Here is a 288,358-nt window from a genome sequence, read left to right as displayed (position 1 = left end):
TTAGAGGAAAACATAGGCAGAACACTCTATGACATAAATCACAGCAAGATCCTTTATGACCCACCTCCTAGAGAAATGGAAATAAAAACACAATTAAACAAATGGGACCTAATGAAACTTCAAAGCTTTTGCACAGCAAAGGAAACCATAAACAAGACCAAAAGACAACCCTCAGAATGGGAGAAAATATTTGTAAATGAAGCAACTGACAAAGGATTAATCTCCAAAATTTACAAGCTGCTCATGCAGCTCAATAGCAAAAAAGCAACAACCCACTCCAAAAATGGGCAGAAGACCTAAATAGACATTTCTCCAAAGAAGATATACAGATTGCCAGCAGACACATGAAAGAATGCTCAACATCATTAATCATTAGAGAAATGCAAATCAAAACTACACTGAGGGCTTCCCTGGTGGTGCAGTGGTTGAGAATCCGCCTGCCGATGCAGGAGACACGGGTTCGTGCTCCGGTATGGGAGGATCCCACATGCCGCGGAGCGGCTGGGCCCGTGAGCCATGGCTGCTGAGCCTGCGCATCCGGAGCCTGTGCTCCGCAACGGGAGAGGCCACAACAGTGAGAGGCCCACGTACCGCAAAAAAAAAAAAAAAAGTTAAAAAAAAAAAAAAAAAAACTACACTGAGATATCATCTCACAACGGTCAGAATGGCCATCATCAAAAAATCTAGAAATAATAAAAGCTGGAGTGGGTGTGGAGAAAAGGGAACACTCTTGCACTGCTGGTGGGAATGTAAATTGATACAGCCACTATGAAGAACAGTATGGAGGTTCCTTAAAAATCTACAAATAGAACTACCATATGACCCATCAATCCCACTACTGCGCATATACCCTGAGGAAACCATAATTCAAAAAGAGTCATGTGCCAAAGTGTTCATTGCAGCTCTATTTACAATAGCCAGAAGATGGAAGCAACCTAAGTGTCCATCATTGGATGAATAGATAAAGAAGATGTGGCATATATATATATAATGGAATATTACTCAGCCATAAAGAGAAACGAAATTGAGTTTTTGGTAGTGAGGTGGATGGACCTAGCATCTGTCATACAGAGTGAAGTAAGTGAGAAAGAAAAACAAATACCATATGCTAACACATATATATGGAATCTAAAAAGAAAATGTTATGAAGAACCTTGAGGTAAGATGGGAATAAAGACAGACCTACTAGAGAATGGACTTGAGGATATGGGGAGGGGGAAGGGTAAGCTGTGACAAAGTGAGAGAGTGGCATGGACATATATACACTACCAAACGTAAGGTAGATAGCTAGTGGGAAGCAGCCGCATAGCACAGGGATATCAGCTCGGTGCTTTGTGACCGCCTCGAGGGGTGGGATAGGGAGGATGGGAGGGAGGGAGACGCAAGAGGGAAGAGATATGGGAACATATGTATATGTATAACTGATTCACTTTGTTATAAAGCAGAAACTAACACACCATTGTAAAGCAATTATACTCCAATAAAGAAGGGGGAAAAAAAGATATTATGTTGATATGTGAATACTTTTTTTAATAGTCCTATTTAACAATCATTTTAATCTTTACTCAGGAGAAAATATCTCAACTGCTCCAGGCCTCTGGACCCTTAGAAACACCACGTGATGTCAGGCCCCTGTGTTTTTGTAGGATTTATCTACCTTTCTGGGATGCAAGTGTCTTGCTAAGGCATCTAGATCATCAGCCATTTCTTGCTCACCAGGTCCAATCACTTGTGAATCTAAGAGTGATTCAAGACAGGCCTCAGTTAACCAAACCTGGGGATTTGGGTGTTTTGTTTTGTTTGTTATTATTGTACAGATCACGTGAGACCTGCATGGGCTGCCCTATAATTTGGCCATGGGGAGCTCGTACCATCAGCTTCTGCCAGGCCTGTAGGTCAGACTATTCTGAAAATGATTCTGACCCTTGCTGCCTAGTTTTGTCATGATACTTACTTTGCATCCATCCATTAGTGGCCTCTACTGAGCCTCTGCCATATGCCATGTGTCATATTTTTTCTCCCCACAGAAATCAGTGTGCTCGTTTCAATTGGGTTATTTCCTGACAGCCACTATAGCAGTATTCAAAGATGCTGGTGCTCTCCTTTCCAGTACTTCTTAAGGTCTTGGTGGTTTCCCATAGCTGTTGGTGAACAGTGTCTTCCAGCCCTTCAAAGGACGTAGCTAGGGGATGAGCGAGCAGCTCACCATTAAAAATTTACCCCAACATTCCTATCTCCTTAAGTCTTTGAATTATTTCCTTCACATTACACTAAGGAATTTCCAGCTTCTCAACTTCAATTGGCATGGGTAAGCCAGGGCAGTCCACAAAAAGCGGGTCCATGTTTGCACATTGGTGAGAATGACAACTCAGACGTGGCTAAGACTTCCCTCACTTAGTTGCAGAATTGCTGCAAAATATACACAAATGAGTAAGGATACATGTTGGTGTGAGCTGTCAGATACCTAAGGATCCCCACTGTTAATCACAGAGGTGTATCCTAAGTTTGGTGGTCTCAACACCTCTCACAGAATAATGAATTCATCAGGTCAATAGAGTTTAGAAACACAGCTGTCTATCATCTTTCATATCAATTTAGGCCGAAAGAAGGAAAGCCCATGCCATGATTCAGGGGTCCACTTATTTCCGTGAAAGGAATTTCTTAGTCAATTGCAGATACAACAACCTGGTTCCTGCTGCCTTTACGGCTTTCTGCATCATCAGGCCAACTTGAAGATTTGTTGCAGCAGGTCTGGGCAATAGTTTGCCTCAGTTAGCTTCAGTGGGCCAGCTTTTAATATAAAAATGGAGCATACAATTAAATTGCCCCTAGCCCAGTAATTTCAGAATCTCTGGTAATTTCACCCACATTGATAATTTCAGTCTAACCTAAAATTTTAATATTTCCTATTTGACCCAGCAGCATCAGAATACCACTTAGGTATTCCATGTTTTTTTTTTTTTTTTTTTTCCTCCTAATATAAATTAGCAAAACAATCTCCCCTTAGTTTGACTTTTTAAACTGGCCACTCAGGGCATGCTGGGCTCTGATTCTAGTTATGTTTTGGCAAACAATGGAGGGCAGAGGGCAAGTGAAGAACTGACTTACTCTTGCAAGCCGGCTAATTTGTTGTTGGGTCTTCAAGTAAGTAAGATAGATTCGTGAGAAGGGAAGCAGGGCAACTTTCTTTAGCAAGGGAGGCTCAGAATATGCTGCAGATTCCATACACAATCTATTTCAATTTGGGGGCAGCATTCTTTTCCAGACAGAGTTCTAACTTTCCCTTTTTAGAAGTGGAGAATCTGTGAATTCAACTAATGTAGTTTGGCAATCAATAAGATCCAACTTTTAGTTTGGTTTCATCTACCTTAGCCCAGTGGCTGCAAAAGACATGTGTTTTTAAGTACCATCACAGAAAGTTTTTTGTTTTCAGCTGATCCTTGGCCAACAATTTAGGACTCTGAGCTGAACATTCTCTTTCTTTAAGCTGTCCAGCAGTACCTGCCCACTCTTCAGTTCCTTGTGGCTTTCAGACTGTTCTGTGTCAGTTGCCACTTGTTTCTGCAAAGTCTTGTCTTTAATGAGCAGTTCAGATGATCTTCTGGTTAACAATTTTGCCACTGTGTGGCATGGGCTCCCAGAGTTCCGTCCTTTAATACTAGATGGATTTTTATTGCTGTCACCACAGAGAGTCCAAGTGATGAATCCCAGGTTCTGATTGCTTCCTGAGAGGCTTTTGCCAGCAATTGCTCCTGCCATTGGTTTCTATATGAATCAAGGTTCTTTTTATAGGCAACAGAAACAAATTCAAACTATTTTAAGCAGAAAACAGATTTATTTTTTAAAAAATGCGTGGAGTTGATCATAGGCTTTGCAGAGCCAGAGGATCAGATTTAGAGGTTGCAGATGAGCTGGGAACTATGCCCAAACTCATGCTATGGAGGGAGTCTGCTGGGTACACACACTGCCACTTGTACCACTAATGTCAAATCTTGGACAAGGACAAAAAATGTCTGTGTTTGCTGCCTCGGGGAAGTGGTTGCAGGAACGACCACTGTGGCCACCTGTGTCAGAACAGAGGCAGTATGGTCTCTACTTTTTTGTATCACTAGTTTCCAACTCAAAGTCCTGGAGAGGGGCATCTAATGGGGAGGACCTTGAGTACATGCCTCCACTCTACACGGAAGACTGGTAGCCTGGAAAAGCAAAATATCCAGCATTCCAGCTTCTGTACTGGAGCTGGGGGTTTGCAAATATAGGAAGCAGTGCTTGGATGCTGGGAAGCCAAAAGGAATGACAAATGACCAGTTAGGCTTATAAGATCAATTGACATTTACAAGAAGAAGAGATTTCTCTTTCAAACTCCTCAACAGTAAAAAGGGCATTCAAGGTCTCCATTTTATTTACTGGCCTAGAGTGTATTTTTGCTCATCTTTCCTTACTTGCTCTGAGTAGGACAGAAGGAGTAAGAGGACTCTTTTAAATCAAATGACTATATTTTGTTTGGTCTCTGTACTTTATTGATATACTGAACCTATGCCATTTTCAAGTATTAGATTTTATACAGATTAATTCCAATATTTTAATTTCCTCTATGTTAAAATGCTAGAAAAATAGCAAAGTCATGAAATAAAATAATAGAAACACACTCTTTAAAGAAAGTTTTATTTTTGCTATTTGCTTGTACAATATCCTAAGCCTTCTTGCGTTTGCTTTGCTTTGTTTCGTTTTAAGTAGAACTGATGATGGTCCAGTCTTTATGCAGGAAATTGGATTTAGTGAGTGGCAGTCACAGCCACACAGCGAGTCCTTAAGTGGCAGTCCATTTCCAACACTAAGCCTCTAGACATCACACTAATCCCGGCAATATGAGAGAGAAAGCCAGATCAAAGCCCATTTGGAGAAAGAAAGAAAATAATCCCAAACTGCTCCTTTGATGTCACATTAGGCCATTAATACACATCACATCTGTTTAATTTAAAACTTCTGCCTAGTGCTGGTACGACTTAATTGTCCACCTTTTGAGACCCAGCATTAAGTTACTGTGTATTTGGATGGGAAACATGATTTGTGCCATAGTCAATGATGAGGTTTAGAGTCAAGTCCGTAGTCATGCATTCTCTATACTCTCCACTGACCTGACTGTATGTCCCTCACAATGTCTTCAGAGGATGAGGGGACCATAAATCTGTGCAAAGATGGGTCTCTCCACCCTGTGCTGCTCTCTTCCTGGACACTGCCTTTTGATTCCCTAGAGTATAATGAGAAGTCTGTTAACTAAGTGTCTCTTGTCTCTCTCAGTGGCTGGTCATTTCCTTCCTGCCCTTACTCTGTCTCATGTTGGGGAGAGAAGGGTCGGTTGTTAGGTTTTTAACGGTATTTTTTTTTTTTTTTTTTTGCGATATGCGGGCCTCTCACTGCTGTGGCCTCTCCCGTTGCGGAGCACAGGCTCCGGACGCGCAGGCTCAGCGGCCATGGCTCACGGGCCCAGCCGCTCCACGGCATGTGGGATCTTCCCAGACCGGAGCACGAACCCGTGTCCCCTGCATCGGCAGGTGGACTCTCAACCACTGCGCCACCAGGGAAGCACTAACGGTATCTTTAAAATATATCCATCCTTCAGACTCTGATCTCTATTCATATTCCAAGTACTTTTACAGCATGGTCCTTTTTTGTTTTTTGTTTTTTTTTGATTATAGAAAGTTTCTCTTACAGATTTTATCAGGCTTTGTGCAAAAACTGGAGAAGGAGTTGAAATAATTGAAAAAAATTAAAGAAAATACAGGGCTTAAAAATTATATGAAATGGCGTCATGAACTATGTTTACCTCTAGCCATCTTGGGAAATGCAGAAATGGCATATCAGATTTAGTAGAAACCAGCTCATGCTTTCACCTCTTGTCTCTATAGACTAGCAGGAGAAGCAGCTAGACATTCATAAAAAGAAGCTGGAAGGAGAAACCAAAGGTGCTATAGAGGGAGTAGAGTTATGCGAACTCTACTCTTGCGAAAGGGACATCCGATGTGAGACAACCAGCATGGTCTGAAACTGTGAGCCTCATGCACGATACTTAGATGTTTACAGACAACTGGAAAGAAGAAAGAAAGAAACAAAAGAGAGTTCATAACCATTTGGCACTCTTCTCTCAGTCCTCAAATGTAGTATAAGCTTTAGATGAGCTCCTTTTGTTGTTAGCATACATAGGAGATGGAAAAAGAGAGAATGATAATGACCAAAACATAGGCCAATGTCAAGGCTAGCTAGCTTTTCTCGAGGTCATTTAGTGAGCTCCGACTGAGATCAACCTATTAGCTTAGAGCATCTTAAACTTCTCCCAAACAATATCAAGGAAAAGGAAAGTGAACACATATCTTTGGCAATTGGAGAGATGATGCCAGCACTGCAAGCAAAATTTTCTTTAAAATGCCCTGTTTTATCCTAAAAATTTGTATAAATGTTGCATTCTATTCATACTGTGGTCTTTTTATATAAAATATTTTAAGTTAAAGACCATTTAGCAAAATCAGTCCTTCCAGAAATTCTGTTCCATTAGTCTATGATTTTGCAAAGTCCATAGCCCACTGCCAAGGCAATCTCTGAGAGGGCCACACTATCCATCTGAGAAGCAGATGAAGGACAATTACTTCAATTCCAAATGTTGCATCTGAAAATACTGTGACTTTCAGTTAAGTGTATTCAACCATTTAGCCAAATATTTTAATAACCTGTAGAAACCCAGGGAATATAATTTTAAACTTTGGCCTGCTTTGCTCTCGGTTGAGCAAACCGAGCTTTGCATGACTCCTTTCCGCCAGGAGATGCTTAGTTCTATCAGAGGCATTGCTCACTCTCAAAATTTGATCCAAATCTGGAGTTAGTGTTAAATGACACCATGTGCTTCCTCTGGTTAAATAAGGTCAATAAATCATGTTCCTTTTGTTTCAGAAAACTAAGATATTCAGTCTTCTCATGTTGAAAGAACACTAATTGTGAATTTAAGAAATTTGGAGGGGGAGAGGCAACTCTTAACACCGCATTTACCGTGCCCACTCATCTTGCCTTCAGAATTCTGGGGTATTTGAGGTGTTCTGGGGTATTTGAGAAGCAAATCTGCTTTTCTTATGGCCTAAATTATGTCCAAAAATGTTGTGAGAAGTGACAGCATTGTTAAATAGGCATGCAACCTCCCAAGAAAAGGCAATATTATTTGAATATTTTAAAATATTTAAATATTTAAAAATCATCTATAACTGAATGAATGTCAGAGATGAGGTTAAACATGAATTCCTTCCTTTGAAAAATGAAAACTCATACTTAGGCCTCTATGGTCATCAAAACTCCACCGTCCAATATTAATATCCCTGTAGTACCTAATACTGATTCTGCATGGGAATATGTGGAGAAGGAGGGGGCTGTTAAAGGTGAAAATCTCTTAATTGAATATAAATAATTTAATGGTTCCAGAATTCCCAGAGTAATTTATATCTACATAAGTGTGGGTTAAAGGTGGGGAGGAAAGAATGGTAGATGTAAAATGCAGTAATTTGCAGCTTTTTTGGCTCAAAATCTAGCCTGAGTGACTTCAGTGTATAAAAGATCAAATTAAGAAAGTGTTGTCCTCTTGTTTCCAATGCCTCATCCTTTATCTGGATTCATCTTCCGGTCTGACCTGTTCTCCACAGTCCTCCATAGGCCAAGGAGATAATCCACGTGATTGGGAAGCTTTCCTTCCTGACTACTAAAGGAACTTATTCATTCCACAACCAGGCTTCTAAGTGCCAGGGACTGTGCCAACACAGGAACAGTAGAATGTCTCTGGCCTAAGGTTTCCTAGCCTAGTGAGAGCGACAGATCAATAAATAAGTAAATTTAAAATGTGAGTTCTCTGCCTGAGGTAGAAATGTACAGGGTGCTCTGGGGACACAGAGGGGGGCACCAGACCTAATAGTAGGTGCCCAAGAAGGCAAATGCAGAGTAAATACAGAACCAAGACCTCAGGTTCCGAAATGCCCGGCGAATGTCCTGGTGAGACATTGATTTGGGATCAGAAGGGGCAGTGTGTGTGGCTTTGGCTATTGCCCCACTGTGGGCTTGTTCCACGCAGGGTGGGCTCTGCGTCATCCAGACAAGGTCACTTTCAACTGATGGGAAAAGTTTCAACTGATGGGCAAAGAGGGGTAGAGCGTGGAGAGGAGCTTCCAGTTCAGGGAGAGGAAAACATTCTCCAAGGAAGCACCAGATTCCTGAAAAGTGTCCAGCCCTTGTGGAAAAGATACAGTTTGGGCTGCGATTCAAGCAGACTTCTGAGGAGCTTCAAACGCTCAGACTTGGCAGTTCAACTCAAACAGCTCTCGCAAGCTCTTCCTATTCAACTGCCGCTTCTAAGGCAAAGTCATTGTTTACAGCCTGGCGGAGCTGGAATATTGTCGAAAAAACAAACTTGTCGTGACAGTTGGGGTTTATAACCACCCTCGGACTTAAGCTAGAGGCGAATTGGAGGGGCTTCCAGCACGGCGGCCTGACGGCTTTCTGCGGGCCCCACGTGTCTCCCCCTGGGTGAGGCTGAGGGGAACCGGGGTCTCAGATTTGTGAGCGACTCCTTTTCGGTGAACACCATTCTCACCTGCCACGTCCCTAAGGGCACCTGGAACTGCATTGCCGCCGTTTTCCACCGCATTTCCGCAGACCCCAGCCCTGCAGGTCCTGCACACCACACCGCTCCTTCCACCGCCAGGCACAGGGTGGGCGGGGCATCCGGGCGGGGGCGGGACCCTAGGAAGCGGTGGGCGGGCCCGCGCACTAATACCTGCCTGCACCTGGGGCGGGGTCTGGGCTCAGCCTCGCGGGCCTGGGCGGTGCCACCAGCGCTGCAGGCAGTCAGGCGACCGCACATTCCGCTTGGGAATAGAGTGTCGTAGCGCCAGACAACGGACTCTGTGCTCCTACCGGACGGATACCTCGCTCAAGTGACAAGTCTCGAGACAAATTTCCTCATCCACAAAATGGGGTTAATGATCCTTACATTTTAGAGCTGTTTGAGGATTAAAAGAGAGATGTGTCTAAATTACCTACGTGCCTAGCACTGGTAGGTACTCTTCAGAGTTAGTTTCTTTCCACATTCAGTAGTTCCCGAGGGTCTGTTAGTTTTCAGGCACTGGAGATGTAATGTAAAATAACCCTCAAGAAACGTGTTGGTCCGTGGAGAAGACAGACAAGTGAATGGGTAGTGGGGAGTGCAGTAATGGCAGGATTGCTGGGCGCTCCGGGAGCACCCGGGAGAGGCCCCAAAGCAAGTTTCAAGGTGTCAGGGGAGCCTTGCGACAGGGGAAAAAATATAAGAAGGCGCTGGCAGGGCAGAAAGGGCTGAGGAGGGAGAAGAGGCTGCAGTTAGAGAGATCAGAGATGGGATGAAAGCAAGGACAGAAGGAAGCCGACTGGAAAGGTGAAATTACAGGGCCGGACCATGGAAGAACTCGCAAATTATAAAACTTTAGTGACTGTAGATTTTTATCTTCAAGCAAAGGGAAACCATTGAAGGACTTGGATTTTAGAAAAATTCCTCTGAGTAGAGATCACATAGATGCAAGGTACACTTTTACTTCCAAGTTCCTCACCATTAGCAACATCATTTGAGGGTCAAATGAAGAATTCTTCTGGAGTCTAAAAAATACTATTTGGAATTTTTCAGGTTAGGTAATCCTGAGTTCTCAGAAACAACTAGAAGGATTTGTTCTTCCTCTACAAGTGGGATAGAGTTGGGTTTTAATATCCCCTCTACTAATCAGGCTTGGTTCCAAGGCAAATTTTATTGCTCCGTTGGAAAAAAAAAAAAAATTAAACTTTTGTATCTTCATTACTCAACTCCCTCTTGGTAAACTTGCTTTCTCCCTCACCTCCAGGTGCCTGGTTGCTGGGATCAAGGAGCTATGAGGCTTCTACGAGAGAAAAGTGTTATCAGGCTTGCATAAGACCAACCCCTCCCTAAAGATGTTCTGGAGACCAAGCCAAATAAGGTGGAGTTGGGCAGGGTGGAGGCTTCAGGCTCAGGCTTGCAGGCTGGCTTGGGGGATTAGAAGCCCTGAACAATTTAGAGGGGTTATTCCGCTCCCTTTGTTTCCTGTTAGGTGATATGTGAGTTGGTTATGTTTTTATTTCCATGATTTGCCCCTGAACATTGCTTTTGAAACGGCAGTTTGCAGGATTAGCTAATAACCGTGCTGCTGTCCTTGTTTAAACCCACTGAACAGTGATTTAATGTCAGATTGCTCTGTGCAAGCTTCAGGTGCTCTCCACCTAGCCCTAGCCTTGCACGGGGAGGGTCACTGAGTGGGTCTGGGGAGAAGTTATTTGGCTTCTCCTGAGAGATCCTCCAAGTGGGGGAGTTGTGAGAGAGTGAGTCTTGTCAACATCAACTTTTTTTTTTTTTTCCCAGTTGATTATATGGGACACAATGCAGATCTGGAATTTAGCTTTGAGCTGCTCCTAATTTGTTCTGCGATCTGGGATTATTTTATTTCTTCCATTCTCTGAGGCTTAGTTACGAGAGTTTGAGTAAGTGGTGGAAGTTTCCTTCTGGCCCTAGGAGGGTCTGAGTCTTCAGAGCAGTCAATGTCAAATCCCCGCGTTTAAAGGCATAACATGGAAGTATAATCTAATGAACTCTTCTCAAACACTCCTCTGGGTCTACGTCTTTGTCTGCCAACCAGTCTTTGCCACTGAAAATTGATTTCTAAGTGAAACTGCAAATCTTGCCAAATATACAGGATTACATAAAGTTGATGAAAGTAATGTTAGCGATGGCAAAGCCTGTGACCAACAAAATTTAGCCAGGTCAGAGTACCTAAAAGTTGAAGGAAAAAATCAACAAGGTAAGTGCTTCAAAAGAGAATTAATTAGACAAAGATTTAATAGAGTTCTTTGGGGAAAATTGGTAAAGCCCACTCACATTCTTATAAAAATGATCATTCTTTAAAAGTCAAACATGATTATGAAGGATATCAGAAAGTGATGCCAATAAAGTAGTAAATTCTTGATTTTTGGAATTATAAACTAAGATAAAATATATTTACTTTTATAATTTCATTATGTTTTTCAAAATAAAATGCAATCAAACTTTTTTTTTCTATGACATGAGTCCATTTTAGATGGCCATTTTTGGATGCTAATATCTCCTGTATTTATTAATTTTCCACTTCGTTTCCAAAGGATTTGAGATGTCTTGCATTCTGTGTTGAACATCAGTATATTTTAAATTCTTTGCCACCAAAGGGATCCATTTCCTAATGCCTCTCTTATGGTCTTCATTTTTTAAATATATTTTGCCTACTAACTGGCACTTTTAAAGTAGTGGTTTTTCCTATGTTAAATGAAATTTCGTGTACTTGCTTCTGATTAGCACCTCAGATAGTGACTATAATCATAGCTAAAAGTCGAGGTGTCCCTCTGGCTCCCAGTCATACTCAGTGTTGGACACCATGGGCTTAGGGAAGGAGGGCTTCCAGGGCTTGGTCAAGACATAGGATCCAAGCCATGGAGAAGGGGGAGGGTAAGACAAGAAACTCAGATGATAATATGGTCACTCAGCTGAGACTGGCCTATCGAGCAATAGGCCTGACTAAGTCTTTCCAAGTCTGGGGCGTAGAAGAGAGTGAGTGAAGGACATTCTTAATTTATGCCCAGCCTGCATCAGTACTGGTTTGGGAACCAGTTCAGGTCTGAGTGCCAGTGAGGTGAATAGAGAGCACGAGTAGATGGGGAATTTAAGATGAGGACTAAACTACAAGTGTTTATGTTTTGTCTTCCGTAGCATACTCGGGAAGCTCAATTTATTCCAGGCAAAGTTCTTCTTTCATCTTTCTTTTCTGTCTAGATCTGCTTTCTCCTGTCCTATATCAGTGACTTGGGGAGGTATCCTGCATGGTAGTGATGAAACCAGCTTTGTTAGTACAGTTAGCAGAAGTGTAAAGTCCTTTCCAACCCTACTGTTCTGTGTTTAAGTGCCACAGGTAAGGAGAAAATCGTGACTATAGCTTTAAAATGTCTGAAAATAATTATAAATAGTAATATTGACACAAGAACACTTAGGGAATAGAAAAAAGAAAAAAAATCACCTAATAACTTCACATCCTTAAACCACAATCGATATTATCATTCTGGTGTGTTATCTTATTTTTTTTTATTTGTATGGTTTTTGCTTTATTATGTATTTTTGTATCATTTTTTCACTTACTCATATCAAAAATATGTTTCCATGTTGTGATTTGGTCTGATAACCATCCGTTTCAGAGGGCACACAAGAGTCTAGTGAGTGAATGAAGCATAGTTTTCTTACTTTATTATTGGACATTCATGTGGCTTTAAACTTTTTGTTTTTGTCTTTTTAAAGTATTGGTTTTATGAACTTTTAGAGCATATTGTTTCTTGTAGACTTAAAATGAGTGGGAAAAAAATAGTTTCATTAATTCACTCAACAAATACTAACTGAATAAGACACCATATTAGGTACTGAGAATAAAGACTTCAAGGAAAGACCCAGTTATTCTTCAGTCGTAGTACAAGTTGTTGGCAGATCAGTTTTAAACTTACCCTGATTAACCAAAGACAGTGGCAAATCCACACTTCTGAAAGCCAGCAGTCAGGTCTAGGCTCCCTCCAGTAATCAAACTTTCACAGCTAAAGGTCAGCCAATCCCTATGCTCCACATCTGAAAGTCTGCCAGTCCCTGAAGTTCACGCTTCCCAAAACTTTATATAAGATTAACTCTAAAAAATTTTGAAATGGTAACTATGTGAGATGAAGGTTATATTACTTACTTGATTGTGGTGATGCTTTCACAATGTATCTGTATATCAAAACATCAAGCTGTACATCTTTTTATAAAAAATAAATTTCTTTATTTATTTACTTGTTTGTTTGTTTATTTTTGGCTGTGCTGGGTCTTCGTTGCTGCGGGCGGGCTTTCTCTAGTCGCGGCAAGCGGGGGCCACTCTTCATTGCGGTGCACAGGCTTCTCATTGTGGTGGCTTCTCTTGTTGTGGAGCACGGGCTCTAGGTGTGTGAGCTTCAGTAGCTGTGGCACACAGGCTCAGTAGTTGTGGCTCACAGGCTCTAGAGTGCAGGCTCAGTAGTTGTGGCACACGGGTTTAGTTGCTCCGTGACATGTGGGATCTTCACACACCAGGGATCGAACCCGTGTCCCCTGCATTGGCAGGTGGATTCTAAACCACTGCGCCACCAGGGAAGTCCCTGTACACCTTAAATATATGTAATTTTTACTTGTCAATCAGACCTCAATAAAGCAAAAAAAAAAAGAAAAAATGATTAACTCTAGTTTTCTGCTTTGTTTAGAGAGACACTGCACAGCTCTCTCTTGCTTAGCAAGCCATAAATTAAGCTTTTTGTTTTGATGGCTACTTCCTTTCAATAGCAATATCAAGCATAAAACTAAAACTATTCCTTTCCTTTAAAGACATTATGACTTAGGGATAACTCACCTACACACAAAAAACTATTATAACTTGGTATGCCACAAGAGAAATACTAACAAAGAACAACATGCACTCAGAGGAGAGTCCTTCCTACTAGGAAGTTCAGAGAAAGCGTCACAGAATAGCCCTAGAAGGAGGTATATCTAGAGTTGCTCGTACCTAGGAATGAAAATATCACAGTAACAATCACAAACTAGGTTTTTCTGTTTTCATATTGTATTAGTCTGCTCAGGCTGCCATAACAAAATGCCATGAAGTAGGTGGCTTAAACAACAGAAATTTATTTTCTCACAGTTCTGGAGGCTGGAAGTCTGAGATCAGGATGCCAGCATGGTCGGTTTCTGGTGAGAGCTCTGTTCCCGGCTCCCAGATAGCTCTTTTTGCTGTGTCCTCACATGGTGGAAAGAGCATACTCTCTGGTGTCTCTTATAAAGTTACTAATCGTATTGGATGAGGCCCCTACCCTTAAAACCTCACTTAACCTGAATTACTTCCTTGTGGTTCCTATCTCCAAATACAGTCACATTGCAGTGGTTAGTGTTTGAACATATGAATTTGGGGAAGGACACAATTCAGCCCATAGCACATATGAATTTCAGAATGTCACTCAAATTACAAGATGCTTATAAATTATAGACTTGACAAAACTTAGCAAGAGATTTGAAATAGATTTAGGAGAGAAGAGAGAGAAGTTTGAGGGTAGGGTGTTTTACAGATTCCTAGATTTGATGACTGGAAGTAGATTAGTGAGTGCAGAAGAAGAAACAAGTTTGAAAAAAAGATAAATAGTGGAACATGTGGCTGCTCTATCTTTGGAAATTCAGATAGGCACTGACCTTGGAACAACATCTGCTGCAGTGGCCAGCCTCCTAGATGGCCCCCAACAATTTTCACCTCCAGTATTCATGCCCTATGTAGTTCCTTCCCACACTGACCTATGTAACCAACAGGATATAGCAGAAATGGTGGTGTGTGTCTTCCAAAGCCAGGTGTTAAAAGCTACTGTGGCTTTTGCTTTGCTACTTCTTGGATCACTCAATTTGCGGCGAGCCAGCTGCCATGCTGTGAGGACACACAGGCAGTTTTTTGAAGAGCTCTACATGGCAACGGAATGAGGCCACCTGCCAGCAATCAGCACCAACCTGGCGGCATGTGAGGGAGACACCTAAGCAGCCAGTCCTCCAGCCCCATCAAGCCAAAGATGACTGTAGCCCCTGATACCATCTCGACTGCAACTTCATGAGAGAACCTGAGGCAGGGGTCACCCAGCCAAGCCACTCTCAGATCCCTGATCCATAGAAACTGTATGAGAACACAATTATTTATTATTGTGCGTGACCTTTTTGGGGTAATTTGGTAACAAAAATAATACATCTGCTTTAGAGATAGAGTTTTGGGAGTCATTCAGCAGCAATCTAAAGAGGTAATAATACAGCATTGAGATGAAAAGCATGGGTTCTAGAACCAGACTGTCTGGGCTTAAATCATGTCTCTGCCATTCCACCTCTGGGCCACTATTTTTCTCATTTGCAAAGTAAGAAAATAAAAATTATACCTGTCTCACTTTTAAAAAATGATTAAATGAGTTAATGCATGTAAACTAATTAGAATAGTGCCTAGGACATAGTTCACATTCTTCTTAGCCATTATCATTAGATGATGCTACTTAGTATTATCATCTAAGTATCAATAGTACTGTAGTTACAGGCAAGCAACAGAACTGAAAGTTATCTGGAAGAGCATGTAGTAGTAAAAAGAGAAGCTGGCCGTATACGTCGAAGCTGCAGAGCCTCGGTTGCTCCAAGTTTAGTTACTTCTAATTTCAAGGTCTAACGGACTTCCAGAATTTGTCAAAGTGTTTCCACATCACCATTTTCCCTGCGACCCAAACCAGAACTCTGAACTTATCCTAAACACTTTCCTGTACCTTGTCCCTCACGTCCAATCCCTCATTCCACTTATATTGATTAAGGCTTCAGTTAGTGCCAGTCACTGTTTCTAGTGGCCAGAACAGAGGCCAGAACAGTGAATAAGACAAAGTCTCTGCCCTAACACAACTCACATTCTATCTCTTTCTGGTGAGGGACACAGCCAATCTACAAACAAGAATAGGTTATACTGTCAGATAACAGTAAGTGCTATACAGAAAAGTAAGGAAAGGTAAGGAGATGGAGAGGGGGAGAGACTTTAGGAAACCTAACCATGTCTGTTAACTTTATCTCCTAAGTCTCTACACCACATCCTTTCTTTTCCATTGCCAGAATCAAGACACTTCATCATCCCTTGCCTGGATTGTTCCACCTGTCTCACCACCTTTACTTGTCATGAATCACTAGATCTATGCCTGATCACATTATATCCCGGCTCAAAGTACTTCAGTGGGTCCCTATCCTGACAGAGAATAAAACCTAGGCGCTTACAAACTCTCAACTGATAACCTTTGTTCCTATTTCACTGAACGAATTGAAGCGATCAGAAGAGAATTTTCATTCTCCCATTGCAACTACACACATGCCTGAGTTTGTGTCCATATGCTCTACCTGTCCCTGCATTTTTATGTGTGAACTACCCTCACTCCAGTCTAAGGCCATTATTTCCACTTATACACTAGATCCCATCTTCTCAACCACTCAAGGGCATTGCTCTATCGATCTTCCCCTTTCTCTTCTACATCATCAACTTTCCCCTCTTTACTGGACCATTCTCATCATAAACATATTATTTCTGGCACTATAAAAAAACTCTGTTGAATCACTTCTCCCCTGGTTACAGACCCATTTCTCTTTAAAGGAAAACTACTTGAAGAGTTGTCTGTGTTCATTGTCACTAAATCTGCTCTTTCCATTCTTTCTTGAATCCATTCCAATCATGCTTTTGACCTCAAAACTGCTTTAGTGAAGGTAACCAATGACCTCAGCAGTGCTAACTCTAGAGGACCCTCCCCAGTCCCCATATTCATTGATTCAGAAGCATAGTTTGATGCAATTAATCAGACTCAACTCCTTGAAGGATTTTCTCTACTTGTTTCCAGACATTGCAAGGTTTCTGATTTTCCTCCTACCTCACTGGCTTCTCTTTCTCAATTTCCTTGTTTTTATCCCAAAGAAGACTGAGGGTCCGATGTACACTCAATCTTTTGTTGATAACATTCAGTCTCATAGCTTAAAAACCCATCCACCAGGATATACTTACATCTGCTTACTTCCTATCCCCAGCCCAGGACTCCCTCTTGAACTACAGACGTGTACATCTAGCTGCTTTCCCAAATCCCATCCTCTCTCTTTTATATCTTAGTAAATGACAATGCCATTCTTCCAGATGCTCAAACCAAGAACCTTGGAGTCAGGTTCTTTCTTTCACACCAAGCCTTCACAGTCTCCAAGTCTTTGCTCAAATGTCTTTTCTTTGAGTTCTTTCCAGACTACCATATTTTAATTTGCAAGCTCCTTCCTTGATTTATTCTCCATAGCACTCATCGCAATCTGACATGGAGTGTTCACTAATTTGTGCCATTTTCCTAGGAATGAGATACTGTTTTTGACTTAGAATCTTGGCTGGGAGTGAAGGCAGGGCAGTTTTAGGCGCTTCTACTAGGCTTTCCCCACTAAGATAGCTCTTATCTCCCAGGACGAGGACCCAATATGGGTCTTTGCCAAGTGTACCTATTCCGGTGATACATTTGGGGATTAGGGAAATGGACATGGGGGCGGGTCTGCAGAGCCAGTGGACCCATAAGTAAGTTGAACTTACTTCTTACTTCATCCCCATATGCCTCCCTCTGCAAGGGGATCCATTCTATTGCTTCAGGTCTCTGAGTATCAGTTTCAAATCAGACTCAATGTCCAATGGTTCTTGAAATATCTGGTTATTCCCTTTCCCTGGTGCGCAGCCTCTGGTTTCTTGGGCTGGGGGAATCTCTTCATGTTCCATGGTATTTCAGGACCCTTCCTCCTGTGGATGTGCCCTCTTTTTTTTTAGGTTCTAAGTTGGAAAGCTGGTTCAGGTTCAGAAACTTGGCAAAGAATTGTGACTTTTTATTGAGCTAACTATCTTCAGCCTCCTGTTTATCCATCTTTTATTTCTTTCTTTCCTTTTTAAATAGCTTTATTGAGATATAATCCACGTAGCATACAATTTACCTGTTTAAAATGTACAACTCAGTGGTTTTTAGTGTATTCACAAATATGTGCAACCATCTCTGCAATTTTAGAGCATTTCCCTCAACTCAGAAAGAAATGTTGTGCCCTTTAGGGACCACCACCTTACCTCCACCCCACACCCCCCTGGTCCTGAGCAATCACTAATCTACTTTCTATATCTATGTATTTGCCTATTCTGGACATTTCATGTAAACTAAATCATATAATATGTGGCCTTTTGTGACCAGCTTCTCTCACTGAACCACATGTTTTCAAGGTTCATTCATCTGTGTTGTAGCATGTATCAATGCCTCATTCTTTTTTATGGCCAAATAATATTCCATGGTATGGATATACCACATTTTGTTTATCCATTCACCAGTTGATGAACATTTGAATAGTACTGCTATAGACATTTGTGTGCAAGTTTTTACGTGGACATATATTTACATTCCATCCTTGATTTCTTTTGATTATACAGACTGAATAGTACCCATGTTGGCCACCCATCTATTTTTCCACTAGGGAGGCTGTGTTCTATTAACTATATCCATGATTCTTTGTGGATCAGGCTTCCCTGGCTGCCCCTTCAATCTTACCACTCATGACAATAATTGCATCCACCTGCCTTTTAATAGCTAAGCACTTCCACCTAGCCTCTGTTGTTTTTCAGGGTTCTAACATTCCCATGGCTGTTAGTGATCCCTATTATTCAATGACATCTCCCACCATCAGCCCTGGCCTAGAGAGAAGAGCCACAACTGACCTTTTTAGTGATGCTAGAGCCCCTCTCTCCAGTGCATCCCTCAGTGCTTTGGCAAATTATGCATCCTTTGGCTTTTCTATGGAACGTAGTGCTCCAATGGGTTTTCCAGCCTTACATGGTATATCCTTACATCATACCCACCTCTCTGAGCCTTTTAATCTCTTCTTCCACTTTTTAGCATGTTAATCTCACTCAGTGTGGGCTACTTTTTTTCCATGCATCTAGAAGCCATCCTAGTAGCATATCTGCAACAACTCCTCAGGTCTTTCTTTTGATTCAAGCTGATAAACTCTAAACTCTTTTTTTTTTAATCCATCTTTATGTTTCAGACTCCTTAATTCATTCTCAAACCTAGCCTCCTGGCTCCTACAAGTACATGCTGGCCAAGACCTGCAGCTTTCTGGTAGTAGTTCCTTTTCTTCCTCATCAGCATGGCCCCATCTTAACCTGTGACTTAACCTAGTTATTATCCTTGAAGTCAGAGGTTAGGTGGGTACAGATCTTGGGGAGGGGGTAAGGGAGAAAGAGAAGAGCACAAGTTGTCTTCAGTGGGGAGACCTCTGCATTATCCTCAAGGAAGTAGGGAGTATAGCTCCTAATTGGATAGGTGGGTATTTTCTGCAGGCTCAGATTTGAGGAATCTGGGGATTTTGGAGCCATCAACTCCGAAGAATCCTATCCCATATGAGAGTTCTATCCTTTCCCAACCAGAGCCCTGATCTCGGCATAGCAGACCTGCCTCTTTTGGAGCTCAGTTCTTTTCATGATGAAATCCTGGGTCTGGTCTTGGCTTTCTCTTCATTCCTACTGCAGACAATGAGAGCCTCTTTATGTACTACCAAGGAGGCCATATGGCTTTCACAATAAGCTTTCAGCCACTCTTCGTCTCTTGTTTTCTTTTTCCAAAGCATCACTCCAGCCTAACAAGAGCTGCCCATAAGTTACTATTTCCCTCCATATTTCTCAAACACCTGATACATTACACCTAGTACTAGCGCATATCCATCTACAAAATACCATTCCACTTTATTATTGGTGCCAGTTTTAATAATAGCACTGTGATCTGTTCTGGGGCTACCTGTGCTCCATCGCCACCAGTGATGGGGGTCCTCATTTCCAAGTGGGTGGTGGGTGATCCAGCTCTGAAATCCCATCCCAGGTTTGTGGGTACTTCTGGTACCAACTGTTTTGAGTTGGGTTCCCCAGGATGCAGACTCTGAGATGGAGATTGGTATACAGTATGTTCACTGGTAAACTGGGCATCAATTCCTATAGAAGACAAGAGAAGGACAGAACAGGAAGAAGGTTTGGGCAGAGGGAGAGGTTGAAGAGCAATGCAGTTTCAGTGGAGTCCTCAGTCAAACCTATGGGCAGCCCTGAAGTTGGAATGACTCTTCTGAATTGTCCTGAGTTGGGGTGAGGGTGCTGGGCCCCACTTTGATCAGCCATGCAGTGTGGGCTCCTCTAGGAATGAGGTGCGGCCTTCTCTGTTCAGGCAGTCCCTTTACGGGCCTGAAAGCTGAGGGCTTTCTGCTAAGAGCACTTCCAGAGCTGGGGAATAAGTCCTTCATTCATGAATAGAGAACAAGGTGACACACTTGTGCCACTATGGATTCCTATTTGCATTTCCAAGGTTTTGTCCAGTGACTAGAGCACAATAAATACTCAAAAAATAGTTTCTAAATTAATAAATGTTGCCATTTGAGCTGAGCTCTGCTATGCTTTGTGTTTGGCTCTCTTTAAATATGGTTACTCTAACTTAATGCCCAGAGACTGCCAACTCTATGTCTTCAGGGTGACGAAGCCTCACTCACTCCAGCAGTCAGTTACTATCTGCAAACCCCTTTCCCCACCCAGTTCCCATCATAAGGCAACTTCTCTCTCCTGGACTTTCTTCAGTTGCTGCCTCCTCCAAGGCCCTGGTCTACCATGGGGCCATTATGGCATCCGTCTGAACGTGCCCAGCACCCTGACTGAAAGCCCAGAATGGGCCTGACTTGACTTCCAATGTTCTGGGATCTGCTCCTGCCACTTGTGCTTGGCTTTCTCTCCAAGTCTCGATTTTAGCCTTTTGGTTAAAACTTCATTTGGACTGCTTAGTTCTAAACCTCAGTTTCTGGATGTTGCCTTTCTGGTATTTCCTGGCTCTAAGCTCTGTAGCTGATGAGCAAAACCAACCAGCCCCATACTCAGTCTAGCTCCTGCTTGCCTTAAAAGATAAGCTTTGACAATAAAGGGCTGAAAGAGTCAGGAGAAGCACTGGATTCTGGCAATCATCTTGTGGAACCCAGTCGTCTTTATTTCCATCCAGAGCACGTGCCCGTTTCCAGCATTCCCAGAGGGTGGATAAATGTAGAGGAACCTGTTCCTTTTGCAGTAAAGCCCCCTAAGTATAAATTACCATACAATTAAGCCAAGATCTATTTTCCGGAGAACACTGAAGGGTTTAACTATAAACATTGTATATAATTATCGTTCCTTCTTCTGAAACTGTTTTGTGCAGTGATGACACATATCCTTTTTTTTTTAACCTAAAGGGGATGGAAGGCATTTCCTTCGGATTGTTACTTCTATTTTTACCTGTTTACACCTGATTTTCATTTTCCATATCATCATTTATTTGTTTTCACAGTACAAATGCTGTGATTTCCTGTCTTCCTATACTTTTCATCATTTACTGGAAATGGATAGCTTCTGGACTTATTGGCAGGCAAAGAAAGCACTGTGAAAGTTGATCTCTGTTCCTATTAACTAGCAAATTGGTAGCAATCACTTAATAGAAGTGGAAAAGTACAAATTTTATCTGATGCAGCAAAGTGGCAATTTCTCCAGATACACAGCAGTGCTTGTTTATCCTTATTGTGAAGTTAACTCAGACTGGCGCTCGAGTGGCTTCAAGCCCTGGCCCCCCACCACATCCCTCAGAACAGCCAGTCCCGAGCTACACACGGGCTGTGTTCCAAAGCTGTGTTTGAAAGTCAGTTTAGGACTCAGATCACTTTTCCCATGCAAGCAGTGTAATAAGTGAAAGTTGACTCAAGGGGCAGTCCCCCCAAGTCTTCTGAACCTGCAATGTAGCTGAGATTGGGCGGGCAGTAGTTCTATTCTATTCCCCCTCCCCCCACCCCCTACACCCCTAATCCCATCTGCTGTGCACACAGCCATGGCCAGTGATCTTCCTCATTTTATGACTCAGTGCTTAAAACCCTTCCTCTACCCCAGGACCCCATATCAAATCAAGGTTCAATTCTATCCCCTAAATCTTTCTGTAATCTTAATGTTTTTTTTTCCATCCTCATTGCTATGATCTCAGTCTAGGCTGTGGTCTGTCGCTGCCCAGACTATGAGAACGGTGTCCCAGCGGTTCTCCGTCTCCCATTCCACGTGCCCGCCACTGCGGCCAAACCCTGGAGTGTGGCACGTCGGGTCTTTCAGTCTTGGCTCAAGCCCCGTTGAAAAGCCTCATCTGCTTCCGCACCAAGTCACGTGCTTCTGCACGTGCTCTTTCCTTTACTTGGAATTCCTGAGACACTTCTGGTCAAAGCCCAACGTCAGCTCCTCCGGGGAGTGTTCCCCAACATCCAGAAAGAGAAAACCACTCATTCCTCCTGCTTCCGACCCACTTTTATTATTGCGCACCACGCATCGCTCACGACGGATAATCAATGGGAAAGTGAAGATGACAAATTCCCACTCCTCATTCTTCAGAAGCGCGCTCTAGACAGAGACAGAAATCAGTAAACACAAAACATTCACTTTACCGAAGTGTGCTGAGGGTGCTGTGGCTTCAAGGACAAAGGAGTAACCAAATTTTCCTTCCCCGGGGGCCTGGAAGTAATTAGAGAGGAGGTGATATTTGAGTTGATACTTGAAGGATGACTAGAACTTCATGAAGTGCTTCAAGGGGGAAAGGGCATTACAAGTAGAGAGATGAGTGTTTGCAGAGGCATAAAAGCATGGGAAAGGTTAGAGTGTTTGGAGAATTGTAAAGAGTTTCATATGGTTCCAGGGCAAGGCATGTAAGAGAGCAACAGAAACCAGGCAAAGTCAGATCAGGAAAGGCCTTAGCAGCCAAAGTACAAGTTTCCATTTTATTAGCTATGACTGTCTATTATAGAGTTAAGGCTATGTGGTTATTCATCTCCATATCACTTCTAGAAGCCGGAACCAGGTGGGCACATTGTAGACCTTCGAGATATATATATATATGTATTTCTATATTGATTTTTAACATAGTTTTTTGTTATCTCTTAGTGATAAAGTCTGTAAAAAATATAGGCAAAACTAAAAGTTAAATCGAATCCAATTTGCAAACAAACTTCTTATTTCTATACATTTGCTTCTATTATTTTAATACTAAAAGAAATCAAGATACAAAAGCAAGCGGGTATTACTTTTTCCCTTTAACTGTATATGTTTCTGTATAATTTAAACATTTAGAAAATCTGGTTCATATGCTTTTCTAATTCAAAAAAGAGTTTACATTTTGTTAATTAAAAAAAGCAAATAGAGGCCTAAATATTGAAGGTCGAAAAATGATTCCCTCATTAACTTACTTTCCCTTTGAGATTTTTTGCATAGTAAATTAGTTAATTGCAAACCTTCCAGCAATGTTTTACTCCATTATAGATTACTTTGGAAAAACAAATTTGAGTTTTCCCTCTTGAACAATGAGTGGTTTATTTTAAACTAGGTGAAAGGTAATGTGAAAGGAAAAAAAACACCCAGCTTCACAGATGTATGGTTTAAAGTTTGCCAAGTACTTAGAGAAGGGTTACACTAACTTCAAACGGTTTGAAAGTATAATGTAATGTGAGAATGCGAAGGACTTGTTTCTTTTTCAGCTCTTACTCTCACTCAGTTCCCTGCAAACCATCAACATAAAGAGCAGAGAGTTATCAAAATCACATCCCCTAGTGGAGAGCAAATGAACGTAATGGGAAAGAGAAATGCAATGCAATGCATGTCCTCCATTACATTTGCAATTGGGTTACGCTGTCCTTTGATAAGAATTTTATGTTCTCCGGTGAGTCTGAGAGTGTCTGTGTTCTAAATTATAATGTTGTTCAATTCAAGCAATGATCCAAAGCCAATGACAGTGTGCAGAGCTGCCACTTCAAGGTAGGTTGAATACTCGTTTGTATATTTTATGTACTTTATAAAAGGCAAAGTAAATATTGGTACTATAAAAATTGATATTCCACATGAATATTTGCTAGCCAAGCATCTCAAGCCTTTCCCTTTAGGTGATGGGACTTAAAATCTCAGCCGGAAGTCCTTGGGTTTGAAGTCTCTCCCATAAGCATTCCAGTAACACACTTTTTTTTTTTCTTTTTGCGGTATGCAGGCCGCTCATTGTTGTGGCCTCTCCCGTTGTGGAGCACAGGCTCCGGACGCACAGGCTCAGCAGCCATGGCTCACAGGCCCAGCCACTCCTCGCCATGTGGGATCCTCCCAGACCGGGGCACGAACCCGTGTCCCCTGCATCGGCAGGCGGACTCTCAACCACTGCGCCACCCGGGAAGCCCCCAGTAGCACACTTTTTTTCTAAGATAGACCTCAGTGTATTGGTGTGAAGTGGAGCAGAATATGCCACTCCAAGATATGCTTCTTTGGCATAGGGATTATATTGAGCTGATTATTTGAGAAACAGCAGATACAGGAGAAGCTCTTAAAACAGTAGAAGTTACCCTTTGGTAAGGGACATTTACATTTATAAAGGAAATTTCCATTTGTAAGTGGTCTCCCTCTTTGCACCAGGAAGAAAATTGTGACTAAATCAAAAGAGAATCTCATCAGTGGAGAAGGCAGCAACTTAAATCTATATAACAAACCCTTTTCCTGGTAACCTCCCCATAACTCCCCCTCCCACACACCTTTCTTTTTTTCCCCCAATATCATGTTGTCTTTTAAAAGTATTGTTATTATTTTAATTGAAGTATAATTGATGTACAATATTATATAAGTTACAGGTGTACAACATAGTGATTCACAGTTTTTAAAGGTTATACTCCATTTATAGTCATTATAAAATATTGGCTACACCTTTCTTTCTTTTGTCTTTAGCTGAAGATGGTATTTAAGCTGGTGGCTTAGGCCACGTTGGGAAGTTACTCGCTTTCCCTGGCTATCTCCCATGTATACATGAGGTATACATGTTGATAAACTTCTGTATTGTTTTCCTCTTGTTAATTTGTCTTTTGTTACAGAAGGTCTCAGCTAAGAGCTTTGAAAAGTAGGGGAAAATTCTTCTTCCTCCCCTACAGGTGTTTCCAAATTGCAATCCAAAGGACAATCACTGTCCGTATTTGTGACTCTTCTTGGAGGATACTATTTGCCCCAATCCACCCCAGATCTGGGTAGAGGCTATATTATTTGCCCCAGTCTGCCTTAGATCTGGGTAGAGGCTAGCCTTGACTGGAGCCTCTGCCTGGAACCATGCATGATTCCACTACAGGCAAGCTGTTTCCACCTGGTGACAAGATTTTCCTTATGGGTGAAGGAGGTGACTTCCTACAGGATGTGATTTCAGGAGTGGAAGTTTACCTGAGGTTCCTGGAAGAAATGCTTTTACCACCTGCTGGTTCCCTAATATAAAGCTTCATTCCTTCTGTTAAAATGCAAATACGCCTTACAGAATAGTTAAAGCTGTTTGCTGTTATAAGTCATTTACATAATAGTGAGAGTGAGACTCATTTATGCTAAGCATAGGCTTTAATTAAAAGTGGAAGAGAGGGTTTCCCTGGTGGCGCAGTGGTTTAGAGTCCGCCTGCCGATGTAGGGGACGCGGGTTTGTGCCCCAGTCCGGGAAGATTCCACATGCCGCGGAGCGGCTAGGCCCGTGAGCCATGGCCACTGGGCCTGCGCGTCCGGAACCTGTGCTCCGCAACAGAAGAGGCTACAACAGTGAGGGGCCCGCGAAAAAAAAAACGTGGAAGAGAAAGGAACATAAAGGTACTGAGATCTTGGCAACAGAAGGAAAGGGAAAGGTTGGTTTGAAAACAGTAATAATGGTGAATAGACATACCATACAGAGACGTTCAAGATAACTTTCATTACAATTTTGCCTAAGGCAAGGCTGAATGCAATGTTTCCCTTTAACAGAAGGGACAGTGCATTCATTCAACAAGCATTTAATTGAGTGCCTTCTAGAGAAGGACTGATAATTCAATTTTTAGAAATTTTATAGAGGAAAATAAAAACCAATACTAAAAAAAAGAAATGCCATTTTTTCCCCAATGGTTCTGTTATCAAAGTATAACTAGAATTATAAGTGCAGAGTTAAACTCCATTTTTCTGTTAAGGGTAATTATAAGGGGCTATGTCTAAAATTGTGTTATTTCTTCTGAACAGTCTTTCTTCTGCTTCAAAGACATTTTCTGAATATGATTTGCAACCACTTTTTTTTTTCTTTTGGTCAAGATACCAGCACTGTGACTTTAAGTAGTACATTGTTAGCATGCATTTAAAAAAATGTACCAGTTAAGGAAAAATTACGAAAATAGTACATCTCACTAAAGCAAGGGTTGGCAAAGTACAGTCAAATCCAGTCCCCTGCCTGTTTTTTGTATGGCCAGTAAGTTAAGAATGCTTTTCACATTCTAAAATAGTTTTTTAAAGTCAAAAGAAGAATAACATTTCATGACATGTAAAAATTGCATTAAATCCAAATTGCAGTCTCCATAAACAAAGTTTTATTAGAACACAGCCACACCCATCCATTTCCATGTTGTCTATGGCTGCTTTCTAGCCAAAATGGCACAATCAAATAGTTGCAACAGACTATTTGGCCCACAGAACCTAAAATATTTACTATTTGGTCCTTTAGAGAAAAAGTTTGCAAGCCGCTAGTTCCCAAAGTGTGTTCTAAGGAATAGTCTCCCCAGATGCTCTGCATAAAAAAGGCTTCTGTGGTCAAATAAATTGGGTAGATACTACAACTCACTTTGAGATAATCGAGAGATAATCGTGTCGATGTTGGCATATTAAAGGATCTGAGAAGTCCTGAGGTAACTAAATTCTGTTTATTTTAAACCAGTTTCCAAAGCTTCTTTGACCTCAGAACAATCTCTTGCCACTCCCTTCTCTTTTACATTACACCTATAAACTTCCCATGGGACTGAGAGAAATTCTAGCCTAGAAGATTTGCTTGGGGACCTCCTTACAGATGGGAAGTATTTTCAAGCAAGGTTCCTGCTGGTCCTTTCATTTCATATGCTCCCACATACTCAGCACATTTCTAAGGAAGGTTTAAGATCGTTTTGTCCAGTCGCCTCATTTTACAGATTGGATGGGGGAGGTGGGTCATGACCCTGTGGCTTGCTGTTTCTTTTACCTGGAGAGCTCTTCCCCTGGTCATCCATGTATCTCCATCTTTTGCCTCTTCCAGGTGTTGGCTCAGATGTCACTCACCTTCCCAGTGGGGGCTTCCCTAACCACCCTAATGGAAAGTGAAACTCTCTTCCCGTCCCACCTTGACTGTGTTATTTTGTTTCACAGCGTTTATCACTATCATACCCGACATTGGCGTATTTTTTTAAAAGTTATGTGTAACCCCTCCTTTCCCAGGGGTTTTTGTCTGTTTTGCTGTATCCCAGGGCCTAGAATAGCATACGACTCATATGTATCGTATTCAATACGTATTGTCGTATGCAGTAGGCACAAAACCAGGGCTTGTTCCCAGACCTCCTGCAGGAAAGCAAGTGGGCTAATAGTATGTTCAGCTTCAAATCTTAATTTTGGCATTAGGTAGTGGTGGCAATTTGGACTAGTTTTTACCCAGATAGCAGTGAGATTAAAAGGCGTCGTTTTATTTTCAGTATATTCCTGTGATAAAAGAAGTCAGGGCTGATACGGCAGCTCCCCAGCCATCAGGGACCCAAGCTCCCTCCACCTATTTGCTTTGCCCTCCTTAGAGTATGGTTTCCCTCCTCAGCATGCCCCCAACCCCCTCCCCTCCAGGAGCTCCAGTCAGGACACCCGCATTGCTGGCAGGAGGAAGAATTCCGTTTCCTCTAAAGAATTATTCCTGTGACTTCCGCTTTTCTCTCACAGACCGTCCCTGGGCTGGGAAATGGGCATGTTGTCGACCTCAAGAAAGTTTTCCTCTGTTGGCAAAGAAAAAGGAGAGAATGTACACTGGTATAGGTAACTATTAGTCACTGACATAGTAGGTGTGTAACTTTGGGCAAATTACTTAGTGATATCTATCTTGTAGAGGGTGTTTGTTTCCTAGGGCTGTCTGAACAAAATACCACAAACTGAGTGGCTTAAAACAACATAATTCATTTTCTCGCAGTTCAGGAGAAAAGAAGTCTGAAATCAAGGCGTCAGGAGGAGTATCAAGTAGGGTTGATTCCTTGCTGGAGGCTCGGAGAGAGAATCCACCCCACGGCTCTCTCCCAGCTTCTGGGGTTCTGGTGAGGGGAGGAAAAGCTTTCTTCAACTCTCGTAGTGTTTCTGGATGGGTCTGAAAGTTAAACTGATAAAGATACACAGGAGGAAAGCATACACATGTATTTAATACAAGTTTTATGTGACACAGGAGCATTCATAGGGAAGTGAAGGCCTGAAGAAAATGTTAAGCTTGTGTACTTTTATGCGAGCTTTGATGAAAAGTGGAAAGATATAATAGGGCAAGGAGTATGAGGTATGTACAATTAACTGGGGGAAGCTTGCCAAAGCCTGCTTATTTGTATTCTTGGTGTCCCTTGTCTTTGGAGATAAGGATGTTCCTTCCCTTTGAGTATAGGAAAGGCATCTCTTACATAAGGGTTTTATGATTTGCTTCAGAAGAGAAGGGGAGGGTGGTCAGGGGAGGTCAGCGTGACCTTCCTGTTTCTGCTGTTTGCTCAGACTCCTTCAGTTTATGCCCACGTGCCATATTTTGGAGTAGTGTGTCCTGGACCCCCTCACAGGTAATCTCTGGCCTTCCTTGTCTTGCAGACCCATTCCTCCAATCTCTGCCTCATCTTTCTTCTTCTGTATCTTCAGTGTGTTTTTCTCTGTGCCTTGTAAGGACACTCTCATTGGATTTAGGGCCCACACTACTCCAGTATAATCTCATCTTGATCCTTATATCTGCAAAGATCCTACTTCCAAATAAAGTCATACTCTGAAGTTCCAGGAGGACATGACTTTTGGGGGGGAACACTATTCAATACAATATATAGAGTTGTTGTGATAATTAAAAATTATGAATATAAAGTGCTGGCACAGCTTATCATATCAGGAAAAGAAATCTTTTCTACTGAGATGTGAGTATGAAACTACATATACATCGCAAAACACTTTTTGGAAGTTACAGCATGAAAAGGAATCTTTTTCCTGCATTTCTTATGCTTATTTATAGGTAGTTTCATGTACATATCATAGGCCTTTAGTTCTATAATGTAATGTTTAGTTCTGTAATCCTGAGGATTAAACCTGGGGAAAATTAAGCTGTTGGACATGAGAAATACCATTCATCCGTATCATGTGAAGGAATTTAAGGAAATTAGCGGAAGTGCTCACGGCAGGCAAGTGCCTCTTGGGTAGATGCCCTGCTCAGAATCATTCCTCCCTTTCTAGGAACTGCCAGCAACTGGGCCAGTACTACAGGACTGCCTCAAGGCCAGAGCTGACTGGTCTAAGGATGAGCCCTGATCCTGGCCTACAAGATTCTTTTTTTAAAATATCTGGAACTTCAAACTACAGATGTAAATGTGGAGTGAGTGGAGCTGAGCCCTGTTGCTGCAGCTTTCTGGTCCTGCTTCCTGCTTGCTCCAGGGGCAACCCCAGATCTTCCCAGTTCATCTGTGCTTTGGGGTTGTTTGAAGCTGGTGCAGGTCATTTTTTGCAACCCAAAGGACCTTAACTGATAAAATACTGACGTCTCAGGATACTAGACTCAATATACAAAGGACAGTATACAAATTACAGATTGTATCTACTTTCATAAGTTTTGTTTAAATAACCATATCTATTTAATTTTTCTGATCTTGAAATCATTTTTTTTTAAGATTTTTTTTGATGTGAACCATTTTTTTTAAAGTCTTTATTGGATTTGTTACAATATTGCTTCTGTTTTACGTTTTGGGGGTTTTTTTGGCCATGAGACATGTGGGATCTTAGCTCCCTGACCAGGGATCAAACCTGCACCCCCTGCATTGGAAGGTGAAGTCTTAACCACTGGACTGAGAGGGAAGTCCCCCTGATCTTGAAATTATTGGTAAAGAATATGAACTTGATTTTAAAGCAATCTTCATTTAATGGATAAACATCTGCACATTAAAACCCTTAAGAGTGTCACTGGACCTTTAAGTGCTAAGCCGTCCATTTTTCTGAACTCTGGGAGGTGCAGCTAGATGAGCCAGGCAGATGCAAAAGGAACTGGTGCAGATGCTGGGATTTCTACTCATATCTGCACGTTCCTCTAACTTTCTATTATTCAGCTTGAAAATCTGTGGCCCAGAACATAAAGACAAAATAGAAGGGGAGCTAAAATGGCCAAGTTTTATAGTAAAAATCTATACCAAAGTGATGGTTTAACATTTCCTCTATTTGGAACCAAGATATTAAAGAAGAAAAGGTCACACAAGGTATTTGCTTCCTTAACATATGTATGTATTTTTAAATATTTGCCACTGCATTTTGACTTGTTCAAATCATTTAACATAATGATATTTGTTGGTAGTATTTTTAGTAAAATAGAAATAAAGGTAATTTTTGCTTTGGCAGCATATTTCCTTCTGGTATCTCTGACAGTTAGGGGAAGGAAAGATGTAAAGGATCTAAGAAAATTCTGGCGTGGGGAGAGATGAAGAAATGGGGGTTCTCTTTGACCTTGCGGTGTCCTTGACAAGACACCTGCTGTTAGGAACACTTTTCAGGTTTACGTGTAGTAGTCGGGGTTACGTGTGGTCTCTCTAACTTTATTTCCTTTCCAGTCAAATATTTGTATTTTTAAAATGTTCTTTAGGTAGTGAGGATAAAGGTCCAAGTCATTCTGCCAGAAGCACGTTAAAACCTTTTTAAACCTCGTACCTCAGACTTCCCTTGTGACACAGTGGTTAAGAATCCTCCTGCCAGTGCATGGGTCACGGGTTTGAGCCCTGGTCCAGGAATATCCCACATACTGTGGAACAACTAAGCCCGTGCACCACAACTGCTGAGCCTGCGCTCTAGAGCCCGCGAGCCACAACTACTGAGCCCGTGCACCGCAACTAGAGCAGCCACCACAATGAGAAGCCTGCGCACCACAATGAAGGCCCAACGCAACCAAAACAAATAAATTTTAAAAAACCCCGAAACCTAGTTACCTTAATACTTTTAATGGATGCTTTTTTTTAGATTATAAAATATACTCTATAGATTATGCTCAGATTAGTAGTTAATTACAATCATATATAACATGCTTTCATATTTCAAAAAATAGGATTGTTGTGACCACTACATAGAGGTGGGATGGACCCTTCCCTCCCCCCAAATTTAATTTGGGTGTGGAGACTGTTTATTTCATACCTCCACCGAGAGGGTATGAAAAGGTTTTTTTTATTTGTTTTTTATCACTAGGTAGCTTTTTATTTGTTATTATTATTTTCATTGAGGTATAATTGACATTATATCTCAGGTGTACAACATAATGACTCCATATTTGTATACATTGTGAAATAATCACCACAACTAGTCTAGTTAACCTCCGTCACCATACATAGTTACAAATATTTTTTTTCTTATGATGAGAACTTTCAAGATCTACTCTCTTAGCAACTTTCAGACACGCAGTACAATATTATTAACTATAGTCACCATGCTGTACATTACATCCCCATGACATATTTTATTTTATAACTGGAAGTTTGTACACTTTGACCTCCTTTACCTACTTCCCCCATGGCCCACCCTCTTCCTCTAGCAATCACCAATCTGTTCTCTGTATCTAAGTGTTCAGTTTATTTTAAAGATTATACATATAAATGAGATCATATGATATTTGTCTTTGTCTTTGACTTATTTCACTGCATGATGCTCCCACAGTCCATCCATGTTGTCACAAATGGCAAGAGTTCCTTCTTTTATATGGCTGAATAATACTCCATTATACACGACGTCTTCTTTATCTGTTCATCTGTTGATGGATACTTAGGCTGTTTCCATCCATATCTTGGCTATTGAAAGTAATGTTGCAACAAACATGAGGGGTGCATATATAGCCTTATTGAGTTAGTGTACTCTTTTTCTTCAGATAAATAACCAGAAGTGGTGCTGCTGGATCATATGGTGGTTTTTTGTTTGTTTGTTTTTGCGGTACGCGGGCCTCTCACTGTTGTGGCCTCTCCCGTTGCGGAGCACAGGCTCTGGACGCGCAAGCTCAGCGGCCATGGCTCATGGGCCCAGCCGCTCCGCGGCATGTGAGATCTTCCCAGACCGGGGCACGAACCCGTGGTCCCCTGCATCGGCAGGCGGGACTCTCAACCACTGTGCCACCAGGGAAGCCCCCATATGGTAGTTTTATTTTAATTTTTAAAGGAAACTCCAGACTGTTTACCATGGTGACTGCACCAAATTACATTTCCACCAACAGTGTAGTAGGGCTCCCTTTTCTCCACATCCTTGCCAACACTTATTTCTTGTCTTTTGATTATAGCCATTCTGACAGGAGCAAGGTGATATCTCATTGTCGTTTTGATTTGCATTTCCCTGATCATTAGTGATGTTGACACTTTTTCATGTGCCCAATGCCACCTGTATGTTTTCTTTGGAAAAAATGTGTATTCAGATCTTCTGCCCATTTTTAAATCAGATTGTTTGTTTGTTTGTTATTTTACTATTGAGTGTATGAGTCTTTATATATTTGCATACTGACCCCTTATCAGATATATGATTTACAAATATTTTTCCCCATTCAGTAGGTTGCCTTTCATTTTGTTGATGGTTCTTTTGCTGTGCAGAAGGTTTTTAGTTCGACATAGTCTCACTTGTTTATTTTTGCTTTTGTTGTTTTAGCTTTTGGTTGTCAGATTCAAAATATCATAGCCAAGACGGCTCTCAAGGAGCTTACTGCTTACCTTTTCTTCCAGGAGTTTTTATGATTTAGGTCTTATGTTTGAGTCCTTTCATTCATTTTGAGTTAATTTTTTTTGTGTGGTATAAGATATGGTCCAGCTTTATTCTTTGCATGTGGTGGTCCAGTTTTCCCAAAACCGTTTGTTGAAAAGAATGCCAACCCCATTGTATATTCTTGGCTCCTTTGTCATAGATTAATTGTCCAGATAAGCGTGTGTTATTTCTGGGCTCTCTATTCTGTTCCATTGATCCATGTGTCTGTTTTTATGCCGGTATCATACTGTTTCAATAACTATAGCTTTGTAATATAGTTTAAATCAAGGAGTGTGATACCTCCAGCTTTGTCTTCTTTCTCGAGATTGCTTGTAAAGGTTTATTAAGCACATAATGAGGCTTTTCTGGGCAGAACAGTGTGGTTTCTGAGCAGGTCCAAGAATGGCTATCTTGAGAGAGCAGGGATAGGAGACTGACTCTGTTTCACCGTGACCAAGAGGTGGGGTCCTCATGTGGGCCAGGGCTTGCATGCTTTGAACTTCCCTCAGTGCCAAAGGAGGAAGCACCCGGGACTTCTATAACTTGCCCAGATGTGGGGGAAAAGGAGGAGGAAGTAACGAGGCTTGAAAACTGTCAGCAAACATCAAAAATGGAGTCAGATTCTTATTATAAGAACAAAAGACTTAAAGTCTCATGTTCATTAATAATAAAATATTTAATTTGTAGTTTATTATACTTTCCCACAATGTCCATAATATAAGAAAACCATTTAAGCACATTTAAAAATTAGTATATGGTCTTAGAAATTTTAAGAATTGAGCAAAAAGTACTTTGAGGTGGTATAAAATAGTTTTTTAAAATATCATGCAAAGGAACTTTCAAGCTGGCTCATCAGAAATCATTTTACCTGACTTGTAATGTGTCCACTTTTTCTCTATTAACAGAAAAGTTTCACTTAAACAAAAAAGTGAGCAAGTAGCGTATTATCTTTATTTGGGCTTCCAAGTTTGTGACATCTGAACTAAATCAATTGCTGAGGGCTACACTACCACTGTGAGCCTTGGGACTAGTCCTGTCCCCTGTTAGAATGTAAGTCTCACTAGGGCTGAGACTTCAGAGTCTCTTCTGTTCACCATTTACCATTACACCAGGGGTCCCCAACCCCGCAGCCGTGGACCGGTACCAGTCCGTGGCCTGTTAGGAACCGGGTCGCACAGCAGGAGGTGAGCAGCGGGCGAGTGATGCGAAGCTTCATCTGCCGCTCCCCATCGCTTGCGTTACTGCCCAACCCATCATATCCCAAACCCCCGCACCCCGGTCCATGGAAAAACTGTCTTCCACAAAACTGGTCCATGGTGCCAAAAAGGTTGGGGACCGCTGCGTTGCACAGTACCTGACACGTAGTAGATACGTGAAAAATATTGGATGGATGGTTGGTAAGTTCAAATGAGTTGCCACTAGGTGGCAATGTTTTCTCGGGCCTGTGCTGCAAATCTTCACAGCATTAAAGCAATCGATTCCTGGCGGCTATGCCCAGGATCACATCAGTCACACATGTCCAAACCTCTGTGATCTAGCCCCCTCATGGCTGAAACGTCATCCCCCACCAGCGTTCTAAAATGTTAGGGGTTGGAGAATCACACAAGAATTTTCTCATTGTAAGTCATCTTAGATATTATCTGTTCTATTTCAACTCCCTTAGCTTTCAAGCTAACAAAATGGGGACAGTCAAGCCCCTAAGCCTCAGAGTGGCAGTGTAGCCTTCAGCAACTGATTTAGTTCAGGTACATCAAGTCCAGAGCCCAAATAAAGATAATACACTGAACTACTATAGATACATGATCTATGATATATATATGATTTAGTACAGTTACTGGCCCACAGTAGGTGCTCAATAAATACTACTTCCTTTCCCCTTCTCTGTCATAGAGGTGTAAACAAAATGTTGTGGGGACACAGAGTGAGGAGCAGTAACTGTAAGAGTTTCCTGAAAACTTTTTTAAGAACGTGACACTGGAGATTGGAAGGATGAATGGGAATTTGGAGGTGCAGAAGGAAGAGAAAGTTCCAGGCAGAGGACAAAGCAAATAGAGAGGAGCAACAGTGGGTCCTCTGGGAATCAGATGCTGAGGCAGAGTTAGGAGTGCACTGCCCCAGGTCTCTCTGACTGCTGTCCCTTGGCACAGCCCCTTTCCCTCCCAACATGTCTCACTCTGTTATTTCAGGTCTCAGCTCAAATGTCAGACATCCTCAGAGGGGCTTCCCTGACTATTTCTCTAGAATAATCACTACAGTCTACCTCCCCTTCTGTCCTCTTTTCTTTCTGAGCACATCCACTACCTGTTTATTTGTGCATGTCTGTCTCCCCAGCTACAGTGTAAGCTCACTGAGGGCAGGACTTTGTCTGTCTTTTCATGGTGGCATCACCAGTCCTTAAAATAGAGCCCTTTGTAAACACTGTTGAATGAATAGATGAATATATGAGTTCCAGGACACAGAGAAAGGTACACAATACCAGTTATAAAAGTGAGCAACCTCTGCACAGCAACGACTGTCCTCTCTATCAAAAGCTCCTTCTAGAAAGGCAGGGGAAGATTGTACAGTCTCCTCCCGTACATGTAGCTGCCATGTTCTCTGCTGTGAAGGGCAGGTTTTGAGCCAACCATAGATGAACTTCTTATGTGTCCCACGGTAACTCTCACTGCCTCCCTGTGGTGTCAAGAAGAATGAGAGAGGTTGCTTGAGCTTCTGGTGGGGAGGAATGTGCTGGAAACAGAAAGGACACAGCTAGAGGCAGTTACAATTTATCTCATACTCAAATCACTCATGGTCATTGTCCTACTATAGTCTCAGATCCAGTTCTTAGAACAATAAAACCCTCTTATGACATTTTTAATATCTTAAGCAACTGAGAAAAACTTAGGAAAATTTCCCATATGAGGGAAACGTTGGATTAATTATGTCCAGAGTTCTGAACCACGTCAAAAAGAAAATCTTCATAAATGACATATAAACTGTCTCACCATAATACAAGGACAGACCTGCAGTGCTGTCCAGTGCAGGAAATACTGTTGGGAGAAGCAGGAGAATTCTTCTTCAGTGCTTTTCAGTGTTAATAAGGGCAGATTTTCTTTCTTTTGTTACTAAATGTGCAGCGCCACATCTTCTATTCTTGTTGCCAGATGGATGTGGTTTAGCACAATACTATCCCATCAGCATTTCTTTTCAAACATAAGTCAGTATAATGCTGAGCTGGAGGCTATATAAAAGTAATTAACCACAAAGACAAATACAGTTTAAGTAGCTGTTCAGAAATCTGAGACATTGTGAAAAGTTATTATTTAAAAAACAAAAACACCTAAAATTTCCTGAAACATCTTGACCTTTTATACCTAACCTACAATACATGACTTCACACTTATGATGAAATTATGCCCTGAATTGACTTCACACTATTTTAGTTTCTTTTTTTGGAGATTCACAGTCTTCGCAGTTATATGAAGAAAAGGAAAGAAAAGTAAAAATACCACGAAGCTATAGATTATGTTTGTGGCTTTTTTTTACATTAAAAAAAAACCCCAAACCATCTTGCCCAGGTTTTGCTTTTTTACCACTAGAAGGTGCTAACATTACCATTAAAAAAGTTCACTGTTTAATGTTCCAAGTGTGACAAACGTGTATAGAAGCCTGGTGAGCCCACAGAGAAATGTATTCTTGTGTTTATTTTTGAAGAATTAACTAACAATAGTTTGATTTGAAAAGACAACATATAAAGGTTTTTTGTTTTCTTTTTTTTTTTTTTGCTCAAATGGGAAAACAATCATAAAATGTTGTTATTAGTGTTCAATCTAAAAAATAATATAAGGAAGGGATACATACAATAAATAAATAAAATCATCTCTTAGTCTTTCAAATAAAGTAAACTGAAATGTATTCTTGGTATGTTGAGATAACTCAGTGACAATGCTTCTTGAATTTTGTATCAAGGTAAAATATCAGACCAAGTCAACAGAAAATGAATGAATAAGATGTTCATCTCAGAGCAGAAGCAAGAAGAACTACAATCCTGCAACCTGCAGCATGAAAATCACAATCACAGAACGATAGACAAAATGAAAAGGCAGAGGACTATTTCCCAGATGAAGGAACAAGATAAAACCCCAGAAAAACAACTAAGTGAAGTAGAGATAGGCAACCTTCCAGAAAAAGAATTCAGAATAATGATAGTGAAGATGACCCAGTACCTTGGGAAAAGAATGGAGGCAGGGATCAAGAAGATGCAAGAAAAGTTTAACAAAGACCTAGAAGAACTGAAGAACAAACAAACAGAGATGAACAATACAATAACTGAAATGAAAAATACACTGGAAGGAATCAATAGCAGAATAACTGAGGCAGAGGAACGGTAAGTGACCTAGAGGAGAGAACAGTGGAAATCACTGCTGTGGAACAGAATAAAGAAAAAAAGAATGAAAAGAAATGAAGACAGCTTGAGAGACCTCTGGGACAATATTAAATGCACCAACATTCGAGTAATAAGGGTACCAGAAGGAGAAGAGAGAAAGAAAGGACCTGAGGAAATATTTGAAGAGATTATGATTGAAAACTTCCCTAACGTGGGAAAGGAAATGGCCACCCAAATCCAGGAAGCACAGAGAGTCCCAGGCAGGATAAACCCAAAGAGAAACAGGCCAAGACACATAGTAATCAAACTGAAAAAATTAAAGACAAAGAAAAATTATTAAAAGCAACAAGGGAAAAATGACAAATAACATGCAAGGGAACTCCCATAAGGTTAACAGCTGATTTCTCAGCAGAAACTCTGCGAGCCAGAAGGGAGTGGCACAATATGTTTAAAGTGATGAAAGGAAAGAATGTACAGCCAAGAATACTCTACCCAACAAGGATCTCATTCAGATTTGACAGAGAAATCAAAACCTTTACACACAGGCAAAAGCTAAAAGAATTCAGCACCAAACCAACTCTACAACAAATGCTAAAGGAACTTCTCTAAGTGGGAAACACAAGAGAAGCAAAGGACCTACAAAAACAAACCCCCCAAAATTAAGAAAATAGTAATAGGAACATACAAACCGATAATTACCTTAAATGTAAATGGATTAAATGCTCCAACCAAAAGACACAGGCTCACTGAATGGATACAAAAACAAGACCTGTATATATGCTGTCTACAAGAGACCCACTTCAGACCTCGAGACACATACAGATTGAAAGTGAGGGGGTGAAAAAGATATTCTGTACAAATGGAAATCAAAAGAAAACTGGAGTAGCAATACTCATATCAGATAAAATAAACTTTAAAATAAAGAATGTTACAAGATACAAGGCAGGACACTACATAACAATCAAGGAATCAATCCAAGAAGATATAACAGTTATAAATATATATGCATACAACATAGGAGCACTTCAATACATAAGGCAACTGCTAACAGCTTTAAAAGAGGAAATTGACAGTAACACAATAATAGTGGGGGACTTTAACACCTCACTTACACCAATGGACAGATCAACCACACATAAAATTAATAAGGAAACACAAGCTTTAAATGACACAATAGACCATATAGATTTAATTGATATTTATAGGACTTTGCATCTGAAAACAGCAGATTACACTTTCTTTTCAAATTCACACTGAACATTCTCCCAGATAGACCACATCTTGGGTCACAAATCAAGCCTTGGAAAACTTAAGAAAATCGAAATCATATCAAGCATCTTTTCTGACCACAATGCTATGAGATTAGAAATAAATTACAGGAAAAAAACTGTAAAAAACACAAACAAACACATGTAAGCTAAATAATACGTTACTAAATAACCAAGAGATCACTGAAGAAATCAAAGAGGAAATCAAAAAATACCTGGAGACAAATGACAGTGAAAACACGGCAATCCAAAACCTATGGGATGCAGCAAAAGCAGTTCTAGGAGGGAAGTTTATAACTATACAAACCTACTTCAAGAAACAAGAAAAATCTCAAATAAACAATCTAACCCTACACCTAAAGGAACTAGAGAAAGAGGAACAAACAAAACCCAAAGTTAGTAGAAGGAAAGAAATCATAAAAGAGCAGAAATAAATGAAATAGAAACAAAGAAAACAATGGCAAAGGTCAATAAAACTAAAAGCTGGTTCTTTGAGAAGATAAACAAAACTGATAAATCTTTAGCCAGACTCAACAAGAAAAAGAGGAAGAGGACTCAAAACAATTAGAAATGAAAAAGGAGAAGTTACAATGGACACCGTAGAAATACAGAGCATCATAAGAGACTATTACAAGCAACTCTATGCCAATAAAATGGACAACTTGAAAGAAATGGACAAATTGTTGGAAAGGTATAACCTTCTAAGACTGAACCAGGAAGAACTAGAAAATATGAACAGACCAATCACAAGTAAAGAAATTGAAACTGTGATTAAAAATCTTCCAGCAAACAAAGTCCAGGACCAGATGGCTTCACAGGTGAATTCTATCAAACATTTAAAGAAGAGCTAACACCCATCTTTCTCAAACTCTTCCAAAAAATTGCAGAAGAAGGAACACTCCCAAATTCTTTCTGTGAGGCCACAATCACCCTGATACCAAAACCAGACAAAGATCCTACAAAAAAAGAAAATTACAGACCAATATCACTGATGAAAATAGATGCAAAAATCCTCAACAAAATACTAGCAAACAGAATCCAACAACACATTAAAAGGATCATACACCATGATCAAGTGGGATTTATCCCAGGGATGCAAGGATTCTTCAATATACTCAAATCAGTCAATGTGATACACCATATTAACAAATTGAAGAATAAAAATCATATGATTGGGACTTCCCTGGTGGTGCAGTGGTTAAGAATCCACGTGCCAAGGCAGGGGACATGGTTTCAAGCCCTGGTCCTGGAAGATCCCACATGCCACGGAGCAGCGAAGCCCATGCACCACAACTACTGGGCTTGCACTCTAGAGCCTGTGAGCCACAACTACTGAGCCCCCGTGCCACGACTACTGAAGCCCGCATGCCTAGAGCCCATGCTCCACAACAAGAGAAGCCACCGCAATGAGAGGCCTGCGCACTACAACAAAGAGTAGCCCCTGCTCACCACAACTAGAGAAAACCCACATGCAGCAACAAAGACCCAACACAGCCACAAATACATAAATAAATAAATTTATTTTAAAAAATTTAAAATAACCCATTTGATCATCTCCATAGATGCAGAAAAATGTTTAACAAAATTCAACACCCATTTATGATAAAAACTCTCCAGAAAGTGGGCATGAGGGAACTTACCTCAACATAATAAAGGCCATATATGACAAATCCACAGCAAAAATCATTCTCAATGGTGAAAAACTGAAAGGATTTCCTCTAAAATCAGGAAGAAGACAAGGATGTTCACTCTCACCACTATTATTCAACATAGTTTTGGAAGTCCTAGTCACGGCAATCAGAGAAGAAAAAGAAATAAAAGGAATCCAAAATGGAAAAGAAGTAAAACTGTCACTGTTTGCAGATGACATGATACTACACATAGAAAATCCTAACAATGCCACCAGAAAACTACTAGTGATAAGCAATGAATTTGGTAACGTTGCAGGATACAAAATTAATGCATAGCAATCTCTTGCATTCCTATACACTAACAAGGAAAGATAACAAAGAGAAATTAAGGACTTGATCCCATTCACCACTGCAATGAAAAGAATAAAATACCTAGGAATAAACCTACCTAAGGAGGTAAAAGACCTATACTCAGAAAACTATAAGACACTGATGAAAGAAATCAAAGATGACACAAACAGATGAAAAGATATACCATGTTCTTGGATTGGAAGAATCAATATTGTGAAAATGACTATACTACCCAAAGCAATCTACAGATTCAATGCAATCCCCATCACATTACCAATGGTATTTTTTACAGAACTCGAACAAAAAATCTTAAAATTTGTATGGAGACACAAAAGATCCTGAATAGCCAAAGCAACCTTGAGAGAAAAAAAAAAAAAACAGAGCTGGAGAAATCAGACTCCCTGACTTCAGACTATACTACAAAGCTACAGTAATCAAGACAATATGGTACTGGCACAAAAACAGAAATATAGATCAATGGAACAGGATAGAAAGCCCAGAGATAAACCCATGCACCTATGGTCAACTAAGCTCTGACAAAGGAGGCAAGGATATACCATGGAGAAAAGACAGCCTCTTCAATAAGTGGTGCTGGGAAAACTGGACAGCTACATGTAAAAGAATGAAATTAGAACACTACTTAACACCATACACAAAAATAAGCTCAGAATGGATTAAAGAACTAAATGCAAGACCGGACACTATAAAACTCTTAGAGGAAAACATAGGCAGAACACTCTTTGACATAAATCACAGTAACATCTTTTTTGACCCACCTCCTAGAGTAATGGAAATATAAACAAAAATAAACAAAGGGGACCTAATGAAATTTAAAAGCTTTTGCACAGCAAAGGAAACTATAAACACGACGAAAAGACAACCCTCAGAATGTGAGAAAATATTTGCAAACAAATCAACGGACAAAGAATTCATCTCCAAAATATATAAACAGCTCATGCAGCTCAACATGAAATAAACCAAACAACCCAATCTAAAAATGGGCAAAAGACCTAAATAGACATTTCTCTAAAGAAGACATACAGATGGCCAAGAGGCACAGGAAAAGCTGCTCAACATCACTAATTATTAGAGAAATGAAAATCAAAACTACAATAAGGAATCACCTCACACTGGTTACAATGGGCATCATCAAAAAATCTACAAACAATAAATGCTGGAGAGGGTGAGGAGAAAAGGGAACACTCTTGCACTGTTGGTGGGAATGTAAATTGATACAGCCACTATGGGGAACAGCATGGAGGTTCCTTAGAAAACTAAAGATAGAATTACCATGTGACCCAACAATCCCACTACTGGGCATATACCCAGAGAAAACCATAATTCAAAAAGACTCATGCACCCCAGTGTTCATTGCAGCACTATTTTCAATTACCAGGTCATGGAATCAACCTAAATGTTCATCAACAGACAACTGAATAAAGAAGATATGGTACATATATACAATGGAATATTACTCAGCCATAAAAGGGAATGAAATTGGTTGGGTCATTTGTAGAGATGTGGATGGACCTGGAGACTGTCATACAGAGTGAAGTATGTCAGAAAGAGAAAAACAAATATCGTATATTAATGCATATATGTGGAATCTAGAAAAATGGTACAGATGAACTGGTTTGCAAGGCAGAAATAGAGACACAGATGCAGACAACAAACGTATGGACACCAAGGGGGAACAGCAGGATGGGGGTGGGATGAACTGGGATATTGGGATTGACATATATACACTAATATGTATAAAATAGAACCTGCTGTATAGCACAGAGAACTCTACTTCACTTCACTGTACAGTAGAAACTAACACAACATTGTAAAACAACTATACCCCAATATAAATAAATTAAAGAAAAAATATTTTAAAAAATTAAGAATTAAAATTAAAAATTATGAGTTGGACAATTGTTAGAAAAAAAAGATGTTCATCTCAACATTGTTTAAAATACTGTATAATGGCTATTTTATGGTATCTTCACATAGTAGACCTGTGTAATCATAAAAATGGTATAGATGTTTATTGTCTTGGAAAGCTACCATGCAATTTATTAAGTTAAAAATGCATGTTATCACTAATCATTAGAGAAATGCAAATCAAAACCACAATGAGGTATCAGCTCACACCAGTCAGAAAGATCATCATCAAAACATCTACAAACAATAAATGCTGGAGAGGGTGTGGAGAAAAGGAAACTCTCTTGCACTGTTGGTGGGAAGGTAAATTGATACAGCCACTATGGAGAACAGTATAGAGGTTCCTTAAAATACTAAAAATAGAACTACCATATTACCCAGCAATCCCACTACTGGGCATATACCCTGAGAAAACCAAAATTTAAGAAGAGTCATGTACCACAATGTTCATTGCAACTCTGTTTACAATAGCCAGTACATGGAAGCAACCTAAGCGTCCATCGACAGTTGAATGGATAAAGAAGATGTGGCACAGATATACAGTGGAATATTACTCAGCCATAAAAAAGCAAAATTGAGTTATTTGTAGTGAGGTCGATGGACCTATATTCTGTCATACAGAGTGAAGTAAGTCAGAAAGAGAAAAACAAATACCGTATGCTAACACATATATATGGAATCTAAAAAAAAAAAAGGTTCTGAAGAACCTAGGGGCAGGATAGGAAGATGTAGAAAATGAACTTGAAGACACAGGGAGGGGGAAGGGTAAGCTGGGATGAAGTGAGAGAGTGGCATGGTTATACACTACCAAATGTAAAATAGCTAGTGGGAAGCAGCTGCATAGCACAGGGAGATCAGCTCTGTGCTTTGTGACCACCTAGAGCAGTGGGATAGGGAGGGTGGGAGGGAGACACAAGAGGGAGGAGATATGTGGTTATATGTATATGTATAGCTGATTCACTTTATTATACAGCAGAAACTAACACACCATTGTAAAGCAATTATACTCCAATAAAGATGTTAAAAATGCATGTTAAAGTCGTTATGGGCAATCGGTGATAGGATGGACCCCGGTGATTCTTTAAAGTCTGTGTATTTTGGTTGGTGGAAAATGATGAAAAGGATAGAGTTCATGTCTATGTGGATGCTGGTTAGACAGAGATAGCGTGTGTAGATGCAGGATTTTGGGGTCATAGGGGGTCATGAGACTGCATAAATTTCCAGAAATTAATAGAAATCTTGGATAACCCTCGCCATGAAACTTGGCCTCAAGGCAACCTAGATCTCAAGGGACAAGGGAGTGAGGGCTCCAGGTAGCAGCATCCAGATTACATGAAGATGTGTGTGTGTGTGTGTGTGTGTGAGAGAGAGAGAGAGAGAGCACCTGCAAGTGATAGCAAGAGAGGGAGAGAAATTCACATATGGGAAGAGAATTGGGGAATGGAGAGAGAAATCAGTTGTGCTTATGAGAAACACAACTACAGTTATATCTGTAATCCTGTAATAGTCACATTTCATGCAAATATAGACTCTCTTCTGGTTTCCTCCCTGCTTCTGATTAGAAGTTGAATGTATTGCTCAATATCTCTGACAAGTAGATACCTCAAGTCTTTTGGGGGAAGTCCTTTCCATTTTGAAAAACGTCTGTGATTAGAAAGTTCTTCGTATAAAACTGAAAATTTCATTCATTCATTCATCTAACTAATGCTTATTAAGTGTGTACTACGTGCCAGGCATTGTTCTGTTTACTGGGGAGGCAGAGGAACTGTCGGGACAGTGCCCAGGCAGGAGTGGTGGCAACAGCAGCAACCTGCACCCACCAGCAGGGGCAGAGGCCACAAGGCAGCAATGCCAGATCAGTGCCAGCTACTGAGGAGACTTTTAGTGGCCACTGGGAGTAAGGGAAGCCACCCAGAAGCTGTCCAGGGGAAGGGATTTGCATGGGTCTAGAGTTCCAGCAACTACAATAACCAGAGATTGCTGTTATCATGTCCCACTTCTCAGAAGCTATACACACTCCTTACATCCCATCCTATGCTGGTTTGGTCAGGTTAACACAGGTTACACTACAAATCACATCTCTGCAATTCTATTCTTGAGCTATTTTATGCCATGGTGGGTCAATTATCATTACAAATCTCACCTGTCAAGATCTGAAGTTCTAAGACTATTATTTGCTGGTGTCAGTCCTAGATTTCTGCCACTTTTAAAAGTGATGAGCAGTATCTTCATCCAATCTATTTTCCATTATATTCACTAAAATATTACAAAAGAAGAATTTGAGATCAGACCCCGAGACATCATGAACATGTGCAGGGAGAAAAAAAGTCTGTTTGACAAAATTTGGATTAAACATCAGGTACAAATCAACACCACATATGCCATCATCCAGCCAGTTTCTGTTCATTTGCCACGAAGATATCGTGAGAGACGTTGCCAAGGGCTTTGATGAAATTACACATCTGCAGTATTACCACCAGTCTCCAAAGCTTATCAAAACAGGAAGTGGGCGGGTCGGGCCCAGATCTTTCCTTGTGATTGCAGACTATCTCATGGTGATCACGTCTTCATTTTCTACAAGCTTACACACTACTCTTTGACTAATTCATAATAGAATTTTGCTTAAGATGGTTATTACATTTATTTACCCTGAACTGTCTGCAGAAGTTTCTTTCTTTTATGAAAATTAGAAATGTTAGCTCATTTTCAGTTCTTCCACTATTCTGTGTGATTTTCAAAAATAATTATGTCAATAGTTAAGTAATATGTTCTGCAAGTTTTTTAAGGTCATATATCTAAGATAAGAAATAAGAATTTAGAGTTGCTACTTGCTTTTTATAGACTCCTCATTATCTTGGTCTCTGTTTTCTTCTTACTAATGTTCAGCCCATCCTATTCCCACCCTCCTCCATGGGATTCAGCCTTGACTGGGAAAAGCACTAACCAAGTAGATGCTGCCAGAGGATGGGACCAAAAAGCTGAAGCGAAGGCTTAATTGTCTGATTTAGATGAGAGCAGTGAAGGATGGTGAGATGAGGGCAAGCTAATTAGCGTCCATCAGGAAAGACAGAGCTAATGCATAGCAAATAGAAGGTCAAAGTTGGGGTTCAAAAACAAGCCAGGACTGGACTTCCCTGGCAGTCCAGTGGTTAGGATTCGGCACTTTCACTGCCCTGGGACCCAATTCAATCCCTGGTCGGGGAACTAAGATCCTGCAAGCCGCACAGCACGGTCCCCCCACAGAAGGCAAGCCAGGACCAGGAAAGAATGGTGTAAAGCTATTCTGTCAAATTCAGTGACCACTAATCACGCGGGCTCCTGAGCATTTGAAGTGTGGCTAGCACCACTGAGGAACTGAATTGTTGATTTCAGTTTAGTTTAAACTAATTTACTTTGAAATTTAAAAATTGAAGCAATGTAAAAATTTTTTCATTGAATACAACTCCATTGTTCTGAGAAGATTACATTGCACCTTAGCCATCGAATCATGTAAATGTTACTTTGTGCAGTGTGCATGGTGGGCCTGTGTCTTTTCTAGTATTACACATAAACACATTACCAATCTAGTTGGTGTCAACAAAATGATTTAAATGCTTTTCCCTACGCATCGATGTAACATTGTAACACAATTATTTGGATGTTTATACAGAAAGCACCAGTTACAGTGATACCTATGTAAATTGTAATTGGTAATCAAATGGAAATACTTATTATTTCAATTAAAACAGTTATATTATTGTTCTAATTTAAAAATTAAGTATGGACAAAATTTTAAGTTTAAAACTAGGGCATACTAGTGATTAGAAGCAAATGGAGATGCAGAAGCCAGTCCTACAACTAGAGCAATAAAGGAAAAAAAAAAGACTAGGGGAAGATGTGTCTCAAATTTCACAAGTCATGGCAATTGCAGTTTTTTGTGGCCAAGCAAAACAAAAAAGCAGTTTGCTTGATGTATAAGTGTTCGTTAAGATAATAAAGCAGACAATATTGAGACATTATCAGAAAATATATGGTTTATTTGATAAGTTTCCTCTCAACAGTCAAAAAGATTTGAAAAGAATAGACTAAATTAGTTGTCAGAAGTCAGAAATGAATATCCAACAGCAATTTAAAAAATTATGTCTAATAGGGTTTGAGCTTGTAACTTTAGCTAGATATTAAATGACTTAGATTCTTGTACAAAAGAGAAAATCATTTTTAGATGGAAACATGGTAAAAGACATTATTATTTCATTTCTGGAAATATTATAAAATTATTAGGAAAAGAGTAAAAATCATATTTTATAAAAAATAAAATATCTTCAATGAAGTCACCAAACAATTGCCCATGGAATACAAGCCCTTCTTAAGAATATCAAAGATCGATTGATTCAGAATTGGAAAGACTGCAAGTACTTTTCTTTAACACATTTCAAGTGCTTAGGATGAGTCATGCCTAATTAATACTTTGGTTATGTTTAGTCTCAGAGGACTTCCAAACTTATGAAGAAGTGTTGTCAACTCATAGACTAAAAAGCAAAATTCGTGGCATAGATATATTTGAAATTTTTATGACTGTCAAAGAATAATTTCAGCTAAATATGAAAAAAAGTTTTTTATATCATGATGGAGGTGCTTCAGCTGTTACATTAAAAATCTGGATTTATAGGAATTTAAAAATAAGAAATTGATGTTTCCCTTATTGCTTTCTTCCACAAAATGATACATATTGAAAATATTTGTGCTCAGTTTTCTGAATCAGACTCATGGAAAGTGTCATGTATACAGTTATTAAAATTGTTCCATATATACATGCCAATAGTATGAATCAGCACCAGTTTATGGCACTGTTGAAAGAAGTAGAAGACCCTGAATTTAATGATCTTGTGTTATTTACCAATGCTCATTGGTTGAGTTGTAAAAGAATTTTACCAAGATTTACTATGCTATTAACCCCAATTCAAGATTTTCTTGAAACAAAAGAATATTTGCCACATTTTCAATAATGACAGACAAAATTTGGCAGTTATGATTTACGTTTTCTCAGTCATATCACGCTGCATGTGAACAGGCAAAACTTTAGGCTCCAAGGAATAGAACAGCTTATTTGTAATCTAGATCTATAGATGTAAGAATTAATGTTGATATTGAAATTTTTCATAATACTAGTTAATAATGATTTTATACATTTTTCTAATATGAATTAATAGGCAGAATATTTTAATTATAACCAAGAGTGTTATGTAAATTGTCTGAAAAAAAATCCAAAAAAATTTGAAGAACATTTTGTTTGCCAATGATAAATTTGGAGTTTCTTTGCTTGCTCCCCCTCCAACTTTATTGAGATATAATTGACATATAACATTGTGTAAGTTTAAGGTGTACAATGTGAGGATTATGCAATGATTACCACAATAAGTTTAGTCAACACATCTATCACTTGACATAATTATCTTTTTTTTTCTTTTTGAGGAGGTGGTGTTGAGAACATTTAAGATCTAGTCTCTTAGCAACTTGCAAGTATACAATACAGTATTGTTAATGATAGTCACCACAATGTACATCAGATCCTCAGAACTTGTTCATTTTATAAGTGGAAGTTTTTACACTTTGACCAACAGAGTTGTTTTCAATTTATGCAGTACCCCCTTTGAATTTGAAATTAACACTGAATTGTCTTGTTAGTGAACTTACTAACCTTTGACATAGTTTTGAAATTGATACGCTTTTAAGGATTTCAAACCTTAGAGTTTGTTTTATTACGTGATGTTTGTGTAAGAAAAATTATTGAAAACTGTAAGACATCATCAATCAGCTAATTATTAACTGTACACTTAAACTAGGTGGACATATAATCTAAAATTTAAAAACTAGTTTCAAAAAGTAGACAAAAATTTAAGATCATGAGCTTTTCAATATGGCTTATATTTGTAGTTTCATATTGTTTAAAAGTGCTTCAAATGTATGGCTGGAAAGTTGCTCTTTATACTGTAAATATTGCTGGGGTAATATCAGATTGCAAACTGTAAAAACTAGTTATTTTTATGGAATGATAAAGTTAACATTGTGATAACCAGTTTTCAATTCTCACTCGAATTGTTGATATAATTTTAATAATCTAAATAATCTGTTTTATAACCAACATCATTCTACTGAATTCAAGTTATGAATGTTGCATGATCAGATCTCTGAGTGGGCCTGAATGGTGAGACCTGGAACCGATTCAGGTTTGGTGTTAATGACCTGTACCTGCAGAGGACGCGTTCTTGGTAACCTAGTCTTTTGAGCACACTGCACATGAGAACTTAAAGGTTGGCATTCAGCTCCTTCCTGTTGTCTGACCGTGTAAACCAAACATCTCTCATAACCTCTCTTCACTGATGGCTTCAGGTCTGTTGATCTTATTCCCAAGAATCAGTATAGACACATTAGAAATGGTTTCAACTGTCATTAGTGAATCAAGTTCTCCTTTTGATTCTAACAGCCTTTTATGATCTGCACAATCCACCAGAACTGTAATGCCATTGATAGCAGGAAGGTAGTTTTTCCACACTCTTTGATCTTGAACATGTTTACCCAGATCAAAAGTTGCAAAGGTCATGCCAGTAATGGTTAGTTCTTTTGAAAGGGGAGGTAACATCGGGACATGTGTCCAAGTCTGTCATCTTTTAGCATATATAGCAATGTTGTCTTTCCCACATTATCCAATCCAAGAAATACCAATTTGCCAGTTCTCTTATATAATCCTAAAAACTGTAGCATTCTGCTGAAACTACTGTATATCCAATCAAATATGAAGGACCTATCCATACCTTAGAGTCTGCAACTGAAGACAATGCTATTCCTTGCTTGGCATTGGCCCTACAGCCTCTGACGCTGAACGGCAAATTGTGATGATTGCTTGATGTGCTTTTGCTTCAAAGTCAAATCAATTCTTCTTGGAAAAGATGAACAAGTTTTGTCAATGTGGATGCAAATTTTAAAAGAAAAGAACTTTTCATATTCAATTTAGTTATTTGAAAATTTTTAAGTATATTTGGAACAACTTGGGTATGTGATACTACTTTCTCAACTTTGAATTTTTAAAGATCTTAAAATTAAAAAAAAAATTTAAATCAGCTCAAGTGTTTTGATATAAATTTACATCTGAATTGAGATGTGCTCTCTGTGTAAAATACATATGAAAATGTAGTACAAAATGTAATACAAAAACAGTAAAATATTTCTATATTGACTACATGTTGAAATGTTAATATTCTGGATATAATGAGTTAATAAAAATAAGTGACAATTTCACTGCTTTTCACTTTTTAAAAAGTAAAAAAATTTAAATTACATATATGGCTCACATTATATTTCCACTGGACAGCATGAGTCTAAGGCTCTTGTCATGAACAGTGTAGGAGTGTCAAGAACTCACCTTTTCATACATACATGGGGATGTGCAGCTACTTCAAAGGACCAGAAGCAGAGTAGACAATTTTACACCTTTCCATGTCTGTTGGATTGTCATCTCAAAAGTGGGGTGCAGCTGGCACATGTTTAACAATTGGTTCTCTGGGGTAAAAAAATCTCTGTTTTTTACCATTATCTAGTTTCCATGGTATAACTACTCCCACCATGGTCCATTTCAAGCTATCAAGTGGACATCGCTGGGAGTTTGGAAGAAATACTGATAATTGGCTCTTGCCAGCAGGTAGCAGCCAGCTTCAGTACACCACTAGCTGGGACTATCTATTATTCTTCATTGTTTCTGCAGTATCTCACATAGAGATCAACAAAGAGTAAGCCCATTTTAAGTATTTGTTGAATGAACAAATGCTTCTGCTAGCTACAAATCTCCTGTTGTTTCAGTTTTCCCCTGATCCTTTAACTTTTCTGAAATGTACATTCCTAAAGTTGAGGGTAGATGTATGACTAAAATAAGCGTTCTCTTATTGAATGTGTGGTACTGTCCAGATCTCCCTTAGCTCTGAGTCATTCATTATCCCGGCTGTTGGGAGTATTATGTGCTGATGTTGCTCAGCTGAAACTCTCCGAAGGAATTCTACAGATCTGAAAGAAGCTGCCTCCCCCATGGTTTCCCAGGCAGCTCTCTGCATCTAATGCCTTGTTAATGTGGGAGTCCAGGTCTGGCCCCTTCAGTTAGAGACATTTTTGAAGAACCATCCAAGTTTGAGAGTCTGTGAGACCTGCTGCGACCTCTGTTGCAACCGTATTATGACTCACTTTATACCTCTGCTCAGCAGTGCTTCTTTCATTCCTTTGTGCGGGTGGTCTCTGAAAGCACTGCCCCATACCCCACTTGCACACCATCTCCAACTCAGGGTCTGTTTGCCAGAGAATGCAATCTACAACAGTTGTAACAAAAAAGAGCAAAGACAACTTTGCTCCTTTCACTCAGGGTCAGTGTTATTTTTAACTTAGTCAACCAGTTCTGCCATGTTGGTTACAATGAGGGCCAGATCTTACCACTTCCTCTGTCTTATAGAGATGAAATTCACAAGCAAGGTAAGTTAAGAAGTTCTATTTGAGAAGATTTGTAAGAATTTTCATTGTGGATGAGTTTAAAAGCATGAGTTAGCAGTGGGGTCGGGGGGACCTTCAAGATGGCAGAGGAGTAAAACATGGAGATCACCTTCTTCCCCCCAAATACATCAAAAATACATCTACATGTGGAACAACTCCTACAGAACACCTACTGAATGCTGGCAGAAGACCTCAGACTTCCCAAAAGGCAAGAAACTCCCCACATACCTGGGTAGGGAAAAAGAAAAAGAAAAACAGAGACAAAAGAATAGGGATGGGACCTGCACCTCTGGGAGGGAGCTTTGAAGGAGGAAAGGGTTCCACACACTAGGAAGTCCCTTCGCGGGCGGAGACTGCAGGTGGAGACTGTGGGTGGCGGAGGTGGATAGCTTCGGAGCCGCAGAGGAGAGCACAGAAACAGGGGTGCGGAGAGCAAGACGCAGAGATTCCCACGCAGAGGGTCGGTGCCAACCAGCACCCACCAGCTTGAGAGGCTTATCTGCTCACCTGCCAGGGTGGGTGGGGGCTGGGAGCTGAGGCTTGGGCTTCAGAGTTCAGATCCCAGGGAGAGGACTGGGGTTGGCTGCGTGAACACAGCCTGAGGGGGCTAGTGTGCCACAGCTAGCTGGGAGGTAGTCCGGGGAAAAGTCTGGAACTGCCTAAGAGGCAAGAGACCATTGTTTTGGGGTGCACAAGGAGAGGGGATTCCCTCCCTGTGTGCCCACAGAAGGCGGAACACCACCTAAGCAAGCTCCAGAGACGGACGTGAGCCACGGCTGTCAGCTTGGAGCCGAGAGAGGGGCATGAAATGATAACGCTGCTCCTGCTGCCACCAAGAAGCCTGTGTGCGAGCACAGGTCACTATCCACACCTCCCTTCCCGGGAGCCTTGCGGCCCACCACTGCCAGGGTCCTGTGATCCAGGGACGATTTCCCTGGGAGGACACAAGGCGTGCCTCAGGCTGTTGCAATGTCATGCTGGCTTCTGCCACTGCAGGCTCAACCCGCATTCCAATTATGACTACCGTACCCCTCCCTCCCCTGGCCTGAGTGAGCAAGAGTGCCCTAACCAGCCACTGCTTTAACTCCCTCCTGTCTGGGCGCGGAACAGATGCGTGAGGGTGACCTACATGCAGAGGTGGGGCCAAAACCAAAGCTGAACAAAAGGACCTGTGTGAACAAAGAAGAGAAATGGAAATTTCTCCATGCAGCAACAGGAGCAGTGGATTAAATCCCCACAATCAACTTGATGAACCCTGCATCTGTGGAATACCTGAACAGAAAATGAATCATCCCAAAATTGAGGTGGTGGACTTTGGGAGCAAATGTAGACTTGGGGTTTCCTGTCTGTGACTGATTCGTTTCTGATTTTTCTGTTTATCTTAGTTTAGTTTTTAGCACTTGTTATAATTGGTGGATTTGTTTATTGGTTTGGTTGCTCTCTTCTTTTTATTATTATTATTTAAATAATTTTTTTTCTTTCTTTTTTCTCCCTTTTCTTCTGAGCCGTGTGGCTGGCAGGGGTTTGGCGCTCTAGCCTTCTGTCAGGCCTGACCCTCCAAGGTGGGAGAACGAGTTCAGGATATTGGACCGCCAGAGACCTCCTGGCCCCACATGATATCAATCGGCAAGAGCTCTACCAGAGATCTCTGTCTCAACACTAAGACCCAGCTCCACCTGACAGCCAGCAAGCTCCAGTGCTGGAAGCCACATGCCAAACAACTAGCAAGACAGGAACACAACCCCACCCATTAGCAGAGAGGCTACCTAAAATCGCACTAATTTCACAGACACCCCAAAACACACCATTGGACGTGGCCATGCCCCCCAGAAAGACAAGATGCAGCCCCTCACATCAGAGCACAGGCACCAGTCCCTCTACCAGGAAGCCAACACAAGCCACTGCACCAACCTCACCCACTGGGGGGAGACACCAAAAACAAAGGGAACTACGAACCTGCAGCCTGTGAAAGTAGACCCCAAACACAGTAAGTTAAATGACATGAGAAGACAGAGAAATATGCAGCAGATGAAGGAGCAAGTTTAAAACGCACTAGATCAAACACATGAAGAGGATTTAGGCAGTCTACCTGAAAAAGAATTCAGAGTAATGATAGTAAACATGATCCAAAATCTTGGAAACAGAATGGAGAAAATACAAGAAACATTTAACATGGACCTAAAAGAACTAAAGAGCAAACAAACAATGATGAACAACACAATATATGAAATTAAAAATTTTCTAGAAGGTATCAATAGCAGAATAACTGAGGCAGAAGAACAGATAAGTGACCTGGAAGATAAAATAGTGGAAATAACTACCACAGAGCAGAAAAAAAGAATGAAAAGAATTAAGGACAGTCTCAGAGACCTCTGGAACAACATTAAACTCACCAACATTTGAATTATAGGGGTCCCAGAAGAAGAAGAGAAAAAGAAAGGGACTGAGAAAATATTTGAAGAGATTATAGTTGAAAACTTCCCTAATATGGGAAAGGAAATAGTTAATGAAGTCCAGGAAGCACAGAGAGCCTCATACAGGATAAATCCAAGGAGAAACATGCCAAGACACTTATTATTCAAAGTATCAAAAATTAAATACACAGAAAAAATATTAAAAGCAGCAAGGGAAAATCAACAAATAACATACAAGGGAATCCCCATATGATTAACAGTTGATCTTTTAGCAGAAACTCTGCAAGCCAGAAAGAAGTGGCAGGACATATTCAAAGTGATGAAAGGGGAAAAACTACAACCAAGATTACTCTACCCAGCAAGGATCTCATTCAGATTTGATGGAGAAATTAAAACCTTTACAGATAAGCAAAAGTTAAGAAAATTCAGCACCACCAAACCAGCTTTACAACAAATCCCAAAGGAACTTCTCTAGGCAGGAAACACAAGAGAAGGAAAACACCTACAAAAACAAACTCAAGACTGTGTCATCGAACTTCTGACATGCTGACTAGAGGGGGAGCGAGTTCTCAGCGCGCTTTTCGTCACGTCTGGTGTCTTGAATCGGATGGGTTGGACCTTGTCTTGGGATCTGCGTTTTCTCCATCTGGGTAACAAGGCTCTCAGGCCCTCTGTGCTTTGTTCCTGCTGGGCCACCTGGTGATGATGGCGGAAGAGTAAGACGCGGAGATCGCCTTCCTCCCCACGGATACACCAGAAATACATCCACACGTGGAACAACTCCTACAGAACTCCTACTGAAGGCTGGCAGAAGACCTCAGACCTCCCAAAAGGCAAGAAACTCCCCACGTAACTGGGTAGGGCAAAAGAAAAAACAGAGACAAAAGAATAAGGACGGCACCTGCACCAGTGGGAGGGAGCTGTGAAGGAGGAAAAGTTTCCACACACTAGGAAGCCCCTCCGCGGGCGGAGACTGCGGGAGGCAGAGGGGGGAGTTTCGGGACCGCGGAGTAGTGCACAGCGACGGGTGCGGAGGGCAGAGCGGGGAGATTCCTGCACAGACGATCGGTGCCGACCGGCACTCACCAGCCCGAGTGGCTTGTCTGCTCACCCGCCGGGGCGGGCGGGGCTGCGAGCTGAGGCTCGGGTTTCGGTTTTGGACGGAGCTCAGGGAGAGGACTGGGGTTGGCGGCTTGAGCATAGCCTGAAGGGGTTGGTGCGCCACGACTAGCCGGGAGGGAGTTCGGGGAAAAGCCGGCACCGGCCGAAGAGGCAAGAGACTTTTTCTTCCCTCTTTGTTTCCTGGTGCGCGAGGAGAGGGGTTTAAGAGCGCTGCTTAAAGGAACTCCAGAGACGGGCGCGAGCCGCGGCTAAAAGCGCGAACCCCAGAGACGGGCGCGAGCCGCGGCTGAGGGCGCGAGCCCCCGAGACGGGCGCGAGCCGCGGCGGGAAGCGCGAGCCCCAGAGACGGGCGCGAGCCGCGGCTGAAACCGCGGACCCCAGAGACGGGCGGGAGACGCTAAGGCTGCTGCTGCCGCCACCAAGGGGCCTGTGTGCGAGCACAGGTCACTCTCCACACCCCTCTTCCGCAGAGCCTGTGCAGCCCGCCACTGCCAGGTTCCCGGGATCCAGGGACAACTTCCCCGGGAGTACGCACGGCGGGTCTCAGGCTGGTGCAACATCACGCCGGCCTCTGCCGCAACGTCACGCTGCCTCTGCAGCCGCAGGCCCGCCCCGCACGTAGTGCCCCTCCTACCCCCATCCCCCAACCCCCGGCCTGAGTGAGCCGGAGGCCCCGAATCAGCGGCTCCTTTAACCCCGTCCTGTCTGAGCGAAAAAACAGACGCCCTCCAGCGACCTACACGCAGAGGCAGGGCCAAATCCAAAGGTGAGCTCCTGTGAGCTGTGAGAACAAAGAAGAGAAAGGGAAATCTCTCCCAGCAGCCACAGAAGCAGCGGATTAAAGCTCCACAATCAACTTGATATACCCTGCATCTGTGGAATACCTGAATAGACAAGGAATGATCCCAAATTGAAGAGGTGGAATTCAGGAGCGAGATCTATGATTTTTTTCCCTTTTCCTCTTTTTGTGAATGTGTACGTGTATGCTTCTGTGTGAGATCCTGTCTGTATACTCTTGCTTCTACCATTTGTCCTAGGGCTCTATCCGTCCATGACTTTTTTTTTAAAAATTCTTTTTCTTAATAATTAAGTTTAATTGTAATAACTTTATTATACTTTACCTTCGTTCTTTCTTTCTTTCCTTCCTTCCCTCCCTCCTTTAGACAACGAATCACCCCAAATTGAGGAGGTGGTCTCAGGGAGCAGGATTTATGATTTTTCCCCCTTTACCTCTTTTTGTGAAGGTGTATGTGTATGCTTCTGTGTAAGATTTTCTCTGTATAGCTTTGCTTCCAACATTTGTCCTAAGGTTCTATCCGTCCCTTTTTTTTCTAAATATTTTTTAATTCAATAACTATATTATACTTTATTTTATTTTTACTGTATCATCTTTCTTTCTGTCTTTTTTTCCTTCTTTCCCTCCTTCCTTCCTTCCTCCCTCCTTCCCTCCCTCCCTCCTTTCTTTCCTTCTTTGCTTCTTTCTTCCTTCCTTCCTTTCCTCCTTTCCTTCTTTCTTTCCTCATACTTCTACTAATTCTCTCTACTTTTTCTCCCTTTTATTCTGAGCCGTGTGGATGAAAGGCTCTTGGTGCTCCAGCCAGGAGTCAGGGCTCTGCCTCTGAGGTAGGAGAGCCAACTTCAGGTCACTGGTCAACAAGAGACCTCCCAGCTCCACATAATATTAAACAGCGGAAATCTCCCAGAGACCTCCATCTTAACACCAGCACCCAGCTTCACTCAACGACCAGCAAGCCACAGTGCTGGACAACCTATGCCAAACAACTAGCAAAACAGGAACACAACCCCACCCATTAGCAGAGAGGCGGCCTAAAATCATAATAAGGCCACAGACACCCCAAAACACACCACCAGACGTGAACCTGCCCACTAGAGAGACAAGATCCAGCCTTATCCAGCACAACACAGGCACTAGTCCCCTCCACCAGGAAGCCTACACAACCCACTGAAACAACCTTAGCCACTGGAGACAGACATCAAAAACAACGGGAACTACGAACCTGCAGCCTGCAAAAAGGAGACCCCAAACACAGTAAGATAAGCAAAATGAGAAGACAGAAAAACACACAGCAGATGAAGGAGCAAGATAAAAGCCCACCAGACCTAACAAATGAAGAGGAAATAGGCAATCTACCTGAAAAAGAATTCAGAATAATGATAGTAAGGATGATCCGAAATCTTGGAAGTAGAATGGACAAAATGCAAGAAACAGTTAACAAGGACCTACAAGAACTAAAGATGAAACAAGCAACGATGAACAATGCAATAAATGAAATTAAAATCACTCTAGATAGGATCAATAGCAGAATAACTGAGGCAGAAGAACGGATAAGTGACCTGGAAGATAAAGTAGTGGAAATAACTACTGCAGAGCAGAATAAAGAAAAAAGAATGAAAAGAACTGAGGACAGTCTCAGAGACCTCTGGGACAACATGAAACGCACCAACATTCGAATTATAGGGGTTCCAGAAGAAGAAGAAAGAAAGAAAGGGACTGAGAAAATATTTGAAGAGATTATAGTTGAAAACTTCCCTAATATGGGAAAGGAAATAGTTAATCAAGTCCAGGAAGCACAGAGGGTCCCATACAGGATAAATACAAGGAGAAACACGCCAAGACACATATTAATCAAACTGTCAAAAATTAAATACAAAGAAAGCATATTAAAAGCAGCAAGGGAAAAACAACAAATAACACACAAGGGAATCCCCATAAGGTTAACAGCTGATCTCTCAGCAGAAACCCTACAAGCCAGAAGGGAGTGGCAGGACATACTGAAAGTGATGAAGGAGAATAGCCTGAAACCAAGACTACTCTACCCAGCAAGGATCTCATTCACATTTGATGGACAAATTAAAACCTTTACAGACAAGCAAAAGCTGAGAGAGTTCAGCACCACCAAACCAGCTTTACAACAAATGCTAAAGGAACTTCTTTAGACACGAAACACAAGAGAAGGAAATGACCTATAGTAGCGAACCCAAAACAATATATAAAATGGAAATAGGAACATACATATCGATAATTACCTTAAATGTAAATGGACTAAATGCTCCCACCAAAAGACACAGATTGGCTGAATGGATACAAAAACAAGACCCTTATATATGCTGTCTACAAGAGACCCACTTCAGAACTAGAGACACATACAGACTGAAAGTAAGGGGATGGAAAAAGATATTCCATGCAAATGGAAACCAAAAGAAAGCTGGAGTAGCAATTCTCATATCAGACAAAATAGACTTTAAAATAAGGACTATTAAAAGGGACAAAGAAGGACACTACATAATGATCAAGGGATCGATCCAAGAAGAAGATATAACAATTGTAAATATTTATGCACCCAACATAGGAGCACCTCAATACATAAGGCAAATACTAACAACCATAAAAGGGGAGATCAACAGTAACACATTCATAGTAGGGGACTTTAACACCCCACTCTCACCCATGGACAGATCATCCAAAATGAAAATAAATAAGGAAACACAAGCTTTAAATGATACATTAAACAAGATGGACTTAATTGATATTTATAGGACACTCCATCCAAAAACAACAGAATACACATTTTTCTCAAGTGCTCATGGAACATTCTCCAGGATAGATCATATCTTGGGTCACAAATCAAGCCTTGGTAAATTTAAGAAAACTGAAATTGTATCAAGTATCTTTTCCGACCACAACGCCATGAGACTAGATATCAATTACAGGAAAAGATCTGTAAAAAATACAAACACATGGAGGCTAAACAATACACTACTTAATAATGAAGTGATCACTGAAGAAATCAAAGAGGAAATAAAAAAATACCTAGAAACAAATGACAATGGAGACACAACGACCCAAAACCTATGGGATGCAGCAAAAGCAGTTCTAAGGGGGAAGTTTATAGCAATACAAGCCCACCTTAAGAAGCAGGAAACATCTCGAATAAACAACCTAACCTTGCACCTCAAGCAATTAGAGAAAGAAGAACAAAAAAACCCCAAAGCTAGCAGAAGGAAAGAAATCATAAAAATCAGATCAGAAATAAATGAAAAAGAAATGAAGGAAACAATAGCAAAGATCAATAAAACTAAAAGCTGGTTCTTTGAGAAGATAAACAAAATAGATAAACCACTAGCCAGACTCATCAAGAAAAAAAGGGAGAAGACTCAAATCAATAGAATTAGAAATGAAAAAGGAGAAGTAACAACTGACACTGCAGAAATAAAAAAAATCATGAGAGATTACTACAAGCAACTCTATGCCAATAAAATGGACAATCTGGAAGAAATGGACAAATTCTTAGAAATGCACAACCTGCCAAGACTGAATCAGGAAGAAATAGAAAATATGAACAGACCAATCACAAGCACTGAAATTGAAACTGTGATTAAAAACCTTCCAACAAACAAAAGCCCAGGACCAGATGGCTTCACAGGTGAATTCTATCAAACGTTTAGAGAAGAGCTAACACCTATCCTTCTCAAACTCTTCCAAAATATAGCAGAGGGAGGAACACTCCCAAATTCCTTCTACGAAGCCACCATCACCTTGATACCAAAACCAGACAAGGATGTCACAAAGAAAGAAAACTACAGGCCAATATCACTGATGAACATAGATGCAAAAATCCTCAACAAAATACTAGCAAACAGAATCCAACAGCACATTAAAAGGATCATACACCATGATCAAGTGGGGTTTATTCCAGGAATGCAAGGATTCTTCAATATACGCAAATCTATCAATGTGATAAACTATATTAACAAATTGAAGGAGAAAAACCATATGATCATCTCAATAGATGCAGAGAAAGCTTTCGACAAAATTCAACACCCATTTATGATAAAAACCCTCCAGAAAGTAGGCATAGAGGGAACTTTCCTAAACATAATAAAAGCCATATATGACAAGCCCACAGCAAACATCATCCTCAATGGTGAAAAACTGAAAGCATTTCCACTAAGATCAGGAACAAGACAAGGTTGCCCACTCTCACCACTCTTATTCAACATAGTTTTGGAAGTTTTAGCCACAGCAATCAGAGAAGAAAAGGAAATAAAAGGAATCCAAATTGGAAAAGAAGAAGTAAAGCTGTCACTGTTTGCAGATGACATGATACTATACATAGAGAATCCTAAAGATGCTACCAGAAAACTACTAGAGCTAATCAATGAATTTGGTAAAGTAGCAGGATACAAAATTAATGCACAGAAATCTCTGGCATTCCTATATACTAATGATGAAAAATCTGAAAGTGAAATCAAGAAAACACTCCCATTTACCATTGCAACAAAAAGAATAAAATATCTAGGAATAAACCTACCTAAGGATACGAAAGACCTGTATGCAGAAAATTATAAGACACTGATGAAAGAAATTAAAGATGATACAAATAGATGGAGAGATATACCATGTTCTTGGATGGGAAGAATCAACATTGTGAAAATGACTCTACTACCCAAAGCAATCTACAGATTCAATGCAATCCCTATCAAACTACCACTGGCATTTTTCACAGAACTAGAACAAAAAATTTTGCAATTTGTATGGAAACACAAAAGACCCCGAATACCGAAAGCAATCTTTAGAACGAAAAAAGGAGCTGGAGGAATAAGGCTCCCTGACTTCAGACTATATTACAAAGCAACAGTAATCAAGACAGTATGGTACTGGCACAAAAACAGAAAGATAGATCAGTGGAACAGGATAGAAAGCCCAGAGATAAACCCACGCACATATGGACACCTTATCTTTGATAAAGGAGGCAGGAATGTACAGTGGAGAAAGGACAGCCTCTTCAATAAATGGTGCTGGGAAAACTGGACAGGTACATGTAAAAGTATGAGATTAGATCACTCCCTAACACCATACACAAAAATAAGCTCAAAATGGATTAAAGACCTAAATGTAAGGCCAGAAACTATCAAACTCTTAGAAGAAAACATAGGAAGAACACTCTATGACATAAATCACAGCAAGATCCTTTCTGACCCACCTCCTAGAGTAATGGAAATAAAAACAAAAATAAACAAATGGGACCTAATGAAACTTCAAAGCTTTTGCACAGCAAAGGAAACCATAACCAAGACCAAAAGACAACCCTCAGAATGGGAGAAAACATTTGCAAATGAAGCAACTGACAAAGGATTAATCTCCAAAATTTACAAGCAGCTCATGCAGCTCAATAACAAAAAAACAAACAACCCCATCCAAAAATGGGCAGAAGACCTAAATAGACATTTCTCCAAAGAAGATATACAGAATGCCAACAAACACATGAAAGAATGCTCAACATCATTAATCATTAGAGAAATGCAAATCAAAACTACAATGAGATATCATCTCACACCAGTCAGAATGGCCATCATCAAAAAATCAAGAAACAATAAATGCTGGAGAGGGTGTGGAGAAAAGGGGACACTCTTGCACTGCTGGTGGGAATGTGAATTGGTTCAGCCACTGTGGAGAACAGTATGGAGGTTCCTTAAAAAACTACAAATAGAATTACCATATGACCCAGCAATCCCACTACTTGGCATATACCCTGAGAAAACCAAAATTCAAAGAGAGTCATGTACCAAAATGTTCATTGCAGCTCTATTTACAATAGCCAGGACATGGAAACAACCTAAGCGCCCATCATCGGATGAATGGATAAAGAAGATGTGGCACATATACACAATGGAATATTACTCAGCCTTAAAAAGAAATGAAATTGAGCTATTTGTAATGAGATGGATAGACCTAGAATCTGTCATACAGAGTGAAGTAAGTCAGAAAGAAAAAGACAAATACCGTATGCTAACACATATATATGGAATTTAAGGGAAAAAAATGTCATGAAGAACCTAGGGGTAAGATAGGAATAAAGACGCAGACCTACTGGAGAACGGACTTAAGGATATGGGGAGGGGGAAGGGTGAGTTTTGACAGGGCGAGAGAGAGTCATGGACATATACACACTAACAAACGTAGTAAGGTAGATAGCTGGGGGGAAGCAGCCGCAAGGCACAGGGATATTAGCTCGGTGCTTTGTGACAGCCTGGAAGGGTGGGATGGGGAGAGTGGGAGGGAGGGAGACGCAAGAGGGAAGACATATGGGATCATATGTATATGTATAGCTGATTCACTTTGTTGTAAAGCAGAAACTAACACACCATTGTAAAGCAATTATACCCCAATAAAGATGTTTAAAAAAAAAAAAAAAAAAAAAAAAAACAAACTCAAAACAATTAAGAAAGTGGTAATACGAACATACATATTGATAATTACCTTAAATGTAAATGGTTTAAATGCTCCAACCAAAAGACACAGATTGGCTGAATGGGTACAAAAACAAGACCCATATATATGCTGTCTACAAGAGATCCACTTCAGACCTAGGGACACATACAGACTGAAAGTGAAGGGATGGAGAAAGATATTTCATGCAAATGGAAATCAAAAGAAAGCTGGAGTAGCAATTCTCATATCAGACAAAATAGACTTTAATAAAGACTGAAAATAAAGAGATAAAGGAGGATACTACACAGTGATCAAGGGATCAATCCAAGAAGATATATCAATTGTAAATATTTATGCACCCAACATAGGAGCACCTCAATACATAAGGCAAAGGCTAACAGCCATAAAAGGGGAAACTGACAGTAACAAAATAATAGTACGGACTATTATTAATTAATAGTAGGGGACTTTAACACCACACTTTTACCAATGGTCAGATCATCCAAAATGAAAATAAATAAGGAAACACAGGTTTAAATGACACATTAGACACAACGGACTTAATTGATATTTACAGGATGTTCCATCCAAAACCAACAGAATACACTTTCTTCTCAAGGGCTCATGGAACATTCTCCAGGATAGATCATATCTGGGTCACAAATCAAGCTTTGGTAAATTTAAGAAAATTGAAATCATATCAAGTATATTTTCTGACCACAACACTATGAGACTACATATAAATTACAGCAAAAAAAACTAAAAAATACAAACACATAAAGCTAAACAATATGCTACTAAATAACTAAGAGACCACTGAAGAAATCAAAGAGGAAATCAAAAAATACTTAGAAACAAATGACACTGAAAACACGACCACCTAAAACCTATGGGATGCAGCAAAAACAGTTCTAAGAGGGAAGTTTATAGCAATACAGTCCTACCTCAGGAAACAAAAAAAATCTCAAATAAACATCATAACCTTACACCTAAAACAACTAGAGAAAGAAGAAGAACAACAACAAAAAAACCCAAAGTTAGCAGAAGGAAAGAAATCATAAAGGTCAGATCAGTAATAAGTGAAAAAGAAATGAAGGAAACATTTCTTTTTCACCTAAAACAACTAGACAAAGAACAACTAAAGAAAGAAGAAGAAGAACAACAAAAAAACCCAAAGTTAGCAGAAGGAAAGAAATCATAAAGGTCAGATCAGTAATAAGTGAAAAAGAAATGAAGGAAACGATAGCAAAGAATAAAACTAAAAACTGGTACTTTGAGAAGATAAACAAAATTGATAAACCATTAGCCAGACTCATCAAGAAAAAATGGGAGAAGACTCAAATCAACAGAATTAGAAATGAAAAAGGAGAAGTAACAACTGACACTGCAGAAATACAAAGGATCATGAGAGATTACTACAAGTAACTATATGCCAGTACAATGGACAACTTGTAGGAAATGGACAAATTCTTACAAAAGCACAACCTTCCGAGACTGAACCAGGAAGAAATAGAAAATATAAACAGACCAATCACAGGCACTGATATTGAAACTGTGATAAAAAATCTTCCAACAAACAAAAGCCCAGGACCAGATGGCTTCACAGGCAAATTCTATCAAACATTTAGAGAAGAGCTAACACCTACTCTTCTCAAACTTTCTAAAATATAAGAGAGGGAGGAACACTCCCAAACTCATTCTACAAGGCCACCATGACCCTGATACCAAAACCAGACAAAGATGTCACAAAAAAGGGAAACTACAGGCCAATATCACTGATGAATATAGATGCAAAAATCCTCAACAAATTACTAGCAAACAGAATTCAGCAGCACATTAAAAGAATGATACACCATGATCAAGTTGGGGTTACCCCAGGAATGCAAGGATTCTTCAGTATATGCAAATGAATCAATGTGATACACCATACTAACAAACTGAAGGATAAAAACCATATGATCTTCTCAATAGTGCAGAAAAAGATTTTGACAAAATTCAACACCCATTTATGATAAAAACTCTCCAAAAAGTAGGCATACAGGGAACCTACCTCAACATAATAAAGCCATATATGACAAACCCACAGTCAGCATCATTCTCAATGGTGAAAAACTGAAAGCATTTCCTCTAAGATCAGGAACAAGACAAGGTTGCCCACTCTCACCACTATTATTCAAAGTAGTTTTGGAAGTTTTAGCCACGGCAATCAGAGAAGCAAAAGAAATAAAAGGAGTACAAATCAGAAAAGAAGAAGTAAAACTGTCAATGTTTGCAGATGACATGATACTATATATAGAGAATCCTAAAGATACCACCAGAAAACTACTAGAGGTAATCAATGAATTTGGTAAAGTTGCAGGATACAAAATTAATGCACAGAAATCTCAAAAAATCTGAATGAGAAATTAAGGAAACAATTCCATTCACCATTGCACCAAAAGGAATAAAATATCTAGGAATAATCATACCTAAGGAGACAAAAGACCTGTAGGCAGAAAACTATAAGACACTGATGAAAGACATTAAAGACAATACAAACAGATGGAGAGATATACCACGTTCTTGGATTGTAAGAATCAGCACTGTGAAAATGACTATACTACCGAAAGCAATCTACAGATTCAATGCATTCCTATCAAACTACCAATGGCATTTTTCACAGAAATAGAAGAAAAAAATTTACAATTTGTATGGAAACACAAAAGACCCTGAATAGCCAAAGCAATCTTGAGAAAGAGAAACGGAGCTGGAGGAATCAGGCTCCCTGGCTTCAGGCTACACTACAAAGCTACAGTAATCAAGACAGTATGATACTGGCACAAAAACAGAAATATAGGTCAATGGAACAGGATAGAAAGCCAGAGATAAACCCACGCACCTATGGTCTCCTTATCTTTAATAAAGGAGGCAATAATATACAATGGAGAAAAGACATCCTCTTCAACAAGTGGTGCTGGGAAAACTGGACAGCTACATGTAAAACAATGAAATTAGAACACTCCTTAACACCATACACAAAAATAAACTCAAAATGTATTAAAGACCTAAATGTAAGGCCAGACACTATAAAACTCTTAGAGCAAAACATAGGCAGAACACTGTATGACATAAATCACAGCAAGATCCTTTTTGACCCACCTCCTAGAGAAATGGAAATAAAACAAAAATAAACAAATGGGACCTAATGAAACTTAAAAGCTTATGCACACCAAAGGAAACCATAAACAAGACAAAAAACCCTCAAAATGGGAGAAAATATTTGTAAACAAAGCAACTGCCAAAGGATTAATCTCCAAAATATACAAGCAGCTCATGCAGCTCAATATTAAAAAAACAAACAACCCAATTCAAAAATGGGCAGAAGACCTAAATAGACATTTCTCCAAAGAAGATACACAGATTGCCAACAAAAATATGAAAAGATGCTCAACATCATTAATCATTAGAGAAATGCAAATCAAAACCACAATAAGGGGCTTCCCTCGTGGCGCAGTGGTTGAGAGTCCGCCTGCCAATGCAGGGGACACGGGTTCATGTCCTGGTCTGGGAAGATCCCACATGCCACAGAGCGGCTGGGTCCGTGAGCCATGGCCGCAGAGCCTGCGCGTCCGGAGCCTGCACGTCCGGAGCCTGTGCTCCACAACGGGAGAGGCCACAACAGTGAGAGGCCCGCATACCGCAAAAAAACAAACAAACAAACAAACAAAAAAACACAATAAGGTATCACCTCACACTGGTGAGAATGGCCATCATCAAAAAATCTACAGACAATAAATGTTGGAGAGAGTGTGGAGAAAAGGGAACCCTGTTGCACTGTTGGTGGGAATGTAAATTGATACAGCCACTATGGAGAACAGTATGGAGGTTCCTTAAGAAACTAAAAATAGAACTACCATATGACCCAGCAATCCCACTACTGGGCATCTACCCTGAGAAAACCATAGTTCAAAAAGAGTCATGTGCCACAATGTTCATTGCAGCTCTATTTACAATAGCCAGGACATGGAAGCAACCTAAGTGTCCAACAACAGATGAATGGATAAAGAAGACGTGGCACATATATACAATGGAATATTACTCAGCCATTAAAAGAAACGAAACTGAGTTATTTGTAGTGAGGTGGATGGACCTAGAATCTGTCATACAGACTGAAGTAAGTCAAAAAGAGAAAAGCAAATACCGTATGTTTACACATATATATGGAGTCTTAAAAAAAATGGTTCTGTTGAACCTAGGGGCAGGATAGGAATAAAGATGCAGATGTAGAGAATGGACTTGAGGACACAGGGTTGGGGCAAGGGTAAGCTGGGACGAAGTGAGAGAGCGGCATTGACATATATACACCATCAAATGTAAAATAGATAGCTAGTGAGAAGCAGCTGCATAGCACAGGGAGATCAGCTTGGTGCTTTGTGACCACCTAGAGGGGTGGGATAGGGAGGGTGGGAGGGAGATGCAAGAGGGAGGGGATTTGGGGATATATGTATACGTATAGCTGATTCACTTTGTTATACTGCAGCAACTAACACACCATTGTAAAGCAGTTATACTCCAATAAAGATGTTAAAAAGAAAAATAAATAAATAAATATAAGCATGAGTTTGCTGTCTTAATAGTTAGAATCCTCATAACTAATATGTCTTAAAATTTTTGATTTACTACTTGGAATGTTGCAATTTTTACTGTGTCATTGTAGGAAATACCGACTTACTGCGATGATTGACCCCAGCCCCATTCAGCATTTTTGCACCTATCAGAACAGCATGAATAATTGCCCAACGTTGAAGCGCTCCTAATCATATCAGAGGAGGGCTATTTTCAAAACTCCTTTACTGATAAAACCTGACACCTCAAGTATTCTCAGTTTCTGAGTCAACATAGTGTACTTTAATTTAATGCTTTTCATTTTATGAGAAAATGTTTCTCAATCTACCCAAAAAGCAAATTTATCTACTTTTTCCTTTCCAAATTCATGTTTTTTCAAGTATAAAAATAGAATAACATAAAGTCAGGTAGTTCTATTCAATTATTGAATAAAATTCTACAGACCATTTTGGAGAAGCCCATTGCAGGAGTCAGATTTTTTTTCTTTAACAATGCCTTTTGCCATATATTAGATTAAATTGTATTTTCCTAATTTGATCTGCAGACTAAAACAAAAGCAAGTTATATGAAATGAATAATAAGAATTTGGTTTATCTTGTAATTTCTGATCTTAATTAATCATAAATGAATATTACCTTCTAAACACTTAAAAGTCATTTTATCAACATATTTGCCAAACATCCAGAGGAGTAGTCTTTTATTTATTATAAGGTTTTTTTCTATAGTACCTGATATGCAAATATAGTCTAGTAAAATATGTCAAAATGTTCTTCATAAACTCACTTTATCATCACAATAGCTCCCCATCTAACATTTATTCTCATTGTCATAATATACTTCTAGAGAAATCAAAGTTTTTATTGGTAGTTGTAAATGACTTTTCAAATATGTCTAAGGGATAATCTGTGATTGAATAATCACTGGTGATTCCCATTTGGTTATGGGCACCTTAAATTACTGAATCTGAGGCTAGGTGTCTTTCAACATTTCTGGAAAAGTCTCAGCCACTACCTCTCTATTGGATTTTCCTGTTTCTTTATTATCTCTTTCTGGACCTTGAATTAGACAAACACAGGACCTGTCCTCCATGTTTAACAATATTTTCATTTTTCCACTTCTTCATCTCTCTATGCTACAATCTAGTAGTTTCTACAGGCTGCTTATCCAGTTCACTAATTATTTCTTCATTAGAAGTTTGAGTATTTCATTAAGCTTTTAATTTCAATGATTACTTTTCATCTTCTAGAAGTTCTATTTTGTTCTTTTACAGATCTTCCTGTTTGTTTTTTTATAATCTCTTGCTCTTTACCCATGTTTTCAATTCCATCTTTTATTTCTTTAAACATATTAGATGTACTTCTTTTATATTTGGTGATTCTAATATGTCTTGTGACTTTTATGTGTAAGCTAATATTCGTTGGGGCTCCATCAATGGTTTTGTGAGACCTAGTATGAGGATGAATTCCTCCAGAGAGAAATTGAGTTTGCTCCTGCTTTGCAATTTATTATTTTTAAAATAGATATGTAATGTTTCATGGTTTTGACATATAATTTATTCATCACTTCTCTACTGACAGAGATCATGGGGTGGGGCATAAAAGTATTGTGTATTTCTTCTTCTTAGTATGGATTACATTTTGAGGGTTGTTTTTTTTTTCCCTCAGTTGAAATGTTAGATAACTGTGAAACACTGATACAACCTAACACATCCCTGTGACTAATGATGTAAGATACTATCTTAGCCTGAGAAGCATCATTCCCCAAACAACTGTACTAATTACCCATTCTGAAAATGTAAAGAACTGTCATATCTTTATATCAGACGGCATCAACCTCTCATAAGAGCTAAACTTACCGACTCTATGTATCAGAAACGTTTTGAAGTACCCATAAGTATCAAATCATTCAATCTTCACAACACTCTTAAAAAGTGTGTACAGCTGAGTTGTAATGGGTAATTTGCTCTAGACACTACTGTGTTAGGCTTTCTGGAAGCAGAAGCTAGCACAGGGATTCAGGAACATAATTTCCTGAGAGTGTACTTACCACTCTTCAAGAAAGCCTGTAGCAAATGCCGGCAGGGGGAATGAGCTGAGTCTAAGCCTGACCCACAGGCGAAGGGCAGGGGATGGTAATGGTGGCAGCTGTGGTAGTGGTCTCAGAGTCACGTCAACCAAGGGTAATGGTCTAAACTGGGTCGCAGGTGTAAGCTGTTAGCAGCTCTGAACCATCTGGGGTTTAGGTGCAGAGGGACATAAGGGGAATCTGGGTTGAGTACCAGCAGTGTCTGCTGCAGTCACATAGCTGGGAAGGGGAAAGTGGGGCTCAAAGCCAGATCATCTGGCGCCAGTTTTGCACTACTGCCGCTACAGGGCCTCCTGCAAACTCTGCTTCTGCTGCCTTCAAACACCTCAATACTGTCTACGAAGAAGCCTCTGACTTGCCAAGCCAAGCACTGCCTCCAATTTCCTAGACAGATAAGAGCTTTTTGACTGGAGAAAATGTTGTGCCCATTTAATTCAGAGGTTTCAAGACCAATTCAACAAGAACTGTCTTGTTTCCATTGCTCCCAATTCAGAAAGGCCTATTAAATGCACATTTTGCACTTGCCCAGGGCCAGGACTAGGGTACTCAAACCTGAGAGGAGTGCCTCCTTAAATTTTGGGTCCTATGTGCCTCTCTTGGCTTGCCCCAGTGCCACTGAGAAAGGAGCTATGATCCTACACCCTCTCTTCAGACAACAAAAAGTCTACTTGACCCTAAGTATCCTGGTACTTCATGTTCCCTTCCTATACTTTTTCCACGGGGAAAATGGTAGAATGAGGGAGGTAGGGATCTTGATCACTTCAGTTTTTAAAGCTTCTGGGACTTAGGAATGTACTCAAACTTACATATGTATGGAGTCAGCCACGGAAGGCTGGAAAGCTTTGAGAATGCGGAAACAAGGCAACACCAGAGTCCTCCTATATTATCTCTCTTTGGATATTATCTCTCTCCTGCAACCTCTTCTGGTCTTCTTAGGCTGGTTCCTTTGTGCTAACATGCTCCCCCAGGTCTGAGAGTGCTATTTCCTAGCTACCGTAGGGAACTGCCCATCCCAACATTTTCACCCTCAGAGGGATCATGCATTCAGCTGGTTTGGCTCCTGTAATAATTGGTCAGGTCCTAGGGCAGACACCTAGTGGTTTTCAGCCTTTGATCATGAATTGGCCTGCTTTATCTCTCCATGCACCAAACCCCAAATGCTGTGGGAGCTGTGAAGTGCTTTTTTACCTGTGACCTACTCCAGAGCTTGGCTGACGTGAGTCTGGGCCCACTACCACAGCTGCTATGGCTCTAAAACTCTGCTAGTAAGTAATATTTACTTCATGGGATCAAATGTAATAAGTATATATTATCATGTGTTTCTCTTCATTCACCTACACAGTGATAGTAATTAAAATAAATTGTTGACTTTTAATTAGTTCTTATCTTCTCTACCAAATTTAAATATTTTGTTGTAGTTATAGCCTACGTTCTCTTGGTACCTCAATTATCTTATTTCCATTTTTTCCCCCTTATTGCTCTTCTTTTCTAGCCTCAACTCAAAAATCCTAAACAAAATACTAGGAAATTAAATCCAGGAATATATAATAAGGATATTACACCATGATCAAGTGGAGTTTATCTCAGAAGTGTAAGGCTTATGTAATACTTATAAATTAATGTATTTCTCCATATTAATGGAATAAAGGACAAAAATATATGGTCATATCTATAGATACAGCTTCCTTTATGATTTTAAAAGACTCTTAGTAAACTAAGAATAGAAAAATACTTATCTATGAGAAATCTATTGTTAACGTCACTTTTTCCCTTAGATCAGGAATAAGGCAAGGAGGTTGACTTTAATCAAGCCTATTCTCCATTGTACTAGAGGTCTCAACTTGTACAATAAAGCAAGAAAAAAAAGGAATAAAAATAGGAAAGGAAGAAATATGATTGTTTCTATAGATGTCATTATAATTTACTGAAGAAAATATAGAAGAATCTAAGAAATGACTACAATATGTGAATTTAGCAAGGTAGATCCTGATACTAAAATCAATTTTATTTCTACATACTGACAACAAATAACTGAACATGGAATTTTAAAATACTATTAACAATTAAAAATCTAAATTTAAAAAATAGTATTTAAAATAACATCAAAAATATGAAACAGTTAGGAATAAACAACCAAAGAATAGAAGGATCTTTGTACTGAAAACAAAACAAAAAATTAAAGAAGACCAGATGGAGGGATATACCGTGCTCATGGATTAGAAGACTCAATAACATTAAAATGTCACTAATTCTCAAACTGATCTATAGATTAAATATAATGCTGATCAAATTCCCAGGAACTTTAAAAGAGATATTCACAAAATAATTCTAAAAATTATACGAAAATTTAAAGGGCTTAGAATAGCCAAGACAATTTTGAAAAACAAAGTTAGAGGACTTATTCTATCTGATATCAATGCTTACTATAAAGATACAGTAATCAATACAGTATGTTATTAGCATAAGGACAGATGGATTAATAGACCAGAATAGAGAGTCCAGAAAGAAACCTCCACATGTAAGTTCAATTGATTTTTTTTTTTTTTTTTTTTGTGGTACGCGGGCCTCTCACTGTTGTGGCCTCTCCCGTTGTGGAGCACAGGCTCTGGACACGCAGGCTCAGCGGCCATGGCTCACGGGCCCAGCCACTCCGCAGCATGTGGGATCTTCCCAGACCGGGGCACGAACCCGTGTCCCCTGCATCGGCTGGCGGACTCTCAACCACTGCGCCACCAGGAAAGCCCTCAATTGATTTTTGATAAAGACATTAAAGCAATTCAATGAGGAAGGGGGTCTTTTCACTAAATTGTGTTGGGACAATATTTAGAGGAAAAAAAAGAAACTTGCCCTCAACTCACACCACATGCAAAAACTAACTCGAGATAAATCATACTCCCAAGTGTAAAAGCTAGTATCACAAAGCTTGTAAAAGAAAACACAGAAGAAAATCTTTATGATCTTGGGGTAGGTAAAGATTTCTTAAATGGGATATAAAATGCACTATACATAAAAGAAAAAATGTTAAATTAGATTTCATCAGACTTAAAATAGTCTACTCATTAAAAGAAAGTGGTAAAAAATGGCAAAAGGCAAGCCACCAGCTTGGAGAAAATATGCACAATGCACATATCAAAGGACTCATATTCAGAATATATAAAGAATTCCTTTAAATCAATAATAAAGTCAATTGATTCAATTGTAAAATGTACAGAAGATTTGAACAGGCATTTCACAAATGATGATGTCTAAATCATCAAAAACATATGAAAATATACTCAAAATCATTAATCACCAGGGAAATGAAAATTAAAAGTATAGTGAGATACCGCTACATACACAAAAGAAGAGGTCAAATTCCAAAGGTTGGCAATAGTAAGTCTTAGAAAGGATGTTCAGCAACTAGAATTCTTATATATTGCTGGTGGGAGTGTAAAATGGTGCAAACACTTTGTAAAAGTTTTTGGCAGTTCCTAATAAAAATAAATATATGCCTACCCAATGGCAATTACACGTCTAGATATTTATGCAACAGAAATGAATCCACAGATTCACATAACTTCACTCTTCATAAGGAATCAAACCAGGAAATAACCCAAATGTTTATCAGCAGGACAATGGATAAACAAACTATAGTATATTCAGCCAGTGGAATAGTATTTGGCAATAAAAAGAACAAATTACTGGTACATGCTACAATGTGGATGAAACTAAAAATAAGTAAGTAAGCCACCATTTAAAAAGGGGCAAACTTCATCACATTGAGAACAGGCCTGTCTATATTAAATGATATTTCTTTGTAAATTTCTTCATTAGGACTTTTTCAAGGATGATCTAATTGTATTTTATTTGCAAGAAATGAAGTTGTCAACAGTCTAAGAAATTCCCAGAATTTACAATGACTCTCATATTTACTTTGGAATTAGAATGGCATGTTCCTTTTGTTAGATTTCACTTTTACTTTCAGTTCTAGGTTCCTGGTTAGAAGCTTTATGTATTTCTTTAATTAAAAATGTAAAAATTTACAATAGCAGTAGGCTGGAACTGAAGTTGTTACAATAGTATTATGTGGAATTCCTTCCAGAGAAAGAATGTTTTTTATCATGATTACCCTCAAGGAAAAAATACTTTAAAGCTGATTATTTAACAATAGGATATTGAGAACACACCACTGTTAAGAATTATCAAAGTTCCAAACCAGGAATGGGATGGAAACTCTTTCATACACTTCTTATACCTTGCTTGCACATTGCAAATAGAAGAAAACTGGCAAACAAGAGATAGTAATAGCCATATGTCTGTCTACATTGTCACTTTCCTCAAATATTTTCTTGCTTATTTCTATCTCTAAAGAGTATTTGGAGAGAAAATATATTTAGGAAAGTTGGATGTTAGGAGGAAAAGGGGAGTTTTTACATAAAATATTTGGGAGAGTCAAAGGGTTACAGGGAAAATGTAAGATATTAAAAATTTGGGTGCAGGTTTAGGCTAGAGAAGGCCCAAGCAGCTAGACTGACTGCATTTTTGTCAGTCGGTCAACAAAGATTTATTGGGCACCTTCTGTTTGCAGGTTCCCCACTAGTGCTAGAATAATGTGGTTAATGAAATACATAGAATCCTGATCACAAGCAACTCAGAATTACTACAGGAAAACAATTACTTTTAAAATATCCAGGACTTCCTGGTGGCACAGTGGTTAGAATCCACCTGCCGATGCAGGGGACACGGGTTCAATCCCTCATCCGGAAAAATCCCACACGCTGTGGAGCAACTAAGCCAAGCGCCGCAACTACTGAAGCCTGCGTGCCTAGAGCACGTGCTCTGCAACAAGAAGTCTCCACAATGAGAAGCCCATGCACTGCAACGAAGAGTAGCCCTCACTCATGGCAACTGGAGAAAGCCAGGGAGCAGCAATGAAAACCCAACTCAGCGAAAAAAAAAAAAAAGAATCAATAATTAAAGTTGTGCAAAATTTTGCAAAGGAGACATATTGATCCATTTTAGGCCCTGACAGGTCTGATCCCAACTTTTATTACTAGTTTGAAGAATGTGGGAATCCTAGTTAGTTCAGGTTTCTTAGGCCATGGTCTTTAAATTGGGATAAACTTACCAAGTATTTACAGAAATTTAGCATTGGGTAAGTGGGAACTCAAATAGTTTTAAGGGAATTAACAACCTGATCCTCAGTTTCTACAATGTAGTTTTTCTTAAAACTGATCTGAGTGAAAACAAGAGCTGTCACAGCTTCCAGGCTTGTTCTGTCTTCTCACCAACCTTTTCACAATAGTTCTTTCTTCTTAAAAAAGACAGGCCCATCTCTCACCCATCTTGGGTTTTCAAATGGTATAGTATCGGCCATGGGTATAAAATATTCCTGGACAATTAGAAATAACTGGTGTTAATGTTAAGAAAATGAATGACTCTAATATCTGGGTATAGAGTTATCAGATAAAATATAGGTCACCCGTGGGCTTCCCTGGTGGCGCAGTGGATGAGAGACCGCCTGCCGATGCAGGGGACACAGGTTCGTGTCCCGGTCCGGGAAGATCCCACATGCCGTGGAGCAGCTAGGCCCGTGAGCCATGGCCACTGAGCCTGCGCGTCTGGAGCCTGTGCTCCGCAACGGGAGACGCCACAACAGTGAGAGGCCTGCGTACCACACACACACACAAAAAAAGTCACCTAGTTAAATTTGAATTCTAGCTAATCAATGATTAATGTATTCAATGAATAATATATTGCATGGAACATACTTATACTAAAAAATTATTTGTTGTTTATCTCAAATTTAAATTTAACTAGGTATCCTGTATTTTAATTGCTAACTCTGGCTACCCTATCTGGGTAAAATTCCTGTGGTTTCTAAGTCACTGATTTCAACAAAATTGAGTTGTCTAATGATAACTAATTACATTTTAGGATTAAAGATCACTAAAGAATTTTTGGGCTATAAAACAGATGTTTAAAAAGTTGTGAAAAAAATCGATATAATAACATTTCTTCTGGGCCTCTCTACTTATTTATGTGAAAAAGATTTTTCAACACTTACAATCTTTAGAAACTAAAAAAAAGGAAGAGAATCTATGCTGAACCCTATAATATTCTAGTAATAAGTAATATTCATGAACACACACTTGAACAAATTGTTCAAATTTAAGCTGCCCCACTGAGATTGCATTTGTAAAAGAATTTTACTTTTTATCTTGAGTAATTATTAACATTTATATTTAGATGTTTTGATCAACTGACTTTCAATATACGTACTGAAAGTAATATATGATAATGCAATCAAGGAGAAATTTTTCTTTAAGTTACAGCCATATGATCACAGGAAAAAAGTTAAATTTCTATTTATACATATGTTTGTTTCAGAAATATGTGCCAGAGGGATCATAAAGATGTCCATTATAAACATATACTAAAATTCTGTGGGAGAAGTAGAATTTTCAAGGACAAAAAGCATTGATATAATATTTCCGATGATTAAAGATGAGCTGATATATAATGATGGGGGGTATCAAATGGCTATGGTATTTGTAGTCCATTGAATACATTTAAAAGACTGCTGATCAATTTTATTCTAAAACATCTATGTCTACATTTTATAGTTCCTTAGCAACTACAGCAACTCTTTTGTTTTAATCTTAAGTTAAAAATATGCAGAGGAATATAGTTTTTCAAAATTATTTTGGTAGGCACATGATCATAAGTATATAAGGATCACAAAATTTCTTCCACCATCTCAAGGGTGAGTTGAAAATGGCTTATAAAGTTTTGAACTAAGCAGGCTCAAAAATGAATTGAAATCTCCACATAAGTAAACTTAATATTTTTGATATATTTCCAATTGGAACTCTAACTGCTATGGGCAGCCAAATCCACCTAATCCAGAAGATACCCCAGCTCATCCTGACTGTAGTGCATTCTTGTTTCCATAGGATGTTGAAGTACTGAGTAATATTATGGGTTCTGCCTTTAGTGCTTGATATCTTTGATTTACTGGAAGGCAGGAAAATCAGGTGAGCTCTCCCAAGCCATCTGTTACCCTGGCATGCACTGTCTTTAGATAATTATGCTTAAATTTACTGCTTAGGCAGGAAATGTTGAGGAAAATATGGCAGTGCAGTTAGACTCTGACTTCAGGTTTCTATGAGACTGTCATGGTAATTTAGACATCTCCCCTGTGAGACAAAAGGCTAAAAGGCGGAATTTGTTTTATAGCCAACTCCACCCTAGTTATAAAAACACCCAACGAAGCAAAAAAAAAAAAAAAAGATTTCAATATAGCAAACTAAGATGGTAATCTCAATCTTTTAAAACACTAAAAATAAACTGAAAAGGAGAATCTTGATTTTTTTTTTACAAACCCCTACATTTCCATTCATGCTTTACAATTATAACATAATTAGAACAAAAAGTAAAAATTATCATAAAGAGTTCACAAAGTTTCGCGGTTTTTTTTTTTATTATGTGGGAGATGGACCTTTTCCAGTCAGGCTGACCAATGCTCATCTTCCCCCTCACAGATTATCAAGATTTCCTCTGACCCACGAACAAAGAAGCAAAGGTATTTCAGTAAATGCCACGCCGATACGCCCCGGTTAAGAAACAGTCACGCTTTTCGGGTCATGGAAATCCCCGAGTGGGTCTGCCAGGCCACTGATTAAGGGGAAGTGTGTGTGGTTATTACCGCTGGAGTTCCCCTAAATCTTAAGAGGAAAGCACCAGCGAACAAGCAAACCGCTGGGACGAGTGCAGGACAAATGGAGCGGGGTGGGGGTGGGGAAGGGGAGGAGCGGGGGTGGGGGGAGACGTTTAAAAGGCAGCGTGAGACTCCAGCCCGCACCGAACAGCGGGCCGACGGCTGTCACCCGCCAAGCCTCGGCCGGCACAACCTGACTGCCGCGCACCTGCCGGGGTCGGCAGGCCGGCCGGTAGAGCTGAGGTGAGTGAGCGAGCGTGCGCGTGCGCGCGACCGTTTGTGTCTGTGCGCGTGTCCGTGCGCGCGACCCCCAACGTCTCTGCACTGCGTCCCGCGTGGGCGGGGGCCACGTCTGACGCTCGTCTAGGGGCGCACGGTAGTCAGACCTGCTGCAGGGCCCAGAGGTCGGCTCCAGGCCGGCTCTCGAGCCGACCAGGGACGGCAAGAGAGTGGGAGCCCGGGCGGCCCTTCCCGGCGCGGCCGTGCTGGTCCGGCCGGTCTTCGCCGCCGCCCAGACTTGCCCTCCAGCCCGTGGGGCCTCCGGGTCCGGCGCTGCCTCGCCGACACTCACTTTCCGTCAGCCTTCCTGCCGGGTGTGCAGTTCCTGTTTTCCTTTTGCAGTGAGTCAGTGGAATGGGGAAGCTTTGACAGTTTGTTTAACTCGATTGCCAAGAGATATCACCGGGCCTTAGACGGTGTCAGATGAGCTTCAGCACAGAGCCTAAAGCAGAGCTTGGGCATAGAAAGGAATCAGTAAAATCTTTTTTTAATGGACAGACGGAGTGTTCCCAAGTGGTGGCAGAAAAAGCAGATTTTTGGTGGTTTCCTGGTGATCAGCATGGAAACCCTGTAGTGCTCTTAATCTAGTTAGTAAAGTGCCGGAGGTATTTACCCGATCCTAAACTAACAGTAATATTAACTTTGTTTGCCATTATTTGTTGCTAACATTAGGTGTTTCTAATATCCACTGTATTCAACGACTCCCTTAGAAGACTTTACATGTGTTTTCAGGTTTAATTCTCACAGGCCTAAGAAGCACTTGCCCAGGATCACACCCCTGGTATGCAGAGACTGAATGATATTGGAAACTCAAGATGTCTGACTCCAAAGCCTGGTATTAAACCATCACTGAGCAGACTTTGTAGTCATTAATGTAAAATTGATATCCTTAATACCGTGCAAATGAGGGTGCTGCGGTCCTGGGGGGCTCAGTCAAGTTAGCGAAATTCACTTCTCAGCAAAAAGTCTTAAGTGTCTACATTATATGCCAGGCTGAGTGGATGGTGGGAATGGGAGGGCTGGTACAGAGCTGAAACAGTTATGCTGTGAAGGAGCTCACAGACTAGGGGGAGGCAGAGAGAAAAGGCACACTTAAACTCCAGGTGTCCTGAAACATGGATGTGCTAAGTGCCCAAGAGGATAGACACACCCAACATCGCTGGCATCAGGGAGGTTGCCCACTGGAAATGATGGAGTAGGAAGAGATGAGGTTGGGGACTTGAGCCAATCTGAGAAGGAGCCACAAGAAAGGAAAGAGGAATCCCAAGAGAGTGGTTTCAGAAGCCAAGGAACTAGAACATTTCATAGAGGAAGTGGACCCCAGTGTCAGGTGTGAAAAATTCCACTGGTTTTGGGAAAGAAAAGATTGGTGTTACTCATACTGAGAGTGGTTTTCCACAGACAGAAAACAAACGTGGTTACCAAAGGGAAAGGCGGGGGATGGATAAATTAGGAGGATGGGATTGACATATACACACTACTATATATAAAATAGATAACCAACAAGGACCTACTGTGCAGCATAGGAACTATACTCACTATTTTGAAATAACCTATAAGGGAAAAGAATCTGAAAAAGAATATATATATATATATATATATATATATATATATATATATATATAATTGAATCATTGTGCTGTACACCTGACGCTAACACAACATTGTAAATCAACTATACTTCAAATAAACAAAAGAAAAAGAGAGTGGTTTTAAGTGGTGCTGGCTAAAGCCAGTTGTATTGGGAGACCTTCACCATAGACAGTTCATTTCATTTGGCTGTGAAGCGAAGGTGAGATACAGGGTAGTTGCTAGAGTGAAAAGCAGGGTTGAAAGAGGGTTTTTTGGTTTTGTTTTCATTTGAAAGCTGAGACAGAATTAAGCATGCTTGTTATATTGAAGGAAAAGACCCAGTAGAGAGAGTAGAAGAAATGAGGAGGATGGGGTTAAGAGCAAGGTTTCTGAGGCCAGTGGGGGAGGATAGGATTCTTTTAAGTGAGGCAGTAAGTGGGTTGTGAGCAAAAAGGGCATGGATTTGAGAATGTGAAAGGATTACTACTCAATTATGTCTCTTTGAGAAATTGAAGTCAAAACAATCTACTGAAAGTGAGATGGGGAGTTGTGGAGGAGAAATTTGAGGAAGGTATTGAAGGTTTAGAAGAGTTGCATAGGCCAGTGGGCTAGGCTTAAGAAGAATTGATGAGAGATAGTGAAGGGCCAGCCAAGGTGAAGCCTGACGTCATGCTGGTTTCTGTCTACAAGGTTGTAGATCTTCCCCAGCAGCATTTAGAATTCTAGGTGTTGGAAATGGATAGGACAGAGGTTGAATGGATCCAGCGTTGGCATCTTGGCATATTTTTGTATACTTATTGTATAACTGTTGCCTAAATGTCCACAGACATGCCTTGTTTCCACGTCAAAGCTTCTTTATGGCAAGATCTGTGTAAGGGGTTTGAAAACTGCATAGGGGCCAGGCAGGTGATATAAATGAACAAAACTAGGGGTGACTTTTTTAAACAAAAGCACACTTTGCTTACATATTTAACATGTAGGAATAGTCTTCCTTTCCACAAAGAAATATGTTACTCTCATTTTTCTCAAAAAATGTCCCTCTTTGTCTACCTTTCATTTTTGTTACTTTTGATAGACACAGGTATTAGAACAATTCCACTTTCTTCATAATTCTACTGTGAGAAAAACAACAGTGCCAGCTCAGTGACAAAAAGCAACTGACAGTCTCCGTATCAGAGTGCCAAAGGGGAGAGCATGTGCCTTCCCTAAAGGGTGCAGCCGCTGCTCGGCACTAGCTGATTGTTGCCATGCAGGAATAAATGCCCGGTGTAGCCAGGTCTTCTGATTTTTCAGGATAAGGTTGGGATCTAGAATATCCTGGGAAATCTCTTACTTTTTTTTTTTTTTGGCCCCTCCATGTGTGGCATGTGGGATCTTAGTTCACTGTCCAGGGATTGAACCCGCGCCCCCTGCAGTGGAAGCGTGGAGTCTTAACCACTGGACCACCAGGGAAGTCCAGAAATCTTACTTTTATTTTATTTATTACTTCTTTTTTACAGAAATCCCTTTAAAATTTTTTTATTTATTTTTGGCCACATTGGGTCTTCGTTGCTGCGCGGGGGCTTTCTCTAGTTCCAGCGAGCGGGAGCTACTCTTTGTTGCAGTGCGCGGGCTTCTCCTTACAGTGACTTCTCTTGTTGCGGATCACGGGCTCTAGGCGCGCGGGCTTCAGTAGTTGTGGCACATGGGCTCAGTAGTTGTGGCTCGCGAGCTCTAGAGCACAGGCTCAGTAGTTGTGGCACACAGGCTTAGTTGCTCCACAGCATGTGGGACCTTCCTGGACCAGGGCTCAAACCCGTGTCCCCTGCATTGACAGGCGGATTCTTAACCACTGAGCCACCAGGGAAGCCCAGAAATCTCTTACTTTTTAAAAATGTTGGTTATTAACTATTAACTAAAACATTTAAACGTACTGTGGTATTTTTCTAAGAAAAATCTTACTTGGAAAACTGGTGAAATTCAAATAAGGCATATAGATTAACAGCATTGTATCAGTGTTACTTTCCTGGTTTCTATGGTTATACGTGGATATGTAAATGCAGGATATGTGGGAACTCTTATTTTTATGTTTTCTCTATGTATAAATTAATTGCAAAATAAAACGTTAAAAGAATTAGTGAAATGCTGGAGTCCAATTCTGTGCAAGCCAAACATAATACCTCTGTTGGCCACCAGTTTGAGCCTTCTGGTTTTCATCTGGGATTTCTTGGCCTCTGCAGTACCTAATACAGCACCTTGTATGTCACAGATATTCAGTAAATACTAGTGCTCTGCTTTGGAAAAAATGTTTAAAAAGAGATCATGGCGTTACATCTATGAATTATTTGACTTTTAAAATTGTCTTTTTTTTTTTTAACAGGTTTTACAAAAGAGACGAACTGTTCTACTTCTAGGTTTATTCCAGTTTTTTATATAAATCAAACATCTCAAAATGGAGGCCTAAAACTCTTTAAAGGGACTTAGTCTAATCTCCGGGAGGTAGTTTTGTGCATGAATAAACAAAGTAGTTAACAGGAGTTTTTGGTATCAAAAGAATGTTAATTTTAAAAATATGATTTGGTTATAAGAGGTGTAACTATAAAGTAATAATAAGTTTGATTCTGAATTTGATTTGTGGATATAAAGAAATGATTGTAGCTGGGACATATTGTTGAACTACTTTTCTCAAAGTTGGTCAGGCAGTCTCCCACTGGCTGCTGTGTAGAATAGAAAAAAGTACCTGTGTTTGGTAAAGATTTTAAAATGAGTGACAGTTATCTAGAACAAAGAGTTAATATTCAACCCTCTGCTAAATTAGAGAAACATTCATATAAAACCTTTGGCATGTTAAAAGATTTCTGCGATGACAAAGAAATGTCAAGAATAAAACTTTTTGATAGGTGCAACAAATTTAGAGCAAGTATGAAAGATAAACGTGATGATTGGTAAAGAAATTAACCATTTATAAGACTGTTGATATTTTGCAAGTCAAAACTTTAGTTTGTTCAAATGGGCTGTTATTTCTGAGAATAATTAGAATGAGAATGATGACTGGATGGTTACATTTTGGTAAATGAACAAACTTATTCCAAAAGAAAATTCACACAGAGACAGTAGTAACACCAAGAATGAAAGGAATACTGAAGTTAGACATAATAATTCACCTCTGAGGGCAATTATCACTAGTGTTTAGATATGTTTCTTCTCCCACCTGGAAATAAAGCATTGAAGTCTGCAGTAAAAAGCCCCAACATATGTGGGACCCAGGAAGCATGCTTGCAAAACACTTCTAGAAAAAAAAAACATGTTGACTTGTTTATTACTGACATTATTGACGCAGAACCTACTGACTAATAGCTACTTATAATTGAGAAATTCTGAATTTTGAGATCTCTGCTGTTCAAAAGAAGTGGATTGTGACAAAATAAATTTATTATTTTTTGTCATGATAAATTCTGGTTCAAGGTATGCTATCTGTGAAATAATTTCTGACCAAAGCCAGATTTTTTTATCCATCTTTTTTTTTTTTTTGATTATTTATCTTAGCTTGCAGACTCAGCACTCTGACTGTTGACTGTTTTTAAAAGTAAATCCATTATCAGGAGATTTGATTTTGGTTCTCAACAGCATGAAGCTGAGTCTAAAAGACCAAGTGAGCCAATATATTCACCTCTGATAATTTATTTGAAATGCATTGTTTAATTTGCTAAGATCTAGTGGCATTGCTATGACTAAGCAATCAGGTACCTATCTATGGGAAGTAATTATTATTTAATAAATCTTGAAACCAGGTCTTGAGATGTAGGAACCAATTCTATTATTACTTAAGCTCTTTATTTGGAAGAAAATTTTGAATTGTTTTGTTCTCCCTAATAAAATGGTTGTAGGAAGAAAAATTAATTTGAGCAAGATTTTGGATAGACTGTATTTCATTGAATCTAAGATGTCATCATTTGTAAAGCACACCATTATTTTATGTACCTCTAAGAAATAAAAATGCTGTTAATTAAAATGTGACATGCCATTCATTAATTGTAAGATACCTCTCCATAGCACAGATGTTAAAACATACATCTTAGAATCAGTGAAATATGATAGTCCATTCTTTTCCTCTTTCGAGGTAGTCTTATGCTTTTTTTTTTTCTGGCTACAAAATTTCACAATTTAAAAACAAACATAGTTTGAATATTTTTGTGTGTATAGAACACTTACACAGCATAGCTTTCTGCCAAAACAAACTAGCTATGTGAGACATTTTATCTTCAGGCTGACTGGATGTCACTGAAGCATACTAGTGGAGAGGGTGACCTACCTGTGGAGATATCTGACACTAAATGGCATCTTGATGACCTAAAGCACTCTACACTTTTATGAAGGGTTTTAATTTTCATCACAAGGTACTGTGTAGCATCATGTTTACATTGTATGCAAGAGTATACAAAGGTGCAGATACATAATTGGCCCTTAAACTGTATCAATATAGGATTTAGAATCTTGCCATGCTCTAACCCTAAATGCATAGAAGAAAAAAGAATGAAAGATTTCCTGTTCTAAGTGTTCAGTCTAGTACTAAAATTAATAAAAATTGAAACCCATGCACAAAACTACCTCCCCAGAGAAAGGCTAGTCCCTTTTCCTCCCCATCCATTTCATTATGAACATAGTAGAAAATAGCGTATTCTTATCAAATTTGATGAAAAGTGCCAACGTATTTGAATTGAAATATGACTTTTCATGTGAGCTGTACCGAATGTCTACCTATTCGGCCTTCCCCGCCGGTGTTCCTGTCTCAGAAAGGAGTCTTGCTCGTGCTGGTTTTTATTATACTGGTGTGAATGACAAGGTCAAATGCTTCTGTTGCGGACTGATGCTGGATAACTGGAAACAAGGAGATAATCCTATTGAAAAGCATAAAAAGTTGTATCCTAGCTGTAGCTTTGTTCAGAATTTAAATTCAGTTAACATCTCGGGAGCCACTTCTCAGCCTACTTTTCCTTCTTCAGTAACAAATTCCACGCACTCATTACTTCCAAGTTTGGAAAACAGTGGCTGTTTCAGTGGCTCTTATTCAAGCTTTCCATCAAATCTTTTAAACTCTGGACCAAATCAAGATTTTTCTGCCTTGAGGATAAGTCCCTACCGTTGTGCAATGAATACCGAAAAAGCCAGATTACTTACTTTCCAGATGTGGCCATTGACTTTTCTGTCACCAACGGATCTGGCAAAAGCAGGCTTTTACTACATAGGACCTGGAGATAGAGTGGCCTGCTTTGCCTGTGGTGGAAAATTGAGCAACTGGGAACCAAAGGATGATGCTATGTCAGAACACCTGAGACATTTCCCCAACTGCCCATTTTTAGGAAGTCAGCTTCAAGGCACTTCAAGATACACTGTTTCTAATCTGAGCATGCAGACATATGCAGCCCGCTTCAGAACATTCTGTAACTGGCCCTCTAGTGTTCCAGTTCATCCTGAGCAGCTTGCAAGTGCAGGTTTTTATTATATGGGTAAGAAACTTAATCTGATAATAAAAAACAAATATTCAACATGTGTTATCTCATACATTTTAGTGGTCAAATTATATGTATTCATAAGTTTTGGTCCAAAATTAATTTTAGGTCACAGTGATGATGTGAAATGCTTTTGCTGTGATGGTGGGCTGAGGTGTTGGGAATCTGGAGATGATCCATGGGTGGAACATGCCAAGTGGTTTCCAAGGTAATTGTGAAATTTTCTTTGCAAATGTGTGTGATTATTGTGAGAGGAGTTACATGTGTTTACCTTATAATCAACTGTTGCTTTATTCTGTCTTTGTTTCAAAAATACGTTTATGAATAAATTTAGGAGGGATTACTTAGAAAAATAATTACTTAAAAGGTTTCGATGGAAAGTTAAGATAAAGAGGAAATAATTTAGGGTTTCTTTGTGTGTGTAATTAACATATATACATGTATATTAAAATAACATATGCTCATTATAAAACCAAAGTTACACATTGTAGGAAAGTACAGAGACACAAAAAAATTTAAATGTCCAGAAACCTCACCACCTAAAGTTGACCACAGTCACCATTTTAGTTAACATTCCTCCAGAGACATCTCTTTATGCATATGTACATATATACATAAATGTATACAATTTTACATGAATTAGATATATTTACTGTTTTGAAACTTTTTTCAGTCAACATGTTTTGAACATATTTCCATTTATTCAACACCCAATAATATTAACTGATTACCTATTATCAGGCACTATTGTAGATGCTTAATATACTCAGTTGAACAAAACCAAGACTCCTGGTCTCATATGCTAGACTTACAGCAGGACCTCTCCAGACAATGAATAAAAACTTAATAAATAAGTTATATAGCATGTTGGAAGATAATAAGTGCTATGGATAAAAAGAAAAAAGGGAGCTTGGGTAAGGGAGATCAGAGGCACCAGGCTGGTTACAATATTAAGTAGGGTCATCAGAGTAAATATAGACCCATCTCATCTGTTTTGATCACTACATAGCATTTTGTTGTCATGTCTTACACTTTTGATTATTCTATACTTGTTTACACTCTCCCTTTTTTACTAAAATCAGGTAGCCTATAATTTTTCATGGTCAACACTTTTAGTATTTTTAGTGTTGATTACTAAACTTAGTATCCTAACATTTGCATTATATAATTTTTTATATGATACTGTGTCTTCATTTATAGCAACTTTGCACTCCCCAAATATTTCAAATTTCAAAAACTATGAAGATTAAAAAGAACACCTTACATAGACATTTTTAAAAAGTGCTGCTAGCTTTCTATTGTGGTAATTTTGTGAATATATAAAAAAACAGTAAATTTGCTTTGGTAGTGTCATGAATTCATTTTGTACTTAAATTTGACCATGGATATATATTATCTAGAAACTACCAAACTTGTGAATGTCTGACTTCTTAGAAAATACGTTAAGCTTCCTCATTCTTTCTATGTATATTTTCAGCTTTTAAACATACAAAGCTTATGTATGAACAGTATCATATATTAGGGAACTTTCTACCTGTCTCCTTGGCTCATGAATGTTCAGAATGTTTTTAGGAATCTTAGAATAGTTGAAGAGAGCAGCAAGGACCTTGGGGTGGAGACAGCCTTACTTATCTCAGTAGACTGAGAGCCTCACAATCCTTATCCACATCAGCCTTGGCCGAGTACTAGTTACAGCCTTCCTCTTGCTTATATCATCTTACCTTTGAGTGCAGTATCTCTTATCACTTCCTATATGCTAAATGAATAGTCAAGTGGTTATAATTATGTTTATGTTCACCTGAAATATTTAGCAGTCTACAAATGACCAGATTAAAATAACCCCCCAGATTTAATTTTCCTTACATTTTAGGTGTGAGTACTTGATACGAATTAAAGGACAAGAGTTCATCAGTCGAGTTCAAGCCAGTTACCCTCATCTACTTGAACAGGTAGGGACAGTTTTTTTGTTTTTTAAATCATTCATTAAATTGAGTTTCTGATAATTACAGAGAGTAGTATTTTAGTGAAAAGACCAGTCAATTTAAAAATACATTTTCTTTTTTCAACACCCAGCATGATCTTAGAGAGTGCTATTCTTTGGATAACAGCAGATCCAGAATTAGAAACCTTCTGAAAAATAATATTTAAGTTATGTTTCTGAGTATTTCTCCAACAAAGTTGCAATAAATTAAATTATTTGAGGAAAAAATTGACTGGATAGTAGCATTTAATAATTTTACTATATAAATTTTTCTTAAAAGGATTTGAGGAAGATAATTGTGTTGCTCTTTCTTTTTTTCTTTTTTTTTTTTTTTAAACATCTTTATTGGGGTATAATTGCTTTACAATGGTGTGTTAGTGTCTGCTTTACATGTGTTGCTCTTTCTAATCTTCCCAGAAAAGCAAGTAAGAACTTAGAGAATAGTTTGAGGGTCAAACACTTCCTAGCCACAGTCAATGGAAATAAAGGGTCCAGCTTATCCCAAAGGAACACCCAGAAAATGGAAGATCTTTGGGATGATAGGCAAACAGTGATTGTCTTACAGGTCACTGAAAAGGTGTAGCCCTTTTCCTGCCTTAATGAAAATGGATTTTATTTGTTACACATACACACGCACACACGAAGAAACTCTATTAGTTTATGGCCTACAGAACTGCTGTTGAACGTAAATGAAATTTTGCTTTTGACATAAAAAAGTATGTTGCCAGTAAACAAGTTAGTTTGCAATAAATTGAATAAATTAGGTCTCTTGATTAATTTTTATTGCAATGAATAAGATTTACATTTTAATTTATATACATTTTTTTAGCTGTTATCTACTTCAGACAATCCAGAAGATGAAAATGCAGAGTCACCAAGTATGTATACTAATAATAATTACTGCATTTAAATGTTAGAACCATTTGATACTGTTAAGATTGAAAGTTGATAATTATAATAATGTACATTTGTATTATGGTTTATAATTTACAGTGAATTTTCAAATACATTATTGGTATTTTTCAAATTTTAGTGCATATCATAATTGCCTGAGGAACTCTAAAAAATATTACAGATTTCTAGTCTCCACTTTAACCCTACTGAATTGAATCATAGTATCTGAAGGTGGGGCTTGAGCATCTATAGTTTTAACAAGCTTCAGACATCCAGCCTAACCCTTGTTCTCAGACCAGTGTGGGAACAGGTGCACTATGACATTAGATTGCATACATATTCTTTCTATGAAACGGAGAGAGTAGAAAATAATATTCTCATTTTTCAATAGGTACTCAGAGGCTCAGAGAGGTTAAGTGACTTGTCCACCACCTTAAACTTGAAAGGTGATAGAGCCAATATTTGAACAAGCTCTTCTCCCTTATCTAGTGTTAAATTCAGTTCAATAAATATTTGTTGTGCTTCTGCTATTCTGGGGAAAGAATAGACAACAGGATAAACATAACACCTGCTGTCATGAGCTAGTGGTCTAAGGAATACAGGCAAATACACAGATAGGAGAACAGTATGGAAAGTAAAGTGTGCTCTGAGAGCACATGTGGGACAATTAGCCCAGACTTGGAAGATCAGAAAAGGCTTTCCAGAGGAAGTATTTGTCTTAGCACAGAATCAAAGGGAAGAATAGTAGTTAACCAAATAACAACGGGAGGAAAAGAGTATTCTTGGCAGAGAGAACAGCACATGAAAGACTTAAGTAACAAAAGAGAACAGGAACACTTGAAGAACTGAACAAAATTCTGTATGGCTAGAAGTAGGATTTGCAAACAGGTAAATGAATGAAGCAGGCTAGCTTAAGAGTGGTCAGCACTGTAGGCAGAATTTGACCCAAGAGCCATCAGTTTGTGGCTTCTGGGATAGAAGGCGAATGAGTAAGTGGCAAGAGATAAGGCTGAAGGGGTAAACAGGGTCCAGGTTGCATAAGATATTGTAAGGCACAGTTGAATGTTATCCTAAAAGCAAAGGAATCGTTGTTGGAATTTAAGAAGGAATGTGACACATTCATATTTTTGTTTTTAAAAAGTCATTCTGGTTACAATGTTGAGAATGAATTAGACAGGAGCAATAGTTTAGGAGGCCATTGCAGTAATAGATATGAGTGATTACAATTGGCCTCTTTCAAAATTATGTTAAACATACTTAATTTAGAAAGCTCATTTGTTCGTTCAACATGGGGAAAAAGGAATCTCAGTGCTGGTGGGGATGATCCCAACATTCTGTTTCTTTCTCCCACTCATATTTCTGCCAGATAATGCGTATTTTGAATCTGAATACAATATTCCATATTCCTATTTTAGTGACTGAACATGTATATCGTTATTTTAAATTTAAGAAAGGTAATACAAAATAGTACCTACACATTTTCTGGGCCTTATGTTTTTGATATTGTAATAACTCGCAATTTAGAAAATATACAGACTATCCCAATATGTGTTAAATTCTTTATTCCGTATAGTTATTCATTTTGGACCTGAAGAAAACCATTCAGAAGATGCAGTCATGATGAATACACCTGTTGTTAAAGCTGCTTTGGAAATGGGCTTTAGTAGAAGGCTGATAAAGCAGACAGTTCAGAGTAAAATCCTAACAACTGGAGAGAATTACAAAACTGTCAGTGATCTTGTATTAGATTTACTTAATGCAGAAGATGAAATAAGGGAAGAGGAGAAAGAAAGAGCAACTGAGGAAAAAGAATCAGGTACACATATTTACTTACAGTCTCCATTTCCGTAAGGATGTCACTGCACATAAGTTATTGAAAATATAGTCAATGCAATTGGATTTTAAGTTTAATATTCTGCATTTGAATTCTGAAAACTTTCTTCACATTAAAATATATTTGAATTGCTTATTAGTAAATTGAAAATATAAGTACATATATTGAGTGAAAGCATTTCACAGGAAACCAAAAGTTTCCTGCTTTTTCTTAATTTCTATTTTTATTCTGGGTAATTGACTGTGTGTGTGTAATTATTCATGGCACATTTTTGATCCCAGACTAGTTGCTCACTCCTCTTTGCTATAAATTGGGGTGGGATCAGGAACAATTATTAATTTTAATATTAGTGTAACAGTGTGTCTCAGCCTGTGACTGTAAATTAATGTACAAATTATTATTACGTTTCCTATTTGCCCACACAAGAACTGAATTCCCCTTTGGAGTGTCCCTGTGTTATTTAGGGGAGCTCTAAGACACTGTTTCACATTCTCCCAAGACAAGTTATCCATGCCCTTCCATGCTAGCCTTGTCTGCTCCCTGTTGCCTCTACTGTGTTGAGGCTCATCCCCTCCTCTGGATGAGCATGTTCATTCTAATCTGGTTGCTCCACTGCCATCATCACTCTGGCCTAGACAAAGAGAAATGTTGGTCTCTCCTTTGCCACTCCTTCCAAAGCATGGACCAGATCCAAGAGTTCTTTCAACACAACTGAAAACAGATTACAATTTTTAACAAGCTCTTACTGGAGATTTAGGGATAACAGAAGGGCATTACATCACAGATGGCAGTTGACAGCTATAACTGTATGTGGCCTCTCTTGGTGCCCCTAAGCCCGTCCTCATGAATCTCTTGGCCTAGCTCCTGATTCATCTCTGTGTAGCTCTGGCCAGTTTTAACAAATGACTAGGAAAGTCCCAAGCGGAGCTCAGGCCCCCAAATATCCACAAAGCCCAGAATGAGAAAGGTTTGCCCCATATCCTTGTCCAAGGCCATCTGGGACCTCTTTCTTCCCAGGATGTTGACGGTGAGATTGTTCACTCCATTCCCGGAAAAATCTACCCTTGGCCAACCCAGACAAACATATCAGATCACAGTAATACAGCATCCTCTATTTACCAAAGTGTGAATTATTCAGTTCTACATGTCACCAGTACAGCAGCAACATAGTCCAAGTTCATCTTTGCCCAGCCAAGTTCTCCTTTTCATTGTGAAGTGAAGATAGGGCTGCATGTCCTTCCTGTAGTCCTCTCAGTCTTAACCACTGGTCGTCAGTGAACAACTGCTCAAAGAAGAGAACACCCATTTCCACAATTGTTTATAGACCCTATGAAGTCTAAAGCCATCCAGCTATAAAATACTTATTTTTCTTCCAAGAAAAAAAATCAACAGTTTCCAGAGTTGACTCCAAGTCAACAGTATACAGTAACTTGCATTGTCAAAAATATCTGTTAGCTTCTCAGTTCACTGTTATATCCATACTACCTAGCGCAGTATCTGTATATAGTCTGTGCTCAAGAAATATTTTTTTGAATGACAATGAAAATACTTAATGTTTACGTTACTGATTATTTTATAGTTTCCCAGAACAGTAGGTGAGTGATTTCTTGACAGATGTGTAAATAAAGAGGCAACTTAGGATTTTTTTTCCAGGATAAAAGAACATGCTTCAAAGGTTTATTCAAGTCTTTACCTCTTATAAACCGGAATACAGTCTATGACTTTGAAGTGAGACTATTTTCTGCAGCTACTAGCAATCCAATTTTAGAAATCTTAAGAATTTCAGAGAATTTCTTACATTAGTTTAAGTAAAATGTAATTAGAAAAATTAAAAAATTAATATACTTTAACATCAAGTATAAATTATATTTTAATTTTCTAAAATATCACTACTTCTTAACCATAGATTACTTAACAATATGTTAAGTTCTAATTCTTCCATTCCTCTGGCTGTTATTTCTTTGTTCCTACTGTTGTTTAAGTTGCCGAGGCCTGATGGTTCATTTGTTCAACAAGTATTTGTGGAACATTGACTTTGTGCCAGACACTGTTCTAGGTCCTGATCCTTTTCTCATTTATTCTCAGAGCTTCAATTCTCTTCAAAATGTGTATCTAGAGCCTGGACTTTCTGACTAAGCACTGTTTTTTATTCCTTATTAAACAGTTCTATTTATATGTCCTATTATTTGACAAAGTCAGAGTTTCTAAAATCTAATGATCATCTCCCCTCAAATAATTCTTCTTTAAACAGCCTAACTTCTCTTTTTATTTTATAGAAAAGCTTTATGGATCATGGTAAAACTATATGATAGTTAATTAATAAACTTGGAATCATAAGTCATATTCCAAAGAGATAATAAAATTGCAGAGTTTCAAATATAAAATATTTTACCACTAGATACAAAATCTAGATCTGGAAGAATACGGAGATCCTATAGGACAGGAAGGTATTGACAAGTAGGATTTATTTTTCAAAATGCTGCTAGTGCCTTTCCCCCCTTACTATAAAACATTGAGGTAATAGCAATATCATGTCTAATTTTGGGAAATAATAATTAATTAATAATTTCATCTTAAAATGGAATTTTAAAGAAGTTTTATGGGTGACTGATAATTTAAGAAATGTTCTATCATTTTAATTCCCTTGATTTTGCCTTTCCCCACTTTGACTAGATTGGATTAAAATTTCAATTTTATTTGGTTCTAAGTTTTATTTGGTTAAAGGATTGGCAGTATTGCAGAATGGTAGAGAGCATAGATTATGAAACCAAATTGCCTCAGTTTGACTTTTGCTAGTTGTGTGTCCTTCAGCAATTTATTTGCCTCACTGTACCTCTGTTTTCTTACCTGCTAAATAAGGGTACTAGTACCTACCTCAAAGGGCTGTTGTGAAGATGAAATGAATTAATGCATGGAAAGTGCCTACCACAGTGCTCAGTGTTAGTTCTTATTATAAGTAGAGTTACTATCAAGCACAGGGCATCAGGTACCCCCAAAGCTAGCAATCAACTTCAGTGCCAACTGATTATGAATTATGGTTGTTTTCATTCAGTTATATGTGTATATGTGGGAGGAAGTTTGTGGGCAGAGTTTGAACGTGATGGTGTTTGTGTTCTTTTCTATAAAGATGACCTATCATTAATCCGGAAGAATAGAATGGCACTTTTTCAACGTTTGACTTGTGCGCTTCCAATCCTGGATAGTCTACTAACTGCCAGAGTGATTAGCGAGCAAGAACGTGATGTTATTAAACAAAAAACACAGACATCCTTACAAGCAAGAGAACTGATTGATACGATCTTAGTAAAAGGAAATTTTGCAGCCACCATATTCAAAAACTCTCTACAAGAAATTGACCCCATGTTATACCAGCATTTATTTGGTGAGTGCTGGAAAATTACTTCTGGAACTTCCTAGGTCAATTGAAAATACACTTTTATTAATGATTTGTGATTATTGAAAATAATTCAACCTAATTTATAAACTATTAATTGTACAAAAAGATTGAAGGCTTTCATTGCCTTGACATTATGAAAATTATCTATAGTATTTGGGCAGAGTCTAAACTGTCAGTTTAAAAATATATATTCTGTGACTAAATATTGATAACCTTATTTGTCATAGTAATGCTTTTGCTTTTTCTCCCTTAGTGCAACAAGACATAAAATACATTCCCACAGAAAATGTTTCAGGTAAAATAGTATTAATAATTTAAATCAGTAGAAAACATTTTTTTTTATTTTCTTGGCTTTTCATTGGAGGATAAGCAGCAAATTGCCTTTTATTAAAATTTTTTTTCTCTTCTTAGATTTACCAATGGAAGAACAATTGAGGAGACTACAAGAAGAAAGAACATGTAAAGTGTGTATGGACAAAGAAGTGTCCATAGTGTTTATTCCTTGCGGTCATCTAGTAGTTTGCAAAGATTGTGCCCCTTCTCTAAGAAAATGCCCTATTTGTAGAGGTACAATCAAGGGTACAGTTCGTACATTTCTTTCATGAAGAAGATCTAAAACTTTGTCTAAACTTTAGAATTAGTGGATTACATATATTGTAATTTTAACTTTGATACTGATTTGGTTTCTTTAAGATTTCTTATTTATTTACAACAATTTTGTTTTATATAAATATCTAAAACATGAACATACATATTTTATGTAGCATGGGAATGATAGGCTTTTGTTTTTGTGAACAAAAAACAGGGATAGCACTATAAGCACAATGCTAAATGAAAATTTCAGCACTATTGAAATTGTAAGTGAAGTAAAATTTAAGATTTTGAACTGAACTTTCATAATTTTAAATATTTTGGAGTTGTATTCAGGATCAGGAACATGGATTCTCTTGCTTTTTCAATCAATGTCCTATACACAGAAGGTCTTGATGTTTGTTGAATGACTTTTTCGGGACATGATGTTTTTGTAAAGAGTTCTGTGAGGAACATTTTAATAAATCAATCAAAATTACGCTTGTTCTTAATACCTTCATTTCTATGATAATCGGATAGTTTACTGACTCCCAGCCTCCTTCCATACCTCCCTAAGACCTCTTGAATATTGAACTACAGTTTAGGTCCCTTTCTGTAAGATGCTTCTTCATTTATACTTGTAGAGCACAGGGGTCAACCACACCTGGCTTTAATCTATAGGATTTTATAGGATGTCTGAGTCAAAATCAAATAATCTTCCCAGTAAATTTCTTTATTCATTTGTCTGTTGATTCATTCAAGGAAGTCTCATGCCTGCCCTACCCATTGGGAAAAGCCCCTAGTTTTATTCTCACCACTTTGGTATTAATTCTGGGACTTGAAAAGTACACTGGTTAGCAGCGTTTGGAACAAACAGCTTGTTCTCATAAATCAATTTGTTCTGTACTGCCAGTACAGAAAAATTTCCTCCTTTGCATTACTTTTTGGTACTCAACATGTCCAATTCATAATTCTCTATCCTTTGCTTCCTGTAGAGTTTTTAGGGCTTTAAAACCAGAAGTGACACTATAGTTGGGAATAGACTGGAGAGACAAGCAAAGGCCAATCATCTAAACCAGTTCTAGATGTCTGCTGGAGTTCTACAGAAAGATTAGGAACCAAGCAAGAGGGGAGATTCCATCTCTTCATTCTGATGCTGGGAGACTACTTAGGATACAACTGATTTTGCCTCTTTGTTAGAAAATTCAGTTGGCTAGCCTCATGCTAACCACAGTGTCCTGCTGGAGTGCAAGGCTGAATCCATTGTATTATTGCTTAGGTGATTTGTAACTCAGCTTTAAGATAAATACTTAGTATATACCCTTCTTGCAGCAGCTATTTTTTATCTGGTTCTTAGTTCATACTACACTTAATATTTGAACTTTGCCGTCTCCACTGTGAAACTCTTGCTCATTTCTCATTTTGGTAATATATGTATAGCTAACATAACCGACTTATTTATCCAAATATTTTGTTATTTGCCTAAGTGTTAGTTAAATTGAAATTTTGTTTTGGAAAAAAAAAGTCACTGTGGATAATAATGGTAGCTTCACTTGCTGATGGCATGTCAGGCATTAGGCATGTTTTTAGGTGCTTGACGTGCATTCATTCGATTCTCTCCAACTTCACCCACCATCCAACCTGGCCTTCAGTCCCCAGAATTGGGTAGATAATTTAAACCTCAATATACAATATATAATAAGCGTTATAATTCAGAACTTTGCAGTGGGCTTAATTTCATACTTAGGTTATGCTCCTTATAACTTCCATCCATTCTTTTTATCCATTTCCTTATATTACTTGATACTATTAGCCATTAAATTCCTTTGCAGTCACAGGCAATGTCATTCAAACATCTTTACCTCCTTTTGATGTCTTGCACATCATAGTAGATAGTGTGGATGTTTACCATGTAAGTTCCAGTCAAAACTATCAGATGAAATGTTTAAGAGATTCACTATTTTAGAAGCAACACTGTAGTACGCTTGAAACAAAGAGTATTAGTAGGTCAGGATTACTCATTCTTTTAAATAAAACTGTGCTGACCCCTACCCTTCTAGCAAAGAAGAGATAGGCAAGGTCCAACCTCTGGAGTTTGTACTGTGCAAATACAATAATAGGTATTTTGCTCTTTATCAGTTTCTGACATGGCCCTGTATAGTTTTCAGCCTCATTTTCTACCACTTTCCTCTTGTTTACTATATCTCAGCTACCTTGGCTTTCTTCAGTGTCTAAATAAACATGGCAAGCTCTTTTGCTTCAGGGTCTTTGACTGGACTGTTCTTTCATTCACTCTTTCCCTGACAAATTTCTACTCATTCTTCAGGTCTTACTTAGCTTAGATATTACTTCTTCAGAGAGGCCTTCTCTGACTTCCTCCATCTAAATTATACCCCTTAGACTGTCTTTCTGATGGCCTATTTGTTCTTTTTCTTCATGACATTTACCACAATTTGTATTTATACATTTATTTGTTTAATGTCATGTTCTATTGTCAAAATTTCCATGAGAAAAGGAACTATGTGTTTTGTTCACCAGTATGTGTCTAGCACTGAGCTCAGAGCCTGACATAGAATAGGCCCTTACTGAAAAAAATGAGTGAATAAATGACTTTCTATGAGTGGAGGTGGGATGTGAGAGGGAATTTCCTCCTCCTTAATTACCACTGTTGTTAAAGTAATAAGGCATAATCATTGGTGGAGAATCATGGGCCAAATTCTGCACTTCTTTAAATATCAAAGGGAATTTTTAGCGAAGAGCAATCAACTTAGTTAAGAAAAGATTTATGGGGGCTTCCCTGGTGGAGCAGTTGTTGAGAGTCCGCCTGCTGATGCAGGGGACACGGGTTTGTGCCCCGGTCTGGGAGGATCCCACATGCCGCGGAGCGGCTGGGCCCGTGAGCCATGGCCGCTGAGCCTGCGTATCCGGAGCCTGTGCTCTTCAATGGGAGAGGCCACAGCAGTGAGAGGCCTGTGCACCGAAAAAAAAAAGATTTATGTAGGAGGTGGGACTTGGAATTATTTTCAGAATGATGAAGCAAGGCATTTCCAGTTAGGAAAGAGCATTTTAAAAAGGTACAAATATGGGCATCAGAATCTTAATAATAACAATAATAAACTGACACTGAACTTGCATGTACTAAGTGTCTGTGTGTATTATCTCATTTGAGAATCACTGTAACTTATGAAAGACAGTATATAGCACGGGGAGTAAAATTGCAGGTTTTGGGTTCAAATTACAGCTGAGTAATCTTGGACAAATTATTTAACGTCGCTGTGCCTCTGCGTGCATCTGTGTGGAATGGGGATAATATAGCAACATCTCATGGGATTGCGGTGAGGATTTAAAGAGCTGGTGCATGTAAGATGCCTAGAGTGCTCAACAAATATTAAGTAGATACTGTTCTTGTTTTTTAAAGATGAAAAAACAAAGGTTTAGAAAGGTTTAGTATGTTGCCTAAGGTCTCACAGCTGGTAAGTAAGAGAGTTGGGAGGAGAACCCATATTAAATACTACCATCAACTGGAAGAGACCTTAGGAATTCTTTAACAATCATCTTGCTACCAGGATATTTGAATCATAGCTATAAGGAACCTCTCAAAAAGTGCTCATCTGTCAGCTTTATTGATCTTACTGTAATAGGGGTGGATACAATAGAACTTAGGTGATGCCTAAAAATAGTGATCTATATGTTCTCTCAGGCCAAAATCCAATTCAAATTAGCTTAAGCATATTATGTGATATCATACTATGATATGGGATGATATATAATATCATATCTTAGGGTACCATTTTTCAAACACATGTAGACACTGTTATACAAAATCAACATACACAGAAAAGCATTGTTAAATTTGCTCAAAAGAGCTTTTTCAATATGATTTATCAATTGATGGATATTAAAAGTGTCAAACTATAATGTGGATATCCTCAAAGTATTTTGAGAGGTCTTCATACTTTAAGATATTGGGAACCATTAGATTCAAAATCGATCTGTGTTAGCTGATATATTAGTCCCATGTCAGGCCATTGAGCACTTGAAATGTGGCTTAGTTTGAATTGAGATGTGTGGTAAGTATAAAATACAAAATAAATATAGAAAACCTAGAAGAATATAAAATATCTCAATAATTTATATTGATTACATGTTGAAATGATAATATTTTAGATATTTAGATATGTTGTGTTATATAAATATATTATTAAAATAAATTTCACTTGTTTCTTTTTACTTTCTTAATATGGTTACTAGAAATTTTTAAATTAATTATGTATATCACATTACATTTCTGTCGGACAGTACTGATCTAGATAATATAATTGCTCTTAATTTTATCATTTCAAGACATTAGAGACTCATCAGAAATTATTGAAAGGTAATATGTAACTATAAAATATCTTCTCTAGAAAGCTACTCTCTCCATGCACCATCCACCCCCCTTTTCTCTGGGCTGAGTTAAAAGTTTTCTTCATGCTCCATATTTTAAAATTTTTCATTTTATTGAAGTATAGTTGATTTTCCTTCATGATCGTTTATTGCCCCTGTACTTGACTTTATGCTAGCGCTTATCACATTGTACAGGGTTCATTTATTGGTCTCTTTTGCTAGTTTGTGAGCTCTTGGGTAGGGACTGTTTTTTATTTGCACTGTCCTTAGAATTTGTGCACATGGTATGTACTCCATGATTCTTTTTTATTCCAGGTTTATTGAGATATAATTGACATACAGTACTATATAAGTTTAAGATATCCAGCATAATGATTTGCTTTACATACATCATGAAGTGACTATGACAAGTTTAATAAACATCCATCATCTCCTATAGGTACACAATTAAAGAAATAGAAAAAAATTTTTCTTCTTATGATGAGAACTCCAGGAATTTACTCTCACTTTCATATATAACATACAACAGTGTTGATTATATTTATCATGTTGTATGTTACATCCCTAGTACTTAGGTATAATACATTTAATACCCATGACTCATTTATTTTGCAACTAGAAATTTGTGTTTCTTAACTTCCCTCACCTAGTTCTTTTCTCCCCCTGCCCTCCTCCCCTCTGGCATATACCTCCTTGTTCTCTATACTATAACTCTGTTTATGTTTTGTTATGTTTGTTCATTTGTTTTGTGTTTTTAGATTACACATATAAGTGAAATCATATGGTATTTGTCTTTGTCTAAATTTTTTCACCTAGCATAATACCCTCTAGGTCCATCCATGTTGTCACAAATAACAAGATTTCCTTCTTTTTTATGGCTTAGTAATATTCCATTATATGTATATATAGCACATCTTCTTTATCCAGTCATCTCTTGATGGACGCTTAGGTTACTTCCATATCTCGACTACTGTAAGTAATGCTGCAATGAACATAGGAGTGCATATATATTCTAGTGTTTTTGTTTTCTTCGGATAAATGTCCAGAAGTGCTGTTGCTGGATCATATGGTAGTTCTATTCTTAATTTTTTGAGGAATCTCCATACTGTTTTCTATAGTAGCTGTACCAATTTACATTGCCACCAACAGTGTACAGGATTCCTTTTTCTCCAAATTCTTACCAACATTTATTTGTGGCTGTTTTGATGACAGCCATTCTGACAGGTTTGAGGTGATATTTCATTGTTGTTTTGATTTGCATTTCACTAATAATTGGCAATGTTGAACATTTTTTCATATGCTTGTTGGCCATCTGTATGTCTTCCTTGGAACAATGTTTATTCAGATCCTCTGCCCATTTTTTTTTTTTTTTTTTTTTTTTTTTGCGGCTCCGGACGCGCAGGCTCAGCGTCCATGGCTCACGGGCCCAGCCGCTCCACGGCATGTGGGATCTTCCTGGACCGGGGCACGAACCCGTGTCCCCTGCATCAGCAGGCGGACTCTCAACCACTGCGCCACCAGGGAAGCCCCTTCTGCCCATTTTTAAATGGATTGTTTGTGGGGTCTTCTTGTTTTTTTTTTTTTTTTTTTGATGTTTAGTTGTATGAGTTATTTGCATATTTTGCATAGTAACCCCTTATCAGTATATCGTTTGCAAATATTTTCTCCCATTCAGTAAGTGGCCTTTTTGTTTTCTTGATTGTTTCCTTTGCTGTGCAAAGGCTTTTTAATTTGATGTAGTGCCATTTGTTTCTTTTGCCTGAGGAGACAGATCCAAATAATATTACAAAGACCGTTGTCAAAGAGTGTACTGCCTATGTTTTCTTCTAGAAGTTTTATGATTTCAAGTCTTACATTTAAGTCTTTAATCCATTTTGAATTTATTTTTGTGCACAGAGTGAGACAGTAGTCCAGTTTGATTCTTTTGCATGTAGCAGTCCAGTTTTCACAAATGATTGAAGAGGCTGTCTTTTCCCCATTGTATATTCTTACCTCCTTTGTCATACATTAATTGCCCATATAAGTTTGGGTTCATTTCTGAGCTCTCTATTTTGTTCCATTGATCTATGTGTCTGTTTTTGTGCTAGTGCCATACTGTTTTGATGACTGTAGCTTTGTAGTGTAGTTGGAAATCAGGGCGCATGATACCTGTAGCTTTGTTCTTTCTTAAGATTCTTTTAGCTATTTGAAGTCTTCTGTGTTTTCATACAAATTTTAGATTTATTTGTTTTAGTTCTGTGAAAATGCCATTGGTATTTTGATAGTGATTGCATTGAATCTGTAGATTGCCTTGGATAGTATGGGCATTTTAACAATATTAATTCTTCCAATCCATGAACATAGTATATCTTTCCATTTGGTGTCATTTTCAATTTCTCTCATCAGTGTCTTATAGTTTTCCAAGCACAGGTCTTTATTTCCTCAGTTAGATTAGTTAGACTTATTCCTAGGTATTTTATTCTTTCTAATGTGATGGTAAATGGGATTGTTTTCTTAATTTCTCTTGTTCATTGTTAGTGTAAAGAAATGCAACAGATTTCTATTTGTTAATTTTGTATCCTACAATTTCACCAAATTGTTGATGAGCTCAAGTAGTTTTTGGGGGGTGTCTTTAGAATTTTCTATGTATAGTATCATATCATCTGCAAACAGTGACAGTTTCACTTCTTTCGACTTGGTCTCCTTTTATTTATTTTTCTTCTCTGATTGCTGTGGCTAGGACTTCTATTGATAATACTATGTTGAATAAAAGTGGTGAGAGTGGGCACCCTTGTCATGTTCCTGTTCTTAGAGGAAATGTTTTCAGCTTTTCACCATTGAGTATGATGTTAGCTGTCAGTTTGTTATATATGGCCTTTATTATGTTGAGGTATGTTCCATCTATACCCACTTTCTGGAGAGTTTTTATTGTAAATTGATGTTGAATTTTGTCAAAAGCTTTTTCTGCATCTATTGAGATGATCATATGATTTTTTATTCTTCAGTTTGTTAATGTGATCTGTCACATTGATTGATTTGTGGATATTGAATCATCCTTGCATCTGTGGTATAAATCTCACTTGATAATGATCCTTTTAATGTATTGTTAGATTTGGTTTGCTAGTATTTTGTTGAGGAGTTTTGCACCTATGTTCATCAGTGATATTGGCCTGTAATTTTCTTTTTTTGTAATATCTTTGTCTCGTTTGATATCAGGGTGATGCTGGCCTCATAAATTAGTTGGGAAGTGTCCCTGCCTCTGCAAGTTTTTGGGATAGTTTGAGAAGGATAGGTGTTAATTCTTCTTTAAACGTTTGGTAGAATTCACATATGAAGTCATCTGGTCCTGGACTTTTGTTTGTTGGAAGCTTTTTTTTTTCTTTAATTACTGATTCAATTTCATTACTAGTAATTGGTCTGTCCTTATTTTCTACTTTTTCCTGATTCAATGTTGGGAGATTGTGCATTTCTAGGAATTTGCCCATTTCTTCTAGGTTGTCCATTTTATTGGTGTATAGCTCTTCATAGTAATCTCTTAAAATCTTTTGTATTTCTGTGGTATCATTTGTAACTTCTCTCTTGTTTCTGATTTCATTGATTTGGGTCCTCTCTTTGTTTCTTGCAAGTCTGGCTAACAGTTTATCAATTTTTTTTATCTTTTCAAGGAACTAGCTCTTCGTTTTACTGATCTTTTCTATTGTTTTCTCCATCTCTACTTACTTTATTTATGCTCTGATCTTTATGATTTCTTTCCTTATATTAACTTTGGATTTTGTTTGTTCTTCTTTTTCTAGTTCTTTTAGGTGTAAGGTTAGGTAGTTTATTTGAGATTTTTCTTGTTTCCTGAGGTAGGCTTTTATCGAGGTAAGCTTCCCTCTTAGAAATGTTTTTCCTACATGCGATAGATTTTGTATCATCATGTTTTTTTTCATTTGTCTCCAGGTATTTTTAATTCTTTTCTCTTATCCTTTCATTGTTTAGTAGCATGCTGTTTAATCTCCACATATTTGTGTGTTTTTTGCAGTTTTTTGTCTTGTAGTTGATATCGAGTCTTATAGAATTGTGGTTGGAAAAGATGCTTGATATAATTTCAGTTTTTTAAAATTTATTGAGACTTGTTTTGTGGCCTGGCATGTGATCTATCCTGGAGAATGTCCCATGTGCACTTGAAAAGAATGTGTATTCTGCCATTGTTGGGTAGAATGTTCTGTATATATCTATTAAGTCAATTTGGTCTAATGTGTCATTTAAGGCCAGTGTTTCCTTATTGATTTTGTGTCTGAATGATCTGTTGATTGATGTAAATGGGGTGTTAAAGTCCCCTACTAATATTGTGTTACTGTCAGTTTGTCTCTTTATGTCTGTTAATATTTTCTTTATGTATTTAGGTGCTCCTATGTTGGATACATATGTATTTACAATTGTTATATCTTTTTCTTGTATTGGTCCCTTGAACATTATGTAATGTCCTTCTTTGTCTCTTGTTACACTCTTTATTTTAAAGTCCATTTTGTCTGACATAAATATTGCTACCCCAGCTTTCTTTTCATTTCCATTTGCATGGAATACCTTTTTCCATCCTCTCATTTTCAGACTGTGCCTTTAGATCTGAAATGTGTCTCTTGTAGACCACATAAATATAGGTTTTGTTTTTGTGTCTATTCAGCCACTCTATGTCTTTTGATTGAAGTATTTAGTCCATTTACATTTAACGTAATTATTGATAGGTATGTACTTCTTGCAATTTTGGGGGGTTGTTTTTGTAGTTTTTGTTGTTGTTGTTCTTTCTTCTTCTTTTGTTCTCTTTCTTTGTGATTTGATGACTATCTTTAGTGCTTTGTTTGGATTCCTTTCTTTTGTGTGTGTGTGTCTATTATAGATTTTTGGTTTGTGGTTACCATGAGGTTTATATGTAGCAATCTATCTATCTATACATATGTATATATATATATAATCATATATATGATCATATATATGATTATATTAAGTTGTGATCTCTTAATTTCAAATGCATTTTAACAACCCTGCATTTTTACTCCTCTTTCCCCCATTTACTCTTTTTGACATACTTTATATATTTTTATTTTATGTATCCCTTAACCACTTATTACAGATATAGATGACTTTACTACTTTTGTCTTTTAGCCTTCCTACTAGCTTTATACATGGTTGATTTCCTACATTTACTGTATATTTGCCTTTACCAATGAGATTTTTTATTTCATAATTTTCATGTTTCTAGTTGTGGCCTTTTCTTTTTCACTTAGAGAAGTCCTTTTAACATTTCTTGTAAAGCTGGTTTGGTGGTGCTGAACTCTTAGCTTTTGCTTGTCTGTAAAGATTTTGATCTCTCCATCAAATCTGAATGAGAGCCTTGAGGGGTAGAGTATTCTTGGTTGTAGGTTTCTCCCTTTCATCACTTTAAATATATCATGCCAGGGACTTCCCTGATGGTCCAGTGGTTAAGAATCCATGCTTCCAATGCAGGGGTCATGGGTTTGATCCCTGGTTGGGCAACTAAGATCCCACAAGCTGTGCAGCACAACCAAATAAATAAATGAATAAATAAATAAATAAATCATGCCACTCCATTCTGGCCTGCAGGGTTTCTGCTGAAAAGTCAGCTGATAGCCTTAGGGAAGTTCCTTTGTATTGTTGCTTTTCCCTTGCTTCTTTTAATATTCTCTCTTTAATTTTTGACATTTTAATTATGTCTTGGTGTGGTCCTCTTTGGATTAATCCTGTTTGTGACTATCTGTGCTTCTTGGATCTGTGTGCCTGTTTCCTTTCCCAGGTTGGGGAATTTTTCAGCTATTATGTCTTCAAATATGTTTTCTGCCCCTTTCTCTCTCTTTTCCTTCTGGGACCCCTGTAATGTGAATATTAGTGCACTTGATGTTGTCTTAGAGATCTCTTAAACTGTCCTCATTTCTTTTTATTGTTTTCTTTTTTCTTTTCAGCATCAGTGATTTCCATTATTCTGTCTTCCAGCTCACTGATTTGCTCCTCTATTGCATCTAATCTACTCTTGATTCCTTCTACTATATTTTTCATTTCAGTTTTTGTATTCATCTCTGGTTCTTCTTTATATTTTCTAACTAACTCTTTGTTAAAAACGTCTAACATCTCTGTCCATTCTATCTTCTCCTGAGTTCTTTGATCACCTTTATGTTCCTCTGTCACCTCATTTTGCCTAATTTGCTGTTTTTATTTCTGTGTATCTGATAGGTTGATTATGTTTCCTAACCTTGGAGAAGTGGCCTTTTGTAGGAGCCATCTTACACATCCCAGCAGCACACTCCCCTCTGGTCACGAGAGCTATACACTCTAGAGGTGCCCCCAATGTGGACTGCATTGGTCCTCTGTTGTGGCAGGCTGACTACTTTGCGTGGTCTAGTAGGTGTGGCTGGCCCCCAGTTTGGTTGGTTGCCAAGTTCTTCCCAGTGTGTAGACTGCTGGCCACTGGTTGGTGGGGCTGGGTCATGGGGCGGCTGGCTGCAGAGCCTCATGGGGTTCCCAGGGCTAGTACAGGCTCACTGGTGGGTAGAACCAGGTTACAGGGCCAGGGTTTCTAGATCTAGTGTCAGCCTGCTGGTGGGTGAGGCCAGTTCCTGACGTGGCTTGCTGCAAGCTCTGTGGGCTGCTGGCCCACCTGTGAGTGGGGCTGGATCCCAGAGTGGCTGGCCGAGGGGTTCAAAGTCTCTTGTAGCTGGTGTTGGCCTGCTGGTGGGCAGAGCCTGGGCTCAGGATGTCCTGGGGCTTGTGCTGGTCACTGGTAGTCAGAGCCATGTCCTGGGTTCTCTGGGTGCAAAACCCTGTGGTCCTGAAATTAGTGTCAGCCCCCTAGTAGGTGGGGCCAGATCCTGGGGCCACTGGCTGATAGGCCCAAGGTTCCCAGAATTGGTGTTGACCTGATGGTGGGCAGGGCCAGGGCACAGGGGGTCCTGGGGCTGGAGCAAGTCTGCTGGTGGGTTGGCTGGGTGCTGACAAGGCAGTATGTGTGTTGTTGTATTCCTGGGACTAGTGCCAGTCCACTGGTGGGCAGAGCAGTGTCCTGGGATTATTGGCTGTAGGGCCCTAGGGGTTCTGGAGCTTGTTTGGTCTGCTGGTGGGTGGGTGCTGCCTGTGGGGTCTGGGGTGCCCTGAAGGCTTGGGTCAGCCCACTGGTGGATGAGGCCAGATCCTGGGGCAGCTGGTTAATTGGCCCAATGTGTCTCAGAGCTGGTGTTGGCTTGTTGGTGGATGGGCTGGGTCCTGCTACGGCAGGCTGTGGGGCTGCAGTGGTCCTAGGGCTTGTGCCCACCTACTCGTGGGTAAGGCCAAGGCCCAGGGGTTCCTGGGGCTGGCTCTGGCCTGGTAGATGGAGCTTGGTCCTGGCATCTCTGGCTGCAGGGCGCTGGGGTTCTGAAGTTGGTATATTGACCCACTGATGGGTGGAGCTGGGTCCCAGGGGGTCCTGGGGCTGGTGTCTGCTCACTGGTGGGTGGCTGGTTCCAAGGCTAGTGCCAGCTCCCTGGTGGGCAGGCTTGGAGATCCTGGGACTGGTGCCTGCCCACTGGTGGGTGAGGCTGGTCCCAAGGCTAGTACAGGCCCACTGGTGGGTGGAGCTGTGTCCCAAGGTCTCTAGCTGCAGGGTCCTGGGGTTCTTGGGGCTAGTGCTGGCTCACTGGTGTGTGGAGCCAGGTCCTGGACCCTCTGTTGGATATGACCATATCCCAGGATGTCTGTGGGCTCAGTGGTCTTAAGGCAGCCTGCCTTATTAGTCCTGATGCTAAGAAGCTAGAGTGAGGATTCCAAAATGGCACTTGCCAGCACCAGTGTCCTAGGGGTAGAATGAGCTGCCAAATATGGTTGTCTATGTCTCAAGGGTGAGCTCCATTTGCCTCCTGCCTCTCCAGGAGGCTCTCCAAGATCATCAGGTGGCTCTGACCCAGGCTCATTTCAAATTACTGCTTCTGCCCTGGGTCCTGGAACATGTAAGATTTTGTATGTGCCCTTTAAGTGTGGAGTCTCTATTTCCCACAACCCTCTGGCTCTCCCCAAAGTAAGCCCCACTAGCCTTCAAAGCCAAATATTCTGGAGGTTCATCTTCCAGGTATAAGACCCCTGGGATGGGGAGCCCTATGTGGGGTTCAGACCCCTTGTTCCTTGGGGAGAACCTCTGTAATTGTAATCATCCTCCCCTTTGTGGATCACCCACCAGTGGGTATGGGTCATGACTATACTGTGTCTCCTCCCATGCTACCCATCTCATTGTGGTTCCTTCTTTATAACTTTAGTTGTAGACAATCTTTTCTTCTAGATTCCAGTCTTTCTTATCAATAGTTGCTCTGTAAATAGTTGTAATTTTGGTTTGCCCATGGGACGAGATGAGCTCAGGGTCTTCCTACTCTGTTATCTTGGCCACTCATCTCCATGATTCTTAAATGAATGAAAGAGTTAAATAATTTATTCAAAGGCATGTTACTCAAGGAGAAACAGCAGAGATTAAAGCAAAATCTGTTTCACTGTAATGCCCAAGTTTCTGTGACATATTGCACATATTTCAAAGACTAGAATGATTTTGCACTGTCATCTATAAAAGGGTATGTTTTCACTAACATAGTTTACCTATGTTGTGAAGAGAGCTCAAATTTCTAAGTCACCTGAAGTTTTATTTATTTGTCGCACTTTACTAAGGCTTTCAAATAATTCTACTACAGATTCAACTTCTCAGTTTCTCTTACATGATTATTTTCAGGAAAACCACAGGAAAAACTTTCTCTAGATCTGCATCAGCTTTTTGGATCCTAGAAGTCTTTTATCTTCTCCTCCCTTGACAGGAAATATGCATAGAAAGAACAAGGTCCTCTATGCCTTGCGTTTGCCAACATGACTTCTTGTGACTACTTTTCTCCAATCCTAAGGCTTTTCCTTTTGTTATGAGTTCGAGGATTTCGGGACTTATTAAAGAAAAGACCGCCAGGTGGCAGTAGCACACAACAAGCTTTATTTTGGTGTGCTTGGCAGGTTCAGACAAGGGGAAATCCCTCAGAACAGGCGACCTTCCAGGGTCAGGTGTGGGGCCACCACAAGGGGAAGAGGACAAGGGAACTCCCAGGCAAGAGGGGTACCAGAGAGGAGGCTTACATAGCTAGGTGATGTTGCAGACAGCTTAGTCATGGATCTCGGAAGGGTAGCAGTGACTTGGGTTCTTAAGCTGAGGTTTGTCTTGCGGATGCTGGGCATGCAAAACAGGCAGGCTCTAAATGGCTTAAAATATGGTTATTTAGGATACAGTTAAAGCAATTAGATGTGTAAAAATTTTAATTTGGCAGAGGCAAGCTTTTGAGCTAGTGGTCCCAATCTGCTATGAAGTAAAAAATACAGGGCCAATATGCAGGGGCCATTTTTAATCCATTTATGTAAACCTTTATCATCCTAACTTTTAACTCATTGATTTTTTTCAATTAGAGCTGCTGAGATTCTACTTTATATTAAATAAAGTTCACTAATTAAGCTTTTAAATATTTCTGATATTTAAAAATTTTGACTTTTGCTACAGACAACAAAATTTTAAAGCTGTCATGATTAAGATAGATATATAGTGTTTTTTTTTCAACAGATAGAAAGGTAATGCTTGGGATGTTTTAAGTAACTAGACGTTGGGGAAGAAAATTGTGATGTGGCCAAAATTTCCAAGTTCTTAATGTGTTGGGTTTTGTTTATTGAATTTTTTAAATACTTCAAAAATTCAGGGAAGTATACATTTCATTCATGTACTGAGGGGTAACAGAGTATGCCACCCCAAAATGTACTTTTGGCAAATGGATTATTTTGAGCTAAAGGGTATTGAGATTTATCATGAAAAGCTCTAAAGTAAATTTCCATTTGTAGAGGTGTCTCCCTCTTCAGTATCTGAAAGAGAAGTACTCTTAAAACTCTTATCAAAGGAGAAGGCAAGGACTCAAATTTGCATAACAAACCTCACTAAACAGCTCTTGTTTACCATGCTTTTCTTGGTGACCTTCCTATAACTTGCCTCTCTCACCCAGAAGCTCCAAACCTCTTTTCCTTTGTTGGTATTAAATCCCAAGTTCTAACCCTCTCTTTAAGGTTTCTCATCACTGAGGGTTCTTATTGGTACATGTGCAATGCACATGTTAATTAGCTTGTTTTTCTCTTGCTAATATATTTTTGGCTAGTCTAGTTTACAGGACCCCAGCTGGAGAACCTAAGATGGGCATAGGAAGAGATTTTTCCTTCCCTACGGTATATACTAATGTAGGGGAGAAAAAAATAATTTTCCCTCTACCTTTCTGAGTTCTTGGCTGACACCCCTGTAGTAAAAGACTGATTAACAAGAAAAACCAACAGAAGTTTCACATATATACCTCATGTATACATGGGAGATACCCAGGGAAAAATGAGTAACTAACTCCCTGAGGTGGACTAAGCCACAGGCTTAAATACCATTTTCAGCTCAAGACAAAAGAGAGAAAGAAGGGTGTGAGGAAGCCAGTTATGTGGAAATTACCAGGAAAAGCATGGTAAACCAGGGTAAAGTTTGTTATGTAGATTTAAGTCAGTGCCGTCTCCATTTGTCACCCCCCCCACCCCATCTTTGGCCTGTCTAGCCCAGTCTTAGCAAGAATCCTGCTAAGTCAGGTTAGTGAGAATGCTCCCACCCCTGATATCTGACTAAATTCTTTATCTTCCACTTTTGATGTATAAGCCCTTGGCCAATCTTCAGCAAGAATCCACCTGCCCTTGATGTCTCCACTAAGTAATTTTTCTTCCACTGACCCCTTCATTCCATTGTTTGGCTACAAATCCTCAGCTATCTTTGCTGTATTCAGAGTTGAGCCTGATCTCTCTCCCCCATTGCAATGCTCTTATTGCAGTAGTCTTGAATAAAGTCTTCCTTACTTCTAGTTCCTTACTTGTTAATGTTTTAACAAGTGTCAGAATAATTTTTCTTTAATAATACCACATAATCAATCCTAACATTCCTTTATACTTTCAAAAAAATAAACCATTACATATGCAATTGATACACTAAAAAGATTATCGATCTTATTCATAACACAGCAATGAAATTAAAACCACACTAAGATTCTATTTAACAGACTGGCAAAAATCCAAAAGTTTGACAACATACTCCCCTGATGAAACTGTGTAGAAAAAAGGAATTTACATACATTGCTGACTGGGTTGCAAAATGCCAACAGTTCCATGGAGGGGGAGGGGTATTTGATCATACTTAGCAAAATTACGTATGAATTTGCTATTTGACCTAAGAATCCAACTTCTGGAACATATCCTAAAACAAGATATCCATAACTATTCATTACAGCATTATTTGTAATAGCAAAAGATTGGAAACCACCCAGATAGATGTCCATCAATAGGGAAGTAGTTGAATACATTATGGTATATGAAATAAAATTATATTTTATGGCAAGACAAGAAAAATGTAAACATAAAAAAATTTTCTCTGCTCTTTGGTCCCCTCTTCCCACCTCTACTGTGCATTGTGTATCTGCATTATGCATCAACCAAACCTCTCCATTGGCAGGAATACCTGCTCAACAATAAAGAGCAACATTCTCCTAGCCCCAACAAGCCAACTCCTTACAAGATAACATTCCTACTTAATCTTATATGGGGCCACAATGACCCATGACCCACTACACGCTAGATTATATTAACTGTCAATAATACATCATTTAACATACAGCCCTCTGTCTCAAAAACTTATATAACTGTGCTTTGACCTGTAAAAGGCAGAACAGTTCTTGGAGCTTTCTGAGAGACTGTTCCTGGGTTATAACCCTCAATTTGGCACAAGTGGGCTTTCCTGGTGGCACAGTGGTTAAGAATCCAGCTTCGGGGGCTTCCCTGGTGGCGCAGTGGTTGAGAGTCCGCCTGCCGATGCAGGGGACACGGGTTCGTGCCCCGGTCTGGGAGGATCCCGCATGCCGCGGAGCGGCTGGGCCCGTGAGCCATGGCCGCTGAGCCTGCGCGTCCGGAGCCTGTCCTCCGCAACGGGAGGGGCCACAACAGTGAGAGGCCCGCGTAACGCATAAAAAAAAAAGAATCCAGCTTCGGGCTTCCCTGGTGGTGCAGTGGTTGGGAGTCCGCTTGCCGATGCAGGGGACACGGGTTCGTGCCCCGGTCCGGGAAGATTCCACATGCTGCGGAGCAGCTGGGCCCGTGAGCCATGGCCGCTGAGCCTGCGCATCCGGAGCCTGTGTTCCGCAGCGGGAGAGGCCACAATAGTGAGAGGCCCGCGTACCGCAAAAAAAAAAAAAAAAAAGAATCCAGCTTCCAATGCAGGGGACATGGGTTCAAGCCCTGGCCCGGGAAGATCCCACATGCCACAGAGCAACTAAGCCCGTGTGCCACAACTACTGAGCCTGCGCTCTAGTGTCCACGTGCCACAACTGCTGAAGCCCGCATGCCCAGAGCTCGTGCTCCGCAACAAGAGAAGCCACCACAAATGAGAAGCCCATGTACCGCAACGAAGAGTAGCCCCCCAACAACTCACCACAACCAGAGAAAGTCTGCACGCAACAACTAAAACCCAATGCAGCCAAAAATAAATAAAGTATATAAATTTATTTTTTAAAAATTTGGCTCAAGTAAAATTTCCATTTCTTTCTTAGATCAAATGATTTTTTCATCAACAGGGACTAGTTGAATATATTGTGCTACATCTACACAATGGAGTACTGTGCAGAAATGAGGAATCTCTCTATATATATACTAGTATTGAGTGATCTCCATAATTTATTAGTAAGTAAAAAAAGGTGGAAAAAAGTATGCTACCAGTTATGTAAGAAAAAGGGAGATATGGATAAATGTGCATAAACTCTATTTTTAGAATAAAAAAACATTAAAAAAATGTTTAAATCATTGCCTACAGGGCAGGAAGGGAGTACAGGTGAGAATAAGGATTTTTCCGTGTGCAGGAAGGAAGGGAGCTGTACAATCAATGAGGTTAAATAAAACCTTGAATTCCTGAATTTGAATTGGAAGTTAGAGTTCATGATGCTTTTTACTAAAAAAACCAAAAGGCCATATTTACCCAACTGTGTCCACAGAACAGGTTATAAAAACAATACAACTCAATAACAATTAGTACCACAAACATTCAGATTATGGTCTTTATATATCATTTCCCACTAAAGGAACCAGAGCACTTTGAATAAATGGCTAATTATAGGTATTGGGTAAGAAATGTACAAAGCCAGCCAACAAAGCAATCAAAGACTACTATGGCCATGTCAAAAGGACTCAGGAGCCAACGTGAATAAGCTCCCATTGATCTACTATGGCCTACAATAACTGCAATGGATTATAACTCAAAAAATATGTTTTGATTCACAATCATAGCTGTTCACTTTTAGGGTTTTTATCCATCAGGAATTTTTTTTAACAGTTAGGTGATTATCTAATTTTATTTTTCATTAGAATAACCATTCATTCAGTATTACTTATTGACCAGTTAATCCTTTTCTCACTGATATGTAATACCAATGTCATATATCAAATTCACATATACATACATATCTTTTCTGGGCTATTTATCTTGCTCTTTTATTTGTCCATCCTTGTGCTAATACTATCTGAATTACTAGGACTTTATATATAACTTGTTATCTAGTGGACAAGCCCCTTCAGTCTTATATTCCTCCTCAAATTGTCTTGGATCCTGTAAATATTTTTCTACATAAATGCGAAAAATATTAGTATAGCAACCTCAGCAGAAAAACACAACTTATTTTTAAAAATCACCAGCAATTCCACACTGGAAATATGAAAAAGATTAACTGAATAAGTGGGTAACTGAATAAATTTAACACTCAACTACAAGGTTATATAGGATTAAAAGTTATAAAGTAGTATTTATTATACCTGAATGTTATTATGTGGTTTCTTGGGGAAAATATATAAGGACTTTGAGTTTTTGAAATATGAATTTTCCCCTATACTTTTTGGTAAGGACAAGAACTGAAAAAGAGAAATAATCTTTAATAATCTTGAATCCAGAACGAACAATTCTTGCTAATATATATTTTCCCACACATAAAAGTCCCGTAACTTTCCCAGAAATTGCAACTTGAACTACATACTGAACTACTATCAAAACTCATGTGCATATCTGTAAGTTTTTAGTCATTGGGAGCCATGGCATTTCTTTTCTCTGTATCACAAACTGTTACAAATACTTTCTTTTTACTATTAACACTGGAACAGAAGCCCTATTCTGTGACTGACTGGCATGCAGAAATGACAGGGACAGGAAATGGGAAACGGTTCAGGGTCTTGGAATTCCCCCGGCTGCCTAATTAAGTGGCTTGTTATTTGGAAGTTTTTGAAATATTTGCCCCCTGGAGTTCCCCTGAAAGAAGAAAACATCTGATTTCATTGACAAAAGAGTGTCTTCACGGAACATAAACTAAAAAATTATCTCGCTGCAATGCAGCAAATATTTACTGTGTTCACCGCACTGCTAGAGAGGGGGGAGAAAAAACGTCCCTGACTAGGAAAACCAAGATTTTGTATTTACAATTTTTCTATCAGTTAACTAGTCATTGATATGAAATGAAACATGTCATTGATACAGGGCTCCTCTGTGGTTCACGTATGATTTATATATACACACGTATATGAATGTATACACTCCATCCTAGTCACATTCAGGAAAAAAAAAAGGGGGGAGTGAAGCCTGGCCTGAAGCACCGAACCGTTCCTAGTGATGAGCTTCTGAAATTAGGACACTTTCGTCAGTGCATTCGCCTCCAGAACAGAAAAACAAAAGTTTAAAAATAAAAGATACAGTGGTTGATATAAAATAGATATACTCCCCAAAAGACTATAAAATCAAAGCTTCAAAATTAATCCTCTGATGCTGTTCTGCTTTCCAACACTCGTCTTTTTTCCATTTTCACGGCCAGCTGTTTAAGATTGACATCACAAAGCTGCTGAGGAAAACGGTTACAACCGTTCACTTAATCGAAGCCGAAACGCCGCCGGGTTGACTCCACCCCCGGACGACGCGGTCACCCACGCCGAGGGGAGGCCCCACTAGAGGAATCCGGCTGGGGCTAGACCCCAACCGGGTGACGCGGGGGAGACGCTCACCGCCCGCGCTGGGGCGTTTCCGCAGGGCTTCCCGCGATTCACAATCTATGGCTCACGCTTCGCCACGTCCCCCTCAGGAGAATGTCAGGAACGGCGAGGGAAGGAAACGTCAAAAGTGCTCACGCGGCAAAATTAAAGGTTGGAACGCCGAGGGGGCGCCCGGCCCTGCCGCCCCCGCGGGCTAACAGACTGCGTACGGCCTAGCGCCCGCTTCGGGCCGCTCTCCGCCTGCAGACGCCCCGGCGCCCTCGGGCGGCATGACGCAATCCCGGCCGGCGTGCTGTCGTCACTGTGCGTCGGCGTGGGCCCTGCGCGGGCGGGGGGCTTTGTGAGCAGTGGAGACGAGCTGTCCGGCTTCTTATTCTGTCGGCGTAGCAGCTCTCGGGGCTGTGGAGGATCCGGACTGCCGCGCCGTTTCTGCGTTTGCTACGTCGGCCCAGCGGTGAGTGCAGCTCCTTCCGGGCCCCGGCCGCGCGAGCCGGGTAGGGGCGCGCGGGCCGCGGGGGCCCGCTTCCCTGAGGCTGCAGTTGGGTGAGGGAAGACAGGGCCGGGGGCCGAGGCCGGGGGTCGCAGTGAGCTCTCTGTTCTCTACTCTTCACTCTCGCCGAGGCTGTTTAATTCGGAAGCTCCAGATCCAAGACTTGCTGTCGAAAATAATTTTTTATCAGTTGATCTGTTTGCAAGTCTGCTCTGGCCGCCGCCCACTTCTCCGGCCCTTGGACTCTGACCAAGATGTTCGTCAAGTTTTTGCAGGGTTTTAAACTTAACCCTCGGTATTCCTTTGTTTAGTATGTTCAAACGGAGACAGTTGTGTGGCGGCAGATTCCCTATATCAGATAGTTGCAACCGCGCTCTGCCACTTTAGTGGTCTATTGTGTATTGTGAGAAATAGCTCCGGGAAATTAATAGGTAAATCCCATAGTTTCTCTTATTTTCCCTTGCAGTTTGTCTCCCGCCTTCAACCCCCAAAGCCACAGTTTGCCTAAAGAGGGCAAATCCACCGTACGGTGCTTGTAGATAAAAGTCTGTAAAGACAGGACACCAAGTTCTGGTGTAACGAAAGCATTCATGCAAGTAGTCACATTCCCAAGGCCAGTGTTTCACAAGCCATTACTGTATATTGTTTTCAAGTTGCTTTCTGTGGTTGTTGCTTTGGAATTGTGAGGGCATTGTAGAGTTGTAGGGTTTTATGGGTGGGTTCCTGATGCATTTACTCTCACTGGTCAGTTTGCCTAGTCCTGGAGAGACTTGACATTAAAAAATTAACGTTACAGTCTATTATGCCATCTAAATAGCTGCTGCACTGTTGCTGATGGGTGCAGTCTCTTTCACCACTAGTCCCCCTTTGCTTGTAGCCAACTGCCAGAGATATTATCCTTAAACTATTAAAAGTTGTCACCAGAAGAGGGGAGGAGACCAAGGCCAAAATATGTTTCTGTGTCCATCTGTCTTCGAAGTTGTGCATTAAAAAAAGTATTCTTAGTGCTACGGGGAGTATATTGCATTTATTTTGATTAAAACCTTTTCTAATTAGTTTTGTTGACAAATAGCTGGAATGAAGCTGTATTATCTAAAGTGTAAATCACTTTTAGAATTTACTGAATAAATTGAAAAGAATATAAATTGTATTCATCGTGAAAATACAGTTTTCTAAAATAGCGTTTGTTTTTTCTTTTCAGATTTACAGCCCTGAAGAGTCTACTTTTTCCCCCTCATTTTTCCCCCTGCAGTAATAAATCCTATTATGGAGACTCAGAAACTTTATAAAGGGATATAGTTTGAATTCTGTGGAGTGTAATTTTGTGTATGAATTATACTTTTAAAATATGAAGGGTTTTCAGAAAGAAGGCTAGTAGAGTTAATTACTGGTTTATTATGCATGAGCAGTAATTTTGTTGGTAATACAGTACCTTAGGCATTTGTGATAACACTAGAAAGGACAAGCTGTATCTTGATAAATTGATTTACCTTTAATTACAAAATGAATGATATTATAGATGCATGATTCTTAAATGAAAGACAAGTTATTTAATATTTTTGTAAGAAGTTTCAACTGTGGAAATTTTATGGTTAACTAGTTTATGGAGAAAATACCTTCATTTGATCAAGTATACTAAAGTGGTAGGCAAAGTTAGGAAGAAAGACAACATAATAATAATGCTGCAGGAAATGGAAACAAATACAGACAATATTTAACAAAGACAGAAGAGTTAGCAGTTTGTGAGTTTTAAGCAAAATTCATTTCATTTGACATTGTACGCAGTATAACAGGTTTAGGTTCAACAACACTTGTAGGTGTTGACATCTCCAAAAGTTGTTAGCTGAAGCTAGTTTAACCTTCTTAAGTAAATACTATGATGATAAACTTTGTGAAATTGGCCTTTAGATAATGTGACCATATGAAGACTTTAATTCTTCTTGTTTACTAGAATAAAAGAAGATTTAAAAAAAATATGTTAAAGTGCTCATAGGGAAAGAAGCCTGCATATAGTTTTTTCCTCTTGTAGCATAGTCATTAATTGGCTTGATATCCTGGCTTTGTAGCTTGTAACCGAAAGCAAATTAAAGGCATAATTTAGGTATTCTATCCTTGTTTAGAATTTTTGGAATATAAACCTCCTTGAAAAGTCAAGGAGTCTTAGCATATTTTTGGAGGTGTGTCAACTTCTTTCAGGCTATTAGGTCAGTATTACACCAAATAACGAGCAAATAACATTTGAGTTGATATAATCCCAGAGAGTATTAAATAGTATCTTTGTAATTTAGGAGAGATATTCATCCTACCTGAGCATCAACTCAGGTATAAATCCAGTAAAGAAGGTGTAGTGAATTTTCCATAAGTAGGGGCCTATCATTTGATTCTTTTTTATGGAAAAAATCTAATGTGAAGGGAAGAGAATTGTCACGTGAAGGGTTTTAGCAGTCAAAAAGTAAAATGACTCATGCACAAAACTACCTCCCAAAGACTTTTCCCAGATCCCTTGTATCAAAAAATTAAGAGTATGATGGAAGATAGCACGATCTTGTCAAATTGGACAATTGTCAACAAACAAAAAATGAAATATGACTTTTCATGTGAACTCTACCGAATGTCTACATATTCAGCCTTCCCCGCCGGTGTTCCTGTCTCAGAAAGGAGTCTTGCTCGTGCTGGTTTTTATTACACTGGTGTGAATGACAAAGTCAAATGCTTTTGTTGTGGCCTGATGCTGGATAACTGGAAACAAGGAGACAATCCTATTGAAAAGCATAAACAACTGTATCCTAGCTGTAGCTTTATTCAGAATCTAGTTTCTGTTACTAGTCTGGAATCCACCTCTAAAAATGTTTCCTCTTCAATGAGAAACGATTTTACACATTCATTATTACCTACTTTGGAACATAGTAGCTCGTTCAGTGGTTCTTATTCCAACCTTTCACCAAACCCTGTTAATTCTAGAGCAGTTGAAGACTTTTCCCCAATGAGGACTAACCCCTACAGTTATGCCATGAGTACTGAAGAAGCGAGATTTCTTACTTACCAGATGTGGCCATTAACCTTTTTGTCACCATCAGAATTGGCAAGAGCTGGCTTTTATTATATAGGACCTGGAGATAGAGTAGCCTGCTTTGCCTGTGGTGGGACTCTAAGTAACTGGGAACCAAAGGATGATGCTGTGTCAGAACACCGGAGACATTTCCCCAACTGTCCATTTTTGGAAAATTCTCTGGAAACGCTGAGGTTTAGCATTTCAAATTTGAGCATGCAGACACATGCAGCTCGACTGAGAACATTTATGTACTGGCCTTCAACTGTACCAGTTCAGCCTGAGCAGCTTGCAAGTGCTGGTTTCTATTATGTGGGTAAGAAAATGTATAGCTATACATTTTATCTAGTTCATTTTGATTTATATATTAGGGCACGTATGTATTCAGTTTTATTATTGTGTTTTCTTTAGGTCGCAATGATGATGTCAAATGCTTTTGTTGTGACGGTGGCTTAAGGTGTTGGGAATCTGGAGATGACCCATGGGTTGAACACGCCAAGTGGTTTCCAAGGTAATTGTTTTGAAAGGTATTTCTACACAAATTCTGTGCTTAAAAGGAGTAGGCATGCTTGCATGATTAAGTTTACATTTCAATATAACAAAGCTTCTTTATACCATTAGGGAATTAGCCTTTTTAAAACACCAAATTGTAACATTAATTGTTTTGGTACAAAATGTTGTATGATTTCTTCTTCTGTAAGCCATGTATTCAGGATATAATTTAACTTATTCTTGATGACTCACTTACAATTATGGCCATACGTTTCATTTATGTTTTCCATTTTGCTTTAAAGAAGACTTAAGTATTATAAAAATATGTCAAATAGAACGAAAAGGAGATGAGTAAGAAAAAGATAAGAAGGAAAAAGGAAAATAAGAAGGGACATGAAATGGATCTAGGAATAGGATAAGTAGAAAAATGCATATAATAAAAGCTGATTGTACAATCAGTATTAAGTCTGATTATAATTGTAAATTATTTTTTCTCTGTACAATTTTATCTTGTCACGATATGTCAAATATCTCCCTTTAGTCACTCTGTTTCTCCCACTATGTCCTGTTTTTTACTATAGCATAGAAAGAATTTAGAGGCAGTGCTGTTGATGGAAATAGAATTAGAAATTAATTCTGTCTTTGTTACTGAGTAGCTATGTGAACTTGGACAAGTCATGTGACACCTTTAATCCTTTCCTCATTTGTAAAATGAGGGAGTTGAAATAGATAATATGGTCTTTTAAAAAAATTGTAAAATGTACCTAACATAAAATTTGCCATTTTAACCATTTTTAAGTATACAGTTCTATGACATTAAGTACATTCACATTATTCCTCATTCATTACCACCATCTATTTCCAGACTTTTTAGAAATCTTCCCAGACTGAATCTTGTACTCATTTCATTAATTCCTCATCCCTCCATCCCTGCAGCCCCTAGCAACCACCATTCTGCTTTCTGTCTCTATGAATTCGACCATGCTAGGTACTTTATATAAAAGTGGAATCACATCATGTAGGTAATGTTTTGACTGGTGAGTGCCTTTCACAATAATGAGGAATCTCTTGAACCTCTTTAATATTCATAATGTATCAAGATAAATTGTGACTTTTTAATTCTCAAAAGTGATACATATTTTGTTTACTTTAAATTATTATTGTAGGAAAAAAGCATGTTCCATTGTCAGAATTGTATTTTCTTTTCTTTTTTTATTTTTGGCCCCACCACATGGCTTGCGGGATCTTAGTTTCCCAGCTAGGGTTGGAACCCAGGCCACAGCAGTGGAAGGGCCGAGTCCTAACCACTGGTCCACCAGAGAATTCCTGATTGTCAGAATTTTAAGTGATTTGATTGTGCTTGGCTCTATGAGAGTATGTACATATAATTTGAAATTTAATACTGTATTAAAAAGACAGAAACAGCTTTCCAATTCCAGTGTTTCAGTTGCTACATTTTGTCCTTTATAAAACAAAACCAAACAAAATCTTGGTTTACTTCTGTAATTTGTATTTTGTTTTAGATGGTTAAGTAAGGGAAAAGGCCAGTGGTGCTTTTTGTAAGCAACAAATTTCAATTGTGGATAATCTTTAATCTCAGAAAATGAAAAACTAAAATGGATAATCATTATCACTGTATTTTAACACAATTTATTCATTAATTAAATATTTATATGCCTACTGGATACTGTTTTATTTTTTCCCTCTTAAAATTTTTAGTAATAATCATTTGAAAGAAGAGGTAATAGGGTTTACATTTCTATATACAAAAGGAATTTCTGTTTTTCATCAGTATTGGTATTTATACAACAGTGTGGAATCAAATAAAAAATCAAGCCAAAGCAAAAGAAAGAAGAACCAAATTAAAGTGAAAGGCAAAAATTGTGGTACCATTGCATATGAGGTTGAAAATGAAATTAATAGGCAGACAAATGCAGATTTTGCAGCAGACCAGGAAGAATACTGGGATTCATTTCGATTGAGCATGATAATTCATGACAGTAACAGCACTGTCTGAAGGCAAGAGTCCTAGGAATAAGTAGTTGAAAGTAATGATGGGAAATCAGACATCATCATGAGGATCTTTTTTTCCCTTCTAATATCTTTTTTTTTAATTGAAATATGTGACACAATATTATATTAGTTTGAGGTGTACTACACGGTGATTTGATATTTGCATACATTATGAAATTGTTACCATGATAAGCCTAGTAACCATCTGTCCCCATACAGAGTTATTGCAATATTATGACCATATTCTTTGTGCTGTATATTACATCCCCATGGCTTATTTATTTTATAACTCAGGTTTGTACCTGTTAATCCCTTTCACCTATTTCCCTATATCCCCCTGATAACTATTTTAGATGCTGGGAATATATCAGTGAATAAGACAGACAAAAACCTCTGTCCTCATAGAATTTATTGGAGAAGGGGGAAATACGGGGCAGCCAATGTTCATTATACTTCCTGTCTTTAGTCGTTATGAATATAAGTTAGTCAGTCCCAGAATAAAAATACTTTAGAACTATATTAAGATCATGAACAATGACAAGCTGTATTCTCTGCATGATAAACTTGAGTCTTGAGCATGCTTACATGATCTCTACTAAATCTAACCATTTACCAGTTGAAGGACATTTGGGGCAATAATGAATAAAGCCACTCTAAACATTAATAAACCTTTGTGAACATATGTTTTTGTTTTGCTTAGGTAAATGTTGTACTTAGGAGTGGGATTAGTGGGTTGGATGGCAAGTTTTGTTTACTATTGTAACTTTAGAAGGAACTGCCAAATCGTTTTCTGAAGTGGCTGTACCATTTTAAATTCCCACCAGGAATGTATGATACCTCTAAGAATTCCAGATTCTTAATGACACACGGTATTGTCAGTCTTTTTGATTTTAACCATTCTAATTGATGTGTAGTGGTATTTCACTGTGATTTTAATTAGCATTTCCTTAATGATTAATGATGGTGAGCTTCTTTTTTTTTTTTTTTTTTTTTTAAATTTTTTTTTTATTTATTTATTTTTGCTGTGTTGGGTCTTTGTTGCTGTGCAAGGGCTTTCTCTAGTTGTGGCAAGCCGGGGCCACTCTCCATCGCGGTGCGCGGGCCTCTCACTATCTCGGCCTCTCTTGTTGCGGAGCACAGGCTCCAGACGCGCAGGCTCAGTATTGTGGCTCACGGGCCCAGTTGCTCCGCGGCATGTGGGATCCTCCCAGACCAGGGCTCGAACCCGTGTCCCCTGCATCGGCAGGCGGATTCTCAACCACTGCGCCACCAGGGAAGCCCGATGGTGAGCTTCTTATTTGCCATCTATATACAGTTGTCCCTCAGTATCAGTGGGGGATTGGTTCCAGAACACTCCCAGGGATTCCCCTCAAGAAACCAAAATTCATGGATGCTCAAGTCCCTCATATGACATAGTACAGTCAGCCCTCTGTATCTGTGGGTTCTTCATCCTTGGAACTGTATTTTCTTTGATGAAGTGTCTCTTTTAATTTTTTTTTTGTTTTCATTACTAAGTTCCGAGACTTTTCAATATATTCTGGATACAAGTCTTATATCAGATGTCTTTTGCAGCGTTTCAGTCTGTGGCTTGTCTTTCCTTTTCTTATTAGTGTATTCGATGAGCAGCAGTTTTTAATTTTGAAGATGTCAGTTTATCAATTTTATCTTTTACGGGTTGTGCTGTTGGTCTCTTAGCTAAAAAATCTTTACCTAAACTAAGGACAGAAAGATTTTCTCCTAGGGTTTCCCTGGTGGTGCAGTGGATAAGAATCTGCCTGCCAATGCAGGTGACACAGGTTCAATCCCTGGTCCAGGAAGATCCCACATGCATGAGCAGCTACGCCTGTGTGCCACAACTACTGAGCCTGTGCTCTAGAGCCTGTGAGCCGCAACTACTGAAGTCCCGTGCCTAGAGCCCATGCTCCGCAACAAGAGAAGCCACTGCAGTGAGAAGCTCGTGCACCGCAACGAAGAGTAGCCCCAGCTCACCGCAACTAGAGAAAGCCCGCGTGCAGCAACGAAGACCCAACACAGCCAAAAATAAATAAATAAAATAAAAATTAGAAGAAAAAGAAAAGATTTTCTCCTGTGTTTTCTTCTAGAAGTTAAATTGACAGGTTTTGTATTTAGGCATATGATTCATTTTTAGTTTGTTTTTGTGTATACTATGGACATAAATCAAGGCTTGTTTTTTGCATATTATATCAAGTTGTTTAGCACCGTTCGTTGAAAAAACAAAAGGGAAGAAACAGAAACAGAAGTTCATGTTATATGAACTTCCTGGAACACCATTGAGAAATTCTAGTAGTTTGGAAGCAAGTATTTGGGAAACCCCTTCACATGTATAGATGAAAATACTTGATTCTCTATTTTTTAGAGAGAGGGTTTGTGTTAAGTATAATGGTAGAGTGGACAATGGAGATAGATTAGAAGATATTTTGTGAAAGATCACATTTTAGGAATAGCAAATTAAAGTTTCTGCTATGTTAAGTCCCCAAAGTAAATTATCTAGAACAGTATTTTTCAAGCCTTAGCTTGTGCTCCTTTGAGATCCAGACCTTTTTATTGTTGTGATTGTATTAATGCAATCAAACAAAATATCACAATGCATCAATGCATAGTAAGAATTTGTAATATTGTATGAGAGTTTTGTTCCTGTTAGATGTGTATATGTACTAGGTTGTGATGTAAAATGTTTGTACTTTGGGGTACAATCAAATAATTTGAAAGCCACTTTTCTAGAATAATCAGATTATATTTTTGATATAAAAGAACTTAAAAATTTTTCCTCTTACGTTTTAGGTGTGAGTTCTTGATACGCATGAAAGGGCGGGAGTTTGTTGATGAGATTCAAGCTAGGTATCCTCATCTTCTTGAACAGGTAAATATGTTTTTATAATTGGCAACATTGAGTTCTCCTAGATAATAGTTACAAATATGATTAGAAGTGACAATTACATCTGTTTTCTCATTAATTATATTTACATGTTTTGTGTCCATCTTAATGGACATGTTTGTTCAGGGGCTTTTAAAAAAAGACTCTTTTTTCCTTTTTTTTGAAAAATCACTCAACCTGCCACTGTACAAATTTGTGGTGGGGTTGGAGAAGAGTCCTTAGTGTCTCCTCCATATTATCTTAATGTTGCTATGTTCAGGTTGTTTGAGATTTCTGATTTTATCTATTATTTTTTTCTCCTGTTTCATAGCTATTGTCAACTTCAGATACTCCTGGAGATGAAAATGCTGATCCACCAAGTATGTATGAAAATGTTCCAAATGTAGGATAGGACTTTTTTGTAAGAATATTAAGAATGAAAGTATGTAAACAAAGGACTTCTGAGGTCATAGAAAAAAGTGCTAGAAAGTTAATAAATATTATGTATCTACTAAGATTCATGACATTTTTAGAGGATTCTTGGAAGTATTCTAGTTTTTGTTCTTAAAGTGCTGACATTCTCACTGGAGAGACAAGACAAGTGCAAAAGAAAAACAACTTCAGGGAATACCAAATGAGAAGAGCAAATAATAAGCCCTCCAAAGAGGAAATGTTTGTATAAGCTAGCATGTTTGGAAAGACCCAGTTCACATGGTTTGAAAATTGGGCTAGATATTAGGTATTTGCCAGGTATGTAGTAGTTTAGTGCAAGGATAAGGAAATATGTCTTCTGGTTATAATCTAATTTTAGCCACATCTGGCATTTAGTGTATAGTGTTATTCAGGTCTCCTTTTTCCTTATTAACTTTCTGTCTGGATGATCTAGCCAGTCTTGAAAGTGGGATATTGAAGTCCCCTACTATTATTATATTGCTCTCTATTTCTTCCTTTAGTTATGTTAATATTTGCTTTAAATATTTAGATGCTTCAATGTTTGTTGCATATAAATTTACAATTGTTTTGTGTACTTTTAATGAGTTGACCCCTTCATCACTACATACAGTGATCTTTGTCTCTTGTCACTGATTTTGACTGAAAGTCTATTTTATTTTATGTAAGTATAACCATTCCTCATTACTTTTGATTACCATCTGCATAGAACACCTTTTATATCTTTTCATTTTCAACCTTTCTGTGTCCTTAAAACTAAAATGATTCTTTTATAGGCAGCATACTGTTGGATCTAGTGGGGTTTTTTTAATCCATTCAGCCATTCTATGTCTTTTGATTGGAGAATTTAGTCCATTTACATTTAAAATAATTATTGGTATTGTAATTATTGATATATAAGGACTTTTTTTTTTTTTTTTTTTTTTTTTTTTTTTTTTTTTTTTTTTGCGGTATGCGGGCCTCTCACTGTTGTGGCCTCTCCCATTGCGGAGCACAGGCTCCGGACGCGCAGGCCCAGCGGCCATGGCGCACGGGCCCAGCAGCTCCGCGGCACGTGGGATCCTCCCGGACCGGGACACGAACCAGCGCCCCCCGCATCGGCAGGCGGACTCCCAACCACTGCGCCACCAGGGAAGCCCAGGACTTTTTATTATGATTTTATTAATTGTTTTCTGACTTTTTTTAGTTCCTTGGTTCATTTCTTCCTCTTTTGCTCTCTTCCTTTCTGATTTATTTTCTGTAGTAGTGTGCTTTAATTTCTCTATTGTATTTTCTGTATGTACTATAGGTTTCTTTGTGTTTACCATGAAGCTTATGTAAAATATCTTAGATACAATAGTCTATTTTAAGCTGATAACAACTTACCTTCATTTACAAAAACTCTACAGTTTTTACTTCTTCTCACCCCATGTTTTACACTATTGATGTCATACTTTTTATCCTTCTGCATCCAGTAACAAGTTATTATAGTTATAGTTAATAATATTATTGTTTTGTGTTTTTTAATTTTTATGTTTTTTTTCTATAAATATTTCTTTTTTCTTTTAACTTTTATTGGAGTATAGTTGGTTTACAATGTTGTGTTAGTTTCAGGTGTACAGCATAGTGATTCAGTTATACATATACATATATTCGTTCTTTTTCAGATTCTTTTCCTATATAGGTTATTGTAGAATATTGAGTAGAGTTTCCTCTGTAAGTCCTTGTTGGTTATCTATTTTATATATAGTTATGTGTGTATGTTAATCCCAAGCTCCTAATTTATCCCTCCCCCCCACATTTCCCTTTTGGTAACCATAAGTTTGTTCTGAAATCTGTGAGTCTGTTGCGTTTTGTACATACGTTCATTAAATCAGTTTTTAAAAAATTAGATTCCGTATGAGTGATACCATATGATATTTGTCTTTCTCTGACTTCTCTTAGTATGATAATCTCTGGGTCTATCTATGTTGCTGCAAATGGCATTATTTCGCTCTTTTTTATGGCTAATATTTCATTGTATATATGTACCACATTTTCTTTATCCATTCCTCTATCAGTGGACGTTTGGGTTGCTTCCATGTCTTGGCTATTGTAAACAGTGCTGTAGTGAACATTGGGGTGCATGTTTCTTTTCAAATTATGCTTTTCTCCAGATATATGCCCAGGAGTGGGATTGCTGGATCATATGGTAGTTCTGTTTTTTAGTTTTTTAAGAAACCTCCATACTATTCTCCATAGTGGTTATACCAATGTACATTCCCACCAACAGCATAGGAGGGTTCCCTCTTCTCTACACCCTCTCCAGTGTTTATTGTTTGTAGACTTTGATAATGGCCATTCTGACTGGTGTGAGGTGATACCTCACTGTAGTTTTGATTTACATTTCTCTGATAATTAGTGATGATGAGCATCTTTTTATGTGCTTTTTGGCCATCTGTATGTTTTCTTTGGAGAAATGTCTATTTAGATCTTCTGCACATTTTTTGATTGAGTTGTGTTTTTTTTGACATAGAGCTGCATGTGCTGTTTGTATATTTTGGGCAGTAAGCTCTTGTTGGTCGCATCATTTGCAAATATTTTCTCCCATTCTGTGAGTTGTCTTTTCATTTTGTTTATGGTTTCTTTTGCTGTGCAAAATATATTGTTGTTTTTTAACTTATGCTAGAGATACAGTATAGGGTGTTATGAATTTGACTACATATTTACCTTACCAGTAAGTTTTATTTCATGTTGTTACTTAGCATCTCTTCATTTTAACTTGAAATCACTTTAGTATTTCTTCTAAGGCAGGTTTAGTGTTGATGAACTCCCTCAACTTTTGCTTGTCTGGAATGTTTTTATCTCTCCTTCATTTCTGAAGGACAGTTTTGCCAGTGTTCTTGGTTGGCATTTTTTTTTTTTCTTTGAGCACTTTGATATATTAAGTCATTCTCTCCTGGCCTTCAAGGTTTCTGCAGAGAAATGTGCTGATAGCCTTAGGGGGTTCCTTTGTATATGAGGAGTCATTTTTTTCTTGCTGCTTTCAAAATGGTTTCTCTGTCTTTTCACTTTTAATATTTTGACTATAATGTGTCTTGGAGTAATCTTTGGGCTGATCTTACTTGAGGTTCCTTGAGCTTACTGTTTGTGGATATCCATATCTCTCCCAAGATTTAGGAGCTGAAGTTTTCAGCTATTATTTCTTTAAGCTTTCTTCCCCTTTTTCTGTCTTCTGGGATTCCCATGATTTGACTGTTTATTCATTTGGTTGTGTCCTATAATTCATGTAGGCTTCCTTCACTCTTTCATTCTCTTTTCTTTTTGTTCCTATAACTGGCTAATTTCAAATGATCTCCATTTGAGTTCTCTGATTCTTTCTTCTGCATGAGCAAGTCTGTTGTTGAAGTTCTCTATTGATGTTTTTCAGTTCTGTCCTTGTATTCTTCAGCTCCAGGTTTTCTGCTTGATTCTTTTTTGTGGTTTCTGTTTCTTGATTAAACTTCTGATTTTGTTCATGCATTGTTATCTTCATTTCATTTAGTTGTTTATCTTTCTTCTCTTGAATTTTGTTGAGTTTTTTTAAGGTGACTCTATTGAGTTCATTGTCAGGCAAATCATATATCTTCATTTCTTTGGGGTCAGTTCTGGATCTTTATTGATTTCTTGTGATGGTGTCATATGTGCCTGATTTGTATGATATTTGTATGTAGCCTTGCCTTGGTGTCTGTGCATTTGAGGGAGCAAATGCTGCTTGCAGTCTTTATTGACTGGTTTTGGCAGGTAAAGACCTTCTGCTTTCAGTCTTGATGGATACTGAGCTGTTTCTGGGTTTGTAGCTGGGACCATGGTCAGGGATTCAGGTGCCTGGTACAGGCCAGTCTCCTCAAAATGGCTCTCCTTGGTCTTGGAATACACTTGGGTTTCATAATCTTATACCTAAATCCCAAAGCCTCCCACAAAAGGCATTTTTGTCCTTGGATGGATTCTAAAATGTTGTTGCATGGGGTACAAGTTGGGGGCATCTTAACCGGCAATCTTGCTATCATAGTTTCCTGCATCCTTCTTAAGGTATGTTCCTCATTTGGCTTCCTGGACACCACATTCTTTTTTTTTGTTTGTTTTTGTTTTTTTTCGGTACACGGGCCTCTCACTGTTGTGGCCTCTCCCGTTGCGGAGCACAGGTTCCGGACGCACAGGCTCACGGGCCCAGCCGCTCCGTGGCATGTGGGATCTTCCCGGACCGGGGCACGAACCCATATCTCTTGCATTGGCAGGTGGACACCAGAGAAGCCCTGGACACCACATTCTTGGTTTTCCCCTATTTCCCTGGTTGATCATGAACAATTTCCTTTGGTGGTTACTCCTTTTTCAAACCTCTAAATGATGGAGTACCTCTCAACATTCAACCCAAATGTATTTCTCCATTTCCTGAGCTGCTGACTGTTCAACTACCTGTTTAAATCTCTACTTGGTTATACTGGGTGTCTCAGAGTTAATATAACCAAAGCAAACATTTTCTCCCCGTCCTTCATCCTTCAAATTTGCTCTTTCTCTGGTCTTCCCAACTCAGTTAATGGCACTCACTTCCTAAGGTCAAAAGTTGACTTAAGTTAGACATCATCCCTGATTCCTCCTTTTACTTTGTATATTTAATCTGTTAGAAGTCCTTCCATCTCTGCCTTTATAATATGTCCCAAATCTTACCACTTCTCTCCATCTCCAGCACTATTAGCCTGATTCAAGCTGCCATGAGTGCCATAACATCATTTTATGACTTTTTGTCATAAAATCCTAACAGGGCTCCCTGATTCCATTTTACCTCATTAAAATTTATCACAGAGCTGCCAGAATCATCTTTTGAAAAAACAAATCAGGTTTTATCAGTACCCTACTTAAAACCCTCTTAGAATATTGTAGCAAACTTAGAATGAAATACAAATTCCTCAAAAGGCTCTACATCTAGGCATCACCCTCGTCTCTGACTTTGCATCACCTTTCTGTTTCTTGAATATATCAAGCTTTTCTCTTGACTTGAGGCTTTTATACTTGCTGTTCTCTTTGCCTGAAAGACTTCTTTCAGATATTCCCATAGCTCACTCCTTATCTTTCAGGTGTTTGTTCTGGCGTGTTCTCTCTTCAGACAGGGTTTCCACATACGTTTGAGCAAGGGAGCACATGCACATTGTATATTTATTTTTGTTATAAAACAGTTTTCCAGCAGATGGCGGTAAAGTGTCTTGAAGAATTATGTCATTTTGTAATTTTCACAGAAGTGCCATATTGGCTAACATTGGCCCTGTTCTCAGAAAATGCTTCTCTGATCACACTCATCTATCCACCTTTCTAGGTCTTGTCCATCCTTTAAGTTCAAACTCTACTGCCGTCTTTTCCATGAAGTTTTTGTTGATTTACCCCACTTTTCTAGCTGAATTAAGATAATTTTTCACTTCTAAATTTGTGTAGCATCTCAGTTTCCAAAATTGACTGTACATCAGAATCATTTGAGGAATATTTAGAATATTCCTATGCCCCATCCCTAAGAGTCTCTAATTAAGTAGGTCTAGGATGTGGGAAGTGGTATTTTTTAAAAGTACAGCCTATTACTACACTCTCATTTGATGCTTATCAGGTTCAAACGTTTGTTGGAGTTATAGGTAGTTGGTGTATATAGCTCATCTCCCTTACCAGGACATAATCCGTACTAGGGTAAAGACTGTATCATAGTCATTATTCTCTGTATTTTTATATTTATGGAATTTATACAAATACATGTCTTTTAAACTAGTTGTTCATTTTGGACCTGGGGAAAGTTCTTCAGAGGATGCAGTCATGATGAATACACCTGTGGTTAAAGCTGCCTTGGAAATGGGCTTTAGTAGAAGCCTGGTAAAGCAGACAATTCAGAGTAAAATCCTAACAACTGGAGAGAATTACAGAACAGTTAATGATATTGTGTCAGCACTTCTTAATGCTGAAGATGAAAAAAGAGAAGAAGAGAAGGAGAGACAAATTGAAGAAACAGCATCAGGTATTTGGGAATGTTAGTCACCTGCGTTACTTCCATTGAGGGCTCATAGGACTGTCTCACATGTTGCAGGACAGTGAGCATTCCCCTCTGTCCACTAACTGCTGGTGACAGCCACCAGTCATTTCTAGCCTCACATCCCCTTCTCCACTGTGGGCAATGTATCACCCTAGTCGAGAAGCACTGACTACAGTTGTTTTTGTTTTTTTGAATGCTTATTTTCCAAGAAGATTGCTGATTTATGCTCATCAGAGGATTTTAGCATAATTCCTTTCTTGAGCTATATTGCATTTCTTCCTCATACATTAACAAATTTAAACTATTTTGAAAAAGCAAGATTTTATAGTTGGGTGCCTGTCTTGTTTCTACTTTTTTTTTTTTTAAGTTCCTTCAAATCATATTCTTAACATGGTGTTTGACTGTCTAATCCTTGCTTAGTGATCCTTATGCAAAAAATAGAACCCATGATGAAATCCTAGGCTTTGATGAGAAGCACCTGCCCAGTCCAAAGATAGTAGGGAACTGATTTTGGTATTCATCCAGATTATGTTAAGCCTCAGACTCCCAAAACAAGTCTTTTGAGTAATCATTCCTTTAATAAATGTTAATTGAGGATGAGCACCTGTGCCAAATACTGTGCTTGCTATTCATGGTGCTTGCTTTCAAGGAGCTTATAGACTAGCTGTGGAAACTAGTATGCAGAAGATAGGGTTAAAGGGCCAGCAGAGGTGAAGGTTGCATATATAGTGTAAATTGGGGCATTTGGATTGGAAGACACTTTCTCAGTTTAAGCTCTTAAGTAATGTTAGGAATAGTTTGAGAACCTCATTGTTTGGCCATGTTACACAGTGTTTGAAGTCTGATTTCTAGTTGAGACAGGTTTGTGTTTAAACCCTGGCTCTGTCAGTTACCAGGTTGGCAGTTAACTTAACCAGACCTCAGTTTTTCTCATCTGTAAAATGGGGATGATAACAGTACCAATTGCATGGAGCAGCTATAGGAATCAAATGAGATGTTACAAATAAAACAGTTTAGCACAGTGCCTAGAACATCAAAAAAAAATTCTAAGTAGATTTATTTGGGAAATGGGAAGGGCTTCGTGAAAGAAAGGGCCTGAGGAAAGTGAAAAGATTTTAAGATTGTTAACCAGTAATAAAACACAGGTTAAATGAAATCACTCTAATAAAACTGGTCACCATAGTTTTGTGACTTTCTTATTCTTTGTAAGGTTCAACGAATAGTCTTAACTTATGGATTTTTTGTTGTTTGTTTTGTTTTGTTTGTGGCCAAGTGGCATGTGGGATCTTAGTTTCCTGACCAGGGATCGAACCACGTCCCCTGCAGTGGAAGTGCAGAATCTTAACTACTGGACTGCCAGCGAAGTCCCTTGAATTACGGATTTGAAATTGTTTCTTAATAAGCAAACAAGTCAGAAAAGGAATAGGGAGGAAGAATTTAGGATGCTAATAAGAGAAGATCATTGAGACACCTGGCTACATCTAGACTAGAATGGGAAGTAAGCAAAGCCAGGAGACAACTCTTGTGTTAGTAGTTGGGAATGACATGGAGATTGAAGAACAAATGTTAGTAGTGAGGTGAATTAGTAAGGTAGAAGGATATAAGTTGTGGTCAGAGAAGGGAATTCAATAATTTTGAGATGAATAGAGCGTTTGACTTCTAGAAAGAAGTAAAAGGTGAAGGAAATGGTCTTTTTTTTTTTCCCGGAACTTTACAATAGACTTCTTTTTTATTTCTCATTAAACTTGTAAATATAGAAATGTATTTTTTTTTTTTAAGGTTGAAAACAGGCAATTAAATATTATGGTGATTGCGGGCAACAGAAGAGGAACTTTTTGAAAAATACTGTAGGAATTTATGCCCATATTCCATAAATGTAGGAAATTTAACAATGGATTTTGTGCTTTTTAAAAAAGATTAGGCTTGATTCATACGCAGTCTTTTTTAATTGCTATAAACCTAGACCTTTATTATTTTTTATTTTATTTTATTTTTTTTGTGGTACGCGGGCCTCTCCCTGCTGTGGCCTCTCCCGCTGCAGAGCACAGGCTCTGGACGCGCAGGCTCAGCGGCCATGGCTCACGGGCCTAGCCGCTCCACGACATGTGGGATCTTCCTGGAACGGGGCACGAACCCGTGTCCCCTGCATCGGCAGGTGGACTCTCAACCACTGCGCCACCAGGGAAGCCCAAACCTAGACCTTTTATAAGACAATATTGGTAGCTAATTATGTGCCGGATATTGTGATAAATACTTCACATGTATCTCATTTAATCCTTACAACTCTTTGAGAAAGGTACTATTATTATCTGCATTTTACAGATGAGGAAACTGAGGTGTATGGAGGTTAGGGCACATAACTAGTAAGTGGCTAAGCCAGTGTGGGGCTCTAGGTCTGTCCTAACTCTACAGCTCAAACTCTTCAACACTGCTTACTGCTTCTTAAACATGGAGTTGAAGACACTAATCTAGGAGACCTGATTCTATAACTGATTCTTTCTGTGACCTTGGATAGGTCGCAGTTAATGATATTGTGAGTCTGTCTCTCCCTTTCTGAAAATGAGAAGCAGTCATACCTGCCTTGTTTAATTAATAGGATCTTTTTATCAAAGGAGACAATTCATATGAAAATGCTCACAAAAGTAAAGTGATATAATGCAAAGAGAAGTCAGTAGTAATTCCATGGGGGCAAAGTACAGAGGTTGCAAATTTATACTGCCCTCTAAAATTCTCTGCTTACTCTCAGCAGGATAAAGCAGGGTTCTAAGACAGGTGAATATATAGACTTTAATAAGTTAAAAAAACAGAGACCATGTGTGTACTTATATATAATATGCCTTAGCTAAATCTTCTGAAAGTTTTCCAAGTGACAGACATTAAACTGCAGAGGAGTAATTTTGTCCTTCTTTTTTCAGCTCCTATTTATTTAGTGTCTGAATTGTTCATAGGGTTGGTTGTTAGTATATGAGTGTAGTTGGAGCAGTTTGTAATCTAATGGATTTTTCTTTCTTTTTTTTAACATGAAGATGATTTGTCCTTGATTCGGAGGAATAGAATGGCTCTCTTTCAACAGTTGACATGTGTGCTTCCTATCCTGGATAATCTTTTAAAGGCCAATGTAATTAATAAACAGGAACATGATATTATTAAACAAAAAACACAGATACCTTTGCAAGCAAGAGAACTGATTGATACCATTTTAGTTAAAGGAAATGGTGCTGCCAACATCTTCAAGAACTGTCTTCAAGAAATTGACTCTACATTATATAAGAACTTATTTGGTGAGTTTGTGGTAAAGTTATTTTAGAAATTCTTGGGATTATGTTCATCTTGTGTTTGACAAACAAAACGAATCCAATTAGCAAACTATACATTTAACGTGTTCTGAAAAGTGAAGTCTTTTATTACCCAGTAGCATGGCTAAATAATTTCTGATGATAAATTAGCTAGAATCTGTGTTGTTCAGGATATAGTAGGTGAAAAATAATAGGTAGTAGTATGAAGCAGTCTTGTATTTGGTAAGAGTGATGCCTTAAAAAAAATTTTTTTTAATTGAGTATAGTTGATTTACATATTATATAAGTTCCAGGTGTACAGCAAAGTGATTCAAATTTTTGTAGATTATACTGTTTATAGTCATTATAAAATATTGGCTATATTCCCTGTGCTGTACCATAAATCCTTGTAGCTTGTTTATTTTATACATAGTAGTTTGAACCCCTTAGTCCCCCTATCCTTATCTTCCCCTCAACTTCCCTCTCCCCACTGGTAACCACTAGTTTGTTCTTTATTATCTTTGTCTTTATCTTATTTGTTATATTCACTAGTTTTATTTTTTAGATTCCACATACAGTGATAAAATAGAGTATATGTCTTTCTCTGTCTTATTTCACTAAGCACAATACACTCCAGGTCCATCCATGTTGTTGCACATGACAAAATTTCATTTTTTATGAAAAAAATTTTTTAATGAGTTATTAGAGTGATATTTTTGTTATGTTTTTCTTTCTTCAGTGGAAAAGAATATGAAGTATATTCCAACAGAAGATGTTTCAGGTAAAACAAAATTAAGACTTAGGACCAACATGAAATATTACCCTTTCATTTTTTTAAATGGAAGTTTCTGTTGTTACTAGGTCTGTCACTGGAAGAACAATTGAGAAGGTTGCAAGAAGAAAGAACTTGTAAAGTGTTGTATGGACAAAGAAGTTTCTATTGTATTCATTCCTTGTGGTCATCTGGTAGTATGCCAGGAATGTGCCCCTTCTCTAAGAAAATGCCCTATTTGCAGGGGTATAATTAAGGGTACTGTTCGTACATTTCTCTCATAAAAGAAAAAATAAGCTGTATGTTGCCTACATATAAAAGTCTTAAAATACTGTTTGAACATTTGAAGCTATCTGAAGAAAAAAAGGAATTATTGGTTCTTTAATTAGTAACATTTTTGTTCTACTCTGCTTCTTTGGTACTAGTAATCTTGTTTCCAAAAGAATACCATATATATATTTAATCTTAATCTCTGTTTATATGAAAGGTAAGATTTATGTTGAGCTATATTACTGTACATGTATGAACACAGAGGAGTTAAAGGAGCAGTCTTAATGCTATTATGTATCATTTTAGGAGTGACTAGGTTTGGTATTCTTTCTGAAAGCTTTGAGTACTACTTTAGAGTGTAGTTGAAAGAAATGGAAACCAGGAGCTCCTGGAGTTTATCACAGTTTATATTGCCAAATTCTCATTGGTGTTTCTTCAGTTGTGTTGTAAAATAAGGATTTTCTCTTACAGGTAAAAAAAGCTTTTCCCCTAATTTGTGAGAAACATCTTAATAAAGGTCTTTAAAAAGACTACATGATCGATTTTTTTCCTCTGATTTAAAAAGTAATTTCCGTAAGCCTTCACAGGGTTATATAAGGATGAGATAATGTACATAAGCATAGTATCTGTCACATTGTAAGCACTTCAGATGCTAGTTATTAAGTTAAAAAATTGAATTCATGAAACATTACCATGAAGTGTTTTTTTTAATAGTAATGGGATTTATGAGAATTTCCTTTAGATGGTAATATCTGTCTAGTTGCTTTGTATATTATAGATATTATTTGAATTTAAAATCCATATCAAAAATTATTAACATAGAATTATGTAAATCTTCATTGGAATTTAAAAAAATAGTTTAATCATTTTGTTGTTGAGTAAGTGTTGGTGGGATGAGGAGGTGGAATACAAGCAATGGTAAGTATCTTTTTTTGGGTCCAGTCATATTTGACCTTTCCCAGGTCTGGGTCTATGGCAGATTTCTGAGGCCAGGTGGAAAGGAGGTCTAATATTAAAAACTCTTCTTATCCTAAAACTCCTTTAGATCCCTTTAAATAGAGAATATAGTAGGAAGAAAGAAAATGTATCTTTTTTTTTTTTTTTTTTTTTGCCACAGAGCATAGGTGCTCTTTAATGACGGTTAAATAAAAATAGGCAGGAGTTCTATAGAAAACAGTATCCACAAGGCCCTGGCATGCATCGCAAGGGCCATGGGGGTGGGTCCTGTGCCACCCTGGCCGCAGCATGGCCCCTTTCTTCTGTGACTTGTGGGATGCTCACCACTTTTGGCCTGGGCCTGGGTCCCCAGAAAGCCTGAGTCCTCTGCTGGACAGAGAGCTGCCCTGCAGGCTCCACGAAATTTCCATGGGCCCAGGCCTGGCCCTATAAGAAGTCTGAGGCTCTGTGTCTGTCAAGGAGCTGCAGCAAGTTTTCCATGATGCAGGAGAGGTCCTGGCTGATGGGGGTGTGTGTGGCAAAGCCAGGAGCAGGTGTGCTTGTGAGAGTCTGTGGCCCACCAGCCGGGCTCTTGCTTTGTTTCCATCCTGATGTGTTGATGCATTTATTTAAGTCCAAATGCCTATGTCTTGGTGCAAGACCTTATGTCAGTGAGAGAAAGTTTCTCCCTGCCATCATAGAGGGAATCAAATCATTTTTGACCCTGGTCTTTAATAAAACCTATATTGAGTATTCACTGTGTACCAGGCACAGGGCTACTAGATTCTTTTAATAATTAAGATGTGTTGTCAGCTGAATTGTGTCCCCCAAATTTGTATATTAGAGTCCTAATCCTGAGTATCCCAAAATGTGACTGTATTTCACGATTGGGCATTTAAAGAGATAATTAAGGTAAAATGAGACCATGTGAGCCCTAATCCAGTACTGTATGACTGGTATCCTTATAAGAAGAGATTAGGGCACAGACACACCCAGGCAGTGGACCATGTGAAGATACCTGAGGAAGACGGTCATCAGCAAGCCAAGGTAAGGACTTCCCTGGTGGCACAGTGGTTAAGAATCCGCCTGCTAATGCAGGGGATATGGGTTCGATCCTTGGTCTGGGAGCATCCCACATGCTGCAGAGCAACTAAGCCTGTGCACCACAACTACTGAGCCTGCGCTCTAGAGCCAGCGAGCCCTGACTACTGAGCCTGCGTGCCACGACTACTGAAGCCCGCGCACCTAGAGCCATCTGTGCTCTGCAACGAGAAGCCACCACAACGAGAGCCCATGCACTGCATTGAAGAGGGGCCCCCGTTTGCGGCAACTAGAGAAAGCCTGCACGCAGCAACGAAGACCCAACATAGCCAAAAATAAAAATAATTTTAAAAAATCTTGGGGGAAAAAAAAAAGCCAAGGTAAAAAAGCTTCAAAAGAAACCACATCTTCCAACATCTTGATTTCAGACTTCCAGCCACCAGAACTCTGAAAAAATAAATTTCTGTCGTTTAAGCCACCCAGACTTAGTACTTTGTATGGCAGCCCTAGCAAACTAATACAAGGTGCTAAATAATTCAAAGCACGTTAGCTGTAATCCTTTTGTTTGGCTGTACCCTGCAGGCCTGCAAGCCCTTTACTTGCCCCACCTGTAGACAAAGACCGAAGAAAAAGCCCAGTCAGTGACAGAGACATCAGCGGTTTAATGCAGGGGTCCCCAACCCCCAGGCCACAGACTGGTACTGCTCTGTGGTCCATTAGGAACTGGGCCACACAGCAGGAGGTGAGCGGTGGGATCTGTATTTACAGCCACTCCCCATCGCTTGCATTACCGCCTGAGCTCCACCTCCTGTCAGATCAGTGGCAGCACTAGATTCTCATAGGAGCATGAACCCTACTGTGAACTGAGCATGTAAGGGATCTAGGTTGTGTGCTCCACATGATAATCTAATGCCTGATGATCTGAGGTGGTGATGCTAGTGCTGGGGAGTGGCTGCAGGTACAGATCATCATTAGCAGAGAGGTTTGCACACAGACCATAATAAATCAGTTGCTTGCAGACTCATATCAAAACTCTATCAGTGAGTGGCAAGTGAAAACAAGCTCAGGGATCCCACTGATTCTGCGTTATGGTGAGTTGTATAATTATTTCATTATATATTACAATGTAGTAGTAATAGAAATAAAGTACACAATAAATGTGCTTGAATCATCCCAAAACCGTCCCTCCCCCCACCCCCAGTCCATGGAAAAATTGTCTTCCATGAAACTGGTCCCTGGTGCCAAAAAGGTTGGGGACCACTGGTTTAATGGATAGGGGGATTTTCCATGTCTGAAGTAAGGTCCCCCTGGAGTGACATTTCACTGTCTGGTAGAAGGGGGCGGGACATGGCATCAGGTACCAGTTATAAGGCGAATTGATGTCAGGTTGGCTCTTCAGTTACCAGGGAAACCAGCAGAGGTGCCATGCCCCTCACTGCCCCATTGATAAGCTGTCTTAGTGGAGATGTTCTGATCTAAAGTCAGAACAATCATTAGTTGGGACATAGTGCAAGTAGGTAAGGTCAGTAAGGTGAGTAGGGTGTAGGTGAAGCAGGCACTGGTTGAGCAGGGGATGTACAGAGAGCAAGAGAACAGCCATCTTGAGGGCCGGACCATGCACCTTTAAACAACTGCAAAATAAAGTTTGAACATGGGTCTACTTTGACTCCTTAGCTTGTGCTTTTTAGGCAAATTGTCCAACTAAGCTATATTAATATTTTTGAAAATTTCATGTGCTACCATCCAGCATAAAAATTAACTTTCTCTTTGAGTTTGAGAGTTTATCTTGTTTGGCTTTATTCAGCTAGTCAGTTTTAATAATGTATAAAAACATTTTCGCATTCAGTAAAAATACTGCATAAAGTATAAGTAAATGGTAATGTAATTAATATGTTATCCACTAGCCAAATCCTCTTATGCACCTAGATCAAAGAGTAGGATTTAATCTCTTGCTGGGTAAGTCCCTTTTTGCCCTTCTAATGATAATAATCAGTGTCATAATGGGATTCATTATGTTGAACAAATAGGTGAAATGTCAGATCTTTGTTAGGTTTATTTATTGCCTTATTTAATCCTTAATACCTTAAGAGACTCGTTATCCCTTTTTTTGTAAATGTGGAAATTTAGGCTCAGTGAAATGATGCAGGTTGCCAGAGATACGTGTCTCAGCATGTTCCTCCTTGGGTTTATCTGTCTGGGACTCTGTGCTTCCTGGACTTGGGTGACTATTTTCTTTCACGTTAGGGAAATTTTCGACTACAGTCTCTTCAGATATTTTTCTCAGGCCCTTTCTCTTTCTTTTCTTCTTCTGGGAACTCTATAATGTGAATGTTGGTGTGTTTAATGCTGTCCCAGAGGTCTCTGAGACTGTCCTCATTTCTTTTCCTCCTTTTTTCTTTATTCTATTCTGTGGCAGTGATTTCCACCATCCTGTTTTCCAGCTCACTTATTCATTCTTGTGCCTCAGTTATTCTATTGATTCCTTCTAGTATATTTTTGTTTCAGTTATTGTGTTGTTCATCTCTGTTCTTTAAATCTTCTATCTCTTTGTTAAACATTTCTTGTATCTTCTTGGTCCATGCCTCCATTTTTTCCCCAAGATTTTGAATCATCTTTACTATCATTACTCTGAATTCTTTTTCAGGTAGATTGCCTGTCTCCTCTTCATTTAGTTGTTCTTGTAAGTTTTTATCTTGCTCCTTCTCTGTTGTCTCATTTTGTCTAACTTACTGTGTTTGTGGTCTCCTTTCTGCAGGCTGCAAGATTGTAGTTCCTCTTGCTTCTGATGTCTGCCCCCTAGTAGGTGAGGTTGGTCCTGCTGCCTGAGCAGGCTTCCCGGTGGGAGGCACTGGTGCCTGCCCTCTGGTGGGTGGAGCTGGGTCTTGTCCCTCTGGTGGGCAGGACCGTATCAAGGACTGTGTTTTGGCGTGGCTGTGAGCTTAGTACAACTTTAGGCAGCCTGTCTGCTGATGGATGGGGGTGTGTTTCTGTATTGCTGGTTGTTTGGCTTGAGGTGTTCCAGCACTGGAGCCTGTAGGCTGTTGGGTGGGGCTGGGTCTTGGTGCTGAAATGGGGACCTCTGGGAGAGCTCATGCCAATTAATATTCCCTGGGGCCTCTGTTACCAGTGTTCTTACCCCCACAGTGAGCTACAACCAACCCCCATCTCCCTAGGAGACCTTCCAAGACCTGTTGGTAGGTCTAGCCTAGGTTCCTATGGAGGGACTGCTTTGTGCTGGGTCCCAGTGCATGTGAGACCTTGTGTGTGCCCTCCAAGAGTGGAGTCTCTGTTTCTCGCAGCCCTGTGGGGTTCCTGCACTCAAGCCCCACTGGCCTTCAAGGCTAAATGCTCTGGGGGTTCTTCCTCCCAATGCCAGACCCTCAGACTGTTTTGGAGGGCTATTTTTATGTGGAAATGCCCCTGTGTAGCCTGTGTGGGTTTTTTTTTTTTTTTATTTTACTTTACTTTTTACTTCACTTCACTTCACTTTTTTACCCTCCTTCCTCAGTGTATGCTGGCCATTACCCCTTTGATAGGGGGTGTAAGTGATGTTGTGGTGACCAGAGCCTGCACTGGACGTTGAGTGGGGCCTTCCCTTTGCTCTTGGTTGTCACTGCCCTGTCTGGAGTGGGGCCTGCTCCCTAGTTGTTGGCATAGAGGCCCCCAGATCTGTTTCTTAGCCGAGCTGTGCAGGCAGCTCAGACTCTGGACTGGCCCAACCCCTGCATGTACATGCCCACAAAGCCCACAGCTGCTAAAGCCACACCCATCTCAGCTACGGGAGCACTTGTCTGGGTGTTCCGCAGGCACTGGATTTATGAAGCCGTCAGCAGAGGTGTAACTCCTCAGTTTGCTCATCTGCGAGGAGAGATTTCAGCTCTTCTTCCTTAGTCACACAGTCCCTGGGGCTCAACTGTGGTTTCAGCCCCACCTCTGCGTCTGCTCCCAAGGCTGCCAGAGCATGCAAGTCCATCAGGTGGGAGGGTGCTGGGGCAGCAATCGGGGGAAACAGGCAGCCCAGGTGAGGAGGGGGTAGAGGAGGTGATGACCAGGGTTGTGTGAGCCTACTCCAGCGGGAGCCCTCCCTAGTGTCTGTGGAGGCAGGGGCTGGTGCACGGGGAGAAAGGCTGAAATGGCGGCCTCACCCTTTGCACGTCACTCGACAATGGCACTTTGCTTCTGTGGTGCTCTGGGCTTCCTTCCATGAGCATTCCTGGTTGCGGAGCTCCTCACTCCCATTGTTACTGGGCCCAAGCTCGTTCTGCTCGCCACATGGCAGGCCAATAAATCAGGAGACAAGTTGTTGGAACAAGGAATAATGATTTTGATTGGAAAGCTAGCAGACTGAGAAGATGGCAGACTAGCATCTTCAAAAAACCATCTTACCTCAGGCTGAATTAGGGCTCCTTTTATACAGAAGAGGGGGAGGGGGAGGGCCCACTGCGGCATTGACCAATGGCTGAGCAGGACCACTAGCTGTTGCTCGTTGACAGTTGCTTGCTTGCGGGAGGGGCCCACTGTGGTGCCTCTACCACACAGTGGGACCACTACCAGTGGCTCATTGATGGTCGCTCACTTCGGGGAGAGGCCCACTGTGGCACCAACCAATGGCTGAGCAGGGCTGCTACAGCTCATGCCTGCCCCACCAGTATTACTATTACCCACTGTCAATGTCCATTCCACAATCTTGTGGGAAAGGAGGCAATGAACTTTCTGGCCAGTTCCTGCTGAACAGGGGCAATGAGGGAGTGATTGTGAAATGGAATTGATCAGCTTTGGGTCGGGAATACTCCTTAAAATTTTTAGTAACCGATACAATTCTCTTTATCTACAACTATTTGAATCTGATGAAATTACTTCTACAATGAAATTTTCACCTCAATACTTATTCTTTTCGAAGAGCAACCTTAACCCTTCTAAGGGTTCACAAACGCATTGCTCTCTAGGCCTCTCAGGAGTTATGTCGTTTTCTGATGGCAGTGGTGCTGCTTTAACCCAAGTGTGATGAATCCATGGCTTTACTCCAGCTAACTTGACAGATGAGTGTGTGGTAAGTAATATCACTTGTGGTCCTGTCCACCTTGCAGTCAGCTGGTGTTCAGGCCCTTGCTCTCTCCAGGTTTTAAGGAGAACTCAGTCTCTAGGCCAGAAAGGATATAAGGCTACCTTAGTTGGATAGCCAGACCTGCTGGAAGCAAACCCATGAACAAAGGTTAGTATAGTGCCCAGAGTTTTAACATAATTGGCAACTGCTAGATCTTTCAGAGCATTTATATCAATAGATTCTCCCACCTGGGCAGACACCCGAATGGCCTACCATACAATATTTCAAAGGGGCTAAATTTAAGTCTCTTCTGGGAGCCACTCTGATCCATAGCAGGGCAACTGGCAAAGCCTTATCCCAAGTTAAATTAGACTCGACTTATTTTAGCAATGCTCCTTTTTAATGTATAATTCATTTTCTCAGCTTTTCCCATTGATTGTGGTCTCCAGGATGAATGTAGCTTCCAATTAATTTGCAATGCTTTAGACACTTGTTAGGTTATGCTAGAGACAAAAGCAGGCCCATTATCACTTTGAAGGGAGTTAGGCAGTCCAAATCGGGGGATAATTTCCTTAAGGAGGACTCTAATTACTTCAGATGCTTTTTCTGTCCTGGTGGGATATGCCTCTACCCATCCTGAAGGTGTCCACAAATACAGGTGTCTGAAATTTTCTGTGGCTCGAGGCATTTGAGTAAAGTCTATTTGCCAGTCCTCAGTGAGTTAGGTTCCTCTGTGATGAGTCCCCATCTGGGGAAGTCTGATAGCAGTCTTTGGGTTATTTTTAGCACAAAGCATGCAATTTTGAGTGACTCACTGGATGGCCCTTTGTAAGTTAGGACCTATTATATATTTTTGAATCCATTATAAGGTGGCATCTCTCCCGTAACGGGTACTATTATGAATGTGCTACAGCGCAGTGTCCAAGAGTGCCTCAGGAATCAAAACAATGCCTTGTGCACTACATTTCCAGCCAGATGAGTTGTGATCGAGAGGGAATCCCTACTCTTTGGCCCTCTCCTTGTCCTTTCTTGAAAACACTGGCCGGTATTTTGACAAGTCAATCTGTGGGAGAAGTGACCCTATCCTGACTTGATAATCCCCTTCCTTTGCTGCTTTCTTTGCAGCTTGGTTAGCTAACCAGTTGCCTTTTATTCTATGAGTTTCGCCCTTTTGGTGGCCTGGGCAGTGCATTACGGCCACTTGGGAGGGTTTATAGACTGCTTCTAATAGTGATAGGATTTCAGAAGCATGTTTTATGTCTTTATGTTTTGAAGTGAGGAGTCCCCTTTCTTTCCAGATTGCCCTGTGAGCATGCACCATGGAGAATACATAGTGAGAGTCTGTGTATATATTTACTCACTTGCCTTCAGTGAGTAGTAAGGCTCTTGTCAGAGCAATGATTTCTGCCTTCTGGGCTGAACTCCCTGGGGGCAGAGCTTTTGCTTCAACAATCTTTCTAAAGGTTACCACCAAATACCCAGCACATCACCTACCTTGGTCCATGAAGCTGCTTCCACCAGTGAACAGTTCCATATCTGGCTCAGCCAAGGGCTGGTCCGTTAAATCCGGTCTGCTAGAGTACACTAGCTCGATGACATGTAGGCAGTTGTGCTCTGGGGATTATGCGGCATCAATTGGGAGCAATGTGGCTGGATTTAGGGTTGAAGAGACCAGGAGCCTTATATTGGGATTGTTTAAGAGAATGGCTTGGTACTTTCCCATTCTCCCAGAAGTTAGCCAATAGCCCCCTTTTTGTTCCAGTAAAGAAAGGACATGGTGAGGGACATACACTGTGGTGGGTTGCCCCAAGGTAAACTTACGAGCTTCCAGAAGTATGTCACAATTAGCTGCTACAGCTTGAAAGCAAGTTGACCATCCCTTAGCAGTCTGTTTTAGTTATTTTTGAGAAGTAGGCAAAGGGTCGAGGGATATTTCCCAGAGTTTGAATTTACACCCGAAGACTTCTGCCTTTTTCTCTCATAGACATATAATTTGAAAGGTTTTTCTAAGTCTGGTAGTCCTAAAGCCAGGGCTGAGACTAACTTTGTTTTTATTGTTTCAAAGGCTGTTGTGCATTCCGTAGTCCAAGTAAGGGGCTCAAAATCATGTCCCTTTAAAGCCTCATAGAGGGGCTTTACTATGAGCCCATAGTTTGGGATCCAGATCCGACAGAACCCTACCATTCCCAGAAACCCCCTCAGTTGTCTGCAAGTCTTGGGTGTTCCAAAGCCTGCAATTGCCTGTTTTCTATCAGGCAAAAGACCCCACTCTCCTTGGGAAATGACAAAATCCAGATACGTGACTTGTTGCTTACATACTTGGGCCTTTTTCTGGGAGACCTTATATCCACAATTACCAAATAGTTCAGGGTTCTTATTGGTATTTTGTAGACACTTATCATATGTAGGGCTTGCGATGAGCAAATCGTCCATGTATTGGAGTAAGAGTCTTTCATCCAATATTAAGTTTCTAAGGTCCCTAACCAATGTTTCCCCAAACAATGTAGAGGAATTCTTAAATCCTTGAGGTAGGACTGTCCAATAATAACTGTTGGACTACCTGTGTTTCTGGATCCTGCCATTCAAAAGCAAACAGCTGCTGTGATTCTTCTGCAATAGGAAAGCAGAAAAAGCATCCTTCAAGTCCAAAACTGAGAGCCAGCTGTATTCTACTGGAATAGTTGTTAAGTAGAGTGTATGGATTAGGTACCACAGGGTGCAAATCTTGGACTATTTCATTAATGGCCCTCAAGTCTTGGACAAAGTGATACTCTGTTGAGTTTGGCTTTTTGACCAGGAGGATAGGGGTGTTATATGGGAACCTGCAAGGTTTAATCAGTCCTGTTTTCAAAAACTTTTCAAGAATTGGCTGAATTCCTTTTGGGCCTCTTGCCTCAGAGGGTATTGTTCTAGATTAGGTGTCCCAGCGTCCCCTTTTTAACGGGATTAGTATTGGCCTTCTCTGGGGTGCCATCAGCCCAACACTTCTGCCTTACCTTTTCATAGACCTTGGAGGGGAAAGGGCTGTGTCTCCTTTTCTGGGGTGTCCATGAGTGCTATCTGTAGTCTTACAGTGTGCTCTGGTGGGACCCTGATGTCAAGCTGTCCTGGCGAAAAAGTTACTTGAGCATTTAATATACAAAGGAGATCTCAACCCCAAAGAGGGATTGGACACTCTGGAACATATAAGAAACTGTGTTTCAGGGTGAGGTCCCCTAATTGGCATTTTAGAGATTGTAAGAAAGAACGATTTTGTACTTCTCCAGAAACTCCCGTGACCGGGTTGGACTGAGATGTTTTCTGTGCCACCTTGGTGTTTACCACAGAATATGTTGCACCTGTATCTATCAGAAAGTCAATCAACTTGTTCCCCACTGTCAGAGTTACCTGGGGCTCCTGGGGAAATTGGAATTGGACGCCTCAAGTCGAAGGGAGCCCGGGCCTCTTCATCATCAGAGTGTTGCTCTCTTTGTACGATAAGAGAGGCTCCTGTCTCTTTTATTGTCTTCTTTCTTATTCTTTTTTTTTTTTTCTTTCTTTCTTATTCTTTAGCCCAGGGCAATCTTTTTTTCCAATGCCCTTCCTCTTTACAGTAGGCGCATTGTTCTCTCCCCAGTGGAGGCTTACCTCTCCAGGTTACTTGCCTTCCGGGAATCCAGTGCTGCTGCCAGAAAAGCTGTGTTGCGTCTTGCATTCCTTTCTGTCGCTCTTTTCTGTTGTCGAACGCTTTAAAAGCAACATCTACCAATTGAGAAGGGTTCATTCCAAATGAACCATCTAACTTTTGTAATTTTCTTCTTCTATCTGGGATAATTTGCCCACTGAAGGTCATGTTTACCATTCTCATATTTTTGGGGACCTTAGGGTCTGCATCAGTTTACCACCTATAAGTTTGATAAATTCTTTCTAGAAACTCTGACGGGTTTTTGGTGTATCTCCTGAATTTTGTTTAAGCTCTTTTGCCTGGGTACTCCCTTTCGAAGACCCTCTAAGATAAACTTCCTATAATGTTTCCTATCATACACTTCCTATACCGGAGCGGCATATCTCCATTATTATGATCCCAGTCAGGCTCAGCAATAGGAACTGCCCTAAAATTTCTGTGCTCCATCTATTCATCCCTCCCTCTGAGCTAACCCCTGGCAACCACTAATCTTTCTAATGTTCAGTGGTCTTTTTGTTTTCTCTTATATAAGATCTATTGGTGACTCTTGCATTTTGAATGGATCTTTTACCATCATGTACCATCTTGTATTCATCATTTGGAAAATATTTGTTTACTGAATTATGTAGCTCTCCCAAATGTTGACACATTTCATTATTCAGTATTCAAATCACGTTTGTTAGTCTCACCAGTACCACCAATATCAGGGCAAATCTAAGTATCGGGAAGCTCTCAAGCTCACAGAGGTAGATACAAATTTTCTAAAATTTTAAGTTTTGCTTAAAAGCTTGATTTTTTTATCATTTAGCTACAACACTATCAGCTGTTTTCTCAGACTCACTTCAAGAGAATGACTGTCAAATACTTAAGACTGTCAGTATTTTTTCAGTCATTCTTTTAAATAAAAATGCTATCCCATGAAAAAAGCAACTAGTTCAGCTTGCAATTCAACCACACAAATGCTTTTCCTTGAGACAATTGTTGTACTTTTGTATGTAGCATGAGGACTTTGTGTTTTTCCATTTCGTCAGTATTAAAATGATGTCTGCTCGAGTCATACTTAAAAATAATTTTACTGCTTCATCGAAAATATTCTTACATGCAAGTTGGCAATTTTTTATACTGTGAATATGTGGCAGTAATAGACCTGGCTGCTACTACCTCGATTCATGCTAAGGTCAACAGTTTTACCACCATTGTATTTGTACCATCAGTGAAAATGGTAAATAACATCTTAGTATTGTTTTTGAATTTCCAGAGCCCCAAAGAGTTTCAGGAACCCTCAGAGATCCATGAACCACCCTTTAAGAACCAGTGGTGTGTGGTAACCATAAAGTATTATTCACTACAAAAATTAATCCAGAAAAAACTGTATTAAGGGAGAGCATTTAGTCTACTTCTTTGAGGTTTCCTTTGGCATAGAAGGAGCTCTCTTTGCCCCTGCAAATTACCTTCTTGGTGCCTTTTGGAGAGAAACTTGGGTATGCCTAGTAGCTCAATCTCATCTTCCCTCTTTTTCCTTTTTGGGAGCCAGCCAGACTGTTGGCAACACAGCGGCCTGCTTTGGTTTTTCAGTATTTCCAGTAACTGAGTAGTAAAGTTTCATTTTGGGATTCAGTATTAGGAAATCTACACCTAAGTGTTGTCCTCAAAGTCTTTATCAGTAATAAAGATGCCATTTTAATCTATGTGTGATCATTTCTTTTTTTCAAATATTTATTTACTTGTTTTTGGTTGCGTTGGGTCTTCGTTGCTGCGCGCAGGCTTTTTCTAGTTGCGTCAGGCGGGGGCTACTCTTCGTTGTGGTGTGCAGGCTTCTCATTGCGGTGGCTTCTCTTGTTGTGGAGTATGGGCTCTGGGCACGTGGACTTCAGTAGATGTGGCACTAGGCTCAGTAGTTGTGGCTCGTGGGCTCTGGAGCGCAGGCTCAGTAGTTGTGGCACACGGGCTTAGTTGCTCCACGGCATGTGGGATCTTCCCAGACCAGGGATCAAACCCACGTCTCCTGCACTGGCAGTTGGATTCTTAACCACTGCGCCACCAAGGGAAGTCCCATGTGTGTGATCATTTCTTTTACTCTTTATTGGTTCTGTACTCGGGTAAAAGAGGGGTGTATTATTTATTGGGCCCCACAAGCCCACAACAGATTGTATTGCCTGGTTGATCTTTTGGGATATACGTGATTAGCTTAGTGAAAGCAGAAAAACCATGATAACAATTGATAATTATGCGAGGTCCTGTTACATTTCTGGTATAATGGTGTCCAGACAGGTTTTAACCAGTGAATCCTTGGCACTTTTAATCCTTTGCAGCTCTGGCAATAAAAGGTAGTGTATAATTATCTTGTAAGCCAAGTGACTGTGTATTGTGGTACTGTGGTACTGTGAAAAGAGCCCAGAATTTCAAATCCAAAGACTTTGTCTCTAAGCTCAGTTCTACCATTTAATAAGGATTTTAGCAAGCCCTTTATAACCCTCTTTGATCCTCGGCTTTTCTTTGCAGATCAATTTCTGCCTTACTTATTCCTCATAAGATTATAGTGGGGTCTATATAAGAATTTCTGTGTTCTCTGTTAGCGGGCAGTGCTGATGACAGTGTCATTGGTCTCATCCCCAAGTAGCAAGCATCTTCTTCGATGTCAGACCTGGATAAACTGAGCCACAGCATTGTGTTCCACTCAGTGTTTTTTTTTGTTTTGTTTTGTTGTGCTTTGTTTTTTAAAGGCCAGGTAAAACTTGAATAGATACTTGTAAAAGATTCAGAGTATTGATATATAAAGTAAATGTTTAAGTCCTCCTTAATTTCTCCCCACTGCTACTTTCAGTCTCATTCCCAGGGCTTAATCACCCAGGGGTAATCATTAAATTTGCTATGTATTTAATGTATGTGATTGTGTATACATACATGTGCATAGAAAATATGAATGTTCTTGGGACTTCCCTGGTGGTGCAGTGATTAGGACTCCACACTCCCAATGCAGGGGGCCCGGGTTCGATCCCTGGTCAGGGAACTAGATCCCACATGCATGCCACAGCTAAGAGTTCGCATGCTACAACTAAGGAGTTGGCAAGCCGCAACTAAGCAGCCCGCCTGCCACAACTAAGACCCAGTGCAACCAAATAAATAAATATTAAAAGAAAATATGAATGTTCTTTAGGTTGCTTTTTCACTCAACTGTATGCCTTGAAGAACTCTACTTTTCCATGTCAGTAGGTAAAAACCCCATGATTTTTCTATGAAAATAGAAATCATAATCTTGGTTTCAAAGTTACAAGGAAACAAAAGATTTTTCTCTGTTCTTATCTGGTATATATAATCTCTATAGCATTTCAGATGATTACATTTCAGATGATTGCATGTACAATCTCTGTTTCCACCAGAATTCACTGTCTCTTGAGGAAGCTTATCCATTTTGAAGCTATTGTGATTGCTAAAGTAATTCATAGAACAATGTAATTTGGAATAATTAGGATATGCTTTACAGATGTCAAAGGTGAAAAAGCATGGGGGCAGGTATAGAGACTGGTGATAGGTTTGGCATGTGTAAAGGCACAGAGGTGCAAAAGAATAAGATGGGGTACTGAGGCTCTGAGAGATATATTTTAATTCAAAGTAGAAAATAACTGCTGTAAGAGAGGTTCAGATAAAGTGCTATGGGGATTTTTAAGAAGAATTTTAACTAAGGTAGTAATCAATTGGGTATTGAGGATTAAATAGGATTAGAGTATACAAAGTTGGAGAACAGAGTTATTGGGAAGTATTTTCCAGGTAGAAGGAAAAATATGAAGAAAGAGAGAAATGCATGAAGTAGTTTTTGGAAAAAGTGAGTAGTTGTAGGGTCAATGAAAGTATTTAGGGAAACAAGGTTAGAAAGTTAGGATGGGAACCAGATTTAAAAGGGCTACAGATTATGGGCTTTGCTGTCTAGACATCATTCTAAAGGTAAAGAGGAACTACTGATTTTTTCAGTAGATGAGTTATATGATTGTAGCTGTTATAAAGAATAATGTAGTGGCAGAATTGAATTTCTATATAAAAGGAGTTTGGGAAGGCTAGTTGGTTGGACTTAAAGCTCAATTCATAAACACCATAAATAATACTGAAAAACATCATTTGTGCCAAAAAAGGGAGAAGGGGATGTAGATTATGCAGATGACTAAAGCCAAAAGAGAATCCAGTACCCTTTAAGCAGTCAGTCCCCACGCCCTCTTCCCCATTGCCCCTGGCAAACAATTTGCTTTTTGTCTGTGGGTTTATTTAATTTGGATATTTTATATAAATGGAGACAAACAATATGTGGCTTTTTGTGTCTGGCTTTTTTCACTTAGCACAGTGTTTCACATTGTAGCATGTATAAGTACTTCATTCCTTTTTATGGATGAGTAATATTCCGTTGAATGTATATACCATTTTATTTAGCCATTCATCCATTGGTGGACTTGTGTAGTTTCTACCTTTTGGCTACTGTGATTAGTGCTGCTATGAATGGTCTTCTACAAGTATTTGTTTGGGTACCTGTTTTCAGTTCTTTTGGTTATATACCTGGAATGAGGTTATTTAGGAACTGCCAGACTGTTTTCAACAACAGCTGCACCATTCATTTTACATTCCAAACAGCAATCCACAAGGGATCCCATTTCTCCACATTCCCTGCAACACTTTGTATTTTCTTCTTTCTTGCTCTCTCTTTTTTATACACGTCCTAGTGGATATGAAATTGTTTCTCATCATCGCTTTCATTTGCATTTCCCTAATGGCTAATGACGTTGAGCATCTTTTCATGTGCTTTTTGGCCATTTGTATATTTTTGGAGAAATGTCTATTCCAGCTCTTTGTCCACTTTTCAATTGGGTTGCTTGTCTTTTTGTTGTTGAGTTGTAGTAGTTCTTTATATATGCTGTATATTAGACCCTTCTTAAAAATATGATTGCAAATATTTTCTTGAATTCTATAGGTTATCTTTTTACTTTCTTGATAATGTTCTTGATGCAAAAGTTTGGTTTTTAATTTTGATGAAGTTTGATATATCTAGTTTTTCTTTGATTTGGTTGCTCATGATTTTGGTGTTATATTTAAGAATCCATTGCCAAATTCAGGGTCATGAAGATTTACCCATTTTAAGAGTTTTATAGTTTGGCTTTTATATTTAAATTGTTGATCCATTTTGAATTAATTTTTCTATATGGTGTGAGGTGAGGGTCCAATTCCATTCTTTTGCATTTTTGAACAGGGACAACAGGATATTCGTTGAAGAGACTATTCTTTTCCCATTGAATGGCCTTGGAACCCTTGTCAAAAATCAATTGAACATTGAAGGAAAAACTTAAAGAAAAAATAAATGAAAAGATACCTTGTATAATGAATTGGAAGAATTAATATTGTTAAAATGTCCATACCACCCAAAACAATATACAGATTCAATGCATCCCTATCAAAATTCCAGTGGCATTTTCCACAGAAATAGAAAAAAATTCTAAAATTTGTATGGAACTACACACACACACAAAACCCCCAAACCTCTGACTTGCTAGAGCCATCTTGAGAAAGAAGAATAGAGTTGGGGGCATCACACTTCCTGATTTTCAAATTATGTTGCAAAGCTATAGTAATCAAAAGAGTATGATACTGGCATTAAAACAGACACATAGACCAATGGAACAGAATAGAGGGCCTAGAAATAAACCCAAGCATATATGGTCAGCTAATTTTTGACAAGGGTGTGAAGAATACACAACAGGAAAAGGGTAGTCTCTTCAATAAAATGTATAGGGAAAATGATATCCACATGCAAAGGAATAAAACTGGACCCATATCATACACCATACACAAAAATAACTCAAAATGGATCAAAGACTTAAACATAATACCTGAAACTATAAAACTTCTGAAGGAAAAAAAATAGGGAAAAAGCTCCTTGACATTACTCTTGGCTATACTTTTTTGTATATGACACCTAAAATTCAGACAACAAAAGCAAAAATAAACAAGTGGGACTACATCAAACTAAAATGCTTCTGCACAGCAAAGGAAACAATCAACAAAATTAAAAGGGAAAAAATATTTGCAAACCATATATCTGATAATGTCCAAAGTATGTAAGCAACTTGTACAACTCAATAGCAAAAAAACAACTCAATTTAAAAAGTGGACAGAGGAACTGAATAGACATTTTTCCAAAGAAGACATACAAGTGACCAATAGGTAAATGAAAAGGTGCTAATGTGACTAATCATCAGGGAAATGCAAATCAAAGCTACAATGAGATAGCAACAAACACCTGTTAGGATGGCTACTATCAAAAAGACGAGATAGTGCTGGTGAGCAAGTGGAGAAAAAGGAACCTTGTACACACTTGGCGGGATTGTAAATTGTATACTCACTATGGAGTTTCCTCAAAAAACTACAAATAAAACTATCACGACCCTGCAATCCCTCTTCTGGGCATATAAACAAAGAAAATGAAATCAGTACCTTGAAGAGATATCTGCTCTCTCATGTTTATTGCGGCATTATTCACACTAGGTAAGATGTGGAAACAACCTAACTGTCCATTCAACAAAGAATGGATTAAAAAATTGAGAGATTTTATATATATAATATATAGATTTCAGCCTTGAAAAAGAAAGAGCTCCTGCCATTTGCAACAACATGAATGAACCTGGGTGACATTAGACTAAGTGAAATAAGCCAGACACAGAAAGAAATAAAAACAGGATCTCACTTGTATGTCAAATCTAAAAAAGTCAAATTTAGAAGTAGAGAGTAGAATTGTGGTTGCTGGGAAGAGGAAAGTGGGGAAATGGGGAGATATTTGTCAAAGAGCACAAAATTGCAGTTATATTGGATGCATACATATAGAGATCTAATGTACAGCATAATGACTATTGTTATTATAGTTAATAATGTACTGAATAATGGAAATTTGCTAAGAGAATAGAATCAGGCGTTCTCATCACAAAAATATCACATGGTAAATATATTTTTTATTTAAAATATAAAATTTTAAAAAATGGGCACTTGCTCTGAAGTGTACAGCACACACACACACATCTTAATTGACCATAGATTATGGGTTTATTCCTGATGTTCAGTTCAATTTCATTGGTCTATATGTCTATCCTCTGCTAGTATCACACTGTTTTAATTACTGTAGACTTGTAGTAACTTTTTAAATTGGGAACTGTGATCCTCCAACATAGTTCTTATTTTTCAAGATTGTTTCTGCTATTTGGGGGTCCCTTGTAATTCCATATGAATTTGAGGAAAAAGCTGATGGACTTTCAGTAGGGACTGCATTGAATCTGTGGATTGCCTTGGGTAGTAGTGCCATCTTTACAATATTAAATCTTCCCATCCATGAACATGGGGATTTTTTCCATTATTTAAGTCTTTAATATCAGCAATGTTTTGTAGTTTTCAGTGTACAAGACTTGCACTTTCTTGGTTAAATTTCTTCCTAGGTGTTTTATTCTTTTGAATGTTGTTTTCTTAATGTCCTTTTGGACTGTTCATTGCTAGTGTATAGAGACACAACTGATTTTTGTGTGTTGATCTTGTACCCTGCAACTTTGTGAATTTATTAGCTCTATATTCCTTGTTGTTTTATTGGGAATTTTTATGTCTAGAAACATGCCATCTACAAATAGAGATAGTTTTACTTTTTTTCCAGTTTTGAAGATTTTTCTCTCACCTAATTTCTTTGGCTAGAATTTTCAGCACAATGTTGAACATCAGTGATGAAAGTGGGCTTCCTTAGTGGGAAAGTTTTAGTCTTTTACCATTGAGTACGTTAGTGGTTTTTGTTTTGTTTTGTTTTTTAATAAATGCCATTTGTCAGGTTGATGAAGTCACTTCCATTTCTAGTTTTCTGAGTGTTATCATGAAAGATGTTGGCTATTGTCAAATACTTTTTCTCCATTGAAATGATCATATGATTCCCCTCCACGTTTGTTTATTAATGTGGTATATTGCATTGATTGATTTTGTTGTGTTGAAACACCCAGCATTCCTGGGATAAATCCCATTTGATCAGGGTGTATAAAAATTTTTAATATGTTGTTGGATTCAGATTGCTAATATTTTGTTGAAGATTTTTGCGTTTATATTCATAAGGGATATTGGTTTGTCGTTATCTTGTGGTGTGTTTGTCTGGCTTTGGTATCAGGGTAATGCTAGCTAACTTCACAGAATGAGTTAGGAAGTGTTCCATCTCAGCTGATTTTTTTTTTTTTTTTTTTTTAATATCCTTTGGTGCAGAGCATTTGAAGTTCCTAGAAACTTCCTTCCTGATCCCACAGCAAAAGCAGCAGGACAGGACGTTTTGAGAATCCTTTTGCTATATGCCCTCCTGTCAACACTTTGAAGCAGCAGCAATAGCAGAAAACACAGAACAGAAGAAAAAGAGCAGGCTTGGGGGCATGAGAAAAGTTATACATAAAAGAGGTGGCACTTTAACTGGTTCTTAAGAAATTATTAATGATTATGGTATTTTATTAATAAAAATAAGCAAGGCTTTTGAGTAGTCGGGAGGTGATAAAACTAGACATTTTGGGGCAGAAATCTATCTCTTCCTGAAATGGAATGGAAGAGGGTTAGGATGGATGGATGTGTGTAGGGGGAAGATAGGTGTAGTGGTGCTGCTGCAGGAAAAGGGCAGGGAGCTGAGTACTTTCTATTCACGGTAGAAATTTTCTAGGACTTCATTACAGATCTCCAACTAGTTTTCTTCTTAGTTATCAGCTATTTATATCCAGAGATATGTATTAAATTGTGTTCTCCCCTTTACTACAAACTCACTAATGAATCTGTGAATCTGCAATCACACAACAGCAGAGTAAATATAAAATGTTCATACTTATTAAATGTTTCTTTTTATTATGCATTACTTCTTAGGAAATTGTCAGTCACTGCACTCTTACACAAAATACTTGCAGGGATAATAACAAACATTTCTTTTGCCAGAAACATATTTAATGGAAATATACCATATGCTATTTAAATTACACTCTTAGTTCCTTGCATAGAACAAAAATTAATTTTCCTATATTTATTAAATGTAAGCTATGGATTTGGAGAGATATATTTGTACACATATTACTGATGAAAACTTACATCAAGGATATACAGAAAATTACAAATCAACAAAAAGACAGAAAACCTATCAGAAAAATGGGCAAGAGATTCAAACAGGAACTTCCCAAGAGTATAGCCAAATGGCCAACAAACAAATGAAAATGTGTGTAACCTTGTATAAAGAGTTATCAGAGAAATGCAAAGTACACCCACAGTGGGATACCACCACACATCTGCCAGAATGATTAAAATTCAGGACAGATAAATCAAGTGCAGATTAGGATATGAGACAATTGATTAGAACTCTCAGGCTACCATGGGGGTGCAGACTGATTGAATCACTTTGAAAAACTGTTTAGCTTTTTTTTTATGTTCTTTTTAAAAATTTTTTTAATTTTATTTTTTATCCAGCAGGTTCTTATTGTTTAGCATTTTCTAATGCAGCTATACTCACAAATTATCTGACCCAGCAATTCCTGTCCTAGGTATATACCCAAAAGAAATGCTTACAGATTTGCATCAATGGCCATGTATAATTAGTTCATATCCATGTTATTTGTGTAAACCAAATTCTGGAGACCCAAATGTGCAGGAGATAAACAAATCGATATGCTCATAATGGAATACTAAACAGCAATGACTATAAATTAGTGACTGCTTACAATAATGTGAATGAATCTCACAGACGTTGACTGAAAAGACCTAGATGCGAAAGTAGCATGATTCCATCACATGAAATTCTAAAACAGGCAATACTAATCTATGACCTTAAAAGTCAATGGGCTTCCCTGGTGGTGCAGTGGTTGAGAGTTCACCTGCCGATGCAGGGGACACGGGTTCGTGTCCCGGTCCGGGAAGATCCCATCTGCCGCAGAGCAGCTAGGCACGTGAGCTATGGCCGCTGAGCCTGCGCATCCGGGGCCTGTGCTCTGCAACGGCAGAGGCCACAACAGTGAGAGGCCCGCGTACCAGAAAAAAAAAAAAAGTCAAGCAGTTGTTAACCTCAGAGGAGAAGGAGAGAAGTGTGGTTGGGAGGGGGCAGAGAGGGACTTCTAAAGTGTTGGTAATATTCTAGTCTTTGACCTGGGTGGGGGTTAAAGAGGTTTTCTCACTTTGTGATAAACCTTTGTTCACTTTGGGATAATTCATTGTGCTGTATATTTATGATTTATGCATTTTTAATTTTATTGAGATATAATTGACATTTGACACTGTATAAGTTTAAGGTTTACAGCATAATGATTTGACTTACATACACTGTGAAATGATTACCACAGTAAGTTTAGTTAACATCCACCATCTCATATAGATACAAAAGAAAAAATTTTTTTTCCTTGTAATGAGAATTCTTAGGATTTACTCTCTTAACTTTCTTACATATCATACAGCAGTGTTAACTGTTAGTCATCATGTTGTACGTTATATCCCCAGTATATATTTATCTTATAACTGGAAGTTTGTACATTTTGACCCCCTTTATCCAATTGTCCCCTCCCCCTACACCCCACTTCTGGGAAACAAATCTGCTCTCTTTTTCTATGAGTTTAGGTTTTTGTTTGTTTTTTAGATTCTACATATAAGTGAGATATTCACTATTTGTCTTTCTCTGTCCATGTATTTCACTTAGCATAATGTCCTCAAAGTCCATCTATGCTGTTAAAAATGGCAGGATTTCCTTTTTATGGCTGAATAATATTCCATTGTATATATATGCACCACAACTTTTTTATCCATTCACCCATTAGTGGTCATTTAGGTTGTTTCCATGTTTTGGCTACTGTAAATAATGCTGCTAATGAACATGGGGGTGCAGATATCTCTTCAACATAGTGTTTTTATTTCCTTTGGTTACATTCCCAGAAGTGAAATTCCTAAGTCATATGGTAGTTCTATTCTTATTTTTTATTTTTTTATTTTATTTTATTTTTTTTTTGCGGTATGCGGGCCTCTCACTGTTGTGGCCTCTCCCGTTGTGGAGCACAGGCTCCGGACGCGCAGGCTCAGTGGCCATGGCTCACGGGCCCAGCTGCTCCGCGGCATGTGGGATCTTCCCGGACCGGGGCACAAACCCATGTCCCCTGCATCGGCAGGCGGACTCTCAACCACTGCGCCACCAGGGAAGCCCAATAGTTCTATTTTTAATGTTTTGAGGAACTTCCATACTGTTTTCCATAGTGGTTGTACCAGTCTACAATCCCACCAACAGTGCACAGGTGTTCCTTTTTCTCCACATCCTCACCAGCATCTGTTATATCTTGTTTTTGGGGGGATGATAGCCATTCTAACAGATGTGAGCTAATATTTCATTGTGGTTTTGATTTGCATTTCCTAATAATAAGTGATGTTGAGCATATTTTCATATGCTTGTTTGCCATTTGTATCTTCTTTGGAAAAATGTCTATTCAGTTCCTTTCCCCCTTAAATTTTTTTTTTTTGCTATTATTGCATGAGTTCATTATACACTTTGGATATTAACCCCTTATTAGATATATGGTTTGCAAATATTTTTACCCTTTCCATTGGTTGTCTTTTCATTTTGTTGATCATTTCTTTTGCTATGCAGAAGCTTTTTAGTTTGATGTGGTCCCACTTGTTTATTTTTGATTTTGTTGCTTTTGCTTTGTGTCATATCCAAAAACCATTGCCAAGACCCATGTCAAGGAGCTTTGTTCCTATGTTTTCTTCTAGGAGTTTTATGGTTTTTATATGTAAGTCTTTAATCCATTTGAGTTAATTTTTGTGAGGAGTGTAAGATAGGGGTCTAATTTCACTTTTACATGTGAATATCCAAATTTCCTAGCACCACTATTCAAAAAGACTTTTTCTCCATTGAGAAATTTTGGCTCCCTTGTCAAATACTTGACCATATATGCAGGGGTTATTTTTGGGACCTGGATTCTGCTCCATTGTTCTATGTGTCTGTTTTTATGTGTCAGTACCATACTGCCCTGATTACTATAGCTTTATAATATAGCTTGAAATCAGGAAGTATGATGCCTCCTGCTTTCTTCTCTCTCAGGATTGCTTTGACTCTTTGGGGTCCTTGTGGTTCCATCTAAATGTTTGGATTTTTGTTCTACTTCTGTAAAAAAATGCCATTTCAATCTTGATAGGGATTGCATTGAATCTCTAGAAGGCTTTCGGTAGTGTTCATATTTTAACAATATTAACTCTTCCAATCCAGGAACACAGGATACATTTCCATTTCTTTGTGTCTTCTTCAATTTCTTTCATCAGTGTTTTATAATTTCAGAGTAGAGATCTTTCATCTCCTTGGTTAAGTTTATTACTAAGTATTTTATTGTTTTTGATGCTATTGTAAATGGGACCATTTTCTTTATTTCTTTTTCAGATAATTCATTGTTAGTGTATAGAAATGCTACTGTTTTTGAATGTTAATTTTGTATACTGCAACTTTACTGAATTTGTTGAATAGACCTAAAGTTTTTTGGTGGCATCTTTAGGACTTTTTTATATATAAAATCATGTCGTCTGCAAATAGGGACGATTTTACTTCTTCCTTTCCAATTCTGATGCCTTTTATTTTTCTTGCCTGATTGCTCTGGCTAGGACTTCCAGTACTATGTTGACTAGGAGTGTTGAATAGGAGTGGTGAGAGTGAACTCTTGTCTTGTTCTTGATCTTGCAGGATAAACTTTCAACCCTTTCACTAATGACTATGTTAGCTGTGGGCTTGTCATATATGACTTTTATTATGTTGAGGTACATTCCTTAATACATAAAATGTTAAGTTTTTTAAATCATGAATGGATGTTGAATTTTTCAAATGCTTTTTCTGTGTCATTGAGATGATATTTTTTCATTCATTCTATTAATGTGATGTATCAGACTGACTTATTTGCATATGTTAAATCATCCTTGCATCAACGAGATAAAAATCCCAGGGATTTTGGTGAATGATCATGGTGAATGATCCTTTTTGTGTGTTGCTAAATTCAGTTTGCTAATATTCTATTGAGAAATTTTGCATCTATATTCATCAGGGATATTGGCCTCTGGTTTTCTTTTCTGGTAGTGTCCTTTTCTGACTTTGGTATTAGGGTAATGCTGGCCTCATAAAATGAGTTTGGGAGTGTTCCTTCCTCTTTGATTTTTTGGAAGCATTTGAGAAGGATTGCCATTAATTCTTCTTTCAATGTTTTGTATAATTCTCCAGTGATGCTATCAGGTCCTGGTCTTTTTGTGTTGGAAAACTTTTGATTACTGTTTCAGTCTCCTTATTAATAATTGGTCTGTGCAGATTTCCTATTTCTTCTGAATTCAGTTAGGCAGTTTGTATGTTTCTATTTTTTCCATTTCAGCAGTGGGCCAGGATATGACTCAACTTTCTGGGATGGAGGTAGACCAGGCTCCAGGGCTGCTAAGTCTCTTTGTTTGAGGACCCAAATCAGGCAGACCTGCACCCCACTGAGTTCCCTGGTTAGACTGTGCCACCAACTTGATTCTGCAGATGTGCCAAGCTGCTGGCTGGGACTACACCTGCATGCTGCAGGTTGGAACTCAGTCTGCCACATTCTGAGTGTTGGTTACTGCAAGCCCTTCCCCTCTTCTCTGTCAGATTCCTGGTGGTCAAGCCCCACAGACTTCCTTGCAATTCCCATGGGGTGAGACTGGAATGTGGGCTCCCAAGAAGTGAACCACAATACTGGGGGAGCTAGATGTCCACACTGGGCTCTTTTCCAAATGGGATAACCAGAGGTTCAAGGGAGACCTCTTGGCATGGTGTTGTGCCAGGCTGGGGGGACGGGCAGTGCAGTCACCATGTAGCCACTCCTCTTACCTTTTTTTTTTTTTTTTAATTTATTTATTTAATTTATTTATTTTTGGCTGCATTGGGTCTTTGCTGTGCTTGGGCTTTCTCTAGTTGTGGCAAGCGGGGGCTTCTCTTGGTTGTGGTGCACAGGCTTCTTATCATGGTGGCTTCTCTTGTTGCAGAGCACAGGCTCTAGGCACATGGGCTTCAGTAGTTGTGGCACTCGGGTTCAGTAGTTGTGGCTCACGGGCTCTAGAGCACAGGCACAGCAGTTGTGGCACACGGGCTTAGCTGCACCGCGGCATGTGGGATCTTCCCGGACCAGGGCTCGAACCCGTGTCCCCTGCATTGGCAGGCGGATTCTTAACCACTGTGCCACCAGTGAAGTCCCTCCTCTTACCTCTTTAATGTGGTCTCTCTTGGTTTCTGTGGTGCAAGGGGGTGTTTCACCCTCACTCCTGCATTCCAGGATTTTCTCAGTGCATGAATAGTTATTAGCTGTGCTTCTGTTGCCATCTTGGTGAAGACAATCTGCATTTTTTTTGTATGTATAACATCAATAATTAGCTGAAACTTAAAAGGGTATTTTTTTCTGGACACGTGATGTTTATTATATCTACACTCATACCACTGTTGACCCAAACAAGACACACATTCAAGCCTGAAGTTGCTGGGGGAGTAACTTTGCCCAGAGTGAAGCCGAAGTAATGATGGGGAGGAAGAATTGTGTACAAATATTGCTGAAAGAGTACTTTTTATTATATAAATTTTCTGAAGACTGCACCTTTTCGCCTTGGTTACCTTATAATAACATATAAGTTACCCTTAGATATAGTTAAATTATTTCCAGTTGTAAAGGAAAAGAAGTGTTGAAAATACCATACTATACGTTAATGCATTTGCAGCTGATTTACATAAGAAATGGTAATTTTTAAATTTCTACCACGAATATACCTGTTTTTTTAAAAAACAAAGTTATTTATTTTATTTTATTTTTGGCTGCATTGGGTCTTCATTGCTGTGTGCAGGCTTTCTCTAGTTGCGGCAAAAGGGGGCTACTCTTCATTTTGGTGCATGGGCTTCTCATTGCTGTGGCCTCTCTTGTTGCAGAGCACGGGCTCTAGGTGCACCGGCTTCAGTAGTTGTGGCATGCGGGCTCAGTAGTTGTGGCTTGCGGGCTCTAGAGTGCAGGGTCAGTAGTTGTGACACACGGGCTTAGTTGTTCCACCGGCATGTGGGATCTTCCCGGACCAGAGCATGAACCTGTGTCCCCTGCATTGGTAGGTGGATTCTTAACCACTGTGCCACCAGGGAAGTCCCGAATATACCTGTTTTAAAAGTTCTACCCAGAAGAACAAATAAGAGGCTTCAAATGAAAATCCTTTGAGCAGTGCCTCTCATACTCTGGTGTTCATCAGAATAACCTGATAGGATTGCTAAAACACTGCTGGGCTCCACCCCAGAGTTTGTGATTCAGTAGGTTTGGGATGGGACTCAAGAATTTGCACTTTTAACAAGTTTCCAGGTGATGTTCCTGCTGCTGCTGAACCAGGCAACCACACTTACAGTGTCAGATTAGCCCCCACGATCTGCCTTTTTACTTTGGACATTTTCTATTTGTTAGTTTCTCTTGAGTTTGATAAAATGAAGCAAAACCATGTACTACTCTTAACAAAATTTTATTCTAAAAATAGATCTCAGTAACAATGAAATGCCAAAAGTTGGTCATTGTAATAAAAAGAAAAAAAGTAACAGAAATTTGCTTTACATTTTTTTTCCTGAAAAATACAAAATTATCACTGTAATATACTGCCAGCTCTCATTATCTGTATTTGAATTATTCATTCTATGGATTATCCAAGGAAATTTTAAAATCATAGGTTGAATTCTACCTAATATTTAGACATACATCTGAATTGCTTTTATCTTCAAGTAAATACATTATCAAAGAATGCAAATAAAACTGAACATTTGCTGAAGTAAACATAATAAGGAAGATAAATTTATGCTTAGGAAATGTGCTCCAAAGGGAAATACTGGTTTATATAGCTGTTTCCCTCAATTCTGCAGATAACCAAAAAACAAAAACAAAACAACAAACCAAAAACCCCCAACACCTGATTGCATTGAAGTACGGATATTTGAAAGTAACAAATTATACAACTTATATACAGAAAAAAGACATAACTAAAATATTTCGAACCTAAAGCACAGGAAACTTTAAAGGCAAATAATGACATTTAGTACTTAAAAAGTGGTTTTATATTTTTCAAAGTGCTAAGAAACAAGCATTCAAGAAAAGTTCAGTCCTGTCTACAAAGTTCTGACTGACTTAAAGTACTGAAATATCAAGAATGCAGGAGACAAATCAAATTTAGAAAGCCCCCATTACTATAAAACGTATCTTTAGTATATTTTGCAAAGAAATGAAGCAGTGTTTAAAAGACCAGTTATGGTTAAGTTAGTAACAGACAACTTATCAGCCCCCATCTCTTTTTTCAAACTAATGCAAACACATGTGTTTCATAATATTTCTTCCACATTCCATGTGTCACATCCATCCATCCTGTCATATCCATATTCTGGATAATTTTTATTATTCATTTTCATCACATCAATTGGCCATAATGCACAGTGAGTAGAAATGATCCTTTTATATCAGAATTCTTGATTCTCTGCAAACCAAAAGCTGATCACAAAAGTTACATTTAATTCCTATTAAATGTAGGTACATATTTTTTAGGACTTCTTAGCTCATTTTTGGACTGTCAGACATTGGTGTGATTTACTGCGACCATCTAAGGTAGAAGAAACAATATCTTAGTACACAGTATGACTAAATACCTCTTTTGTCAAAACTTGACCCTGAGTTTTGAGTGCTGGAATATAAACTGTAAAGCTGAAAACACTCCAAAATATGCTGGCTGATAATGGTGTCCCTCAATATTGCGTGCTTCCTCTCCATTAACGTGGTATATCTGAACGTGCCTCCCCCTGTCAGCACGGGAGGAAGAGGACCCAAATAAGGAAGCAGGAACTTTTCTGTCTTAAATACTCTGCAGGAATTTATTCCAAAGTACATTGGTGTCTTAGTATAAAAATGCAGTTTCCCCAAATCTTTGAGTAACATTGACAGTGCACGAAAATGCGGCATTCTCATCCTATAGGTTTAGTAGCCCCACAATCCCTGGCCTGATAAACAGCATTCATCTATCGTTTGGACTAAAGAGAGTTCTAAATGTTGCTTTGGAAATGATATAAGAGTCTTTTTTTTTTAAGGCTAGGTGTGTTTACATTACGTTAACCATTTCTAGATATTGAAAGCAGTTCTACATCTGTTAAAAATATTCACTAAATATAAAATTAACAGCTGAACATGAAGTAAAGCAATTTCCAGTGGTGACAGTATTCTCACAGTAGCAAACAATCTAACTTATTATTTAACACTAATAACTAAGTCTTTAAAACATTATTATGTTAAACATTGCAATTTACTGAAATTACAGAGGAAAGAAAAGGCAATTACATCAACTGCCATTGAAAGCGCCAAAGAAGTTATTAAAAATACAGGCTCTCCAATGGCTCTCTAACAGGGATAAGCCCACATATTGTTTCTAGTTTTATTTGACTTTTTTTTTTTGGTGGGGGAGGGCATGCATTTTGTTTCTAAACCAAATAACTAAGCTTTAAACATATGAAATATGGATGCTTTCTGAAGAGACACTTTAACTAAAATTATGCTTAAGACTTGGCTTATTCATATAATTTCTGCTATGTGGCAGTGGTAATTAGGATATATCCAGCTCTTAACAGCACTGAGGTTCTTTGTGTGACCAACAAAGACATCAAAATCCTGAGTGCTGAGACAAGCTCCTTATTTGTATGAACACATGGCATCATACCCTTCACTGATGATGTTTTCCAATTACTGGCCCTATGTGACCAATGACACACAAAAAAGGGACAAGACTTGTCTTACTATATATTTTCTAACCATTGCATTAACTGTATGCTACATATGTTCATTAAAAAACCCAAATCAAACACTTTTTACCTTTAGCAATCATGAGGAATCTTTACATATTTATATAATACATTGTATATTATATTCATGGCCTGTTTATGCTATTTTCAAGAAGAGAATACTGTTCTAAAGTAATAATAAATCAAAATTAATTGATAGGGTTGTATCAATCTTCTTTCCATTGATCCTTGGAGTCCCTTAAATGATGGCATCATGTTCATCGCTGTAATGTATCAAAAGTTAAAGTTACTTTGTTTTGTATTTGTATCAAACTACTTATAGTTCATAATTTTAAGTAATAAATAAATTTCAGAATCAAAACTGTCATTGCTTTGTGTAAAGTTTCTTAAGAAAAAGTACCTGGTATACTGTATTGGTTAAGGATTCAAGCAGTGTATTCAGGTTGCGAAATGGACCTATGCTCAAATCTCTGCAGTGCCTGTGTGACTTTTCATCATTTAGCTATTATAACCCTCTTTAAAAAAGAAAACAACCAAAACAGCGATCATTTCTTGAGCATCTTCTATGTGCCAGGTGTTATGCTACAGACTTTACATCCATATCTCATTTAATCATCACAGTACCCCTAAGCAGAGAGAGGGCACTTAAAAAAAAAAAAAAAATGTATATATATAATGTTATTTATTTATTTAATCAATCAATTCCATTTCGCAGAAGATCAGAAGCTAAGCAAGCATGTGAACTCTCGTCTTGACCACTGTACACTGTACAACATCATTTATATAAACGTGGGTAGGCACCCTGCTAGTCAACAGTAGAACCAGAATCAAAATTAAGTCTGTCTGCCCCAAACCCCATCTCTTACCACTTCACTCCACTGTCTCTCCATGCAACTCTAAGAAACACAGGAGTTAACACTATAATCAGTGTTTTAATCAGTGTTATTATCCAATAAATGAAAACTAGAAATGCTAATAATTACTAGATATAGAAGGTCTCAGGTTCCTTAATGGGACAAATATTAAGTCCTTACTTATGGAATGTCATTATTTATAACTTCAAAGGAACTACTGGCTTTAAAATGCACTCTTTAAAAAATGTAGCACTAAGAAAAACATGGCCTATTAAACTACAACACAATGCTTTCTCATCCCATAGACTGTAAGATACATCCATTTCAGAGGTGTTAAAATGTGGAAATACACAAAAACAAAAATGTGTACTTAGACTCAACTAAATATGGTGTTTTCACCATCTACTGGTTCTGACATGAATAAGACTCCTGTTAGAGTCACACTGCCTTCCTTACATGCCACACAGCTCTGTCCTTACAGTTATGGGGATTCTGGACTCTGATGTCCTCCACAGGGCATGCAGCATTATGTGGTCATGTATACATGAGGAAAAAGTCCATAAAGCTAAAATTATATACTTTGTAGTTAAGGCACTTTAAAATGAAAACAACACATTTAAATTTAATTCCTTCAATATTTTATAGCCTCAACTATATCAATAAACATTGATATTATAAAAAAGGAGTTGCATTAAATTTACTATAATCAAAATGTGCCTTCTGTTTAACTGGTGAAATTTACCAAGAAAACAGATGATAAGTATTTCTAGAAACACAGTGGTTTTAAAAAATATTTCAAATTTTAAAGCATTTTTAGAGTCAACTCTGTTTAGTCAGTTTCCTTCATGTATTTTTTTCTTTTACGGGTTGATCTAAAAGAGAAAAGAATGAATGTTTCTGAATGTGCTTTTAATCTGACAAAACACCACCTTGATGCGCTTTTAAAGTAAGTTCGATATGTTGGATACTGTATGTGGAAGGTAACTTCTAATTTAAATATACTTTTTTTAAAGTCTGGTTTTCTTAGTTCAATGAAAAATTTGAGACATATTTTCATACTATATTCTCCTCCTAAAAATTCATAATGTACATCAACATATCAAAGGCTTACAGTATTCTTATAGTAAAGTAACGTATTCTATTTTACTTTGCTCAGTTAGTAGTTCCCAAGTGTTTCTGACATGGAAACTCTGTGTGAGACACATATGCATATGACAACTTAAACAAATCTTGGATAATGGTCATCTATTCTATGGTATTTATTTTATATATACATTAACAATCAAAAGAATGGATTTGCTCTTGTACATATAAGGCTCAAAAGAAAAAACCGAAAGGACTTTGTTGGAATAACAAAAATTGGGAGATGATACCTCCAAAAACCATCAGATCTTTAGAATGACATAGTTTGTTGTTGAGGACTTGTTGATAAAGCTCACCTGAAAAGACAGTTTTGCTACAGATGAACTGATAATGTATATTATACTAACAACTCAGTATCAGGGAAAATGAGGCTGTCAGAAGAATTTCTTTATTTTCTTTGTCACAGAAAGCAAAAATCACGTTTTTATCAAGGATGTTATTTTAGTATGTCTTGTGTTTGTCAGTAACACTAGGTCAACAGCCTCAGGAGACCTGATAATGGTATTTCTTGCAATTAGAGGTATAAGCAAGTGAAAAGGACTGGCTAAACTTGGGTCTCTGGTAAAAAAAAAAAAAAAAAGTATGACACTAATAAAATACAATCATTTTTATAGGTATATCCATTTGCATTTGCAAATAATTATAATCACAAGCTTGCACATAAACAATTTGCTTTGGGCATAGAGGATTAATGGGAATATAACTCATAAATCTATAAATTATTAATCCCTGAGATGAACACTCGCTCTACTCTGATATTTTGTCATGAGATTTAAATACAGAATTAATAATAATAAAAAAGTCCTGGCCAATCAAAACTTACATGGTTCTATACCGAATGCCTCTTCTTGAATAATACATTTTGCATCCAATGTAAAGAAAAGATAAAACTCCCAGTGTTAATACAATACCACCAACAAAGCTGCCAGTATCAAATTTTGATCCTTTATTTTCCTTAGAAATAATAGTTGCTGTGACTAGAAGAAAACAAAAGGAAACAAAAATTAAGGCTTTAGTGCTTTTTAAACATATTGTAATAAGCTAAAACATTCTGAATTTCTATGTAAGAATGCTGATCTGGGGACAAGGGGGAATCGTAAGCACATCAAGGTGCCCTCCAGATGATTTTGTGTCTAGTGACTGGTTCTAGTTTTCTTCACTTGATCCAACACATCCCTTAAATCCCCAGTGCCTACAACCCCAAGATCTTAAGGTGAGACTGGGCTTGGATGGTCTACCAAAACCTTAGAGGCAGCAAGATTTGGTTAATTCTTTTATGAATTTTCTTAAGAGTTCATGCCTTAAACAAAACAGGTCTGGGTAACAGCTGAAATCTTGAAACTGGATCCAATTTGAGTAAATGTTTCTAATTGAAATTTCTCCTTTTGAATAAATTGGGAATTTTAACTTTTAATTTTATGGAGTCAAGAGCCCCTGAGACATTAAAAGTTGATTTCAATACATAAATTGTAGTAATAAAAAAAATAAACTATTTGGAATAGAAGTATATAAAAACACACAAAAGAAACCATGAAGTCTGCTATTTGTTCTGATAAATGTAATCACTAGCTTTTAAACAGAACTTCAACTTTGGATAACTTAAAAGAGAATCTTAAGGTTTTTGAATTCATGGTTTCACAGGCATTATATTTTAAACAAATGCAAAAAAATAAAGAGTGCTGAGACTAATACTACATATGTGACTATATATAATGCCATTAAAAAATATTTTTATGGCACAAGTAAATTAAAACCAAAGTTCTCCGTGATTTAGGTTTAGAAATCATGGAGACTGAGCCTGCCTAATTCCTTTCTAGAATGAGGTTCAAAGAGTTAAAGGTATGACAAGTTTTCAAACCATGCAAAATAAAATCCCATGTTAGGATAAATTATTTATTTACGGATGGATCTCATACAGTCATGATTTGGCATGGTTAAGTTGGAAGCTAATTTTTTTAAAGGGACAAGATAGTTACTAAGTCAACTGACTCTTCCTGATCTCTACAACTAATTCATTTAGGAAATGAGAAATAATTGTCTAAATTTCTACATTTTTACAGAATGGAATGATGTAAATGTGGCATTTTAACAACAATTTTTTCAGCACAGGAAAAATAGGTCCATTTTTATACATACTTGTTACTGATGAAGAAACAGACGTCACTGAACTATTGTGAGTTGTGGTCATTGTGGATGTTGATATCTGGGATATATTTTGTGAAACACTTGTGATTTTGAGTGTAGACCTTAAGGTGGTGGAAGTCATATTTGTTGAGACCTCTGGTGTTATCATTTTAGATGTTGCTATGGGTTTTGAGGTGGTGGCTGTCCCGTTATTTGAGACTGAAGCAACTAGAATTGTTGATGGTTTTGCTATGGTTTTCAAGGTAGTGGCGGTCCCGTTATTTGAGACTGAGGCAGCTGCAGTTGATGATGGTTTTGCTATGGGTTTTGAGGTGGTAGCTGTCATCTTTGAGACTGGGGAAACTGGAGTTTCTGATGGTTTCACATTGAAGTTGGAAGATTCACCTGTATGGCTGAAAAGTACCTGTGGGGCTGCAAGAATATGAAGAAACATTAAAGCCAGAGCTATGACGTAGATAATTAACTCCCACTTCACTGACTTTCGCGGTCATACATAAAGAAAAAGGTCTAACAAACACAGCATCGTGAAAGATACTTAGCTTATTAATACTTTGCACTACACAGCAAGAAGCCATAAAACGTATAGTAAAATATTCAACAGGAACCAAGCCTGGACTTACGTAAAGTAAGAAATTTTTGTGAACGTATGGGAAAAAAAGAAACAACCCAGAAGACTGAGTTCTTTCGATACAGGGACAGTGTCTTAACCATCTGTGTCTGAATATTCCATGCTTCATGTCACAAATATTAGTTGAATGGATTATGAAACCAATGGATATAAAAAGGGTTTTTAAAGTTTTAAGGTTTCTCTGCCACATTCTTCCAAAAAGCTTTGAGGACAAACAGTAGCTGCATGCTTCTAACCCCCCAGTAGGATGTGAGCATGACCAAGATACTCTTCCTAAGAGTAAAACCAGTTCCCATGGTGCATTAGGAAGTGAAACAACATCACAGAACGTGGCTAGTTGGAAATCTCACACTGGTGATAATTTTCTGTCACTGGGAAGGTATTTCTAAAATTATTTCTGAAACCTTTAAAAATGCAAAAGCCGGGCTTCCCTGGTGGTGCAGTGGTTGAGAGTCCGCCTGCCGATGCAGGGGACACGGGTTCGTGCCCCGGTCCGGGAAGATCCCACATGCCGCGGAGCGGCTGTACCCGTGAGCCATGGCCGCTGAGCCTGCGCATCCGGAGCCTGTTGCTCGGCAACGGCAGAGGCCACAACAGTGAGAGGCCCGCGCACCGCAAAAAAAAAAAAAGCAAAAGCCAATTTTGTAAAGGAGAACCATTGGTGTTAATTTAAAATAAACAATTGGAAATAAATAAATAAGCACTATGACCAAAAATAAATACTAAATATCTATATATGTACAAAATGCCCTATGACCAAAAGCAAACCTTTCCGTCTTAACAATATTCTTTCATACTCTATCTTCATTGTAACATCACAACCTAACTGATGTTTACAACTAAAGATACTTTAGTTATTAAAATTTAGTATATACTATTTAAGGAATGAAAAATCTCTTTGCCCTATTAATAGGATGTAATTTATTTCTGTGTTTGTTTCCTAGTCTCAAAGTTTACTTGCAGGTTTAGTGGTTTGTTATGTTGCCTATATACTCCCATTTTACTCTTTATGGCCAAGAACTAAAGTGGAAAGAATTACCCACCAGGCTTGCCTTCTCCTTTTCCCCAGTGACAGCAGCACAGGGCCTTCAGGTTCTCTGTACCACTGCTGCTGTCACATACCAAAAGTGATTACTTCATGCATTATCACCCTTTCACAATTATTCTGGACTTTTTCTTTTCTTTTCTTTTCTTTTTTTTTGCGGTATGCGGGCCTCTTACTGTTGTGGCCTCTCCCGTGCAGAGCACAGGCTCCGGACGCGCAGGCTCAGCAGCCATGGCTCACGGGCCCAGCTGCTCCGCGGCATGTGGGATCTTCCCGGACCGGGGCACGAACCCGCATCCCCTGCCTCGGCAGGCAGACTCTCAACCACTGTGCCACCAGGGAAGCCCCTATTCTGGACTTTTTATTCAAAGAATTCAAATATTTATTTTCAATTTTACAGGCTGGTTTTAATAGTGCTTATCTGCCCATCTGCTTTTACTCTTTAAATTCCTATCACATTTTGTGAACTTTGGGTCTTTACTGTGTGATCTCTTCCACTGAGCATTACCTAATTTTTTAAAAAAGACCAAAGGGGGCTTCCCTGGTGGCGCAGTGGTTGAGAATCCGCCTGCCGATGTGGGGGACACGGGTTCGTGCCCTGGACCAGGAAGATCCCACGTGCCCCGGAGCAGCTGGGCCCGTGAGCCATGCCCGCTGGGCCTGAGCGTCCTAAGCCTGTGCTCCTTAACGGAAGAGGCCACAGCAGTGAGAGGCCCGTGTACCACAAAAAAAAAAAAAAAAAAAAAAAACCAAAGGAATCAGTACTTTTGTTTATATAGGTGAATAAATCATAATTATTCAAGTAGAATGCTATGAACTTGGACTAATCTGTTATTATTCAATTCTGAATGCTCTATAAACATATAATTTAGCGTTGAAATAATCACCTATTATTTTAATGTAGAGAATGAATTCTATTATAATGAAATTAAATACAGCAAAGAACCATCATTTATATCATATCTTTAGAACAGAATGATCTTTGCAGAGCAAAACAATGAACACAATTCTGCTTTTGGATTCCACACACACACACAGCCTACTCTCTTCTCCCTGCCATAATAAGATATTCTTCAGAGATACTGTATGAAGTAACATGGGCAAAAACAGGGAGCTGTAACAGGTTAGTTCTTCACTAAGAAAATCCAAATGTGTTACAGAAACCACTAAGCAGCTAAAATTTTCTATAAATTGACAAAACAGGCCAATAATTTTTATGTTAAGGTGTATTTCATGATGTTTAAATGTGATAACTGCAATGCAAGGATGCTCTCTTCAAGGTCAGAACTCACATTCCATGACTCAACCCCCTTGCCTGTAATATAAGTAAACGGTCATTTGTGCTCCTCTGCAAATGAGACCATCCCACCATGGACGTCTGGGTGTCTTCCTTCTCCCTTAACTGTTCAGCTACTGAGCAGTGCCCTGCAGAGTGTGGCTCAGTGAGTACCTGCAGAGACGTCAGAAGAACAGAGCATCCATGCAGGGCTTGGAAAGGGTTTAGCCCTATCTGACTTTGCTGTTTTAGCCAGTCTCCCCCTGCCTCTGAGAAGCAGAAGTTGTAACGGCGTGGAGGGTGGGTGACATGAGTGAAGGTGGTCAAAAGGTACAAACTTCTAGTTATAAAATAAATAAGTCATGGGGAGGTAATGTACAGCCCATGATGACTACAGTTAATAATACTATATTGTATATTTGAAAGTTTTGAAGAGAATCTTGAAAGTTCTCATCAGAAGAAATAAAATTTTATAACTAAATATGATGAAATAGGTGTTGTATGTTATATACATTATTATAGATTATGATAGATGTTACTTATTGTGATCATTTTGCAATACATAAATCATTATGTTGTACACCTAAAACTAATACAATGTTATACGTCAATTATATCTCAATCAAAAACAGTACAAAAACATCAAATCAAAACAAAACAAGTTATAAAGGCCCAAAGAGGGTACGTTACTGGAAAGTGTCAAGTGTGCTCTGTGTCCACCTCCACCTCTGCCCACGGAGGAAAAGAGGAGAACGCAGCCGCTCACCTCAAACTAAGCCGAGGGAATCACCCGAAGAGCAGGCCCAGTATCTCCTGGACCTGAAGCGACAAAGACTAAGATTTGACTCAAGCCTGAAAAGTAACTCTAAAGGCGAGAGGCTATGGCTGAGCTGTCTCTACCTGTCAGCAGAGTGTAAAAGGCTGCGCTGGGAGTAGACTCTTATTTCCACTGACAGCAAAGGTGCGTGTTTCCCAAGAACCAAACCAGGCCCCGTGAAACATAGCCAGCATGGGGCTGCCTTAAAAGATAGCCTCCCCAGAGAGTTCTGCGCAGAGGGATGAAGATAACCAGCAGAGAAGTGGAACACCAAAAGCTAGGGGCCAAGGGTGTGTAGTGAGAGGGTCAGCTGGAGGGGAGGCCCTACTGCATCAGGGGAGCTGAAGGGGGAAGCCCCAGCTGTAGGGTCTCCCCGGAATCTACCAAAGAGAACCACATCCGCCACCTAGGGGGCACCTTCGTCAGATGAAAACATCCCAGCTGGCTTTTCCCCTTAAGCCCCTTTAGGCCTGATCCTGGAAGGGTAAAAACCAGGAGAAGTGAGGGGGAGAAAGGCAGAGCAAGGAAGGAAGCCGACAGTGTCAAATTCCCCACTGTCGGTTCCAAACGCGAAGCAGGCCCAGGCTGGCAGAGGGAGAAATTCCAATCATTGTAGACTTTTATTTATTTTGGTATTATTCTGAAAAGGAGAGACACCTTACTAAATACAACTCATTCAATAAACTGGACCTACGTACTATGGATAACACCTCAGCTAACGTAAGTGGAGCTGCGGGAAGGGGTGTATGTGGCACACAGTTGTTAACACTTATTTAGTGTTATATGTCCCCCTAAAATTCATATGTTGAAGCCCTAACCCCCAGTAGTTTAGGATGTGACCTTTTTTGGAGACAGGGTCTTTACAGAGGATTATAATGAAGTTAAAATGAGGTTATGAAGATGAGCCTTAAATACCTGGTGTCCTTATAAAATGGGAAATTTGGAGGCAGACAGACATACGGGAGGAACACCATGTGAAGATGAAGGCACAGATCACGGTGATGCTTCCAACAGGCCAAGGAAAGCCAAAGATTGCCAGCAAAACACCAGAAACGAGGCGAAAGGCACAGGAAAGATCCTCTCTCAGGGGGCAGCAACCCTGTCGACAATCTGATGATACATCTCTGCTGTTTACACTACCTAGTTAGTGGTCGTTTGTGTGGCAGCCCTAGCAAACTAATGCACTCAGGACCACAGTTCTTTCACTGCTAACAAAACGTGTCTTCAGGCAGCTGAGACACAGCACTCGCCAGTGGCTGTGCTGAGCTTGTTCCTTTCACAGATCCTTGCAACTAATCACTGTGAGATGAATTAAGTCATTCGGTACTTGTCAAACTACTCTCAAAACTTCTTAAATGAAACCTAAGATCACCTATAGATTTCAGAGCTATAAGAATTTCTTGACCCTAGTTCTTGGTTTCAACTAACATAATCACAGGAAAACAAAGTGAAGGGCTGTAGGAAGAGCACCCATGCACCCTCCATCCCAGCAACTGCCATGTTCAGGCGCAAAAGGGACAAGACAGAGAAAGTACAAACGGGGATGAGTTGATGTTTTGTCACTGCTGAAAAAACATTCAAGACAGTCCAATCAGCACTCCGTTCCTGTTCTGTAATAAGAGAACTATCCCTGGAGCACAATTTTTCTATGACAGAATTCGCACTTCCATGTACTGAGCTCTTCTCTTTACCAAGTGCTAGTGATATTTTTCAGGCATGGTGGGAACGAGCTCAAGCTCTGGATCAGCTCAGCCACTTACTTGCTGGGTTACCTTAGACAAGTTACTTAACCTCTCTGAGATTCAGTCTCCTTCCTCATCTATAAAAAGGGATATCACAGGGGTTTGGGAGAAATAACTGACATAATTTGTATTGAGCACTTAGCACAGTGCCTCCTACGGAGGACCTGCTCAATGAATGGTTACTCTGTATCTCAGCATTTGTTTTACAGAATATACCTCTCCTACAGAGATGCACGACACAGTTCCCTTACAGGAGGCTGAGTAGTAGTCAGTCAGATCTACTTCCATGATTATCACCACTGCCATCTGAATAACAGCACATCGAAGAGGATGCTCTTAAAGGTATTTTCAGTTCATTGATATAAATATCCAAGAAGAAAAAAGTGATGTTCCAGGCCTTTTTCTATTAACACCAGCCGGCCACCTTCTTATTCCAGCAAGACCAAGGACACTATGAAGCAGCCTGTTTTTTCCTAGTACCAAGTAAAAGTACTCATCCTCTTCAAAGTCTGGATTTATTCCAAGTGTCTTTGTATAACTATGTTGTGTTGAAATAACTTTCTTTATTCCTATAACCTTAATTAAGCCCCAAACTATCTAAGTGCCATTTTTGTCCTTTAACCTAAATATTTCAAAGTTAAGAGTGACAATTTGTTTTCTTTGGGGTATCAGATACACACTTAAACCAGAGTTGAAAATTCACATTCATTTTTTTAAAAAATCTCAGTTATTTTAAAATGGGATAGTGGTAGTTTTTCATTTCCTATTATAGTTGTCAAAAATACAGAGCTATTTAAGACCATGGATCATAAATTTTTGGTGCCACAGAGTCATTTTGAGGGTTCTATGATTCTAAGTACAGTCTGCAGCTAGTACTAGTCTTGTGTGTGTCTCTTGGAATATTTTTAAACACTGAGAACCTTGAAAACCTCTTTCCCATAGATTTCCACGGATGGAGGTGGGGATGGTTTCGTGATGATTCAAGCACATTTCATTTATTATGCACTTTATTTTTATTACTATTACATTGTAATATATAATGAAATAATTATACAACTCACCATAATGCAGAATCTGTGGGAGCCCTGAGCTCATTTTCACTTGCCACTCACTGATAGGGCTTTTAAAATTTTTATTTATTTATTTATTTTTTGGCTGCATTGGGTCCTCATTGCTGTGCGTGGGCTTTCTCTAGTTGCGGCAAGCGGGCGCTACTTTTCGTTGTGGTGTGCGGGCTTCTCATTGTGGTAGCCTCTCTTTGTTGTGGAGCACGGGCTCTAGGTGCGCGGGCTTCAGTAGTTGTGGTGCATGGGCTCAGTTGCTCCATGGCATGTGGGAACTTCCCTGATCAGGGATCAAACTCATGTCCCCTGCATTGGCAGGCAGATTCTTAACCACTGTACCACCAGGGAAGTCTGCTGATAAGGTTTTGATATGAGTCTGCAAGCAAATGATTTATTATGATCTCTGTGCAGTCAAACTTCTCTGCTAATGATAATCTGTATCTGCAGCCACTCCCCAGCCAGATCATCAGGGATTAGAGTCTCATAAGGAGTGTGCAGCCTAGATCCCTCACGTGCACAGTTCACAGTAGGGTTCGAGCTCCTATGAGAATCGAATGCTGCCGCTGACCTGACAGGAGGCGGAGCTCAGGTGGTAATGCAAGCAATGGGGAGCGGCTGTAAATACAGATGAAGCTTCGGTCACTCGCCCGCCGCTCACCCCCTGCTGTGCGGCCCAGTTCCTAACAGGCCACAGACTGGTACTGGTCTGTGGCCTGGGGGTTGGGGACCCCTGCTATGGAGAATCTAAGTATCAGTGTAATCCCAGAAGTGCTCATTATTTAGAAAGCAAAGGGGCCTTTCCTCATTGTACATTATGAAAATTCTCCTTGAATTCAAATTACCTGAGGACCAAAAATCCACAGAACTGAAAAATATAGATTAGAAAAAAAATCTTAAAAAGTTATCTTTTAAAAAAATCAAGAAAAATCTAGATTTAAAACAATCTAAGAGAAAATTGGGCTTTAAAAAATATATCATCATAAAGAGCTGTCCATTTTCTGAAAATCAAATATATTTTCCTAAACTTCTAAATTCAAAAATTAAAATTCCAAAAAGGAAAAAAAACCTCTCTCTCTCTATATATATATATGAACACAGAAAAATAACAACTGCGATGTTTTAAATAAGTTATAGTACATCTGTAATAAATTCTGTTCCCACATTTTATTACACTATCATCACTCTACCTAAATCTTTTAATATAAACTCTGGCAGGAGCTGAAAGAGGCATTTTCAGTCAAGGCAATTATCTGCCTTACGGACAGTGAGAACTAACAATTGTGACACAGTCCAGGTTTGTTTAAGGAAATTCATTCCAAAGGGCGGTCCTGTGCATTCCCAGAGCTGTACAGAAAGCAGATGAGCAAGAGAGGGTCAGAAAAGAAACTTGGCTTTTCAAGGCAGTCAGAACCCAACTCAGCCAAGGCTGAGCTGGCCAGGGCTGTGTAGACAATATCCAGGCTTTGTTATGATATTGCCATAGGTCTTTCCCATTCTATTTCATTACCACAGACCCAGCCCACAATTTGTAACCCTAGCTAATTAAAAATAAATAAGGCAAGAATCACATTCACAAGGGCATCAGGCAAGCTGATATTATTTTTCCTCTGTTCCTGCTCCAAACCTTCCCAGCCTCTCATCCTGGCAATCTCCAAAGAATTCACTCTATCTGCTATTCTTCCCCAACACATTCCAGTCAGCCTGGCTTCCCACTCCTCCCAGCACTGAGTATTATTGGGCTGGCCAAAAATTCATTCAGGTTTTCCCCTAAGACGTCACAGAAAAACTGGAATGAACTTTTTGGCCAACCCAGTACCTACTCAGCGCCAAGAACAATGCTAGGAGGCTCTGCAGAAACAAGAAAGATGCAATCCTTCTCAGGTACTCCTTTATTTTTAACTTTATTATTTATCTCCTTATTTTACATTTTTCTGGACTCTTAATTGTATTATCTTACCTTTTAAATCGAACTAGTTGGTTATTAATTGCAAGACCTACATCTTGCATTTTCATTTTACTCTACGTAAGTGCCAGGCACAGTTTTGGAAGAACTCGATCACTTCTAGCATGTGCTCCACACTATGCAAGGAGGGAAGAGGCCAAAAGCGATCCCTTCGCCATGATGACAAGGCCACGGTCTCCTCTGCTGCCTAATCTTCTGCTACTCTTTTCCGCCCCAGCAGATTTACTCAGCTTTCCCTATGCGGTTGATTTACTTCTGTTGCTTTGTTATAGTACTTCCTCTGCCTGGGATGCTTCCCACCCATTCTTTACCCGGTGAAACCCTATTACTGCTCCTGGCCCAGTCCAGAAATTACACTGAAGTTATATTAAATGTACAAAACAGGCCACGTAAAAGACAAAGATTATCAACTGGATAGCAAAACTATGAACTGTTCATAAGCAATATATCTTAAAACTAAGATTCCAAAAAGCTGAAAAGTATCGAAAGTGAAGGTATAGGAAAGAAATATACTATACAATTACTAATCAGAGAAAAGGTGATGAGTGGTACTGGTTCACGATGATGACACGGGAAGATCCTAAACTCACCACTTCCCATAGACACACTGAATCTACAGCCAATTACACAACAATTTCCTCTGGGAAAAAAGACACCCCAAAACTGGCTGAGTGACTCCTACACATCGGGCAGATGAGAAAAAAACCAACACTGAGGCAGGAAGGAGAGGCTGACACAATCTCGCCATAAACTCTGCAACCCGCTCCTGCCCCCAACCTGCTGCAGTGACACACAATCAGAAGGGAACTCAAAACCCGTAGCTTCTCCCTGAGGAGTGAAAGGTTTGAACCCCACATCAGGTACCCGACTTTTAAGACCTGCACCTGAGAGGTGAGCCCTCTAAGCTTTGAAAACCAATGGGGCCATGTCCTTGAGACCCCCAAGGCCATAGCCAACTGAGAAATGGCTCTTAAAGGGCACTCATCTTCAGACTCACCCCACCCCAAGGACCAGCTCAGAGGCAGTCAATTGAGAGGCACCCAGACTTTATGTGAAAGAGGCTCATTTGCTAATCTTAAAGTTTGGTATGAGCAGAAGGAATCTAATCTAACACATGTCTAAGGAGCCTATGCCCATCTCTGGTGCCCCAATTTTTGTGGTTGCTGCCAGGGGAGACCTTTAGAATGACTGGCTCTGGTCAGTAGGGTATATGCTCATAAGTTCCATAGGACTGCAACCAACAGAGAAAGAGCTCTCAACCAGCTACCACTCCCCAGGGTACAGCAAGAGGCAACAGACCCAGGAGCTCAGCCTTTCTGTGAAAGAGGCCTATTATCTTATCAGCTAGGCCTGAGGGACAGGCTTCTAATTAAACACACATCTAAGGGCTGATCGCAATCCTTTCCAGAGACCTGGGGGGTGGGTGCTATCTTCATTTTCTCCCTCTGCCACACTCCAGAGCACCAGTGTATCCTGGAGTGGACTTGTATATGTGTCTGGTGCTCTGTTTTTTGTGGCTGCCCCTCCCCCCCCCCCACACACCGCCAGGGGATGCACTTGATTGCCTGGCTCTGGAGGCCAGGGGGGCTTGTGTTCCTAGGTCCCACGGGACTGTAACAAATGCAAAGGTAGTTCCTGGCTGGCTACCATCCCCAGAGAACTGTGCAGATAGCAGATCTTTCTGAGAGAGAGGCCTTCTTGCTTGTCCAGGAGCTTTGGCCTGAGGGGCAGGCTTAGGGTTTGGCACACTTTTAGAGGCCTACAAAGGCGCTCTCGGGAATGGAAGCCAGGGGACACCATCTTTGCCTCATTCCAGGTCTCTGGGATCTTCTGGAAAGGAGGCTGTCCATTTTTCTGAGGTACCAATTTTGTGATGCTGCCCAGGGGACACCTCCAGATCACCTGGCTCTAGCTGCCAGTGGGACTTATGTTTGTGGTCCCAGAGAACTGTATATATTTGCATACTTTGAAAGCTCTTACCTGAGGGTTTAGCTTCCAATCAGGTTTAGTCTAGGTGCTGACTGAGATCCTCTCCTACACTGACAGGTCTTGGCATACTCTCAGCTACTAGCATCCATTAAGAACAAAATAGACTACTTAACAATCAAAAAAGTTTGAGAGACAACCAAGAGCTAGGGCAGGATTGAACAATAAGGTTCATCTCCTGCATGGACTCACTCCTTCAAGTCTGGGCAAGGTGGCTCTTTCATCTAATGCATAGAAACCAATGCAGAGAATCAAGGAAAATGAAGAAACAGAGAAATATGTTCCACAGGAAAGAACAAGATAAAACATCAGAAAAAGACTTTAATAAAACAAAGATAAGTAATTTACCTGATAAAGAGTTCAAAATAACTGTCATAAAGATTCTCACTGAATTTGGGAGAAGAATGGATGAATAGAGTCAGAACTTCAACAAAGGGAAAATATAAGAAAGTATCAAAAGAAGTCACAGAGCTGAAGAATATAATAACTGAAAAATACACTAAAGGGGCTCAAGAGTAGACTAGATAAAGCAGGAGAAAGGATCAGTGAACTCAAGGACAGGACAGTGGAACTCTCCCTATCAAAGCAGCAAAAAGGAAACAGAGTGGAAAAAAAAGTGAAGATACTTTGAGGGACTTACAAGACAACATCAAGCAGACCAACATTTGCATTATAGGGGTCCCAGGAAAATAAGAGAGAAAGGGGCAGAAAATTTATTGAAAGAAAATAATGGCTGAAAAGTTCCCCAACCTGGGTAGGGACTGATATCCAGATCCAGGAAATCCAGAGAGTTCCAAATAAGATGAACCCAGAGAGACCCACACAAAGACACATTATAATTAATGTGTCAAAAGATAAAGACAAGGAGAAAATCTTAAAGGCAGCAAGAAAACCCCCCAACCTATTCCATATAAGGGAATCCTCATAAAACCAACAGATTTTTCAGCAGAAACTTTGCAGGCCAGAGGGAGTGGCACAATATATTCAAAGTGCTTAGAGGAAAAACTGTCAACCAAGAATACTCAATCTGGCAGTTATCATTCAGAATTGAAGGAGAGATCAAGAGTTTTTCCAGAAAAGCAAAAGCTAAAGGAGTTCACCACTAAACTGGCCTTATAAGAAATGTTAAAGGGACTTCTTTAAGCTGAAACAAGAAGGTGCTAATCAGTAATAGAGAACATATTAAAGAATAAGTATCAGCGATAAAGGTAAAATTCAGAATAATCTAATGTAAAGGTGGTAGATTGATCACTTATAGAGCTAGTATGGAGATTAAAACACAAAACTAATAAAAATAACTATAATTATAATAATTAGTTGAAGAATACACAGGATAAAAAGATGTAAATGTGACATCAAAAACATAAAACGTGGGGGTGGGGAGAGCAAAACTGTAGAGCTTTAGAACCTATTTATATTTGTTACCAGCTTAACACAGACTGTTATAAATAAGTTCTTATATGTAAGCTTCAAGGTAACCACAAAGAAAAAGACCTCTAGTAGATACACAAAACATAAAGGAATCTAAGCATACCACTAAAGTATGTCATCAAACCACAAAAGAAGACAACAAGAGAAGAAGAAAGGAATACAGGACCTGCAAAACAGCCAGAAAACAATTAACAAAATGGAAGTAAGTCCATACCTATCAACAATTACTTTAAATGTCAATGGTCTAAATTTTCCCATTGAAAGATACAGAGTGGATTAAAAAAACCCACCCATCTATATGTTGCCTACAGGAGACTCACTTCAGATACAAGGACACAGAGACTGAAAGAGAGGGGATAGAGAAATATATTCCCTGCAAACGGAAACAAAAAGAAAGCTGGGGTAGCTATACTTACATCAGACAAAATAAACTTTAAAACAAAGATATTAATAAGAGACAAAGAAGGGCATCACATAAAGGTGTTAAACAAATAAGAAAATATTTGTAAATATTTATGCACCCAACATAGGAGCACCTAAATATATAAAGCAAATATTAACAGACCTACAGGGAGAAAAAGACAGCAATACAGTAACAATGAGGGACTTTAATACCCCACTTACATCAATGGATAGATCAGACAGAAAATCAATAAGGAAACACTGGCCTTAAATGACATGTTAGAACATAGAGACAGATATATACAGAACATTTCATCCAAGAAGCAACAGAATGCACAATCTTCTCAAGTGCACATGGAGTATTCTCCAGGATAGATAATATATGAGGCCAGAAGACAAGTCTTAAGAAAGTTAAGAAGACTAAAATAATATCAAGCATCTTTTCCAACCACAATGGCAGGAAACTAGAATTCAATTACAAGAAGAAAACTGGAAAATGCACAAATATGTGGAAATTAAACAACATGCTACTGAACAAATGGGTCAAAGAAGAAATCAAAGAGGAAACAAAAAATACCTTAAGACTAATGAAAATGTAAATACAGCATACCAAAACTTATGGGATGCAGCAAAAGTAATTCTAACAGGGAAGTGCATAGCTATAAATGCTGACGTCAGGAAACAAGAAAAATCTCACATAAACAATGTAACTTTACACTAAAGAAACTAGAAAAAAAACAAATGAGACTCAAAGTTAGTAGAAGAATTAAAATAACAAAGGTCAGAGTAGAAAAATGAAATAGAGACTAAAATGACAATAGAAAACATCAATGAAATCAAGAGCTGCCATTTTGAGAAGATAAACAACAAATGGACAAACTTTCAGCTAAAGTCAGAATTGAAAGAGGTGACATCAAAACAGATACCACAGAAATACAAAGAATTTTCAGACACTACTATGAACAATTATATGCCAAAAAATTGGACAACCTAGGAGAAATAGATAAATTCTTAGAAACATAAAACCTTCCAAGACTGAATCATGAAGAAACAGAAAATCTGAACAGACCAATAGGGAGGTTGAATCAGTAATCAAAACCTCCTAAAGATAGCCTCATCCACCAGAAGGCAGACAGCAGAATCAAGAATAACTACATTCCTGCAGCCTGTGGAAAAAAAAAAAAACACATTCACAGAAAGATAGACAAGATGAAAAGGCAGAGGGTTATGTACCAGATGAAGAAACAAGATAAAACCGCAGAAAAACAACTAAATGAAGTGGAGATAGGCAAACTTCCAGAAAAAGAATTGAAAATAATGATAGTGAAACAGATAAAACCTCAGAAAAACAATGAAATGAAGTGGAGAGAGGCAACCTTCCAGAAAAAGAATTCCGAAAAATGATAGTGAAGATGATCCAGGACCTCGGAAAAAGAATGGAGGCAAAGATAGAGAAGATGCAAGAAATGTTTAACAAAGACCTAGAAGAATAAAGAACAAACAAACTGAAATGAACAATAAAATAACTGAAATGAAAACTATACTAGAAGGAATCAAGAGCAGAATAACTGAGGCAGAAGAATGGATAAGTGACCTGGAAGAAAGAATGGTGGAATTCACTGCTGCGGAACAGAATAAAGAAAAAAGAATGAAAAGAAATGAAGACAGCCTAAGAGACCTCTGGGACAACAGTAAACGCAAGAACATTCACATTATAGGGGTCCCAGAAGGAGAAGAGAGAAAGGACCCGAGAAAATATTTGAAGAGATTATAGTTGAAAACGTTCCAAACATGGGAAAGGAAATAGGCACCCAAGTCCAGGAAGCGCAGAGAGTCCCATACAGGATAAACCCAAGGAGAAACATGCCGAGACACAAAGTAATCAAATTGGCAAAAATTAAAGACAAATAAAAATTATTGAAAGCAGCAAGGGAAAAATGACAAATAACATACAAGGGAACTCCCTTAAGGTTAACAGCTGATTTCTCAGCAGAAACTCTACAAGCCAGAAGGGAGTGGAATGATATACTTAAAGTGATGAAAGTAAAGAACCTACAACCAAGATTACTCTACCTAGCAAGGATCTCATTCAGATTTGAAGGAGAAATCAAAAGCTTTACAGACAAGCAAAAGATAAGGGAATTCAGCACCAACAAACCAGCTCTACAACAAATGCTAAAGGAACTTCTCTAAGTAGGAAACACAAGAGAAGAAAAGGACCTACAAAAACAAACCCAAAACAATTAAGAAAATGGTCATAGGAAAATACATATCAATAACTACCTTAAATGTGACTGGATTAAATGCTGCAACCAAAAGACACAGGCTTGCTGAATGGATGCAAAAATAAGACCCATATATATTGTCTACAAGAGACCCACTTCAGACCTAGGGACACATACAGACTGAAAGTGAGGGGATGGAAAGAGATATTCCATGTAAATGGAAATCGAAGGAAAGCTGGAGTAGCAATACTCATATCAGATAAAATAGAATTTAAAATAAAGAATGTTACAAGAGACAAGGAAGGACACTACATAATGATCAAGGGATCAAATCCAAGAAGAAGATATAACAATTATAAATATATATGCACCCAACTTGGACCACCTCAATACATAAGGCAATTGCTAACAGCTATAAAACAGGAAATAGACAGTAACAAAATAATAGTGGGGGACTTTAACCAAGGGACAGATCACCCAATGGACAGATCATCCAAATTGAAAATAAATAAGGAAACACAAGCTTTAAATGACACAACAGACCAGATAGATTTAAATGATATTTATAGGACATTCCATCCAAAAACAGCAGGTTACACTTTCTTCTCAAGTGCACAAGGGACATTCTCCAGAATAGCTCATATCTTGGTTCACAAATCAAGCCTCAGTAAATTTAAGAAAACTGAAATCATATCAAGCATCTTTTCTGACCACAATGCAGTGAGATTAGAAATGAATTACAGGGAAAAAAATGTAAAAAACACGAACACGTGGAGGCTAAACAATACGTTACTAAATAACCAAGAGATCACTGAAGAAATCAAAGAGGAAATCAAAAAATACCTAGAGACAAATGACAATGAAAACACGACGATCCAAAACCTATGGGATGCAGCAAAAGCAGTTCTAAGAGAAAAGTTTATAGCTATACAAGCCTACCTCAAGAAACAAGAAAAATCTCAAATCAACAATCTAACCTTACACCTAAAGGAACTAGAGAAAGAAGAACAAACAAAACCCAAAGTTAGCAGAAGGAAAGAAATCATGACGATCAGAGGAGACATAAATGAAATAGAAACAAAGAAAACAATAGCAAAGATCAATAAAACTAAAAGCTGGTTCTTTGAGAAGATAAACAAATTGATAAACCATTAGTTAGACTCATCAAGAAAAAGAGGGAGAGGACTGAAATCAATAAAATTAGAAATGAAAAAGGAGAAGTTACAACAGACACCGCAGAAATACAAAGCATCCTAAGAGACTACTATAAGCACTCCAGGCCAATAAAATGGACAACCTGGAAGAAATGGACAAATTCTTAGAAAGGTATAACCTTCCAAGACTGAACCACGAAGAAATAGAAAATATACACAGACTAATCACAAGTAATGAAAATGAAACTGTGATTAAAAATCTTCCAACAAACAGAAGTCCAGGACCAGATGGCTTCACAGGTGAATGCTATCAAATATTTAGAGAAGAGCTAATACCCATCCTTCTCAAAATCTTCCAAAAAATTGCAGAGGGAGGAACACTCCCAAACTCATTGTATGAGGCCACCATCATCCTGATACCAAAACCATACAAAGGTACTACAAAACAAGAAAATTACAGAACAATATCACTGATGAATATAGATGCAAAAATCCTCTACAAAATACTAGCAAACAGAATCCAACAACACATTAAAAGGATCATACACCACGGTCAAGCGGGATTTATCCCAGGGATGCAAGGATTCCTCAATATAGGCAAATCAATCAATGGGATACACCACATTAACAAATTGAAGAATAAAAACCATTTGATCATCTCAGTAGATACAGAAAAAGCTTCTGACAAAATTCGACACCCATTTATGATAAAAACTCTCCAGAAAGTGGGCATAGAGGGAACCTACCTCAACATAATAAAGGCCATATACGACAAAGCCACAGCAAACATCATTCTCAATGGTGAAAAACTGAAAGCATTTCCTCTAAGGTCAGGAACAAGACAAGGATATCCACTCTCACCACTATTATTCAACATAGCTTTGGAAGTCCTAGCCATGGCAATCAGAGAGGAAAAAGAAATAAAAGGAATACAAATTGGAAAAGAAGAAGTAAAAGTGTCACTGTTTGCAGATGACACGATACTATACATAGAGAATCCTGAAAATGCCACTAGTAAACTACTAGAGCTAATCAACTGGTAAAGTTGCAGGATACAAAATTAATACCAAGAAATCTCTTGCATTCCTACACACTAATGATGAAAAATCTGAAAGAGAAATTAAGGAAACACTCCCATGTACCACTGCAACAAAAAGAATAAAATACCTAGGAATAAACCTACCTAGGGAGACAAAAGACCTGTATGCAGAAAACTATAAGACACTCATGAAAGAAATTAAAGATGATACCAACAATTGGAGAGATATACCATGTTCTTGGATTGGAAGAATCAATATAGTGAAAATGACTATACTACCCAAAGCAATCTACAGATTCAATGCAATCCCTATCAAATTACCAATGGCATTTTTTACATAACTAGAACAAAAAATCTTAAAATTTGTATGGAGACACAAAAGACCCCAAATAGCCAAAGCAGTCTTGAGGGAAAAAAACGGAGCTGGAGGAATCAGACTCCCTGACTTCACACTGTACCAGAAAGCTACAGTAATCAAGAAAATAGAGTACTGGCACAAAAACAGAAACACAGATCAGTGGAACAAGATAGAAAGCCCAGAGATAAACCCACACACCTATGGTCAACTAATCTATGACAAAGGAGGCAAGGATATACAATGGAGAAAAGACAGTCTCTTCAATAAGTGGTGCTGGGAAAACTGGACAGCTACATGTAAAAGAATGAAATTAGAACACTCCCTAACACCATACACAAAAATAAACTCAAAATGGATTCGAGACCTAAATGTACGACCGGACACTATAAAACTCTTAGAGGAAAACATAGGAAGAACACTCTTTGACATAAATGACAGCAAGATCTTTTTTGATCCACCGCCTAGAGTAATGGAAATAAAAGCAAAAATAAATAAATGGAACCTAATGAAACTTAAAAGCTTTTGTACAGCAAAGGAAACCATAAACAAGACGGAAAGACAACCCTCAGAATGCGAGAAAATATTTGCAAATGAATCAACGGACAAAGGATTAATCTCCAAAATATATAAACAGCTCATGCAGCTCAATATTAAAGAAACATACAGCCCAATCCAAAAATGGGCAGAAGACCTAAACAGACATTTCTCCAAAGAAGACATACAGATGGCCAAGAAGCACATGAAAAGCTGGTCAATATCACTAATTATTAGAGAAATGCAAATCAAAACTACAGTGAGGTATCACCTCACACCAGTTAGAATGGGCATCATCAGAAAATGTACAAACAACAAATGCTGGAGAGGGTGTGGAGAAAAGGGAACTCTCTTGCACTGTTGGTGGGAATGTAAATTGATACACCCACTATGGAGAACATTATGGAGGTTCCTTAAAAAACTAAAAATAGAATTACCATATGATCCAGCAATCCCACTACTGGGCATATACCAAGAGAAAACCATAATTGAAAAAGACACATGCAACCCCAATGTTCACTGCAGCACTATTTACAACAGCCAGGTCATGGAAGCAACCTAAATCCCCAACAACAGATGAATGGATAAAGAAGATGTAGTACATATATACAATGGAATATTACTCAGCCATAAAAAGGAATGAAATTGAGTCCTTTGTTGAGACATGGATGGATCTAGAGACTGTCATAAAGAGTGAAGTAAGTCAGAAAGAGAAAAACAAATATCGTATATTAAGGCATGTATATGGAACCTCGAAAAATGGTACAGATGAACTGGTTTGTAGGGCAGAAGTTGAGACACAGATGTAGAGAACAAATGTATGGACACCAAGGGGGGAAAGCCGTGGGGGGCTGGGGATGGTGGCGTGCTGAATTGGGCAATTGGGATTGACATGTATACACTGATGTGTATAAAACTGATGACTAATAAGAACCTGCTGTATAAAGAAATAAATAAAACAAAATAGAAAATAAAAAAACCCTAAAAACAAAAAACAAAACAAAAGAAAAACCTCCTAGCAAACAAAAGTCCAGGACAGGACAGCTTCACTGGTGAATTCTGCCAAATATTCAAGAATTAATACCAATCCTTCTCAAAACTCTTCCAAAAAAATAGAAGAGATAAGACTTCAAAAGTAATTTTAAGAGGTCAGCATTACCTTGATAGCAAAATCAGACAAGGATGCCACAACAAAAGAAAATTACAGGCCAATACCCCTGATGAATATGGATGCAAAAATCCTCAACAAAATATTACCAAACTGGATTCATCAATACATGAAAAGAATCATACACGATAATCCAGTGGGATTTATTCCAGTGATGCAAGGATGGTTCAACATCTGCAAATCAATGTTATATACCACATTAACAAAATGAAGGATAAAAACCATATGATTATCTCATTAGATGCAGGAAAAGCATTTAGGAAAATTCAACATTTATGATAAAAATTCTCTGCAAAGTGGGTGCAGAAGGAATGTACCTCAACATAATAGAGGCCATATATGATAAGCCAACAGCTAACATCATACTCAACAGTGAAAAGCTGAAAGCTTTTCCTGTAAAATCAGGAACAAGACAAGTATGCCCATTCTCACCACTTTTATTCAACACAGTATTGGAAGTCCTAGCCCGAACAATTAGGCAAGAAAAAGAAATAGGGGCTTCCACTGGTGGCGCAGTGGTTGAGAATCTGCCTGCTAACTCAGGGAACACGGGTTCGAGCCCTGGTCTGGGAGGATCCCACATTCCGCGGAGCAACTAGGCCCGTGAGCCACAACTACTGAGCCTGCGCGTCTGGAGCCTGTGCTCTGCAACAAGAGAGGCCACGACAGTGAGAAGCTCACGCACCACGATGAAAAGTGGCCCCCATCTGCCACAACTAGAGAAAGCTCTCGCACAGAAACAAAGACCCAACAGAGCAAAAATAAATAAATTAATAAACTCCTACCCCCAACATCTTCTAAAAAAAAAAAAGAAATAAAAGGCATCCAAATTAGAGAGAAAGTAAAATTGTCAGTATTTGCAAATAACATGGTATTATAAATAGAAAACCCTAAAGACTCCACAAAGTGTTAGAACTAATAAACAAATTCAATAAAGTTTCAGGATACAAAATCAATATACAAAAATCTACTGCATTTCTATACACTAATAACAAACTATCACAAAGAGAAATTAAGAAACCAATCCCATTTACAATTGCATGAAAGAGAATAAAATACCTAGGAAAAAATTTAACCGAGTAGGTAATGGACCTGTATACTGAAAACTATAAGACATTGATGTAAGGAATTAAAGAAGACACAAATAAATGGAAAAATATTCTGTGATCACGAATTAGAAGAACATTGTTAAAATATCCACACCATCCAAAGCAATCTACAGAGTCCATGCAATCTCTATAAAAATTCCAATGGTATTTTTCATAGAAATTGAACAAATGATCCTAAAATTTGTATGGAATCACAAAAGTCCCTGAGTAGCCAAAGCAATCTTGAGAAATAAAAACGAAGCTGGAGGCATCACACTTTCTAAATTTAAGCTATAATTACAGAGCTATAGTAATCAAAACAGTATGGTATTGGCATAAAAACAGACATATATATCAACAGAACAGAACACAGAGCCCAGAAGCCACACATGTATGGTCAATTAATTTAAGACAAAGAAGCCAAGAATATACAATGGGGGAAAGAACAATCTCTTCAATAAATGGAGATGGGAAAACCGGACAGCCATATGCAACAGAATGAAACTGAACCGCTATCTTACACCACACACAAAGCATTAATTCCAAATGGGGTAAAGACTTAATAGTACCTAATGTAAGACCTGAAACCATAAAACATCTAAAAAGAAATAGGTGGTAAAGTCCTTAAGTCTTGGCTATGACTTTTGGGATTGACACCAAAAGCAGAGACAACAAAAGCAAAAATAAACAAGTGGGACTACATCAAACTAAGATGCTTCTGCACAGCAAACGAAACCATCAACAAAATGAAAAGGCAACCTACTGAATGGGAGAAAATATTTGTAAATCATGTATCTGTTAAGGGGTTAGTATCCAAATTATATAAAGAAGTCATATAACTCAATAGCAAGAAAACCAGTAATTTCATTTAAAAAATAGGCACAGAATCTGAATAGAAATTTTCCCAAAGAAGACATACAACAGACATATGAAAAGTGTTCAACATCACTAATCATCAGGAAAATGAAAATCAGAGACACAATGAGATATCACCTCCTAACTGTTAGAATGGCTATTATCAAAAAGACAAAAAATAACAAGTCTTAGGAAAGATATGAAGAAAAGGGAATCCTTGTGCTCTCTGGGTGAGAATGTAAATTGGTGCAGCCACTACGGAAAACAGTATGGAGGTTCAAGATAGACCTACTGTATGATACAGCAATCCACCCCTGGGTATTTATTCCAGCGCCCCCCACCCCCAATGAAAACACTAAGTTGAAAAGATATATATATATATATATATATATATATATATATATATATATATATATATACACACACACACACTGCCATGTTCAGTCCAGCATTATGTACAACAGCCAAGATATGTAACCTAAGTGGCCTTTGATGAGTGAATGGATAAAGATGTGACACAGACACACACACACACGCGCACACACACACACACACACACACAGTGGAATATTGCTCAGCCATTAAAAAAAAAGAAATCTTGCCATTTGTGACAACAGGAATGGACCTTGAGTGCATTATGCTAAGTGAAATAAGTCAGAGGAAGAAAAATACTGTACGATGTCACTTTTATGTGGAATCAAAAGAAAAAACTGAGCTCACAGATAGGCGGCTGTCAAATGTGGAGAAGCTAGGGCGGGGCGGGGCAGGGGTGGTGGGTGAAAAGGATGAAGAGGACAAAAGGTACAAACTTTCAGTTATACAATAAATAAGTCAGGGGATGTAATGTACAGACTGGCGACTATAGTTAATACTGTACTGCATATTTAAGTTACTAAGAGAGCGGCCGACCCGTCAGCAGCTGATGGCGGTCTCGAGGGGCAGCGCCATGCTGCTCCCTGCAAGCTGGTCCCGCGGCCAGGCGGGTAGCTGGCCCGAGGGCGCGGCGCCATGAAGCTGTACAGCCTCAGCGTCCCGTACAAAGGCGATGCCAAGGCGGTGCCGCTCAAAGCTGCGTACGACGTGTCCTCCTTCAGCTTCTTCCAGAGGTCCAGCGTTCAGGAATTCATGACCTTCACAAGTCAACTGATTGTGGAGCGCTCTTCAAAAGGCAGCAGAGCTTCTGTCAAAGAACAAGAGTATCTGTGCCATGTCTAAGCGAGAAGCGACAGTCTGGTGGGAGTGGTCATTGCTGACAGTGAATACCCATCCCGGGTGGCGTTTACCTTGCTGGAGAAGGTACTAGACGAATTCTCCAAGCAGGTCGAAAGGCCAGACTGGCCAGTTGGATCCCCCAATACCATCCAGTATGCAGGCCTGGACGGTCACCTCAGTAGATACCAGAACCTCCGAGAAGCTGACCCAATGACTAAAGTGCAGGCTGAACTAGATGAGACCAAAATCATCCTGCACAACACCACGGAGTCTTTGTTAGAGCGAGGCGAGAAGCTAGATGACCTGGTGTCCAAATCCGAAGTGCTGGGAATACAGTCTACGGCCTGGAAACAAAACTCGTGCCGTGCAATCATGTGACAGCAGCTGGCAGAGGCCCCTGAGCTGGAACTTCACCATCATTCACATCGCAACTGCAGCCCCCAGGAAGCAGAGCCGCTGTGGAACGACCCGAGTGGGACAGACTCAACTTTGGCTTTGGAGCTCCTGGGAGGAACCGAAGGGTGGAAGGGACCTGGCGGTGGGGAACATTCAAATTCACATGTCTAGTAATTTGAGGCCCCCTAAAAGTGTATTTTTGGGGCCAAATGAAACCATAAAGCTCAGTGACTCCCGTTTAAAAAAAAAAAAAGTTACTAACAGAATAAATCTTAAAAGTTCTCATCACAAGAAAGAAAAAAAATTTGTAACTATGTGTAGTGTTGGATGTTAACTAGGCTTATCATTTTGCCAGTATACACGATTATCAAATCATTATGCTGTATGCCTGAAACTAATATAAAGTTTCACATCAATTATACCTCAATAAATAAAAGGAATGACCTTTGCCTCTTTTAAAATTAAGTTTTATACACTATGCTTATGTAATAAAACAGATTCCATAGTCCTTCTCCTACCAATTTTGTCACTTAAAAACATGCTCAAGGGCTTCCCTGGTGGCGCAGTGGTTGAGAGTCCGCCTGCCGATGCAGGGGACGCGGGTTCGTGCCCCAGTCCGGGAGGATCCCACATGCCGCGGAGCGGCTGGGCCCGTGAGCCATGGCCGCTGAGCCTGCGTGTCCGGAGCCTGTGCTCCGCAACGGGAGAGGCCACAGCAGTGGGAGGCCCGCATACCGCAAAACAAAAAACAAGAAACATGCTCAAGATTATAAGATAATTCAGTAAAGAGACTTTTTTTGGTGGGGGAGGTTTCTTGTAAATTCAAGTCAGGAAAAGCTACGAATAAGGGCAGAAATCAGTTGTGATAAATTAAAGGAATAACTAGTACCTACCAGCCATGAGTAAAAAGAAAAAAACCCCAGAGATAAGACACTGATAACACAAGCCAAATGATGACCATAAATAAAGTTTTCCTGGCACACAGCTACACTCATTCACTCAACTATTGTCTGTGTCTGCTGTGGTGCCAGGACAGAATTGATTATAGTTGTGATGGAGACCATATGGGCCCCAAAGCCACAAGTATTTACCACGTGGCCCTTCACAGAAAAAGTTCACTGATTTCTGTCACAGGTTGTGGGTTTGTTTAATAAATGTTAGTGAAGGCTCCTGTAAGAATCAAACACATAAAAATTACATACCAGCAGCAGACTCCTCCCTAACAGAAGAATATGTGGTTTTTCACACCATTACCGAAATAACTGTATCCTAAGCAAACACTCACCCTGGCCATCAACTTTTTTCTCGGGAAAGTACCCATAGCACTTATAGCTTAGAGCAGTATAACTCCCCGGTATTCCTTTCAAGATAAACTAGTCGCAAAATATACTTCTAGGCCACACATGTAGTCACTTAAAACACCATTTATAAGCTTCCAGTTGCGGAGGTCATAAGTACGAATGGACGGCTCAGCTGGGTCTCTGCTCAGTGTCTCCTGAAGGCTGAAATCAAGGTGTGGCTACGCTTGCCTCTTATCTGGAGGCTCTGGGAAAAAACCTGCTTCCAAGATCATTTAGGCTGCTGATAGTATCCAGGTCCTTGCATGAGGGTCCCATTTTCTTACTGTCTGTCAGCTGGGGCCACTCCATGCTCTTAAAGGCCACCTGTATTCATGTGGCCCCTCTGTCTTCAAAGCCAACAGCAGCATGTCCTTCTCACGCTTCAAATCTCCCTGACTTCCACTTCTGCCACCAGCCAGAGAAAACTCTTTGCTCTTAAAGGGCTCATATGATTATGCTAGGCCCACTCAATAGTTTATCTTAAGGTCAACTGATTACTAACCTTAAGTACATCTGCAAAAACCCCTCTGCCAGGTAAGATAACATAATCACAGGAATGATGTCTCATATTCACAGGTGAGGGAATAAGACAAAGGGTGAGGGTCACTGGGGGGGTCATCTTAGAATTCCACCTCCCACACAGTGTTTTGGGTAAAGTTGATCCTGATTTGCAAATCTGGGAAAACTAAATTCCTAGCTGTTGAATGGGAGAAAGTGTCAGCAACCCCTCATTAAATTCAAAGGTTCAAAAGTCGGGCAAACAAAATTGGCTCCCAACCATAGGCAGGCTAAAGTTCCCCTATGTGAATTTATTGAATATATTGTTTTTGGAGGGGGAGGGAAGGTTACAAAAATGTGTTTCCTCATGTCCTGAATAATTAGTTATTAGCTACCAACAACTAATTGTCAAACCAGGGTTAATCAGGTCCCTTGTGTACCTGAACACAGAATTAACCCAGTGCTGTGAGGCAGGTGAGCTACCTTCTCAAGGCTCCAGGAAAGAAATTTTAAATGGTCCTCTAGCAACAAATCACCAAGAGAATTAAAGCCTGTTCATTCATCATCTCTCAGCTACCTCAACTCCCCAGGACAATGTGTGTCCAGTCTGTTAGACAATGGTTTCTTCTGAAGTGTTCTTTTAACCACTTTTCTTATTCAGAAAATTCCATATCAGCTTTACCTCCCATTGAAGACGTGAACATCAGAGTGAGCTCAATGGTACTCTAGTAGAAGAAAAATGAAAAAACTGATTTAGGCATAGATTTATTACTCTAAAAAGAGAACTCAATATACTGTTTATGAACAGGAATTATTGGTGCAGATTAGAAGCATATGGCATAAAGACTGGGGGATAGTTTTGCCAGCATTTCTACCTCGGAGGTAGCAGTATCAATTCTATCTATCAGCTCTTTAACATTTCCTACCATGCTTGGAATGGCTTTTCTGAATTAAGTGGAAAATGAACTGTGTTCCTCCTTTGTTTAAGCCAGGAAGTAGTAATACTGGAAATACACTTTAAGTGACTGTGAGACTTTTTCGTTCCAGTTACATGCCGAGATCACACTTTTTTCTGTAGAAACTTAGAAAATATATTGGAAGATAATGGAAAATTTATATAGAAATATGCACATATCTACATATCATATATGCACTATATATAAATATGCACTTTGTCTTAGAAACTGTGATGGATATTTTCTGTTTGTCCCTCTAGATCCCTCCCTACCCTTGTCCCACCAGCCCTCTGCCCTAAAAAATGACAGAGGTTCCCTTAACCCCTAGGCTTCTGGTTTGGTTAAGCCAAAGGCAAGGCATCATCTGTGGATAACTTTATATTCCTCCTTATCCTTATTAGCTTGTATAACTAATCTGACTGAAAGGACAGTGTCTTTTACTGTTTGGGGACAGATCCAATCTGGGATGAGCCCACAGAGCCAAGCCCAGTCCTGTGTGCTCTATGCTCTACAGCTGTCTGTCTGCTATATTTATTTGATGTGTTTATTTAATGAATCTTTAAACAGTCCTCATTCTGAGCCAGACACTGCTCTAATATATTGTAAATATTAGCAGTCTTCATAATTACCCCGAGAGGCAGATGTTATGGTCATCCCCATTTTACAGATGAAACTGAGGTACAGAGAGGTTCAGTGACTTGAGAACAAACTAGTAAGGGGAGGAGCCAGGACATGAACTGAGCCTCTGCTTTCAAGCACTGTGTTCCGTTGCCAGTCACGAAAAGTAGTGCCACCAAAACAAAAAGCTTTGGTTGGGATGGGTGAGTGACTGTGTCATTGCCCCAATGTTGACCTTCAACATGTTGTTAGATAAGAATAAGCTAGAAAATAGATTTTAGGGAGAAAAAAATGATAACATACTCATGAGTTACTCTAAGTATTTAACAAACCTCAGCTGGGTATATACCGAATACTCTTGCTGTTCCATGTTCTACCATCCTACATATAGCAAATACTACCAGTCTGTCTCCATTGTAAAATACACAAAAAACAATAACAATAACTTCTCATATCCTGAAATATCATTTCATTGTCCCAGTAGCGCTAAAATGTATGAAAAAACAGGTCTGAAATATTTTGAAATAACATTATTAGTGCTATATCTGCAACATCAAAAGACTCTGCAGGTGGTGCTGTCACTCAGTCACAGAAGATTTATGGTCTGAACGTGGAGAATAAGCATGTGTAATGTGCAGCTGCCACATAAGAATTTGGTCGTTAATGAGCTCAAAGCAACACAACAAAGAGATATTCAGTCAGCAAAAAAACCGTCTGCTCAAATGTCAGCAAAAAGAAATCCCTAGAGATGACAACTGTACAGTTTATAATCCACTATTAAATAATTTTAACTCATTGTATAAAGGCATTTGAAAATTTAATATTTAATACTGAACAGTTTTTCTTACATGACAAAAGAAAAATGCAAACTTTACATAATTACCAAAAATACATACTTGCTTAAATGCTAGACATGGTACCAGAATCATGATGGCAGTAATCTGTGGGAGTAGGAAGAAAATAATGAACATCTGCTGTGCCAGCAACTGGACTAGGTGCTTTTCATATTTTTAATTTTTAAAAAATTTCATGTGATCTGTATACTAGCACCGAGAAGTGGGTTTGCTCCCTGCAATTTACAGATGAGAAAACTGTGACTCAAGTTAACTAAATGCTCCAAATCGCTGTCAGACATGGTGAACAGACCATAACACAGGTCTTTGGACTCCTCCGAGCCTGGTAATCTTTTCATTGATTTGCTCATTGTCTCCTGATGAAAATCCACCTGAATTCCAGAGCCTACTGTATTTACTTTAGGTATTAACTTTACCTAAAAATTAATTAATTTTTGACTATCTTCACTGCACTAAAATCACCATCAATAAACAAATGTATATACTTAATACCCCAAAAGTTGAAGCTAAAATAAGAGCTCAGAATTTAAAAATCAAGAGCCTCTCATAATTTTCATTGTGATAACTGTAGATGTACCAAAAAAGTACAAAGAATAATACCAACATCTGTGTCCTCATTATTCTGATAAAGAAATAAAACTGCCAATTAAGAAACCCCCTAAAAGTGTGTACCTCCTCAACTGCAGTCCATTCCAAGTAACCACTACCCTGAATTTATCATAGATTTCTTTACATTTTTACTGTACACTATTTCTAAGCAACAAAATACTGTTTTTCACATTTAAATTTTATATAACTAGCATCATGCTAGATATTTTCCTGTTCTTGTTTTTTGTACTCAATATTACATTAATAAATTTCACTCATGTTGACATCTATACCCCTAATTCACACATTTCTCATAGTATTAAACTTGTTTTTAATACCGAGAATATTTTGAGATGTTTTCTGTTTGTTTGAGTCTGATTACATGAAATGACTAACTCCAATATCTTTCTGAACTATTTAGCCAGAACACAGCTGAAAGGCAAAACATGCCTTCATGCATCCCAGCTCTTTAGTTTTAAGGGATCCATCCCCTTTGGCCCACCTTCAGAACCCAACAACTCCTTTTACGTATCTGGCTAAATTCTAGCTCAAGTTGGTAAAAGTGTATGTGTGTATTCTCTGAAGCACTGTTTAGAAGAGTAACAGTATCTACTAATGGGGGCATGGTTAAGGAAATTATGGTACCTCCATACTATGGAACATAACACAAACATGAAAATGAATGAGAGAGCTATACATACTTCGGTGGTTTAAAACATATCCACAAATTCTTTGATATGCCTCCCTTCAAAAGGTGAAGTCTAATTTCACTTCCCTTGTATGTGGACCTAACTTAGAAACTTGCTTCCAGCAAAGAATATGGCAAAATGATGTAACTTCGGAGGCTAGGTCAGAAAAAGGATTGCTTCTACTTGGCTCTCTCTAGGATCTAGTGAATCTCTAAGATGGCTCATTCTTGGGGAAGCCTGCTACCATGTTGTGAAGATCCTCAAGCAACCCTACAGAGAGAGGAACTGAGGCCTCCTGCCAACAGCCTGTCTGTGAGTTTTTTCACCTTAGAAGTAAAGCCTTCAGACCCACTCAAGCCTCCAGTACTGCAACCTCAAATCTACCTCCAGCTAAGTGCCCAGTTAAGCCGCTACTGAACTCCTGACTCACAGGAACTCAGGTAATAAATATAGTCAAACCACTAAGTTCTGGGGTTCTATTATGTAGCAATAACCAATAATGTACTGACACTAAAAGCTCAACAGTTTGGTCAAAAAAGCAAGTTGCAGACCATTATGTGCCTATCTCATATATTCATACCAGTAAATAGTGATTATTTCTAGGGAGTTGTTGGGAAGGAAAGGGAGGATGGGATCAGATCTTTTTATTTTATATGCTTTTGCATTGTTTGAAAGATTAAGTGCATGCATTATTAATTTCTAAAAATGCTTAAAAACTTATAAGATTTAAAAAATTAATATGAAATTTTAAGCCAGTTGAGATTAAAAAAAAATTTCCTCTCACCCCCTGTTAAAGAGAAAACAAAATTTCTTTAATTTTAGACATACTGCCAGCAAGTTCTATTATGTGGTTTCCTAGTTGACTGGCTGATTAAAAGCAAACTGAGAGAGGAGTGGGCTGTTGGAGGGAAGCATAATGACAATACAAAGACATGACAGTTGAGTCTGTTAGAAAAAAGGAGAAGCTAAAATAAGCCATCTGAAGCCACTCAAGTGTAGGAACAAAGACCCTTATGTATCCTCTGAGGATGTAACTGTTTCACAAGACTATGATTATAGAAACAATATTTATAAGGCAGTGAATAGTTTATGAAGTATTCCATGTACTAAATTTTACCTTATCCCACAATAAACCTTGAGGCATATAAAAGTATTTTTACTGCTATTTTATAGATCTGGAAACAAAGCCAGGAAGTGAATGGAGCCAAGGCACAGAGTCCCTGAATTCCAGTCTGCGTTTGAACTTGATTACACAGATAACGCTATTTATCTGATACTGAAAAGGGAGAGGATCCAGCTTGTAGATGTGGGACCCCAAGTCACTACAGCCAGAACGACCATCCAACTCTGCACGGACCGTATGCTCACCAGCAACCTTTTCAGAAACAGTCTTGGGGAAAGACAAACCTTCTTATCAGGGGTTTCTGGGAAACGCTGGAGGCAGAAAATCTGTTTGTTGAAACTGCAGAAGTTGTAATGAAGAAAATTCTAATTGGCATCAATTAGTATTCTCAAGATGGTAGAATGTGTTTAATTATCTGTCAACCAATCGCTTGCGATTTTGAAGAGGCAGCCAGGTATGTTAGAAAGAAAGCCAGGCTTTTGCCATCAACCACTCCTGTGCTTAAATGGTTGTGCAGTTACTTTCTAAGTATACAACTTTTCCTCACCTCTAAAATAGGGAAAATAATACTTAGCTCATCTGGTTATTGTATGGAATTCAGTAACAAGTGTGAAATACCTGCAAAATGCTTGGCAGCGGTATTATGTTCAACCAGTATCTACCATTTTTAGCACCTCCACCCTCATTTTACAACAGGGAAGGTACAACTAAAGACAGCCTGGACCACCTTTCCAGCACAGACCCACTCCTTTCCCCACTCCTTTCCTCACATCGTGTCCTCCAATGACAAATCTGTTTCTTCCTCACTCCATCTCTGAACGTCACATCCACTCAGACCTAGTTCAAGTGCTATTTCCTTCAAGATTTTCCTAACTGAAAGTAAATCTCTCCCTCTTCTGAGTGCAAGTTCCTACTATACTTAGCATATTATTTTATTATAGCTATTTTTTGTTTTTATTTAAGTATCACAAGGGCAGTGTCTATATCCATTTGGGCTCCATAGCTCTCACAAAACCTGGCACACTGCCCGACACATTAGGTTCAGAATGAACATTTGCTGAGTGGATATAACAAAAGAATACCAGAGGCTTATGTAGCAGAATTATCACTGAACTTTGATAGGAAGGTCAGCTAAATTTTTATAGCTTTGAGTCTAAGTTACTATAGCAACCTATTAGAATTCTGACTTCTCCACTCTTGAGCACTGTATTTGGATCGTTCTTAACAATAACAATAGTTAACATATACATAGTGTTTATTATGTGCCAGGCACTGTTCTAAGTCCCTTACATGTATTAACTCACTTAATCCTCACAACAACCCTATAAAGAAGTACTAGAAGAAAACTGAGGCACAGAGATTTTAAGGTCATATCATAATTCCTTTCCCTCTAACTGTGTAAGAAAAACAAAGGCCAATGAAAACTCAGATTGGTAAAAATAAGAGCCGACAATTTTAAAAGGCTATAATGGCCAAAGAGAATTTATTATGTATTGTAACACTCCTCAGTTTACCTCAGCCGATCTTCATAAAACCCCTGTAGGTTGGAATTAGTTCTATGCCTTATTTTCCATTCTTCCCCTATTCATATTTTAACGGATACTATTGACAATATTTATGTTCTCCTCAAGGTAAAAGAAGTTTCTACTATCTAACACCCAAAATCAATTTCCACTGATCTACCGAAACACTTACAGTTACTTCTAACTAAATAGTGTCAATGCCAAGCAAAACTGTCTTCCTATCTCTAGGTCCTGGACTTCCCAAGGGACTTAACTTTGCCTGAGGTCAATTGCTTTGCAGCTAACCAGTAGATGGACACAGCACGTATAAGAGATTTTTAAAACAGAACAAAAATGTATTTAACCAAAACCCTGTCCTGAGTGGAAAATAATGCAGGATCAATTTCTTTATAATAATTTATCCCTACTTAAAGAGGTTGCTATGTACGTTTTAGCTATCTCAAGGAAGTTATAAGTTTGTCTTTGACTTCATAATAATGTAAAACCCCAGAAAAGTTTACACCCAAAGGTATACAAGGATTTTGGTATGCCTTTTGTTGCTGTTGTTTACCACGGAAAGCAAATTTACTTACTAGGATATGAAGATAAAGACTGAGTGAGCATGTGGCTTATCGTTTACAAAGGCTGTTTCGTTTCCCACTTACTGATCAAAATCCATGGCTGGCTAACACGTTCACAATTAGAAAACTTCTGTTTGGTTTAGTGATATCCCAACTACCACAGAATACCAAATAACTGCTGCATGTGCCCATTCACAAACCTTTTTATTAACTGAACAGCAAGCTGTGGATAAAAAGGTTTGTGCCTGGGCACATGCAGCAGTTATTTGCTGTTCTGTGGTAGTTGGCATATCACTAAACCAAACAGAAGTTTTCTAATTGTGAATGTATTACTGTCTACTGTGGGACAATTTAAGTTGCAGAATCAAGTTGCAGGGTTTTGGCTTCTTGCAAGTTCTCTTTTTACAGCCTTTAGTCTGTGGTTGGAACACACTACATGTATCTTATCCACCCTCTATATCTAGCTAGTGGGCTGAAAAACACTAGTATTCACAGTTGGCTTAATGTCCCAAACAGTATATGCTTTTTCCCTGTAAAGGTTGGATTATGTACCTCAGGGAATGAGGCTGAGTCCTTCTTGGCAGCTGTTTTCCTTAAAGCTGCTCAACCCCTCCCTCTTCCTCTAGGCACGGATGTGTGTCCCCACCCTTTTCCTCATGAACTTGAGGGCCCACTTGTCCTTGGAAACCTTGATAGTCCCACGTGTACACTACTCACACAGAGCGAAACTATATACCTCTGGGATTAGTCCAGCACAAACTGAGGGTGCTTGGCCGCCTTGTGGTCCTTGCTGAGGTCCGTGGCCACGGCACAGAGTAATGACCACTGCTTTTCAGTGGCTGCTGCAGCAGAAGGTTGAATTAAATCAACACATTTAAATTAATTCTTGTTCCCTGGGCTTTTTGATTGTATTTAGTTTCACAAAAGCCACCCCAGGTCCCTGCTGAAGTAGTACACGCCCAAGAACTATGAGGAACAAGGGGAAGGGTAGAAGTGGTAGAGAAGGAATAGGGTGGGGATAAGTTCTAAGGAAACAGACTTTAAATGTAAACAATCTGTCAGTCCATTCAGGGAGACAAAGAATATTTTCTCTACGTTGAGATGTAGAAAAGAAGAATATACATATACCTTTTGAGAATTATCATGATAACTTTCTGGCAAGACATACTTCTAGTGTAAGAGCTTCCTGAAAAAAAAATGAAAAGCAAACAAGAAAAGTGATTCTAGAATATTTTTACTCCATATCAGAAATTCCTGGCCATCTGGACAATTTACAAAGATAAATGAAAATGATACTCTGAAATTCATGAGAAATGGTCCCTCTCCATCAAAGTGGCATAATATTTTTCCCACAGCTCACATATGAATACAAAGCTGACAAGAGATGTTTCTGAAGAGAAATACCAATAACTATTGGCCATGTACTCTGGTAGGGCAAAATCATTACTACTGATTGTGGCTATGTGGTGTAGTGAACATCCACTGTTTTTTCCCTGTCCAGCTCCTGCTGCTCATTTTTTTTTTTTTTTTTTGCGGTACGCGGGCCTCTCACTGTTGTGGCATCTCCCGTTGCGGAGCACAGGCTCCGGACGCGCAGGCTCAGTGGCCATGGCTCACGGGCCCAGCCGCTCTGTGGAATGTGGGATCTTCCCGGACTGGGGCACAAACCCGTGTCCCCTGCATCTGCAGGCGGACTCCCAAACACTGCGCTACCAGGGAAGCCCGTGATCCTCAGTTTCTGTCACAGTTGCCACTCTTCCTTAGAGATGCATCCCTCACATTCCACGTAGTTTGGAGGGACTGTCAATGGGTGGGCAAGTGATTCAAATTAGGCCAATCAGACTCTCCCAGGAATCTGAAACTCGAGCAGTGTACACTAGGATGGAAAACAGTTGACAGTCATTTTAATGGCAACTCCCTAAGGATATCTTCTGTTCACTCCTGCCCTTGAAATCCCTAGGACTAGGTCTAGTTGTTCAATTCTTTCTCTTTGATTTTGTGAGTGACCCCAATGGTGTCCAACAATTTCTCATTTGCCTAAGTTAGCTAGAGTTGGTTTCTGTTGCTTGCAACCAAATACTTTCAACAATATGAAAACTAAATCTGTGATGATGTCTACTTTATTCTTCCTGTTCTTTTTCTTCATAAACAAGTTTATCATTTCTCTTCAGTTTTTTCTTTTTCCTTTCCAACAATGTACTTTTCAACTTGTGCCAGCAGGAAGATTACACAAGCTATTTATTGAAAGGCAAGCTCTGGTGTGTAAACTGCAAGCTTCTAAAATTAGACTTTTCTCTTTGAAATGGACTTTGATACCCCTCTATGAACCTTTGACTCTAAGCTAACAAACACGAAAACATGAATGCCTGTGTCTGTGTGCTGTAATGCTACTATATTTATGCCAAGCCAACTGGATTATGTCTTGATTGTAAACTGTTATAATCATAGCACTCAACTAAGAAGATGTTTTACATCTTATACATAGCACCTTTAATTGGTAAGCTAGTATGTATTTCAGATGCAGCTAGACTCACCGAATTTACAGGGACTTAGCATCACATAAAGCACTTAGTCTAAAGATTTTATTCTGGGTCAGTATGATCTAGAGCTTAGTTATAAACAGAATCATTCTCAATCAAACCTAACATGAAGAGAGATTAACCTCTTTACAGAGATGGCAACACATACGTTGTACATGTGATGCCAAGTCTCATCAATACAACTATGCAATGCAACTAAGAATGTATTATCCTTGGTGTGTCAGAATTACTACGGATTGCTTAATCTCAAGGCTACTTTGTGAAACAGAAGCTTTTTGAATAAAAAGAAAGAAGTCATGGCAAAACTTGGATTACATAACAACTCTTACAAGAAAATTTAATACCTAGGACAATTAAACTCAATTGAAAAAATTAGGAACTGAATACTTTCTCCTCTCTGGTAAGTTTAGGCATTCACTGAGGTACTATACAGTACTTTTTGGTTTATAATTTTCACACATAATTAAGCATTAGCTAGCTACCAGCATAAATAGGTTAAATGAGCAAAAGAAAAAAAATCATACAACTAAGGGAAAGACAAGTGATGTTTCCTGCTGACATCTTCTAAATCCTACGGTTTCTCCATGATAAACCCCTGAGAAGTTGGACAGTTGACTTTCCTTCAGAGGGAGATTCCACAGAGACTTTCATTTTTCACCTCTGCCCTTGGACTTTCTGTTGCCTCAATCTGGTGTGTCCTGTTCTTCTCCTGGTGAGCTCCTATGGGTCTGGCAAAGCTGATGACTTCTTCTTGCTTCCTCACTGGGTCTTGAGAACACACATCACATGGTGCTGGTCACTCTCGTTCATGACCATAGAGCATGATCTTGACAAGAGCAAGGATTCCCTTCTTTCACTGTTGTATACTGAGTCTAGCAGTGTTCCTGGGACTTGGGAGCCACACATTAATTGTTTACTAGATGTAAAAAGACAGCTTCTCATCTATGAAAGGAAGCAGATCATAAGATCCACATTTTGAAAATTTTAAAATTCACCCCTCCCTTTACTTAGAAGTATTTGTATTCTTCCTCTTCCTGAAATGCTGCAAGTAGTACATGTTGATGAAAAACAATTCAAACAGCAGTGACTGCATATTTGCATATACTAAGAAACTCTTCAGAGTGACATCACCAAGATGGCAACATAGAACATTCCTGACTTCACTCCCCTTCACGAGAAGAACTAACGATGACTGTTCACTGACAAGACACCACTGAGAATCCAAGAATACGAGGGTGAGGGTAAAGCACCCCCGCCTCCGCCGCACCACAGAGACCAAGACAGACTGCATTAGAAGGGTACTGCCCCTCCCCTGGACAGCACAGCACCATGCCAGGAGGTCCCCCTGCACCTACAGTTCCTTTAGGGGTAAAGAGAGCCCAGCGTGGACATCCAGCTCCCACATTTTGTGGGTAGCTTCTCGGGCGCCCCCACTCCAGTCTTGTTCCCTGGGGACTGCAGGAGAATCTGTGGGGCTTGACCACTGAGCACCTGACTGTGATGAAGAAGGGGGCTAGGGGCTTGCAATAAGCGGCACTAGGATCTTGGTAGACCAAGTCCCTGCCTGCGCACCCAACTAGTAATCCCAACTAGCAGCTTTGCTCATCTGCAGAACCAAGTCGGGGCAGTCTGACTAGCGAACTCACTGGCATGCAGGTCTGCATGACTCAAATGAAGAGATTTGCTGGCCCTGGAGCCTGGTCTCCGTCCACTCCCAGGCAGGGGAGCTGAATCATACCAGGTCTACAGCTGAGTGCAGCTCCTGGCCCCTCCAGACCAGAAAGCCTGACAGGGAAAACCTGCAGGTGTTTGCCCTCCCACCATACCCGGGCAAGAGAGCTGAGTCATAGTCCTGGCCACTGAAGAGTGAAGCTCCCAGCCCTACCCAGGAGCTTCTGACAAGAATGCCTGGAAATAGCTGAGCAGTCAGAGCTGGCAGTCAGAACTGGTAGTCTGCAGAGCAAAGCAAGTGGCCCGGTTTGGCCAGGAAGCTTGGGGAACAGGTGGCTTGAGTCAAGACCACAAACAGCCTTACCAGCCTTGGAGCTGGTTCTCCCCCTGTGCCTGGGTAGAAAACTAATTTGTAGCCCTGACTATTGCTGAATACAGCCTTCAGCCCATCTCAGCAGAGCACATGGGTGGCTGTGTGGCCCATCCAACAGCCTTGCTTACTGTTACTTGTCACGTGCTTACAGTGACACCTGAATAAAGAGCCAGTGGCTCTATCTGGCCAGAGAATTCAGTGTACAGTCTTGCCTGATTCAGGTTCCTAAACAACAAGCTGTGTAGACCCTGGGACCCATTTTGCTACCACACCAGGGGAGAGAAGCTAACTCATAGCCCCATCTACTTCTGAATGTAGTACCCAGTCTGACTGTCTACTAGGATTGACCAGAGAATCCAGGCAGTCGTGGAGCAGGGGACAAAGTCAGCAATCCTATCTACCTGCTCTTGGTTAGTGGTACCACCCCCTTACTCCTGACCTTAAAGCCCAGGCAGTGGCCTCACTCAAAATATACCCTGATAGCAAGCCCCACCTGCCCAAGGATGTTACCAGCAGACATATGCACAGACCCAAACTGAGCTGACTGGTAAAGAGCTGTCTCTGCCAAACCAGACCTGTAAAGACTGGAAGCAGAGGCCACTTACTCAAATGTGCAGATACCAATACAAGGAATGAAGGATCACGAAAAATTTGTTGAGCATGACACAACCAAAGGAAACTAATAAAGCTCCAAAAACTGAACGTAAAGAAATGGAGATCTATGAATTGTCAAAGAATTCAGAATAATTAAAGAATTTTAGTGAACTGCAGAAACACACAGGCAACTAAATGAAATTAGGAAAACAATGTATGATCAAAACAGAAAGTTCAACAAAGAAATATAAACAATTAAAAAAAACCCCACAAATCCTAGAGCTAAAAAATACAATGACTGCACTGAAGAATTCAACAGACAACTCAAAAGTAGACTTGACCATGTAGAAGAATCAGTGACCTATAAGACAGAACATTTGACATTATCCAGTCTGAAGAGCAAACAGAAGAAAGAAAAAAGAGTGAAGAAAGACTATGGGACTTATAGGACATAATCAAAACAAACAATATCTGCATTATGGGAATTCCAGAAGAAAACAGAAAGTATATTTAAAGCAATAATGCAATGTTCACAGCACCACTATTTACAAGACATGGAAACAACCTAAATGTCTGTCGATAGATGAACAGATAAAGATGTAATGCATGTATACACAATGGAATATTACTCGGCCATAAAAAAGAATGAAATTATGCCATTTGCAGCAACATGGATGGACCTAGAGGTTATCATACTAAGTGAAGTAAGTCAGACAGAGAAAGACAAATATATGATATCACTTATATGTGGAGTCTAAAAAAATGATACAAATGAACTTATTTACAAAAGACATAGAAAAAAAAAACCTTATGGTTACCAAAGGGGAGAGCAGAGTGAGGGGGGAGAGGTAAGTTAGGAGTTTGGGATTAGCACATACATACTGCTATATATTAAACACATAAACAACAAGGACCTACTGTATAGCACAGGGGACTATACTCAGTATCTTTTAATAACCTATAAGGGAAAAGAATCTGAAAAAGGAAAAAAAATATGTATAACTGAATCACTTTGCTGTACACCTGAAACTAACACAACATTGTAAATTAACTATACTTTAATAAAAGAAAAAAAATAAAGCAATAATGGCTGAAAACATCTGAAACTTGAGGAGAGAAATGGATTTCAAGATCCACAACGACTAAAGGACCCCAAATAGGTAGAATCCAAATAGAACTACACTGAGATACACTATAATTAAATTGTCTAAAGTCAAAGACAAAGATTTTTTTTTGAAAATAACAAGAGAAAAGAGTACTTACACACAGTGAAACCCCATAAGACTAGTGGTGGATTTCTAAATAGAAACATTTCACGCCAGGAGAGAATGGAATTATATATTCAAAATATTGAAAGAAAAAAGCTGTCAATCGAGAATTCTATACCTGGCAAAGGTGTCCTTCAGAAATAAAGAGGAGATAAAGATTTCCTGAAAAAACAAAAGCTGTGGGAGTTCATCACCACTGGACCTGCCTTATAAGAAATGTTAAAGAAATAAAATGGGACAATATAACTACTAAATTACAGTTTCTAAGATTTATCCTGCAAGAAACCCCTAATAACTGGCTCATACAAGAAGTTAAAACTGCCTAATTTTCACATTGTAACCCCTACCTCCCATCTTTCTCACAGGCAAGGAAGTGTAATAAAGTGGGATTCTCTTCACCCTTCACTTATGTAACCCCCAACTTTGTTCTTACTCTTTCCCTCTGTCTTTCATCATGAGGCTTTACCTCTTTGGATACTGCCCACTCTTCCCCTCCAGCCTGCCATGATCTCTCAGCTGTTCTCATTCTTAACTTCTCCCCTGTAATAACCGCCCAGATATGTGGTGGCCAGGTGTCTGGGTTTGACTGGGCCAATAAAACATTTGAGCTCAAACTCAAATACCCAGCCACCAGCCATCCCTTCCTCTTACCTGCCATACCCAATCCATCAGCAGAATCTATCTTCATCTCCACCACTAGCCACCTGGCCCATCATCCATTTAAATTAATTTGTTTAAAATCCTGCAATGGCTTCCCACTGCATTATTATCAAATCCATACTCCCTAAGGAACTTCAGCAACCCCTTCCCCTCCCTCAACATCAGTAAAGCCTCCCAACACCTCTTCCCTGCATCACCTTTATGACCCTCTTATGTCATGCAGAGCACAGATGTCTTGCCAGAAGGTCACCAGGGCTGAACAACCTGGGTATCTCCTACTCAGCAGGAAGACTGACCACAGCACAGCCCTGGTGAGCCTGGCAAGGTCCTCTCTGTCCTCTTGGATCTGAATGGCCCTGTCCCGCCCTTTCCCCACACCCCTCATTGCATCAGGGCCTTGTTGGAGGGGCTTTATGTGAACAAAAAGAAAGAAAAGAGTTGTCCAGAGACACAGTAGTAGAATTTGTAAAGTGAAAAGCCTGCATCTGGTTAAACGTCAGGCAGAGAGCAGGTGATGATTTATTTTGACCAAGGAGCTCCCAAATAACCTCGCAGGTAAGCCTGGGGCAGCAAGCGCAAAAACTGGTTTCCTCCTCCCAGAGCATTCATTTATCCTATGTTTCAAAAACATGGGTCAGGTCTGAGCTGAGCACCAGCGATGTGGTGCTGAGTGAAATCAGCATTGCCCCTGAAGATGACTTTCTGGTCGGGAAGGCAGTCTTAGCTAAAGCATCACACAAACATATATGGTCCTCTGAAGGCCTGTAACCACAGGTCTGTTCCCTGAGGAATTGAAGCTGGCGCAGAGATCTGAAGGCTGAATGGGTGTTAACCAGGCAAAGGCAAAGATGGGAGGGAAGAGGTCTTCAGGGAAACAGAACAGCATATGCAAAGGCTCTGCGGCAAAGAGAGCACAGATGGGAGGAATAAAAAAAAAGGCTCATTCTCACAGGCACAGAGAATAAACGGGTGGTTGCCAAAGGGATGGGGGTGGAGGAACAAGCAAAATAGGGTGATTAACAGGTCCAGACTTCTAGTTATTTATAAGTCTAAGTCATGAAAAGATAATGTACAGTATAGGGAATATGATCAATAATATTGTAGATACTTTGTATAGTGACAGATGTTAACTAGACTTATTGTGGCGAACATTTCTTAATGTTTAAGAATACCACATGACTGTGCTATAAACCTGAAACTAATACACTATTTTAAGTTAACTATATTTCAATGAAAAAAAAAAGGACCATTGTGGCTGGAGAGCAAAGAGGAACACATTTATTTACTTTTTAGTCTGTGTCAGGTGCTATTTTAAAGCCAGGCGCTTTACTTGTTATTTATCCCATGAGACAGCTATATTATTTTATCAGTTCTAGTTTTTACAAAAGGAAATGAGGCACAGAGGGGTTACGCAACTTGCCCAAGTTCACTTAACAGCAAAGTAATTATTTTTCCCTTTGTATCTTCCCCAAAATACAACAGGGCACACACACATTGGGTGAAAAACACTAAAACTAGTGAATCAAATTCATCGCAGAGGGAAAAAAGTTGTCAAACCAGTTCTTACTGAACAGTCAGGTAATAGACTAAAATTGTCATTTTTCAACTAGTTGTTTTCATGTCATAAGTTGTAACCATAATAAAATGTCTTTTATTAGAAGAGGATTAGGGGGGACCTTGAAGATGGCGGAAGAGTAAGACGCGGAGATCGCCTTCCTCCCCACGGATACACCAGAAATACATCCACACGTGGAACAACTCCTACAGAACTCCTACTGAAGGCTGGCAGAAGACCTCAGACCTCCCAAAAGGCAAGAAACTCCCCACGTAACTGGGTAGGGCAAAAGAAAAAACAGAGACAAAAGAATAAGGACGGCACCTGCACCAGTGGGAGGGAGCTGTGAAGGAGGAAAAGTTTCCACACACTAGGAAGCCCCTCCGCGGGCGGAGACTGCGGGAGGCAGAGGGGGGAGTTTCGGGACCGCGGAGTAGTGCACAGCGACGGGTGCGGAGGGCAAAGCGGGGAGATTCCTGCACAGACGATCGGTGCCGACCAGCACTCACCAACCCGAGAGGCTTGCTGCTCACCCACCGGGGCGGGCGGGGCTGCGAGCTGAGGCTCGGGTTTTGGTTTTGGACGGAGCTCAGGGAGAGGACTGGGGTTGGCGGCTTGAACATAGCCTGAAGGGGTTAGTGCACCACGACTAGCCGGGAGGGAGTTCGGGGAAAAGCCTGCACCGGCCGAAGAGGCAAGAGACTTTTTCTTCCCTCTTTGTTTCCTGGTGCGCGAGGAGAGGGGTTTAAGAGCGCTGCTTAAAGGAACTCCAGAGACGGGCGCAAGCCGCGGCTAAAAGCGCGAACCCCAGAGACGGGCGCGAGCCGCGGCTGAGGGCGCGAGCCCCCGAGACGGGCGCGAGCCGCGGCTGAAAGCGCAAACCCCAGAGACGGGCGCGAGCCGCGGCTACAACCGCGGACCCCAGAGACGGGCGGGAGACGCTAAGGCTGCTGCTGCCGCCACCAAGGGGCCTGTGTGCGAGCACAGGTCACTCTCCACACCCCTCTTCCGCGGAGCCTGTGCAGCCCGCCACTGCCAGGTTCCCGGGATCCAGGGACAACTTCCCCGGGACAGCGCACGGCGGGCCTCAGGCTGGTGCAACGTCACGCCGGCCTCTGCCGCAATGTCACGCTGCCTCTGCCGCCGCAGGCCGGCCCCGCACGCAGTGCCCCTCCTTCCCCCATCCCCCAACCCCCGGCCTGAGTGAGCCGGAGGCCCCGAATCAGCGGCTCCTTTAACCCCGTCCTGTCTGAGCGAAAAAACAGACGCCCTCCAGCGACCTACACGCAAGAGGCAGGGCCAAATCCAAAGCTGAGCTCCTGTGAGCTGTGAGAACAAAGAAGAGAAAGGGAAATCTCTCCCAGCAGCCACAGAAGCAGCGGATTAAAGCTCCACAATCAACTTGATATACCCTGCATCTGTGGAATACCTGAATAGACAAGGAATGATCCCAAATTGAAGAGGTGGAATTTAGGAGCGAGATCTATGATTTTTTTCCCTTTTCCTCTTTTTGTGAATGTGTACGTGTATGCTTCTGTGTGACATCTAGTCTGTATACTCTAGCTTCCACCATTTGTCCTAGGGCTATATCCGTCCATGACTTTTTTTTAAAAATTCTTTTTCTTAATAATTAAGTTTAATTGTAATAACTTTATTATACTTTACCTTCGTTCTTTCTTTCTTTCCTTCCTTCCCTCCCTCCTTTAGACAACGAATCACCCCAAATTGAGGAGGTGGTCTCAGGGAGCAGGATTTATGATTTTTCCCCCTTTACCTCTTTTTGTGAAGGTGTATGTGTATGCTTCTGTGTAAGATTTTCTCTGTATAGCTTTGCTTCCAACATTTGTCCTAAGGTTCTATCCGTCCCTTTTTTTTTTTTTCTAAATATTTTTTAATTCAATAACTATATTATACTTTATTTTATTTTTACTGTATCATCTTTCTTTCTGTCTTTTTTTCCTTCTTTCCCTCCTTCCTTCCTTCCTCCCTCCCTCCCTCCCTCCCTCCTTTCTTTCCTTCTTTGCTTCTTTCTTCCTTCCTTCCTTTCCTCCTTTCCCTCTTTCTTTACTCATACTTCTACTAATTCTCCCTACTTTTTCTCCCTTTTATTCTGAGCTGTGTGGATGAAAGGCTCTTGGTGCTCCAGCCAGGAGTCAGGGCTCTGCCTCTGAGGTAGGAGAGCCAACTTCAGGACACTGGTCAACAAGAGACCTCCCAGCTCCACATAATATTAAACGGTGGAAATATCCCAGAGACCTCCATCTTAACACCAGCACCCAGCTTCACTCAACGACCAGCAAGCCATAGTGCTGGACAACCTATGCCAAACAACTAGCAAAACAGGAACACAACCCCACCCATTAGCAGAGAGGCTGCCTAAAATCATAATAAGGCCACAGACACCCCAAAACACACCACCAGACGTGAACCTGCCCACTAGAGAGACAAGATCCAGCCTCATCCAGCACAACACAGGCACTAGTCCCCTCCACCAGGAAGCCTACACAACCCACTGAAACAACCTTAGCCACTGGAGACAGACATCAAAAACAACGGGAACTACGAACGTGCAGCCTGCAAAAAGGAGACCCCAAACACAGTAAGATAAGCAAAATGAGAAGACAGAAAAACACACAGCAGATGAAGGAGCAAGATAAAAACCCACCAGACCTAACAAATGAAGAGGAAATAGGCAATCTACCTGAAAAAGAATTCAGAATAATGATAGTAAGGATGATCCGAAATCTTGGAAGTAGAATGGACAAAATGCAAGAAACAGTTAACAAGGACCTACAAGAACTAAAGATGAAACAAGCAACGATGAACAATGCAATAAATGAAATTAAAATCACTCTACATAGGATCAATAGCAGAATAACTGAGGCAGAAGAACGGATAAGTGACCTGGAAGATAAAGTAGTGGAAATAACTACTGCAGAGCAGAATAAAGAAAAAAGAATGAAAAGAACTGAGGACAGTCTCAGAGACCTCTGGGACAACATGAAACACACCAACATTCGAATTATAGGGGTTCCAGAAGAAGAAGAAAGAAAGAAAGGGACTGAGAAAATATTTGAAGAGATTATAGTTGAAAACTTCCCTAATATGGGAAAGGAAATAGTTAATCAAGTCCAGGAAGCACAGAGGGTCCCATACAGGATAAATACAAGGAGAAACACGCCAAGACACATATTAATCAAACTGTCAAAAATTAAATACAAAGAAAGCATATTAAAAGCAGCAAGGGAAAAACAACAAATAACACACAAGGGAATCCCCATAAGGTTAACAGCTGATCTCTCAGCAGAAACCCTACAAGCCAGAAGGGAGTGGCAGGACATACTGAAAGTGATGAAGGAGAATAGCCTGCAACCAAGACTACTCTACCCAGCAAGGATCTCATTCACATTTGATGGAGAAATTAAAACCTTTACAGACAAGCAAAAGCTGAGAGAGTTCAGCACCACCAAACCAGCTTTACAACAAATGCTAAAGGAACTTCTCTAGACACGAAACACAAGAGTAGGAAATGACCTATAGTAGCGAACCCAAAACAATATATAAAATGGAAATAGGAACATACATATCAATAATTACCTTAAATGTAAATGGACTAAATGCTCCCACCAAAAGACACAGATTGGCTGAATGGATACAAAAACAAGACCCTTATATATGCTGTCTACAAGAGACCCACTTCAGACCTAGAGACACATACAGACTGAAAGTAAGGGGATGGAAAAAGATATTCCATGCAAATGGAAACCAAAAGAAAGCTGGAGTAGCAATTTTCATATCAGACAAAATAGACTTTAAAATAAGGACTATTAAAAGGGACAAAGAAGGACACTACATAATGATCAAGGGATCGATCCAAGAAGAAGATATAACAATTGTAAATATTTATGCACCCAACATAGGAGCACCTCAATACATAAGGCAAATACTAACAACCATAAAAGGGGAGATCAACAGTAACACATTCATAGTAGGGGACTTTAACACCCCACTTTCACCCATGGACAGATCATCCAAAATGAAAATAAATAAGGAAACACAAGCTTTAAATGATACATTAAACAAGATGGACTTAATTGATATTTATAGGACACTCCATCCAAAAACAACAGAATACACATTTTTCTCAAGTGCTCATGGAACATTCTCCAGGATAGATCATATCTTGGGTCACAAATCAAGCCTTGGTAAATTTAAGAAAACTGAAATTGTATCAAGTATCTTTTCCGACCACAACGCCATGAGACTAAATATCAATTACAGGAAAAGATCTGTAAAAAATACAAACACATGGAGGCTAAACAATACACTACTTAATAATGAAGTGATCACTGAAGAAATCAAAGAGGAAATAAAAAAATACCTAGAAACAAATGACAATGGAGACACAACGACCCAAAACCTATGGGATGCAGCAAAAGCAGTTCTAAGGGGGAAGTTTATAGCAATACAAGCCCACCTTAAGAAGCAGGAAACATCTCGAATAAACAACCTAACCTTGCACCTCAAGCAATTAGAGAAAGAAGAACAAAAAAACCCCAAAGCTAGCAGAAGGAAAGAAATCATAAAAATCAGATCAGAAATAAATGAAAAAGAAATGAAGGAAACAATAGCAAAGATCAATAAAACTAAAAGCTGGTTCTTTGAGAAGATAAATAAAGTTGATAAACCACTAGCCAGACTCATCAAGAAAAAAAGGGAGAAGACTCAAATCAATAGAATTAGAAATGAAAAAGGAGAAGTAACAACTGACACTGCAGAAATAAAAAAAATCATGAGAGATTACTACAAGCAACTCTATGCCAATAAAATGGACAATCTGGAAGAAATGGACAAATTCTTAGAAATGCACAACCTGCCAAGACTGAATCAGGAAGAAATAGAAAATATGAACAGACCAATCACAAGCACTGAAATTGAAACTGTGATTAAAAACCTTCCAACAAACAAAAGCCCAGGACCAGATGGCTTCACAGGTGAATTCTATCAAACGTTTAGAGAAGAGCTAACACCTATCCTTCTCAAACTCTTCCAAAATATAGCAGAGGGAGGAACACTCCCAAATTCCTTCTACGAAGCCACCATCACCTTGATACCAAAACCAGACAAGGATGTCACAAAGAAAGAAAACTACAGGCCAATATCACTGATGAACATAGATGCAAAAATCCTCAACAAAATACTAGCAAACAGAATCCAACAGCACATTAAAAGGATCATACACCATGATCAAGTGGGGTTTATTCCAGGAATGCAAGGATTCTTCAATATACGCAAATCTATCAATGTGATAAACCATATTAACAAATTGAAGGAGAAAAACCATATGATCATCTCAATAGATGCAGAGAAAGCTTTCGACAAAATTCAACACCCATTTATGATAAAAACCCTCCAGAAAGTAGGTATAGAGGGAACTTTCCTAAACATAATAAAAGCCATATATGACAAGCCCACAGCAAACATCATCCTCAATGGTGAAAAACTGAAAGCATTTCCACTAAGATCAGGAACAAGACAAGGTTACCCACTCTCACCACTCTTATTCAACATAGTTTTGGAAGTTTTAGCCACAGCAATCAGAGAAGAAAAGGAAATAAAAGGAATCCAAATCGGAAAAGAAGAAGTAAAGCTGTCACTGTTTGCAGATGACATGATACTATACATAGAGAATCCTAAAGATGCTACCAGAAAACTACTAGAGCTAATCAATGAATTTGGTAAAGTAGCAGGATACAAAATTAATGCACAGAAATCTCTGGCATTCCTATATACTAATGATGAAAAATCTGAAAGTGAAATCAAGAAAACACTCCCATTTACCATTGCAACAAAAAGAATAAAATATCTAGGAATAAACCTACCTAAGGATACGAAAGACCTGTATGCAGAAAATTATAAGACACTGATGAAAGAAATTAAAGATGATACAAATAGATGGAGAGATATACCATGTTCTTGGATGGGAAGAATCAACATTGTGAAAATGACTCTACTACCCAAAGCAATCTACAGATTCAATGCAATCCCTATCAAACTACCACTGGCATTTTTCACAGAACTAGAACAAAAAATTTCGCAATTTGTATGGAAACACAAAAGACCCCGAATAGCCAAAGCAATCTTTAGAACGAAAAAAGGAGCTGGAGGAATCAGGCTCCCTGACTTCAGACTATATTACAAAGCAACAGTAATCAAGACAGTATGGTACTGGCACAAAAACAGAAAGATAGATCAGTGGAACAGGATAGAAAGCCCAGAGATAAACCCACGCACATATGGACACCTTATCTTTGATAAAGGAGGCAGGAATGTACAGTGGAGAAAGGACAGCCTCTTCAATAAATGGTGCTGGGAAAACTGGACAGGTACATGTAAAAGTATGAGATTAGATCACTCCCTAACACCATACACAAAAATAAGCTCAAAATGGATTAAAGACCTAAATGTAAGGCCAGAAACTATCAAACTCTTAGAAGAAAACATAGGAAGAACACTCTATGACATAAATCACAGCAAGATCCTTTCTGACCCACCTCCTAGAGTAATGGAAATAAAAACAAAAATAAACAAATGGGACCTAATGAAACTTCAAAGCTTTTGCACAGCAAAGGAAACCATAACCAAGACCAAAAGACAACCCTCAGAATGGGAGAAAACATTTGCAAATGAAGCAACTGACAAAGGATTAATCTCCAAAATTTACAAGCAGCTCATGCAGCTCAATAACAAAAAAACAAACAACCCCATCCAAAAATGGGCAGAAGACCTAAATAGACATTTCTCCAAAGAAGATATACAGAATGCCAACAAACACATGAAAGAATGCTCAACATCATTAATCATTAGAGAAATGCAAATCAAAACTACAATGAGATATCATCTCACACCAGTCAGAATGGCCATCATCAAAAAATCTAGAAACAATAAATGCTGGAGAGGGTGTGGAGAAAAGGGGACACTCTTGCACTGCTGGTGGGAATGTGAATTGGTTCAGCCACTGTGGAGAACAGTATGGAGGTTCCTTAAAAAACTACAAATAGAATTACCATATGACCCAGCAATCCCACTACTTGGAATATACCCTGAGAAAACCAAAATTCAAAGAGAGTCATGTACCAAAATGTTCATTGCAGCTCTATTTACAATAGCCAGGACATGGAAACAACCTAAGCGCCCATCATCGGATGAATGGATAAAGAAGATGTGGCACATATACACAATGGAATATTACTCAGCCTTAAAATGAAATGAAATTGAGCTATTTGTAATGAGATGGATAGACCTAGAATCTGTCATACAGAGTGAAGTAAGTCAGAAAGAAAAAGACAAATACCGTATGCTAACACATATATATGGAATTTAAGGGAAAAAAATGTCATGAAGAACCTAGGGGTAAGATAGGAATAAAGACGCAGACCTACTGGAGAACGGACTTAAGGATATGGGGAGGGGGAAGGGTGAGTTTTGACAGGGCGAGAGAGAGTCATGGACATATACACACTAACAAACGTAGTAAGGTAGATAGCTGGGGGGAAGCAGCCGCAAGGCACAGGGATATTAGCTCGGTGCTTTGTGACAGCCTGGAAGGGTGGGATGGGGAGAGTGGGAGGGAGGGAGACGCAAGAGTGAAGACATATGGGAACATATGTATATGTATAGCTGATTCACTTTGTTGTAAAGCAGAAACTAACACACCATTGTAAAGCAATTATACCCCAATAAAGATGTTTAAAAAAAAAAAAAAAAAAAGAGGATTAGTTTCCATTTTAAGAAACTGTGCCTATATATTAAGTTTGAGTTTAAAAAAACCTAAAACCACTTGGTGGGAATAATCTGAATAATTAAAAAATACTTGCTCTAGTTTCCAAAATTTCGACAGGAACTATATACTATTTTATAATCTGAAAAAAATTAATAAAAAGACACAAACCACTCCCTCTTGTGAGAGCACCAGAATCACAACTAACTACTGAACATTCATCAACAGGAAGACAATGGAACTCACCAAAAAAGATACCCCACATCCAAAGACAAAGGAGAAGCCACAGTGAGATGGTAGGAGGGGCACACTTGCAATAAAATCAAACCCCATAACTGTTGGGTGGGTGACTCACAAACGGGAGAACACTTATAAAACAGAAGTCCACCCACTGGAGTGAAGGTCCCGAGCCACACGTCAGGCTTCCCAACCTGGGGGTCCAGCAATGGGAGGAGGAATTCCTAGAGAATCAGACGTAGAAGCCTGGTGAGCTGTGATTGCAGGACTTTGACAGGATAGGGGAAATAGAGACTCCACTCTTGGAGGGCACACACAAAGTAGTGTGTGCATCGGAACTCAGGGGAAGGAGCAGTGACCCCACAGGAGACTGAACCAGACCTACCTGCTAGTGTTGGAGGGTGTCCTGCAGAGGCCGGGGGTGGCTGTGGCTCACTGTGAGGACAAGGACACTGGCAGCAGAAGTTCTGGGAAGTACTTCTTGGTGTGAGCCCTCCTAGAGCCCACCATTAGCCGCACAAAAAGCCTGGGTAGGCGCCAGTGTTGGGTCACTTCAGGCCAAACAACCAACAGGGATGGAACCCAGCCCCACGCATCACCAGGCAAGCTGATTAAAGTTTTACTGAGCTCTGCCCACCAGAGCAACAGCCAGCTCTACCCACCATCAGTCCTTTCCAACAGGAAACTGGCAGAAGGCTCTTAGCCTCATCCACCAAACGGCAGATAGCAGAAGCAAGAACAACTACAGTCCTGCAACCTGTGAAACGAAAACCACATTCACAGAAAGAGAGACAAGATGAAAAGGCAGAGGGCTATGTACCAGATGAAGGAACAAGATAAAACACCAGAAAAACAACAAAATTAAGTGGAGATGGGCAACCTTCCAGAAAAAGAATTCAGAATATGATAGTGAAGATGATCCAGGACCTCAGCAAAGAATGGAGGAAAAGATTGAGAAGACGCAAAAAATGTTTAACAAACACCTAGAAGAATTAAAGAACAAACAAACAGAGATTAAAAATACAATAATTGAAATGAAAAATACACTAGAAGGAATCAATAGCAGAATAACTGAGGCAGAAGAATGGATAAGTGACCTGGAAAACAGAATGGTGGAATTCACTGTTGCAGAAAAGAATAAACAAAAAAGAATGAAAAAAATTAAGACAGCCTAAGAGACCTCTGGGACAACATTAAACATACCACCATTCATGTTATTGGGGTCTGAGAAGGAGAAGAGAGAGAGAAAGGACTCGAGAAAATATCTGAAGAGATTATAGTCGAAAACTTCCCTAACATGGGAAAGGAAATGGCCACCCAAGTCCAGGAAGCGCAGAGAGTCCCATACAGGATAAACCCAAGGAGAAACATGCCGAGACACATAGTAATCAAACTGACAAAAATTAAAGACACAGAAAAATAACTGAAAGCAACAAGGGAAAAATGACAATATACAAGGGAATACCCATAAGGTTAATGGCCAATTTGTCAGCAGAAACTCTGCAAGCCAGAAAGGAGTGGCATGATATACTTAAAGTGATGAAAGGGAAGAACGTACAAACAAGATTACTCTACTCAGTAAGGATCTCATTCAGATTTGATGGAGAAATCAAAAGCTTTACAGACAAGCAAAAGCTAAGAGAATTCAGCACCACCAAACCAGCTCTACAACAAATACTAAAGGAACTTCTCTAAGTGGGAAACACAAGAGAAGAAAAGGACCTACAAAAACAAACACAAAACATTTAAGAAAATGGTCATAGGAACATACATATAATAAGCTTAAACGTGAAAGGATTAAATGTTCCAACCAAAAGACATAGGCTCACTGAATGGATACAAAAACAGGACCTGTATATATGCTGTCTAAAAGAGACCCACTTCAGACCTAGGGACACATACAGACTAAAAGTGAGGGGATGGAAAAAGGTATTCCATGCAAATGCAAATTAAAAGAAAGCTGGAGTAGCAATACTTATATCGGATAAAATAGACTTTAAAATAAAGAAGGTTACAAGAGACAAGAACACTACATAATGATCAAGGGATCAATCCAAGAAGAAGATATAACAATTATAAATATATATGCACCCAACACAGGAGCACCTCAATATACAGGGAAACTGCTAACAGCTACAAAAGAGGAAAACGACAGTAACACAATAATAGTGGGGGACTTTAACAACTCACTTACACCAATGGACAGATCATCCAAACAGAAAGTTAATAAGGAAACAGAAGCTTTAAATGACACAATAGACCAGACAGATTTAATTGATATTTATAGGACATTCCATCCAAAAAAGAAGATTACACTATCTTCCCAAGTGCACATGGAACATTCTGCAGGATAGATCACATCTTGGGTCACAAATCAAGCCTCAGTAAATTTAAGAAAATTGAAATCATATCAAGCATCTTTTCCAACCACAACACTATGAGACTAGATATCAATTACAGGAAAAAATCTGTAACAAATACAAACACATGGAGGCTACACAATACGTTACTAACTAACCAAGAGATCACTGAAGAAATCAAAAAATACGTAGAGGCAAATGACAACGAAAACACGATGATCCAAAACCTATGGGATGCAGCAAAAGCAGTTCTAAGAGGGAAGTTTACAGCAATACAAGCCTATCCCAAGAAACAAGAAAAATTTCAAATAAACATTCTAACCTCACACCTAAAGGAACTAGAGAAATAAGAACAAACAAAACCCAAAGTTAGTAGAAGGAAAGAAATCTAAAGATCAGAGCAGAAATAGAGGAAATAGAAACAAAGAAAACAATAGCAAAGATCAATAAAACTAAAAGCTGGTTCTTTGAGAAGAAAAACAAAATTGATAAACCATTAGCCAGACTCATCAAGAAAAAGAGGGAGAGTACTCAAAGCAATAAAATTAGAAATGAAAAAGGAGAAGTTACAGGAGACATTGCAGAAATACAAAGCATCCTAAGAGACTACTACAAGCAACTCTATGCCAATAAAATGGACAACCTGGAAGAAATGGACAAATTCTTAGAAAGGTTATAACCTTCCAAGATTGAACCAGGAAGAAACACAAAATATGAACAGACCAATCACAAGTAATCAAATTGAAACTGTGATTAAAAATCTTCCAACAAACAAAAGTCCAGGACCGGATGGCTTCACAGATGAATTCTATCAAACATTTAGAGAAGAGCTAACACCCATTCTTCTCAAAGTCTTCCAAAAAATTGCAGAGGAAGGAACACTCCCAAACTCATTCTATGAGGCCACTATTACCCTGACACCAACACCAGACAAAGATCCTACAAAAAAAAAGAAAATTACAGACCAATATCACTGATGAATATAGATGCAAAAATCCTCTACAAAATACTAGCAATTAGAAACCAACAACACATCAAAAGGATCATACACCATGATCAAGTGGGATTTATCCCAGGGATGCAAGGATTCTTCAATATATGCAAATCAATCATTGTGATACATCATATTAACAAACTGAAAAATAAAAACCATATAGTCATCTCAGTAGATACAGAAAAAGCTTTTGACAAAATTCAACACCCACTTATGATAAAACCTCTCCAGAAAGTTGGCATAGAGGGAACCTACCTCAACATAATAAAGGCCATATACGACTAACCAGCAAACATCATTCTCAATGGTGAAAAACTGAAAGCATTTCCTCTAAGATCAGGAACAAGACAAGGATGTCCACTCTCACCACTATTATTCAACATAGTTTTGGAAGTCCTAGCCCTGGCAATCAGAGAAGAAAAAGAAATAAAAGGAATACAAATTGGAAAAGAAGAAGTGAAACTGTCACTGTTTGCAGATGACATGATACTATACATAGAGAATCCTAAAGATGCCACCAGAAAACTACTAGAGCTCATCAATGAATATGGTAAAGTTGCAGGATACAAAATTAATGCCAAAAAGTCTCCTGCATTCCTATACACTAATGATGAAAAATCTGAAAGAGCAATTAAGGAAACACTCCCATTTACCACTGCAATGAAAAGCATAAAATACCTAGGAATAAACCTACCTAGGGAGACAAAAGACCTGTATGCAGAACACTATAAGACACTGATGAAAGAATTAAAGATGGGGCTTTCCTGGTGGTGCAGTAGTTGGGCATCCACCTGATGATGCAGGGGACACGGGTTCGTGCCCCGGTCCGGGAAGATCCCACATGCCGCGGAGCGGCTGGGCCCGTGAGCCATGGCCGCTGAACCTGCATGTCTGGAGCCTGTGCTCCACAACGGGAGAGGCCACAACAGTGAGAGGCCCGCATACCGCAAAATAAAGAGAAATTAAAGATGATACCAACAGATGGAGAGATATACCATGTTCTTGGATTGGAAGAATCAATATTTTGAAAATGACTATACTACCCAAAGCAATCTACAGATTCAATGCAATCCATATCAAATTACCAATGGCATTTTTTACAGAACTCGAACAAAAAATCTTAAAACTTGTTTGCAGACACAAAAGACCCTAAATAGCCCAAGCAGTCTTGAGAGATAAAAACAGAGCTGGAGGAATGAGGCTCCCGGACTTCACACTATACTACAAAGCTACAGTAATCAAGACAATATGGTCCTGGCACAAAAACAGAAATACAGCTCAATGGAACAGGACAGAAAGCCCAGAGATAAACTCACGCACCTACGGTCAACTAATCTATGACAAAGGAGGCAAGGATATACAATGGAGAAAAGACAGTCTCTTCAATAAGTGCTGCTGGAAAACTGGACAGCTACATGTAAAAGAATGAAATTAGAACACTCCCTAACACCATACACAAAAATAAACTCAAAATGGATTAGAGACCTAAATGTAAGGCCAGACACTATAAAACTCTTAGAGGAAAACATAGGAAGAACGCTCTTTGACATAAATCACAGCAAGATCTTTTTTGATCCATCTTCTAGAGAAAATAAAAACAAAAATAAACAAATGGGACGTAATGAAACTTAAAATCTTTTGCACAGCAAAGGAAACCATAAACAGGACAAAAAGACAACCCTCAAAATGGGAGAAAATATTTGCAAATGAATCAACGGACAAAGGATTAATCTCCCAAATATATAAACAGCTCATGTAGCTCAATATTAAAAAAACAATCAATGAAAAAATGGGCAGAAGACCTAAATAGACATGTCTCCAAAGAAGACACACAGATGGCCAAGAAGCACCTGAAAAGCTGCTGAACATCACTAATTATCAGAGAAATGCAAATCACAACTACAATGAGGTATCACCTCACACCAGTTAGAATGGGTATCATCAACAAACAACAAACAACAAACACTGGAGAGGGTGTGGAGAAAAGGGAACCCTCTTGCACTGTTGGTGGGAATGTAAATTGATACAGCCACTATGGAGAACAGTATGGAGGTTCCTTAAAAAACTAAAAATAGAATTACCATATGACCCAGCGATCCCTCTACTGGGAATATATCTAGAGAAAACCATAATTCAAAAAGACACATGCACCCCTATGTTCACTGCAGCACTATTTACAATAGCCAGGAGATGGAAGCAACCTAAATGTCCATCAACAGATGAAAGGATAAAGAAGATGTGGTGTATATACACAATGGAGTATTACTCAGCCATAAATAGGAACAAAATTGGGTCATTTGTGGAGACGTGGATGCATCTAGAGAGTGTGATACTGAGTGAGCTAAGTCAGAAAGAGAAAAACAAATATCACATATTAATGCATATATGTGGAACCTAGAAAAATGCTGTAGATGAACTGGTGTGCAGGGCAGAAATAGAGACACAGATGTAGAGAACAAACGTATGGACACCAAGGGGGGACAGTTCCTGGCGAGGGGTGGTGGTGTGATGATTTGGGAGATTGGGACTGACATATATACACTAATATGTATAAAATGGATAACTGATAAGAAAAAAAAAGATAAAAAACAAATAACCTAATTTAAACATGGGCAAAATACTTAAATATTTTGGAGTGGGAGGTTGGGGTTAGCAGATGTAAGCTTTTTATATACAGAACAGATAAACAACAAGGTCCTACTCTATAGCACAGAGAACTGTATTCATTATTCTACGATAAACCATAATGGAAAAGAATATTAAAAAATAATATATATATGTATAACTGAATCACTTTGCTGTACAGTAAACTAATAAACAGTAGTTAACACATCGTAAATCAACTATACTTCAATTTAAAAATACGTAAATAGCTATTTCTCAAAGCAAGATATGCAAATAACCAATAAATACATGAAAGATGCTCAACACCATTAGTCAACAAAGAAGTGCAAATCAATGAGATACTATTTCATACCCACTAGGATGGCTAGAATCAAAAGTTTAAGGGTGCTGGAAAGGGTGTGGAGAAATCAGAATCAGGATACACTGCTAGTGGGAATGTAAAATGGTACAGCCATTTTGGAAAACAACCTGGCAGTTCATTGCGCATGGTGTTACCACATGACCCAGCAATTCTGCTCCTAAGAACATATATCGACACAAAAATGTGTACACAACTGTTTACAGCAGCATTATTCATAGTAGTTCAAAGGTGGAAACAACCTAAATGTCCATCAATGGATGAATGTATAAACATCATATGGTATATCCATACAGTGGAATATTATTCAGCCATAAAAGGGCTACAACTTGGATGTATCTCGAACACATTATGTTAAGTGAAAGAAGCCAATCACAAAAGACCACATACTACAGTGATTCCATTCATATGAAAGTCCAGAATAAGGAAATCTATAGAGGAAGTAGATTAGTGATTGCTTGGGGCTGGGGGTCGGGGTGAGATGGGGGGATAAGGGGATGATGGCTAGAGGGCACAGAATTTCTTTTCTGAGATGATGAAAATATTCTCAAATTAACTGTGGTGATGGCTGCACTTATCTGAATATACTAAAAACCACTGAATTATACACCTGCAATGGCTGAATTATATCTCAGTAAAGCTGTTTTTAAAAAAAGAACCAAAAAACCCCCCAAAACCAATATGAAAATATTCTAAACTTAAAGGACTGTAACTCCAAACGATAAGACTTTTTATTAATCACGTATCAGACTGGCAGATATTAAAATGTTTGCTATTACCCAGTGCTGTCGAGGCGTGGAAAGCAGGCACCTTTTACTGCCAGTGGGAGTAAACTAGTGTAATTTTCTTGGAAGAAAATGTAGCAATATATCACCAATTAAAATACATGCATGATTTGACTCAGCAATCCCACCACTAGAAAAGAACACCACAGGTGCCCTAGCAGAGGTATACCAGCATGGAATAGGAAGGATGCTCACTGCAGCACTGCTTAAGTTAGCAGAGACTGCAAACAACCTAAATATCCATCCGTGGGAGCCTGGGTGAACGACTTATGCTGCATCTGTACCGTGGAGTCCACACAGCCATTAGGAAGGATGAGGATAAGTGAGACCAGCTGAGTAGAGAACAGTGTGCTGCTTAGCAGTATCCATTTATGTTCGTAAAAAACACATATGCTAGATTTGCATTATGCTTAAATTGTTTTTTTGGAATGATACATGTAAAACTGGTAACCATTTCTCGCTTTAGATATGAATGGTTGGTCCCTTAAGTGAGATACGAAATACAAGGGCAGATCTTTGGGTGGATAATGAATCTGGCTTTTGACTGTTGAAGTACATTTGGGAAAAGGACTGAGTGGGACTCCATAGAGAAAAGAAGATTGGTATTATGTATTTCATATTTTCAAGTACTGTTTGAACTTTTAAATTATGTACACGCATTACTCCTATTGTATAATAAGTTGTAAACAAAATTAAAATATGAAGGAAAAAAAGAAGATACTGCAAGCAAAAAGATGAATGTCTGATACCAACTACTGCTTAACTCTATAATCAGTACATCAAAGTCTCTTCCTTGGAACATTATGCATCTGGGGAAGTTATTCTTGAGAAATCTCTATGTATTACTGCACATAATTGGGTAGGTAAGTCACTAACCTTAGTCTGAAAGAAGTCACGAGAGTCCAGAGCAAGCCGACCAGATTTCCATGAAAAAGAAAGATAAAAAAGAAGTGCTGTGTATTCAATCCCAGTTGAGTCCACTTTCCTATTCAAACTAGAATTCACATTCAACAGAGACCCATGGGGCACTCAATGTGTGGCAACCCCTTCATGGGCATACTGAAAGACAACAGGAACCGAGGGTCTGATGGATGGCTCTTCTGCCCTAAGCCTACTTTTGCAGGGAGAGAGGACCTATGTTTATCTTCTATACCATCTTTTGTTTTTCTGGCTTTTCAAAAGGAACAAAAGCATAAAAAATTGCTCAAACTTTTCTCAGTGCATGTGCATCAGCACTGTTTATCTCTCCTAACCCCCGTTCATCATGACCTTCCCCCCTCCCGCTGACCCCACGAACTGAAGCTAACATTCACAATTTCCTGGGTTTTCCCAGAACTCATACAGCAGGCTGGTTACTCAGCCCCATTATCTCTAACCCTTAAAATGATTTAAACGTTAGATATTCCCTTAGATGTTCACATCACAATAAAGTGCAAGCAGCAGTTCTTCATCTGAATTGGAAGCATTTCATTTGGCTCCTAATTGTAACTTCAGGATAGAGGCACGCTTCAGGAAAGAAAACACCAGAACAATTCCAATTTATTATTACACCTGCTGTCTTGAGTGCAGAGTATGAAGGTGCATAGTGGTTTAGAATCACTGTAGCATTTTAATGCTTGAAGAAATAACACCCACCTCCCAGCAAAAAAAAAAAAGACCCAGAAAAATTAATGAAGTTGGCAGAATCCACATCCCTCGGCCTCCTCTTCTGGAGCCTGCTTTGTTTTTGACGTTTCAAAATACAACTCTTACATCTTAAATACTCTATTTCCACTTCAGAATTTCCTATATGTGATAACATAACTGCAGTGTACACCCACGGCTGCATGCCACATGACCTGCAAGCAGCCACATGACCTGCCTGTGCTCCTTGGACACAAGAGGCTCACTCCTGTTTCACACCTGCACCATTTATTCCTTCTGCCTGCAGTGCTCTCTCCCTGGTATATGCAGGGCTGGCTCCTCCTTGTTAGTCAGGGCTCAGCTCAGATGACCCCATCTCAGAGAGGTCCTGCCTGACCACCCAGTCTGAAGCAGCCCTTCCTCAGTCATTCTCTACCACATTACCCTGTTTATGTATTTACATATTTATATCACCTTGTTTATTTCTAAAAATCACGATCTGAAATCCTCTTCTTTAGTTGTTTATCTCCTTATAGTCTGTATCTCCCCTCCTGATTATAAACTTTTTGAGAGCAGGGACTAATCTGTCTTATTTATCACTGTATGCCTTGTGCCTAAAACAGTGAATAGTAAAGTGGGCAGTCAAAACAAACATCTGTTCACTATATAACTGAACATAATACTGCATGATTTCCCACTCTACATTCTTGAGACAAAACCCGATGCTGTTAAAAATTACCAGCAATTTTCAAATGCAATCTCAAAAACGTGAGTTGAACACAATAAACAGTCTTTGAGGAGTAGAAGCAGTTCCTTAAGTACAAATTAATCCTTCAGAGTGGTCAGGGAAATTCTTTCCTACATCAACTCTCTAGTTAGACACAAGTATCAATATCTATACCTACACGTCTGTCTGTCTGTCTGTCTGTCTAACACCATTTGCATCTGAAGCAACCTGTCGGGCCAACTGGCTCCTGTCTTATAGCAGCTTACAACCTAACAGGAAGTTTCCATCTAATGCTTCTTTCACACACAAAACATTTTACCCAAAGTGAATAAAAGAAGGTAGTAAGGAATATGGGATTATATACCTGAAATAAAATTCTTTCCACTTCAGTAAGACTTTTAGTGTTTCCATTGGGGGTAAAAACTGGAATAATTACTTGAGTAAGCTGTTCCCAAATTTCCGCTGCCCTCTTCTGCAGAAATCTAACCTCCAAATCAGGTCCATCTGTTCAAAATTGCTATGGTCCTGCCAGGTCTGTGGATAAAGCCAACCCTACTAGAGTAGCCCAAGTGACTGTACCAAGGATGGGTTACCAAGCCAAAGGCAATTGTGTATGAATAGAACGTTAAGGAAGATCAACTGCTTTGAATCTGGTTTTGTAAAATTATGCCCAAGAAAAGCGCTTCAGACTGGACAGTGATACCCTTAACCTCTGAGATTCCCCTTTTGGGGAAAGCACTGATGCTAACTGATTGAGGAAAAGGCTGTATCCTGAATGATACTGAGCTGTTGTTCTGAGACCTACTGTCCATTCTAGACCATGTTACATCTCCTTGTATCCTTGCCCAAACCCCTTTTATGAAAAATAATCTGGACATGTGCCTTCCTTGCACCATGAAGAATAAACCCATCCATCCACAGACCCTAAATTATAAGCCCCTGACTGTACATGAAATGGGGGAAATTATTTTCTCCATAAGCTTATAAATCATCAAACAAGTCCCTGCACAAAGGAATGTCAAAAGTATGTCTGTCTTCAAATAATGATTAGAGCATATTAAAAAAACAGAACTGTTACATATAATTCGGTGGTACAGTTAGAAAGTAACCTTAATTCCTGTTTCTTTGACCTCCAGTATCTACCTTACTCTATAAACAAACAAAAAAAAATCCAGCTACGATAATGGATAAGAATGGGGCATGGACCAGTCTTGTCTGAAAAACATATATAATGGTTCTTTGATAAGGTAAATCAGCAACTACAAAATATGTACTTGGTTCCACAGTTCAGTTCAACCAACATGTGTGCATACCTACTATATGTACCAGGCATAGTGTTAGGTGCCAGGATGAATAAATCATAGATACCACTCATAGAACTTAGACAGAGACCAAAAAAACAAACAAAATAGAGAAAAATTGGATTTGTTGAATCCAATGTGGTGAGTCCTACAAAAGTGATAGGCACCGATGCTGTAGTATTGCTGGCTGTCCCCACTTTTCCCAACAGCACATTCCTGGAATACACATCATACAGGATTCCCCAAAGACGTTGTTCTCCTTTTGGGATTGGTGCCAAATAAACTGTGCTAAATTGCATCCAATAAATTGGCAAATGGTACGTCCAAAAGACAACCTTTCAACGATTAGAAGTGTGTTACTACAAAAGAGAAAATAGAGGATATAAAAGGAATAAAACAGTTATGGAAAATGTTACAGAATGAACAAAACATTTTAATAATATTTATTATTATTATAATAATAATATTATATTTATATTATCTGGTCTCTTCAGAAAAATATTTTGAGGCAATGCTTTTTTTCCCTTCAGAATAAATTTCCCTGTGCTAGAAGGAGTATTTGAAATCATCTCACTGACTCTGAAGCTGTTCTCAGAGTACTGAATTGATCTTTAATGATCATTCAGCAAGAAAAATAACTTAGTATGATCAGATTGTCATAATTAATCTAAATATAATTGTTAAAAGCAAGTTAATAGATGTACACAGAATACAAAGTTTTTGGGTAAACTTTTAAAATAGTTTCCCCAAATCTTTTGGTAATCTGGAACCTTAAAGTTTTGCTAAGTTCAGTTAAATATTGAGTTAAGTTAAATTCATTGAATACCTGAATCATTTCCAAATAAGATACAACACTGAAACACTAAATACTGAACCCAGGTTTATCCACTTTGGGCTTTCTTTTATAGAGTCACTAAAGATATTAATTTCTCTTACTAAACACGTTTTGTGCCATGCTAAAAAACTGTACTATGAGAAAGCATATGTTTCTAGAAATTATGAAATATATTCATAAACTGACCAATCTAAAGAATGCTGGCCTAACAGTTCACAGTTCTTTTTCTTACTTTCACTAGAAATTAAGGTTACTTAGTGTTAAGAATGTTAATGCTTCAACATAATTAAAGCTACTAGAAATAATAAGGGAAACATCTCCATATGCAAGAAAACTAGGATGTGCGTTTTTGGTAAAAGAAGGTATGAGAGATGTGTTTTTGTTGAGAGAAAAGAAAGTAATTTGTCCTGAAGTGAGGCTTGTTATTTCAGAAAGGGAAAGAGGAAAAAACACAGAACAAAATCTGAAGGGATATTAACAAAGTTGTAGGAGGTTTGTGGAAAGAGAATCTTGGGAAAGAAGTATTATGTGTGATCAAGCTGGATAAGATTGAACAACTTTGTTCTAAGGGTTTAAAAAAATAACCTTTAATATCAATAGTGTACTTATGTAAAACTGGAACTTAATTTTATTTCATCTACTAAAAGAACAAAGTTTGCTTGGACTATTGATCTGCTCCTGATAAGATTCTGTGAAAGGTTTATTCTTATCTTTTAAGTAACCTGCCTAGAAAGCAAAGATTTTGTGTTTTATCAAAATTATTTCCTGTGCTTCATGTTATCTTAATCAGGTCTTTGATTACTTGGGAAAACAGAGTCTTCTCAATTTTAAAAGAACTAAGTTTTGCTCAGAACTATGTAAACTTTTTAGATAATAAAGTATTGCTTTATAATAATCTGTGATTTCATTTAGTCAAGTGTCCAAAACCTTTTGATAATTTTGACAGACTTCCCCAAAATCAAATTCTAAATAATGTCTTTTTGATCTGAAAGTAACCCTGGGCATTTCCAGAGCTCCTACAACATCTCAAAAGATTTGTTCTCTCTCTTTACAAAGAGATATTAAACTAATTAGGCTTATTTGGTATGTTAACTTACATGGGAAGCATTGTCAAATAAACGATAATAAACCTTTTTAAGTTATATTGCATGGGTGAATGTTATAACATAAATGTTCTAGATATTGTATAAAATTCTGATACGTCCTGGTATGATGTTATCAGTCATAATTCTAGTTAGCATCCTAAAATGTGTGTCACAAAAATAACCATACTTTAGTAGAGCAATCTTTTCATAGTGCACTCCTGGGAGATGAAGGCCTCAAACAACACACACTGCAGCCTGGAGATTTTATCTATTGGAAAAGACATCTCTAGAAAGACTCCTTTCAACCCCACTAGAAAGGCCTCCATCAGGTACTGTTAACCAACCCTTGTGTTGCCAAACTTCAAAAAAATAGACTCTTGGATTTAACACATCACATCTCAAGAAAGCATCAAACACTAACTGGACTGGTACACCAACTGGTGACCTGAAAATAAAGATTTATAGGAATTGAAGCAGATGACACCTGAAGGAGACAGCTCTTCCAAGATGACTGAACCAGGCCTGTACAGGTATACACCTTTTTCTCCCCTTCTTTCTTGAAAAGACAATTCTCTTATCTGCATTTCCCAATGTACTGCAAAAGGGGAAACCTCTCTGACTGCTGGATCTGTCACTAGATACTTCAACCTGTTCATGATGTTGGAGATCCATCGTTTTTACCTGTAACTGATTTCTCATTAGTCCCAAATGCCACTGTCAATTATACCTACAAGCCTACAGGTGTTACCTATTTGGTTAGGCTGTTACATGCAGGTGTTCCCATGCCTTGTTTCAATCTTTCTCCAACCATAACAATACTAGTTCAATAAAAAACCTCCACCAACTGTATGACCTTAACTCTCCCACACCCTTTTCCTTATTAAAATACCATCTGTCTTCCTACACCCAAGGGAAATACAAGCAGGCAAACTTCTCTTTGCAAGGCTTTTAGAATAAACTCCTTTAGGCTAGGATAGTACCTTACAGAATGTCATCCCAATTCCTCTGACCCTTGGCTTGAAAAGGTCAATCAGGAAATTCTAGCTAATGAAGAACCAGACCTTAGATGGGAGTTCTCTGCTCCACCTGGTTTTATCTTTTTCTGCAGTGGATGACATTTCTCATGGGTATATGAATGTTTAGATAGATGGTGAACTGGAGGCCAATGCTTATTGTGACATTTAACTGTCAACATTTGTAACAAATCAGAAGTCTCCCATTTGTTCTCCCCATTAAACCTCCATGGCTGCCTTAAACAGGAACTTCCAGGAAGCACACATGACTCTGGGTTTGCCTCCACAGGGAGAGCCCTTCTCCCATGGGCTGGGGTAAGAACCAGGGAATCCATACTCAAAAATCTTTCCCTAACATCAGAAGAGCTATAGCCAACTCCACAGCCAAGGCAGTAGCTGCCTAACAATAATTAGATGACTCGTTGGCTAAGGCAGTTTTGGACAATCATATAGCCTTTGTTTATCTACTTGCTGAGCAAGGAGGCATTTGTACAATAGCAAATACCCCCTGTCACATATGGATTAATGTCTCTGGGAAGACAGAAATTCAACTGTACAAGATCAGGGAGCAAGTGTACTGGTTACAAGGAATTTCACCTGACTCTCTCCAGGGTCCTTTGATTTGTTCAGCTGGCTACCTTTGGGTCTAGGGTTATGGTTTAGAATCATCAAATAACTTGGATTTGTCCTGTTACTTTTGTTTTGCATAATTATTTTTCAACTTTGTACTGGTTGCCTGTCAAATCTCTGCAGAGGTTTTGCATCAAATAGAGAAAATGCTAACTCAATACTCTGAGATGATCTCCAAATGCTATGACCTTGATAAGATATAAACTTTAGATGAGAAGTGTCTGAGAGTTCTCCCTCCTACCTTTCCCTGTTACTCAAATGTAGCTTCAACAGTTTCCAATTTGTGCATTTTCCCTCCAACGTGGGATATGACAACGAGGAAAGGACCTTTCTCAAACCAAGGAACAGAATCACCAAAACCTGACTCTTGATCAGTGATGCTTCTGAGGAAAGATACTAATCAACAGGGGGAAATGTGAAAATAAATAAAGGAACTCTTACTTAAAAATGGAGTTGAGAATCCCTGAAGGGAGAGCTCTCATACACTACCTCTCACGGCCAGCTGCAGACCCAGCAGGAAGAAGCTTACTTTACATGCCGCAGAAGAAGGAAGAAAGATTTTCTCCTTGCCCAGCAACAGCCCAGCCCATGAGAAACTACCACATTCAGCCAATGAGAAGCTGCTATTACCTTGCACTCCTGCTCTGCTCCAGCGAACTTCTGTTTGAAGCAGGCCCCCCCTAACTTCCTCCCTTCCTCTATAAAAGCATGCTTCTCTCCTTTGTTCTCCAGACTTGCCTATGATTCACCATATTTTGCTTGTCCTGAATTACAATTAGTCTGCTGTTCCCAAATGAACTCATTTTGCTGGTAAAATAACTGGCTATTTAGTTTTTAAGGTTGACACACCATACACAAAAATAAATTCAAAATGGTAAAGACTTGAACAAAAGACCTGAAACCATAAAACTACTACAACAAAACATAGGTGGTAAGCTCCTTGACAGTGATGTTGGCATGGTAATGACTTTTTTTTTTTTTTTTTTTGCGGTACGCGGGCCTCTCACTGTTGTGGCCTCTCCCATTGTGGAGCACAGGCTCCAGACGTGCAGGCTCAGCGGCCATGGCTCACGGGCCTAGCCGCTCCGCGGCATGTGGGATCCTCCCAGACGGGGGCACGAACCCGTGTCCCCTGCATCGGCAGGTGGACTCTCAACCACTGCGCCACCAGGGAAGCCCGGTAATGACTTTTTTTGAATCTGACGCCAAAAGCAACAAAAGCAAAAATAAAGAAATGGGACTGCATCAAACTAAAAAGCTTCTGCATAGCAAAGGAAACCATCAGCAAAATGAAAAGGCAACCTATTGAACGGGAGGAAATATTTGCAAATGATATATCCAATAAGGGGTTAATGTCCAAAATACATAAAGAGCTCATACAACTCAACATCAAAAAACAATCAAATTAAAAATTGGCAGAAGATCTAAATAAACATTTTCTCAAGGAAGACATAAAGACGGCCTACAGGTACATGGAAAGATACTCTACTTCATTAATCATCAGGGAAATGCAAGTCAAAACCATAATGAGATATTGCATCATACCTGTTAGAACGGCTATTATCAAAAAGATGAGAAATAACTACTGTTGTGAAGGATATAGACAAAAGGGAACCCTTATGCACTGTTGGTGGCAACATAAATTGATGCAACCACTATGGAAAACAGTATGGAGATTCCTCAAAAAATTAAAAATAGAACTATCGTATGATTCAGTTACCACTTCTCGGTATTTATCTGACGTAAACAGAAACAATAACTCAAATAGATATGCAAACCCCCATGTTCATTTCGCATTACTTACAATAGCCAAGATATGAAACAATCTAAGTGTCTATCGATAGGTGAATGGATAAAGAAATTGTGGTATATACACACAATGGATTATCATTCAGCCATATAAAAGAAGGAAAATCTTGCCATTTGTGACAAATATGGATGGACTGTGAGGGTATTATGCTAAGTGAAATAAGTCAGACAGAGAAAGACAAATACTGTATAATATCGCTTATATGTGGAATTCAAAAACAAAACAAGCCCATAGATACAGAGAACAAATCAGTGGCTGCCAGAGGCTGAGGATGGGGGCATGAGAGTAAAGAGTGAACTGTGCTTTATTTTTAGTCTGTTTAAATAAGTTGAATTTTTAAAAATGAGAAAAAAAGTCCAATAGGAAAAGACACCGAACAACTGAGTAAAGTATTTAAAAACAAAAAACCATTCCCACAACTGCCCAATAATAATCACAAGTACATTTAGGGTAATCTATCTAGTCATTTTTTTCCAATTGAAAATTTTTCTGTAGAATTACTGTAACTAGAATAAAAGTATATTCTGACTATGTACAGCAGAAATAATAAAAAGCAAGCCCAGAGGCAACTGAGAATATGAACTACATGGAGCATTAGGAAACCCACAACAATAAAAATCCATGACAAATACAAGAAGAGGATTTTTACACTCGTCAACATATATGTACCTAAAATAGGAGCACCCAAATATGTGAAACAAATACTAACAGACATAAAGGGAGAAACAGATGGAAATACAATAATAGTAGGAGATTTTAACACCCTACTCACATCAATGGACAGATCTTCTAGACAGAAAATCAATAAGGCAACAAAGATCCAAAGGATACAATAGAACGGTTAGACTTAATTGATATTTTCAGGACATTACATCCAAAAAACCCAGAATACACATTGTTTTCAAGTTCACATGGAACATTCTCTAGGACTGACCACATACTAGAGCACAGAACAAACGTCAACAAATTAAGGGTATAGAAATTATTTCAAGCATCTTCTCTGACCACAACAACATGAAACTAGAAATCAACCACAAGAAAAGATATATGAAAAAAAAAAACGATTACATGGAAACTAAACAAAATGCTACTAAGAAACCAATGGGTCAATGTGGAAATCAAAAAGGAAATTAAAAAATAGTTTAAGACAAGTGACAATGAAAACACAACCATACAGAATCTATGGGATGCAGCAAAAGCAGTTCTTAAGAGGGAAGTTCATAGTGATACAGGCCTTCCTCAAGAAACAAGAAAAATATCTCAAAAAATAACCTAACCTATCACCTAAAAGAATCAAAAAAAAGAAGAACAAACAAAACCTAAAGTCAGCAGAAGGAAGGAAATAATAAAGCTCAGAGAGGAAATAAATAAAGTTGAGGTAAAAAAAATAGAAAAAAATCAATAAAACCAGGACCTAGAAGAAAAGACAGCACCCAAATAAAATAAGAAATGAAAATGGATAAATATCAACTGATACCACAGACATGCAAAAAACCATAAGAGAATACTATGAACAATTATATGACAACAAATTTGACAAACTAGAAGAAACAGACAACTTTCTAGAAGCATACAGCCCACCACAAATGAATCAAAAAGAAATAGATAATTTGAACAAAGCAACCACTAGAAGTGAAATAGAACCTGTAATAAAAAAAAGAACTCCCTACAAACAAAAGTCCAGGACCAGATGGCTTCACAGGCGAATTCTACCAAACATACATAGAAGAAATTTTACTGATCCTTCTCAAACTCTTCCAAAAGACTGTTGAGGCAACACTCCCAAAGACATTCTACGAAGCCAGCATCACGCTGATACTAAAACCAGACAAAGATACCACTAAAAAAGAAAAGTACAGGCCAGTATCTTTGACGAACGTAGATGCAAAAGTTCTCAACAAAATACTAGCAAACTGAATCCAACAACACATAAAAAAGATCATATACTGTGACCAAGTGGGATACATCCTAGGTTCACAAGGAAGGTTCAACACACGGAAATCTATCAATGTGATACACCACATCAACAAAAGAAAATACAAAAACCACATGATAATCTCAATAGACACAGAAAAAGCATTTGACAAAATTCAACATTCATTCATGATACAAACTCTACCAAAATGGGTATAGAGGGAACATATCTCAATATAATAAAAGCCACTTTTGACAAACCCACAACCAATATAATACTTAATGGTGAAAAGCTGAAAGCCCTGCTAAATTCTTGAACAAGACAAGGATGCCCACTCTCACCACTTCTATTCAAAACAATACTAAAAGTTCTAGCCACAGCAATCAGACAAGAAAAAGAAATAAAAGGTATCCAAATTGGAAGGGAAGAGGTAAAATTGTCACTATATACAGATGACATGATACTATATATAGAAAACCCTGATGATGCCACACAAAAACTATTGGAACTGATAAATAAATTCAACAAGGTAGCAGGATACAAGATTAACATACAGAAATCACTTGCATTTCTTTACACTAACAATGAAATAGCAGAAAGGGAATGTAAAAAAAATTACTTTTTAAAATCACACCAAAAAAAACCCCCAAAACTTAGGAATAAACCTGACCGAGGAGCTGAAAGACCTATATGCTGAGAACTATAAAACATTAATAAAGGAAATTAAAGATGATTCAAAGAAATGGAAAGATATCCCATGCTCTACTATCCAAAGCAATCTACAGATTTAATGCGATCCCTATCAAATTACCCATGACATTTTTCACAGAACTAGAATAATCTTAAAATTTATACAGAACATAAAAGACCCAGAATTGCCAAAGCAATCCTGAGAAAAAAGAACAAAGCAGGAGGTACAACCCTCCCAGACAATACTACAAGGGTACAGTAATCAAAACAGCATGGTATTGGCACAAAAACAGACATAGGGATCAATGGAACAAAATAAATAGAGAGCCCAGAAATAAATCCACACCCTTACAGTCAATTAATCTTCAACAAAGGAGGCAAGAATATAAAATGGGAGAAAGTCTTTTCAGCAAGTGTTGCTGGGAAAGTTGGGACAGCTACATGTAAATCAATGAAGTTAAAACACACCCTCACGCCATGCACAAAAGTAAACTCAAAATGGCTTAAAGACTTAGATATAAGACATGACACCATAAAACTCCTAGAAGAGATCATAGGCAAAACATTTCTGACATAAATCATACCAATGTTTTCTTAGGTTAGTCTCCCAAGGCAATAGAAATAAAAACAAAAATTTAAAAATGGGACCAAATCAAATTTACAAGCTTTTTCACTGCAAAGGAAAAAGAAAAAAAAAACAAGAAAAAGAAAAACAAACATAAAACATAAAAAAAAAGAAAAAAACAATATATAGAACGGGAGAAAATATTTGCAAAAGATGCGACCGACAACGGCTTAATTTCCAAAATATACAAACAGCTCACAAAACCCAACAACAAAAAAGCAGACGACCCAGTTGAAGACCTAAAGAGGCATTTCTCCAAAGAAGACATACAGATGGACAATAGCACATGAAAAGATGCTCAACATCTCTAATTATTAGAAAAATGCACATCAAAACTACAATGAGGTACCACCTCACACCAGTCAGAATGGCCATCATTAAACAGTCTACAAATAACAAATTCTGGAGAGGGTGTGGAGAAAAGGGAACCCTCCTACACTGTTGGTAGGAATGTAAGTTGGTGCAGCCACTATGGAAAACTGTATGGAGGTTCCTCAGAAAACTAAAAATAGAATTACCATGTGATCCAGCAATCCCACTCCTGGGCATATATCTGGACAAAAGTATAATTCAAAAAGACACATGCATCCCTATGTTCATAGCAGATGCAAACTATTACATACAGAATGGATAAGCAACAAGGCCCTACTATATAGTACAGGGAACTATATTCAATATTCTGGAATCAACCATAATGGAAAAGAATATAAAAAAGAATGTATATATATGTATAACTGAATCACTCTGCTGTACAGCAGAAATTCACAGAACATTGTAAATCAACTATATTTCACTAAAAAAATTAATTAATAAAAAACTCCATGACATTGCACAACAATGTGAATGTACTTAATGCCACTGGGCTGTACACTTAAAAATGGCTAACATTGTGAATTTTACGTTATGTGTATTTTTCTACAATGAAATAAAACAAAAAACAAACAAAAACTCCAAGAAGTAAGGGCTTGGTCCATTTTGTAATGTGTCCTTACATTAGAGGCACTCAATAAATATTTGTTGAATAAAAGTAGAGAAAATGGGTCCAGTGATAGGATTTGTGTACCTTTTTCTAGTTTCTACCTCTGTCAACTCTTAATAACAAGGACAGTAAGAAGATAAACTAAATACTGCTTACAAGAAACATGCCTTGATGGTTCACTATTTATAACATTAGCCTGGTTCCTATCTTTCCATGCTAATGAACTCAGAAAATCAAGAAAGAAATCCATTTGTCCCAAACTAAAAGCACAAGAAAAGTGCTTGAGCATCTTTTTGGGACTTCCCTGGTGGTCCAGTGGTTAAGAATCCACCTTCCAATACAGGGAACGCGGGTTCGATCCCTGGCTGGGGAACTAGTATCCCACATGCTGTGGGGCAACCCATGTGCTGCAACCAGACAGGAGCCTGTGAGGTGCAATGAAGACCCAGTGCAGCCAAAAAACAAAAACAAACAAAAAGGACCTCGTCTATTGTTTCAATAGGGAAGCAAGAGGGTGGGTTGAAATCTAACTGATGGGTGAAATATAAGTAGGGTCTCCCTGGAGTCCACCAAGGCAAATTAAGGCTACTGTGGCTGACCAGCTTAGCGTGACTTGTTCTACCGGCAAGATCAGCAGACTTACATATTCATAGTTCATATCTATAGGCAGAGTGCAAAACGTCATACCTAAAAATGTGCTTCAGAACTCAGTAATAAATTCCAGTATGCTTTTAGTTTCAGAATTTATTCACATCTTTGCTAAACTGAGAAAGACTATTAATCCAGTGAACTATCATTTACTGATGTCCACTAAGGGCAGCCCTTGATGGTAGGCTTTAGGGATTCACGAATGAACAAATCATGGTTAAGACAGGTCAGTGTACCAGCTTACATGTACTTGACTAGCTGATATTACTTTATGTATCCTAGACAGATAATCTGTTTCTGGACCTTTTTAAACTCACCTATTGGGTTATCATTGGAGTCTTCCACAGACATAGGATTCTTCTTACCTGGAGATCCTATAAAAACAAAGAAATATTCTGTGATGAAAGGACATTTAATATTTAACTAAGAACACTGGCAATATGTTTCTTTCTGTCTCTGGGGTGGTGGTGGTGTGGGGGAAGGGTAGATTATTCCACAGGAAGTTCTACTTTTGCCACTGTTGCTATGAAATATACCTTGAAACTGTCAGTAAATCTGGGACTGTATTATTGGATTTTTCAAGATAGAAAACATATGGCTAATGTAACACTTATATAGTACTTACTATGTGCCAGCCAATGATACAATAGTTTGCCAGAGTTCATTCACCCACATGAGGACACAGTGGTTGGTGAGGAATTTTTGCTACTGACAACTCTGCTCTTCTGAGTAGAGTGGACCATCCTGGGAGGGGCCCTTACTATTAATGGGTGCTCCTAGGTCTTGTACCACCAACATGCCTAACTGCATACAATGGAGAGAAGATGAAGTGGGTTAGGGTTTTCATTTAAAATTGCAAGCCTTCTCAGTATAATTCTTTGAATTTTTAGCTAGTACCTTAAATTTTGGAAAAAGTTTGGAAGAATTCTATGCCCCAGTTAAGCAACTATTCAGAGTGGGTTATTCATCTTTGGTCTTTGTATACTGGAAGATTAACACGTATACTACTACATGGGAGGCAAGTAAGTTTATTATTGTGTACTTTTCACAAAGATAGTTTTCCCCTACCCAAAAACCCTTCAAAGTACAAAGAAAGTAAGCAATGACAACTTTGAAGGAGCTATCTTTACTGTGCGTTTCTTCCTCTTGCTGGAACCATAATCCATTTATCACAAAAGGATATAGTGTGAAGATTAAACTTGAAAAAGATCAAGGTCAGTAGACTGTACAGATGTATTTAGCAGCAGGTAGCAAATAACTGCCAACATTATTAAGGGCTTACTACATGCCAGGCCTCATGGGGAGCATGTAACTTGCATTAGCTCATCTAACCCTCCCAACAATTCTGTGACAGGAACACTGTTGTGCAGTGACAGAACTGAGACCCAGAGGAGGCCACCCAGCCAGTAAGTGGCAGAGTCTGGATTTGGACCAGGCTGTTTGATTCCAAAGCCTGTACTTGTGAATGCCAAAACGGAACCGTTGATTTTCTGCTATAAACCTGCTTCTGCCCCAGTGTTCCCAGATTGAACCTCTTGTTCAATCCTAAAACCAAGAGGTCATCTTTTGATTCTTCCTTCTTCCTCACTCCACCATGCAATCCATTAGCAAATGATTTCAGTTCTACCCCCCAAAAAGATCTAGACTCTATCTACTTATCTCCATTACCACGTGCCTTCATCTTTTGCCTAGACTGCTACGAGAGCCTCCGGTTTTTGTCTACCTACTGTTGTCACTCTTATGAGGGATGATTTCCTGGCAACCCTTTTTTTTTTTTGCATGAGGAAGAAGGCAGAAGCAGCGTTCTTTCTAAGCTCTTTCTAGCTTTAGGACCTTTTCTCCTCTTTTCAAAAAATACTTATGAAGTACCTACTATGGGCAGGCACTGTTTCTGTGTCCTAAGAGATAAAGAATGTCATGGACAATCTAAGAACAAGGAGGCTGATGCTTTACCTGACAAAATGACCAAGTATTAAAATAGAATATTGCACTAAATAGAAGAAAAGAAAGTTAAGTTCATGAAGTGGCATAGGCTCATTAAAGATTAATTTCATATCCTAATTGGCTACCCATTATGGTGGCTTTTGAAGCCTGAGAATCACTTTAGAAAGTCCCTGTTATTTGGATTCCCCCTGAAGGCTAAGAACACTTTAACTAGGGCTTGCCTATGGTTTGATAGATGTAATCTAGAGAGTCGGAAATGGCCATCTCTTAGCAACCTATTTGAACTCTTTAATGCAGCATTTCTGGAGCCACCTTAATCCTTGGACTTTTCCATTTAAGGGTCAATAAAGTCCTTCCTTTCCCCTAAGGCTGTTTAAGGTGGGTTTCTGTCACTTGCCAACAAAAGTCCTGATTAATAGCCTCCCCCACCCTTATGTCTTTCATTGCACTACCACAATCTATCCTGTCTGCTGGCTTGCTAACTTGTTCATAGTATCCCTCCTCCTTCAACTGAAGATATTTATGAAACTATGCAGCAGACTGTGAAGGATATTTTAAAAGAAGAATTTCAATATTGTTTTTATCTTCTCCCACAATATTCTGGGCAATGTCAGTATTGTGGATAAAAGTATTATCTACTTGAAGAGCCAACATCACCTACTGTAGCTTAGTGGCAAAATGGTTAATTGAGAGTTTAGATTCTGGCCTCTGAAATCAAACATGTATTAGTTGTTTCACTTTGAATAAATTAGGTAACTTCTAAGCCTCAGTTTCCTCATTTATAAAATGGGGATAATACTGCGAGGATCCAATGGGAGGAAGTATGGGCCTCAATTAGCATAGTGTGAGGAGCACAGGAAAAGTGTCTAGTAAAAATTAGCTATATAAGCTCTAGTATGACAAAAATCACTGTACTTCATAATGACACTTTATACAGATTACACATTACTTGCTCTTTTGAGACATCCTCTACAGAACCTTCCTTTACTCTAGTTTCAAGGTGAGCTTATAGTCTGCAGAAATGGATTCCAGCTCACATTGGTTATACTAGCTCATGAAATCAAGGCTTTTATATAGTAGAGCATTCCAAGTTTTCCAAATAGCATTAACGTCTAGTGAGACATCAAGTAACACACAGAACAAACAGTGAGTATTAAAACGGCAAAAAAAATCTGTTATGAGGGCAAAAGAAAAGCAAGCACACTCAGTTTCTCTACTCAGTAATTCTTTAGAGAAACAATAAGCAGGTATACTTTCACAAAGTAACAAATAAAAAAATGGAAAGCAACTCACATAAATATTGGCATAAAATTAGCAGCAAAATATACTGTTTAATTCCAGATAGTTCACTTTTACAATAAAATACCTCATAATATTGAAACTATGACGGACATGATTTTACTGATCATTCTTTCCTGAAATGATCTCAAAATTAGCTCTACAAAGCCAGTCTGTCACATGTGCAATTCAGCAAACAAAAAAATTCAGCAAAACAAACAAAAACTGTTATTGTCTAAGTCATCCAGGTTATTCTGGCAAAAGCAGGTGTTGTGCCTGAACCCTCTGGTTTTGCAAACTGCTGGATAAAACTAATGTAATATACAGTGGATAGAATTTAAAACCAGGAAAAACTTGGGTCATTTAAACTAACTTTTTCTAGTTTACTGACCATTAATCAGTGACCTGACCTCTATAAGAGCTGACAAAGAGAAAACAGAATTTACACAGCAAATCAGTTTTCAGGACTTTATCCAAAAAGTCCCCAAAGGGCCAAGGGCCTAAAGGGACACCTCCACTTCCCCCAGAAGAGAAATGTCAAAATCATTTTGTTATGATTTTACTGACGACGTCGCGGACTCCTAACAATAGTGCAGCTGTGATCGTAAGGCTGCACAGCTGATATGCGCCTCGGCCCGCCTCGGTCGGTGTTTACGGTACACGAGGGGCCGGTAGCGCCCGTCCACAGAAGCACAAGCATCACCTGCGCCCGGGAGCGCTGTCCGCACCCCAAAAGCTCCCAACCAGCTACACTAGCCCCAAAGCGTCTGGGGTCCTTAAGACTATAAATAATTGGTTTGATATTACACAATTAGGCGATGAAACGCCGGAAAACGCCTAAAGGTTCCGCAACTAACTGGTAGACATGTTTGCTCAGGAATCGGTAGACATATTTTTCAATCCATCTAATCGTTTACAAAAGGAAGGCTTAGATAATCTCTAACCTCCCAGGAAAACATTAACTTCGGGGAAAGACTGTAACAACTGAGTTGAACCCCTGCTGAAGGCCCACCCTTCGGTAACTCAACAGGTTATACGCACTCCTCCAGGCCTGCGTCCGCTGCTTGCAGAAAAACTGAGGGGAAGGACTGGACCATTTCTTAAGCAGGCGGCATTGGGGCAGGTGGGGGACTGGCCCAAGTCTCAGTTTTCCCTCTGATGGGGCCATCAGGTCACCTCCAGGACTGCCCCGTGCGTTCGGCCTAAGACTTGCAGAACTTTCTGCACAACCAGATCCAACTTGGAAACTCCCGATGGGCAGCGCGACTCCTCCCGGAGCCGGGGCTGGCGACCCCCGCAGCCACTTACCCTCCGGGTCTGTGCTGTCGGCGATGATCTTCAGCAGCGCTACCCCCACCACGACCCCCAGGGCCAGCACAGCCAAGATACCTCGCGAGCCGAGTCCCATTGTTCCGAGGCAGGACTCAGAGGCCGCGTGGATTCCCGAGGAGGAGGCGGCTGCGCTGGTTAGAGCTGTGCTTTGGCGCACCCGAGCCCGCCCCGCGTCCCCTTCCGCCGCGCACGCCTCACCTCCCACCGCCTGCCCCCCAAAGACCAAATAGGGCGCGGGAGCCTGGCCTGGAGAGGGCGTTGCGTGCCTGCCCCGGCGGCGGGACGGGGCGGGGCTGAGGCGGCGGGGCGGGGCCGACACGCGGGGGCGGGGTTTGCGATTCGAAGCACCCGGACCCTCCTAGCAGCTTCCCCGTGTGACGCGCGCATGCGAGCCTCGGAATGCTCGAGCAGTTTTCTTTTTTTTCCGGAAAGGGCAGTTTTGTTTTTTTGGATAGAAGCGAGTACCTCTGCCTCTCCAGGTACCGCGTACGCCGGGCTTTGCTGGGCCCGGAAGGAAGTCTTTGAAGAGTAGTTTTTAGGTGAGGCACGGAGGCTGCGTGCGGCTCAGAGTGAGAGGGAGCAGTCGCAGGCGAGGACAGCATAAAGGGAGGTACAGGAAAGAGGGTGTTTTTCCTCCGAGTGACCCAGCCTAAGATGGGGCGGGGGTGAGGGGCTCGACAAATTCATTAAGTGCATACGTAAAACATCCATGATCTCTATACCCCAAATAACACCTCATCCTCTTCCACAGGTTCCCTGCTTCTCTGGCTAGCTAACGTGCCTAAAGAGATTATCCGAGTGGACGCGGGGGGATGGTGGCGGGGGGATTTGGAAGAATTGGTAGCTGTTCATAGGCAAGTATAGCCAGCAAGGCCGAGGCTGCACACGTCTAACCTAGTCCCTTTTCTCCTTGGTGTCTGCTGTCCCAGTTCAGATGGATTAACCTGTTTTGAATAGTTTTTGGCTAAGTTCCTCTTCAGCCCTTGGAGCCAATTCTACTCACCTGTCTTGACTTGCAGTGCTCCTACAGATTGCATTTTGTTTTTGCTAAGAAACTCCGAAGTGACCTGTAGCAACCCGTGGCTGATGCAGGAGAACGACAAAGATTGAGTCCTCATCTGGGTTGGAAACCTTCAGTTGAAAAGGATCCAGGGCACTTAAAATCCTGGTGAATCCACCCCCCTTCCCAACACTCTAAATGTTGCAGATCTAAATGTTGTTGATACTCTTGGTACCTGACCCAGATTCATGACATAAGGACCACGATATCATAGTTGTATTCCCAAAAATATGTTATGAGAGATAGTACTTTCTGACCTCAGGTAAGGCTATCAGTACAGACATGATTAATCATAGGGATTAAGTGGGGCAGTCTGTCCTAAATTTGCAGACTCCCATCTGTTGTTTCAACCAAACTTGCAAATACTCATTGGCATCCACCATGGGCAAAAAGCAAGCACTGCACATTTAGCTTTTGGTTACTCCATTTGATTGGGGAATCTGGTTTAAGAATAAATTGTTCTGGTGACTGCCTATACCTTTGTTCAAGCATTTCACAATCCAGGCTCAACCTGTCTTTCCAACCTTGGTTCAGCTACCAGTGAACAAGGGTGCTCTCTGGTTCTTTGGCATTTGATAGGAGTAGCAGCAGAGGTGGCTGACTTTGTTGGCAGCACTGGCAGCAACAGCAGTTTCTCAGTGGTTGCAAGATTGAGTTTCCGATGCAGAAGTGGCATGGGTGGGGAACTGCAATGGAGACAGTTTCCTCACTGGACTAGTTCTGCAGTGATTTTGTGCATTATTCCTGGAGGCCTAGCGTCTGCCATGATTCTCTTTACCCTCCAGTAATTCTGAGAGCCACCCAATATCTTCAACATGCTCCTTTTCTGCTATATCAGCAAGAGTTAGCTCTTCTTTCTCAAAACTAAGAATCCTGACTTTATACGGTTCATTATGTCTTTTCCCCCTAGTAGGCTACAATTTCCATTGGTAAATTGGTAATAGCTGGTAAGGCATCTTTAAGCAGATGCTTTACCAGCTATTTACTGAGTGCTTACTGTGTGATGGGCAGTGTCCTAATAGAGCTTACAATATAGTGGCAAGACAGATACATTGACAGTTATAGTCTAGTATCTGAAACAGAGTGTGATTAGAGGCTATGATGTAGTCATGGAAAAGCACACATTGGATCCAGGGCCTGTATCTTTATATTTGTACTTGACGGTATAACACACTTCCTGTCACATAGAAGTCATAGAAGGCATTCAGTTTCTATTTGTGGAATGAATTTTAGGTGGAGATAAACAAAGCAGCAAAACTCTGGTAATCTTCCCCCTCAATTATGTCCTTTTTAAAAATCCATCCTGTATTTCCCGTATGTCTGTATCTTTGGCTTAAGGTCACCTAAGGGTGCATCAGAGATTGGAACCATCATTTATTCATTAATCCAATCAGTCAGTATCCAAAAATTTATTGCACACATGACATGTACCAGGCACTATGCTAGGTGCTAGGAAATAGCAGTGAATAACACTGATCTACCTGATAGACCAAGTGAGTGGTTTCAAAGTGAGTTAGTTTCTGGATAGGAATGGCAGAAACCGCTTCTGTTATGACTGTACAAGAGATATTGAGATTTCATGTTATTCCACTGAAACTTACTTATATCCCACAGTAAGTTTTTAGTTGTAAAAAGAAAGAGGTGATAGAGGAAAGCTCATCCGGTTTGATGTCCACAGATGATTATTACTTTCTAGCTATGTATAAATCAGTCTGTTGATAAATCCATACTTGCATGAGGAACAAATCGGAATCTACCTGGCTTTGAGACCGTGAGGCAGCTGCAAATAAGGCAAGGCAGTGGAAAGATTTAACACAAGAGTATAACTTGGCCTGTGGCCATTTCCCTGTCTCTGCCAATTTCCTGTCAACTTCCATTTTAGCAGATTGACAACATGTTATAAACTGTGATTAAGTCTTCACAATGAAAGCTGATTTTTTGGGTCCTTTCCCTCTTCTGCACCCCTGCTTCCTTTCCCTATATATTAGAGTCCCTGTTTTTCTCACACCTTCTTCTTCCCTCTCCTTTTAGTGTTTCCTTCTCTTTTTTGTCCCTGAGGGTACAAACTTCAGCCAGAGTGTGAATCTGTTCAATTAATCCAAAAAAAGAAAACCCCAAAAAACCTTACTGGGTATCTTGCGTTCAGTGCTACATAGGATTCTAAGATTAAGACAAGAGCAAAAATAAAAATAAAACAAGCAAAAAAGAAAAAAAAACAAGTAATGGTAAAGATAAACAAACAAAGACCAATGAGCTCCACAATTGGATTTTACTTTTGAAACAAGGAGGTCAGAGAAGAGAGTTCTGGGTGGACTAAAGTTTTAAGGAATGACTTCTCAAAAAGGAATTGGAGAGTTGTGTCTGAATCTGAAGGGTTTGGTTGGGAGAGAGGTGGTGATGGTGAGTTTTCAGTACGGATCTGGCAGGATTATGTTGTGCTATGAGGACAGTAGGAAGGTGAGATCTGAGTTCAGAGATTTCAGTGGCAGGCACTAGGAAGTCCCATGGGCCTTTCCGTTGTTAGTTCCAGGTTGTCAGCTCCTACTTTGACTCTTTTTGTTTCTTCTCTATAGGAGGCTATAGGGATTCAGCATACTTTCCTTTCCTGTTTGAAGTCACTGCCACCTACCCCATTCTTTGGTGTTCTTATTTCTTCAAGACTTCATATGGAGTTAGTTGCAAGTCCCCATGCTATTCTATAGTAAGACCTAATCACGATGGAGAAAACTTACAATAGATAAAATAGCTATTGTGAGGAAGTTAAAGAAAAATCTGAAATAAAGTTCTTAGACATTTTGTTTTTTTAAAGAACTTCACATTACCTTTTAATTAATTAATTAATTTTTGGCTGTGTTTTAGGTCTTTGTTTCTGTGCGAGGGCTTTCTCCAGTTGCGGCGAGCGGGGGCCTCTCACTGTGGCGGCCTCTCTTTGCGGAGCACAGGCTCCAGACGTGCAGGCTCAGTAGCTGTGGCTCACAGGCCTAATTGCTCCACGGCATGTGGGATCCTCCCAGACCAGGGCTCGAACCCGTGTCCCCTGCATTGGTACGCAGACTCTCAACCACTGCGCCACCAGGGAAGCCCCAAGTTCTTAGACTTTTGATCCCTGCTCAGTATTTCCTATCTTGTATATAGGAGATGGAAGAGTAAGGCTTACCATCCATTCAACAAAAGTTTGAACAATTGAAAACATACATACACACAAGAAACAACTAGAAATGTGTCATGCTGATAAAATACAGCAATGTGATGGAGAACAACTAGAAATATGTCATGCTGATAAAACACAGCAATGTGATGGAGAACAACTAAGTGGTTACTTTAGAATAAATAGGTAAGTCCTCTCTAAGTAGGTAAAAGTTAAACTGAGTCCTTAAAAGGAGCCATGTGAAAACCAGGGGAAAGTACATTTTAACCAAGCTTGATGTGTCGGGGAAACAGAAAGAAAGCAAGTGTGGCTGAATCAGAGAAGTATAAAATGAGGTTTGGGGATTTTCAGGTTAGTTGGGTGTTCATTTAAGTATGATGAAAAGCCATTAAAGAGTAGGCAGTGGCATTTTATGATTTATATTTTTATAAAAGATTACACTAGCTGCTATAGAGAGGAACAAGAGTAGAAACAGGAAGTGCAGTTAGAGGCTGATGTATTGTGGGCTTGAACTAGGGTAGAAGTAGTGAAAGTGAAAGAACTGAATGGATTTGGGATGTGGATTGAGTGTGGAGTCAATTGGATGTGGTGTTTGAGGGAAAGAGAAATTAAGGCAAAATCCTAAGTTTGTGGCTTGAGAACTGGATGAGTGGTAGCTCTATATCCCTTATCCTGGAATATTCAGTCACACTTTCTGAACTCCGTCCCATTGTCCTTCTGTCCTTCTGAGTCTGCATACAGAGATAGCCAGGGAGAACAAAAAGTTTCAGTGATTATTTGTTGGTACTTACTCGACCCATGTCAAGTAGTATTAAGTGTTACTTAAGTCTGCTGTCACCTAGGAGTAGTGCACTTTGGATATTACTGGACTGGGGGAAGAGATGAAATAAGAAATATAGTTAAACAGATGTAACTGTCGTTTGGAGGACCATATCATAGTGTTGGGGAAAGAAAACAAAGACTCCAACAAAAGACCCCTCTGTACCAATATAGAAGAGAGAGAGAATGTAATTTTACTATTAGGTAAGCATTATCAGTGATAACATGCATATATCACAAAAGTGAATACAAAATTTGGAGAAATTTCCACACAGATTTATGCAGAAAGTAGAAGAGAGAAAAATGAAAACTTACCTCTGTGAGAGACAAGATGATGTACCTTGTAATTGTCTCATTATACCCATGTGAGACCTCTGAGCTAATTCCAGAGTAAATGTTTACAGTTTCAAGGGTCAGAAGGCCTGTTACTCTGCTTTGTAAGATCAAAAGATCAGACCATTTTTATCAGCCTATTATATGCCCTCAAGGTGACACCCCAAAGAGGAGAGGGTGGGTAGGCCGTGACCTCCATCCCCAAAGAAAATTTCATCATTTTACCTTTACAACTTGTCACATTTTTTTCCAAAGAACTTTCATGTAGCCCACCCCAAATAAATATGAGAATTTCATTGCGTGATGAGAATAAAAAGGACAGTACATTATAAGCATTTGTGATTTCTCCCACTTCCTCCGCCTTCTTCTCCCCCAGTCCTAACTCCTGGGCCTCCTTCCAAGAGAGGGGCTGAGTGTGCCTGCTCTATTCCTGAACTTTCCTGAAAGAGAATCAGAGACTGAGGAGAGAGAGGCTGAGCTGAAGAAGTAAGAATGAATGCCAAGATGATACAAATGGCTGTAATTTTTTGGCTGAAAGGAAGAAGAAATAGAAGATAAAGGGGATGAAAAGCAAAACCAAGAACCACAAGGGATGAAGCTGAGAGAGAATTTTTGGTGAAGATTTTGAGACTGGGCCTTTAAGTCAGCTGTGGACTTGAAATGTACTGAAGTGAAAAGAATGGGGCCAAGGAGGTTTTAAGAAGTGCTACTGGGCTTCCCTGGTGGCGCAGTGGTTGAGAGTCCGCCTGCCGAGGCAGGGAACACAGGTTCGTGCCCCAGTCCGGGAAGATCCCACATGCCGCGGAGCGGCTGGGCCTGTGAGCCATGGCCGCTGAGCCTGCGCGTCCGGAGCCTGTGTTCCGCAACGGGAGAGGCCACAACAGTGAGAGGCCCGCGTACCGCAAAAAAAAAAAAAAAAAAAGTGCTACTGTGGGTTACAAGTTGAATTACCTATAGTATTCAAGTAATGGAAGTAAACATTCAAATGACTTTTAAATTATCTTTGATTATGGAACCAAATTCTGTGGAGTGTGAAGCCCTGCCGAGACTGGGTTCTGCAGTGCCTGAATTGGGTTACCCCTTATGGAGACTCTGAGGGGTGTTAACCTTGAAAATGGTATGAAATCAGTAATAATCATTCAGAAGTTCTTTACTGAATACCAACTGTATTTGTAGCACTTTATGAGGCACAGAGGGAGAAACAAAATAGTGCATCGTGTGGCCATGTCCATATGGACAGGTAAGTAAGAACATACCACCAAAAGGGATGTCATAAGACTGTGAGGGCTGAGACTTGGTAGGAAGGAGTGCTAACTCTATGTTGGGTGCTTTCCTAGACTTTAATATCTACTTTTCCTTATTCTGTTTTTTAAGCTTACTCCCCAAATTGTAATAATTTTCTTAAGCTTTAAGATTCTATCATTTAGACCATGTATACCAAACAAAAACACCATGTTTAGGACAACTAGCATGGAAAAAAGTACTAAAAAGTGAATATTTTTCAGGTTGACAGTTCTCTAGGTGACCCTTTCTTTTTCCTTTCCACTTTTCTGAATTTTCCAACTCCTCTAAAATAAGTCTTTATTGCATTTCAAGGATTTTTTTTAAAAAAGCCCTTAGTTCAGAATGTTAAGACTAATAATGATACAAAAATGTTTCTATGATTATTCTACAATTAGGTACTAGGCTTAAGACAAGTATGACTTAATCTTCTCTTAGAGCTTAGACCTGAAGAAGAAAAACAAAATTCTCTCCATTTTGGAGAACAAAATCCAGAACTTAATTCAAATTCTTTCTTCCAATATATCAATTTATCTATTTCCAATGACCCACTCTTTGTGTAGACAACATTGCAATTTGCCTAGTCATCTGAGTTAAATCCTAGTGCAGTTAACCTTTGAAAGAGGACTGTATTGGGAGTCAAGATACTTGGTTTCTGATGTCAGCCCTGCAGTTGACTTTCTGTGTATATGGTCAAGCTATCTAACAAGTTTTACCCTTGCTTTCTTCATCTTAAAAATGAGGGATTTACTTACATGCATTATTGGTAGGAATGTAAAATGGTGTGGCTGATGTAGAAAACAGGTTGTCAGTTCCTCAAAAAGTTAAATACAGAATTACCATATTACCCAGAAGTTCTACTCTTAGGTATATACCCAAAAGAATAAAAAATGGACTCAAACATATTTTTATACAAATGTTCACAGCATCCAAAAGGTAGAAACAACCCACCTGTCCATTAACAGAGGACTGGGTAAACAAAATGTACTATATGCATACAATTGGTTCTGAAGACAGTTCCATAGTGGCAGCAGAGGGGGGTTTCCCAACAAACAATGCTTTCACACCAGTTAGGTATCCTGCAATTTAACTCAATTTTGATACTTCTTACCAGGAGACAGCATCAGATTCCACAGGTCAGGGGCTCAGTTCTACAAGGCTACCCTGTACTTCACATGCCAATCAGAAGTCCAGGTTGTTACCTGTGCTTCTGACCAACTGGCTGTAAATCAGAGGTTCCCATGACCCCCTCTTTGGGTTCAATTTGCTAGAGTGGCTCACAGAACTCAGGAAACCAATTTATGTACTAGATTATGGGTTTATTATAAAAGGATATAACCCAGGAACAACTAGACAGAAGAGCTGCATAGGGCAAGGTATGGAGAAAACGTGCTGAGCTTTCATGCCCTCTCCAGGTGCATCACTCTCTCTCAAATCACATGTTCACCAAGCTGGAAACTCTTCAAACGATGTCCTTTTGGGTTTTTACAGAGGCTTCCTTAAATACTCGCAGTTGATTAAATCAATAGACATTGGTGATGATTCAACATCTAGCCCCTCTCCCCTCTCTGGAGGTCAGGGGGATGGAGCTGAAAGTTCCAAACCTCCAATCACAGGGTTGGTTCCCCTGGCAACCAGCATCCATTCTTAGGTGACCTAGGGGCATTCCAAAAATCACCCCATTAACATAACAAAAGAAGACTTTATTTCTCACACCACTTAGAAAATTCCAAGTGTTTTAGAAGCTTTTGTGCTAGTAATGGGAACAAAGACCAAATACATGTTTCCTAATATGAATCACAATATACAATGAAATATTACACAGTTGTAAAAAGGAATGAAGTTCTGATACATGCTGTGCTGTGGATGAACCTTAAAAATATTTAACTAAGTGAAATAAGGCAGACACAAAAGGACAAATATTATATGATTCCATTTATGTGAGGTACCCTGAATAGGTAAATTCATAGAAAATAGATAAGAGGTTACCAGGGACTGGGGGAGGGTGGGGTGGGGAGTTATTGTTTAATGGGTACAGAGTTTCTGTTTGGGGTGATGAAAAAATTTTGGAAAGAGCTGGTGGTGATGGTAATGAAACTGTGCAACTCAGACTGGGACTTGAACCCATGTCCCAGGACTCGAACCCAGCCAAAACCCAGATTGAGACTTGAACCCACGTCTTTTAATTGAGATCACACACCTGGTCTCAGGACTTAATGAAGCTCAGGTTCTTGATGTCTCATTGCAAAAAGAATTCAGTGAGAGACAAAGTGTTAGATAAGAAGTGGATTTATTTAGAGAGAAAAATACTCCACAGACAAAGTGGACATCTCAGAAGGCAACAGGCCCCAAAATATGGCATGGTTAGTTTTTATGGACTGGGTAATTTCATAGGCTAATGAATGGGAGGATTATTCCAATTATTTCAGAGAAGGGGCAGTAATTTCCAGGAATTGGGCCACCACTCACTTTTCTTATTTTTTTTTGAAATTTTGGATTTTATTTTATTTTATTTTTTATACAGCAGGTTCTTATTAGCTATCTATTTTATACATATTAGTGTATATATGTCAATCCCAATCTCCCACCGCTCACTTTTTGACCTTTTATGGTTGGCCTCAGAATTGTCATGGCACTGGTGGGTGTGTCATTTATCTTGTTAATGTATTACAATGAGCATATAGTGAGGCTCAAGGTCTACTGGAAGTCGAATCTTCTGCCATCTTGGACCGAGTTGATTCTAACCAGTCCTTGTCATGTCCTATGGCTATGTCATTTTTTTTAAAGCTTGTGCCCTGCCCCCTTCCCTCCTGCTTCATTTGCATAGCATTGTGAATGTAATTAAGGTCACCAAACTGTACACATAAAAATGGCTAAAATGGCAAATTTTATGTTGTATGTATTTTGTGACCATAAAAAATTGATATTTTAATGAGATTTAAAAAAATATGTTTGAACTCTAATGTTCTATAATACCATGGCCAAAGTGCTAATGGAAGAAGAGGGAACTGATCTGGGTGATGAAGGATGTGTCTGTCAGAATTAGTCCACTAGGACTCTGTGGAGACAGTGAAACCCAAAAAATGGCAAATGGAAGGCTGCAGGCCACATCCAGCTAGGAGATGTGTTTTGTTTGGCTTGTGCAATGTTTACCAACGTAGCATTTATTTATTTTTTTAAAAAAATATTTATTTATTTATTTATTTTGTTGCACCAGGTCTTAGTTGTGGCACTTGGGCTCCTTAGTTGCAGCATGTGAACTCTTTGCAGCATGCATATGGGATCTAGTTCCCTGACCAGGGATTGAAACCAGGCCCCCTGCATTGGGAGTGCAGGGTCTTATCCACTGTGCCACCAGGGAAGTGCTCCAACATGAAATTTAAGATTTTAAGAAATCGGTTGTTAAAATGTAAAACCTGGGTGTATTGCTATTAAAAATTCTGGTTTATGGGCTTCCCTGGTGGTGCAGTGGTTGAGAATCTGCCTGCTAATGGAGGGGACACAGGTTCGAGCCCTGGTCTGGGAGGATCCCACATGCCACAGAGCAACTAGGCCCATGAGCCACAACTACTGAGCCTGCGCATCTGGAGCCTGTGCTCTGCAACAAGAGAGGCTGCGATAGTGAGAGGCCCGCGCAACACGATGAAGAGTGGTCCCTGCTTGCCACAAGTAGAGAAAGTCCTCGCACAGAAACGAAGATGCAACACAGCAAAAATTAATTAATTAATAAACTCCTACCCCCAACATCTTTAAAAAAAAAAATTCTGGTTTCTGATTTCCTTTGAAATATTAAAAGATCTGATAACACTAGATCCATCTTCTCACTTAGCTGGAGTTTTGAAGTAGCTGCTCCCTTTAAGCATTACACACTCTCCAAATAGTCCCTCTGGTCCTTGCTGTCTTATTCCCAGCTGGCCTCATTAATCTGTTACTTTCCAGTCTCCTCTGGCATTTGTATTTGTGGCCCCTAGCCACAGGTGAATTATTTCTGAGAGCCCTCTGCTTGGTTTGTCAATTTCTTTAAAAAAAAGTGTTGTCAACTAAAAAAAAAAAAAATACACAACCTAAAAGTTGAAAATTATGTTTTATTTGGTGGACTTACTGAGGACTTAAGCCTGGGAAACACACTCTTAGATAGCTCTGAGGAGCTAGCTGTTCCAAAGAGGTACAGGAGTAGCCAGGATATATGAGTTTTTGCAATATACAGGTAGTTGGAACATCAAAAGATTACTGTTAATTAAAGAAAACCAGACATCTCAAGTTAATGAATTTAGCCCTTCTTTAGGCATGGGAAGGTGCAAGAGCCTGGGCTCATTAAAATCATTCCTTTGATATGCACCTTAACTGTTTAGGGCCAGTATCCTGTTCTTTCCCATCTTGAGTTCCCTCAGGGTGTACACTTGGAAGGTGACTGCAGTTGATGGCTTGATGGCTGCAGCATCCTTTGTTTACTGATAACAGGTGACATTCTTCGTACACAGTGTTAAAGGAATTTCTTTTTTCCTTTCTTACCTCTTCTAAAACATGGAATGACTGTTTTATGCTACCACATAAGGTTTCAGGTTTTGGTAACTGACACAAATATGTGTGAATAATTTTGTGAGCATAGAGTTCTAAAGAATACTTAAAGAGATAATTCATGCATGCAGTTCCTGAAAGTTTGATCACTGCTTTTGTGAATCTTCAAACATTTTATAACTACTTTAATTAGGTTTATTTTTTATTTCAGAAAAGTCAAAAGTATTACTTTGATGTTGCAAGAAAATTTAAACAATGCATAGAAATGCACAACAGGAAAAGCCCTTCCTGCTTTACCTCCCTAGGGGTAACTGCAGTTAGCAGTTGGGTGTTTTTCTTTCCAGACCTTTGTTTTTGTTTGTATGTTCGTTTTTTTTTTGTTTTTTTTTTTTTGCGGTATGCGGGCCTCTCACTGTTGTGACCTCTCCCATTGCGGAGCTCCGGGCGCGCAGGCTCAGCGGCCATGGCTCACGGGCCCAGCCGCTCCGCGGCATGTGGGATCTTCCCGGACCAGGGCACGAACCGGTGTCGCCTGCATCGGCAGGCAGACTCTCAACCGCTGCACCACCAGGGAAGCCCGTATGTTTGTTTTTATTTTTGTTTTTGCACATAGAGTTATGTAGAAATTTGTGTATTTATATGAACACAGAAACATGGAACACGTCTTTTTTCCCCACAAAAAAGAAATTATACATTTACTGCTTTGCAACTTGCTTTTTTCGGACAATATATTGTGATCATTTTCCCATACCTACATATATAGATATGGTTCATTCTTTGTGATGGCTATGTAGCATCAGAGTATGAATATAATTTACTTAAACATCTCACTTTTGACATATTTAGGTTATCTCTGATTTCTACTAATATAAATTTAATGGCACTGTGAACATTCTTCAGCCAATATCCTGGCAATATGGAAAAAGTTATTCTGAAGAGTAGATTCTTAGAAGTGGGCTTATTTAGTAAGGAATGTGTGTTTTAAAAATTTTGATCAGTATTGTAAAGTACCTTTTAAAATTTACATTCCCACCATTGCTGACACTGAACATTATCTGTCTCTGCCTTTTGCCCGTGTGGTAGGCAAATGATGGTGTCTCATTTTGTTCCATTTGCATTTCCCTCTTTATTAACTAAGATGGCACATCATTGTCTATTTCATTAGCCATTTGTATTTCCTTTTCTGTGAACTATCTGTTTTTGTCCTTAGTTGCTTAACTCTTGTTTGATCTATGTACACGAGAGTATGTAATCGGGAAATAGATCTGTATGTCTGCATACTAAGAGAGGTTTCAAAACCTGGCTCCTGGCTTGCAGTGTATGTATGCTCTTGTTCCTTGCTAGTGTGTTAGCTTCCTCTTGTTGTGGCTTGTAGTTATACCTCAGTCAACCATCAGACAAACAACATTTGTTTTTTGCCCAGAACAACTAGCTAGGTACAGTGTGTAACTTAAAGAGAAATTAAAAAAAATAAATGGGTCTCTTACTGGCCTTTAGAAGATCATAATCTAATGGATGTGAAATGTACATGGAGGCAAGTACAACAATAAAAATGAAAATTCGTTGCCTTTGATCAGTGCTTTACAGTTTAGATAAACTTTACAGTTTAGATAAACTGATAAAGAAGACAAGAACATAAGTAGTGAAAATATTAGATTAAAAAAGATAAGTACCATAACACTGTAATAGCAGTTTGGAGGATATAGAGATAAGTTGGGAGCATGGGGCTTGGGATTGTGGAACAGCAGAGTATTCCAAGAAGGACGACGGAGAAATGAAAGATGAGATGGAAAGGATTTTTATGGGTGGAAGAAAACCATGTGAAGAAACAGGACAAAAGGGTGAGAGTCTATCTTGGAAAGAAAGATCAGTTTCCTTTGGATTTGAGCATGGCATTTGGAATGCTTGGGAAGTGACCGTAGGAGTGAAGAATCCCTTACTAACTTTTCTTTGAGTATCATACTCTTGTTAACTCAATATCAAGGTTATATCATAATTTTTTTATCAGCCACATCTCACTGCTGGTTTATGTTGAGTTTGAGAGAAACTTAAATCATCTGCTGTTTTCACACAGACCTTGTCTGTGACCACAGAAGGAAGATGCCATAACTGAACCATCCTGTCCCTGACCTTCAGTCTCACTCACATCCGTTAACTCATTGACTCCTTCATTTGTCTAACCTTTACAACATTCCAAAGCCAGGTATGGCCCACCCGCTAAGCATTAGGACCATGCTAGGTGCTGGGGAGACAAAGATGAACATGGCAAATTCCCTTCCCTGTGGAAGTTTCAGGCTGGAATAAGTGAAGCCCTTAAACACTTAGCTAGCTAGAACACCATGAGCATCCCAGTCTCAGAGATAGCATGTCCAGACCTGAATCAATTTGAGGATCTCCTGATCTTCACTCTTGTTAATGAGGACTAACTTCGCTGAGAGGGGCTGCCAAGTGGCCTGCTGGTACCTGAGACTAAAGGAACTAGTGAGATGAGTCGAGTCTGGGAGGTGGTAATTCCCATTCTCATTCAGGACAGCCTTAGTTTTATTTCTATTGTATTTTGCTATATCTGTTCACAGAAGATGAGTATGCTTCAGTGGAAGGAGGAAGTTTTACTGAGGCTTGAAACATTTTTTTTCTTGCTAACCAGGTGGTTCACGTGACCCTCTAGCATATTAGAAAGATGGTGTGGCACTAATCATGGCGGCATTATAATCCAATCTAGTTAAACCTATTTCTCCTTTGAAGATACTTTTGCTCAAATTGCTTGGTTTTGTATTATTTGTTTTATTGTTTGTTTTATTAATATAGAAATCCAGCAAGTTCAAAACGTTTTCACCTAAGTTTATTATTGTTACATTTATAATTTACATATCAAATAACTCAGGTGGTGTGAATTCAGATGGTGTGATTAATAAAACTTTGGCTTCAGGATTAAGGAAGTAAATGAATAAGTGTTAGAGTGTTGTGTTAGAAGGCCTCATTTCTGCCACTTCTAATTGTGGAGCCCAAGTCACAAACTTACAGCCCCAATTTCCTCCTAGGTAAAATGGAGAGGATTCATTTGACAAAGGAGTCTTCAATGTCCTATCCAGCGGCCAAAACAACAGCAACATGGAACCAAACCCATGAATTCAAGGGATGAAAGCGTGAGCTGACTCCAGAGATGTGCTGCCCACCTTCTTGGTTAAACATACTCACTGTGAGGTCTGACAGCCTGACTTTGAATCTGGGCCTTCCTCCATCACAAGCCTAAGTAAGTCCCCTTACGCTGGGCTGCACCCCGCAGGCCTGCAAGCACTGTACTTGCCCAGCCTCAAGACCGAAGGAAGAGACCAGAGTCAGCAACAGAGACATCAGTGGTTTAATGGATGGGGGATCTTACATGTCTGAAATAAGGTCCTGGAGTGACACCTTACCGTGTGCAGCCGATGGCCGGCAGGACATGGCAGCAGTCTTCGCTTCAGGGGAGAGAAGAAGGTTACCGGTCAAAGGGGGAATTGACGTCAGGTGGGCTCACTGGTTACCAGGGAAACCAGCAGAGGAGCACTCCCCTCATTGCTCCTTTGATAAGCTATCATAGTGGAGATGTTTTGATCTAAAGTTTTGAACTATCACTAGCTGGGACCAGGTGCAAGTATGTAGGCATTTACTGATTAGGATCTATAATTAAGAGGGAAAGTCAGTTAGATGAGTAGGGTGTAGGTGAAGCAGGAACTGGTTGACCAGGGGGTGTACAGAAAGCAAGATACAGCCATATTGGGTGGCCCAATCATATACTTTAGCTTCTCAGAACTTCCATTCCTTAAACTGTAATATGAGAATAATAATACTACCTGTGTTACAGTGACGTTAGAAAAAAAAGATAATTCATAGAAAGTCCTTACTGTTATGCCTGGCACAGTAAGTGTTCAGTGTTAATTCTTTTATATAAAACACTTAGGTCTGGTTTCTCTAAGGTTCGTATGGGTATGGCTTTTATATGGTTTTTGAGCCAATGAAGCACAGGCCTCTAGGATTATGTGAAAAAAAGTTACTAATTTATAAATGTTGTCACTGACAGGTGCCAGGTAGTTAACACTAATTTTAATAATTTAATCATATTACAGTTTTAATGGTATAAAAAATATAACACTATGTAGCAAGCTATGTTCTAAGAGCATTACATATATTAACTAATTCAGTCCCTAATGTTAAAAAATTCAGCCCAGTAAGTTTGAAGATCTAATTGGCCTTAATGAATGATTCATGAATCAGGCAAGCATCCCATCTAGAAAACAGAAAGGCACTCTGAGGGGTTGTACTAAATGGTAGGTTTTTATAGGAAGAAGTGTGGGATGAGGAAGCTATTAGCAAAAGAAAAGAAAGGGTATCTTTTTGGGGGGAGGAGAGAGAAGGGCAAGGGTTTTATCATGTAGATTGCCTCTTATTCCTCTGGGGATGGGGGAGAATGGAGAGGGCCCACTGTGGCAGATTACCTCCTTGATACTGACCAGGAAATTCCAGACTGGATGAATAAGATTACATTTCTGGGGAAGGTTGAAACTGCAATTCGGTTAGGTATTAAATCTATGTTTGGCATCATGGTCTTTAGCAGAAGTGATGCCATTTTGGGCCTGTGGTTTTCTCTTTAATACTAACAGGAGGGTACTATTATTATCACCTGCATTTTACACATGAGGAAGTTCAAGATACAGGTCTCCCAGCTAAGTGGCAATGAGTGTTTGAGCACAGGAAGTTTGGGTCCAGAACTCATGCTCTTAACTACTCTGCTCTACGGATTATTTTATGAAAATTGCTCATACTCCTGACCACTTACTTGCTTTAGTCAAAGGTTAGAAAATTGTAAGACACCTGGGAAAACTTAAGACAAATTAATCATGAAATAGGAGAAGGAAAATCATATAAACTAAGACATTAAAATATTCTACAATAATAAAGATAGAAGACGCTAAATAAAGGAAAGATTTTTGAATGAAAACAGTGGAAGTCCGTAAGAATAGTAAATAAAACTACCAGTCAGAGACTTGTGTTTCTGGCAAAATGGCAGTCTAGATATCTTGGTTGACTCTCACAATAAAAATGCTGGATAAAGGATAAAAGGACATTTAGAAAACAATAAATGGATGAGGAAGTTAGGAATTTTAGAGGCTAAAAAGTAAGTGAAAGCAGAAACACAAAAAGGTCAACAAATTGGCTTTAACTGTGGGAACATTTGCCAAACCAAGCTCTGGTTTTCAAGTGATAGGGTTTAGGACATGCTATCCTAAAATATGACGTCTTGGTATATTGAATATTTTAAGTTGAAGGAGTCCGAGAAAATGGCAGAAGCAGGAGGGGCTCTCTGACCTTCCCTTGGCCCTTCCCGCATTAAGCAGGTCATGAGACCCTCATGTGAGAGGGACATAACAAGAAAGGTAGACATATTTCCTGTCCTTCCAAAGCTTACAGTCTGACTCTAGGAGTGGGCTCTTTTTATTCCCAGATAGCAAACAAGGCAAATGAAGCTCGGAGAGGCTAATAGTCACATAATTATTAAGTGGAAAAACTATATTTGTCTCAATCTTTAGCCCTTTCTCTTTCTACCACACAGGCTACTTATTGAAGGTTTGTGTTAATGAAGGCTTTTGGGTTGCAAGTGACAGAAAAGGAACTCAAACTACCTTAAACGAAAAAGGAATTTTTTTGTTTTATGAAACCAAGCCCAAGACAGGGAAGAGAACGACGTGCTGGCTTCAGGGAATGACCTGGCCCGGGGAATCCCACAGTTTTGGGAGTCTCTCCTTTGCGCTCTTGTTCTCATTCTTGTTCTATCTCTATGTCTCTCTGCATTTTGAACTTTTTTTTTCCCCCCATGTTGGATAGATTTTTCTCCATGTACTGGGGAATACGCTACTGGTGATCTGTACCATGTCCTAATGACTCACAACAAAGGAAAAAGGGCAACTTCCCTGCTACCTATAGTTAGAACAATTCTGGGGAAAATTGATTTTTTCTACATGGGTAGTGAACACACCACTGGATCCATCATTGAGGCTAGAAGGGTGAGGTATTTTGATTGGCTCTTATGTCGCTTACCAGCTTCTGTAGCCAAGGATGACAAAGCCTATTATCAAAAGAAGGGGGAGTGGCACAAATGTGGCTGCCAAAGGGACCACGAATGGTGCCAACATTTAGTAAGTACCTGATAAATGTTAAGTAAAGAACAAATTCTCACAAGTGCGTAGTACAGCACCTTTGCATCAATATTTACTAATGACATTGCACTAGAATTTTCAAATGCTATATTGATCAGGTTTGTTCTACTGTGATGGCTTCTAAAAAATTAATTGGAAAGCCTGTCCTGTTTTATTCTTGTCTAAATAACATTAGATATGTATGTTCCTTGAATTAAAAAACAATCACCCATAAAAGTCCTTGTACTTTTTGTGGAATAGGTTTTGAAATAGAATGCTAATATTTATTTAGAATTGTTTCCTGGGAATTGGATGTATTTAAATGTGCACAATTAATAACATATGGTAGACACTCAAAATATGTTATTTCCTCTCCAACTGGAAAACAGAGGAGATCGTAATGTTGGAGATGCTTGAGAAAGAGCACAATATATTGAAAGCAGACTTTTCAAAAGATTAATGTGATAGCAGCGTTAAAAAAGAAAAGAAAAAAGTCCTGTAGGACGATGCTTCTCAAACAATTTGTAATGGAGTATCAGTTTCTTTTTTTTCTTTTTTAAATCTATTGCAGATCATTTGTAAGATATAATTACAAATTACTAGAAAAATAAAATTTAAACAACTGGTATACAAAATATAAGCAATCTTCTATTTTTAGATTCAACAGACATAAAATTACTGTCTCAAATGGTTGTCAATGTTTCTAAACAGCAAATCCTAATTTTTACCTTGCATTGGACTGGGAACAAACTGTTCATGGAAGGGTACTGGTCCCCACTGGCTAGGAGGTTGTGCAATAATTCTTATGTCAATGCCGTCCAGTCAAAGACCACAGGAACACATCTGTTCCTGAGAAATGTGGTTATTACTTGTTGTAGCAAGATGAGTTACACACCCTGCAACATCTTAGTAAGAACAGTAATATCCCCCCCATCCTCGGGGGATACGATCCAAGACTCCCAGTGGATGCCTGAAACTGTGGATAGTACTAAACCATATACATACTACCTCGTTAAAAAAAATACATACATACCTATGATAAAGTTTAATTTATAAATTAGGCCTAGTAAGAGATTAACAACAGTAACTAATAATAAAATATAATACTTATAACAATATACTATAATAAAAGTTATGTGAATGTGGTCTCTGTCTCAAAATATCTTATTGTACACATTTAAGATGCCTTTTCCATCTTAACTAGCACTTATCATGCACTGTGGTTATAACTTCTTCAGTCTGAGGTGCAGCAGCAAAACTGGCATGAATTTCTTTTTCCTTTTTCGCAATTTCATGGATAGAAGGCTTGTTCTTACTGTAGATCTTAGCAACCTCAGCATACTATTTCTTATGTCGAAAACTTTCACCTTTTCACTTAAAGGAAGCACTTTGCCTCTACTCTTGGGCAGATCTGAATTGCCAGCATCATTACTCTTGAACTTGGGGACCACTGTTAAGTAAGGGTAACTTGAATACAAACACTGATACCGTGACCAGTCGGTCTGATAACTAAGTTGGGTACTAAGTGACTAAGGGGCAGGATAGCTGGACAAAGGAAGGATTCACGTCGTGGGTGGGATGGAGCAGACGGTGTGAGATTTCATTATGCTACTCAGAACCACACACAATTTAAAACGTATGAATTATTTATTTTTGAAATTTTCCATTTAATATTTTTAGACTGAGGTTGACCACAGGTAACTGAAACCACTAAAGTGAAACTGCAGATAAGTGGGGGCTTATGTAATTAGAAAGGACTTATTTTAGGATTTGGGCTTGGGTCAGGTAATATTGAGAGATGGGGCTTTGTCTGGGATTGGATGCTGCCAGGAAGTGGGGGTAATTCTATGATTGGGTATCTTATAAATCTTATTGGAAAGGGGCAGGAATAAAAAGAGCCTAAACTTTAATTGGCAAAGAAGCAGTGGCCGCTTATATTAGCTAGGATGGAAAATATTTTGGTTATTTTTGTGGTTTGGACATGTTCCTGTTTTTGTCTGTGTTCAGATGTGATTTCGGACTGGGTTTGTTTTTGTCTTGATCACAGAGTGGCCTGATCTGATGATGTTCTGTGAAATTGAATATGTTCTACACCAAGACCTAAGCCGTGAGTGCCAGATCAGCTCCCAGATGTCAGTGACTACTTTTCTCTTTCTCACCTCTGTAAGGTGACAAGGCCCTGTCTAAGGGTAAGAACATTGCATTTGAAATGTAAAGGAAAGGATGTGGTGAACTGCTATTACAATACAGTGTCAAGCCTCAAACTTTAACGTGCATCAGAATCACCTGGCAGACTAGTTAAGACACAAAATGTTGGGCCTCACCCCCCAGAGTTTCTGATTCAGTAGGTCTGGGGTAGGACTTGATAATTTGCATTTCTAATCAGTTCCCAGGTGTTGCTGATGCAGCCAGACCACACTTTGAAAACCACTGAAGTAGATGGAAGTATCAGAGGTGAGCATGATTACAGGGAAAGAAAAGACCTATTGTAGTTAGCTGCAATTCCCAAGATAAAAATCTACCACTTTGTCCTGGTAATACTCTGATGCAATTCTGACACTGGACTGCACTGTGCATTTTCCTGTTTTAAATTACAAATCTTTGAGGGGGAAGTTCACAGAGGAAAATCCTCTCCAAAATAATTTGTGCAAACTGTTGACTACTAAAGTTTGTACTTAACGTGAAAGTAAAATTTATGTGTTTATTATCCATTTTCCAGGAAGTTTCCAATTACAAATAGGCAGATCCATTTTAGAAAAATGGGTTAGAAAACCAGCTCTTCAACTGGATTATCTGCAAATTGGCTTATTTGCAAATAGACGTTGTACCTACTAAAAGCAACCCTTACCATTCCTGTTAATTATTCTACTCCATCAATTTTAAGACAGAATTCCTTAAAAGGTATGTAACTGCCCATGCCTTTGAAATATTTAAATGTCTTTACTAAAAATTTGACTTTGTTTACTTAATTTTGTTCATTCTTTTCTGGGATAAGAAAAAGTGGTAAATAGAAAAGAGGAAGTGGTAAATCGGGGTGGGATGGGTGATCCCTTCTTGTTCCAAAAAATTGGTTTTAATTTAATTTCCTCTACATTTGCCTGATATGGGGTAAAAGAAAAAAGTGTGGCATGGACCTCTTGTGGTTCAGCTGTGTTGCCTCTGTCATATAATGTACATTGAGATTCAGTTAGTTCTTGAACTTAAAAAATTTAAGTATCATGCAAAGAATCTGTATAAGAACTTAATAAAATGATTTTTATAGCTCTTATAACAAGTTATAGACCACTTTATTAACTCTCTCTTTAAAAGGCTACCAAGAATCTGGTGATTCATGAAAAACAGCTTCAACAAGTGTAAATTATTGCTTATAGAATTAGGAAACTTGGCCTTCTTTTTAAAATAATTTCATCACATCTCTAGAGAGAATATTCTTTGGCAGAGAGCTAGATTCTGCAAATCTAAGCTTTTTCAGTTTAGCATCCAACTAAGAATTCAAGTAGAATAAGATGATTAATCTTGGGGTTGAGCTGGGTCTACGCCTGATTAGCTACTGGACCAGGAGCAGATCTTGCTCTGATGAGTAATTTAACTTCAGTTTCTTCATTTGTGAAATGAGGAGCTTAAACTAGTTAACCCCTAGGGATTCTCTGAACTCTTTAATGTTCAAGTTGTTATACTAGGCCTAGGGCTGTGGGTTTTAATTACATTATACCCCTCTCTTTCACAGCTCCTCTTAATTTTTTCAGTATCAGAAGGATGTTGATGATAAGGGCATGCATGGAGATGGCAAAGGGACTGGGAACAGATTAGGAAGAGTTGAAGGAACTGAGGTTGTTGAGCTTGGAGAAGAGGAGGTTCATGGTGGGGGAGATATGAGATCTCCCTGAAAAATATGTGGAAGTTGTCATGTGAAGAAGAAAAACATATATTCCAAGTTCAAAGGGTGGAAATTACAAGGAGGCAAATTTGGGTTCAGTGTCAGGAAAAACTTTTCAGCTATTCATTCAAACATTACTAAATATTTGTTGAGCATCTACTATGTGCCAGGCACTGATCTAGGTTCTGGGGATTTGCCAGTGAAAAACACACAAAAACTCTTGTCCCAGTGAGGTGTACATTCTGTTAGGGTAGTCTTACGTGGCAGTCACTGGAGGTTTTCAAACAAAGATGGGCTGATCAGAGAGAATACAGTGGCTGGGATTCCTTCTTTGGACTGGATAACTTCCACAGTCTCTAAAGTCTCTGTGTGTGTGAACATTAATCAGTCAACACACATTTATTAAACAACTTCTAAGTGTCAGGTGTAGCCCTGGGCGCTGGAAATGCAAAAATACTTAGACAGATCTTGCCTTCAAGGAGCTCTCAATCTTGTTGGGGAGAAAGACATAAACAATGTAAAAGTTTGGTATGAGAAATAGACAATGGAACAAGAATATGCCAATGGGGAAGACAAACTCAGCTTGAAGGTGTTCTGAAAGAGGGGACACCTGAGGTAAGTGTTAAATGTTGAGGACTTCACCAGACCTCAAAACAAGGTCATAGAGGCCATAAACATATGGTGCATGTAGAAAACTGCAGATAGTTTTAGGATCCTAGTTTTTATTTTAATTCCCCATGGATAAAAATGGGATGGAGACCATAGTGACTTAGGATTATACAAGTATCTATGCCCTTTGAGGGTGGATCCCAAGATTTGGTAAGGTAAACTGATCATATATATTGACTTATTCATGCATTCTTTCAAAAATCATTGAGTACGTATTATGCATTAGATACTCCATTACACTGATTGGGTTACAGAAAAAAATTAGACCAAGTCTTTGTCCTCAAGGAGGGTCCAGTCTACAGGAAGGAAACAGACAGAAATAAGGTAGAATAAAGTGTCAGAAGTACTGTGGTAGACATTTGTGTAGGGCATTTGAGGCCCTAAAAACTAAATGAGAAATGATGAGACATGAGAGAAGAGAGACTAGGAAAAGCTTCATTGAGGAGCTGACCTTGGAGTTGAGTCTTGAAATTGAGAGGATTCCACCAGGAGAATGGACAGCAAAAGGGAGGCAAGTCCATGGGAACTTGGTAAAACAGCAGGGTGCACTAAGAGTCAGTCTTGTTAGTGCTTGTCTTGAGTGTGGAATGCAGGGTACCACATCATGAAAAGTTTTCCTTATCACGCTAGGGAATTCTAAAATATCCTTATACTTGTGGGGCCCAGGCCAAAAACACAAGTACCGTTTCCTGGCTGGTCCCCTTCTCATCTTACCCTCTCTCCTGTAATTCTCCTCACACACATGTGTGAACAACCCAGCTTGCATGTCCAGGCTCTGTCCCATCTCCCTGAAAATATCTGCCTTTGGCCACTTCTAAGGCCTAAGAGTGAGCCCTAGCAGTGGGATCAGGCTGTTTGGGTTGGGAATTCCAGGACTGTTGTCTGGAAGGGAGGAGGACACAGGCTCTCAGTGGGACCACCCTTTGGATAGATGGGGACTCCTGGCCCTGAGTGGGGAGGGGAGTGGTTGGAGGAGGGCCAAAATGGAGTCCTTTAAACTTAAGACGGGCAGTAAACATTTTCTGTAAAGGCTAGATTGTAATATGTTAGGCTTTGTAAGCCATATATGGCAATTGTTGGGTATTCTTTTTTTTTTTTTTTTTGGTTAAAATACTTAAAAATGTGAAATCCATTCTTATCTTGAGGGCTATACAAAAAGAGGGTACAGGCTGGATTTGGCCAGGGTCCGCAGTTTGTATGACATGGGACAGCAGAATAGTGAGGTACCACTGAAGGATGCTAAAAAGGGGAGTGACAGTCACTTTGTGTTTTGGAAACATTGATCTGGCTTTGTGGAAAGTATATTGGAGTTTGATGGGTTAGGAGGCTGTTGTAACAATCCAGGAAGGAGATGATGAAGTTCTGAATGAAATCAGAAGTAATGGGACCTGAGAAGATGGAGAATAAAGAACACTTAAAAAGAGTTGGTGACTTTGGGTTTCTGATTAAGGCAACTGGTTGGTGGTTCTAATTACTGAGATAGGGACATCTAAGGGCAGGGTGGCACAAGCTAATGAGTTCTAGTTTTAGCATCTGGAACTTGAGTTCTAGGTAGGGTATCAAGGGGATGTCACATATATGAACTGTTATTCTATAGTCAGGACAGGGCTGGAGATACAGACTTGAGAGTCACCAGGGGATAGATGGTGAACATTTGGAAAGTAAAATTGAGGAAGAGAAACTTCTCCATCCTACAAATATCTCTTTCTTGAGATAAACCACATCAAGACAAGGTGGGAGAGAAGATACAGAAGGCTTGCCCTGGACACCTGGCAGGACTGAGGATGGATGCTGAGGCTGGTGAGCAGTGTCATGCCAGAGCCTGAGGCATCGTTGGTGTGGCAAAAATGAGTCTGGAAGGGTGACCAAGGAATGGTCAACAGAGATCTCTCCTCCTGGGGTTAGTCCCTCAGCTACTGGATTTACACCCCAAGTAGGAATCTACTATATTGTAACAGGTCTGAATCTAAGACCTTCTGGTGTGCAAGAAATATCACATTTCTTTGTGATCCCTGAATCAACCTAGTTTTGACTCCAAGGTGCCACTCCACTGGGCTGGTAGGAAGGTGTACACAACTTATTCTAGCAGCCTTGCATTGCTGCCTCAACTGTGCTCCCTCGTTTCACCAAGCTTCTGGAGGCCTTTCTTACTTATGAGTCATCTCTCCCACCCAAGTTACTGCTGGTCTGCCCGTTGTCTCTGTCTGCACAATCCTGTCAGGTCGGGCGGTTTTGGCAGTTTCCCTGACACATTTAGCATACTAGAATATTTGTGAAAGCTCTGAAACCCAGTGCCTAGGCCTCTGCTTCCCTAGGTAAACCACGTACCTCCTTCTGGAGTCTTGCTGCTTCCTGGGGTAATGACTTGGAGCAGAGCCTGGCTTCCTACTGCTTCTAGACCTATGGACCTCTTCTCCCCACCATTGCCAAGTAATCTCTATTATGGGTGGAAGTTCCTCCCTCTTGCTCCTTCACCATACACTTTAAGTTCATTAAATCTGTAACTTGAAAAACATGTTCTTCTTTGCTCCAGGGAAGGGAGGGCTTTCTTCACCAAAGATGAGGAAAAATATTTGCATTTCACTTTCTAGTGCATCAAAGAAAAAGAAGAAAAACAAAATCAGATAAGATTATGCATTGGAACAGTGTGAGTATTTGTATCCTGACACATATTGGTAGAGAGGAGATTGGCAAGTGCAAGGAAGAACCCAGGCCTCTAAAGGGCTTTATGAATGAGGTGGGACTGGAGATGGGGACAAAGAGGAGCTGAAGGTGACATCTTTGGACTTAGGCTTCCCTGATTTTTAGAATGGAGCATTGCAGGGAGCCTGCACTCAGGGGTCATAGATCAAACCTTGAATATCCCCAGTTACCTAGTAAACAGGGTTGCAGGTGGTGGTGGGGTGGGGAGGGGGGAGCACTGGGCACTGTTGCCTGTGTAGGAAAAATACCCAGTCTTCCTCCTGTGTTTCTCCTTGACTTCTACATTGCCACACTAACAACACTTCTGACACCAGATGTGTGGAGATTTTCCCCAACAATGAGCAACACCAGGTGGATGTCCTATAATTTAACTCAATTCTGACACTGTCTACCTGGAGCTAGCCTCAGATCCCAGGAGATCCCCCTCCCCCAACCCACACACACTTCAGATGCCAATCATGAGTAATAGGTCCTAGGTTACCCACAACTTCCTTCCAACTTGGCTACAAATCGGAGGTTCCAAAGAACCCCCTTCTTAAAGTCAGTTATTTGCTAGAATGGCTCACAGAGCTCAAGGAAATACGTATGTTTGTCTACCACTTTATTAAAGGATGTGATAAAGGATACAGATGAACAGCCCGAAAAAGAGATACATGGGGCAAGAATTCTGGAGGGTCCTGAGCTTCTGTCCCCATGGAGTTGGGGTACACTAACATGGATATGTTCACCAACCTGAACGCTCTCCAGACCCCTTACTTTGGGGGTTTTTATGGAGACTTCATCACGTAGGCATGATTGATGATTAACTCATTCCTTCTCCCTCCTCAAGAGAATGGGGTGTGGTTGGGAAAGGGGCTGAAAATTCCAAGCTTCTAATCATGGTTTGGTTTTTCTGGTGACCAGCCCTCATCCAGGAGCCCACCCAGACTTGCCTTAGGAGAACAAAAGTTTATATCACTCAGGAAATTACAAAGGGTTCAGGAATCCTGTGTAAGGAACTGGGGTCAAAGACCAAATATGAGAAAAAAATATGTTCTTGGTGCTGTTATCACTTTGGAAATCACAAGGGTTTTAGGAGCTCTGTGGCATGAAGTGGGGGCAGAGACCAATATATATTTTGTCTATTATTTAACAGTGGTATAGCCTCATACATACTTTCCTACCTGTAGTCAAGATGGCTTTGGAATTCTTTTGGGTTGTATCTGGGTGCCGGGATCATTGCTCTAATCTGTGGATTGCTGGGAATGGCTGGTGCTGGAATCAGCTAACTTTTGTTTAGAAGTTAAGCATTTACTTGCTTTATTCAATTATCTCTTTAAACCACCCAGAGTGGTAAATTTTACAATTTCCATTCTGCTGATGGGAAACCTGAAGCTCAGAGAGGCCAGGTGAATTTACCACAGTAACACAGCTAATGTGTGGCCTAAACACTTGTCAGTTGTAGGTTCAACCTATGGATGATTTATTGCCCAACAGCAATATTTTCAGAATGAAAGGGGCTGCTCTTAATAATTATGCCAGCACACTAGGTGTACAATGGAGTTCTCTTCAGCAGATTGGGATGTGTGGGCAACTGGTTATTTTTCTATTTTTATTAACTTTTTTTTTTTTTAAATAAATTTATTTTATTTATTTTTGGCTGCGCTGGGTCTTCGTTGCTGCGCACGGGCTTTCTCTAGTTGCGGCCAGTGGGGGCTACTCTTCGTTGCGGTGCGTGGGCTTCTCACTGCGGTGGCCTCTCTTGTTGTGGAGCTCGGGCTCTAGGCGCACGGGCTTCAGTAGTTGTGGCTCAAGGGCTCTAGAGCACAGGCTCAGTAGTTGTGGCGCACGGGCTTAGTGGCTCCGTGGCATGTGGGATCTTCCCGGACCAGGGATCAAACCCATGTTCCCTGCATCGGCAGGCGGACTCTCATCCACTGCGCCACCAGGGAAGTCCCTATTTTTATTAACTTTTTTAAAGAACGAATTGTAATTTTGGTAAGCATTTCTACTTTAAAAAATTCTCTACCTTACAGATTTGTAACAGTTTTATTATTTCCTTCCTTTAAGAAAGATATGATTGCCACCACATTTTATGAAGCCGATTTAACCCTGACCTCAAAACTTAATAAAAGCTGTACAATAAACATAGATTACAGTCCAGTCTCACTTGTGAACAAAGGTGCAAGAATCCTAATATGTACTGGCTAACTAAATTCAGTAATGATTAAACAATGAAGTATAGAAACATAAACAAGCCTCTTAGATAGCCTCATCCACCAGAGGGCAGACAGCAGAAGCAAGAAGAACTACAGTCCTGCAGCCTGTGGAACAAAAACCACATTCACAGAAAGATAGACAAGATGAAAAGGCAGAGGGTTATGTACCAGATGAAGGAACAAGATAAAACCCCAGAAAAACAACTAAATGAAGTGGAGATGGGCAACCTGAAAAGATGCTCAACATCACTAATCATTAGAGAAATGCAAGTCAGAACTACAATGAGGTATTACCTCACACCAGTTAGAATGGGCATCATCAGTAAATCTCCAAACAGCAAATGCTGGAGAGGGTGTGGAGAAAAGGGAACCCTCTTGCACTGTTGGTGGGAATATAAATTGATACAGCCACTATGGAGGATGGTATGGATGTTCCTTAAAAATCTAAAAATAGAATTACCATATGATCCAGCAATCCCACTACTGGGCATATACCAAGAGAAAAGCATAATTCAAAAAGACACATGCAACCCCAATGTTCATTGCGGCACTGTTTACAATAGCCAGGTCATGGAAGCAACCTAAATGCCCATCGACAGACGAATGGATAAAGAAGATGTGGCACATATATACAATGGAATATTACTCAGCCAGAAAAAGGAACGAAATTGAGTCCTTTGTTGAGACATGAATGGATCTAGAAACTGTCATACAGAGTGAAGTAAATCAGAAAGAGAAAAACAGATATCGTATATTAACACATGTATGTGGAACCTAGAAGAATGGTACAGATGAACCGGTTTGCAGGACAGAAATTGAGACACAGATGTAGAGAACAAACGTATGGATACCAAGGGGGGAAAACTGTGGGTGGGTGGGGATGGTCATGTGCTGAATTGGGCGATTGAAATGGACATGTATACACTGTTGTGTATAAAATTGATGACTAATAAGAACCTGCTGTATAAAAAATAAAATTTAATTTTAAAAAGTATATAATATATTGTGACCAATTATGGTTAATTTTTAGGGATGCAAGGAGAAAATTCTATGTGAAAAGAATCTATTAATATAATTTCCCATGCTAACAAATTAAAGAAGGAAATACATTTCAGCAGATGCAGAAAAAGCACTGTTTAAAGTTTTATACTTATTTATGATTTAAAATAGATGTAGAAAGGAACTTCCTTAATGTGATAGAAAGGTATTTATCCTTTTACCTGGAGAAACTTGAAAAGCATTTGCCTTAAGATTAGGAACAATGCAAGGATATATGCTATCACAATGTTCTGCATAATGCTGGAGGTTCCAGCCAATGTTATAAGATAGGAAATAAGACTAAGAAATACAAGATTGGATGGGAAGAGATAAAATTGTCATTTTCAAGTGTCATGATCATTTACATAGAAGACTAAAGAAAATCAACAGACTCTTAGAAGTAATAAGAGAGTTCAGTAAGTTTGCTGATTATAAGATCAGTATACCGAAATCAGTAGCTTTCCTCAATACCAGCAATATTAATATCAAGAAGATAGTAGATAGTAAGATATCATCCAAAACAACAACATCAAAACTGGAAAATTTCAAGGACTTACTGGATAAAAACTCACGAGACCATTACAGAAGAACATTTAAAAACTCTACAAAAGGGCCTAAAGAAAGAGTTGAATTAATAGTGAGGTGAATCATCTTCATGAATGAGAATGCAGTATTTAGACATAACAAGTTTCCCCAAATGTAATGCAGTTCCAAGCAAAGTCATAGCTGCCTTTGGGGAGATGCTGCGCCTTTCATATTTTGAATGAACCATCAAATGACTCGTGATGGAAGGCGGGACTCTACCTCTGTCTATGGAAGTAGAAGGGTCAGACACTCCTTCTCACTCTTTGGAAGCTAGCACATGAGTATTGTGATCCCAGCTTGGACATAAAATTCTCCTTCACAGGACTCTGAATCTTGAGTGAGTGTTACAGTAGTGCAGGGAGAGTTCAGAAGGCTTTTCATTGTGGTGGCATGGTGGCATCTTAACCAGGTGTCCCTTGCATTGTAGCCTTGTCTGTCATTGCTACTGCCAGGCCTCCCTTAGTTCTTGCCCATTTTTGAGGCTTCTTCTATAGCCTCCTTCCTGAGAACTTCTGTGAACTCACTGATATCTTCTCCAATAAATTTATTTTGCATTAAACTAGACAGAACCAGTTTCTGTTGCTTGCAATCAAGAACTTGGAACTGGGAAACTTGCCAAAATGATTCTGTAATTTATGTAGAATTCAAGTCAGTGAGTAACCTAGACCAGGAGTTAGCAAACTTTTTCTGTAAAAAAGCTAGATACTAAATATCTTAGGATTTGGTGGCAGGATGCAGCTACTCAACTCTGCTGTTGTAGTGCTCAAAAGCAGGCGAAGATTGTATGTAAGCAAATGCATGTAGTTGTGTTCTAATAATGCTTTATTTACTAAAATAGTGGGCAAGGTTTGGCTCATGGACTGCAGTTCCCTGATCCCTGATTAAGACAATCATGAAAAAGAAAAGCAAAGAAAAGACAGACTCATTCTACTAGATATTTAGACATATTACCCAGCCATCCTAGGTAAACGATGTGGGACTGGTATAGAAACATACAAATGCACTGTGGAACAGAATAGAACTCAGAAAGATGCACATGGGAATTTGGGTTATTTAAATATTTTGTAGGAAAATTTGGTTCGCTATGTGAAAAAAATTAAAGGATTCCTACCTCAGGCAAAATATAAAAATAAACTCCAGAATATAAAAGTAAGTAAGGTGCTAAATATGAAAGATTAAAATTGCTAGAAGAAAATATCAACTATCTTTAGGACTTTGGGGTAGGGAAGAATTATGATTGTTAGGCCAATATTAAACTACTTTGCATTCTCGGAGGACACGTCACCAGAGAAATTGATTGTGTTATTAGGGCAAGTTACCCTGTAGCTGAAATCTTCATGGTAAACTCACGTGAGCATAGCCTCAATCAAAGAACCGAGGACTGGTGATGCGCTGGTGGCTGAACCATTGTCTGTGTTGTGAAAAGAAAGGAATGCCAGGCTGAATAAAGAATGATTGTTTTTTTTGGTCGACAACAATGGTGGGAAAACCTGAAGGGGCAGACTTTGGAGGCAAAAAGGAATATGAGGCTCTGATTGATGATTCAATTGCAGGGACAAGAATAAAACAAGTGACCAAGTCCAGACACAGAATTAGATATACAGTAATTTTGTTTGTTTTTATTTTGTATGTATCCTTAGTGTTATCTTCTTGGAGAGGCAGTAAAAAAAAAGGCTGGAAATATACAAACATAGCTTCAAATCCAAGTGCCATTATTGGCTGTGAGAATTTCCTCTTTTATGAAATGGAGAAAATAATACCTACTTTTCAGGGTTGCTCTAATGATTAGAATGTAAGTATGTAGGGTGGATTGAAGATGGTTACAAATTTTTTGTTGTGTTCTCCCATTGAGAAATGGAGTTTATTTTCCTTCTGTTTGAATCTGGGCTGACTGGCACTGTGGCTGCTTTTACCAGTAGCACTTGGAAGAAGTGATACTTCTACTTCTTCCTCCTTGGAAGCAGTAGGTCCGGGGATTCAGTCACTGCATACAGAAGAGACCATTTGTGGGGAGAGAGGTCCCAGCTCTCCAGCCATCCTGCTAAGGCACCAGACATGTGAATGAAGCCATCTTGGATATTCTAGCCCCACCACCATCTGCCTGAAGACTTATGAGAGACCCTAAACAAAACTAGCAGAACTACCTAGTCAAGCCACAGAATTATGTATTAGAAAATGGTTGTAGTAGTTTCAAGACACTAAGTTTGGGGTTTATTTGCTATGTAGCAATAGACAACCCAAAGAATATGTTCAACAACCACCAGAATGCTTGGAACAGTATTCCAAGTAATTCTTCTAAGCATTTACATGTTAGCAATTATTATTCCGGTAAGCCCAGCACATGGAGGAATCATTCAGGAAAAAGTCAATTTCTAGCCAATGCTTTTTCAGGCCACTAATATATACATTAATTAATTCCTTCATTCAGAAAATATTAAATGGGTGCCCTCCTCTTTGTCACATACTCTTCTGGATACTAACAAAGCAGCGAAATTCCCTGCCTGAAAGTAATTAAGGTGATATCCTTTAGTCTTTGTTTGTGATATTGATATAACCAGAATATTAGGGTTTAGCTAGAAAGGACTAATTATCTGATATGAGCATATAAGAAATGAGGTTCAAAGGAAATTTGTCCTAGGTAAGTTATAATTAGCATCTTCTAAGTATTAATCCTTAATAAGCTGAATAGAAATCATTAAAGTATTTCGAATTTAAATTAGCCTCCACCTCACCATTCTTGATTTATACCATCATCTTTTAGAAGATGTCTAAAATGAAAATTTTAATTGAGCAAGTTAATTCAAATACTGTATTCATTCAATCATTCAACCATTCAACAAATAAATTTATCAGACAATCTTTATGTGCCAGTGATGGTGCTAATCCTTAGGCTTCTAATTCAGAACAATTAACTCATAGACTCTGCCTTTTCTGTCAAGAACTACACTTTTCTTATCAATGTCATGGGGGAGAAGAAGTTTTAAAATACATTAGATTAATCATGTTTTTATACCAGAATGATTCCTTAGTTAGAGGTTGTAATCTACTTACTTTGAGGTAGATTCATCCCTGAATATGATCTAGTTATAGATAACCAAAAAAGTATATTAGGTATTAAGTTTGAATAGAAGTCCAATTCGTTATTTAAGTTTCCCAAAATTTTCTACATAGTTGCTTGTTTTTATTCAGGGCTAGGTGTATTTGCTAATTTGAGAGGCAAGAAAAAGAAGCCTGTCGAATGTATTTGCTCTGATGCTGAGGTAGTTCTCAAGGCTTCTTCCATGTGAATGTTTAGCCCATACACATGCACATAAAACAAACGACAATCATTACTATTAAAGTCTAGGAAAGCAAGTCCACCCTTACTTGGGTACTTTATATCCAAGGAGAATCATTGGTTCTTGGCCCTAAAGTCTATAATCCTCAGGAAAATGCTTCAGCCAAAGAAATCAGGGATTGGGCTTCCCTGGTGGCGCAGTGGTTGAGAGTCCGCCTGCCGATGCAGGGGACACGGGTTCGTGCCCCGGTCCGGGAGGATCCCACATGCCGCGGAGCAGCTGGGCCCGTGAGCCATGGCCGCTGAGCCTGCGCGCCCGGAGCCTGTGCTCCACAATGGGAGAGGCCACAACAGTGAGAGGCCCGCGTACCGCAAAAAAAAAAAAAAAAAAAAAAAAAAAAAGCAGGGATGAAAGACTGTTGTTCCTTAAAATTTAACCCATTCTCCTTTGGTAATCACAACACCATGCTTCTTTCTCACCAATTAAAGTTGCAGTAGTAGCTCACAGCTGTCGTTTAGCTGGAGTCAAGCCAAAGGGCAATTCACCATCCTCCTTATGCTTACTATAATGGGAATAACTCTTTCACACACTTAGCATGATCACTGAATAAGTGGGCAGGGGTCATGTTGCATGACAGCCTTCAATACATGCAGAAAGTAAAAAAAATTACCCCCAAAGAAACAGTTGTGGTCACAAGGGTCATGGTCTACAGGTCTACACCTGAACAGTAAAGCATTCGGAATTCCCTTTTTGTTCATCGGGGTATTGACATCTGGGCTGTGATGGCAAACGAGGGTGCAAACTAAAAGTTAATTCTGCTGATACATACAGCATTTTTATTGTAGCAAGTATACTTTCAGTTAGAATTAATCTCCCCTGGTTTAAATGATAGATGGTTTTGTAAGAGGAAGGGTGACCCCATGTGGCAGTTTTAAAACATGACTGCAAATTCTTTGGCACTTGTATCAAAGTGGGAGGTGTTCCCCCTCATCTTTACTCTGGGTGGCCTGTGATTACTTTGACTAGTAGGGTATAGCAGAAGTGATGCTATGTGTCTAAAAGGCTCTACAGCTCCTCTTTGTTTGTGGGAACACTTGCTCTTGGAGCCCTGAGCCACATGTGTGAAATCTGACCACCTTAAGATCTCCATGCTGGAGAAGGCACGTGTGGGCCATATGGTTAACAGTCCCAGCTGAGCCCAGATTTCTAGCCATTTATACCAAAGTGGCAGACATATGAGTGCACCCATCTTGGACCCTCCAAACCAGCCCATCTGCCTGATGAAACAAAAGAATTACCCTGTGGAGCCTTGCCCGCATTCCTGACCCACAAAATCATGAGATTTAATAAAATAATTGTTGTTTTAAGTGATGGTTTAGGGCTGTTTTAAATGCAATGATAGATAAACAGAACACCGCTTGTATTACTTTGGGTCCTCCAAAGAGCAGATGCTAAGAGAGGATTAGACATGCCAGAGATTTATTTTCTTTCAGTATTATTGAAAGTATTATATGATTTCAGTATTATATGATTGACATACAACATTGTATAAATTTAAGATGTACAGCATAATCACTTGACATACGTATATATTGTGAAATGATTACCACAATAAGTTGACGTCCATCGCCTCATTTAGTTATGAAAAATTTTTTTCTTTGTGATGAGAACTTTAGGATCTACTCTGTTAGCAACTTTCAAATATACCATACAGCATTGTTAACTATAGTCATCATGTTGTACATTACATCCCTAGCACTTATTTATCTTATAATTGGAAATTTGTACCTTTTGACCACCTTCACCCAATTCCCACACTCCCTACTCACTGCCTCTGGCAACCACAAATCTGATCTCTTTTTCTGTGAGTTTGGTTTTTTTTTAGATTAGACATGCAAGAGATTTATTCTTAGGTATCCTTCCTAGAGTTAGGAAGGATAAAGCGGGGAGGGAATGGAGCAGGTAGGGAGAGCCTTCAGACCATGATGCAGGTCTGGTATCTGTGAAGTCTTAGGATACATCACAGTTCTAAAAAAGTTTTGATCAGGCCAGTGGGAAGTCCCAGGCCTATTTGAGAAGTCCTACTTATCTGGAATACTTTATGATCAAACTGGAGTTTTGGTCTTGCATGTTATCTGTGGTATGCTAGAATTTGTTGAATGTAGCTCAGAAATTCATTAAAATAACTCCTGGAATCTCACTATTAGGACTTTCTCCCTCACACATTGTAAAATGCTCTATTATGACACTTAAAATGTTGTATTATAAATATTTCTTGAGTAAATGCTTTATTAATTAGACTGACTTTGAGATTTTTTTTTTTTGACTTTGAGATTTTTGAAGGCAGGTTTTATGTATTTTTCACCTTTGTATACTTCTTTGACCCCCAAGTTCCTGACTTAGTGAGTGTTTTTTGAATGGTTAACTGAGAATAGTGGTCAAATCATGGTTTCTGTGTAGTTTTTAGAATAAGTTATAACTATCTGGTAAGTACAGGGATTCATTGTTGATGAAATAGATGAATGTTAATTACCACTTTTAAAATGTGTTAAAAATTAATAGACTTCTAAATAATCTTGATGAAGAAAATCACATTTGACCTAGGAATATTTTTTTAAATTGTACTTTGCTCTTCCTACCATGGTAAATATTTTTTACAGTCTTGCCAACTAGTACTGGTCTCCTGCCCTTTTTTGACAGGGTTATAGATAGGAGAGTTCATAATTCATAAGGCTGACATTTTAGTTGACATCTAGAAAGCAAAGCTCATCAGTGAGTTCCTTACTGAAAACCTTCCCTGTCTTTGTAGCCTGCTACAGTGATTTCCAGATTTTTGGATTTTATGGACTAGTATCATTTTAAAAATTAGGGGCACTGACATGTATGTATGTATGTATTTATTTATTTTTAAACATCTTTATTGGAGTATACTTGCTGTACAGTGTTGTGTTAGTTCTACTGTATAACAAAGTGAATCAGCTATATGCATACGTATGTCCCCATATCCCCTCCATCTTGCGTCTCCCTCCCACCCTCCTTATCCCACCCCTCTACGTGGTCGCAAAGCACTGAGCTGATCTCCCTGTGCCATGCAGCTACTTCCCACTAGCTATCTGTTTTCATTTGGTAGTGTATATATGTCAATGCTACTCTCTCACTTCATCCCAGCTTACCCTTCCCTCTCCCCGTGTCCTCAAATCCATTCTCTGTGTCTTTATTCCTAACCTGCCCCTAGGTTCATCAAAACTTTTTTTTTTTTAGGTTCCATATATATGTGTTAGCATATGGTATTTGTTTTTCTCTTTCTGACTTACTTTACACTGTATGACAGACACTGGGTTCATCTTCCTCACTCCAAATAACTCAATTTCGTTTCTTTTTAGGGCTGAGTAATATTCCATTGTATATATGTGCCACATCTTCTTTATCCATTCATCTGTCGATGGACACTTAGATTGCTTCCATGACCTGGCTGTTGTAAATAGTGCTGCAATGAACACTGTGGTCCATGTCTCTTTTTGAATTATGGTTTTCTCAGGGTATATGCCCAGTAGTGGGATTGCTGTGTCATATGGTAGTTCTACTTTGAGTTTTTTAAGGAACATCCATACTGTTCTCCATAGTGGCTGTATCAATTTACATTCCACCAACAATGCAAGAGGGTTCCCTTTTCTCTACACCCTCTCCAGCATTTATTGTTTGTAGATTTTTGATGATGGCCATTCTGACCAGTGTGAGGTTATACCTCATTGTAGTTTTGATTTGCATTTCTCTAATGATTAGTGATGTTGAGCATATTTTCATGTGTTTGTTAGCAATCTGTATATCTTCTTTGGAGAAATGTCTATTTAGGTCTTCTGCCTATTTTTGGATTGGGTTGTTTGTTTTTTTGTTATTGAGCTGCATGAGCTGCTTGTATATTTGGAGATTAATCCTTTGTCAGTTGCTTCATTTGCAAATATTTTCTCCCATTCTGAGGGTTGTCTTTTCGTCATGTTTATGGTTTCCTTTGCTGTGCAAAAGCTTTTAAGTTTCATTAGGTCCCCTTTGTTTCTTTTTGTTTTTGTTTCCATTACTCTAGGAGGTGGATCAAAAAAGATCTTGCTGTCATTTATGTCAAACAGTGTTCTGCCTATGTTTTCCTCTAAGAGTTTTATAGTGTCTGGCCTTATATTTAGGTCTTTAATCCATTTTGAGTTTATTTTTGTGTATGGTGTTAGGGAGTGTTCTAATTTTATTCTTTTACATGTAGCTGTCTAGTTTTCCCAGTACCACTTATTGAAGAGACTGTCTTTTCTCCATTGTATATTCTTGCCTCCTTTATCAAAGATAAGGTAACCATAAGTACGTGGGTTTATCTCTGGGCTTTCTATACTGTTCCACTAATCTATATTTCTGTTTTTGTGCCAGTACCATACTGTCTTGATTACTACAGCTTTGTAGTATAGTCTGAAGTCAGGGAGCCTGATTCCTCCAGCTCCGTATTTCTTTCTCAAGATTGCTTTAGCTATTTGGGGTCTTTTGTGTTTCCATACAAATTGTGAAATTTTTTGTTCTAGTTCTGTGAAAAATGCCATTGGTGATTTGATAGGGATTACATTGAATCTGTAGGTTGCTTTGGGTAATATAGTCATTTTCACAATGTTGATTCTTCCAATACAAGAACATAGTGTATCTCTCCATCTGTTTTTATCATCTTTAATTACTTTCATTAGTGTCTTATAGTTTTCTGCATACAGGTCTTTTGTCTCCTTAGGTAGGTTTATTCCTAGGTATTTTATGCTTTTTGTTGCAATGGCAAATGGGAGTGTTTCCTTAATTTCTCTTTCAGATTTTTCATCATTAGTGTATAGGAATGCAAGAGATTTCTGTGAATTATTTTTGTATCCTTCTACTCTACCAAATTATTTGATTAGCTCTAGTAGTTTTCTGGTAGCATCCTTAGGATTTTCTATGAATAGTATCATGTCATCTGCAAACAGTGACAGTTTTACTTCTTTTCTGATTTGGATTCCTTTTATTTCTTTTCCTTCTCTGATTGCTGTGGGTAAGAGGTCCAAGACTATGTTGAATAATAGTGGTCAGAGTGGGGAACCTTGTCTTGTTCCTGAGAACAATGTTGGCTGTGGGTTTGTCATATATGGCCTTTATTATGTTGAGGTAGCTTCCCTCTATACCTGCTTTCTGGAGAGTTTTTATCAGAAATGGGTATTGAATTTTGTCAAAAGCTTTTTCTGCATCTATTGAAACGATCATATGGTTTCTCTCCTTTAATTTGTTAATATGGTGTATCACCTTGTTTGATTTGCATATATTGAGGAATCCTTTCATTCCTGGGATAAAAGCCACTTGATCATGGTGTATGCTCCCTTTAATGTGCTGCTTTATTCTGTTTGCTAGTGTTTTGTTGAGGATTTTTGCATCTATGTTCATCAGAGACATTGCCCTGTAGTTTTGTTTCTTTGTGACATCTTTGTCTGGTTTTGGTATCAGGGTGATGGTGGCCTCGTTGAATAAAGTTGGGGAGTGTTCCTCCCTCTGCTATATTTTGGAAGAGTTTGAGAAGGATAGGTCCCAGCTATTCTCTACATGTTTGATAGAATTTGCCTGTGAAGCCATCTGATCCTGGGCTTTTGTTTGTTGGAAAATTTTAAATCACAGCTTCAATTTCAGTGCTTGTGATTGGTCTGTTTATATTTTCTATTTCTTCCTGGTTCAGTCTCCAAAGGTTGTGCTTTTCTAAGAATTTGTCCATTTCTTCCAGGTTTTCTATTGTATTGGCATATAGTTATTTGTAATAATCTCTCATGATCCTTTGTATTTCTTCAGTGTCAGTTGTTACTTCTCCTTTTTCATTTCTAAATCTGTTGATTTGAGTCTTCTCTCTTTTTTCCTTGATGAGTCTGGCTCATGGTTTATCAACTTTATTTATCTTCTCAAAGAACCAGCTTTTAGTTTTATTGATCTTTGCTATCATTTCCTTCATTTCTTTTACATTTATTTCTGATCTGATCTTTATGATTTCTTTCCTTCTGCTAACTTTGAGGTTTTTTGGTTCTTCTCTCCCTAATTGCTTTAGGTGTAAGGTTAGGTTGTTGATTTGATGTTTCTTGTTTCTTGAGGTAGAATTCTATTGCTGTAAACTTCCCTCTTAGAACTGCTTTTGCTGCATCCCATAGGTTTTGGGTCATTGTGTTTTCACTGTCATTTGCTTCTAGATATTTTTTGATTTCTTCAGTGATCTCTTGGTTATTTAGTAACGTATTGTTTAGCCTCCATGTGTTTGTATTTTTTACAGTTTTTACCCTGTAATCGATATCTAGTCTCATAGCATTGTGGTCAGAAAAGATACTTGATATGATTTCAATTTTCTTAAATTTACCAAGGCTTGATTTGTGACCCAAGATATGATCTATCCTGGAGAATATTCCATGAGCACTTGAGAAGAAAGTTTATTCTATTTTTTTTGGATGGAATGTCCTATATATATCAGTTAAGTACATCTTGTTTAATGTATCATTGAAAGCTTGTATTTCCTTATTTGTTTTCATTTTGGATGATCTGTCCATTGGTGAAAGTGGGGTGTTAACGTCCCCTACTATGATTGTGTTACCGTTGATTTCCCTTTTTATGGCTGTTAGCATTTACCTTATGTATTGTGGTGCTCCTAAGTTGGGTGCATAAATATTTACAATTGTTATATCTTCTTCTTGGGTTGATCCCTTGATCATTATGTAGTGTCCTTCTTTGTCTCTTATAATAGTCCTTTTTTTAAAGTCTATTTTATCTGATATGAGTATTGCTACTCCAGCTTTCTTTTGATTTACATTTGCATGGAATATCTGTTTCCATCCCCTCATTTTCAGTCTGTATGTGTCGCTAGGTCTGAAGTGGGTCTTTTGTAGACAGCATATACACGGGTATTGTTTTTATATCCATTCAGCCAGTCGATGTCTTTTGGTTGGAGCACTTAATCCATTTACATTTAAGGTACTTATCGATATATATGTTCCTATTACCATTTTCTTAATTTTGGGAGGTTTGTTATTGTAGGTCTTTTCCTTCTCTTGTATTTCCTGCCTAGAGAACTTCCTTTAGCTTTTGTTGTATAACTGGTTTAGTGGTGCTGAGTTCTCTTAGTTTTTGCTTGTCTGTAAAGGTTTTAATTTCTCTGTTGAATCTGAATGAGATCCTTGCTGGGTAGAGTGATGTTGGTTGTAGGTTTTTCCCTTTCGTCACTTTAAATATGTCCTGCCATTCCCTTCTAACTTGCAGAGTTTCTGCTGAAAGGTCAGCTGTTAACCTTATGGGGATTCCCTTGTATGTTATTTGCTGCTTTTCCCTTGCTGCTTTTAATATGTTTTCTTTGTATTTAATTTTTGATAGTTTGATTAATATGTGTCTTGGCATTTTCTCCTTGGATTTATCCTGTATGGGACTCTCTGCACTTCCTGGACTTGACTGACTATTTTCCCATATTAGGGAAGTTTTCAACTAAATTTCTTCAAATATTTTCTCAGTCCCTTTCTTTTAGACTTCTTCTTCTGGGGCCCCTATAATTCAAATGTTGGTGTGTTTAATATTGTCCCAGAAGTCTCTAAGACTGTCCTCAATTCTTTTCATTCTTTTTTCCTTATTCTGGCCTGTGGTAGTATTTCTACTATTTTATCTTCCAGGTCACTTATCCATTCTTCTGCCTCAATTATTCTGCTATTGATTCCTTCTAGAGAATTTTAAATTTTATTTATTGTGTTGTTCATCATTGTTTGTTTGCTCTTTAATTCTTCTACGTCCTTGTTAAACGTTTCTTGTATTTTCTCCATTCTATTTCCAAGATTTTGGATCATCTTTACTATCATTACTCTGAACTCTTTTTTAGGTAGACTGCCTATTTCCTCTTCATTTGTTTGGTCTGGTGGGTTTTTACTTTGCTCCTTCATCTGCTGTGTGTTTCTCTGTCTTCTCATTTTACTTAACTTACTGTGTTTGGGGCCTCCTTATCGCAGGCTGCAGGTTTGTAGTTCCCATTGTTTTTGGTGTCTGCCCCCAGTGGCTAAGGTTGGTTCAGTGAGTTGTGTAGGCTTCCTGGTAGAGGGGACTAGTGCCTGTGTTGTGGTCAGTGATGCTGTATATTGTCTTTCTGGTGGGCAGGACTGTGTCCAGTGGTATGTTTTGGGGTGTCTGTGACCTTTCTATAATTTTAGGCAGACTCTCTGCTAATGGATGGGGTTGTGTTCCTGTCTTGCTAGTTGTTTGGCATAGGGTGTCCAGCAATGTAGCTTGCTGTCTGTTGAGTGGAGCTGGGTGTTAATGTTGAGATGGAGATCTCTGGGAGAGTTTTCACCATTTGATGTTACCTGGAGCTGGGAGGTCTCTGATGGACCAATGTCCTAAGCTCGGCTCTCCCACCTCAGAGGCACAGGCCTGACACCTGGCTTGAGCACTTAGACCCTGTCAGCCACATGGCTTTTGGGAAGTCTGGGTTCTTCTGCCAGCGTTCAGTAGGTGTTCTGTAGGAGTTGTTCCACATGTAGAGGTATTTCTGATATATTTGTGAGTAGGAAGGTGATCTCCACATCTTAATCCTCCACCATCTTGAAGGTCTCCCAGAAAGTTACTATTTTAATCATAGCTGTTTCACAAGCTAATGATTCAGGAGAAAGTTTAGATTGAATTAGGTCAAAAATACTTTACATTTATTTTCCAGAAGTGAAACATTTCACTGAAATATTCCTATTTTATTTTGTAACTCGAAGTCAACGGCTTCATTTAAGGCAATTTATTGTTCTGGGTGCCAGTTTAGCTTGCACGGATATTTGTAAAATTAGCTTGTGGACAAAAATCACTACTTCCTTCTCAATCTCCTTCTGTTATCATAAAACAGAATAAAGGATTAGAGCCCTAGCCTTTTGGTAAGTCAGCTCTTTCCCCAGTGTGAAAGGTCTTCCTTGGTTTTGATTCCCTATTCAGGCAAAGGCAGCAGAGGTAGATTCTAATTCAGCTCCAAGGCTATCTGGGTTTTTATCATAGCTGCTTTAAAATCCATGTTAGACATCTGTGTCATCTTGGTGTTTGTATCTATTGATTACCTTTTCTCAATCAAGTGGAGATCTTCTTGGTTCTTGGTATAAATTTTTATTGAAACTAGGATATTTTGAGTATTATGTTATGAAATTCTGGATCTTATATAAATCTTTTAGCAGGTGTTCTCTGACACAGCTTTGTAAAGGAAAGGGGGACATATATTACTCTGTCATTGCTAGATGGGGATGGAAGTTCAGGTTCTCCTCTTGGCCTCAGTGGATACTGAAGGGTTACGGGGATGCCTGGCTCAGGTTTGCTGAAGCATGGACACCGGAGCGAGGTTCATTGCCTAAGGCAGGACCTGTTCCTGTTTCCACAGGAGACAGAAATGTGCTCACCACCGGCGGCTTTCAGGATGTTCTGCTGCCCCCAGGACAACCCTTCAGGGAACCTTGTTCAGGCCCAGGTGACACCCGGGGTGGGAGGGAGGGGTGGGTACAGGTCCCCATGGGTGTGGGTCTTGTGGGTCTCGGGGGTCTCGTGCTGTGGCCGGTGTGCATCTCTGTGGTACATATTTATTGAAAAAATCTGCATATAGCTTACATTCATATTTGTTGTACAGCCAGCGCCACAGTCCATCTCTAGAACTCTTTCATCTTGCAGAACTGAAGCTCTATACCCATTAAATAATAACTCCTCATTTCCTCCTCCTGCCAGCCCTTGGCAACCACTGTTATATTCTGTCTCTGTGATTTTGACTACTCTAAGAACCTCATATAAGTGGACTCATACAGTATTTGTCTTTTTGTGATTGCCTTTTTTCATTTGGCAAAATGGTCTCCATATTGTAGTGTTTGTCAGAATTTCCTTCATTTGTAGGCTGAATAATATTCCATTGTGTGTATGGACCACATTTTCCTTACCTATTCATCCATCAATGGGCACTTGGGTTGTTCCATGTTTTAGTTATTGTGAATAATGCTGCTATGAATATATGTGTATAAATATCTCTTCAAGACTCTACTTTCTTTTGAATATATACCTAGAAGTGGAGTTGTTGGATCATATGGTAATTCCAATTTTAATTTTTTTTCTCCTCCTCCTCCTTTTAAGCTAAATTGTATAACAGTTGTTTAATTGAAACAACCATTGGTAGTGGGCAATTTTTATTTTGTTTTTTTTAAATTTATTTTTTATTGTTTTATACAGCAGGTTCTTATTAGTCATCCATTTTATACACATCAGGGTATACATGTCAATCCCAATCGCCCAGTTCGTCACACCCTCCGCCCCCCCCCGCCCGCTGCTTTCCCCCCTTGGTGTCCATACGTTTGTTCTCTACATCTGTGTCTCAATTTCTGTCCTGCAAACCGGTTCATCTGTACCATTTTTCTAGGTTTCACATATATGCGTTAATATACGATATTTGTTTTTCTCTTTCTGACTTACTTCACTCTGTATGACATTCTCTAGATCCATCCACGTCTCTACAAGTGACCCAAATTTCTTTCTTTTTATGGCTGAGTAACATTCCATTGTATATATGTACCACATCTTCTTTATCCATTCATCTATTGATGGGCATGTAGGTTGCTTCCATGACCTGGCTATTGTAAATAGTGCTGCAATGAACTTTGGGGTGCATGTGTCTTTTTGAATTACGGTTTTCTCTGGGTATATGCCCAGTGGTCGGATTGGTGCATCATATGGTAGTTCTATTTTTAGTTTTTTTTTTTTTAAACATTTGTTTATTTATTTGGCTGCGCCAGGTCTTAATTGTGGCACATGGCATCTTCGTTTCTGCATGCGGGATCTAGTTCCCTGACCAGGGATCAAACCTGGGTCCCCTGCATTGAGAGCGCAGAGTCTTACCCACTGGACCACCAGGGAAGTCCCTATTTTTAGTTTTTTAAGGAACATCCATACCGTCCTCCATAGTGGCTGTATCAATTTACATTCCCACCAACAGTGCAAGAGGGTTCCCTTTTCTTCATACCCTCACCAGCATTTGTTGTTTTCTGATGATGCCCATTCTAACTGGTGTGAGGTGATACCTCATTGTAGTTTTGAGTTGCATTTCTCTAATAATTAGTGTAGTTGAGCAGCTTTTCATGTGCTTCTTGACCATCTGTATGTCTTCTTTGGAGAAATGTCTATTTAGGTCTTCTGCCCATTTTTGGATTGGGTTGTTTGTTTTTTTAATATTGAGCTGCATGAGCTGTTTATATATTTTGGAGATTAATCCTTTGTCCATTGGTTTGTTTGCCAATATTTTCTCCCATTCTGAGAGTTGCCTTTTCATCTTGCTTATGGTTTCCTTTGCTGTGCAAAAGCTTTGAAGTTTCATTAGGTCCCATTTGTTTATTTTTGTTTTTATTTTCATTACTCTAGGAGGTGGATCAAAAAAGATCCTGCTGTGATTTATGTCAAAGAGTGTTCTTCCTATGTTTTCCTCTAAGAGTTTTATAGTGTCCGGTCTTACATTTAGGTCTCGAATCCATTTTGAGTTTATTTTTGTGTATGGTGTTACCGAGTGTTCTAATTTCATTCTTTTACATGTAGCTATCCAGTTTTCCCAGTACCACTTATTGAAGAGACTGTCTTTTCTCCATTGTATATCCTTGCCTCCATTGTCATAGATTAGTTGACCATAGGTGCGTGGGTTTATCTCTGGGCTTTCTATCTTGTTCCACTGATCTATATTTCTGTTTTTGTGCCAGTACCATGCTGTCTTGATTACTGTAGCTTTGTAGTATAGTCTGAAGTCAGGGAGTCTGATTCCTCCAGCTCTGCTTTTTTCTCTCAAGACTGTTTTGGCTATTCACGGTCTTTTGTGTCTCCGTACAAATTTTAATATTTTTGTTCTAGTTCTGTAAAAAATGCCATTGGTAATTTGATAGGGATTACATTGAATCTGTAGATTGCTTTAGGTAGTATAGTCATTTTCACAATATTCTTCCAATCCAAGAACATGGTATATCTCTCCATCTGTTGGTATCATCTTTAATTTCTTTCATCAGTGTCTTATAGTTTTCTGCATACAGGTCTTTGGTCTCCCTAGGTAGGTTTATGCTTGGTATTTTCTTCTTTTGATTGCAGTGGTAAATGAGAGTGTTTCCCTAATTCCGCTTTCAGATTTTTCATCATTAGTATACAGGAATGCAAGAGATTTCTGTGCATTAATTTTGTATCCTGAAACTTTACCAAATTCATTGATTAGCTCTAGTAGTTTTCTGGTGGCATCTTTAGGATTCTCTATGGATGGTATCATGTCATCTGCGAACAGTGACAGTTTTACTTCTTCTTTTCCAATTTGTATTCTTTTTATTTCTTTTTCTTCTCTGATTGCCATGGCTAGGACTTCCAAATCTATGTTGAATAACAGTGGTGAGAGTGGACATCCTTGTCTTGTTCCTGACCTTAGAGGAAATGCTTTCAGTTTTTCACTATTGAGAATGATGTTTGCTGTGGCTTTGTCGTATATGGCCTTTATTATGTTGAGGTAGGTTCCCTGTATGCCTACTTTCTGGGGAGTTTTTATCATAAATGGGTGTTGAATTTTGTCATAAGCTTTTTCTGCATCTATTTAAATGATCATATGGGTTTTATTCTTCAATTTGTTAATATGGTGTATTGCATTGATTGATTTGCGTATATTGAAGAACCCTTGCATTCCTGGGATAAATCCCACTTGATCATGGTGTATGATCCTTTTAATGTGTTGTTAGATTCTGTTTGCTAGTATTTTTTTTTTTTTTTTTTGCTGTACGCGGGCCTGTCACTGTTGTGGCCTCTCCCGTTGCGGAGCACAGGCTCCGGACGTGCAGGCTCAACGGCCATGGCTCACGGGCCCAGCCGCTCTGCGGCATGTGGGATCTTCCTGGACTGGGTCACGAACCCGAGTCCCCTGCATCAGTAGGCAGACTCTCAACCACTGTGCCACCAGGGAAGCCCGGTTTGCTAGTATTTTGTTGAGGATTTTTGCATCTATGTTCATCAGTGATATTGGTCTGTAGTTTTCTTTTTTTGTTGTATCTTTGTCTGATTTTGGCATCAGGGTGAGGGTGGCCTCATAGAATGAGTTTTGAGAGTGTTCCTTTGTGTGCAATTTTTTGAAAGAGTTTGTGAAGGATAAGTGTTAGCCCTTCTCTAAGTGTCTGAAAGAATTCACCTTTGAAGCCATCTCATCCTGGACTTTTGTTTGTTGGAAGATTTTTAATCACAGTTTAAATTTCAATACTTGTCATTGGTCTGTATATATTTTCTCTTTCTTCCTGGTTCAGTCTTGGAAGATTTTACCTTTCTAAGAATTTGTCCATTTCTTCCAGGTTGTCCACTTTATGGGCATAGAGTTGCTTAGTAGTCTCCTAGGATGCTTTGTATTTCTGCAGTGTCTGTTGTAACTTCTCCTTTTTCATTTCTAGTTTTATTGATTTGAGTTCTCTCCCTCTTTTTCTTGATGAATCTGGCTAATGGTTTATCAATTTTGTTTATCTTCTCAAAGAACCAGCTTTTAGTTTTATTGATATTTGCTATTGTTTTCTTTGTTTCTGTTTCATTTATTTTTGCTCTGATCTTTATGATTTCTTTCCTTCTGCTAACTTTGGTTTTTGTTTGTTCTTCTTTCTCTAGTTCCTTTAAGTGTAAGGTTAGATTGTTTATTTAAGATTTTTCTTGATTCTTGAGGTAGACTTGTATAGCTCTAAACTTCCATCTTAGAACTGCTTTTGCTGCATCCCATAGGTTTTGGATCAGCATGTTTTCATTGTCATTTGTCTCTAGGTACTTTTTGATTTCCTATTTGATTTCTTCAGTGATCTCTTGGTTATTTAGTAATGTATTGTTTAGCCTCCATGTGTTTGTATTTGTTACAGATTTTTTCCTGCAATTGATATCTAGTCTCATAGTGTTGTGGTTGGAAAAGATGCTTGATATGATTTCAGTTTTCTTAAATTTACCAAGGCTTGATTTGTGGCCCAAGATATGATCTATCTTGGAGAATGTTCCATGGGCACTTGAGAATAAAGTGTAATCTGCTGTTTTTGGATCGAATGTCATATAAATATCAATTAAATGTATCTGGTCTATTGTGTCATTTAAATCTTGTGTTTCCTTATTAATTTGCTGTTTGGATGATCTGTCGATTGGTGTAAGTGTTGTGTTAAAGGTCCCCAACTATTATTGTGTTACTGTTGATTTCTTCTTTTATAGCTGTTAGCAGTTGCCTTATGTGTTGAGGTGCTCTTTTGTTGGGTGCATATATATTTATAATTGTTATATCTTCTTGGATTTATCGCTTCATCATTTTATATTGTCCTTTCTTGTCTCTTGTCACATTCTTTATTTTAAAGTCTATTTTTTCTGATATGAGTATTGTTACTCCAGCTTTCTTTTTATTTCCATTTGCATGGAATATCTTTTTCTATCCCCTCACTTTCAGTCTTTATTTGTCCCTAGGTGTGAAGTGGGTCTCTTGTAGACAGTATATATATGGGTCTTGCTTTTGTATCCATTCAGCGAGCCTGTGTCTTTTGGTTGGATCATTTAATCCATTCACGTTTAAGGTAATTATCAATATGTATGTTCCTATGACCATTTTCTTAATTGTTTTGGGTTTGTTTTTGTAGGTCCTTTTCTTCTTCTGTGTTTCTCACTTAGAGAAGTTCCTTTAGCATTTGTTGTAGAGCTGGTTTGTTGGTGCTGAATTCTCTTAGCTTTTGCTTGTCTGTAAAGCTTTTGATTTCTCCATTGAATCTGAATGAGATCCTTGCTGGGTAGAGTAATCTTAGTTGTACGTTCTTCCCTTTCATCACTTTAAGTATATCATGCCACTCCTTTCTGTCTTGTAGAGTTTCTGCTGAGAAATCAGCTGTTAACCTTATGGGAGTTCCCTTGTAGGTTACTTGTCATTTTTCCCTTGCTGCTTTCAGTAATTTTCCTTTGTCTTTAATTTTTATCAGTTTGATTACTATGTTTCTCAGTGTGTATCTCCTTGGGTTTATCCTGTATGGGACTTGCTGTACTTCCTGGACTTGGGTGGCTATTTCCTTTCCCATGTTGTTAGGGAAGTTTTCTACTATAGTTTCTTCAAATATTTTCTCTGGTCCTTTCTCTCTTCTTCTGGACCCCTTTAAGGAGAATGTTGTTGTATTTAATGTTGTCCCAGAGGTCTCTTAGGCTGTCTTCATTTCTTTTCATTCTTTTTTCTTTATTCTGTTCCACAGCAGTGAATTCCACCTTTCTGTCTTCCAAGTCACTTATCTGTTCTTCTACCTTACTTATTCTGCTCTTGATTCCTTCTAGTGTAGTTTTCATTTCAGTTATTGTATTGTTTATCTCTGTTTGTTTGTTCTTTAATTCTTCTAGGTGTTTGTTCTTTAGTTCTTCTAGGTGTTGGTTAAACATTTGTTGCATCTTCTCAATCTTTGCCTCCATTCTTTTTCCGAGGTCCTGGATCATCTTCACTATCATTTTTATGAAGTCTTTTTTTGGAAGTTTGCCTATCTCCACTTCATTTAGTTGTTTTTCTGTGGTTTTATCTTGTTCATTCATCTGGTACATAGCCTTCTGCCTTTTCATCGTGTCTTTCTTTCTGTGAATGTGGTTTTTGTTCCACAGACTGCAGGATTGTAGTTCTTCTTGCTTCTGCTGTCTGCCCTCTGCTGGATGAGGCTATCTAGGAGGCTTCTGCTAGTTTCCTGATGGGAGGGACTGGTGGTGGGTAGAGCTGGCTGTTGCTCTAGTGGGCACAGCTCATAAAACTTTGATCTGTTTGACTGCTGTTGTGTGGGACTGGGTTCCCTCCTTGTTGGTTGCTTGGCCTTAGGTGACCCAACACTTGAGACGACCCGGGCTCTTTGCTCATGCTAATGGCGGTCTCTGGGATGGCTCACACCAAGGGGTACTTCCCAGAACGTCTGCTTCCAGTGTCCTTGTCCTCACGGTGAGACAGAGCCACCCCCACCTCTGCAGGAGGCCCTCCAACACTAGCAGGGAGGTCTGGTTCAGTCTCCTATGGGGTCACTACTCCTTCCCCTGGGTCCCAAGTCACACACTACTTTGTGTGTGCCCTCCAAGAGTGGAGTCTCTGTTTCTCCTAGTCCTGTCAAAGTCCTGCAATCAAATCCTGCTAGCCTTCAAAGTCTGATTGTCTAGGAATTCCTCCTCCCATTGCTGGACCCCCAGGTTCAGAACCTTCTCTCCAGTGGGTGGACTTCTGTGGTATAAGTATTGTCCAGTTTGTGAGTCACCCACCCAGCAGTTATGGGATTTGATTTTATTGGGATTGCGCCCCTCGTACCATCTCACTGTGGCTTCTCGTTTGTCTTTGGATTTGGGGTATCTTTTTGGTGAGTTCCAGTGTCTTCCTGTTGATGATTGTTCAGCAGTTAGTTGTGATTCCAGTTTTCTTGCCGGAGGAAGTGAGAGCATGTCCTTCTAGTCCACCATCTTGAACCAATCTTCCCAATTTTAATTTTTTGAAGAACCAACTACTGCTTTCCACAACAGCTGTGCCATTTTACATTCCCACCAACGGTGCACCAAGGGTTCCAGTTTCTCTGCATCCTTACCAACACTTGTTGTTCTCTGTCTTTTGATAGTAGTCATCCTAAGGGGTGTGAGGTGGTATATCATTGTAGTTTCGATTTGTATTTCTCTAATGATTAGTGATATTAAGCATCTTTTCAAGTGTTTATTGGCCATTTGTATATATTCTTTGGAGAAATGTCTATTCAAGTCCTTTGCCTATTTTTGAATCAGGTTGTTTGTTTTATTATGGAATTTTAGGAGTTCTCTGTGTATTTTGGATATTATTCCTTTATCAGATATATGATTTGCCAATATTTTCTCCCATTTTGTGGATTGCCTTTTTACTCTGTTGGTAGTCTCTTTTTTTTTTTTTTTTTTTTTTTTGCGGTACGTGGGCCTCTCACTGTTGTGGCCTCTCCCGTTGCAGAGCACAGGCTCCGGACGCGCAGGCTCAGCGGCCATGGCTCACGGGCCCAGCTGCTCTGCGGTATGTGGGATCTTCCCAGACTGGGGCATGAAGCCGTGTCCCCTGCATCGGCAGGCGGACTCTCAACTGCTGCGCCACTAGGAAAGCCCAGTAGTCTCTTTTAACGTACAATATTTAAAAATTTTCATGAAGCCTAATTTGTTTATTTTGTTGTTGTCTGTGTCTTTCATGTCATAATTAAAAAATCATTGCCAAATCCTGTGTTGTGAAGCTTCTGTCCTTATGTTTTCTTCTAAAAGTTTTATATTTTAGGTCTTAACATTTAAACCATGGATCCATTTTGAGTTAATTTTTGTATATGGTGTTAAGAAAGGGTCCAGCTTCATTCTTTTGCATGTGGATATTCAGTTTTACCAACATTATTTGTTGAGAACTGTATTTTTTCCATTGAATTATTTTGATACCCTTGTTGAAAATCATTTGATCACATATGTGAAGGTTTATTTTTGGACTCTCTATTCTATTCCATTGGTCTCAATGGCTGTCTATATGCCAATGTCATGGTTTTGATGACTGTAGCTTTGTAATAAGTTTTTTAAATTTTTTATTTATTTATTTTTTTATACATCTTTATTGGAGTATAATTTCTTTACAATATTGTGTTAGTTTCTGCTGTACAACAAAGAGAATCAGCTATATGCATACATATATCCCCATATCCCCTCCCTCTTGAGCCTACCTCCCACCCTCCCTATCCCACCCCTCTAAGTCATCACAAAGCACCAAGCTGATCTCCCTGTGCTATGCAGCAGCTTCCCAGTAGATATCTGTTTTACATTTGGTAGTGTATGTATGTCAATGCCACTCTCTCACTACATCCAGCCTCCCCTTCCCCCACTGTATCCTCTATCTAGTAGGTTTTGAAATTAGGAAATATGAGTTCCCTAGCTTTGTTATTCTTTTTCAGGATTGTTTTGGCTATTCAGGGTACCTTGAAATTTTATATGAATTTTAGGATGAGTTTTTCTATTCTTGCAAAAAATGTCATTGGAATTTTAACTGGGATTGTATTAAATATGTGGATCACTTTGGGTAGTAATATTAAGTCTTCCAATTCATGAACATGGGATCTTCCCACTTATTTATTTGTCTTCTTTAATTTCTTTCAGAAATCGTTTATCATTCTTATTGTACAACCCTTTCACTTCCTTGTTAATTCCCAAGTATTTTATCCTTTCTTTTTTAAAAATTTATTAATTTATTTATTTTTGGCTGTGTTGGGTCTTTGTTTCTGTGCGAGGGCTTTCTCTACTTGCAGCAAGCGGGGGCCACTCTTCATCGCGGTGTGCAGGCCTCTCACTATCGTGGCCTCTCTTGTTGCGGAGCACAAGCTCCAGACGCGCAGTCTCAGTAGTTGTGGCTCATGGGCCTAGTTGTTCCGCAGCATGTGGGATCCTCCCAGGCCAGGGCTTGAACCCATGTCCCCTGCATTGGCAGGCAGACTCTCAACCACTGCGCCACCAGGGAAGGCCTATTTTGTCCTTTTTGATATTATTATTAAGGGAATTGTTTTCTTAACTTCCTTTTAGAATTGTTTATTGTTAATGTAAAGAAATGCAACTGATTTTTTTGTGTTGACTTTATATCCTGCTACTTTTCTGAATTTGTTTATCAGTTCTAACAGGTTCTTTTGGTGTGTGTGAGCATGTGTGTATATATAATCTTTAGGGTTTTCTGTATATAAGATTATATTATCTGTGAATAGAGATAATTCTGCTTATTCCTTTCCAATTTGGATGGCTTTTATTTCTTTTTCTTGTCTAATTGCTCTGGTTAGGACTTCCAGTACCATTTGAATAGAAGTGGCAATAGCAAGCATCCTTACCTTGTTCTTGATTTTAGAGGAAAAGATCTAGGTCTTTCGCCATTGAGTATGACATTCACTGTGGATTTTTCATATATGACTTTTATTATGTTGAGGTAGTTTCCTTCTATCCCTAGTGTGTTGAGTGCTTTTATCATAAAAATGTGTTAAATTTTTGTCAGGTGCTTTCCATCGATTGAGATGATTATGTAGTTTTTTCCTTTTTTCTGTTAATGTGGTGTATTACACTGATTTTCATATTGTTGCACCATCTTTGCATTCCAGAAATAAATCACACTTGGTCATGGTATATAATCCTTTTAATATGCTGCTAAATTTGGTTTACTAGTATTTTGCTGATAATTTTTGTATCAGTTTTATAAGGAATATCGGTCTGTAGTATTTTTTTTTTTGTAGTGTCTTTGTCTAGCTTTGATAGAAGGATAATGCTGATTTTATATAATGAATTAAGGAGTGTTCCTTTTTCTTCAATTTTTGGAAAAGTTTGAGAAGGATCGATGTTAGTTCTTCTTTAAATGTTTGATAGAATTCACTGGTGAAGCCCTCAGGTCCAAGGCTTTTCTGTATCAGGGGATTTTTGATTAGTGATTTAATCTCCTTACTAGTTATAGTGTACCCAGATTTTCTATTTCTTCATGGTTTAATCTTGGTATGTTTTGCATTTCTAGGAATTTGTCCATTTAGTCTAGGTTATACATTTTTTTGGTGTAGAATTGCTTATAGCACTCTCTTATAATCCTTTTAATTTTTCTAGGATCAGTAGTAATGCCCCCACTTTTATTGCTCATTTTAGTAATTTGAGGCTTATTCCTTTTTTTCTTAGTCCATCTAGCTAAAGTTTTGTCAATTTTTTATTTTAAAAAGTCCAGATTGTAATGTTATTTTTAATCTATAGTTTTTAAAATTAAGACTATTTTTAA

General features: G+C 39.2%; 3 protein-coding genes, 1 long non-coding RNA gene and 2 pseudogenes across 10 annotated transcripts; 4 read left to right on the top strand and 2 right to left on the bottom strand.

Moving 5' to 3' along the window:
- Positions 1-48,150: 48,150 nt before the first annotated feature.
- LOC116758296 lies at positions 48,151-48,802 on the bottom strand (annotated as a pseudogene).
- A 26,829-nt stretch (positions 48,803-75,631) lies between these two features.
- On the top strand, positions 75,632-92,195 carry BIRC3 (baculoviral IAP repeat containing 3). Of its 6 annotated transcripts, none has more exons than XM_032640552.1 (10): positions 75,823-75,923; positions 76,692-76,794; positions 79,891-83,017; positions 83,129-83,228; positions 84,891-84,969; positions 85,831-85,879; positions 87,469-87,711; positions 90,857-91,111; positions 91,380-91,421; positions 91,538-92,195. In XM_032640552.1, the coding sequence occupies exons 3-10, from the start codon at positions 82,165-82,167 to the stop codon at positions 91,729-91,731; spliced, it is 1,815 nt and encodes a 604-aa protein (XP_032496443.1). In that variant the 5' UTR covers positions 75,823-75,923; positions 76,692-76,794; positions 79,891-82,164; the 3' UTR covers positions 91,732-92,195. The 6 variants fall into 6 exon arrangements, with proteins under 6 accessions (XP_032496441.1, XP_032496445.1, XP_032496443.1 ...); XM_032640551.1 differs by having other exon boundaries at positions 75,828-75,923; positions 76,692-76,740; XM_032640550.1 differs by lacking the exon at positions 76,692-76,794 and having other exon boundaries at positions 75,632-75,923.
- Positions 92,196-111,112: 18,917 nt separating this feature from the next.
- On the top strand, positions 111,113-131,401 carry BIRC2 (baculoviral IAP repeat containing 2). Its single transcript, XM_032640724.1, is given in 10 exon segments — positions 111,113-111,632; positions 112,870-115,033; positions 115,129-115,228; positions 120,025-120,103; positions 120,429-120,477; positions 126,294-126,536; positions 129,578-129,832; positions 130,566-130,607; positions 130,688-130,743; positions 130,745-131,401. Coding segments are annotated over 9 exon segments (1,863 nt in total). The 5' UTR covers positions 111,113-111,632; positions 112,870-114,132; the 3' UTR covers positions 130,883-131,401.
- Positions 131,402-157,059: 25,658 nt separating this feature from the next.
- TMEM123 (transmembrane protein 123) lies at positions 157,060-237,170 on the bottom strand. The gene is made up of 5 exons (XM_032640682.1): positions 236,869-237,170; positions 232,656-232,712; positions 163,517-163,936; positions 162,204-162,357; positions 157,060-159,646 (listed from the first exon to the last, which is right to left on the bottom strand). The coding sequence occupies exons 1-5, from the start codon at positions 236,966-236,968 to the stop codon at positions 159,622-159,624; spliced, it is 756 nt and encodes a 251-aa protein (XP_032496573.1). The 5' UTR covers positions 236,969-237,170; the 3' UTR covers positions 157,060-159,621.
- On the top strand, positions 185,142-186,037 carry LOC116758059 (annotated as a pseudogene).
- Positions 237,171-237,245: 75 nt separating the features above from the next.
- Positions 237,246-257,377, top strand: LOC116757363. 2 transcript variants are annotated; one of them, XR_004350938.1, is made up of 3 exons: positions 237,246-237,431; positions 251,093-251,304; positions 256,272-257,377. It is a non-coding gene; the product is annotated as an uncharacterized LOC116757363 (long non-coding RNA). The 2 variants fall into 2 exon arrangements; XR_004350937.1 differs by having other exon boundaries at positions 251,093-251,558.
- The last annotated feature ends 30,981 nt before the right edge of the window (positions 257,378-288,358 follow it).

Source organism: Phocoena sinus, chromosome 8 (genome assembly GCF_008692025.1).
Source record: "Phocoena sinus isolate mPhoSin1 chromosome 8, mPhoSin1.pri, whole genome shotgun sequence".
NCBI classification, from domain to species: Eukaryota; Metazoa; Chordata; class Mammalia; order Artiodactyla; family Phocoenidae; genus Phocoena; species Phocoena sinus.
This window is presented reverse-complemented; position numbering and strand designations above follow the sequence as displayed.

Coding starts and splice junctions, on each gene's coding strand:
- BIRC3 (XM_032640550.1), top strand. CDS start 82,165: ATGAACATAGTAGAAAATAGCGTATTCTTATCAAATTTGATGAAAAGT. Junction 83,018..83,128: donor TGCAGGTTTTTATTATATGG/GTAAGAAACTTA, acceptor AATTAATTTTAG/GTCACAGTGATGATGTGAAA. Junction 87,712..90,856: donor AACTGAGGAAAAAGAATCAG/GTACACATATTT, acceptor TTTTCTATAAAG/ATGACCTATCATTAATCCGG.
- TMEM123 (XM_032640682.1), bottom strand. CDS start 236,968: ATGGGACTCGGCTCGCGAGGTATCTTGGCTGTGCTGGCCCTGGGGGTC. Junction 232,713..236,868: donor CGACAGCACAGACCCGGAGG/GTAAGTGGCTGC, acceptor TTGTTTTTATAG/GATCTCCAGGTAAGAAGAAT. Junction 159,647..162,203: donor GGCATTCGGTATAGAACCAT/GTAAGTTTTGAT, acceptor GATACATTACAG/CGATGAACATGATGCCATCA.